General features: G+C 40.1%; 1 protein-coding gene across 6 annotated transcripts; it reads right to left on the minus strand.

Moving 5' to 3' along the window:
• Positions 1–15,135: 15,135 nt before the first annotated feature.
• Positions 15,136–242,141, minus strand: LOC149182170 (uncharacterized). Of its 6 annotated transcripts, none has more exons than XR_016257054.1 (9): positions 242,009–242,141; positions 241,842–241,928; positions 217,394–218,489; positions 217,115–217,202; positions 216,838–216,992; positions 216,486–216,576; positions 179,207–179,254; positions 16,423–16,533; positions 15,136–16,074 (listed from the first exon to the last, which is right to left on the minus strand). XR_016257054.1 is itself a non-coding variant. In XM_089416777.1 (7 exons), exons 2-7 carry the CDS (start codon positions 218,329–218,331, stop codon positions 134,418–134,420), a joined length of 1,329 nt encoding a protein of 442 aa, XP_089272903.1. In that variant the 5' UTR covers positions 218,332–218,489; positions 241,842–242,121; the 3' UTR covers positions 133,855–134,417. The 6 variants fall into 6 exon arrangements, 1 of the variants encoding a protein (XP_089272903.1); XR_016257056.1 differs by having other exon boundaries at positions 15,136–15,455; positions 15,843–16,074; positions 241,842–242,124; XR_016257053.1 differs by having other exon boundaries at positions 241,842–242,124.
• Between the last annotated feature and the right edge of the window lie 46,217 nt (positions 242,142–288,358).

The following is a 288,358-nucleotide window of genomic DNA, read 5'->3' on the forward strand; positions in this document are numbered from 1 at the left end:
TATAGTTATTAAATTGCATAAAAATTAATTTAGGGGTTTTATGTTCCAGAATTAGAGGTTTTGATGACATGGTTACAGGAAGTACCCACATCCTGTAATGGGCTTACCGTTTGACATGTGGCGCAGCAGATGAGCGAGAACGAAAGGCATGGGCGAAAAGCAGAATGTCCAAAAATGGACAAACACCTATCTCCCAGCCAAATCGAGCCTCCTATGCATGCGGTCAACTTCAGTCAAAGCAGGGTACTCTGGCGCATAAAAGCAGCAACAACATCGTTCTATTTTCATTTTGATTTTTGTTCTTTTTGAAACATATGGTATGGAAACATTTTGAAAAGGCTATGTAATAAACGCGGCAACAGAACTATGTACATTCAATGTATCGATGACATGGCTGTGTGTACGCATGTGTAAATACAGTTAGTTCAATGTTTGAAGGTTAATCAATCGTTGAAACATTTTCTCATAACAGAGTTTTAGTTAATACACAGAACCATTTACAGTCACAACGTGTGTATACCCTTTTGCATTGGTTGATTGCTGAACGGTGGTAGTCAGTATACCCTTAGGCGCGGACGGGCCCTGCGTTCTTCGTTTGGTATACTGCTCTTCGTTTTGTTACATTTCAGTTCATATATATTTGCACAGCGTTGTATTAGATTCGATTTATATGTTTGCACAGCGTTGTATTGGATTCGATTTATGTATCACATGGGTTGCATCATAGTTTCGATTTACATAACTGTTGATTTACATAGCATACGGGTTGCAGTCATATAAGCTTTCGATTCCTTTATCCTCTGAATTTCATTACATGTATATGGTGTGCGCATATGAAGGGTTTATGGTTATGTTGAATGGTCAGCACTAGGATCTGGAACGAGAGTCTTGTAAGGGATTCGTTCTCTGTGTGATTTATAGATGCATGCTCATAAACTCTGCTTCATTTCACAGTCTATTTATGTTCTTTTTATATAGTTTAATAGTGTAAATATCTTGCATGCTGTGTGTGTTTACCAAGCAAAGGTTTTCTGAGTGATACCTCTGTAAGGAGGTTAGAATCATTGCCACAGTCATACACAGTACTTAGATTCATAGTTTGCCTTGATAGATGCATCTCATAACCAGCGTTGTAGTCAAATATATCAGTAGGGTAATCTAGGTGTGTGAAGGATAGGCTGCATATAACGGTCTTCCGTAAAGAAGCCTTGCAATCTACCTCATAATCACCTGGGCGGTAATTCTTTATGTCTATATATTTTAGACCACGCCTCTAAGCTTACGCACCTCGATCGATATTAAATATAGAGTCTAGTCTAGTACCCTAGCTGGAACCACTACAAGGACTTTGATCTGCTCTAACTTTTGATTCTGGAGTCCATATGGGGAGTTCTATATACCATTGGAAATTTGCTTCAAAGAACTTTCCAATGGAGAGGGTCTGATTTAGCTTTGAATGTTTTTGTTGCTTGTAAGATGGCTGCACATTTTCCTTCTCTTTTGCACCCTTCTGACAATTGAAAACAAATAATGCAGAGAGTGACAACAGTAGCTCCACTTGGGGAGAGTGCCTTGCTAGCAAGTTGCTGAGAACCTACAGGCTAGCAGCCTTCTATCTATTGGGCATGGAGTCATTTTATTCATGTATAAAAGACAAAAACAGAAATATAAATAACTGAAAGCATTGCTGATATTTTACAATGGCTCGTCGGTATGTACAATGGGTGAGAATTAAACCTCTTAATGCTGGAAATAAAGCTTGAGGAATTGCTAATTTACAGGAAACTCAAGCATTTCACCCTCCAAGTTCTCCAGCATGAAAGTATTGTTTCCTTTAGTCTCAGCAACCCTCAAGGGTCCAAACCATAAGTGATCAAATTTACCATGTTTCCCTTTATCTTCTCTTCTTGTATCCCAACTCAGAACTAGATCCCCTAGTTAGAGAGGTATGTCTTTAGCTTTTTTATCAAACAAGGATTTCATTTTATGGTGGTAGTTGTCTAACCTGTGGCTTACTTGTTCTTTGGAATCCTGGAGCTCCACTAATTGATGTATCCTTCTAGTCAGGGAGTTGAGTTCTTCTTCAACATCCTGTAACATCATAGCAACCGACATAGGAAACTTTATAGGGAAAACAACTGCTTTTCCATAGACTAACTCTAACGGTGATTTACATGTGGATCTTTTTGGAGTGACTCTATTTTCCCATAGTAAAAAATTTAGTTAAGAATCCCAGTTCCTCTGGCTTTCTGCAATTGTCTTCTTCGGGATTCTCACCATCGTTTTGTTGGAAGACTCAGCTAGCGCATTTCCTTTAGGATAGTAGGTGGTGGAATGGCCAACTGTGATGTTAAATTTCTGACAAAAGGTGTTAAACTTTGCGGACTTAAAATCCTAGGCATTATCAGTCACAATCTTCACAGGACAACCAATCTTGGCCAAGATATTCTCCTCCAAAATTTTCATTACCACAGTGTTAGTGGCATTCCTGGCTAGGACTACTTCTACCTACTTAGTGAAATAACCTGTGGCATTGAGGACCCACTTGTGTTGGCCATTGGAAGGAGGATGTATCTCTCTGATGAAGTCTAGTCCCCATTGTCTGAAGGGTTATTCTACACTAACAGGGATCAAGGGGAGTGGAGCCAATTTTTGCTTTTCAGCAAACACTTAACACTACTAACAAGACCTAACATAAGAATGAACATCTTCGAATAGTGTGGGACAATAGAACCTTGCTTTCAATATCTTATGCGCAGTGGTCTTCCAGTTGTAGTGCCCCCCACAAATGCCACAATGGAACTCATCCATCACTCTTTGAGTTTTTGTCTTAACCAAACAAAGCAACAGAATTCCCATCGGGTCCTTCTAGTACAATTGCCCATTAGATATAACAAACTTCTGGGCTTGAGCCCTCAATGCTCTGTACTTGTATTTTTCCATTATTTTTTAGCACCTCAAAAATAGGAGATAGTGGATGACATTCTGATACCAAGCAAAGGTTTCATATTTGATATGAATCCTTTGGACTACAGTCTTTATCATGGGTTGTGCCCCCTCTTCGTCTTCTTCAGTTAAGAGGTTGATCCCCAAGGCCTGGCAGTTAGACTCTGATAAGATCTTAACCAACCCTTGTCCTTTAACAAGTTTGGTGGGATTTACCTCCATGTCATATTCTTGGATTTTTGCAATCCACTTACCCCTTTTACCATCATTGTCTCCTTGCACCAAGATGTCTTTAACAGCTGTTGTTGGGACATAAGCCACAATGTTTGAGTGAAAAACATAAACTTTGAAAGCCTTCAGATCTTTGACTAGAACATATGATTATTTTTCCAGTATATTATACTTAAGTTCAGCATCCCGTAGCACCTGGCTGAAGAAAGCTTTAGGATGCTCATAGCCTTCCTTATTTTTCTGAAGTAACACAACAGCTACAGTATGGGGGGAGGCAAAAGAAAAGATGTAAAATGGCCTTGAATAGTCTGGGTTGACTAACACCGGAACCTCTGCAAAAGCTCTCTCAATTCTAGAGAAGGATTCTCAGGAATATAAGCTCTACTTTACTTCATTCTCCTTCTTCAACATCTCTGTAATGCCCTTCACTATCTCTACATAGTTAGGTACAAATCTTCTCAAGAAATTAATCCTCCCCAAGAAGACTTGGACCTCCTTTTTATTCCTTGGTAGGGAGATGTGACTAATAGCCTCCACCCATTTAGGATCTATATTTACTCCTTCTTATGCTAACGATGTGCCCCAACAACTTGCCTTTGCTCAAAGAGAACTGGGATTTCTTAGGATTTAGGGAGAGCCCATACTTTCTGCATTTCTCAAAGGTGAGCTTCAGATGTTCAATGTGCTCCTCATTTGTTTTGGAGAAAATAGTGATATCATCCAGATAAAACACCACAAATTTGTCTTTCTCTCCCACAAATTCTATATCCATTGCCCTTTGGAAAGTTTCTCCTGTGTTTATTAGGTTGAATGGCATTCTTGCGTACATGAAATTCCCCCAAGGCTTAGTGAATGCAGTTTTATTTTGATCCTCAAGATGCACTACCACTTGGTTATACCTGGAAAAGTCGTCGATCATGGACATCCGAGTAGAGCCAACTACCTTCTGTAAAATGTGATCCATTTTAGGCAATGGGTAGTTGTCCTTCAAAGAAGCTTTGTTCAGGTTCCTGAAATCTACACAGTCTGATTTCTCCATTTTTCTTCCTAACAGGAACCAAATTGGCAACCCACTCTAAGTATCGCGGTGGTACAATGATCTTAGCTTGAAGCAACTTCTTCACTTCCTTCTCAATGGATGGGAGTAGAAGTGGATTTATCTGTCTGAGTTTCTGCTTACAAGGCTTCATATCATTCTTTAAAGGAATTTTATGTTGCATAATATTTACATCAAAAGTTTTCAAATCATCATAAGACCAAGAAAAAACATCTTTATAGGCTTTTAAGAGATTTAAGTACCTTTTTTTGTACCGATGAGGGATCCCTTTTGACAATTTAATCATCTAGGGTTCACCTTCTGAGCCTATGTTACAGTCCTCCACTTGTTCATCGACTTTCGGTTCAGCAGATTTAGAAGCCACATCATTGGTTTTGAATAACCTTTCCAAAGCAATTAGATCCCATGGAATGGCATTTCCCTTCAGTTGTAGAACTCTATATCCTGTGATGTTTTCTTCCCATGTAGTTGGTTGTTCTTTTGACACTTCTTCTTTTTCTTCTTGGTCAATCATGGAGTTGGAGAATTCCCCAATGACTTGCATGAAGCGTTTGATTTGTTCATCATCCTCAAACACTTGTCAATGCTTCACATTGTTAGGCATTGAGGGTTTGTATCTAACCTCAATTTCATAACTGAGCAGAGGATTTTTTGGTGGCTTGAAGTTTATGCCAGCGATAGCCAAAGAATCAGCCATCTGATTTCCTTCTCTAGGAAATAATTGGACATTAAAAGCCAAGGAAAATTTTTCAATCAAGTCCAAAACTTCATTTCTGTAAGCCCTCAACAGGGGGTGCTTGGTTTGGCATTGGTCCTTGATCTGCTTGACTACTAGTTCAAAGTCCCCAAATATAGTAAGGCAATCAATGTTTAGATTATTTGTTGCTTGCAGGCCTAGTAGAAATGCCTCATATCCCGCCACATTATTAGTGGCCTCACTCTAATTTGAAGGAGAGGGGAATTAAGCTACCTTTTGGAGATATAAACAATACCCTTGCCCCATTTCCTTCTTTAGAATTGGCACCATCAAAATACAGCTTCCATACCTTGCTATAATCTTTGAGTTGTCGATCCAATTTGACTGCTGGTTGTACATGTGTTTCTTCTAGAATAAATTCATCTTCTTCCAGCATAACGCAGGAGATGTCCCTTTCTATCCCATACACAGGTGCATTATTTGAACAATTAGCTCTTGTCACCATTTTGACAAATCTGGATTCTTTGTACAGCCTCCTTTCCTCTCCACCAAAGATAGGAATGGTAGCATAAGTTAGATCCAGCTTGATGGACCCTCCAATCTTGGATCCCTAAGACCTGGACAGAAGCATACCAAACCTTGCAGGGATGTCCGCAACTATGATGTCCATCACCACACTTTCGCTGGGATTTGGGCCAAATTCACCACCAGGTCTTTGATCATCCCCAAGCACTTGACCCTCTTAGAGTCAAAAGAAAATAGATTTTTATAAGGTCTGGTTATCTCTAGACCCAGTTATTCCATCACTGATAGTGGCATCAAATTATGAGAAGCTCTTGAATCCAACATGCAATTATGGAGCAGGAGGTCATGTACTACCAAAGTGACATAAAAAGGTGGGGTGGAGGGATCTTGTTCCTCAACATGAGGTCCAAATGCTACCACTGGCCTCTCTTCTTGCAGGTTTACACTGTCAAGTGGTTGCACTGAAGTGGAAGGAAACATAAACTGGCAGACTTGGGCCTTGTAGGTAGGTTGTTTCAAGAGCTCAGACAATGGGACTGGGATCTTGACTTTTTCAAGCTCTTTTTGAAGGCTAAAGATGGTAGGGCCTTTCTTTATAATGTTAATTTCTGCAGGCTCCCTTTCTTTTTCATGAGTGAGTCTAGTAGGGGGGGTGATTTACCTTCTTTGACAACTTCAAGCTTATATTTGTTTGGATCAGAGGACTCTTTCTTTCTTGGAATGATTGGATCTACAGGTCCCTTCCCCTTGTCAGCAAACTTAGGAGGCTCCTGGGACGAAGTACCTTCATTCTAATCTAGTTCTCTTGACCTCTTTCTAGATGATCGCAGATCGTTCTTGTGCAGCTGAGCCTGCATGAAGTCGATGAACCATTTGTAGTAGTCATCGATCTCGTCATCGTCCAGTGTGGCATGAAGCTCCTCCTCTTCATATGTTTTAAGTTCTTGTCCCTCATCAGAGAAAGAGGAATACAAGTTCCCCTGAACATCACCTGTATCTAGTGGTAGCTCCTCTGAATCATTTTCTATATACAATGGAGGATGGATATGGTCGTATTTCTCTCTCCTCTACCTTTGCATTATCTACAAGGGACATCTTCTGTATTGGGGATTAAGACCCTAATTAGCAGCTGGGAAGTTCTGTCTTTGAAGGCTTTTATTCTCCAACTCTATTTTTTCCAGTTTCCTTGATAAGTTCTTTATCAACTTATCCATCTCTTCTATCCTATGTTCTTGAGATTCTCTTCCTTGACCTAAGGAAGATGCCTCCTCTTTCCCCCTTTTCTTATCTCCAAAGTTAGTTCTGCTTCTTGACTTCCCTGTGGAGGTGAAGTTTTCTTCTACTTCAAGGGCATCAATTTGGATCTAGTCCAAGGTGGGAGACTTCCTTTCTCTGAGAGTAAAAATGAATTCTAAACCAAAGGCCCCAACAAAGACTACTCGGGTAGCAGCTTATGGAGAGTTGATTTCAGCATGCAGATTGTTGTACAGTTTATTAAATCTTTTAATAAAATATGAGATATCCTCACCAGATTTCTTCTTGATAGCATTAAACTCAGTGAGAATGTACCCATGGTCTCTCTTCTCACCCCATTTCTGCAAAAAGGAGTTCTCCATTTCTTCCCAAGTGTTAATGGTAGCATTTGGAAATGATTTAAACCATTTCTTGACTTCCCCATCCAAATATTGGATGAAAAGTCTCAACACTACATCCTGGTGTTCAACATTTAGATTCTCTGCAAAGGCACAAAAAATTTCTATATGCCTCTGTGTTGTTACATCAACTTCTTCATTATACCTGGGCAAGAGCTTGAGATAGTCTTGTGGCATAACATTCAAAGGTTGAGGCAAATTTAAGGGGGCATATTTGTTTAACAAGAAGCCTGGGACAACCATTTGGATCAAAGGTGGTGGTGCTTGAATTACTAGAGGAGCCTGAGGTATTATCAATGGTAAGACAGCTGACTGATAGTGGAATGAGAAATTGTTCACATTGTGGGTAGGGTTTCTTTCGAGTTTATCTTTAATCTCCTCAACTTCTTCTTTGACCTTTAGGGACACGATACTAAGTAGATGACCACTTTCTAGAGGATATACCAAGACTCTGGGAGGAAATTCAGAACAATGAATTACGGATTTCTGTGAAATGTATGAGGAGGTTTCAGGAAATGAAGAGTGTCCGGCCGCCAAATTAGCATACATTTTCATTCCATTTTCACCTTTATCCTCATTTTGTCACCTCATTTCATCACATTATCATCATATTTCCATTACCATATGAGTTCATATTTTCATTTTCCAAAGCTATTTATTTTATGTATTAAAATGAATTTATGATTAAAAGTTTGAAAAATAACATGTTTTTGTTTATACCTAAAGGTGGAGTGAGTTTGGTGACTTGGAAGGTTCCAAGACACTCTTATGTGTCCTCCAAGACTCAAATTCGAATTCTCTTGAAGATTTGAAGGAGATTTGGGATAGGGGTCAAGCATATCTCATGGAGAAAAATCATGGATAAAGGAATATGTGTCTCATATTGGTTGTAACCATATAAGGGATTAGTGGATCCCCATTAATTAGTTAGTTGTTAATTTTTGTATAAATAGGAGCACCTTCTCCATTCCAAAAGGAGGACACTTGGAGCATGTATCCAACTTATTATGGAATAGAATAAAGCTTCATTTTTCGTAGATTTTCTTTCTATAGTTTTAGATATAAATTGTGTTAATGTAGTATATGAATTTATGGAATGGCTTGTCACTTTATTCTTAACAGAATTGAGCTCACTCTGAAAAGATCAAAGAAACATTTTATTTCATAATAGATCTTATTTCATTTAATTGCCTAGATGTTTGAGGATTTGTTTGTGATTGATGAATGAGTTTTAAGTTAAAATCGTATCAGCATATGAGGGGACAACCAAGGGTCTAAGTTAGGCTCTCTCTCTATTTTGTTTGCATGATAATTGAAATTCATTCTTTTGCTTTTAAGTTTCAAGTTATTTCATTTCTTATGCTTATAAATGAATCTTAGTTTAGTTTGGATCAGTATATGAGGGGACAATCAAGAGACTAAGTTAGTCTCTCTCTCTCTCTATTTGAATCTGAACAACAATTAAAATTCATTCTCTTGTCTTTATTTCAAGTTTATGGTTTTATGTAATCAATGATTTATTTTCAATCTATAATACTATAGGGAAGGACAACCATGACCTCCTCAATTAAGAGCCTCTTCCCTTGCATATTATATTGAATCAAAAATCATTTAGTTAGACATAGAGTTAGTTGCCTACTCCTGCATATATTTTGTTGGCATCATCATAAGCTTACGAGTATCCTGGTTGATAATTTAATGAAAGCAATTTAAGCAATTGAATTGCCCAACAAAGAGACCATAACATCAATGTTTGGAGTCTTTTCTTTCCAAATCCTTCTGTATATTATTCTTTATGGGTCAAATACAGATGGTGCTTCTCGTTGAGAAGTATAAGAGTAGGTATGGTGTCTATTATAAGCTAGAGTGATCAAATACAGATATAGACAGAGGAGTCGCCAAGATGTTTATGATAAAATTTAGACAGTGGATTCTCCAAGGTGAGAGATCATCAACCCACACTTCCCTTGCTCACCTAACAGAGGGAATGTAAATATTTGTCACACCTAAGGAAAATTATTTCAATTTCGTCCCCAACAACGATGCAAAAAAGATGTTATCACTTTTTCTAGCACCTATAGCACAACTGTTTCAGGAGACATGAAAGATTCCTAGAGACAGCCTCTGGGTTGATTGTAGACTAGTGCCTAGGACATCTTAAAGAGTGCTTGACAGATTTGTAGTTAAAGACTTTTAGCAATCCGGTTTGTCACAGAAACATACATGAATTTGATTCAGAACCATTCATAAAGATACCAAATAGAAAGAAATTTGTACAGAGGAGTACTCAGGAAATAATCTTCAACTTAAGGTGGCCAAATAAGACTCAGAGTTTGCAGCAATTTAGTTGTTGAGACATGTGTAATGGGGGAAGATAGTAGAGGAGGAATCCATCATATAGAGATTAAGACATGGGAATTCTATATATCAAGGCTCAGAGAGAAACGAAAGAGGGAATAATATGAACTGCTAAGATGCATAGAGCGCTTTTTAAAGATTAGATTTCCACCTTGAAACAGGCATTATCCATCAATGTTTTTATTTAAACGAATCTATATCTGAAGGGAAATATAGCTAGTTGCTACTTTGACATGCAATCTGTGAAGAATTATAAACATATATGAAATATAAAGGGAGAAGAACATACTGCAATCCAAATCAGTTGGAATCACCAGAAACTTTGTATTAATCTCTTGAGGAAAACCAACATACAACAAGCTTCAAGTAGGCCTTTAGGAAAACAGGAAAGGTCCTGTAGAAGAGAAGTCTTTCCCAAAATTCTGAACCTTTGTTAAGTGTTTCTTCCTTCCTTTTATAAGGAGAGGGAGAACTTGAAAATCAGTTACAAAAATATCTCCTACCTGAGCATCCAATTGTCTGCTTGACTAGTTGTCTCAGCGTGCAAGCTCTGTCGCCTCAAATTGTTACAACAGAAAGATGTATTTCTTTAAAATAAAACAGAATGACATACTAATAAACAAATTGAATAACAAAACATGAAAATTGAATGATGGTTGTATGACAATATCTCCATGCCACTTCCTCGGATGGCCTCTGGTCTAGCCACGTTTTTGTTGCATCATGCCTCACACACTCCAGGTCGGTTCCCTGTTGCTTTCGGTCTCAAAAAAATCTTTAATCCTTCACTTACAAGAGTCAGGAGCAGTCACTGTGATGCCTTCTGAGTTGCTCATGAATCATAGTTGTTGACTCATACATCCCTTTAGACTCCCTGTATAACACTATTGGAGCCATGAAATGCATAGCTACACTAACATAAACCTATATCGAGGGTTCTCCAGTATTGGCACTTTACACTAAAAATCATTGCAAAACAGGTGAGTTCCAAGATCTGTGGCCCCTTTTGTTTTAGCCCCTCTCTGTAATTCTCTTCATATGACCGGGGATTATGACCGAGCGCTTAGCCCTAAGGCGCTAGAGCCTTTAGACTCCTGACCGAGGGTCTTTTTCCTTTGTTAAGTGTTTCGAGCCTCTTTTAATTTCCTCTAGCAACCACGTGCTTAGCCAAATATCGGAGCTCAGCAATCGAGGACTTTAAACTAAACAAGCTCTATGAAACAACGAACACTGATCTCCAATTGGGCCCACTTCTACCTTAGCCCCCGCGACTTAGGTGGAAATTATATGATAGGAGCCTGGGAAGGGGGGTCGATTCTTTGGGATATTACATTATAAATGGTCATGTTGCCTGAGGCATGGGACCACAATACATACGCACCTGGGCCCATTTGAAATATTGCAACTCGGCGATCGACAGTTTCATGATGTTGTATTTGGTGCATCCTCGCAAAACTTGCAATTGTCGATATGCGATTGCCCCTTGCTTTTTAGCCCCAGCCTTTAGTTCTTTGCGTTGTTTGTGACTGTGGGCCAGTCCCAACATCAAAGCCCCTCAATTGGCATTTTTAAGTGAGAACTGCGTTACAAAGTGTCAATAAGCCTCAACCTCCGATTTGCGATTGTCGATGTGACATCATCCCCTGCCACATGGCGCTTCTTGATTGGTGACACATGTCACCCATATATGCCCCCATAGGCCCCTTCAAAATGTCGAATCTTCATGCCACATGTCCTTTGTACTACCTCGTGTCCTTTATACTACCACATCTTATGACATAAGGCACCACATAGCTTTATCAAGACCAATAGCATTCTATCACATGACTTTATTGGGACCAATAGCATTCCGCCACGTGGCTCTCTAGAGGAGAGAGAAAAAGGCCCATCTGCCCTTGGTTTTTCACTAAAACCTTTTGTAAATCGTTTTCGGCCTTTCTCGGTGATTTACACTATCGGCATATTATTTCCTGCAATTTCTTAAGAGTGGTCAGTTGAATATCACCGATTGTCGGTTTGCGACATGTTTGTGTTGTTGTGATCATCGATATGCCTTATGTTGCGATCGTTGATCTCCGATATCATTGATATGCTCCAATAATGCAATAACCCTTGGGCCTTGGACCTCCGATTGCCAATTGCCAATATCGGTGATCGGAGATTGCTGATTTTGTTAAACCTCCACCGCTGCTGCTTTAAAATATGTTGATGTGCAAGATCCGAGATTTGTACTTAGGCGTTTTCCTTTGTTTTCTGGCTTTGAAAGAAGGACTTTGATCTACTCTAACTTTTAATTCTGGAGTCCATATGGGGAGTTCTATATACTGTTGGAAAGTTGCTTCAGAGCACTTTCCAATGGAGAGGGTTTGATTTAGCTTTGAATGCTTTTGTGGCTTGGAAGATTGCTGCAACTTTTCCTGCTCTTTTGCACCCTTTTGACAGCGGAAAACAAATCACGTAGAGGATGACAACAGTGCCATCTTGTGCAAACAAATTGTAAGAATCTACTCCTATTCTCTAGAAGCAATAGGCTCAAGACTCAAAAGGTCTAGTATTGGATCTCCCCTCCTTTTGTTGGGAGAAGGATGATTTTTTCCCTCCTCTTTTTAGACCTATTGAGGAATTTTACCTAGAAGTATTCATTCCATTGTACTTCAGCTGTGTGTATTCATTCCATTGTACTTCAGCTGCGTGTTCTGGCCGCAGATTTTTGCTCAATACAAAACTCTTATTTTAGTTTTAAAAAAAAAAGAAAAAGAGGAAGAATCAATCCAACAAGTTACTAGGGAAGTAGAGATGGAATTTATGGAACAGGAAAGCAAACCCTCCTCAAAGGAACAAAATGAAGCTCATCATTGAGCATGTATTTGTTTAAATCCATGTTTCATTTATGTTTGCAAAGTAACAGGTTTTTATGTTTCTCCTTTATGAAGGATAGAACAATACTTTCTACAGTTAATTCTCTAGAATTTTGGATATTCTGTGAACAATTGTCTCTGGGCCAGCTCTTCCTCATTGTATTACTATGTTGAAAAACACAGTCGCAACACTTTTTAATACAAAATCCTAGTTGTTTCAGTAAAAAAAACAGTAATGGTTAATGGCTATTTATAACTTTTCCATGGAAAATGATACCATTATGGCAAAGAAGTAATTGCCACTATGATTTACCCAATATAGAGGCAATATCTCAGGACTCTTAAATGTTGGAGTACAAAATCTCACACGAGTACCTAGAAATAGAAGAAGAAAAGCCTACTTATCGTAGGGAAAAAGCTATAAATACAATTGTGGTGGAATAAACTGCAAGAAAGAGTCAAATGTTATTGTCATCAGAGCCAAGAATGGTAATATCCATTTAAGAACTTGCCTGATTATGTCCCCTGAAGAATTACGTGAAACCAGAAAGTTGAAAATACAAGTAAACTAGACATGTCCTTACCAAGAGAGGGCGTTCATGCCTTATTGACACCTTAAATTATCTCCCAAGGAAGGTAATTTCTTTACGTCCTCAGGATTCTATATAGAGGAGCATAATTACAATCTCCTTTGGAAGTGAGAGTTACACATACGATGAGTAAGCCAGAGTTACGTTACTACATGGACACAATGACACAGAACACAATCCGCATCAGATTGGTGTTAGATTTTTCCAGGTGGTAAGTGACATGTACTATAAGCTAAACAAGGTTTCACATACTAGAGTGTGATAAAATAGGTTAGACATATTAGGAGACAATCATCAAAAGACAAGATAAATGACAATGAAATATTAGGGTAGACCCATTATCGTTGCAAAAGAGATAACAAACATCTTTAGATGCATGGTCATTTGCGGATGGAAATGGCTATATATCATGGTATGACCACTTTGAAAACTCTGCCAACAAAATTTTCTTTTAATTTCTCGGTAGCAGTATTATGAAATGACCCACTAACTTTACATCAATCAAGATGGGAGCTACTTTCAGGTATAACAATGATATTTTATTTTCCTACGAGGGTAGAAGTGTGCAAGAAAGTAATTCAAATTTCAGCCATGAAGTTAATCTACAAGTATGCACAGTTGTATATCCAAACATCTGCTTGGGATAATTAAGAAGCTCAAGCTACAAATCATCCAAAAGTGACACCAATGACAGTAAACAACATGGAAACACATAGAACCTGATGACATGTACACCAGTGATGTTATGCTGTGCAAAAAATAAATCATTGTCTCTGTAAGCACTACTGATACATGTGAGAGCATCAGATGGAGCCACTGTAACCAAACTCACTAATATGAGTCATTACGTTTTACAAAAAGAGATACTTTGTTTACTATCGAGTTACGTTTTCTCTTTATAGTCAACACATTAAAGAGATCCTTCGTAAACTCAGAGGCTACTTATGACTTACTAACTCAGAAGCTACTTAAAGACTTACCTGGAAACACAACACCATATTAATTATCTAAGTGGTCTAAAATACTAAGAGGGGCAGACTTTTTTTAGAGAGTGATGTCTTCTTTTTATTATCTCTCTCCACTAGTAAACCTAAAAGAAAAGTATGCATCCATATAAATTACGATAATTAGTAGAGTTTCCTTGCAAGGGAAAGGTATCATGTTTTGAATAATTGTGAGTCCACTTTGCTCTTAGAGCCTGCAAGCTCTTTAAATAATAAAAAGGCAAAAGAGTGCAGACAACACTCATTGTTAGGCCTATTGGTTCAGATTTCAGAAAGAAGAGAATGGAATGGTATTAGGGTAAGAAAGCTTGGATAAAGAAGAGAATAAAACAATATCCTATGATACTTGCTGCAAGAAGCATCTGTTAGTTTAATCGTAGGGGCATTCAACAGATGATCCTCGATTTTGCCTTCAACTCAATAATTAATGAAAATGGAGTTCACCAACATGCTAGTGATTGTGCAATAACATGCATGATCTATCTATTCTGTTAGTGGTTGATGAATTAGATGCCCTGGCCCCTAAGTATGCCAGCAGAACAAATCTTTCTTCACTGCATCTGAAGAGAGCTGAGTATTACAGAATTTTATGCAGAAGTACATACTTCCTTCCATCGACTTATATTATCTGAGCAGCAACAACAATTATGTCCAAAACCATTATTTGTACAGATGCCCATTCAACAACAGATTCTTCACAAACTCATGTTTCCTACATCAGAAGCTGTGCACATTTGTTCTTTCACCTATCTTTCCATCCATGTCTGTATAAGATACTTAATACAGCTTATAAACCATAGTTACCTTTGCAATAAATCTGGTCTGTGTGATGGAGACAAAAGGATGCATAATAAGTGAATGACACAGAAAAACTGAAAAACAAGAAAGCATTGTTCACAAGAACCAACTAGACAAAAGATAAGTCACTAAATAAGTTTATATTTGTCCAGTGCCAAAAATAAAATGTGGAACCAGATTGACAGCAGTTTCAAGACCTTTGCAGTTTGTAATCACAAACTTCTTGTTTCTGGCCTGTTCTTTCACCTATCTTTCCTTCCATGTCTGTATAAGATACTTAATACAGCTTATAAATCATAGTTACCTTTGCAATAAATCTGGTCTGTGTGATGGAAACAAAAGCATGCATAATAAGTGACTGACGCAGAAAAACTGAAAAACAAGAAAGCATTGTTCACAAGAACCAACTAGACAAAAGATAAGTCACTAAATAAGTTTATATTTGTCCAGTGCCAAAAATAAAATGTGGAACCAGATTGACAGCAGTTTCAAGACCTTTGCAGTTTGTAATCACAAACTTCTTGTTTCTGGCCTGTTCTTAATGCATAGATTATGAATATACATGTCCAAAACCACTCTTTGTACAGATGCCCGTTCAATAACAAATTCTTCAGAAACTTCTGGTTCCCTACATCAGATGCTGTACGCATTGTTCTTTCACCTCCATCTCTTTGTATGTCTATATAACAAACCTAATATAGCTTATAAACCATAGTTTCCTTTGCACTAAATGTCTGATCTGTGTGTCGGAGATAAAAGCATGCATGGTAAGTGAATTACATGCAAAAGCCAAAAAACAGGAAAAGCATTATTCACAAGTACCAATTTGACAAGAAACATGTTATTAAAAAAAAATATTTGTCCACTGCCAAAACTAAAATGTGGGACCAGATTGACAGCTGTTTCAAGACCTTTGCAGTTTTTCATCATGAACTCCCTTTTCAACCTGTTCTCAATGCATAAACTATGAATGCATATTTGATGCCTCTCAGTGCAGTCCTATGCACATCCAGTTCTTTCATTCTAATTGATGTGAACTATCAGTTATATGGGCTGTGAACATTTTATCATAGAGAGATGGCCTGAACTATGAAACTGTCCTTTTCTCATCCAAGGTATAGTGTACCTTTGCAGTAGTGCACCTAAGCCTAAGCTTTCTTCTGGCTCCATAAGGTTTCTTCTCATGATCATGCTTTACATGCTGTCACAGCTCCATCACTTGGTGGTACAATCTCTAGTGTGTTCTGCCCATGCAACCATTTTGGAGGTTACCTGTGGCAAACCTCTTTCTCCCCCACGCACCCTTTGGCTTAAATTGCTTGGTTAAGGGAATGATTATCTTGCAGCCTTTTAATCTCCTGCATAGAAAATATGCACATTCACACCTTGCATTGGACTTATACATAAGATCATTCCAGTCAATATTTGCTTATGGGGGTTGCCTGCATTCATTTTCATGTAGCATGCTGTCAAGCTCTTAAGCAATAATTTGTCATTCTATTGCATCGGTGATTAGTTCTATATTGGTGCACTATGCCTGAAGCTGAAAACAAGATATCTGTATGCCTATTGCAAACGACTTGGCAGTCAATAGATATAGAATTGAATATCTCTACTATACAGAGCACATGACATTTGTGCTCAATTTAACCATTGTACAGGCAATAGAGAAATAGAGATATAGACAATCGTGCCACAACATTTACCTTCACTTATTAATACGATGGCTGTACTTGTGGTTGACTTTAATCAGTTTCCACATCTAAATTTTTGCATTATCATCAATAGAGACTTGTGGGTGCATTTTTATCCACAACCTGCAAGTACCAAATATATGTGTTAGTTCTGCAAAGTTGCAAACAAATTAATTGTAGATTACCTTTAAGAAATCTTCCTCTCCAAGCTCCTAATTTGAGACAAACTATCAACTTCTTTTCTTTAAACCACACAAATAAGTGTTGAGATCATAAGGAAATAATAGATACTTCAACAAACCCTAATCCAGTAAAGTAAACCCAGCAGATTTATAACAGTACTCAACGTAGATCACAAGAAAGACATACTCAACTTATTACCACAAATGGAGAATCATTGTGTATTGTGCTTTAGTTGTGCATATATAAAAGATATAATTGTTTTGAATAAACTTAATGTAATTTCCTTTGTTCTTATAAATATCAATATTCATTATTTAAGAGATGCACACACACATACTTTGTATTTACTATGTTTCATTTTAATTAAAATAAACTTGTAATCCTAGAAAATTCACGTTCAACATTTTTGCATCTGTGAGGATTCAGAGTTCTGGTCCCCAACTGCAGAGGACCCAGAAAAGTATTTGAAAATCCTGAAAAAGTGTAGAAACCTGTATTGGGCAAATCGATAGCTCTTGGACCTAAGTTGATTAACAATATGAAGAGATAAGATGTCCAGTTACTTCAACCAAGGCTGTGTACATTTCCTCAAGATAGATCAAAGCAATTTGACACACATGGAGAGCAAAAGAATAATTCAGATATGAGAGACGATGTTTTGGTTGTTTGTTTTGATTTATTAATGTGTTCGTTAATATATGGAGGTCTGAACAAGGTAAGGAACTGAAAAGACCAGGACTATGGCATTCTACAAAGCCTGTAGATTGAAAACTATAGGCCATTCCTGCTTAGGAGGCCATTGTAGAAACAAAAAACTTGTAAGATTGACACCAGACTCATTCTCTAGATTGGACCAAAACCCACACAAGAGAATGACAATGAGGAGATAGATAAGATAAGATAATTTTATTAATGTTCAACAAATGACCATAAAATTAGGTCAACGGGACTGAAAAGTACAACCAATATGAATACAATGCAGGAGTGCCAACACAACTCCTGGAAAATGCCAAGAAGAATAGAAAGAAAGAAACATAGCATTCGCATCATCAGACAATTTTTCAAGTTTCTTGCGGACGGTGACCAATGTTTATTCAACTTGGTCCTTGGCCTTGCTCTTCTTAGTTTCAACCTTAGCTCTAGGAAAATTGAACATTTCAATATGAGCAGCATTTAGATTTTGTTCGATTTCAATGGCCATTTCCTTCGCTTCAGCAAGAGTTTTAGGCTTCTTATCTCTAAGTTGATATGTTAGGTGGCCTTGGACCACTTTGATGAAATTTTCAAGGATTTGGCATTAGTACGCTTGAGGAAATCGGGGATATCCCTAACAATCCTATCAAATAGTTGGATGAAAGTTCTAATATCTTCATCTGATTTCTTTTGTAAATGGTAGAACTTTTCAATGACAAGGTTCAAATCAGCATCCGTGGCCGACCTTTTCTTGATCTTCAAATTCATCAAAGTCACTGATACTAGTTGGAGGAAGGCTAATGTACCAATCCCTAACATCCACTTCGAATGTCAAAGCAAATAACATCATTACTACATCTTCATCTTCGATCATTCGAGGGCCCACTACCCAATAGAAGTTATCTACATGCCTTTCAACATTTTGATCAACACTCCCTCTAAACTTTGGTAGCCATTCATGATACTTCGTAGGTAATGTGTGAGGTGTTGCTTTTGGGTAGCATCAAATGTGCTCTAGCTCCGAGATTTTTTGGATGGGCTAGAACACATGAGATCTCCAAGACCCAGAAATCATTTGGAGAAATTCCACCTGGATTGTGAGTTATTAAAATAATTAATATTTTTAATGGGGTTCCTAAGTCTAAACTTTGGAAAATAAAAATATTAATGGATATTAATAAAAATATGTGTGAGAAGCTTCTAAGAGACGAGGATCAAGTTTGTTTTAATCTTAGCCATCGATTAGGGACTTAATCTCGGTCATTGATTCATCAACAAGAAAAGTATAAGAGGAGGCTTGAGGGTCAGTTGGAGATACACCATATTGATCAGTCAGTTCGATTTTTCTAGGCCGCGGTTTTGCTGAGAAAATCGAACAAGTAATTTGTTGCAACAAAGGAGCAGGGATAGTTGGGGTGGAGGATCTTCTCTAGAACCCCGAATACTCAGCAGAGAAGCAGAGATACACTAGAGGATGCAACGCAAACCAAGGGAGGACTGACGTTGGGCCAGGAGGGCCCGCGCAGTGCTTGACACAGTGCCAATGTAGAGTAATATTTGTCCTCCTGCAGAAATCTGAAACTTGTCGGGGAGCAGTCAGATCAGCCGGAAATGTTGACGTCAGAGCTCCAAGAGGCAGTGAGACCCAGTACAGAGCTGATGCAGAGCCTCAAAGAGCTCCACGCATGCCCACGCAATTATTGCGAAGGGGAAACATGGTTGTAGTTGGGGATAGTCAGTTCAGTTGCCGGATCGAAGGGATTTTGCCGAGTGAAGTGAGATAATCTCACTAAGGTTTCTGCTAGTGCCTTTTTCTTTGTAATTGGATTGCTGAGAGGGCATCCAAAGTTGTATTCAGAATAGAAAACCCTTAGAGCTGTTGCACCGGTTTTCCCACATTATGTTTTTCCAGGGACATGTTGTCCAAAAATAACGGTGTCCCTTGTGTGTTTGTCTCATCTATTGTTTCAGTTTATTATCTGTACATCAGTGTAGTCTGTTGTAGTGTTTTTCATCATTGTTTATAATTAAATAACTTGCTGAATGAAATAACAAGTAGGAGATGATAAACCAGTGACTGTAGTAGGAATCTGTTCGTAAAGATTCAGAAATTTTCACATGGTATCAGAGGATTGAAGATCATAGCATACTAAAGCCATCAACTGGGAGATCCAGCAAAATCTGCTGCAGAGAGGCAGTTGTCCTGAGTGACAGCATTGTTTCAGAGCTAAAGAAGCAACTTAAGGGTTGACGCAGTGCAGGAGGAGTGACGCAGAAGCTCACGCAGTGCCTGCATCAGATTTTTGAGCCATGAGGAGGAAACACAGTAGTTGAGAGGAGTCCATGCAGTGACTGCGTCAGCTCTCTGGGTGAGCGCAGAGCTTGAGGGGCTTAGATCAGTCAGTTGTTGGGGTAGTAGAAGCAGTGCAGATTAGATCTGTGGTGTTGGTGGGACGTTGTTGTTGTTGTTGTTGCAGAACAATGACTGTGGAGACGAAACCGAGGTAGAGGGAGTCACTGCCTTGACAGATTTCTCGCCAAAGAAATCTAGATCCGAGTTGTTGAGCAGTAGCAAAGGAGGATTGGGAAGGGGTGATTCGACATTATTTGTTGGGAGGATTTCCATGAAGAAAATCACGACTCAAAGGGAGTCTAGAAAGAACTTGTTCTTTAGAAGATTTCTAGCGCCAAAGAAATCCAGATCCGAGTCTTGCTGGGGCAGTAGGGAGAGAGTGAGAAGAGAACTTGTTCGATACTCAACTGAGCAGAGATGGCAGTTAATGGACTGAAGGACCAGGACAGATTGGATGGAGCATCCAACTTTGTCATCTAGAAGGCTAGGATCTTGGCAAGTCTTGGATAAGAATCGCATCAAGGATTATGTCTTGAAGACAGTTGTTGTTTTGGTTGATACTGATCCTCTCAAGAAGTATGAGGAGGCTCAGGCAAAAGCGAAGTGCATGATCTTGGATGGGGGTCAAGGATCATCTAGTCCCACATATTGCTGAAAAGGACACAGCAAGGGAAATGTGGGAGGTCTTTCCCACCTTGTATGAGGGAACTGTTGTTCAACGGAAGATGTTGCTTGAGAATCAACTAAGACAATATCAGATGCAGAAGGGAGAAGAAATTGATCCCTTCTTTCGCGGGTTGCAAGGGATTCGAGACCAGTTGACTTTCGTGGGGTCTACACTAGATCCTGAGTTCATGGTCAGGAATGCCCTGAATGCAATCATTGAAGACTGGGAGACCTATGTCCAGAGTATCATGGGCAGGGCTTCTCTCCCCAATTGGGAGGAGATGTAGGCAGCTCTTCGACAGGAAGAGATCAGACGGTTAACCAAGGTGGGAAGTAGTGGCAAAGGAGTCAGAGCCAAGAGGGAGGAGGAGGAGGATGAAAGTCTTGCATCAGCGGGGCAGCAAGGGTAGCAAAAGAGGAAGAAGAAAGACATATCCAAGGTCAGATGCTTCAGATGAGGGGAACTAGGACATTTCGCCACTTAGTGCCCTCGGAGGAAGGGGAAGGAAGAGAAGTCTGACTCGAAGGTTGCTCCAGCGAAAGTTGACGGAGAGGGTGATGATGACGATTGCGCCATGAGTGCTCATGCACCGCTAGAAAAGAGGTGAGGCAACATTGAGTTGTAGTCAGGAGAACTACACGAGGGGCAGGATCCTCAAGGTGCCCAAACTCTTGGATCACAAACGGCTACAAGAGTCCTTAATGACAGTAGCAGAATGACGGGAGTCAGTTGGTACGTGGGATGATGGAGCAACAATCGCAGAGCTAGAGTGCCAAAGTCTGAAGCAACGCAGTGGAGGTTGCAGCAGTCTGGGAGGTACAGAGCAGATTGTAGCAGCGCAGTGGAGGTTGTAGCAGTGCGGGAGGCACAAAGCAAATTATAGCAGCGCAATAGCATCAAAGAGTCAGCGCAGATTAGCAGCAGAGGTAGCTTCAGCATCACGGGTTATCCAAACTGACCAAATGTCAGCTTTTGGGTGACTTTTTCAGTTGCTTACTTCTCAGCAACTGAGTTGCAATGCAGCAGTTAGCAGTGGCAATGCTATAGGCAGCATGATGCAGTACATTGAAAGGGAGTTGTAGTACAGATGTAGCACTGACAGTGGCAGTGTCATGGGTAGTAGTACAAGATGCAACGGTGCAGTGGATGAAGGGCAATAGGCCAAGCATCAGCAGCACAGAGGACCAATGTCATGGATCAGTGTGATGCTTCTATTGGGAAGTATTGCTAGAGCACATGCCTCGCTAAGAGAGAGCATTGATTTTGGGTAGCATCAGATGTGCTCTAGCTCCGAAATTTTGTGGAGGGGCTAGAACCCCTGTTTTAAGAAACGGCCGTTTCGAAACCGAAACGGCCGGCTTGATCCGTTTCGCAAGCTCAGAGAGTGACCCGGCCATGGAAACGGTCTGGTTGGCCGAGTCATGGGTGACTCGGCCAACCCGACCGTTTCCGATATGACTCAGCCGAGTCACAAAGGAACGGCCCAGGCAGCGTAAACAGCAAAAAAATATTATTTTTTAATGGATTTTTTAAATGTTTTTTGTTTGGTTTGGACCCCAAACAGTTATATGAATATGCTAAATGATTTTTGGGGTCCATTTCCCCCTCCCAAACCCTATTTAACACACCCAAGTGCTCTCATTCACTCACAGCAGTCTTATGCATTTGAGTGAGAGTCTTCTTTGAGAGTTAGTGAGCATTTCTTGAGCTTGTTTTGGAGCAGCAGTGAGGAGTCTTGGAGGACCATTGTAGTTGGAGTGAGGAGCTTCTTGGGCAGCCATTTGGAGCAGCATTGAGGAGCTGATTCTTGGAGCAAGCTTGAGGAGGCAGTTTGTGCCTGGAGGTATTTTTTTCCACCTCTATAAATTTGTTTTTGCTTAGTAAATTTTAGGTGCATATCTAGAAAGCTTAGAGAGTGTTTTTTGTCAAATAAATGAACATTGAATCAATGTTTTTTTTTTTTTTGTCATTTTCAGATTGTTTGCTTTCATTTCCTAGTCAAAAAATGGCACCTAGAGGAAGAGATCATGCTTGGGCATATGTTGAAATGGTTGATAGTCAAATGCAATGCAAATTTTGCCATAGGAAAATTAAGGAAGGTCTTGGGTGCATTAATAGGCTGAAACAACACTTGGCAGGGATTAGAGGCCAAATTACCCCATGTACCTCACCAGAAATTGGGGAGATTAGAAAGAATTTGTTGGCCAGCTTTGAGAAATTTAAAGAAGATAAGGCTAGGCAAAAAGACATACAGGCTGAAATTGGGAGGAAGAGGGAGATACAAAAAATGATGGCTACCAACCCCCACTATGATTTTGAGGGTTCTTCCTCTATCCCTCAAACTGAGGCATCCAACCCTTTCCGATATGTTCCTCCCTCTTTTGGTTCTGTTCAAGATAAGGGAAAGGGTAGAATGAATTTGAAAAAGGGTGATGTGACTATCAAAAGTTATTTCACTCCCTCCTCTCCATCAGATGCACATGGTCCTGAAGTTAGTAAAACTCAAATGCAGCCCACTTTAGATGACCATTGGAAGAAAGAATTGAGGGAGACTGCTTGTGATTACATAGCTAGATGGTGGTATGATGTTGATATCCCCTTTAATGCTGCTCGTTCACCATATTATGAGCCTATGTTTGATGCCATACATGCTGCTGGAAAAGGCTTCAAAGGCCCTACTATGCATGAGCTAAGGGGGTTTCGTTTGCAGAAAGAAATTCAATCCATTAATGAGTATTTGCAAGAGTTCAGGGACTCATGGGCAAGAACAGGGTGTACCATCATGTTAGATGGATGGACTGATCAAAGAAACCGTACCATCATAAACTTTCTTGTCTTCTGCCCACAGGGAACCATGTTTTTAAAATCAGTTGATGCATCTAATAAGATAAAAGATGGCCACTTGTTGTTTCAGCTATTGGATCAGGTTGTTGAGGAGGTGGGGGTGGCTAATGTTGTTCAAATCATCACAAATAATGCCTCTAACTATGTTCTTGCTGGTAAACTGTTAAAGGAAAAACACAAGACCATATTTTGGACCCCATGCGCTGCACATTGCATAGACCTCATGCTTGAGGATATTGGAAAATTAGATTGGGTCAAAAACACTATAGATCATGCCAAAAGCATAACAAAATTTATCTACAATCATACATTGGTTTTGAGCCTCATGAGGAAACACACTGGGGGCAAGGATATTATTAGGCCTGCCATCACTAGATTTGCTACACATTTTTTGACATTGCAATCTATGCTTTCCCAACATAGAAACTTGCAAAAGATGTTTTCCAGTGATGAATGGAATCAAAGCAATTGGTCTAACAAACCAGAAGGCAAAGAATTGAAAAGGAAAGTCCATGAAGAAACTTTTTGGAGAAAGGCAGCAGAGATTGTGAAGCTTGCTGAGCCACTAGTTAAGGTGTTGCGGTTGGTGGATGGGGAAAGGTTGGCTATGGGCTTCATTTATGAGGCTATGGATCAAGCAAAGGAGCAAATAAAGACGGTATACAAGGATAGAGTGGCAAAGTATGGGCCCATTTGGGCAATCATTGATGAAAGATGGAACAATCAACTCCATCGCCCTATACATGCAGCTCGGTATTTTTTGAACCCACGGTATCATTATAAAGCTAAGGAGTCAGGAGCTTTGAGGGGGGAGGTCAGAGATGGACTGGTTGATTGCATTGAACGCATGATCCCATTGGAGTCTGATTAGCTAGAGATACACCGACAGGCCAATATCTCCAGCAATGCAGCAGGTACCTTTGGGAAGAACCTAGCAAAGATTGCAAGAGAAGCAGATGAGCCAAGTAAACAAAAATTTCAATTTTCAAATTCTTAATATTTTTACTTTTTTTTTAAGTTTGTTAAATCATTTATAATTTGAAAGTTAGATATAATTTGTAATTTTGTTGAGCTAACTCATTACACTCCTATGTTTTTTGCAGCACAATGGTGGGAGGCCTTTGGTGGCCATTGTCCTGAATTGCAAAGGTTTGCAATTCGTATTTTGAGTCAAACTTGCAGTGCATCTGGGTGTGAGCACAATTGGGTTGTCTTTGAGAGGATTCACGCAAAGAAGAGAAACTGTTTGCATCAAAAACGGTTAAATGATCTAGTTTTTGTCCATTACAACCTTCGGCTCAGACGAAACCATTTGTTGAACAAAAGACCTGATTCAGATCCCATTGTGTTGGAAGACATTGATCCAACATCAGATTGGGTAGTGGAGAGTTGTCCAGCAGAGTTTGATCCTGATGAGGATCTTGATTTAGATTTAGATCTGGAGACATCAGTTGAACTTGAACATGTTGTTCAACTCCAGCCTATTTAGTTGAATGCAGATCCCAATCCACCAGCCTCAGTCTCACAGCCAGCAAGGACTCCAGTTGTAGGTGCTTCCTCTGCTCAGCCACGACAAAAGCGCAGCCGCATATCTACTCTATCTCAGCTTGCATCTGCTGCAGTTGCACAGCCTGCTAGTGGTACCACTTCTACAGTTGCAGTTGGGGATGATGATGATGAGGAGGAGCCATGGGCCCCCTGTCTGACTCTGATGATGATGATCCAGAGATTGATCGACGTGATCTTGGCTCCTCTGACAGTAGCTACTAGCCAGTGGCCCAGTAGTACTATAGTACTACTGTACTAGTACTGGAGTTTGGTCACCGTCACAATTTACTTTTGTTGTAGAGGCCATTTCTAGCCTCCTTGGTTATGTGTTTTTTGTTTTGAGTCTTCGATCACGTATGACAGTTGACTATGTATTGTCATTGGGTACCCTTTTGATATAATGGATTGGTTCATGAGCCTACTTTGATCATATGTTGTCTTCCATCTATATTATAATGCTGTGTGTTTGGAAACATGAATGAAAATCTTTAAAATTATGTTTAAAATCTTTAAAATTATGTTTTTTTATAAAAAAAAAAAAATATTTAATGTATTTTTTACAACGACCGAGTCATTGAAATCGAGCCGGCCGAGTCATTACCGTTTCGGAGTCGGAGTCGGAGTCGATCCTCGGCCGAGTCGGAGTCGGAGTCGGAGTCTTAAAACATTGGCTAGAACACATGAGATCTCCAAGACGCAGAAATCGTTTAGAGAAATTCCACTCGAATTGTGAGTTATTAAAATAATTAATATTTTTAATGGGGTTACCAAGTATAAACTTGGGAAAATAAAAATATTAATGGGTATTAATAAAAATATGCGTGAGAAGCTTCTAAGAGACGAGGATCAAGTCTGTTTTAATCTTAGCATTTGATTAGGGACTTAATCTTGGTCGTTGATTCATCAACAAGAAAAGTATAGGAGGAGGCTTGAGGGTCAGTTGGAGATACACGATATTGATAAGTCAGTTCAATTTTTCTGGGGCGATATTTGCTGAGAAAATTGAACAAGTGATTTGTTGCAGTAGAGAGGCAGGATAGTTGGGGTGGAGGATCTTCTCCAGAGCCCTGAATACTCAGCAGAGAGAGGCAGAGATACACCAGAGGACGCAGTGCAGACCAAGTGAGGACTGACGTTGGGCCAGGAGGGCCCACACAGTTCTTGACGCAGTGCCAGCGCAGAGGAATAGTTGTCCTCCTGCAAAAATCCAAAACTTGTCAGGGAGCAGTCAGATCAGCCGGGAATGTTGACGTCAAAGCTCCAAGAGGCAGTGAGACCCAGTATAGAGCTGATGCAGAGCCTCAAAGAGATCCACACATGCCCACACAATTACTGCGAAGGGGCAACATGGTTGTAGTTGGGGATAGTCAGTTCAGTTGCCGGATCGCAGGGATTTTTCCGGGTGAAGTGAGGTAATCTCACTAAGGTTTCTGCCAGTGTCTTTTTCTCTGTAACTGAAATGTCGAGAGGGCATCCAGAGTTGTATTTAGAACTACTGCTTAATAATAGAAAACCCTCAGAGTTGCTGCACCGGTTTTCCCGCATTAGGTTTTTCCGGGGACGTGTTGTTAAAAAATAACGGTGTCCCTTGTGTTTTTGTCTCATCTATTGTTTCAGTTTATGATCTATATGTTAGTGTAGTCTACAGTAGTGTTTTTCATCATTCTTTATAATTAAATAACTTGTTGAATGAAATAACTAGGAAATGATAAACCAGTGAATGCAGTAGGATTTCTGTTTGTAAAGATTCGGAAATTTTCACATGAGAAACATCAAAAATTCCACTAAAATTTAGAGTTTTGAAAGATGTCACATTCCATTTCTTAAGCCAAGGGGCTTGGGTTTGATTTTGAGTTTGGTTTTGGTTTTGGTTAGTGTTGGTATTCATGGTGTCAGGAAAAAGTTGCCTTGTTAGATAGGTTATAGAAACCTTATCGAGCTTAGCAGTTTTACTAGCAGCAGCTCTAGTTACAGGAGCTATGTTACCTTCATAATCTTCGTAACCAAGAAACTTAGGAGTTGACAAAAGAGTGTTAAAATAAGCAACTACAATCAAATTCCACTTTGACAACCCATTTGATGGAGATGATGATTGCATTGAATTCCTCTTTTCGAGAGGACCAAAATCAACCTAAAGATCACTCAAATCAGATAAGGGAAAGTGTACTTATGAAGGAAAGTCCACATATACACATTTGGACAGGTCAACCCTAACAGAAATTGGTCACCCTTGGAAGCCTATAAATACAAGTTACCTCAAACTCATTTGGACATCACTGAGCATCTTCTTCTTCTCTTCTTCATTGATTTGTTCGCACAGGTCTAAGGCTGGGATGACAAAAGAAGATCACAAAGGTCTGAAATTACAGGGTCTGAGGCTCGCATTTGATTTAGAACTTTTGGGTTGCAGTCGTCGGCATGTCACAAGGCAATTTTGACCATAATCTTTGGCTTGCAGGCTCAAGGGTGCAATTGGAAGCCTTCAGTTGCTCGCACAGCTCCTCTTGCATGCAACCAGGAAGTTTGACTTTATTTGATCGAAGACCAAAGTTAACCGCAGTTGACCGCACACAAGAAAAGTTGTCTCAGATAAATTTTGATACTAGAAACATATTTTTGAATGTTGTTGGGTTGTTTTGCTGGATGACATTATATTGGGCTTATTGTACTCTCTATTGAACATGTTATGACAATCTAATAGAAGAAAAATTTCGAAGGGTTTTCCCCCTAGTGGGGTTTTTCCCTGGTCTTTGATCAAACCTGGTGTCTCTTGTTGATGTGTTGATTGTCTCCCTTGTCACTACATTTATTGTTCTATCTTCAATTACTATTGATGAATGGAAAGACTAATTGTAATTGGAAAGATTGCTAGTTAAAGTATCGAATTGGGCTAAAGTATTTGAAACAGCGTAGAACAATCTGAAAAATTAACATGGTATCAAAGCTAAGCTGAAGGACAAGCCCAAAAGGAGATAAGCATTGAAGGAAACATCTTTGGAAAGTTGAAGGAGTTGATCTAGCCAAGTCAAGATGACTTCCTTCTTCAAGGAAAACAAGAAGTTAGGTGACTCATCTAATTTTACTGCATGGAAAGTTAGATCGGAGATCGTAGCTGATAACAATGATATTTTGGACTACATTCAAGGAAAAGTACCTGAGCCTCCAGAGAATGATTCCACTATTATCAAGAACAAGCACAAGAAAGGTGAGTTAAAAGCAAAGAAAATCATAGTTGATGGTTTACAAGATAATTTACTTGCATATGTTGGAAACTTGAGAAGGTCTAAGGACATCTATGATAAGATAGTTGGCATGTATGAAGTCAACAATTTGAATGAAATCATCTCCTTGAAAGATCAATTCAAAGACACAAAAATGAACAAAGGAGAATTTGGGCAAAACTACATAATGAGGATATCTCATCTTAGAGATCAATTGCAAAGAGAGAAATTTGTGCCTGACAGGGAATTGGTGATTGTGACTCTAAGAGGTCTCCCTCCTATTTGGGAAACCTTTATTACTACTATAAGAAAAAACAATGTCCTCTCGTCATTCGATGAAATCGTTGGAAATCTCAGCCAAGAAGAATCAAGGATGATATCAAGAGGAAGGATTCAAAAGCATGAAGAAGGAGATCCCACTGCATTCATCACTCATGAGAAGAAGAAGAAGAAAGAAAAAGGAGGTCCATCAAATTCAAGAAATCCTCCTCCTTGAAATCCAAATAAAAGGAAGAAATGTTTGCACATCGAATGCTACAATTGTCATAAGAAAGGCCACTATGCTTGAGATTGCCCCGGAAGAACAATGGACCACGCTACAATACTAGGAGCAATAACAACAAGTTCAATGATCGAAAAAGAAGAGATGACCGAAGGAATGATCGCAATGGAAGAGATGAAAGAAGAAGAAGAGATGCTCCAAGTGATCATGAAGAAGATCGTCATCCAGAAAAGAAATCAAAATTCTCCAAGTATGAAAGTAACATTGCGAACCAATCTAAATATATTCTTATTTCCGCCCTTACTAGTTCACCTCCTCCAGATTCGTGCGATAGTTGGTTGGTTGATAGTGGGGCCACTCATCACTTCTATAGTTTTAAGGAAGTTCTCTCTAATTTGTTAGAGAGGGAGTCAAATTTGGAAATCATTCTTGGAGACAACTCCACTCATCCTGTTAAAGGTTTTGGGTCTGTCAAATTTCATTTGCATTTTGGAGAATCTATTTTTCTCCATAATGTGATATATGTGTCGGGGTTGAAAAAGAATTTGGTATCAATATCCGCTTTGAAAGACAAAGGGATGAGGGTTGCCTTCATCAAGGGAAAGGTTCTTACTTGGCCTGTTGGATCACCTATGAGAGATTCATTTAAATTGGGATCAAGATATGAAGGACTCTATAGGGTTACTAGAAGACCTCTTCTAGCATTGGTCCGTGATACTAATCATCTAAGCGAGTTATGGCACCGAAGATTGACGCATCTATATTATGATGCTCTTCCGAAATTGGAGTAATCAGTCTCAGGGATTCCCAAGGTTCAAGCCCATCATGATGGAGTATGTCCAGGTTGCACCAGTGGAAAGAAGACAAAGGAACCATTCCCCTCTAGCGAGAACAAGAAAATTGACATCCTCCATCTTATCCACTCTGACATATGTGGTCTGATGCCCTTGCATTGTATTGGTGGCCATCTCTACTACATCACCTTCATTGATGACTTCTCAAGAAAGTCATGGATTTATTATCTGAAGCACAAGGATGAAGCCTTCGAAATGTTCAATGAGTTCAAAGCTTTGAACAAAAATCAAACAGGTAAGGAAATCAAAATATTTAGGTCTAACAATGGTGGAGAGTACACATGAAAGGAGTTCATTGATTTTTGCAAAAAGGAAGGAATCAAGAAAGAGACAATTGTGCCCTATACTCCCGAACAAAATGGAGTCGCTGAAAGAAAGAACAGGTCCATTATAGAAGCTACCCGTGCCATGCTCAAAAGTTGTTGAAGTACCTTTGGGGAGAAGCAACAAATGTCGTCATATATGTTCAAAACAGGGTACCTCATCAAACATTGAACAACAAGACCCCTAAAGAAGTATTCACAGGTGTCATGCTCGATGCTGGTCATCTCTGTATCTTTGGCTTTCGCATATACTTTCATGTGTCGAAGAACAAAATAAACAAGTTGGAAGACTCAGGAAGAAATGGTATGTTTGTTGGATATTGTGAAAATTTTAAAGTAGTTAGAATATATATTCCTGGTCAAAATAAGGTTGAAATTAGAAGGGATGTTACATTTGATGAAGATGTCGCCCTTGGAAAAGCAAGGGACCTTCCTCCGCCTCCTCCTCGGAAGAATAATGGCATGGATATTTTGGATGGTCCTTCCATGCTCGAATCTGAGACAGATATTGTTGATGATCCCATGGAGCCCATGGATCCCTTAGATCCTCCTCCATGTAATCCTCCCACCAAGAAGAGGCCACTTTGGCTTTGAGACACATTATAGGATGATGAGAGACGAGCTCTCGTTCAAAGATCATTTAGATAAAGGAAGAAGTCATGCAGGTACCAGGGATATGTTGTAGCCATGAGCACTACGATTCAAGACGAACCTCCCACATTCGAAGAAGTCGTAAAAGGACAAGTTTGGAAAGATGCTATGACCGAAGAATATGAATCAATTATGAAGAATGATGTATGGGATGTTGTGACAAGACTGAAAGGGAAATTTGTGGTGACTTCAAAGTAGCTATTCAAGATCAAGCATGATGTTGATTGTAGTATTGAGAAATACAAGGCAAGGTTCATGGCTTGAGGATTCTCCCAGAAAGAGGGAGAAGATTATGATGATATATTTGCACCTGTGGCTCGATATACAACCATTTGTTCGATAGTTTCCCTTGCCTCAAGTCAAGGATGGACACTCATCAAATGGACGTAAAGACTACATTCCTCCATGGCATGTTACAAGAAGAAATGTATGTTGAGCAACCATGGGTATTTTAAGTAGAGGACCAGCTAGCTCATTGTGCCCTTTCTCCGCCATTTGAGCCAGCCATGTGGTCCCTCGCCCATCTGCCATGATCGTATGTTTGAAAGTGGGCCTCCCGAACCTAAAGGTATGCTTTGTCATTCGGTAATTGAGTATTGTAGTTTGCTTATCATGGACACTTCTGGGAATGGATTAATGGGGGGATTAGGCGGAAAGAATTCGTTAGGTTTACGCCCTTGTCCCCTAGACCCCTTTTGGATATTAACCTTGTATTCTAGTCTCGCGGGATCTCTTTTACTGGCCATTTGGCTTTAGGCATGGTATTTCATGGGAAACCCCGATTCTGATTGCATGGTCTTGCTCTCTCATCCGCCTATATTACCCTCTTTCCACTCATTATTACCCCATTCATCATTTCTCCCACTTGGGTCCACATTCCTCCACTGGTTCCACATAGGGTTAGCTCGCCCCTTCCCCTTGCCCATACCTTGGGTTAGGCTTGGGATGATGCCCCAGAAGTTGATGCCACTAAAAAGAAAGATAAAAGCATATTTGGCCACATTCAACAGGAATTGTACCACAAAATGCAAAAGATGGTCGAGTTAAACACATTTAGCACGTGGGCAAAAGCCAATACATGAGTTCTACCCTATCATCATGGCCATCACCCTGGTTCCTACAGGTTCTATGAACCTTCTTCATCATAAAAGAACCCATGATTGTCCCAACCCCTGGTGGGAAATGAACCGCCCTACCTTAAAGGGGGTATTCACTGTTGTATCTTATGAATCATGCTCTTACCCCTTGACCCCCAAGCAATTAATCAAAGAAAAAATCATAAAAAGGCAAAAGGCAAAAAATCAAGATCGGGGCACCTCATGTACCATGATTTCTCCCTCCTACACATTATAAACCCAAGTGTGGACTTCCCTCTTATTAGCTACCTTTGTACCCCAGCATGTGGCCCAAGGTTGTTCCCTCTCATGCCCTATTTCATTCACCAATCTATCACATGCCACCACCTTTTAAAAGATGTACCTTGACTATATTATCCCCTTTAGATGTAGAAACCGCCTAATAAGATTATTGGTTAACCCCATATGGAGTTTAGGAGACATTGGCACACCTGAAGCCCATTATGGAGGCGCAGGCCATTATGAAGTCTACACCTGTGGTCCATGATTAAGTAAGCTCATCTACTCAATTTATCTAATGACTTGTTGTACTGGAAGGTTGGGGGACACATTGGATCTTATGCAGGATTGCAAATGGTTTCCATCTTGGGTTTGGTCTCCCTATACGAGGTCCTAATCCTTCAGAGGGCTACATTGGCACTTGTAGGGTGTGCATTGAGAGCCATGGGCCTCCACAAGCAACAAAAAGCATTGCATGGGTCCCCACAGCCATTCAGAGATTGTTCTGGTTCATTGATTGGACGAGGAAGATGCACCTGATCCATCATGCCCAGCTAGCCCCAGATTTATATCATACACTTGGCAGATGATCCAGGCGTTGCACGATGATGTGGCACCACCTACACCGTCATCCTAGCCCTTGCAGGCGATTTACACGCATCTTCGATTTGTTTGGAGACCCATGAGGACACTTGTGTGCCCCCACATGTCATTTGGGGCACCACGGGTTATTACAAGGGGCCAACCCCTTGTCCACTACTTTTGAGGTCCTATTTTTCATTGTGGCACCCATGGACCTCATTAGGCCTCTTAGAGGGCCCTTCAACATGCATAGATTATTATTTGACCTCTTGAGAGGCTTACTTTTTCATTTATGAGCTAGTTTGGTGGGCTTGTCACCAAAAGTTGAACTATTAGAACATTATTTTATTTTCGGGACTTATGTAGGCCAAGGAGGCTAATTCGAACTTCTAAGTTGTGTATAAATACAAGTAAGATGAGCTCATTTGCTCATCATCACTTCGGTTGGGATCCCTTCTCTCTCTTAAGATTTTCGAACTTTTTTTAGAGGATGAATTGGAGCTTTATGGATGAATTTTGATGTGTGGATACTGGTCTATCTTCTCTTGGAACTTCTCTATTGTCAATTGTGAATGGTTGGATATACTTTGTTACATGTAAGTACATGCTTTTTAATGTTATTCTTGTTTACTTTTGTCATATACGTTGGACTGGGATTTTCGTTGTTCTAGGGCTAATTGTTGCATGCATTTACTGCTTAAAATTGTGGAATTTGTCTCTATTATAGCATCTCTCAATGTATGGGCCATGTAATATGAGTGAAATCTCCTAGGGGTAATTCTATCAAATAATTTGACCTTGATAAGCCATTCCTCTTGCACATCAAAGTATAAAAGTTGCAAGGTTGCTTCTTCTTGACCTAGAAGGCTAGCGAAGTGATCTTGAGGCCTCCTTGACTGGGAACCAAGAAATCCTACTCATATTCATCATAGACTCCATTCTCCCAAAGATTAAGGCACTGATCTACCAAGGGTGGTCACTAAAACTCATATTCTTTCACCTCCTTCTAGGTCTAGCCAAGTTGGGGTACCTAGGGCATCAATTTCCCGACAAGCTAGCCATAAAAAAAAAAATCGATCTCCTAAGGTCTCTTGCGATGGCCTTTCTGCAAGCTCTCCAATTTTGAAGCCATTCCGATGGTGGAGTTGGGAGAAAAAACAAGCCCTAGTTCCGTGATAAAAACTTGTCCTGCCATCCCCAAAGGTTGGTACCTCATAGGCTCAAAACAACATCTTCAAGTGAAAATTATTTCTTTGATCCTTTCCCCACCTTGTTTGAGGAAAAAATATCATTGGTTGCTACACTCTTTCCTCATACCCTAGATTGGGTCCACTTGGCCCCGTGTGGTCCCGCTCCTTTGAAAGATCATTCTTCAAGAACCATCAGGGATACCAACTCTAAAAAGGATTTTAGGAATTGGGGAACTCCTTCACAAGTCTTATACCATAAACCTAACCCTCAAATCCTCTCTTCCTTTCCCTGGAATACATAGTACCTTGCTTATAAAGCAAGCAAGCTCTATCCTTCAAACTCCTCTGGGAAACGGTTTATTTGGGTCACTCATATCCATTGACTTATCCTTCAATGGTGACTAGATACATATCGGGGATCCTTCCATCGGTGAAAGTCCATAAATAGAAGGGAGCCTTAGCTGAGGTGACAGTGGGCTAAGTCTTTGTTTGTTGCCCTTAGCCTAGCATATGCCCTTTCGGGATCCCCCTTACATACCTTACTAGTTTGAGCGGTAACAGGCCCTAAAGCAAATTTGACACCCTTGGAAAGCTATAAATAGAAGTGACCTCAACCTTATTTCGACATCATCATTATGATCATTCTTCTTCTTTCTTTGGTTTGGCTCGCACAGGTTTGAGAAGACTCATGGAAAGTTCACTCACACAGGTCCGAGATTGGACGATCCAAAGCTTGCACGTGTGCTAGGGTTTTGGTTTCCAACCACAGGCATGTAGGCCTATGTGTACAATTGAAGCGTTTCAGTCATGTTATAGCTCAAACTAGCAGGGGACCAAGGAGGGGATCTTATGGAGAAACTACTAGGTCAAGGAGCAACAATGGAGCAATAGCCTACTGTCACCTCAACTAAGGCTCCCTGCTCTTTACGGACTTTCATCGATGGAGCAATAAAGTGAGTCGTTGGGCCTATGAAGTCCAAAGTGTGCCATGATCTGAGAATGGACTCCAAAGTTCAAACATAGTGGACAAGGGGTTGGCCCCTTGTTTTCCAAGCAAGTCCCTGTGGTGCTCCCAAGTGGGTGTGGCAGCACTAGGACATCCTGATGGATCTCCAAGTGGATTGAAAATGCTTGTCAACCATTTGTAAGGGCTAGGATTGATGATATAAGTCTTCCCTTTGTCTCCTACAATGAGACACAGCCTCATCTGGACCTTCGAACATCTTGCAACTATACGATGCAATTGTGGAGTCGACTAGGCAATGGTAAACCAAGTGCATCATCCTCATCCAAAAGATGGAACACAAGAAATCAATGAACAGTGTTGGGGATCCAAGAAGTACTCTCTGCTATGGTGAGGTCCATGGCTCTCAATGCTCACCTCGGCCTTTGTTTTTTTACCCTTATTCATATGCCTTTTGCCTTTGATTGATTTTTCTTCATAACCACTCAGGGGGTTGGGACAACCATGGGTTCCTTGATGATGGAGGGGGCACATCTAGGGCCCATAGGAACCAGAGCAATGGCCATGGATGATGGGTAGAGCTCATGTTTGGCTTTTTCCCACGTGCTAAATTTGTATGTCTCAGCCATCTTTTGCATTTTGTGGTACATTCCCTATTAAGAGTGGCCAAATTATGCTTTTTCTTTTCTTTTTAGTTGCATCAACCGCCAAGCATCGTTCCAAGCCTGCCCCAAGGTGTGGACAAGGGGAGGGGGAAGTTAACCCTATATGGACCTAGTGGACACATGTGGACCCGAATGGAAAAGATGATGAATGGGGTTAAAATGAGCAGAAGGGAGTGATGTATATGATGTCAGGAAGCGGGACCATGAAACCAAAATCAAGATTTCCCAGGTAAGAGTGGCCAAATTATGCTTTTTCTTTTCTTTTTAGCTGCATCAACCTCTGGGCATCGTTCCAGGCCCGACCCAAGGTGTTGATAAGGGGAGGGGGAGGCTAACCCTATGTGGACTCAGTGGACACATGTGGACCTGGATAGGAAAGATGATGAATGGGGTTAAAATGAGCAGAAGGGAGTGATGTATATGATGTCAGGAAGCAGGACCACGCAGCCAAAATCAAGATTTCCCATGTAATACCAACCCTAAAGCTAATGGCCAATAAAAGAGATTCCACGGGATTAGGATACAAGGCTAACCACGAAATCGGGCAATGGAGACAAGAGTACAGACCTAACCCACTTTTTTTGCCGAATCCCCACACCAATCCATGCCCTAAAGTGTCCATGATATGTAAGGAAAATTACTCAACTATACCAACGAAAAGCCATACTGTTATGAATAAAAATATATATAAAATAATACAAATAATGTAAAAACGATAATGATAATAAATAATGATTAATTAGTAATTAGTTAATGAAAAGGTATGTCCCTAAGGACATAACTGTTGGTGAATTGGTACCTGCCCTCACCAACGGTATATAAACATGCTCTCACCCTCATTGTAATCATCTTACATCAACTCTTTTATAATATTCAATATACAATTACTGTCCTACAATGGATGTCTTTGTCTTCGAAGTATTTTGAAGCTTACTTTGATGCGTATATGAACTTTATTCGTTACATTGGTATCAAAGCCACGTTGGCTGATCCTAGCCTTTGGCCATCAACTTCTATCAACTTTGTTGTTGTGTGATCAAACATTTTTCCACATAGTTGGAGTTTCTCCATTTTGTCGGTTTTTGCCATTTTAGGCCTTTTGTCGTAAAAGAAAAAAAAATTATATATATATATATATATATTAAAAAAAAAGAGCATATATATATAGTCAAAAACAATTATAAAAAATTAAAAATGAAAAACAAGACCAGTAAAAAAAAAGATTTAAATTTAAAAAACATATATAGCTAAAAAATAAAAATAAAAAATAGAAAAAAACAAATCATATAAAAGAAATATAAAAATAAAAACAAATTCAAAAAAAACATTAAAATTAAATTTGACCTGCAGTCGTCTCTACTGCTCTCGTTACAGCCAGACAACGGCTCGTTTGCCATAGCCACCACTACATAAATCTACCATCAATTCAGCCGCCATTGTATCACCCAGTGTCGCAATGCACATCCATCACCAACAGTCGCCCACACTCGGTCAACCGCGACCCTGACCAACCGCTTTCTACACCATCATTCACATCCTCACTGCAGTTGCTTACCCCGTTGGTTCACGTCCTCACTATAGCCTCTACCCCTGCTCAATTTGCGACAAGTCGCCCAACAAACTCCCACTATAGCACTCCAGACACCGGCAACGACTAGCGCTGCATCCTTCCATTCTCTGTTTACGCCCTGTCTATCATGTTCACCCTCTAACCATTCTACGTTTCCCATTGATCTTTGTCCGCACCATCACTAGTCGCAATCAAACCACTCTCACCATCGTTGTCGCAAACCTTGCTCCCTATTGTCAATCACCAGTAGCCGCCACAACCAAACATACACACCCTGTTTTATGTTACTTGAAATTTGTTGCCATCAGCGCCATGCAATCTGCTACCACCATCCCATCTTCCCTCTCTCCCTATCTCCCCTGCCTTCCCCGACCATTGTTCGTTCATCCTTCCCACCGTGTCCTTCTACCTCGACATCTCTTGCTCAACCGTCGTCTTGTTTCCCACCAAACGTCGCGTCTAATAGATCATGTATGGTGCATATGTGGGTTGTTAAGTCATAAACCATATAGTGGTTAGATATTATATAAAAATATATATATTATATTATATATTTAAAACTATATAATCGATTTAATTATTAATTATAAAAAATACTATTATTTAATTATAAAAAATAGTAAAAAAAACAACAACAACAATTATACAAATTTAAAAAAGGTGTTACTTTAGAAACCCTAAGTTCATCGCGACAAACACAAAATGGAGCCTAATTTGAAAAAAAGAACGATTTTCTTGTAAGGGTGTTTTAATCATACATCACGAGTTAATTACATTAAGAGGGACCATCCAATAGAAAAAAGTCAATATCGTTATTAGTACAAGCAACAACGAAAATTACATAAATATTAATCTGGCAAATTGACTGTTAATTTCATATGTCAATGTAGGCCAAACAACAGTTTTTTTGGAAAAAAATATGAAATTAATGATTTACAAATAATAGTAGATCATTATGAGTACATATCACAATTTCGTGTCGTAAAAATGTATGACATAGAGGTTGACATAATTCCTGGTCAACCTTGGTTTAGAGAAAAAAAAATTGATGTTTTCTTGTAAAGGAAAGATGACCACATTTCGAGACATGACAATGAAGTCAAAATCAAAATGTCCTTATCATAAGACTTTAAGGATGTTACGAAATTGATACTTCAAATGAATCAAAACTCAATATCGAAAAAACAAAAAGAGCTTGATGAGGTCATATCCAGTGAAAACAAAGAAAATTCTCATTTAACAGATCATATTCAAAAACTACTTGCACAAGTTAAAACAAGAAAAAGGAAGTTTTAATAAGAAATTCAACGAAATTCTATCAGAGAAAGAAGACGAAAATTTATTCTTAAAGGACCTTAACAAAAATTTATTAGAACACATCAAAGATTTAAAGGATGAGAAACTTAAAAATAAGATAGATGAACCAGAAAATCAAGAACTCATACGTCTCAAAAACATAATCAAAGTCTACTCACTCAAATTAAGAAACTTAAGGATGATAAGATATTGTTAAAAAATAAATTAGGACTTCTCGCAAAAGAAGTATCGAAGTCGCCAGATGTAACAGTTCAAGTTGAAAATAAAGGAACAAACACTGATTCAGTGAATATCACAACTCAAGAAGATGAGAAACCAATAGACGTTAAAACATATTCACATGTTGCAGTTCAAACAATGGAAATTCCAAGTGATGATTCAGTAGCCAACTCAACAACAACAATACTTGAAGTAAATCAGCAAATTGCTACACACTTGATACAAGAAAGTCCAACAAAAAGAACTCCTTATCGACATCTGAATCACAAGAGCAGACAACTAAGTCAGTCTACATATTTGAACCATTCAGAACGAAAACAACAGATTTATGTTCCAAAGAATACTGAAGTTTGCATAATCCAATCCTATGATAACAATTCATTACAAAATTCCAGTGATTAGAAGATTCCACAGAAGGTTAATCTAGGATGGTCTGATCCATTCTCAGTCTGACAATTTTGTTTATCACTCAGAGCATCATATCGTCTTGTATCAACGAAGATGAAAGTTCAAAGACGAGAATATATTTGAAATGAAAAAAGAGATCAAGCCTTTCATCAGTAAGCTTTGATGACAAATCTTTTTGAAGAGGAAGGCAATGTTATGAATAAAAATATATATAAAATAATAAAAATAAAGTAAAAAAATAATGATAATAAATAATGATTAAATAGTAATTAGTTAATTGAAAGGTATGTCCATAAGGACATAACCGTTGGTGAAGAGGTACCTACCTAGGGTATATAAACAGACCCTCACCCTCATTGTAATAATATTACATTAATTCTTTTATAATAATCAATATACAATTATTGTCCTACAATGGATGTCTTTGTCTTCTAAGTAAATTAAAGCTTACTCTGTTGCATATACGAAATTTGTTCGTTACACACCTTAGGGGTCGAGAGGCCCACCTTCAAACATACGCTCATAATAGATGGGCAAGGGACCACATGGTTGGTTCAAGTGGCAGAGATAATGGCACATCGAGCTATCTAGTGGTTGCAAGGGGATGTTGGCTGTCAATTGAAGACCATATAGGAGAAAAAATTTCTCATATGCATACTACCGACAGGTAGTGGGTAACAAGCCACACACACGACACTCTTTGTGTGGCTGGCACCTAGGTTTTGGTTTTTTTAATTGACCGAAGTTTTCGTCAGTTGACCACAGTGTTCGGCAGTTGACGGCAGACAGCGAAAGCTGATCACAGGCTTCTGAATTGGGGTTTTGAGTGTTAGCATTACTGGGTTCATCTCATGGATGTTGTTTAGTTGATTTTGTTGGATAGGTTTATGATCAAAGATATGGATCAGTGTACTCTCTTTTGTTGAATAATTCAATGACTATCTAATAAGAAGAAGAATTTGAAAGGGTTTTCCCGATAGTGGGTTTTGACTTGGTCTCCAACCAATCCTGGCGTATCTATGTGTGAATGATTTTCTTCTATTGTTCCAATCTGTTATGCTGCATTGATGATGATATTGTTCTTTCTACATAGTTGCATATGTCACAGAATAATGATGTAAATTTGAAAAATGTTATGATATTATGGGGTGAATTTAATATCGAACTAATGAAATGAAATTATCAAAGCAAAAAACAATATAGCCCTAAGAAAATAACAAATAGCCCACATGTCCCAAGTGTTGATTTCTAGTAGCATCGGATGTGCTCTAAGTCTCAAAATTTGCAAGGAGGCTTAGACAAATGCATTCTCCAATACACAGAAATTGTTTTGGGAAATTCCACTTGGAGACAGTTTTATTGAAATAATTAATTTTTTTATGGGTCCCTAATCTAAACTTAGGAAATTAAAATAATTAATGGGTATTAATCTAAACTGTGGGTGAAACTTCTAGAAGAAGGCGGAGATCAAGTCAATATGATCCTAGCCATTGATTAGAAACTAATATGGGTTGTTGATTGATCAGTGAGAGGATTATAAGAAGAGGTTTGATGGGCACTTGGAGAACACATCGAGTAGAGATCAAAAGATCGAATTTCTTAAGCAGAGCGGCTGCCGGAGAGAATTTTGAAGTGATCTTTTGCAGTGAGGGGCAGAGATAGTATCGAGTGGGGAATTTTCTTGGGTTGGAGCGTACAACGCAGAGAGGGCAGAACGATGTCCAGATAGAAGCTAACGCTGGCCCACGCAGAGCTAACGCAGTGGTAGCGCAGAGCATGAAGGGATATCGAATTCCCACTGAGGAAATCAAGTTTCAGTGAGGGGCAGAGATAGTATCCAGTGGGGAATTTTCTTGGGTTGAAGAGTACAAGGCAGAGAGGGCAGAACGACGTCTAGATAGAGGCTAACGTTGGCCCACGCAGAGCTAACGCAGTGGTAGCATAGAGCATGAAGGGAGATCGAATTCCTACTGAGGCAATCAAGTTTCAGAAGCCGAGAGCTGGGGTGTGAGACCGTAAGACTGAACGTCGAAGTTTCCAGCCAGCAAGGGGTCAGGAGGAGGAGCAACACAGTCCCCAGCAGAGGTGCCGCAGAGACTATATGGGATTGACGTAGTTCTGTGCAGAGGCTGACGCAGAAAGGACGTAGAGGCACATTCCCAGCAAGATCAAAGCTGGATCTTCCAGTGAAAGGGTGAGATCATCAGTTTCTCTCTGAATCGGATAGCCAGTTTGGCATCCAACGAATTGTACTCAGAATTACCACTGCATAATAATAAAACCCTCAATGACTACACCGGTTTTCCCACACTGGGTTTTTTCGAGGACATTTGTCCAAAAATAACTGTGTAGATTTGTTGTATTTCTTTCTTGCTCAGTTTCTTGTTTCCCCATTTTATTTAAATGGTGAAGGTTGCAGTGTATTAGTTTCAGTATTTACTATAGGAAACAATAAATAATTTTGTCCAGGAATTAATAAAAGAAGAAACATAATCAATTGTTGCAGTAGAAATTTGGGCATCAAATTTTCAAATGGTACCAGAGCTACAGGTGAATCAAGAGAGCAGTGCCAGAAGCGCATAGCGCTGAATGAATAAGGGATGTTGAAGTGCTGCATAGGCAGCAAATCGAATCCTCAGAGGGATTGTGCAGTTCAGGCCAAGAGGGAAAGATTTTCGTGGTAAATCTCTCTCTAAGTGAGTCGACAGAGAGGTAGGATTTCTAGATCAAAATTTGTCAATGCCCGAGGTAGTAGCGCAGCAGTAGCTTCAGCGAAGAGGGGTTTCTAGTGGGACACAGTTTTCTGCAAGCAGTCATTGGGCAGAAAGGCGTCAAAAGGAAGAAGAAACACTTGAGAGAATTTCTTCCTCAAAATTCCTAGCTAGGGAATTCGAATTCCCATTTATTGAGAAGTAACGGGAGAGAGGTCATTCAACTTTTTCAATTGGCGGAGATGGCATCCAATGGATTGAGAGATCAGGATCGGTTGGATGGGGAATCCAATTATGTGATTTGGAAGGCAAGGATGTCGTGCCTTCTGGATGAGAATTTTCTCAAGATCTGCGTCGACAGTGTGGTAGCTAAGCCCGCGGATTTAGATCTGCTCAAAAAGTACAAAGGAGAGATGGCGAAAACCAAGAGAATGATCCTCGACGGAGTGAAGGATCATGTAGTCTGTCACGTCGCTAGCAGAGGGACTGCCAAGGAGATGTGGGATGCCTTGTCAACGTTGTATCAGGGATCTTCCGAGCAGCGAAAGATATACTTAGAGCAAAAGACGAGATCCACACAAATGCAAAAGGGGGAATGCATTGATATGTTCCTTGCAAAGCTTCAGGAGACCCGAGATGAGTTAGCAGTTGTGTGCTCAACACTTCAGTCTTCCAAGATCGTAAGACTGGCCCTAAATTTAGTTTCAAAAGAGTGGCAATTTTTTGTCCATAGCTTCCTGGGAAAGGAGAACTTGCCAGACTAGGAAGGAATGTGAGCAGCTCTTAAACAAGAGGAGTTGAGGAGAGACTTAGTCAAGTGTGTTAGTGTCAGTCTTCCCAGCCTTCCTCCAGTGATCAAATATGCTCTTAACAAAGTGGTCTCAGAGTTTCCAAGTCAAATTTTGTCATTTCAAAGAGTTTTCAAGCAAAATTTGGTCACTAGGCATTAGGTCTAGGGTTTGCCTTAACTCCTTCTAAAGTTGTCAAAATGTTGGTCCATGTCACCATTCAGCTGAGTCTATCATCATTCATAGGGTTTTCATTGTCATGTCAGTGTCTAATGAGTCATTTTACATCTTGTTCATGCTTCAGTTGTGCCTTGGCAAGGTCATTTCCCTCTCCTAGGGTTTTGAAAGCCAATTTCTCTTGGACGGTCAAATCATCGGCAAAACTTGTTTCCTGATGTTCATACACCTTCCCCTATCCTTAAAGTACCTTATCAAACACTTCCCAACACTCAGATCCCCCAAAATCCTCATTTTTGCACAAACCCTAGTTTCTAGCTACAACCTGGCAATTTTCTAGGTTGGGCCTGTGTTTTGCCCTTTTGGACCCCTTCCCCTCACTCAATCTCTGAGATTCCACTTTCTCCTACTTCCTAACATCCCTCCCCACTCCCAAAAATTTCCCCAAGAATTTAGAAGCCCCCTATCCCCTTCATTTCACTCCATTTCGACAAAATTCCTTGTTTCACACATCGGGACAAGTCGCACTCAAATGATGTTCCAGAGCAATAAAAGATGAGTTTTGGAAAACTGAGAGAGGTTTTTGTCCACAACATGCCAAAGAAGAAAAACCTCCTTCACTTTTTGCACAGGTGTCATGGTTTTAGAGAAATGTCAAAATTACAATCACCGGATCCAAGGCGGTTGGCCAAGGCACAAAAAAGGAGAAAGAGGCCCGATCCCCTCCTTATCTTGGCTGAGGCCTCACTGAAGGATCAAGGCACTCAATAGCCTAGCCACAGCTCAAATCCCAAAAAGAATTGAGAATTTTGGGTAATTTTGGCATTTTTTGGAAATTTACAGGTTTTGGCTTTGTCATGGCAACTCCTTTTCACAAAAACTCAGCATTTCCTGATTTGTTATGCAAAGTTACATATGCCCATGGATGGACTTGAGTTTTTATGGGGTTTTGGGCCTCCAGAAGGTCAAAATACATGCAAAATTTGACTTTCTGCCACTTTTTTGAACTGCAGAAGCAGTCTTGGGAGAATTGAGTTTTAACTGGGCAAATGAACTCCAAATTCAAAACTTCCAGTTGGGTTGGAAAGTAGACTCAAAGACCTTTCCAACGAGCTACCCTGCACTCAATTCTGACACCGGGAAGTGCCTCAAACAGATCTCCCAATGTGCGCGACCCGTTGAGCAAACTTTGCCAGATTGCATTGTACAGCCCAGAAAACGCAGATTTGACTCAGTTTGACTTTTTGGGGTTGAAGATGATTATCTTTGATGTAATTATTGTAACTCTAAGACACTTTTACTCTTGTTTAACACTTCTAGAAGATTCATTCATGTCAAGGGTAAATATTTAATGAATGGATTGGTTTCCTAGCTTATAGAGGCAAGTTGTTTTGACTGCCTAGATTGTAGTGCTTAGTTTAGAAGTGGTTGAAACAGCTCCTAGAAGGATGAGCTCGACCCCTAGAGGCAAGGGAAGAGGTTGGCTTGCCTATATTATGTATTTTCTTAGTCATTTTCAAGGGTTGGAAGGTTGGACTCTTGAGGGAGAAGCTATCATTGTATATTTTCACTGTATCTCTGCAATTTTTGGCTAAGGAAGACCAGGGTTTTGCAGTCATCTTTGGGATTCTTGTGGACTCATGTGTTGATGGTGTGTTTCTCAATGTTCTTGTAAGCTTTGTTATGTGATTCATTTCCTTTCTTTACTGTTGCACATTAAACAAATGAAGTGTTAAAGTATGAATTCATGCTAGCCATGCTCTGCTTTTAAATTTGTTTAATTTCAATGTTTTCTTCTGTCTAAAGAGAATTCAAAGTGATTGTTTGCTCTCTTTAGCTCCTCATCTTTCATTCCTAACCATTCACTTCAGTTAAAGGCATCAACGCTGTCTCCTACCTCGCCCCAAGGAACCCCCTGCAGAAACTGTGTCAAATCCCCGCACCCAAAATTGCAATTCCTCAAATTGCCACCAAAAACCCAAAAAACCCCAAATCCACCTTTTTTAATCAGTTTACTAGCCTAATATCAGTGTTACCTTGTTGGTCATCTCATCCCATTGAAGATCTGCCGAGATTGACCGGAGAGAGCCTTCTCCTGCCCCGTAGGGCTAGCTACGAGGCTGAATGGTTTGATGTAGCCTTGAGGTTTACCTTTCTCAGCCTGAGGTGAAATTTCAAGCGCTAACAAAGTGTAAATTTGATGGACACAGCAACAGTGGGTCGAAGCCCAAGGAGGAGAAAGAGAATGTAGCCCTCGCATCCAAGGGGTAGCAGGAGCGGTGGAGGCTGAAGAAGGACATCTCGAAGATCAAATGCTTTAGCTGTGGTGAATTTGGTCACTACAATACACAATGTCCTCTCAGAAAGAAGGACAAAGATGAGAAGCATGATCCGAAGGCTGCACCCATGAAGATCGAGGGTGGGTTGATTTAGAGCTATAGTTTCGAAGAACTGCAGATGGGCAGGATCCTTGAGGAGTCCACCTCTCGGATCATTTCCTTGCTACAAGAGCCCAAATAAATAGTAGCAAGATGGACCAGTGTCAGTTGGTGCAAAGGAGTGTCGGAGTGACAGTTGCAGTGGCTAGGAGCGCCAAAGACTGTGCAGCGCAGAGCAGAGTTGGCAACAGTGCAGTGGGCACAGAGCAGAGGTCAGCAGTAGCGCAAAAACTTCAGAGGGTCAACATAGTGACTCGCAGCGGTCAGAACTCCAACAACGAGATGCATCATACTTAACACCAGTTCACTAATTTGGCATTTTTTTTTGTTGCTGATGCAGTAGCAGCAGCAGTTGGAGAAGGTTGCAGTGCAGATGCAGTGTTGGTAGTGGCAGCACCAGCAGCAGCATGGATGCAGAATTTCAGAGGGAGTTGCAGTACGGATGCAGTGTTAACAGTGGCAGGGTTAGCAGCATTATAGATGCAGTATTTGTGTATTAGTTGGTGGACAGGATGTCAGACATCAACAGCGCAGAGGGAGATGTAACAGAATAGGGTAATGCTTCAATAGGTTGCATTGCTAAAGCACATTCCTCACTAAGAGGGAGTGTTCATTTCTGGTAGCATCGGAGGTTCTCTAAGTCTCAAAATTTGCAGGGAGGCTTAGACACATGCATTCTCCAATACCCAGAAATCGTTAATTCCACCCAGAGACAGTTTTATTAAAATAATTAATTATTTTTAATGGGTCCCTAAGTCTAAACTTAGGAAATTAAAATAATTAAGGGTATTAATCTAAACTCTGGGTGAAACCTCTAGAAGAAGGCGAAGATCAAGTCAATATGATCTGAGCCATTGATTAGAATCTAATTTGGGATGTTGATTGATAAACGAGAGGATTATAAGTAGAGGCTTGATGGGCACTTGGAGAGCACATTGAGTAGAGATCAGACGATCGAACCTCTGAAGCAGAGTAGCTACCGGAAAGAATTTCAAAGTGATCTTTCGCAATGAGGGGCAGGGATAGTATCCGGTGGGGAGTTTTCCTGGGCCGGAGAGTACAAGGCAAAGAGGGTAGAACGACGTTTAGAGAGAGGCTAACACTGGCCCACGCAAAGCTAACGTAGTGGCAGCGCAAAGCCTGAAGGGAGATCAAATTCCTATTGAGGAAATTAGGTTTCATGTTAAATTATGGTATGTTCTATGCTTATAACAGTTTACTTCTTTTTCTTATTATATTCCACCGATTAGCAATCACATGTACATAAAGTAAAGTGCAGATAGAACATTAAACGATCGACAGAAAACAAGCCAAGACAAGAGACATAAGATGTGGCGGCTAGCCAGGGACAAACCCCACAATGTGTGGGGAAACCCTTTGATCAAATCTTCTTTTATCTTCAATAATTCAGCAGAGAGAAATAGTACAATAAATTTGATTCATATCAGCAGTAGCAAACCCTAGATCAGTAGCATCAGCATTAGCGGCTTCATTATCAAACTAGGGCAGACCATATCTCACAAACCGACAGTCGGATTGACTTCATTCCACCACCAAAAGTTTCGGCTTCCAGACGAGGTTTATATGAACCTACAGCGCAGTTCAGATGAGGAGATCTTTTAAGCCACGCAAGTCAATCTTTACTTCTACAGTTGCAGCTTCAGTTTCAGCAGTTTCCGGCTTCAAACTAGGGCAGTCGATATCTTGCAAACCGTTCGTCGGATTGACTTCATTCCACCACCAAAAGTTGTGGCTTTCAAAGGAAGTTCAGATGAACCTACAGCGCAGTTCCAAAGAGGAGATCTTCTAGGCCATGCAAGTCAATCTTTACTTCTCCAGTTGCAGCTTCAAATTCAACAGCTTCCGGCTTCACGTGTGAGAGAGAGAGACCCATTTCAGCGCAGTAGAGAAGAGACTCATATCTGCGCAGTAGAGAGAGAGAGATGTGATGAGATGAGTGAGTCCAAATGAGGAAAAGTCCTCTTATATGTATACACAACGTTGGTGGGTGAATAGATGCGACTGTTGGGCTTCTGAGCGTACATGAGTTGTAGGTCGGCTTGATAATAATTCCATAATCAAAATAAATTCATATCTCCATGAATACTTATCGGAATCAGATGATCTTTATATCAATCCTACACCTCTCGACAAGAGGAATCTAATAAAAATATTATTAGCCATGAATAAGATGACCCACATGAAGTTTTGCCCTGGTTACCAATTTTAACACTCCCTCTCAACCATGGAGAACTTCATCTGCAATCTGTCTATCGGTCGTTACTATTCATCCATCAGATGCACTGCCTTGTACAACCTGACCCTTGCCCTGCTCTGCTCTATTTTGCCTATTCTGCTTTGTCTTGTTCTGCCCTGCACTGATCTGTATTGTTTTGTTCTGTTCTGCTCTGCTCTTGCATTGTTCTGTTCTACTCTGCTTTTGTCCGAATTATGAAGAAAAAGAAATGATCGAGGATGTATCATACTGACTCAAAGTCAGTCTCAGAGTATGTACCACTGGTCCCAGACCAGTCTCAACCAACCCAAAGTCAGCGTCATAGTGAGTACAACTCCAATGGTCCCAGACCAATATCATCCTCCACTGACTCAAAGTCAGTCTAAGAGTATGTACCACTGATCCCAGACCAGTCTCAACCGACCCGAAGTCAGCGTCATAGTATGGTACAACTCCTACCACTGGTCCCAGACCAGTATCATTGATCCCAGATCAATGGAGGTCATCCTAGCGTAGGGAGTACGGTAGTTACAACGATGCGTCCATCGGTACTACTATGGTCCCTAACTTCATTTCCCTGCTCATTGATCAGATGAGAGGTACTTCCCATGAGTCACAAACTGCATGGGTAGGATGCCTCGACAGGAGAACTAATCAATCTTATCCTCACAGGAGAACACATCAATCCTGCTACAATTGCCATGGAGAACACATCAATCCAGGCTGCCATGGAGAACACATCAATCCAGGCCTCACAGGAGAACTAATCATCCTGCTACACAGGAGAGCGAATCATCCTGTTCCACAAGAGAGTGAATCATCTTGTCCCACAAGAGAGCGAATCATCTTGTTCCAGTGTGCACCACCAGGGGAGGGTGAGTCACCCTGTGGTCATATGTTGCTCTAGTAGGAACCGCAAGCCCTCAGAGCTCCCAGAGCTCAATGTATGCAACATGCAGGACCCTTGTACAAGGGTTTCTTGCCGACTCCAAGTCGTTTGGGAAAATCACAGATTAGATCTTTCCTCGGGGCTTTGACATGGTGTATCAACCTGTACATCATCTTAATGTGCTGGAGCTTCCTTGCTCATCGACTTACCATATCCCAAATGATGTCTATCTGCTGGAGCAATTGACGAATACGGGATTCCTCAATAATCGAATCCCACCTTTGGTTATTACAGAGAATCACAGTGGTATCCAATGTAAATCCAAACAGCTCACTGAAGAGCTTTCGCAACCAAACTGCGTCACACGAGGTTATGCTAGCAACGATATATCCTGCTTCGGCGGTGCTCAAAGCCACCGACTCCTGCTTCCTGCTCATCCAGGATATCGAAGCAGATCCCAAGGTGAAACAGTACTCGGAAGTGCTCTTACGGTCCACCACACTGCCTGCCCAATCAACATCAGTATATCCAAGTAGTCTCACATCTCTGGCAATGTATCTTAATCCATGAGAGATTTTGTCCTGAAGACATCTCAGAAGATTCCTGGCGTCAATCGAGGCTCAACCAAATATGAGCTCACAATGCTAACTGCAAAACATATGTTCGGACGGAGGTTCACCAAGAACATCAATGCGAATGAGTTTTTGAAACTCATAGGCATTTCCCAAGTTTGGTCCGACATCACTACCATATAACTTCTAAAAGTTAAGATCCTCGAGGTAGTCACAGGCTTGCAGTCCATCATACCGAATCTTTCCAATATATTTACCACATATTTTCCTTGAGATAGGAAAATTTCCCTTGGCTTCTGCCACACTTCAAGTCCTTGGTCCTTCATTTCAAATTCAGAAGCCATCTCCCTCTTACATTTGTGAATGAGAGGGTTTGCACCTGTTAGAAAGAGGTCATCCACATACAACACCAGTATGAGAGGCTTGTCATCTTCAACCTTAAAGTAAAGGTTAGGATTAGCTTCACTCCTAGTGAATCCCAGCTTCATCAAGTAGCTATCGATCCACTCATACCATGCTCGGGGTGCTTGCTTCAGCCCATAGAGAGCCTTCTTCAACCTGCATACATGAGATTTTCAATCATAAATCTCAAATCCTTCAGGTTGCTCCACGTATACCTCTTCTTTGATAGAACCAAGCAAGAATGCGGTCTTAACATCCATCTGATGTAGGTTCCATCCTTGTGAAGCCACAAGGACTATGATCAAGCGGATGGTCGTATATCTGGCAACATGTGCAAATATCATAGTCTATACCTCCCTTCTGGGATAAACCACAAGCAACAAAATGAACCTTATACTTTTCCATACTTCCATTTCCTGCATGCTTTATCTTGTAAAGCCATTTTGAAGTAACAATTGTCTTGTCCAGGGTCTAGGAACTACTTCCCAGACATCATTCTCCATAATAGACTCATATTCTATGGTCATAGCATCCTTCCATAGTTAATGCTTGATGACATCTAAGAATGATGAAGGTTCATTTTGTATGATCGTGCTCATGATGGTCAGGTATCGCTGATACCTATTAAGTTTCTTACTTTGATGGAAGGTTCCTCAGGGTGCAGCATGTCCTTCAGCATCATCAAGTATCCCCCTAAGCCATGAAGGCCTCTTCCTGGAAGAGGAAGGCTCATGTGGATGAGGATCAATCGGATCCATGGGTTCTTCTACATCAGGCATTGATTCATCATCCTTTTCTTTCAGTTCCCTGGTGTCGGCTTCTTGAGAGCTACTCAAAGTCAGCAGATTGTCCACCTTGCTGAGAGCCATATCTTTGTCAAAGGTGACATCATGACTAATCACGACTTCCCTTTGACCGATGGTGAACATTTCTTCAGGAGTTTAGGAACCCAATGCTTGATGAGGGCATCGATTTTGTACATATACGACGGTGATTGTAGTTTCAGCCCATAGAAACTTTGGAAGTCTTTGATCATGTAGCATGGCCCGGACAGCTTCCATCATCGTGTGGTTCTTCCTTCCCACCACACCATTCTGCTCAGGAGTATGTGGTGTAGTAGTCTCCCTCTTAATGCCAACCTCAGGTATGCCTGAGTAAACCAATTGTAAAATATCGGAGGTCTCGCTTTGGCTTGAGGGGAATGGTCCCCTTTTGAGCTTTCCTTTGGCACATCCTAGACATACACCTTCTTTCTCTACTTGGAATTTGGGGATCCCTGTTACCATCTGTCTTACATCAGGTAGAGCTTTGTAAAGAAGGTGGGCAAACCTCCGATGCCAAAGTTCGGACTAAAGAGTTGTGTCACAAGACATGACACCTAGCAGACTTCCATCGACCTGATATAATGAATCAACACTAAACCCAAGAGTAAAGGCATCTTTAACATTATTTTTCCATATACATACCTTGCCATTGCTGAAGGTTACCTTGTAGCCTCTGTCTTCAATTGTCAAGATGGACACTAGGTTCCTTTTGAGGTCAGGTGCATTTAATACATCCTAGAATTTCTAGCCTTCTTGAATGCTTGTCCTCTTCCTTGATTCCCAGCTCTCCTCTTACCTTTGTTGTTGAATTTGTCATTCCTTTGATTGCCATCAGAGGGATTTCGAGTTGCACCACTGCATATTGTACCATGCTTCTCTAATCATGATTATCATGCTGCCCATGTCCACGATTTTATCCATCATAATGCTGCTCAAACTAGTGTGCATCATCATCATGCTATCCTATATGTCCATGATCTCATGTTGCCCTTTATGTCCATGATCTCATTCATCATGATGCTCATGATCTCATACATAGTGACTTGCTTTATCGCAAATGTAACATCGTCATTTTCTTCTAGCCTTAGGTCCAGCCTTTCCTTTTGATTTAGTCCCGGAATTATTTCTTTTCTTTGCATGAGAAGAAAAGGCAGCAGGAGGACCTTTAGGCATGGGCATTTCTTGCACTTCTACCCTTGTTTGTTCTTGAATGCATCTAGCCATTAATTCCTCGAAACTAGGAATTACATTATTGTTCAGAAGAGTAGTCCTGAACACATACCATTCAGATGGTAATCCTCCGAGAGTTGTGAGTGCCATTTCTCTGTCAGTAATGGTTTCCCCAATAGATAGGAGATCGTTCTTGATCTCAGTGATTCTTAAGAAGTATGCTTGCATACTTTCATCTTTACCCTTCTTGATTTCCCTCAACTTATTTCTAAGAAACAAAACTTGATTTGCATCATTAACTTTAAATAAACTCACCAGTCTGTCATAGAATTCCTTGGAGTTGTCTAGATCAGAGATGTAGGCCACCAAGCGCTTGTCGATAGAGTCCCGGATGATCTTCTTTGTTTTGACTTATCCATTTTTCCATTTGTTCCAGGCAGCAGCAGATACATTTGATGAAGGTTCAACAATATTGCCTCTTACATGGTCCAACACCCCTTGATCTTCAAGGGTTAGATCGACAGACATCTTCCATCCGTGATAGTCAGCTTTCTCACGGAGCTTGTCTTCGGCAAGAAAGAGTGTTGAGGACCCCATAGTTCTTTTAGGATAGCCTTTCCAATCTTCTCTTCAATGATTGCTCTTGCTCTTGCTCGGGCTTTGTCTTCACCTCAGCTCTGATACCATGTTAAATTATGGTATGTTCTATGCTTATAACAGTTTACTTCTTTTTCTTAATATATTCCACCGATTAGCAATCACATGTACATTAAGTAAAGTGCAGATAGAAAATTAAACGATCGACAGAAAACAAGCCAAGACAAGAGACATAAGATGTGGCAGCTAGCCAGGGACAAACCCCACAATGTGTGGGGAAACCCTTTGATCAAATCTTCTTTTATCTTCAATAATTCAGCAGAGAGAAATAGTACAACAAATCTGATTCATATCAGTAGTAGCAAACCCTAGATCAGTAGCATCAGCATTAGCGTCTTCATTATCAAACTAGGGCAGACCATATCTCACAAGCCGACAGTCGGATTGACTTCATTCCACCACCAAAAGTTTCGGCTTCCAGAGGAGGTTCAGATGAACCTACAGCGCAGTTCAGATGAGGAGATCTTCTAGGCCACGCAAGTCAATCTTTACTTCTACAGTTGCAGCTTCAGTTTCAGCAGTTTCCGGCTTCAAACTAGGGCAGTCGATATCTTGCAAACCGTTCGTCGGATTGACTTCATTCCACCACCAAAAGTTGCGGCTTTCAAAGGAGGTTCAGATGAACCTACAGCGCAGTTCCAAAGAGGAGATCTTCTAGGCCACGCAAGTCAATCTTTACTTCTGCAGTTGCAGCTTCAAATTCAACAGCTTCCAGCTTCACATGTGTGAGAGAGAGAGACCCATTTCAGCGCGGTAGAGAAGAGACTCATATCTGCGCAGTAGAGAGAGAGAGATGTGATGAGATGAGTGAGTCCAAATGAGGAAAAGTCCTCTTATATTTATACACAACGTTGGTGGGTGAATAGATGCGACTGTTGGGCTTCTGAGCGTACATGAGTTGTAGGTCGGCTTGATAATAATTCCATAATCAAAATAAATTCATATCTCCATGAATACTTATCGGAATCGGATGATCTTTATATCAATCCTACACCTCTCGACGAGAGGAATCTAATAAAAATATTATTAGCCATGAATAAGATGACCCACATGAAGTTTTTCCCTGGTTGCCAATTTTAACATTTCAAAAGCGGGGAGCCAAGGTGTCAGACCGGGACGCTGAAATTCGAAGTCTCCAGCGAGCAGAGGGTTAAGAGGAGCAACACAATCCCCAGCAGAGGTGACACAGAGACTGTGTGGGTTTGACGCAGTTTTGCGCATAGGCTGACGCAAAAGGGACGTAGAGGCTCATTCCCAGTGAGATCAGAGTCAGATCTTCCAATTACAGGGTGAGATCATCTCATTATTCGTTTTGTCCAGTTTCTCTCTATATCGAATAGCTAGTTGGGCATCCAATGAACTGTACTCAGAATTACTACTGCTTAATAATAAAACCCTTAGTTGTTGCACCGGTTTTCCACACTGGGTTTTTCCAAGGACATTTGTCCAAAAATAACTATGTAGATGTGTTCTATTTCTTTATTGCTCAGTTTCAGTGTTTACTATAGGAAACAGTAAATAATTTTGTTCAGAAATTAACAAATAGAAGAAATGTAATCAGTTGTTGCAGTAGATGTTTGGGCATCCAAATTTTCACACCAGGGCCTAGGTGGAATTGGGATATAGGTGGATCTATTGATGGCAGGTTGAGTCAAAGATGGGTTTGGGAGCTAGGTCTTTAAAAATCTATTAAGGTTTGGTTAGCATGGAGGCATGATGAGACCCAGTTGTGCATATGGGATCCTTGTATGAATGCACAGATGCCTCTGCAATGGACATGTTGTCGCTCGAATTCTACACCCAATGCGACAATGCTCCAGCCAGGGGTTGTCAATTTGATCCCTACCCACTCCATTCTAGCTATCTTCTAAATGTAGGCTAAGGAGGCTAGTCCCTAAAAATCGAATGATGAGGAACCTATTGGAAACCAAGAAGTTTAGGAGATACAGCTGAATTTCCTAGCAACTTGAACTTAAATTATGTCACACGTAAGATTCTTAAGCACAATCAAATTAGATTCTTCAAATACAAAAGATAGATTAGTGCCTTAAGATTAATTACTTGCACAACAAAGATCAATATCTCAAGTTACCGGATGAACAGTCATTGCAAGATGCAAAATATATTCTAGATCAAGTGCAAGAACTAATCTAAGGTGAGATGCAAGATCTTGGTTATTTTTAGTTAAATGCCTAATCTATGGTGAATCCTTCCTCTCAATTATTTGAAGTTAATAACAAAGACAAGTTGTAGAGAGAAGTCCACAGGAAGGAGATTAAGGCCTCATTAACGATACCTCCCTTGGAGTTTTAACAACCCAAATGCCTTCGTTCCTACAAGGGATTGCCCAAAAAAAACTACAAGGTCACATGTGTTAACCGTGAATGAGGGTCTAGACTTCTCCAACTGGGTGAAGAATGTTGATTTGTGGTAGCCCCGGATGTGCTCTAGCCTTGAGATTTGGAGGAGAGGCTAAGGCACATGAGATCTCCAAGACCAAGAAATCATTTTGAGAAATTCCATCCCAATGAAGAATTATTAAAATAATTAATATTTTTAATGGGTTCCTAAGTCTAAACTTAGGAAAATAAAAATATTAATGGGTATTAATAAAGATAAGGATGAGAAGTTTCTAAGAGGCGAGGATCAAGTCTATTTTAATCTTAGCCGTTGATTAGGGACTTAATCTTGATCGTCGATTCATCAAGAGGAGATCGATTTCAGAGGGAGTTGCAGGGTGGAGGAAGAGGAGATCGATTTCGGAGGGAGTTGCAGGGTGGAGGAAGAGGAGATCGATTTTAGAGGGAGTTGCAGGGTGGAGGAAGAGGAGATCAATTTCAGAGGGAGTTGCAGGGTGGAGGAAGAGGAGGGCTTCAGCAGCAAGTAGAGAGGAGGAGTAGGTGATGCAAGGGCAATGGACGACAACGCAGAAAGAGAGATGCAGTCTAGGGGAGAGACGCAGGGCCTACACAGGCTGACACAGAGGGACGCAGAGCCACTCAGAGCCACGCTGGGTCAATCAGAGTGACGCAGGGATGACGCAGAAGTGGGAGCAGGGTCTCCAAAGTGTTAGATAGTCTCAGGGAATGTCTCAGGTGTTTTCTTTCGATTTCTCTGTAAAAATCATTCCTGTAAAAGCAATTGCTGATAAATATTAATAAAGCCCTCATCTGTTGCACCGGTTTTCCCGCATTGGGTTTTTTCGGGGACAATTGTCCAAAAGTAACTGTGTCGATGCGATTGATTCTTGTGCATGTATTTTTCTTTGGGTAATTGTGTGATAACTGCAGAAGAATTTATTTTAATATTTGTTGAAGGAATTTTGTAAATAACTTATTGAGAATAATAAGTAGGTGAAATAAATCAGTTGTTGCAGTGATAGAATTTCAGTTTAGAAATTTTCACATAGTATCAGAGTAGACATCCGACAACAAGAAAGGAAAATTGATTATGGGTCAAGAGCATGATGGAGAGGCATCCACTCAAAGGGACTCGCGCAGTCAGAAGGATGCACAAGGGACAAATATTCAATGTTAGCTTCCAAATTGGAAGAAGAAGCCGCTTGCCTTGCAAGCTCTGCCCCCTCGGAGGTTTGGTATATAGACGTTGGAGCTTCCTGGCATATGATAGGAATCCGAGAATGTTTTTCAGATTATCAAGAAGAAAGAATGAATTTTTAGATCACCATGGGGAATAGGCAAGTGTACTCCAGTAGGAAGAGGTACCATAGTTTTTCAAACCGAAGCAGGAGAGCGACTTTGGGCAACCAATGTGTTGCATGTGCGATTAGGGATGAATTTATTTTCCGTATCTCAACTTGAAAACAAGGGCTATGACATTTTCTTCATTAAGGAGAAAGTATATGTCAAACACCCAAGTTGGAAAAAGAAGGCTCAGATTGGAATCAAAAGTAACAGTTTGTACAGGTTACAGCTAGAATCACCAATGGCATTGATAGGCAGTAATGGAGACAAAGACTTGAATGAGGTACGGCACAAGAGGATGGGACACTTACACCATGGGGCTCTGAGAATTCTGAGGAAAACAGTATCAGGAATTCCAGAACTAAGTACTGAAAGGGATGATGCAAGCAAAGAGTGCGCTCTGGGCAAGTACGCCAAAGCTGCATTTTTCAGAAGTAACAATAGGGCGAAGAGTGTGCTATGATTGATACACTCAGAGATCTGTATGCTGATGTCTGCAAAAGCTCTTAGTGGTGCCGAGTACTTCATCACCTTCGTCGATGACCATTCCAAGAAGACTTGGATCTACTTTCTGAAAACCAAGGATGAGGTTTTCGGTCGATTCAAAGAGTTCAAGGCTCTTGTGGAGAATCTGACAGGAAAGAAGATAAAAGTGTTGCGCTCGGACAATGGTGGATAATATGTTGAGAAGGACTTCACCGATTTTTGCGCTAAGGCATCAGAAAAGAGTCGACAGCTCCCTACAATCCAGAGCAGAAAGGAAAAACAGGACTATTGTGGAAGCAGCTAGGGCAATGTTGTATGATCAAGATATGCCTAAATTCCTGTGGGCAGAAGCATGCAGCACGGCAGTTTATGTCCAGAACAGGACTCCTCACAAGGCATTGGGCAAAATCACTGTGGACAAGGTCTTCACTAGGAAGACACCTGAAGTTAGCCATTTAAGGATATATGGGAGTTTAGCATATTGTCGTATACCCGAAGAGAAGAGAAAGAAATTAGATCAAACTACTGAGAAAGGATATCTTGTGGGATATAGCGAGAATGCTAAGGCATATAGAGTCTATCTTCCAAGGAGTAGGAAGGTAGTAGTTCGGCGGGATATAAAGTTCATGGAGGATAGAGCTTTAAGAAAATCCCGAGAAATGCCTTCTGAGGAGCAGTTGAAAGACAAGTCGTTGGTCAGACCACTTCAACCAGCGGAAACCGGTACGAGAAAGCCTTCTGAAGACAAGGCTTCAAAACAGGAGGAATCTCAAGAAGAAGAGGAGTTAATAGATGTACCTACTACCAGTGGAAGAACGAGCCGAGAACTACGACAGATTCTACGGGATGCAGAAGACTTCATTGGTGCACCCAGGAATAGTAAAAGGGAGCGAAGACAGCCAGACAAATACCAAGCCTTAGTAGCTCAGGTTGGGGAGCCTTCTAGTTTTCAGGAGGTCGTTCAGCATCAAGTATGGGTAGATGTTATGGTGGAGGAATATTGCTCTATAATGGTCAATGATGTCTAGGAAGTGGTACCTAGGCCTCAGGACAGATCAGTGGTAGGTTTGAGATGGACCTACAAGGTCAAATATGTTGCAGACAGCAATGTGGAGAAATATAAAGCCAGGTTTGTGGCTAACGGGTATGCTCAAAAGGGAGGGATAGCCTACGAAGAAACCTTCACCCCAGTAGCAAGGTATACTTCTATTAAAACCGTGATATCTCTTGCAATGCAAATGGGGTGGGAAATTCATCAGATGGATCTCAAGACGGCATTGTTGAACAGGGTAATAAAAGAGGAAATATACATCGAACAACCAGATGGTTTTGAGACACATGACAAGAAATCTCATGTATGTAGATTAAATAAAGCCTTGTACAGGCTGAAGCAGGAACCTAGGGGATGGTACGGTCAAATTGATGGCTACTTGCAGAAGATGGGGTTCGTCAAGAGTGACGCAGACCCTAATCTCTACTATCCAGTTGTATAGAATGAGCCTCTAATCCTAGTGTTATATGTGGATGATCTCTTCTTAGTAGGATCATTCAGGCTCATCAAAGACTGCAAGAAGAACCTAGCCACAGAATTCAACATGAAGGATTTGGGACAGATGCATTATTTTCTACGATTGGAAGTTTGGCAGCAGAAGGGTGACATCTTCCTAGGAAAAGGGAGATATGCTACAGAAATCTTGAAGAGATTCAGGATGCAGGATTGTAGACCTATGTCTACTCCAATGATCACCAACTGGAAGAAGATTGATGCATCAGAAGATAAAGATGTTGATCCCACCTTGTATACGCAGCTCATAGGGTCCCTAATGTATCTGGTCAATACCAGGCTAGACATTTGTTGCGCTGTCAACACCCTCAGTCAGTTCATGGTAGAACCTAAGAGGGCGCACTGGGTAGCAGCCAAACATGTTCTTAGGTATATACAAAGAACAGTCAAGCATGGACTATTGTACACTAGAGGCAATGATATTAGGCTAAGTGGGTTCATTGATGCAGATTGCACTGGAAGTTTAGTAGATCGGAAAAGTACAACTGGGTACTGTTTAAACATTGGATCAGGAATGACCTCCTAGTGCAGTAGGAAACAGAAATTTGTGGCTCTGAGCTCAACTGAAGCAGAATATATCGCAGCTAGCATAGCTTCGTGCGAACCCATATAGCTTAGAAAATTACTAGTGAATCTATTCAAGAGAAGGGTGGAAGCAACCAGGATCATGTGTGATAATCAGAGTTGCATCAAGCTCTCTGAGAATCAAGTATTTCATGATCGATCGAAGCACATTGATATCAGGTGTCACTTTGTCAAAGACTGTGTCCAACGAGGGGCAGTACACTTAAGGTACACTCCTACAAGAGAACAGGTGGCAGACATCCTCACTAAGGCTCTAGGAAGAACAAAGTTTGTTCATTTCAGGGAGAAGATGGGGATGGTAAAGAATCCATTTCAATAATGGATAAGTATCAAAAGTTGCAGTGCAGCAGTTAGCAATGGCAGTGCTATGGGCAGCATGATGCAGCAGATTGAGAGGGAGCTGTAGTACAGATGTAGCAGTGGCAGTGGCAGTGTCATGGGCAGCTGTGCAGATAACGTAAGGCAGCAAGCCAAGCATCAACACAGGTACCGGTGTAGAGGATCAGTGTGATGTTTCAATGATAGAGCATTACTAGAGCACATTCCTCGCTAAGAGGGAGTGTTGATTTATGGTAGCATCGGATGTGTTATAGCCTTGAAATTTGGAGGAGAGGCTAAGGGACATGAGATATCCAAGACCCATAAATCGTTCTGATAAATTCCATCCGGATGAGGAGTTATTAAAATAATTAATATTTTTAATGGGTTCCTAAGTCTAAACTTAGGAAAATAAAAATATTAATGGGTATTAATAAAGATAAGAATGAGAAGCTTCTAAGAGATGAGGATCAAGTCTGTTTTAATCTTAGCCGCTGATTAGGGACTTAATCTTGCTCGTTGATTCATCAACAGGAAAAGTATAAGAGAAGACTTGAGGGTCATTTGGAGACACACCAACAGATACTTAGTATCTCAAGGAAATTCGATTCTCAAGGAAGAGGAGATCGATTTCAAAAGGAGTTGCAAGGTGGAGGAAGAGGAGGGCTTCAACAGCAAGCAGAGATCAAGGAGGAGGTGACGCAAGGGCAATGGAAGACAGCACAGAAAGAGATGCAGTCCAAGTGAGAGACGCAGGGCCTACGCAAGTTGAACGCAGAGGGATGCAGAGCCACTCAAAGCCACGCTGGGTTAATCAGAGTGACACAGGTGTGACACAGAAGTGGGAGCAGGGTCTCCAAAGTGTCATATAGTCTTAGAGGGAAAGTCTCAGGGGTTTTCTTTCAGTTTCTCTGTAAAAATCATTCCTTGTGAAAGCAATCACTGTTGAAGATTAATAAAGCCCTCATCTGCTGCACCAACTTTCCCACATTGGGTTTTTCCAAGGACAATTGTCCAAAAATAATTGTGTCGATGTGATTGATTCTTGTGCATGTATTTTTTTTCTCTAGGTAATTGTGTGATAACTGCAGTAGACTTTATTTTAATATTTGTTGAAGGAATTTCATAAATAACTTATTGAGAATAATAAGTAGGTGAAATAAATCAGTTGCTGCAGTAATAGAATTTCAGTTTGGAAATTTTCACAAAGAAGGTTGTCTCATCTCTCTTACAACTAAGCTTATGCTTGAAGGTAAACTTTAAATATGCATTCTACTTAGGATAAGGATAAAAATGATGTTAGATTGCTTCAACGAGATTACAAATATGTGAAATGCTCCAATATGACAATATTAAGCCACTTACAACCAACATATCTCAAATTCTACTTATCAACACAAGATCAAAAGATGCCAATAGCAATAAATGAAGCACTTTAGAAAACACATAGAGGTTATCCCAAAGAAACAAGATTAGCAAATGTTAATTACTCGATGATCCAAGATGCTTATTAGAACTTATTAATGTGCCAATTAGAGTTCTTGTTATAGCTTTCTTATGCTTATGTTAGTTAGCAATTAGAAAGAAGAGCAATCTTAAGCACAATAGCAACAAACACCAATAGAGTAATGAGATTGTTAACAGTGATAAGCAATGCAAGAATGCAAGGATGCAAGAGTTAGCATAAAAAGGACTAGATTTATCCTCAAACTCAAAGAGAGACTATTGCAACCATTTAACCAATGCTTATATCATTCAATAACCATTAAGAAGATGCACCAAACTTCAATGAATACTTAATCCAATCAGATCAACCCACTGCCAATATGAGAACAGTCCCAAAAAATCACTTGTAAGAAAGCTAGATTAAGCCCTTAGTTAATGTCTAACACTCCTTTAGGTTCTTAGGCTTATGTTAATTAGTTTTAAGGCTTCTTTAAGGTGATAATGAGATGATTAAGCCACTGCTATGTTAATCTTCAGATCTGATTATTATGACAGTCAAGAATAAAGGGATGATAGAGAGAGAGCAAACCCTTTAGGCCTTATGTCCTTGCTTCAATCCCAAGTGAGAGAATTTAAGGCACCAAAGAGGAATGATTTGGCAATGTTTAGGCCCTCAAACACCTGCAACCACAAATGATTAGTGTGAAAACAAAGAGCAACCCCTCATACCCTCACAGCTAGGGAAAATGAGGCCTCTTAAGCCTGCGGCTAGGGTTAGGAGGCTGATATGTCAAGTGCAAGCCTTCCGAAATTGAGTTTGAGACCCAAGCAAGTGATGTAACTCTTCCAAAGCTCCTGCAAAGAAAATTTGTTAGCCCTAGAACCAATTTTAAAGATAGATCACGTCTCCAAATGCTTGTTGCTAGGGTTTATAGGTCCTTTAGGAGCTGTGTCTAAGGCTAAAATCCCTTAAAACCCTTGTAGCTAGGGCAAATGAGGCCTCTTAGGCCTGCGGCTAGGCTTAAAGGCTAGTTTGAGCCCACAAAACACCTTCAAAATGAAGAAAGGCCCTGCAAAACTAATAATTAGCCACAACAAAACCAAATTTTCAAGCCCTAATAGATCAGAAAATTATAATTACAATCTAGCACTGAAATAACACTTAAAATCCCTTGCCAAAAATTGATTTAAGGCTTGCAAACAAGGTTTGGTTCAAAACAGATCAGATGCAACAAATAAAAACCACTTCCAACCCTTGCGATTAGGCCTAATAAGGCTACTTAGGGTTGTCGCTACGCCTCAATGGCCTCCAAACCCTTGCGCATACCCTTGATCAGGCGAGTAAGTGAGTTATGAGCCACAAAATTTGATTCTAGCCACAAAAAGAGCACTTGCCAAGCCTTCAAATCAGATATACTAGTGAAAAACCCCTGTTGTTGCAACAAATAAGCACTTTAGGGCTAGCGGATCCCACAAAGAGGTTGGACGTTGCAATTTGGAGATGTGGGTCTTGTAGATCATAGCATCTAAGGCCTAGGTCTACCCCTAGAAGTTGAACGACTTCCTTCCCTTGGTTGGACAACCCTTCCAATGTTGAATATGTGCCCAAACCCTAATCATCTAGGCTAGGTGAGGGCTTAAACCCTCAAGCTTTGAGATTTCCTTATGATCCTAGAGTCTTAGCACCTGCAAGTATATAAATAGAGCCATCCACAAGATCTAGAAGAAATTTGAAAATAAAAACCCCGAATAATTATTTACAAAGTGAAAAATAAAATACAAGGGTTAGTAAATTTATTTACAAATTATTCACAATATCTACAAGGAACTCCAAGTTCTATTTAGCAAATAAATCTTTTATAGCCCAAGTAGAAATTTGAGAATAAATGATAGAAATAGTTTTATTTTAATATATTGGCCAAAATCCCTGCAAAATAAATCGTTAGATCAAGCCAAGAAGCCAAACAAAATGAGGGTCTCCTCAAAGTCTATGTACTTGGGGGTTGGCCAAGGGCTCAATCACCTGAATATCTCCACACACTTTGAAAGATAAATTGTTAGTTACAAAAGGGGTTTAGATACACATTTAAAAACCTTGAAGATCTAGATATACCTGCTAGATCGACTTAGCAGAAAATGTTTCTCTAGAACCCAACACCTAAAGCAAGATACTTGTGCTAATAGATGATTCAACTACTAGCTATTGAAACAACAATATTCAATATTACACAATTAGAGCATTAAGAGCATTCAACACATACCATAAATCATTGAGAAAGAGACACCTTGAATTGAAACCCCTAAGGCTTATTCTTTATTATCAAAAGAAATCCAGCATAGCTTAGCTCAGTACATTATCCATTGTTGTTGAAAGTTGAAGTTACAATGAAGAGCTAGAAAGCTTCCTTATATAGAAAATGAGAGCGATAAACCCCTCCAAGTGGAAAATAACGGCTAGTAGCTCGATCCTCGTCCAAAAATTTTGGACCCTTGATAAGCTGGCACAAATCTCTAAAAGAATTTGATTTTCCTTTTTTATTGGGTTGGAGGGATCAAACCTTGACTTCTGGACCACTGGAGAATCTTCAAAAATAGAATTATCATTACTTGTGCAAAATAATCAACTGCTTGGTCCAAAAAAATTGATTTGCTTGGGAAAGTAGTCTTCCTAGGTCCAACGAATTTTTTGATTGGGCCATCTCGCCTTAGAAATGAGTCTTTTTATATTTGACTTGAATTTTTCTATTTCGAAAATAGCCTCAATCATTTTTATGATAATTTTTCCACTTGTAGAGTGATTACTTTTTCCTCTCATTATATTTGTTGACAATTTCTGGCTAATTTTATTTTTATTTTTGCCAGAAATTTAATTAATAGACTCAAGAGGGGATTACAAATATTTTTCCACCCTCTAAGTGGGTCTAAAAAATATTTTGGTAATGGTGTTCTAATTATGAGGAACCATTCACCAAAAATATTTCTAGACACACTTTTACATCAAGATATTACAATAATCAACCCTTAGAAGGGGAATTTTACATATAAACACAACCTCTTAAGACTCAACCAAATTCTGTGACTCAAGACACATGATCTAGTATGATAAAAATACATCGACTCGATAACACTAGGACTCACCTAAGACCTTATCAATGAGTTCCACCCTAGCTTTGGGGTATATTTGGGAGAAAAACTCTGCCAATTATTCGTGTTTACAAACACAAATAATTTGGGGAGGTTAAAAAACTCCCTAGAGTGAAACCCTTTGACAAGAATCATAGGCTTACCTAGGTGTTGTTACATGGCTTAATAGTCATACTAGAATCATTTTACTATCAAAATAGCAGAATTTGGGATTACACTGACAAACTAGAAGCTTCATTGTGATAATGATTTGAAAAAATTTATCCTTCTGGCAGGTACTTTGCTTCTTGAAACTGTTGACGTGTACATGGTCAACATCTGGCTCTACTTGGGGGCATGTTGCTTCAGTGAAGGAATGTCAGAATCCAGAACCCTGTATCCAAGAAAACAAAGTAACATTAGGTAGATATCCATTCTAATACAAATTAAAATCATCATATATATCATCAACTGCTGGAATACGAATCCTATTAATGAAATCTAAAAACATAAATCATAAATGCTGAAATGGAAACTATCCTAATGGCAGAAATAAAATCCTATTCTAATGACAGAGATGAAACCTAATCTAGGAGAATAGGGTTAGAAACACAATATAAAGGATGCTTGATGGCATCAGATGCATCTTTGAAGTCCAATCCGGAGAAGTTCTCTGCTCAAAAGCGGATCCATCGGTTGCTTTTCTGAAGTACCCTGTTGGATCCTGGTCCTCTTAGGATGACGAAGATTTCCAACATTAGATTGCATAGGCCAATCAAATCTCTTCATTTTCCTTCTTTTGTTCATGAGATGTGACGATGTGGAATCTTGGGCTTGTTCTTCCACAAGCTCAAAAAAGTCAGTCAATATGTCAAGTACATCTATAATAGCAATGTCCATGGTAATTATCATGTATGAAAATGTTGCTAAGCATATTTGCAAGTCTTTGATCACACCATGAACCTCGATCTTCTTTGAATCCATGGAGCATATATTGTGGTAGGGCCTTGATATCCTTAAGTTCAATTGTTCCATGACTTTCTTAGTCATAACATTAGTCGAGACCCCTGAGTCCAACATACAATTATGTAGCAAACAATCGTTAACCGTTAAAGTCAAGAAGGGATGTTGATCCTCATTCATTACAATTTAGGTCTTTTAACTTGATTTCTTCATCTTTATGGTGCGCATCAATCTTATCCTGTTGAGATATGCCTATAGCTTTCAGAAATACTGCTCTTTGAGATGCAATCTTCAAAAACTCATGAACAGGGACAGAAATTTTTGCATTATTTACCCAAGTGACCAAATCAATTTTCAATCCAGAATGATAAGTCTTAGAAGCAATTTGTTCCTTGCTTTGATCTTTATTTTTCTTGCGATAAGTGTATCCCTTACTTTTCTCAATTTCCAAAATTTGTTCTTGAGTCACCTTTTCTCCATATAATTATGTTATTGGGACTTTTTCATCACTGAAATTATCGATGGTAAGGGATGAAGGGATCATTTCCATGTTATGATCTTTATCTTCAACATGCAAGTGGGAATCTTAAGTGACCACATTAATCTGTTCACTTGTTCCTACTTGTCCCTCATCCAAAATTCTTCTTGCAATAGCACAGGCACTCTCTTCATGGAAGCTTTCACAAGGTCTACAATATGGCAAAGGTTGATCGACAACATTTGTAGCTTCATGAGGATTTGGTGGTCTCTGCTCATTTGGAGAAGCCGTCTTGAATGTTTTTCCATGCAATATTACTCTTGTTATTACTATTTCTACGTTGAAAATTTTGAGCTTGTGATCTTTCCATTTGGGTCAACCTAACTTGCATAGCATTTATTTCCCTAGCATGCTCAATCTTCGTATCCTTGATTAACTAAGTCAACTCCTTAACCCTTTTCTACTTCTTTTCCTTTAGGCTCACAAGACTTACTTGGACCTCTATCAAAACCCGAAATCTCGGATTTCCCAGATGCTTACTTGTCCTTCTCTAATTCTTCAGCTAAGGTTTTGCAGTCTTTAGATCAATTGGCTTAGCACATCTCAACTCGTAAGAAGTATCAACACTAAATTCATCTAGATAGTATTCCAATAGAGATTTATCAATGGGTTTATAGTCTCGATGCATGTATTTAACCATACCATTAAATTTCTTATTAAATTCAACCACAGTCTCATTCTATTTTTTCTTTATTTCATTGATGACTCTAAGTAAATATCTTCCCTCTCTCTTATTTTTTGAGCTTGCAGAGAGTCAAAAGAAATATCAGGGTTTTCTAAAAACCAATCTAGTGCATCTTCTTCCAAGGAAATAACAAATAGCTTCATCCAGAAATCTTCATGATTGTAAGCAACTCTGTTAGCATGTTTAACCAAGAAAGTTGTAAAGGCCTTGAGATGAGCTTCAACATTAGTTGCATTTGTTTCCCTAGAAAGACGGTATTTTGTCCGAACCATTCTCTGTAAGATCATGAGGATAACCTTGCATATTACCAAAGTTACAAGGGGCGAACAAGTCCATGATGTCTTGCTCAACAAGGTCGGGGAAAAGAAAATGGATGTCAGGGAGGGCTTCCTGCCAAAGAAAAACAAGATGTTTACTAAAATGGAGTTTGTTTAATCGAGCTCTAAGGGCCTTTTCGAGTCCAGAGCGAGATTAACTGAGCCGGCTAGATTTCATCTAGTAGACGCTCTTGTGAAAGGATGAATAAGTGGAGTCGCCACCCAAACAAAAAACTAACCCAAACACCAAGGTGCTAGAAAATGTTGTGATGGATCAAAGGGAAGATGATGAAAACAAAGTGTCGAAGCATCGAGAACAAGATAAACCTCTTCCCCAACAACAATGCCATAAAATGTTGTTGCCCGAATTGTACACCCAACGTGACAACACTTTGGGCAGGTGTTGTCACTCTGATCCTGCCCACTCCATTCTAGTTATCTCCTAGATGGAATGATGAGGAACCTATTGGAAACCAACAAGTTCAGGAGATACAACTGCATGTCCTAGCAACTTAAACTTAAATTATGTCACAAGTAAGATTATTAAGCACAATCAAATTAGATTCTTGAGATATAAGATAGACCAATATGCCTTGGATTAACTACTTGCACAACAAAGATCAATATGTCAAGTTACCTGATGAACAGTCGCTGCAAGATGTAAAATCTATCATAGATGAAGTGCAAGACCTAATCTAATGTGAGATGCAAGATCTTCGTTATTTTTAGTTAAATGCCTAATCTAGGGTGAATCCTTCCTCTTAATTATTTTGAAGCTAGTCACAAACACAAGTTGTAGAAATAAGTTTGTTGTTTTTCCATGATACTGGTGTCTAGGATAGAATCTTAAATCACTAACACTACCAAACCAAGTATTAAAACATATTACATCGGAACATAAACAACAGTAAATCACATGTGCACAAAATATACACAACATTTTACACAATATGTACAATAACCCAATCTTCGTTATATTAATCCAACATAATAATACAACATTCTAAGGCTCTCGTACCAGGGATAATGGCCCTCCCACATCCTCTAGTTCAAGAATACAACAACTAGAGCTTTGTGTCTGTGTGATGACAACCAATCTACCCTTGTCAAGATACTTTGACCAACTAGTTGTGGCGCACTCCCTTGGCTCCTCTCGATCCCCTAAACACACATGCTCAATCCTTTGGCTCCCAATCTACATCACCTACCTCTATGAATGCTCCAAGTCCATCTGGCCACTGAACCTCGACTATCCAATCTACTCACTAGTTGTGTCTTAGTCCATCAAGGGCACAACACATAGAGACTCTTGTCGAGTTGTTCACAACTCCGTTTGTGAACAACTTTCATCAGCCCACTGTTGATCCTTAGCTACTCAGGGACTTCAACCCCATATACTCTTCCTGCACTACTCCGATGAAGACTAACATAGGACACGAAGGGTTGCCACCTATCACTACAAGATGTCCATCTCCCATAATGAACACGGGCTAGGAGGACCGCCCAGATTCTGTTGTAGATGTCCTTCTCCACACGGCAAGTCTAGGGCTGCACACACTGCTCCTAGCTCATCAGACCCTTGAGCTCAACAGCTACCACTCTAGCAACTAGTTCCCTCCATCAAAGTGCTACACAATGGGCTCCAGCTTGGGCAATATCATGCTGTCCTCCAACAGACCATAAATGCCCAATACATTGTCCACACTTGGTCCACTCTCATGCTGTTGTCCAACAGACCACGAGTATCCAATACTTTTTGTAGCATCTGCACACTGGTTAGCGCATCCAATGGCCTAGGAAACCCTTCCTCTTGGCTGCTAACAGTCTCCCACAAATTGTCGTCTTCTAGGACATCATCCACCTAACATCCAACCATCAACAAGGTGACATCTACAGTTCACTGTTGTTGCCTCCTTGACTTCGATTTTTGTGCATTCTCAAGACTGGTTAGGGCACACAACAGCACTAAAACCAGTGTCCTAAACTTCTCCAATTAGGTTGTTTCCTTTAGCTGTGTATTGCAAGGTATCCAAGTTGTTGTTTTAGGCCTTGGGCACCTCCACAAGGCTCCCTACAACACCCATCTCATACCACAACTAATATGCCTACTCCAACACTGCAAACAAGCCCAATGCAATAGGAGAATACCGATGTTTCCCCTCGCTACCAATAGAGAAGATTGTGGCCTGGTTTAGGAGGGCTTGACCCTCTAAACTTCACCTCCCAACTATTGTTGTAGCAGCCCCTCACTGCGGCCCTGTAAACAAAGATATAAATACCCAAAACATGCACCAAACAATCACTCAGCTCACCTGAAACCTGTAGCCTGGTCTGCAAGCAAATTCTGCTCCAAAACAGTCACAAATCTACCCTCAAGCCTCCTTATTGGTTGCCTCAGAGTTGTGGCTCCTTCTCCTAAGAAACTCGCACTCAAAACAAAGAAAAGATCTTCACAAATTCAACTCTCTGCCTCATACTCCCTTGCCATAGATTCGCACTAATTTCAAAGCTTCTTTTAATGATTAATGCACCTTAGGATATCATCAAATGATTCCATGAGCCCTCTTATTTATACACTTTGTGAGGGTGTCAACAAACAACCCTAAAGGGAACTCCTTCAACTAGGTTGACTTGACATTTAGCCCTCGCAACCACACATTTAACTTCAAAAATTCATATCTAGACTTCCACACATTGGACCTGGATGATTTTCGTTTCGTCCGATTCATCAACATCCTCTATCATCTCCATCGATCACATGTAGAAATCTCCTCATGGATTCACACCCATATGCTCGGATGCAAAGCCCACAGGCTTGGGTTTCACGCCCACAAGCCACACTTGTGTGCCAACTCCACAACCCTCAAGCCCAGGGTTTGGAGTACCTCCCAAGCTACAAATCTCAAGACTCCTTCTTAGCGAGGGAGGTACTTCCAACACTAGGAAGTCTCCATCAATACCACCGATGACACTAGCCCATCTGGCGTCCATCACTACAACATACTTTGTAGAATGAACCCTGCAATCTCGATAGTGCCTCTGCCTCATCACATCTGAACCTGAAGATCCCAAACCTCCATAGGGCTACTCCCTTTGAAGCTAGACTCCCTCTGAGCCTACACGATCTCCACTGGCTCAATCCTGCAAGCACTCATCCTCTTGGATCAAATACCACTCGTCCAAATCCCTCCAATCTCAAATATGCAACATCACGATCCGATGAAGACTATATCCTGCCAATCTGTAGTCTATCACATGAAGTAATCTTGATCATCCTGATCTCATCCATGTCAAAGAAATCCTCGAGTTGTCCCAACGATCCATGGCAAATCAACGGAAGTCCATGATCAACAATCAGCGCTACAAGAAGTTGTTGTTCACCAGGCTCTCCACCAATCCACCAAAACTCCCAGCCAATCTCACTGCCAAGCTAGTCAAGACCACATCTCCATGTCTTCAGTTGAACCCTTTGCTGCATTACTTACACAACCACAACTCCCTCTGAGTTGCTTCCTTGTGCAGACTCTAATTCACTAACCCTTCAAAGTAGCTCAGACGCACTCTGAAACCATGTTGGGCATCAAGGAGTGATCATGATGCCCAACAAACCACGAGTGTCCAATACTCTCTGGAGTCTATAGCATTTGCACACTAGTTAGGGCATCCAATCACAGAGGAAACCCTTCCTCTTGGCTGCTAATAGTCTCCCACAAACTGTCCTCTTCTAGAACACCATCCACCTAGCATCCAACCATCAACAAGCTAACATCTACAGCTCACTATTGCTGCCTCCTTGACCTAGATTTCTATGCATTCTCAAGATTGGTTAGAGCACATGACAACCCTAAACCAGTGCCCTAAACTTCTTCAATCGAGTCGTTTCCTTTAGTTGTTGGTTGCAAGGTATCCAAGTTGTAGGTCTTGGGCACCTCCACAAGGATCCCTACAACACTCAGCTCAAACCACAACAAATATTCCCACTCTAACACTGCAAACAAACCCAATACAATAGGAGAATACCCTTGTTTTCTTCTTTGTAAATAAAGAAGACTGCAACCTGGTTAGGAGGGCCTTTCTAGGCCTCTTCGCCCTCTAAACTTCACCTCCCAACTATTGTTGTAGGAGCCCCTCACAATGGTCATGTAAACAAAGATATACATACCCAAAACATGCACAAAACAATCACTCAGCGCACTTGAAATCTGCGGCCGTGTCTGCAAGGCAAGTCTGTTCCAAAACAATCACAAATCTACCCTCAAGCCTCCTTACTAGTTGTCTCAGAGCTGCGGCTCCTTCTCCTAAGAAACTCGCACTCGAAACAAAGAAAGTATCTTCACAAATTCGACTCCTTGCCTTAGACTCCCTTGCCACAGATTCACACTAATTTCAGAGCTTATTTTGATGATTCATGAACCTTAGAATATCATCAAATGACTCCATGAGCCCTCTTATTTATACACATTATGAGGGTGTCAACGAACATCACTAAAGGGCACTGCTTCAACCAGGCCAACTTGACATTTAGCAACCATACATTTAACTTCAAAAATTCATATCTAGACTTCTATACCTTGGATTTGGATGATTTTTGTTGTGTTTGGTTCATCTTGGCATCCTCTATCATCTCCATCCATCACATGTAGAAATCTCCTCATGGATTCACAACCATATGCTCAGGTGCAAAGCCCATAGGCTTGGGTTTCACACCCACAAGCCACACTTGTGTGCCAACTCCTCCACAACCCTCAAGCCTAGGGTTTGGAGTACCTCCCAAGCTGCAAATCTCAACAAAGTCCACAGGAAGGAGGCTAAGGCCTCATTAACAAGACCTCCCAAGGAGTTATAACTACCCAGAAGCCTATGTTCCTACAAGGGATTCCCTGCAAGAGACTTGCAAGGTCACCTGTGTTAACTGAGAATAAGGGTCTAGACTTCTCAAATTGGATGAAGAAGGTTGTCTTATCTCTCTTACAACCAAGCTTATGCTTGGAGGTAAATTTTAAATATGCAATTCTACCTAGGATGAGGATGCAAATGATGTTAGATTGCTTCAATGAGATTACAAATATGTGAAATGCTCCAATATGACAATATTAAGCCACCTGCAACCAAGATATCTCAAATTTTACTTATCAACACAAGATCACAAGATGTCAATAGCAATCAATGAAGCACTTTAGAAATCATTGAGAGGTTATCCCAATGAAACAAGATTAGCAATGTTAATTAATCAATGATCCAAGATGCTTATTAGAGCTTATTAATGCGCCAATTAGAGTTCTTGTTATAGCTCTCCTATGCTTATGTTACTTAGCAATTAGAAACAAGAGCAATCTTAAGCACAATAGCAACAAACACCAATCGAGTAATGGGATTGTTAATAGTGATACGCAATGCAAGATTAAAGATGCAAGAATGAAAGGATGCAAGGGTTAGCATACAAAGTACTAGCTTTATTCTCAAAATCAAAGAGAGACTATTGCAATCATTTAACCAGTGTTTATATCATTCAATGACAATTAAGAAGATGCACCAAACTTCAACGAATACTTAAGCCAATCAGATCAACCCACTATCAATATGAGAACAGTACCAAAAGTTCACTTGTAAGAAAGCTAGATTATGCCCTTAGTTAACGTTTAATAGTCATTTAGGTTCTTATGTAATATTCCAATTTGAATTTTATAGCTAATAACGAACACACAAACTAGGTTATAGTAAATAAAATCACATAATCACTTGCACCATCAAAAACCGGGCAAATAAGCTGGGCCATTTTCTTAATTTATGAATTGTAAGGAGTACATATAGCAAGAAACAAGTGCACTTGGGCTTGCATAAGCAAGTTGGAGCAGACCTACATGGAAGAGATGACCCCAAAAGCTAGGAAACTTCGTGCCAGTATCCTTCTGCACAGACCCAGAAATTGGCAACTGTCATTTCACTAGAAATGTTGAGAATGACCCTTTGTGGTACCCTGAATCGCCTGAAAATGTAGTTGTAGCTTCTCCCAAAAATACTTAACCAAACCCAGAAAGGAATCTACCTCAAACCAACCACCCAAAAAACCCACAAAATGGTGCCAATCAACAACCAGTGTTTTAAAAACCGTTTTCAAAAACCGGTTACCGGTCAAACCGGTCGGTTAGCAAGCTGGTCGGTCCGAACCGACCAAAAAACCCTGTTCTACATGGCATTTTGCCTTTTTTGGGCCCTAACCGGTGAAAACCAGCCGATTTAGGACGGAACCGGCCGGTTCCGTCCTAAACCAACCGGTTTTTGGCATGCCCACCGAACCATGCAAAAAGGTGGATTTGGTTTGCGGTTTAGGGGTTTTGGGGGGGAGGTAAAGGTGTTTTCCCTCCAAAAACACCCTCTCCAAGCTATAAGAGACCCCTCTCACTCTCATTTGTCTCACACAACTGATTTGGAGTGTTTGTGAGTGTTTGTGAGTTTGTTTGTGAGCTTGGAGAGTGTGGAGTTTTTGTTGAAGTAGTCATCTTGGAGTTGGAGTTGGAGCTATTTTGGAGATAGTGTGTAGCTGTCAGTGGAGTTGCCATCTTCAAGAGGAGGCTAAGGGAGCTAGTTTGCATTTCCAGGTAAGGATTTGCACTTGATAATTCCTCATTTGAGTCTGTTGTCCACGAATTTTTTTTTTTATGTGTTATAAACTTTTCACTTCTATGATCTATCATGTATGCTATAAACTCTCTAGCTCTATGCTATCAAATTTTGTAGCTTGAGCCTTGCATGTGCATTTGTTTTCCTACATTTATCTTTGGTTTTCCATTTTTCTTAGCTGCAATTTTTTTTTAAATGGCAGATTTCTTTGCAAATTGTTATTATTTCAAGCAAACATGGCTCCAAAAGGAAAGGACAGTGCATGGGCTCATTGTGATGTAATTGATGGAAAAATGATATGCAAATTATGCCATAAATCTATTGGAGGTGGGGGTATTCTTAGGTTGAAATAACACTTGGCTGGGATAAGAGGCCAAGTAAAGCCATGTGATGCACCAAATGCACTGTTAGGTCCTATTAGGGCAGAATACATTTCCAAGCTTGAAAAATTTATGAGAATAAGGCTAGGGAGAAGGCCATCCAAGATGACATTGCAAGGAAGAGGGAATTATTAGAAGCCATGAAAGAGAGTGGGTATGATGATTATGAGATTCAAGACTCCACTTCTATCCCTTCCACCAATGACCCCTTTCACTATGTTCATCCTTCTGTTGGCCAACCATCAAAAGGAACAAAGAGAACAAACATCCAAAGTTATTTCTCATCTTCTGCCAACATTGCCTCTTCTAATCCCACTTCCTCCCAGCCAAGTTCTCAACCCACTTTGGATCAACATTGGAAAAGACAATGCAAAGAAACTTCTCACCAATACATTGCTAGATGGTGGTATGATTCAAATATCCCATTTAATGCTGCTCGCTCACCTTATTACCAAGCTATGTGGGACTCTGTTATAGCTGCAAGAAAGGGCTTCAAAGGCCCTAGTATGCATGACTTGAGGGGAGCTCTTTTGCAAAAAGAGATATCTTCCATTGATGAGTATTTGGTTGATTTTAAAGATTCATGGCTCAAAACAGGTTGTTCCATTATATTAGATGGATGGTCCAATCGAAAGAACCGCACTATCATTAATTTCCTTGTTTCTTGCCCTCAAGGAACCATGTTTTTGAAATCAGTTGATGCATCTGATAAGTTAAAGGATGCAATCCTTCTATTTGAGCTTTTGGATAACATTATTCAAGAAGTTGGGGAGCAACATGTTGTGCAGGTCATCACTGATAATGCCTCAAACTATGTTCTTGCTGGAAAGATGGTTGAGGCCAAATATAAGACCATATTTTGGACTCCATGTGCTGCACATTGCATAGACCTCATGCTTGAGGATATAGGCAAAGTGGAGTGGGTAAAAAACATTGTAGAGCATGCCAAGTGCATTACAAAATACAATTACAACCACTCATGGGTCTTGAACCTAATGAGGAAACACACTGGAGGCAAAGAGCTTGTTAGACCTGCAATTACGAGATTTGCAACTCACTTCCTCACGTTGCAATGTCTCAATGGTCAACATAAAAACTTGCAGAAAATGTTTTCCTCTGAAGAATGGTCTGAATCTCGGTGGGCTCGTAGACCAGATGGAAAAGACACCAAAAAGAAAGTGTTAGACACTTATTTTTGGAAAAGGTCTGTAGAGCTTGTGAAAATTACCGAGCCCCTTGTTAAAGTGCTAAGGTTGGTGGATGGGGAAAGATTGGCCATGGGCTATGTTGTCGCGCGGATTGACACGACAACGCTCAGACCGGGGGCTGTCACTCTGATCCCCGATCCCTCCGTTTAAGCCTATCTCCCGCGGCTAAGGGGGGTAGTCCCTGTGAGGTGATGAAACCAACTGTCGACCAGTTGGTTGGGAGACACGAGATACGATAATAAAAGCACTCGATGGATTTGATTAATTGAGCAGACCAGTGCCTTGTGGAGTTAATGTTTAAATGATTACTTTTTAAATGATATAGAAACATGGACCATGAACAGCAATCATCTATCATCAGCTAAAAAACACAATGCTCTTAGAATGACAAAAACGATATCCAGCAGCTAAAGATTTGAAAAGATGAATGCTTTAAATTACCACGAGAATCATAAACCATCAACCAGATATCAATTTCCCATCTCAAACTCGAAAATTTAGCATCTCAGCATAATACACGTAACGCGAAAGCTCATGAGACTTACAAAAATAATTTCCCACAAAAATTTTTATTTTTCAAAATTTTTTAAATCTTTTTCAATTTTTATTTTTCGATGTTATGGAAAATAAAATAAAATAAAAATTTAAAATTCTAAAACCAATCTAATTTTAAAACTAAACTAAACAAAAAATTTAAATTAAAATTTAAAAAAATCTAACAAAAATATTTTTATTTTTTATATTTTTAAAAAATTTAAAATCTAACTAAACTTAAAACTAAGGACTCATATATACACCAAAGCTAAACATTTACCAAACGCTGACATGTACATATACCCCTTTTCCTTTTTATATATTTTTTTTTTGAAAAAATGAAAATCTAAATTTTAAAATAGAACTAAACCAAAAATTAAAAAAGAACCTAAATCGGATTTTAAAAAAAAAAGGAAATCTACGCTAATGGCTAAACCATAGACCTACGCTACCATCCTAAATGAACGCTAACTTAAATCTAAATAAAAGCATAATCATTAAAATCAAAGAAAAAGAAAATCGAAAAACGCTGAAGCTTATGACGTCTCAGCCACGGGAGGAAGAAGCTTAACCCTGGATTACGATACAGCCATGCCTTTGCATATTAAATCGAGAACAGCCATGAAGTCGTGAAACAAATAAAAGGCGGGATATCACCTGTTCTGCGTAAGGGAAAGGCCTGAGGCTCACGCGAATGACAGAGGGTTACCCGACGGCGTTTGCATGGAAAGGGACGCAGAAGAAATTGAGACGCATATACAGGAATATCATTGAAACGATACCAAGACTGAACCCTCAGCAACGACTGATATGCCAACGTGAATGCCAGCGGAAAGGGACGAGAAAACCTGTGCGTAAAACGTGAAAGAGATCACCTGGATGCCGACGTTTTGATACCTTGCGTGCGTTTGGATATCCCGATCCTGAATTTGGAACGCAAAATGAAAGAGTGATAGCACAGTTCGACGGAGGGGAGAGTCGAAATTTAACTGCAATGATGAATGAGATGCGTTTTCCAGTTCCATTCGGTGACAGAATAGCGTGGAGAACCCCTTTCAGCTGATACTCATACGCAAAGAATCCACCATTATTTCAACAGCCCAAAAAATCTGCGTGGGTATGGATTGAGGACCCCGCCTTTATTAAAGTCGAAAATGCTGGGCGAATCACGCTTTGGAAATAACTGATCTTCGAATCGATTGAGGCAGACAGCACGTTAAGATTTGGACGCAGCTACAGGTTGTTATGTTTAGTCCAGCCAATGCACCGCTGCCTGAAACGATTGCCCAGACTTGCGCAGAGATGCTAAATGAATGACCCGTTCATTGGTAGCGCATTTTCTTGCTTATGCGTTTGCAGGTGCTTGGGGCTGAGAAGATTGACGATGGTCTTGCAAAGACAAAACCCTGTATCTGCAAAAGAAAAACAAAACCCTAATGAAGTATGCCAGAAAAGAAACTAAAAATGAAACCAGAAAAAATCGAAACCCTAAGACAGCTAATTAATGTACAAATTTAGCCCCTTAGCAGCCAGATTTAGCAGTAAACACAGAAAATTTTTAAAGATAAGAAATTTCAGATTGTCACTGTGAAAAAGCTTCAGAAATTTTCTCATGCAGATCAGAAAGATAAAACCGAATGATAAACCCAGGATCAAATCCACTGGGCTCAGCAGAAAATGCTTGCGGGAGTTGGCTGGTTCAGCCGAGAACTTCCCCGAACGCCCACAAATTCCTTCAGAAAATGTTATTCTGCACAGCTCAAAACAATCGTCAATAAAGAGGGCAAAATGCTGCTAGATCTCAAACAGTAATGGAGATACCTGCCATTACTCCTGAAACCCTAGCAGCACCCAAACCCTAGCAAGTGAGCAAGATACCTGTACCCACAATACTCTAGAAAAGCTATTATTAACAGCTGAAAATAACATATGCAGAAAATGAAATGATCTCACAGCATTCCAAGAGAGTAACACCAGCAAGATATGGACCCCAAAGTCTTCCTTTATTAACCAGAAACAGATTTACAAGAGAGCTTCTTTAGCCTTAGACTCACAGATCCAATGATTTGAAATGACCCCCTAAGACCCTATATAAAGGAAATGATCCTAACGGCTAGTTCAAGTGATCCATGTAGAAATGATCTCGACCGTTGATGAGGATCAAGACATCTCTTGATCTCATCCGTCGATTTATTAACATTAAAATATTATTATTTTATTAGTTAGGGTTTTTGCTTGATTTTTTAATTTTTTTTATTATTTTTCATTATTTTATTATTTTTATTCATTTTTTAATTTTTTAATTCATTTTAAAATGGATCACTGAACTAAACCTTCGGAAACATCACCTAGGACCTAGGACTTAGGACTCATGAGGGGATTTAAAACATTTCTCGACCCTCAGGACACATTACATCATGACTTTTACAAAATTACATCTTAAGGGACAAACCCATTTAATACAGACCCTCATAAAACACCCAGCTCTGCGACACAACGATAATCTAGCAGATCGACACACTAGGATTCTCCTAAAATTCTAATGACAAAATCAATCCCGGCTTTGGGGTCAGGTTTGAAGGAAAACTCTGCCGATCCGTGGATCGGTGAGACAAAAAACCTTCCGGGACGTAGATTATCATCAGAAAGTTAGGTCCACCTAGGCAAACTACATACATGACTCATGTCTGCTAAGATTATTTACAGTTAATACATGCAGACTGGGTTTACAATCAAAAAGATCAAACTGCTGATGATGGCAAGATGGCACGGACATGCTGATCAGGTGCTGCTTCTTTCTGTCAAGAAAAACGGGGTGCACTGCAGGGGTAGTTGACCAGTAGGGGTCAACAGGCTATATTTATGAAGCTATGGATCAGGCAAAGGAGCAGATACAGGCAGCTTACAAGGATAGGTTAGCTAAATATGGTCGTATATGGGAGATCATTGATAACAGATGGAACAATCAACTCCATCGTCCTATACATGCAACTGGGTATTTTTTGAACCCAAGGTGTCACTATAAAAATCGGCTAGGAGATTAGCATGATGGGGAGGTCAAAGCTGGATTGATTGATTGCTTGGAGCGCATGGTCCCTAGCCATGTAGACCAGTTGGAAATACTTACTATTTTCAATATGGCAAGTGGTACTTTTGGCAAAAACTTGGCAAAGATGGCAAGGGATGTGGACCAACCAGGTAAGCAATTCCAATTTCCATTTTGTTTTTCTTTTCAAGTTAAAATTGTTTACGTTCTTTCCAATTCAAATTATAAACTAAGTTACTAATTAATGTCTTTTTCTTTGCAGCACATTGGTGGGAGTCATTTGGTGGCCAGTGTCCTCAATTGCAAAGGTTTGCAATTAGAGTCCTCAGTCAAACTTGCAGTGCTTCAGGTTGTGAGCGCAATTGGTCTGTTTTTGAGCGCATACACACGAAGAAGAGAAACCGTTTGGAACAAAAACGGTTAAATGATCTTGTTTTTGTGCAATACAACCTTCGACTGAGGAGGAACCAAATGATGAACAAATCACCTGATCTAGATCCCATTGTGTTGGACGATGTTGATCCAACATCAGAATGGGTGGAGGAGACTGAAGATCCTGTGTTTGAGGCTGATTTTCATATCGACATGGCTTTAGCGGGGGATGAGGCAGATTATGTGGCGGCATCCGAACCAGGATCAGTAGGCGCATCAAGGAAAGGCAAGGAACCAATGGAAGGCACTAGTCGTGCAGGTCGACAAACTCGTGCTTCCATTAGGTCCACTTCTATTGTCATTGGTGGCATTGATACTGAGGTTGCAGATCAGGCTGAGGCATCCTCAGACTCTGAACCAGATGATGTCTATGTAGCTCCTGATGATGATCATGTGTCTAGTTGTGGTGATGGACTTGATGATTGATCATGTGTACACTGTAGACTTGTAGTAGGCCAATGGCCTCATAGCTTGCAACATTGTTTTTGGACTTTATAGGCCATTTAGAGCCTCATTTCTTATGTATTTTGCTATTTTGTCGATGATATGTATTGTACTCGGTGCCATTTTGATATATTCACCTTTACATGGTATATAAATGAGCAAACTTTGCATATTTTGTCTCTATTGGCTTGGAATCATGGTTTTACATCTTCAAAATAGTTTTGTTTCATTAAAAATTAATTATTTAATGTATTTTTTTAAAACCGGTTCGTTTAGATCAAACCAGTCCCAGTTAGACCGATTCCGATCGGTAAACCGGTTCATTAGGTGGACCGGTCCGGTCATCGATTCCATTTTTAAAAACATTGTCAACAACAACAGTTGGCTAGAAAGAGACCCCTATTTGAGCCTACAAAAGTGCTCAAAAAATTCTGCCAAATAAATCTTGAATTCTCCACCAAAAACCCAGAAAGTATTTGGGCTAGTGCTGACCCTCCAAAATCAACCCCCAATTACTATGGGCTCCTCCACTGCCTTGAAAATTCTTCCATAGGAAATTAGCCTCTACAACCACTCCAAAATGCTGAGAAATTCCTCTTGACAAACCTTCTTGCACCTCCTAGCAATCCCAACCTAAAATCCCTCACCCAAGTCTACCCCACAATCAACTCCACCAAAACTACGTAGCCTAGAACTCCTCCTACGCAGGCCCCAATGAGAATAATTTGTCCTGAGCAATAGACACACCTTCAGTCCAGAAATCCACTTGAAATCTGCTACAATTTATCCACAGATTGATCCTGCCAAAACCCAAAACTAGCTCCACTGGAATACTTCCCCAAAAGAGTATGTGGTCCCTTTTTCTACGCCCAAAATTGCTCCATAGAGAAGCTCGAACCTCCTGTAATTTGCTCTAGAAAGCCTCCAAGGAATTATCGCAATGCTCCCCTAGGATGCACTCAAGGTCCAGTGGAGGAGGGAGATTTCCCCTTAGAAATTTCTGGTGCTGAACAACACTTTGTGACCCAACTAAACAGCTTGAGCAACAATGGTTAGCAATAGCTGCCCTCAACCCTCTATTTATATTTGTCGCCTTCCCTTTCCTTGTGGGTCCCTCCACCAAATATTTCAACCTCCCTTCCCAAAGTCAATTTTTCCTCCAAGGGGTGCATACTTCTTGAGGGGTGGCTCCCGAATTCCACTAGAACTGTAATTTTATATTTCTTCTATGTCCCATACGCCAAAACTGTCTCCAATGCCCAGATTACAAAATTGTGTTATGCTTAGAAGTTAGCACCACCCCAAGGATCCTACTGGCCTCCTCAAGTGAAAAATCAATATTGGGGACATTACAGTCCTCCCTGCCAAAAATTGCTTGTCCTCAAACAATGTCTGAACAAGTGCGCCCATCATCTGTTGGCTCAAACACTCGCTGCAAACAATACCATGGTCCCAAATGTACCCCTGAGTCATCCCCAACATTTGCATTGTCTTGTCATGAACGAATCCCTCGATGTCAGGATCCCAAGCTAGTCTTAAATGTGTGCCATCATGATGTCATTGCGCCACTCTAACTATGACATACTGCCAATCGTGTGTACGTTGTATCCTCCTCTCCTGAAACTAGATGACAAGATATTGGTGAAAGCAAAGCTCTTCCTGCCCAACATCCCCATGATGTCAATTGTTCATTTTTCATAGGGCGACATTGTTCTTTGCTATGATAATTACATTTCATCATTAATACATTAAGTTCACCTTATATCATCATTACATTTTTCAAATCTATGCCATTATACATCAACATATGCAATTATGTAGAAAGAAACAACATCACCATCACCATCAATGCAGCGGAACATTAAAGGAATAGTAGAAGAAAGTATGCACACATATAGAGACAACAGGATTGGTCCAAGACCAGGGCAAAACCCACTATGGGGAAAAGTTGAAAACCCTTGCAAATCTTCTTTTTCTTAGATCGTCATCAAATGATGCAAAAAAGAGAGTACAATGATCCATAACTTTATCTATGCAGCAAAACAATAATGATATCTATGAAACAGAACTAATCATGTTAGGAATCAGAACCCTCATATTAATGGTTGTAATGTGCTATCACAAACTGATGTCAACTATTGTATATTTTTGTCACTATGTCAAACACTGCTAAGCACTCCTATCATTGTCAATGAGCCCAATACATATGTTTGCAGCGGAAACTAACAAATCAGATCTACAGATTTGTATAACAGTAGAGAGAAACCTAGATCTACCATATCACTGAAGTCAATTGAAGCCAAGATGTCAAACCCTAGATCTGAACTCGGGTCGTTCTCATCAAAACTGTCTATGTGCGACCAAAACTCCCTAATCGCTCTCTCGAATACTGGTTGAGGGTGACTTTGACTGCTTGGTCACTCTCAGGAAGACTCTGTGCGTAAGACCGGGGTGCAACACACCTAAAACCCTTGGTTGCTCCCTTGAAGTTACTGTGCATGCATCCAGAACAGACTAGTTGCTCTCAGGACCACTCTATGCAAGCGACCGGGGACCGATACCTCCAAATGTATCTTTGAAGCCAAGTCGCTCCCATAAGCCTCTATGCCAGTGTCCAAGGGTTTATAGTCACTCTCATAGGTTTATGTGCCAGCGTCTAGGGACCAAAATGCCATGTTTTGTGCCAACGACCAAGATCCAGAAGCCCCTAACTCAGAGTGAACCTTTCATTTGTGATTTCAGACCCTTGCGTGAACTTCTTCTGTCGAACCTGTGCGAACCAAGACAAAAGAGAAGAGAAGATGTATCCAAATGATCTTGAAGTCTCTTCTATTTATAGGCTTTCTTGAAGGTTCACTTGGGGTTAAGACTGACCCAAGCAGTTACTCATGTGATTAGGTTGACCATTCCATAATACATGTATGAATAAAATAATTCATAACTCAACTTCCACTTGACCAAATTGGGTGATATTTAGGTCGATTTTGGTCCTCTTAAAAAGGGAAATCTAGTGCAATCATTATCTCGGTCATTTGAGCTGTCCAAGGTGGAATTTTACCACAGTTGCAAAAATTAACACTCGCTCTCAACTAAGGAGAACTCCACCTGCCAATATTTGTCCATCGAACAATATGCCATTCTAGAATCTTCAAGTGTCATCACATATCATCACGGATCATCTTTGTCATGTAGTCGTTGTGTCATGTCCAACTCAAGTGTCTCATCATCACAAAGCATCATTGTACATCTCGATCTAGCATTTGCTTATTCCTGTTTATCTCTTGATTGTTCCTACTCGTATGTTGAACATTCTTGAATCTAGAAGAAGAAGAATTTGTTACTAGAGGGGAGCTCAAGCTACCACCCTCTATCCATCAGGCTGCTATCTAGAATCTTTGTCGGCAACCTGCTACCTGGAATGTTTTCATTGGAGAGCATATCATTAGGGAGAACATCTCAACCTAGAATCACATAGGGGAGCAATAGCTTCCACCCATACCAAGCAATAGGATAACTCATCACACAAGGGAGTAAATGCTTGACCCTGGATCACACAGGGGAGTAAACGCTCGACCCTAGAATTTCATCGAGGAGCTTTACCCTCAATCCGGAATCATATCGAGTTATCTCAACCCATCCTATTGCCTACTGATCTTCCCATCGATGACCCAGAATAGTCATGTGGTAGAACACCTGCATCATAATCGCCTTGGGTTGTACACCCCCAAGTACACTCAACTCGTTGGCCAGACGAGGAGCGATACTCCCAACAAGCCCAACTTATGGGTATGATGCCAACTAGGGTATACTCTGCAAAGACCAAGATAGGGTGAGCTACTACTCCAACCCTATGGGTAACAGATAGGGGTAACCCTATTGTCCAGAGTTCCCTCAACCCCAGGAGCCCTCCATCTCGATTCCTCACCCTGGGAGCTCAAACAGGGTAGGAAGAGTTGGCTCAATGTCCTCGATCAGCGTTGCCCCTCATCCGGAGGGGATGCTCTCTAAAAACCAAAAACTTTCTCTTTGGTAATGCCTTTGTGAGAATATCTACAATCTGCGTGCCTCAATAGCAGCTTTTTCCTATTCATAGAGAACATCAAATCAAATATCATGTGAGATCATATATAATCATATAAATCACAAAAGGATACCATAATCATCCCCCCTCTCAAGGAGGTGCCAACCACAAGCTTGAGCTTGTTTAGTTGCACTGTCTCAATATGTGAGAGTATCTCGATCCAAACTATATATATATCCATGTCATATCCAGATCATGCTCAAACAGCTTTCTAAGGAGCTTATGTATCCTGCCTCACAACTAACCATGCTAGCAACATCATGATCAACTTCGGTCATGCTGTGGACCTCTCATCCAAGAACACATTTTTCCAATAGCTTTACAATATGGAATTTCTTTCCCAAATTCCAGAACTCAATTCATCATGCTATGATACATCATTTCGGGCTTCATAAGCCATCTCCCTCTGATTTAGATCATAAGAGGCTCATCATTTGTCACATGTAGATCATCAGGATACAAAATCAAAACCATAATCAATATCAAAGCCATATCTTGGAACTCATCATCCTGAATTCATCAGATAATTGTCACATACAGACATATCTGGATTCTAAGCATAATGCCTTGCTAAGCCATCATAATCATCCTTACATAAATCAATTTTGTATCATTATATCAGCAAAATCATCTCATCATATTTTTAGAAGCCAGATTACGACCATAATCAAAGTCATCATTATCATAGTATTAATATTGTCAACCAAGAGACAGGTAGAGATCATATCAAGTCTTAATTCGACTATTATCATATCAATAAGTTGTAATCAACCATGCAATACAAGTCTGAGGCTTCATCAAGTCATTTTCATAATCATAACATAAGTCATTTCTGTCACTAGGTGCAAATGTATACATCAAGGATGAGTCATGCAAGTTCCATTTTCATGTTGAATCACAACTATCAATACCTCAACCATTTTGCTAAGAATAAGGAGGCCAATCTCCACATAGGTCATCATGCCCACATAGTATTGATATAAGGGAAAATCAACAATCGTCAAATCAGATCATCAGGTCAAGTCCAAAATTCGCTATCATAAAGAGATCTATAATCAAAGCATATCTCAGTCACCAATTCAAAGTTATTTTCAAGCATCATGACAAAACATTGTTCATATATATCAGTAAGCCAAATCATGCCAACCTCTTGTAGCACAAACATAGTGACATATCTATATGTATGTCCCGGTCACTTACAAACACAAGTTCAGTATGCATGTTTGTGTTATGGAAAGCATTCAAGCTTTTCCTGCTTGCAGATCCAAATCATGCCAACATCTTGTAGCACAAACATAGTGACATATCTATATGTATGTCCTGGCCACCTACAAACACAAGTTCAGTATGCATGTTTATGTTATGGAAAGAATTCAAGCTTTTCCTGCTTGCAGATCTTGCTATCTACAACACATATATCTTCTAGGTGACAATACTTCATTATGTGATCAGCAATTTAACCCAACAACTTCATAAATTAGTTAACAGTGGCAAAATATGTCAGAGACACTCAGATTCAGAATTCAAACAACTTCAGAATGCTTCAAATGATGGTCAACAACAGTCAAACCTTTGGTCGCTCCCTTAAGGTTATAAGCATGAGAGTGACTTTAGCTGCCTAGATGTTGTCTAAGCCTTAGTGTGCATGCGTCCAAGGACGAAATCTCCTAGATCTGTGACTGCGACTAGAGCAAAAACCCTAATTTATGTACGGGCTTCAGATCTAAGACTACTATAGATCAATACTGTCAGATACACATAAATGATACTTCAGCAGCATAGAATACAAATAGTAATAAGGGTAAGAATCTTGAGAAGAGATTCTCCCTCTAATTAGGGATCTGCATCATTCATCTTCATTCATGTAAGAAACTTGTCTCTACAAGAGTCATGCAATAACAAATCTGTTAGATCATAAACATGTGGCTATCAACATCATGACATCAATCTTTCATCAAAGGTTAGACTCAAAGTAGCAGATAGATGCAACATCATATTTCAAAGATTATGAACACAATAACACTTTCTATCAAGTCACTCCATCAAGTTAGGACATTCATTTTAACCATATGCTGTCAAGACATGACCATAGTTAGTAAGAGATCTACTTATCAATCTTACACTTATGCTTCTCATATCAAGGTTACTAAGCTCCTCAAGACCAATAAGATCAAGTTAGGTCATTCAATAAAGCTTTATCAAAACAGAAAGAGTTTCAATCACTCTTTCCATATGCTTTCATCATGCTTATCACAAGCATTACTAGCAAACTCATGTATAGGAATCATGAACTATCCTTCTATATGAAATCTGTCATGACAAGTATCAAGAGTATCATTTTCTAGAGCAAAGTTGCTAGCCTTCATTATAGGATCAAGATATCCAACAGATAGATCATAGCTGTTAGCCAAACATCAAGTGTACCAATGTATCAAAATTAGATAGCCTCATAGAATTCAAGAAGGTCAGAGATGTTCAACACCAAGTGCATAATTTCATCATAGGAGACATATATCCAAGTCACTTTCATATGCATGTATGAGCCATTAAAGAAAGAGACATTCTCATCATATCTTAGGGTTCACCTAGTCATCTAATGTTCTAGTTGAAACATAACATTGAAGCAATATACCTTTCATACCTTGTGATCAAATAACTGTGTACCTTCTCATAGGCAGCTTGTAGTGCTTGTCACCTTTTCATCAAGTGGCTCTTTACCTCTTTTCAGATCTAGCTTTTCTTTCCTGCATCTCAAATGATCCTCAAGAGGGATCTACTTATCACATCTCATCAAGGAGCTCACATCTCATCAAGGAGGTTAAATACATCCATATACTCAAATATACATGCAGGAAGTGTAAGCAATGATCAAAACATAATGAGATCCATAAGTCTAAACAAGAGTAAAGACACAAAGAAACATCATAAATCAAGGATTACTTATCTTCAACGAGAAGTGATCCTCTCACTCTTGAACCAACCTTCAAGATTCATCACTATCCATAGTCCACATAAAAATGTCGCCTTCAATCAACTTTATCAACAACCAGGCCATCTATGGCTTCATCAAATCTATCCCAAGTGCTTGAGAATCTTCACATAGACCATGTTATAGTTTCATACATCAAATCTCAAGTCTTAGCCATAAACCTGGGTTTTCTCTCCAACCCTAACCTCATATAATCCATCAAATCCTAATCATCAAGATGCTTAGGGTTTTCTTCAACCCCTAGAATTCTTTTTGGTCTCCACCATCTTCTTCTTGCTTCCATCCAAAGTGTCATTATCGGGGTGATCTCCATAACTTTTCTTCAACCCACCTCCGATACCATGTTAATTTTTTATAGGGAGGCATTGTTCTTTGCTATGGTAATTGCATTTCATCATTAATACATTACTTTCACCCCATATCATCATTATATTATTCAGATCTACGCCATTATACATCAACATATGCAATTACATAGAAAGAAACAACATCACCATCATCATCAATGTAGCGAAACATAAAAGGAACGGTAGAAGAAAGTATGCACACATATAGAGACACCAGGAGTGGTCCAAGACTAGGGAAAAACCCACTATGGGGAAAACCCTTGCAAATCTTCTTCTTCTTAGATCGTCATCAAATGATGCAAAAAAGAGAGTACAATGATCCATAACTTTATCTATGCAGCAAAACAATAATGATATCTATGAAACAAATTTAATCATGTTAAGAATCAGAACCCTCATATTGATGGTTGCAATGTGTTGTCACAAACTGATGTCAATTGTTGTATATTGTTGTCACAGTCCCGAACACTACTAAGCACTCCTATCACTGTCAATGAGCCCAATACATATGTTTTCAAAGGAAACTAACAAATTAGATCTACAGATCTATAGATCAATGGCATGCCTGACACTACCGTCAAGAACTCCCCTTGCTAGCAACACTCCTCTGGTCCGATTTGCAACCCCACACACTAGTGCGTATAACCATGTATCCTCATGCCCCCTGGCACACAATTGTGCCCCATTGCACATCTTTGTGCACTGCTGGACCCTGCTACATGTTATCGCATCACCCCAGATCAGTTGGTATCCCTCATGTATCGATGCGTCCGTCACACTATGAGGAAATCCACTACAATGAGTATTGCTCCTCCTACATTGCAACCCTACACGCCACTACACACCATTGTGCACCTCTACATATCGTTGCACACCTCTACATGCCCCTAAACATACCTGGATGCCATCGTCTAAAACTGAGTCAGCAAGTATCAGTCTATATCCAGTCAGTATCACTATATCCCCTCTTTTATCTCATAATCATGGATGAGTGGACCTCCCCTCCTGATCCTCTCTGAGAGATTTGACATGTGAATCTCCCTATGTGCCTATGGGGGTGTCCTTAAGGTCTCCTCGGTGACCCTTGTGTCCCATAGATCCATGGAAAATCCTCCTCTCCACACAAGGAACTATTTGGTGGCCTGTTGATGCCACCTCCTCTGACAACCTACTGCCAAGGTACACTGATCATTCTATGCCCCCACACACAGCCAACATGCCAAGACAACTCATGGAGTCTGCCTGCTCCTATGCCAGCTCAACCTGTCACGGGTGTTGTCCAAAACTCTGGTGGCAATATGAAAATGGGAGTGAGTCCAATCACTAGATCCACCATCTTGCTAATACCATGACTAACCCAACCCATGGAGTGGTGGGGAGTCCCATGTTGAAATTTCTAACTATGACACGTCAGAAATTCCTACTACATTATCTGGTTTATTTCATCTACTTGTTTATTCCCTATCAAGTTATTTATCCATATAAATACTGAAAATAAACACAAATGCAGTCTCAACTCATATACAGATCATCAACTAAAATAATAGACAAACACACAAGGGACACCATTATTTTTGGACAATCGTCCCCGGAAAAACCCAATGCAGGAAAACCAGTGCAACGGTTCTGAGGGTTTTATTATTAAGCAACTTTCTTGAGTACAACTAGGGTGCCAAACTGGCTCACCCAACAAAGATTTCTACACGACAGTAATACCTCTTCTTGGAAGAAGATATTCAGCTTCTCAGCACTAGTCTGCCCCACGAAAATTCTTTCAGCGCTTCTCCAAGGCTCTACGTCAGCCTTGCTAGCCTCTGCGTAGCTCTATAACCCTCTATGTCAACTTTCTGCCTCTCTGCGTCAGCTCTCTGGCCTTCTGCGTCACCCACGCAGGCCCCGCTAGCCTCTGCACAGTCTCTCTGACCCTCTGCGTGGCTCCTATTGGCTCTGCATAGCCTCGCCAATCACTGCGCTGGCCCTCTGGCACTATCTCTGCCTCTCTGCTATGTACTCACTGCCCCTCGATGCAACTCAGATCACTTGTTTGAATTTTCTTAGCAAACCCCGATCCAAAAAATCGAACTGACTGATCAATCTTGGTGTATCTCCAACTAACCCTTAAGCCTCCTCTTATACTTTTCCTATTGAGCCTTCAATAATCGAGATTAAGTCCCTAATCAATGGCTAAGATTAGATTTGACTTGATCCATGTCATTTAGAATCTTCTCACCCAGTTTTATATTAATACCCATTAATATTTTAATTTTCCTAAGTTTAGACTTAGGAACTCCATTAAAAATATTAATTATTTTAATATCTCTCTGACTGGGTGGCATTTTCCCAAACCATTTCTGGGTCTTGGAGATCTCATGTGCTTTAGCCTCTCCACCAATTTTCATGGCTATAGCACATCCAATGCTACCCCAAATTAACATCCCACCTAGGTCGATGATCCAACCCTAGAGCCCCTCTAGCAAACCATAGCCCCTGCTGAACTATGCTCCCAACAATGGATGTATCCAGAAACCTAGTCAGCCCTATCAGGTACCAACTCAATACCTCTTTCCACCCAACTCCATGAGAGGGATCAAATGCAACAATCCCCCAATACGTAGTAAAGTCCATCATGCGAATGTTGTGCCCTAAGCAACTCATGTCGCCTCATCTCACTGGCTCGGTCATGATATACAACTTGTCTAGGTAACCCAGTAAATCTCCCTTCAACGTGCAAAGGTAACCTAATCGTAATGCAGGTCCCATCTTCATAACCCTTAAAAGAGCTACCGACTGGAAGTACTGCAACTATGCTCATTGTCTGCACATCTATCTTCTCCCCGTCAATGGTAGGTCCAATAGATGATTGCCCATCCTCCTCTACCATGGGCACAACAGGAGTCCTGAGTTGTCCCTCCACAAGTAGCTCGTCGAGCATAATATCCTCATCTAGCTCACGCTCCTCAAGGTGATCTCCATATTGTCGTAGGTAGTTGTCGTTTGAGAACTTTGTCATGGTTTTGTATACCTCTATGCCCATCAGCACCTCACTAATGGATATGTCTCCCAACACCTCCCTAATCTATTGTGGGCTGCCACCACCTGAAAATTCGGACACGGTCCTAGACACCTCATCAATGGATACCTCAACAACGGATGGCACCTCATCAACGACAAACACCACATCATCAGATGGCTCTATGGGTGTATGCTCCACTCTCTCCGTCAAGGTGTCAACTGGTGCTATCAAAGAGGTCTCCAACAATGGTGACTCCTGTGCCACACTAGGTATATCGATGTGCCCCTCACCATCCTACATGTCCTCCAGCTCAACCTCCTCCTCGAGCTTCTGACATCTAAAGCCCGATCTCCACCAGCAGAAATGCCTCTAGGTCTCATCCTCTAACTGCCCACCTCTACATGATGATCTGACCCCTGAACTATACTTCTCCTTCTCCTGTTCATCCAAGGAATGAGGCATGGTAGGACGCTCAGAATAGCCATACGTGTGGATGTTGTACTGTTGGAATGTGCATTTATGTGATTAGCTTCGGTGTTGGTTATGTATCATTCGTTCCATCCCCTCTAGAATCTGTTGGTTTTGCCTCACCAATTGTTGGCTCTACCTCATCAAACCTTTCATGATCTTGCTAGCTCCACCCCTCCTCCCTCCCCCAACAACTAGCAAAGATCATGCTCTGATACCATTGTAATATTCCAAATTGAATTTTACTGCTAATAAGAGACACATGAACTAGGCTATAGCAAACAAAATCACAAAATCGCTTGCACTATCAAAACACCATGAAACCGGGAAATAAGTTGAGCCATTTTATTAACTTATGAATTGTAAGAAGTGCATATAGCAAGGAACAAGTGCACTTGGGCGCTGGAGCAAACCTATGTGGAAGAGATGACCCAAGAGCTAGGAAACTTCGGCCCGGTATCCTTCTGCACAAACCTAGAAATTGGCAACTGTTGTTGCACTAGAAATACTGAGAATGACCGTCTGTGGTACCCGAAATCGCCTGAAAATGTAGTTGTAGCTTCTCCCAAAATACTTAACCAAACCCAAAAAGGAATTTGCCCCAAACCAACCACCCGGAAAACCCACAAAATGGTGTCAATAACCAAAAATTGCTTGCTTGAAAGAGACCCTTGTTTGAGCCTCCAAAAGTGCTCAGAAAATTCTGCCAAATTAATCTCGAGTTCTCCACCAAAAACCCAGAAAATCCCAAAAAGGGTTTGGGCTAGTTTTGAACCTCCAAAATCACCCCCAAATTACTATGGGCTCCTCCACTGCCTTGAAAATTCGTCCTACAGGAAATCAGCCTCTACAATCCCTTCAAAATGCTCAAAAATTCCTCCTAACAAACCTTCTTGCACCTCCGAGCAATCCAGCCCCAAAATCCCACAGCAAGTGTACCCCACAATCAACTCCACCAAAACTGCGCAGCCCAGAACTCCTACTACGTAGGCCCAAGAGAGAATAATTTGTCCTGAGCAACAAACACACCTTTAGTCCACAAATCCACTTGAAATCTGCTGCAATTTATCCATGAATTGTTCCTAAAAAACCTAGAACTAGCTCCACCGGAATACTTCCCCACAAGAGTACGTGGTCCCTTTTATTGCGTCCAAAATTGCTCCACAGAGCAGCTCGAACCTCCTGTAATTTGCTCCAAAAAGCCTCCAAGGAATTATGGCAATGCTCCCCTAGGGTGGCACTCAAAGTCCGTCGAAGAAGGAGGGAGATTTCCCCTTAGAAATCTCTGGTGTTGAACAACACTTTGTGACCCAACTAGAGCAACAAAGGTTGTAATTGTCAAATTAGCAAAAGGTAGCAATAGCTACCCTCAACCCTCTATTTATATTTGTTGTCTTCCCTTTATTTGTGGGTCCCTACACCAAATATTTCGACCTCCCTTCCTAAAGTCGATTTTTCCTCCAAGGGGTGCATATTTCTTGAGGGGTGGCCCCCACATTCCACTAGAACTATAATTTTATATTTCTCGTATGCCCCATTTGCCAAAAATGTCTGTAATGCCCAAATTACAAAATTGTACTATGCTTAGCACCACCCCAAGGATCCTACTAACCTCCTCAAGTGAAAAAGCAAAATTGGGCACATTACGTCTTAGGCTTATTGTAGTTAGTTTTAAGGCTTTTTTAAGGTGATAATGAGATGATTATGCCACTACTATGCTAATCTTCAGATCTGATTATATATGACAATCAAGAATAGAGGGATGATAGAGAGAGAGCAAACCCTTTAGGCCTTATGGCCTTGCTTCAATGCCAAGTTAGAGAATTTGAGGCACCAAAGAGGAATGATTTAGCAATGTTTAGGCCCTCAAACCCCTGCAACCACAAATGATTAGTGTGAAAACAAAGTTCAGGGCCTCAAATCCTCACGGCTAGGGCAAATGAGGCCTCGTAGGCCTGCCGCTAGCCTTAGGAGGCTGATATGTCAAATGCAAGCCTTCTAAAATTGGGTTTGAGACAAAAACAAGTGATGCAACTCATCCAAAGGTCCTGTAAACAAAATTTGTTAGCCCTAGAACCAATTTTAATGATAGATCAAGTCCCCAAATGTTGGCAGCTAGGGTTTAGAGGTCCTTTAGGGGTTACGGCTAGGGCTAAAAGCCCTTAAAACCCTTGCGTCTAGGGGAAATAAGGCCTCTTACGCCTGCGGCTACGCCTAAAGGCTAGATTGAGACCACAAAACTCCTTCAAAATGAAGAATGGCCCTGCAAAACCAATATTTAGCCACAACAAAACTAAATTTTAAATCCCTAATAGATCAGAAAATTACAATGACAATCTAGCACTGAAATAAAATTTGAAAACCCTTGCAAAAATTGATTTAAGGCATGTAAACAAGGTTAGATTCAGAATAGATCAGATGCAACAAATAAAACCCACCTCCAACCCTTGCGGTTAGGCCTATTGAGGGTACTTAGGGTTGCCGCTATGCCTCAATTGCCTCCAAATCCTTGCAGTTTCCCTTGATCAAGCAAATAAGTGAGTTATGAGCCACAAAATTTGATTATAGCCACCAAAGATCACTTGCCAAGCCTTGATATCAAAAATATACTTGTGAAAAACTCCAGTTGTTGCAGCAAATAAGCCCTCTAGGCCTAACAGCGCCCACAAGAGGTTGGACGTAATTTGGAGATGTGGGTCCTGTAGGTCAAGGCCTCTAAGGCATATATATGCCCCTAGAAGATGAACAACTTCCTTCCTTTGGTTGGATGACCCTTTCAAAGTTAAAATGTGCCTAAAGCCTAACCGTTTAGGCTAGGAGAGGGCTTAAACCATCAAGCTTTGATATTTCCTTATGATACTTGAGTGTTCACACCTGCAAGTTATAAATAGAGCAATCCACAAAATCTAGAAGAAATTTGAAAATAAGAACCCTAATAATTATTCACAATGTGAAAAATAAAATACAAGGGTTAGTAAATTTATTTACAAGTTATTCACAATATCTACAAGGAACTTCAAGCCCTAATTAGCAAATAAATCTTTTATAGCCCAAGTAGAAATTTGAGAATAACTGATAGAAATAATTTTAATTTAATATTCTGGCCAAACTCCCTGCAAAAATAAATCGTTAGATCAAGCCGAGAAGCCAAAGAAGATGAGGGTCTCCTCAATGTCTATGTACTTGGGGGTTGTCCAGGGGCTCAATCACCTAAAGATCCCCACACACTTTGAAAGATAAATTGTTAGTTTCAAAAGGGGTTTAGATACACATTTAAAACCCTCAAGATCTAGAGATACTTGCTAGATTGAGTGAGCAGAAAATGTTTCTCTAGAACCCAACACCTAAAGCAAGATACATGTGCTAATAGATGATCCAACTACCAGCTACTGAAACAACAATATTGAATATTGCACAATTAGAGCATTAAGAACATTCAGCACATACCATAAATTGTTGAGAGAGAGAGACCATGAATTGAAACCCCAAAGACTTATGCTTTATTATCAAAAGAAATCTAGCAGAGCTTAGCTCAGTACATCATCCATTGTTGTTGAAAGTTGAAGTTACAATGAGGAGCTAGAAAGCTTCCTTATATAGAAAATGAGAGGGATAAACCCCTCCAAGTGGAAAATAACAGCTAGTAGCTCGATCCATGGCTTGATCCTCATCCAAAAATTTTGAACCCTTGATAAGTTGGCACAAATCTCCAAAAGAATTTGATTTTCCTTGTTTATTAGGCTGGAGGGATCAAACTTTGACTTCTGGACCACTGGAGAATCTTCAAAACTAGAATTATCATTACTTGTGCAAAATAATCAATTGCTTGGTCCAAAAAAACTTGATTTGTTGTGAAAACAGTCTTCCTAGGTCCAACAAATTTTTTGACTAAGCCATCCTGCCTTGGAAATAAGGTCTTTTATTTTTGACTTGAATTTTTCCATTTTGAAAATAGCCTCAATAAGCTTTTTGATCATTTTTCACTTGGAGATTCATTAATTTTTCCTCATTATATTTTTTGACAATTTCTGGCTAATTTTATTTTTATTTTTGCCAGAAATTTAATTAATAGACTCGAGGAGATTACAAATATTTTTCCACCCTCTAAGTGGGTTTAAGAAAATATTTTGGTAATGGTGTCTAATTATGAGGAACCATTCACCAAAAATATTTCTAGACACACTTTTACATCAAGATATTACAATAATCAACTCTTAGAAGGGAAATTTCACATATAGACTTAACCAAATTCTGCGACTCAAGACAAACAGTCTAGTATGATAAAAATACATCGAATCAATAACACTAGGACTCATTTAGGACCTTATCAATGAGTTCCACCCTAGCTTTGGGTATACTTGGGAGAAAAACTCTGTCAATTATTCGTGTTTACAAACACAAATAATTTGGGTGGGTATACTTGGGAGAAAAACTCTGTCAATTATTCGTGTTTACAAACACAAATAATTTGGGTATGTTAAAAAACTCCCTAGAGTGAAACCTTCTGACAAGAATCAAAGGCTTACCTAGGTGTTGTTACATGGCCTAATAGTCATACTATAATCATTTTACAATAAAAATAGCAAAATTTGGGATTACAATGAAAAACTAAAAGCTTCATAAGTTCATTGTGATAATGATTTGAAAAAATTTATCCCTTTGACAAGTACTTTGCTTCTTGAAACTGTTGACATAAACATGGTCAACAGGACAAATGAGGATTGAAAGCAGGTAAGCAATCTTGGGGCGGGAGGTTTTGTAATGTCCTCATTTTCAATTTCCCTTATGATGCAGTCAACGTGGACTTCCAGTGTTGGCAGCCAATTTATAGGAGTGAGATTACAACATCAAAGGACCCAAAGGGTTTTGAATGAGTTTTATGGGGTCCAATGGAGTTCACTTACTGTATTTCACCATTGGGAGTTCTGCATATTTCGTTCTTGGCTCCATCATATTCTGATGAATCTCGTAAAATGGAGTTATTTTCGATATATTTTAATCGTATACACTAAAGGTGTTGTTGGGAGCGGATTATTTGGAGAAACAACTTATTGTAATAGTGCGTTGGAACCAGAATTAGGAGATCTACAGGATGGGATGGTGAAAAGTGACCTTCGGTGGTCGGAGAAATCGTGAAGGCAAATTTACCGTTTTCCTAGATTAAAAGTAGCTTTAATTAGTCACTTAATTAAATAAAAAGGGGAAATGCTTAACTGAAGAAAAGGCAAGAAGGGAAAAAGTGACTTAGATAAAATAAAATAAAAGTCACTTAAAATAAAATAAACGGGTGAGGCTTTTAGAGAAGGAATAAAATAATAAAATAAAATGCTTCTAGAAGCCCTGAGAGACTTTCGTCCAATCTTTAAAAGGAGGGAGAGCTAAACATTTGGGACATCTTGAATTTGTGTATTTCTCTTTGGTGAGGTTTGGAGAACCTAGTTCTCAGCTTTAGTAGGTCTCGAACAAAAACCTTTGGGTGATTTGGTGAGAGTGGACGAAAACCCATCTCATCCTTTGGTGAATTCATCCAAAATTCATAAAAGCGCTTATTGTTGATTTGGGGTAGCATCAGATGTGCTCTAGCCACGAAATTTGGTGGAGAGGTTGGGGCACATGAGATCTCCAATACCCAGAAAGGGTTTGGGGAGATATTAAAATAATTAATAATTTTAATGGAGTCCCTAACTCTAAACTTAGGGAAATTAAAATATTAATGTGGATTAATATAAAACTATGTTAGAATGGTCCAAAAGACATGGATCAAACCATATCTAATCTTAGTTGTTGATTAGGGACTTAATCTTAGCGGTTGATATGTCAACGAGAAAAGCATAAGAGGCTTGAAGGTCACTTGAAGAACACACTAGAGTGATCAGTCATTCTATTCTCTAGAGTGAGGTTTGCTAAGAGAGATAGTATCAATGATCGGGAGAGCAGCTGAGGGGCATTGAGTACAGAGGGATAGTGAGGCAGAGATAGTGTCAGGATAGCAGCAGAGCGGCCACAAAGAGAGACGCGGGAGCAGCCAGTGGTCACGCAGGGCCACGCAGAGGCAGCTAAGTGTTGCGCAGAGCACCAGAGGGGCCAGCGTAGCTAACGCAGATGCTCAGAGAGCTGACACAGGGCCTCTTGGGGCTGACGTAGACCAAGACAGGCTAACACAGTGCCAGCACTGGGCTAGGAGAGGCTGACGCAGTCCAGATTGGGCAAGGTTTCTGGGGCAGATTGGTGCTGAGTAGCTGCCGAAAGGATTATCCAGGATTTTAGCCAGTAGATTTATCAAAAACCGAGAGGTATTACTGCTAAGGAGCTCCTTTGTTGGGTAGGCCAGTTTCGGCACCCATATTGTACTTTGATATTGCTTAATAAGAAAACCCTCTGATAGCTGCACCGATTTTCCCGCATTGGGTTTTTCCGGGGACATTAGTCCAAAAATAATGGTGTCATATGGTGTGTTTGTTCTTGTTTATTTTAGTTGTTGATCTGTAATATGTTGAGCATGCACTAGTGTTTATTTTCGGTATTTACATTGTAAATTACTTGTTAAGGAAAAATAACAAGTAGGCAGGAATAAATCAAATAAAGTGCATGGAGGGTTTCTAACTGAGTAAACGTAGAAACTTCAACACTTATTGGTTGTGTTTCCACACGATCTAGCAAGGGTCCTAGGAGGGGGAACGTATGGGACAACTACTAGAACAAATGACAACAATGGGACAGATACCCATTGATACTCAGTTAATGTCCCCTGCTCTTTACAGACTTTCACTGACTGGAGGAGTCTCGATGTGAAAGGGAATCACTTATGATGATAGGGTCAATGTCAAGGTATAAAATGACTCCCAAGGCCCATTCAAGGAAAGAATCAATTAGGGCTCAATGCTTGAATGAACATAAAGGTTCTTCGAGAACACCTAAGATCAAGACTTCAATGATTAGGAGTATACCTAAGGTCAAAACTTCCAAGATGACATAGGAGCTCTCAAGTAGCTTTGTAAGATGGTTAGACACCTTAAATAAGATTTTGCTATACCTGAGAAACCTGGAAAGGGACCACGCAAGACCTAGGTTTTATGAATATCGTGGAAGGAGCTCCTCAAATGTGTTGACTAGGTCAAGGTAGGAGAAGGGAAAAGGTCTTGAATGATTTATTCCACCAAATACCAAGTTCATACAACCCTTAATAAGACCACCTATTCCAAGGAAAAACCAACTAAGCTTCCCTTTCAAAGGCACACCTAAGGCATAAGATTCTGAGAGATAAATCTGAGAATTCCACCAAACCTTGAGATCCTCTAGAGGAGACACCAACATAGTTTTCTATAGAAGTGGATTTGAAAAATCCCTCCTCTAAAGAATTTCGCAGGGTACCCTAGATGGTCGTCTTGGAAAAGGGGGTTGAAAGTTTTGAGGAGAAGGAAAGAAAGGGTAGGAAAGGTTGACCACCAATCTTGCTTGGACCAGTGTCGTGTTCTTAGGTTATGGAGTCTATGATGATTAAATATTTTCCAAACTCGTCTTCAAGGAGGTCAAAGAATGATGCCCTAGCAACCACTCTTCAACAATTACCTACTCAATATCTATGGCTTTTCATGGAAAAAGAACAAAATCCCATCCACTAGGAACATTCATCTATTGTCATTCAATGAGTAACATGTGCAATTTACAACCAAACCATCTTTCACAATGATATTCAATAAATTAGGGCACAAGAGATTTAGCTAGTTGCAATAATTCCACACATTACACATTATTCCAAGAAAAAATTTCAACAAAATAACACTTACAAGATGACAAGAGATATATCCAACCATAGAAGAACAAGTAGCTCCAAGAAAGATTGAAATTTCAGCCTCCAAAGATATTGAAATGCATCAATAGAAGCCTCCAATAACATCCAAGAAAAAGTGTGAAATTCTTATTACAAGAGAAGTCCAAGTGATGATGATGATCTCTCACAAATGAAAGTCATCTTTATTTATATGATCCTCTACTATAATTTGAATTAGCCTAATAGCCCCTACAATTATAAAATAATGTGCAAAATAACAAGTCCTAGGCGACAAGCACACCAAGTAGTTCACAAAGTGATAAAGAAGCCATCTAAAGTGAGCCGAAATGATGAAGTCGTGGTGTGGAAGGGTCTTTGGGGGGCCTCATTGAGTCCTCAAGGTGCCATGATGTAAGGGAGGGCTCCATGAAAGGTGACAAAGGGTTGGCCCCTTAATCTCTGCGTAAATGATCATGTGGTGCTCCAAAGCAGGCTCTGGGGCACAAGTACTGGTCTCATAGGTCTCTTGACCAAAGATAAGCCTATAGACTGCTCCAAATGAGGGAAGAGAATATGGTGCTTGCCCTCCCATGTCTCAAGGATAAGCCTTTGGACCTTAGATCAGCTGTCAAACATGATATATATTGTTAAGCTAATTGGGGCCCAGGAGCACTGTTGGTCCAAGTGCATCATCTCGCATATAATGTGGGGCATGAATAAGCTATTGAAGGTGCTGAGGTTGCCCATAATGCCATGTCACATGATGGAAACTCGTTGCTCTCAACACATCCCCTACAAGTGTCAATATGGCCCTCTGGTGGGCTTGGGCCCCAGTTAAGATTCCCAACCCATGATGAAACCACCTGCCAATTACGCATAAGATCTAATGTGTATCCTCACCATCAGGTACAATAATTCATTAGTGCATATAATTGAACCAAACTTGTTAATCAAGGGCACTTCCAAGCCCGACCCAAACATGTGGACAAGGGGAAGGGGTGTACCAAAGCCTTGTGGACCCAGAGAGTGAAGATGGTGAAATACAACATGCAAAGTACAAAGGGAAGTGAAAAAGGTGAAACGGGAAAATGGGACCGTACCACCAAAATTGGTGTTTCCCAAGTAGTGCCAATCCTGGCACTATAAGCCAATAGGGGAGATCACACAAGACTAGGGTTGAGGATTAACCCCCCATTTAAGGTGAGGGAACAAGACTACAGTCAAAACCCTTCCTCCTTCCAAATCACCCAATAATACATACCTAGGTGTGCTCGAAGAAAAACAAGTGTAAGCACTCGATTGCACAATGAAAGACAACCTTTAAGATTGAATGGCCCACCTTAAAAGATACGCTCTCAACAAATGGGCGAGGAGACATATGACTGGGTCAGGGAACAGAGATCAACTAGCACAACATCGGCTACACTGGTGGTTGTCTAGGGTTGTTGGTTGAAGACAAATATAGGAGAAAAAAAATTCTCTTATGGGTGTTGAAATTTCTAAGTCTAACACGTTAGCAATTTTTCCTGCATTATCTGGTTTATTTCTCCTACTTGTTTATTACTCAACAAGTTATTTAACCATATAGATACTGAAAATAAACACATATGCAATCTCAACCATCTACAGATCAACAACTGAACATAACAGACAAACACACAAGGGACACCTTTATTTTTAGACAATCTTCCTCAAAAAAACCCAACTTGGGAAAATCGGTGCAGCAGTTCTGAGGGTTTTATTATTAAGAAGTTTTCTTGAGTACAACTAGGGTGTCAAACTGGCTCACCCAACAGAGATATCTATCTAGCAATAATACCTTTCTTCGAAAGTAGATATTCAGCAAGTGTGCTCCACGAAAATCTCTCCAATGCTTCTCTGAGGCTCTGCGTCAGCCCTCCTGGCCTCTGCGTCACTCTGAAAACCCCTGCGTCGGCCTTTTGCTGCTCTGCGCTGGCTCTCTGGCCTTCTGCGTCACCCACGTAGGCCCTGCTAGTCTCTACGCAATCACTCTGGCCCTCTGCATGGCTCATGTTGGCTCTTCATAGCCTCCTCAGTCTCTACGTTGGTCCTTCAGCACTATCTCTGCATCTCTTCTATGCACTCACTGCCCCTCACTGCAAGTCTAATCACTTGTTCGAATTTTCTCAACAAACCCCACTCCAGAAAATCAAACTGACTGATCAATCTTGGTGTATCTCCAACTAACCCTCAAGCCTCCTCTTATACTTTTTCTGTTGAGTGTTCAACGGCCGAGATTAAATCTCTAATCAACGACTAAGATTAGATTTGGCTTGATCCATGTCATTTAGAACATTCTCACCCAGTTTTATATTAATACCCATTAATATTTTAATTTTCCTAAGTTTAATCTTAGGAACTAAATTAAAAATATTAATTATTTTAATATCTCTCTAACTGGATCAAATTTCCCCAAAACATTTCTGGGTCTTGGAGATCTCATGCGCTTTAGCCTCTCCACCAATTTTCAGGGCTAGAGCACATTCGATGCTACCCCAAATCAACACTCCCTCTTAGCAAGGAATGTGCTCTAGTAATGATCCACCACTAAACATCACCCTGATCATTTGGCAACAATACCTGTGTTGATACTTGACCTGCTGCCCAACATCCTCTACACTATTGCCTCCTGTACTGCTGCCCTTGACTCTGCCACTGCCACTGCTACATTTGTACTGCAACTCCTTCTGCATCCGTGTTGTTGTTGGTTCTCTCCTTCCAACACTGCATCTGTGTTGTTGTTGGTTCTCTCCTCCCAACACTGCATCTGCACTGCAGCTCTCTCTCAACATGTTGCATCGTGTTCTCCATAGCACTACCACTGCCACTACTGCACTGCGGCTCAGTTACCGAGAAGTAATTGATCTACCCAAGTACTGACATCCTTGTTAGGCTAGAATCCCCCTGATGCTAAAGCTACCTCTGCTGCTAACTTGTGCTCCCTCTGCGCTATTGCAACACCTCTATGCCTCTCGCACCGCTACAACCACCTTTGTGCCTTACTGCACTGCTGCAACCACCTCTGTGCCTCTTGCACTGCTACAACCATCACTACGCTTCCAGAGACCACTGCACTCTAGCACTGCCTTGTCGCTCCATATGCATCTTGCCTCTACCGACATCTGTCATCCTACTACTCTCTCGGGGCTCCCATAGCCGGATATGATCCAAGAGTTTGGGTACCTCAAGGATCCTACCCCTCATCTTCTGTAGTCCTCCTGACTACAACTCGATGTCACCCCACCTCTTCTCTAGAGGTGCATGAGCACTCATGGCACAGTCGTCATCCATCTCGACTTGTTTCTCTGCCTTAGCCAGAGTTGCCTTGGAGTAAGAAGCCTCTCCTTGATTCTTCTTCCTGGGACACTGGGTTGCATAATGACCCAGCTCCCCACAATGGAAGCACTTTACCTTGGAGATGTCCTTCTTCTTCCTCTTCCCCTGTTGTCATGTAGATGCCAGAGCCGCATCCTCCTCCTCCTCTTTCTTGATTTGACATCCTTTGCTACTACTTCCCGCCTTGGTCAACCGTCTGATCTCTTCTTGGCAAAGAGTTGCCCACATCTCTTCCTATCCTAGAAGATCAGCTCTGCCCAAAGTTGTTGAATTTTCTAAGTCTATCCATTAGAAAATTAATCTCTATTATGTTGGTTTATTTCTTCTACTTGTTTAAATTCGAACAAGTTATTTAATAAATTTAAATACTAAAATAAACACAATACAGTCACAACATCTACATATCATCAACTGAAAGAAAACAAGCACACAAGTGACACCGTTATTTTTGGACAAATGTCCCCGGAAAAACCCAATGAGGGAAAATCGATGCAGCTAATCAGAGGGTTATATTATTATGCAGTCTTTCTGAATACACCTGGGTGCCTAACTGGCTCACCCGACAGAGAAAAATACACGGCAGCAATACCTCTATATACAGAAACAAGTATTCAGGAAACTTGTCCCATGAAACCCTCTCCAGCGCAACTGAAGCTTAGCGCTGGCCCTTTTGGCCTCTGCGTCAGCCCTCTAACCCTCTGCGTCAGCCCTCTAAGGCACTGTGCAACCTCTGAAACCCTCTGTGTCACTCCAGCAGCCTCTGCATGGATGACGCAATCACTCTAGCCTCTGCGCTATCTCTATTGGGCACTATGTAGCCTAGACTGGTTGCTGCTCTCGCTCTCTCTGCTTCTGCATTGGTCCCTCAATATTGTCTCTGCATCTCTACCTCGTATTCACTGTGCCTCGCTGCTAATCACTGATTCAACTTTGCTTAGCAACCCCGCTCTAGCAAAATGAATAACTGATCACTCTGGTGTGTTCTCCAACTGACCCTCAAGCCTCCTCTTATACTTTTCTCGTTGGTCCTTCAGCGGTCGAGATTAAATCTCTCATCAATGGCTAATATTAGATTTGGCTTGATCCATGACTTTTGGAACCTTCTAACCCAATTTTATATTAATACCCATTAATATTTTATTTTTCTTAAGTTTAGACTTAGGAACTCCATTAAAAATATTAATTATTTTAATATCTCCCAAACTGGGTACAAGTTGTCCAAACCATTTATGGCTCTTGGAGATCTCATGTGCTTTAGCCTCTCCACCAATTTTCATGGCTAGAACACATCCGATGCTATCACAAAGCAACACTCCCTCTTAGCGAGGATTGTTCTCTAGTAATACTCCTCACTAAGTGTCACTTTGATTATCCGGCACCAGTACTCCCCGCCCAACATACTCTGCACTGCTGCATCCTGTACTACTGCCCAAGGCCCTGCCACTGCCACTATTGCATCCGTACGGCAGCTCCCTCTGCATCCGTACTATTGTTAGTCCATACTCCTAGCACTGCATCTGCACTGCATCCACCTCTCATCATGCTGCATTGTGCTATTGCACTACAACTCAGTTACTGAGAAGTAACTGATCCACCCAACTTCTGACATCCCTGTCAAGCTAGAAACACTCCCGATGTTGAAGCTTCCTCTGTCGCTAACAAGTGCTCCCTCTAATGACCTCTACACTACTGCAACAACTCCCTGCATCTCGCACCGTTGTACACCTCTTTGGGTCATCCTGCACTGTTGCAACACTCTCGTGCTTCTCGCACTGTTGCAGCCTGCTAGCCTAGCGCTGCCCGAGGACTCCTGTATTGTAGCACCCTTTGTCGCTTCATCCGCGTCCGTCTCAACCGACATCCTCCAGTCCTGCTACTCCTCTTCGGGGCTCCCGTAGCAAGGTATAATCCAAGAGGTTGGGTACCTCAAGGATCTTGCCCCTCATCACCTGTAGTCCTCCTGACTACAACTCGATGTCTCCCCACTTCTTCTCAAGTGGCACATGAGCACTCATGGCACAATAGTCATCCTCCTCGACTTCTTTCTCCGCCCTCACTAGCTCTACCTTCGAGTCAGAAGCCTCTCCCTTACTCTTCTTCCTCAGACACTGGCTCACATAGTGACCCAGTTCCCCACAATGGAAGCACTTGACCTTGGACAGGTCCTTCTTCTTCCTCTTTTCCTGCTTTACCGCAGATGCTAGAGCTGCATCCTCTTCCTCTTCCTTCTAGATCCTAACCCCTTTTTCGCTAATCCCCGCCTTGGTCAGTCGTCTAATCTCTTCTTGACGAAGAGCTGCCCACAGTTCTTCCCAATCCGGAAGACTCATCCTGCCCAGTATGCTCTAGACAAATATCTCTCAATCCTCGAAGACTGCATTCAATGTGGTCCTTACCATCAACTCCTGATCTGGCATGACCCCTATGGAAGTTAGCTGATCACGGATCTCCTTTGTTAAAATTGGAAACTAGAGCCAAACTCCATGTGGGTCGTATTATTTATGGCAGCTGATATTTTTATTGGATCTCTCTCATTGAGAGGTGTAGGATTGATCTAAAGATCATCCGATTCCGATAAGTATTTATGAAGATATGAATTTGTTTATGTTATGGACAAATTGTTAAGTCGGCCAGCAAATTATGTAAGCTCAGAAGCCCAACAATCATGTTTATTCAACCTCTACGTTTTTAGTATAAATAGAAGAGGACTTCAAGTCATTTCTACGCACACTTGGATCTCTTCCTTTCTCTACTTGTCTTTGGGTTTTAGTAGGAGGAGAGATTCTAAGGAAACGTCGGAAAAGCCGGAACTGCCAGAAATGCTGGAAAAGTCGCCGGAAAAGTAGGAAAAGTTGGAACTGCTGGAAAAGCCAAAAAAGCCGGAACTGCTAAAAAAGTCGGAACTGTTAGAAACGCCGAAAAGCCGAAAATACAGGAAAGGCCGGAAAAGTCGGAACTGTCAGAAAAGCCGGAACTGCTGGAAAAGCCGAAAAATCCGGAAATACTGGAAAAGCCAGAAAAGCCGAAAAAGCCAGAAAAGAAGGAAATGTCGAAACTACCAGAAAAGCCAGCACTGACAGAAAAGTCGGAACTACCGGGAACTGCCGAAACCGCTGGATCATCTGTCTCCGAAGGAAGGCAGCATGATGTATGAGATCATGGGCAACATAATAAGCAGCGTGATGATATGAGCATGGGCAGCATAATGATGCATGATGATATGAGCATGGGCAACATAATGATGAATGAGATCATGAGCATGGGCAATTTGATGATGAATAAGACCATGGAAGATGCAACATGATGAGCAGCATGAAGATGAGAGCAACTCAGTCATTAAGGTTCAACACGTGACAGTACAGCAAGGTGTCACATGGTAATGTGCAGCAAATAGACGAGATGCAGCACTATGATAGGTGAACAAGTCACCTTAGAGAATCAGTTGAAGCAATATGTCTTCAACTGATCTCATGCCGATATCAAAAGTCAAAGTGATTGACTTCTATTGTAAATGTACTATCTCTCTCACTTTCTCTGTTGAACTTTGAAGAACGTAAAAGAAGAATTGATCAAGGGTTTCCCCACATTGGGGTTTGTCCCTGGCTAGCGCCACATCTTGTGTCCTCTTGTCTTGGCTTGTCTTCTGCGATTTATATTTATGTTCTATCTATAGTTGACTTTATCCTGATGTGATTGCTAATGTGGAAAAGAAATTGAAATAAATTGCTCTAGCATAGAACATACCTAAAATTAACATGGTATCAGAGTTGAGGTGAAGATAATGGCCAAGCAAGAGTGAACGAGAAATCACCAAAGACAATAGGGACAAGACAAAAGGATCAATGGGTTCCACATCCCTCTTCTAAGTTCACAAAGGGTGAAGTCGAAGAAGAACATATTATCATAATGGCGTAGCGGAAGTTTCTGATGGCCCATCTAAAGATCACTTCATTGGGAAGTTCGGATCTAAGGGTGGAAGGAAAGGCGGATGCCTTGGTTGCATTAAGTTCGGCCATTATGCGAAGGAGTGTCCGAAGGTCATGCAAGTCATCAAGGAAATGGTCGACTCTTCAAAGAAAGCAAGAAACCCCGAATCACTTTTATGTACCTGATCGCAAGAAGAACCTGGTGTCCATCTCGGAAATGGAAGTCAAAGGTTTCAGGGTGGCACTCATTGATGGAAAGGTACGTGTTTGGAGATAGAATTTTCAAAGATGTTTTTGAGTTCAAGGTTGTATCAAATTGCAAGAAGTCCACTAGGGACCATGTCCATTGTCACGTAGCACCGAAGGTCTGTGAGTCAGATGGTGACAGGGATCCTTGAATTCAAAAGGAGCATGAAAGTACATGTCTGAGATGCACTGAAGGAAAATCTTACAAGGGGACCATTCCCCTCATGTAGCAAGTCCACAGGTCTGGAACAACCCAAGGGGTCTGAGATTGATAATCAGGAATCTCGTATACGCAGGTGGAAGAAAGCCCTCTATGGCTTGAAGCAAAATACCCCGGGCATAGTATGAGAGGATCGATAGTTGTCTGATAAAGCTAAGATTCACTAGGAGTGAAACAGATCCAAACCATCCGAAGGTTGTGGATGATAGACCTCTCATACCAGCACCTTATGAGGATGACCTACTTCTAACAGGTGCAGACCCTCTCATTTGCAGAAGTAAGAGGGAGTTGGATTCCAGATGTGGAATGGTGAATTGCAAGCCTGTGACTACCTCAAGGATCTTAACTTTCAGAAGTTATATGGTAGTGATGTCGGACCAGATTTGGGAAATGCCTCTGAATCTCATAAACTCCTTCGCGTTGATGTTCTTAGTGAACTTCCGTCCGGACATATGTTTTGCAGTTAGCATGGTGAGCTCATATTTGGTTGAACCTCACTGGATTGGTGCCAAGAATCTTCTGAGATGTCTTCAGGGCACAATCTCTCATGGATTGAGATACACTGCCAGAAATATGAAACTACATGATTATTCGAATGTTGATTGGGCAGGAAGTGTGGAGGATCATTAGAGCACTTCTTAGTGTTGTTTCTCTTTGGATTCTACTTCGATATCATGGATGAGCAGGAAGCGAAAGTCGGTTGTTATAAGCATCGCTAAGACCGGATACATATCTACGAGTATGATCTCGTATGAAGCTACCTAGTTGGGGAAGCTCTTCAAGTGAGCTGTTTGTACCACTGTGATTCTCTGTGACAACCAGAGGTGGGATTCGATTATTGAGGAATCCCATATTCGACGATTGCTCCAACAGATAGACATCAGATACTACCTTATCTGGGATATGGTGAGTCTATGAACAAGGAAGCTCCATCGCTATGAGATGATGTACAAGTCGTTACACTTTGTCTAAGCCCCGGGGAAAGATCAAATCTGTGATTTTCCCGAACGACTTGGAGTCGTCAAGAGACCCCTGTACCAGGGTCTTGCATGTTGTATACATTGAGCTCTGGGGGATTGTGGTTCTTACTGAAGCAACATACAACCACGGGACGACTCACCATCCCCTGGTGGTGCGCACTGGGACAAGATGATTCGCTCTCCTGTGGACAAGATGATTCGCTCTCGTGGGCCAGAATGATTAGCTCTCCTGTGGACAAGATGATTCACTCTCTTGTGAACAAGATGATTCGCTCTCTTGTGGGACAAGATGATTCGCTCTCTTGTGGGACAGGATGATTCGCTCTCCTGTGTAGTAGGATGATTAATTCTCCTGTGAGGTATGGATGATGTGTTCTCCATGACGATTGTGTAGCAAGATGATTAATTCTCCTGTGAAATTTGGATGATGTGTTCTCCATGACGATTGTGTAGCGGGATGATTAGTTCTCCTGTGAGGTCTGGATGATGTGTTCTCCATGATGATTGTGTAGCGGGATGATTAGTTCTCCTGTGAGGCCTGGATGATGTGTTCTCCATGGCGATTATTTAGCAGGATGATTAGTTCTCCTGTGAGGACGGGATTGATTAAGTTCTCCTGTCGAGGCATCCTACCCATGTAGTCTGGGACTCATAGGAAGTACCTCTCATCTGATCAATGAGCAAGGAAATGAGGATAGGGACCATAGTAGTACCGATGGACGCATCACTGTATCTACCGTACTTCCTATGCGAGGATGACCTTCATTGATTTGGGATCAATGATACTGGTCAGGGACTAGTAGTAGGAGTTGTACCCACTATGACGCTGACTTAGGGTCAGTTGAGGAATGGTCTGGGACCAGTGGTAATTCTCTGAGACTGACTTCAAGTCAGTAGAGTACTGGTCTGGGACCAGTGGTAGGAGTTGTAACTACTATGACACTGACTTCGGGTCGGTTGAGGATTGGTCTGGGACCATTGGTACACACTCAGAGACTGACTTCGGGTCAGTGGAGAATGTATGACACATTCTCGATCAATTCTTCTTCTTCATGGTTCAACAGAGCTAAGTTGAGCAGAGCAGAGCCAGTAGAGTTGAGCAGAGCAGAGCAAAGCTGAGCAGAGCAGAGCTGAGCAGAGCCAGCAGAGCTGAGCAGAGCAGAGCAAAGCCATCAGAGCTGAGCAGAGCTAGCAGATCTGAGCAGAGCTGAGAAGAGCAGTGCAGGGCACTGATAGCAGAGATAGTACAGTTGGACATATGGAATTCTCCCTAGTTGAGAGGGAGTGTTAAAATTGGCAACTAGGGCCAAGCTCCATGTGGGTCATATTATTTATGGCAGCTGATATTTTTATTGGATCCCTCTCATTGAGAGGTGTAGAATTGATCTAAAGATCATCCGTTTCCGACAAGTATTTATGAAGTTATGAATTTATTTATGTTATGGACAAATTGTTAAGTCGGCCAGCAACTTTTTTCTTGGCTTTGTTCTTTGATCCTCTTCAGGGTTATTTTATTTATTATAAGATATTTAAATAGGATACTTAGGTTATAAGTACACGACTTTATTAATAAAATTAATTAAATATTATTATGATAACACTATTATATTGTTAATAACAATACAATTAATCCTTTCAAAACTCTAATTAATAATTCTAAATCTTGAAATCAATCTATGATAATATGCTAATTTACCCTTGAATAAACTATTAATTAATTTAAAATATTTAAAATATTCTTTCTAACCCCCTAAAATTTCTCTAATATTTATAAATAACTACTAATTTAAAATGAATTTATTTTATAATTTATTTATTTTAATATATATTTAGAATTATAAGTTTATAAAATAAGTCCCTTTAACTTTTATTTTAATAAGAATATAACTAACAATGTATATTTATATTTTAACAACTCTTATAACTAATGATTAATTACTCTATTATTTATATATTTAATAACTTTTTTAACTAACTATTAATTTAAATTAATTTATTTTATAATTTATTTATTTTAAGATATATTTATAATTATAAGTTTATAAAATAGTCCCTTTAACTTTTATTTTAATAAGTATATAACTAACTATCAATTTAATAATCATTTGAATTAACTTAATTAATAAAATAAAGGTCATGCCCTTAATCCTGTCCAACTAACTGTTTCCCGGTCAAATTTAGCCGTTAGTCAATATAGTCATTGCCTGGTCAAGAAATATAGCCGTTGGATGTTCTGCTCTGACTATTTAATATGCAAAGCTAGATCTGATTCTTCAACTTGTCCTGACGATGAACCACGATGGTTGGTTCGAAACACATCGACAAATGCTCTATCATGTGATTTGCGCCGAAATACTTGTCTCATAATACTTGATATGGATCACAGAAGCCTAAATTCAACAACTTATGTAGGCTCAGAAGCCCAACAGTCATGTCTATTCAACCTCTACGTTTTTAGTATAAATAGAAGAGGACTTCAAGTCATTTCTACACACTTGGATCTCTTCCTCTCTCTACTTGTCTTTGGGTTTTAGTAGGAGGAGAGATCCTAAGGAAAAGCCGGAAAAGCCGAAATAGTCGGAAAAGCCGGAACTGCCAGAAAAGCCAGAAACGCTGGAAAAGCCGGAAATACCGGAAAAGCCAAAACAGCCGGAAAAGCCGGAACTGCCGGAAAAGCCGGAAATACCGGAAAATCCAAAAATCCAGAAAAGCTAGAAAAGCCGGAAATGCCGAAACTATCAAAACTGCCGGAAAAGCCAGCACTACCGAAAAAGCTGAAACTACCGGGAACTGCCAAAACAGCGGGATCATCTGTCTCCAAAGGAACGCAGCATGATGTATGAGATCATGGGCAGTATAATAAGGAGCATGATGATATGAGCATGGGCAGCATAATGACGCATGATGATATGAGCATGGGCAGCATAATGATGAATGAGATCATGAGCATGGGCAGCTTGATGATGAATAAGACCATGGAAGATGCAGCATGATGAGCAGCATGAAGATGAGAGCAGCTCAGTCATCAAGGTTCAACACGTGACAGTACAGCAAGGTGTCATACAGTCATGTGCAGCAAATAGACGAGATGCAGCACTATAATATGTGAACGAGTCACCTTAGAGAATCAGTTGAAGCAATATGTCTTCAACTAATCTCATGCCGATATCAAAAGTCAAAGTGATCGACTTCTATTGTAAATGTACTATCTCTCTCACTTTCTCTGCTGAACTTTGAAGAACATAAAAGAAGAATTGATCAAGGGTTTCCCCACATTGGGGTTTGTCCCTGGCTAGCGCCACATCTTGTGTCCTCTTGTCTTGGCTTGTCTTCTGCGATTTATATTTATGTTCTATCTGCAGTTGACTTTATGGTGATGTGATTGCTAATGTGGAAAAGAAATTGAAATAAATTGCTCTAGCATAGAACATACCTAAAATTAACATCCTTCAACCAACCGTATCTGCTCTCCCTTCTGCATCTGGTATGACCTAGATGATTCTCCAGGAGCATCTTCCTCTGCATGGAAGTATGTTGGGACAATGTCTTCAAAGTGTCCCACATCTCCTTTGTCGTTTCCTTCTCGGCAATATGTGGTACCACATGATCCTTGACCCCATCAAGGATTATGCACTTTGTCTTAACCATTGCCTCCTCGTACCTTTCATTAGCTACGGGTCAACTGGGATAGCCATCACTCTCAAGGCGAAGCCCTTGATACGATGTTTGTCTAGAATGGACAAGATCCTGGCCTTCCAGACCACAAAGTTGGACACTCCATCCAGCCTGTCCTGATCTCTCAGCCCATTCACGACCATCTTGCTACTCTTTGTTGACTCCTCCGAGTCTCTCTACTTCCCGCCTGGAAGTTCTCGGTTCGACTCCTGCTGAGTCTCTCTACTTCTCGTCTGGAAGTTCTCGGTTTGACTCCTCCGAGTCTCTCTACTTCTCGTCTGGAAGTTCTCTTCTGGACTCCCTCTGAGTCCTGATTTCCCTCCTGGAAATCCTTCTGCCAACTGTCAAGTTGCTCCTCTCCGATCGTCTGTGCAACTGCAACACTGATCTGGATTCCTTGGCTAGAAATCCGCCTCAGCAGCAACTCCCACTACCTTGATCTTGCCTTTTAGGTATTGTTCTAACCACAGTACCCCACCAGCTTTGCTCCCGCAAACTTCCCACAGCTTCCTTCACCCCAACAACTTAAGGATTAAGCCTCTTGGCTCTGCGCAATCCCAGCACCGGCCAAAACAACTCCCTCGGCCAACTGCGTCAACCCTCTGCGTGAGCCTCTCTCTACCCTCCTCAGCCTCTGTGCTGGTCTCTCACTGGGCCAGATTGATGACGCGGTCCCTCTGCATCAACCCTTCCTCTGTCGCTTCTGCAAGGATCAGCTATTGTCACTTGTGACAGCTAATTCTACTACAAATGCTCTACTCAACTGATGCCTTCAGTTTTCTTGTGATCTGCAACCACGATCTGATACCATGTTGAATTTTATAAGTCTATCTGTTAGAAAATTAATCTGTATTCTGCTGATTTATTTCTTCTAACTGTTTAAATTCGAACAAGTTATTTAATACATTTAAATACCGAAATAAACACAATACAGTCACAACATCTACAGATCATCAACTAAAAGAAAACAAGCACACAAGTGACACTGTTATTTTTGGACAAATGTCATCGGAAAAACCCAATGTGGGAAAACCAGTGTAGTTATTCAGAGGGTTATATTATTATGCAATCTTTCTGAGTACAACTAGGTGCCTAATCGTCTCACCCGACAGAGAAAAATGCATAGCAGCAATACCTCTATATCCGGAAACAGGTATTCAGAAAACCTGCCCCACGAAACCCTCTCTAGCACAACTGAAGCTCAGCGCTGGTCCTTCTAGCCTCTGCGTCAGCCTCTTGTTGACCTGTGTCAGCCCTCTGACCCTCTGCGTCAACCCTCTAAGGTATTGCGCAGCCTCTGGGACCTCTGCGTCGCTCCAGCAGCCTCTGCATGGATGACGCAGTCAATCTGGCTTCTACACTATCTCTGTTGGGCACTTCGTAGCCTGGACTAGCTGCTGCTCTTGCTCTCTCTACTTCTGTGCTGGTCTCTCAGTCTTGTCTCTGCCTCTCTGCCTCGTACTCACTACCACTCCCTGCTGATCAATGATTCAACTTTGCTTAGCAACCCCGCTCTAACAAAATGAATGACTAATCACTCTGGACTGATCCTCAAGCCTCCTCTTATACTTTTCTCGTTGGTCCTTTCAACGGCCGAGATTAAATCTCTCATCAATGGCTAAGATTAGATTTGGCTTGATCTATGACTTTTGGAACCTTCTGACACAGTTTTATATTAATACCCATTAATATTTTATTTTTCCTAATTTTAGACTTAGGAACTCCATTAAAAATATTAATTATTTTAATATCTCCCAAACCGGGTTCAATCTGTCCAAACCATTTTTGGGTCTTGGATATCTCATGTGCTTTAGCCTCTCCACCGATTTTTATGGCTATAGGCACATCCGATGCTACCCCAAATCAGCGAAAATGCTTTGGACAAATGTCTCCCAGTCCTCGGAGATTGCATTTAGGGTGATCCTCACCATGAACTCCTAATCCAATGTGGCCCCTATGGAAGTAAGTTGGTCCCAAATCTATTGCAATCTGGTGAGGTATAGATCTATCTGCTCCACCTTCTGCATCTGATATGTCCACATCTGATTCTCCAACAACATCTTCCTCTGCACAGAAGTGCCTTGATACAATGTCGTCAAGGTATCCCACATCTCCTTTGCCGTGTTATTCTCAGTAATATGCGGTATCACATGATCTTTGACCCCATCAAGGATTATGCACTTTGCCTTTGCCATTGCATCCTCATACCTTTCATTATCAACTAGGTCGACTGGGATAGCCATGGTTCTCAAGGCGAAGCCCTTGATGCGATGTCTATCTAGAACAGACAAAATCCTTGCCTTCTAGATGACAAAGTTGGACGCTCCGTCCAACCTGTCCTGATCCCTTAGTCCGTTCATTGCCATCTCCACTCTTCTACTGGACTCCCTCTAAGTCTCAACATCCCTCTTGAAAGTTCTCTCCTAGACTCCCTCTAAGTCTCAATTTCCCTCCTGGAAATCCTCCTGCCAACTGTCGAACTGCTCCTCTCTAATCCTCTTTGCAATTGCAAAACTCGGATCTGGATTTCTCGGTTAGAAATCCCTCAAGGCAACAACTCCCTCTACCTTGGTTCTGTCCCGTTATGTACTGTTTTGTTTTGTCAGAACAGCAACCCACCTACTTCACAATCTGCTCACAGCTTCCTAGGCCCCAGCACTTGAAGAAATTGAGCCTCTTAGCTTTGCGCAATCCTGGCAAGGCTGAATCGCTCCTCTGGCCAACTGTGTCAATCCTACATGACTGAGTAGGATGACATGGCTCCTCGTGAGCTTCTTCTATCTTCCTCTGCCTCTGCACTGGCCCTCTCTGGCTCGAAATGATGACGCAGGCCCTCTGCATCACTCCATCTCTACTGCTTTCTACTTAGGAACAGCTTTTGTCTCTCGAGACAGTTGTTTTTGTTGCAAATTCTCTAATTTAGCCGGTGCCTTCAGCTCTCGTGTGATCTGCAACGCTCTGATACCATGTTGAAATTTCTAAGTTTAACACGTTAGAAATTTTTCCTACATTATCTAGTTTATTTCTCATACTTGTTTATTACTCAACAAGTTATTTAACCATATAAATACTGAAAATAAACACAAATGCAATTTCAACCATCTATAGATCAACAACTGAAAATAACAGACAAACACACAAGGGATACCGTTATTTTTGGACAATCGTCCCCGAAAAACCCAACTTGGGAAAATCGGTGCAGCAGTTATGATGGTTTTATTATTAAGTAGCTTTCTTGAATACAACTAGGGTGCCAAACTGGCTCACCCAACAGAGATATCTATCTAGCAGTAATACCTCTCTTCAGAAGCACAAATATTCTGCAAGTGTGCTCCACGAAAATCTCTCCAACACTTCTCTAAGGCTCTACGTCAGCCCTCCTGACCTCTGCGTCACTCTGAAACCCCCTGCATCTTCCTTCTGTTGCTCTGCGCTGGCTCTCTAGCCTTCTGCATCACCCACGCAGGCCTTGCTATAGGCCCTGCTAGCCTCTGCGCAGACACTCTGGCCCTCTGCGTGGCTCCTGTTGGCTCTGCGTAGCCTCCTCAATGTTTGCGCTGGTCCTTCAGGACTATCTCTGCCTCTCTGCTATGCACTCATTACTCCTCGCTACAACTCCAATCACTTGTTTGAATTTTCTCAACCAACCCCACTCCAGAAAATCGAACTAACTAATCAATCTTGTTGTATCTCCAACTGACCCTCCAGCCTCCTCTTATACTTTTTATGTTGAGTCTTCAACAGCTAAGATTAAATCTCTAATCAACGGCTAAGATTAGATTTGGCTTGATCCATGTCATTTAGAACATTCTCACCCATTTTTATATTAATACCCATTAATATTTTAATTTTCCTATGTTTAGACTTAGGAACTCCATTAAAAATATTAATTATTTTAATATCTCTCTAACCGGGTGGAATTTCCCCAAACCATTTCTGGGTCTTGGAGATCTCATGTGCTTTAGTCTCTCCACCAATTTTCAGGGCTAGAGCACATCCGATGCAACCCCAAATCAACAATGGGGTCACCCACTGGTGGTGGGTAACAAGCTGCTATACAGTTTTGGAAGGCAAGATATAGTGTTGTAGCAGATATATTCTGAGGCCAAATTCAGTTTGGAGGATCCCATCTCAACTATCCTCCAATTATTTGTAAAACCACCTTTTATTAATATAACTAAAGATGGTCAAGACCCACTAGCACAACCGGTTGAGGATGGCCTTGTTATCAAGGCAACTTAGAATCAAACCTCACAAGGGGTGGTTGTGCCCTATGCTAGGGGGAGGAGATATGCCAAAAAATCCAATCAGCTTAACGCTGGTGTGGCCCAAGTCGGGTGTGATCCTTGGGTGACTTTGACGAATTAGATGCCCTTGAGTCGTAGCGCCTCAAGCCACAAATCAAGCCTGGAGGATCACAAACAACTTGACAAATAAATAAATATGTATAAATAAATATGAGATTTCCTGCATTTGTTTTTTCTCTACTTTGAGTTGCAGTTTTTTCTAGGTTTATTATGTCGTAAAATTTAATTAATTTTGTGACATAAAATCTGCAAATTGAACGATTTCCAATTGAAGAAATTTACGGCGTAATTTTTGAAGAAATTTTCCCGAAATTCAAGTGAAATTATTTCCGGGATATTAGAGAAGTACATTGATTCTCACAATATGGAAGAATGGATAATATCCAAAATTAAGTCAATGTCTAGAAAATCTATTAGCTGGAGAGTAATAATAGGGTCTTACCCAACTTTAGGACATCATCTTGCATGGATTATTGGCAATGGTGAACAAGTTAATAGGGTCTTACCCAACTTTAGGACATCATCTTGCATGGATTATTGGCAATGGTGAACAAGTCAAGCTGGGCACTGAGACATGAGTAGGTAGTTGGATGTGGTATGAGCTCGATAGAATATTTTCATTCCCAAAATCTCCTTTATTTAGTTGATGCCTATGACAGAAATAACAATGGCTGGTAGTCCTCGGGATGGAAAAATTCAAAGCAGTTGGGTTTGACAAATAATATGATAGCAGAATGGACTTGATGGGCTCCATAACCAGCAGGATTCCTTGCTCTGGGCAGCAAACAAACCAGCAGGCCTTTATAAAGTCAAAGTATCATTCGCAAGTCAAGAGGCACAGACGGAGGCATGGAAGTGTCATCTTATTTGGAAACTTGAGTCCCTGTAAAGAAAAGAATCATATAATGGCTCATCCTATGCTAAAGTTTTCACTTGAGATAACTTACAAAAAGAACTTAGCAAGGCCCAAGTTTCTGCAATTTGTGCAAAAAGCAATATGACAGCATACAACGTTTCTTCTTGACTTGTCATTTTATCAAGAAAGTATCGTCAGTTGTTAGGAAAATCATTGGAGGCGAGGGTAGATGAGGAGGTGCTATACAGGAAGCCCTGCAAAACTGGTTGGAGGATCATGACACTGGAAAACAGCAATATTACCTATTTTTGTTCTCTAGACCATCTGATTGACAAGAAATGCATCACTTTTGCAATATAAGGCTACTACTCCAATCATAACCTTCTAGAAAATTTAGGAAGCCTATAAAAACCATAGAAAAACCTTGACGCTTAAGAAGAACACAGTGGCAGGCATAGAAGATATCGATAAATTTAGGCCCCATGCTTTCTTTGATGGAGCGGGCAATCAAAATAAAGGGGGGAGTGGCACGTGTGGCATTTTATATATCTCTTATGCACAATTGATTTCATTTGAATGTGGGTTGGAAAGAAACACAAACAACCCAGCAAATTTAGGTTGTTTGCATATTAATGTCATTAGCTTGGAGATAGGGATAAATGATCTTAATGTCTACAAGGGCACGAAGCTTAATATATCAATGAACTACGGTCTATGGATAGAGGAACATTGGTCTATTTGGATACCCCCAGCAAACTTCTGATATGATGAAAACATTGTTTTCCACCATGTCTTCAACAAGCACAACCAGATAGTGGATCGGCTCTCCAAGCAAAGACGCAGTAGATTGACACGTTTTATCTTGGTGACTTCATCTGATGATGTGGCCAAGGAAATATTCTGTCAAAAATTGATAGTTGTGTAGTTGATTTCAGGGAAAAATTTAGGGCCTAATATTCGTAGTTGGCTAATTTTCCATACTTCTAAAAAAATATTTGTCAATTTCCATTTTTTCTAAAAATGATTTGCCCAGATTTTATAGAATAAAATTATTTTACTTTAAAAAACACCAAAAATTTATAGAGGCTATAAAATCATTAGAAATCTGAATATTTTTACAAAAATAATTCCAAACATTTTACAGTTTGCATATTAGGGACTAGTAAGATTCACCAAGGTTTCCAAACTTTAATAAATTTCCATCCATAAATTTTCCCTCGTTGCGTCGTGCTCTCTTAGGTCATGTTTTCTTGAACTTCTAGTTGTACTTATGTATCCATCATACCTATATTGCAATGTCAGGCTGCCATGTTGCTCATTGTGTTTTTAGCTCTTATGTTGAGTACATGATGTCATTTTCTTGAATTGCCTACAAAATGTCATTTCTCCATTTCAAGTAATGGAAAGAGTTACAATTTTCTTCCAGGGAAAAATATTATTATTGTAGTTTGTGCTATTTCAGTGCATGAGTGATCTTATCTTATCCTTGAGGATGTACTTGTGAACTGTGTAAGTTATTGCAGAAGTTTGACTTCTTAAAGAGTATGGAGCTTCTAGTTGCTTTTCTGCAACAAAATTCATGCATGTGTTGGGTGCTTTCTTCTATTTTAGGATATTCTCCAAATCAGGCTCAGTCGTATTCTTGAATTTTCTCCAATTTCTGAGTTTCTCTTGACTATAAGAAAGAGTGCAAGAAAGGGAACAATTATCACTTCCGTCATCGTTCCATCTTCTTGTTTCCACTCCTTTCACTTGAGACTTAGATTTTGAGCAATCACTTGTGCTATTGTACTTGCTGTGTTTCCCGTGTTCACTACCATAGTTGAACTTCAAGTGATGTGAAGAGATTATAAGAGTATTGGAGTGATTATTTCTCTCCTAAGAACCTTGAGCATACTAACTTGAAATCCAGGATGCTTGTAAGTAAATAAATTTATTTAGCCCCAAGGGGTTAGCCAATTGGTTGAGTCCCCATCGTTAAAGCACCTCTGCTATTGGGAGGTCACAGGTTCAATTCTCTCAACACTCTTGAGGTGAGGCTCCATGGTTGAGCCGACAGGAAGTAACCCTTTCAGGTAGATCTGCCTAGTACAAATATTTCAATGGATGTAGCAGTCACTGATCTCTTGTTGATTTGGGGTAGCATCGGATGTGCTCTAGCCATGAAAATTGGTGGAGAGGCTAAAGCACATGAGATCTCCAATACCCAGAAATGGTTTCGGCAAAATCTAACCGGTTTGGAAGATATTAAAATAATTAATATTTTTAATGGATTTCCTAGATCTAAAGTTAGGAAAAATAAAATATTAAAGGGTATTAATATAAAACTAGGTTGGAATGTTCCAAAAGTCATGGATCAAGCCAAATCTAACCTTAGCCATTGATTAGAGATTTAATCTCGGTCGTTGATGGACCAATGAGAAAAGTATAAGAGGAGGCTTGAGGGTCAGTTGGAGAAGACACCAGAGTGATCAGTCATTCATTTTGGTAGAGCGGGGTTGCTAAGCAAAGTTGAATCAGTGATCAGCAGCAAGGGGCAATGAATACATAGCAGAGAGGCACAGTTAGTACCAAAGAGATAGCACAGATCCAGGAGAGGTTGACGCAGAGGCAGCCAAGAGCTGTGCAAAGCCAGAAGAGGCCAGTGTGTGAGACGTAGAGGCTCCAGAAGCTGACACAAAGGCTAACAGAGCTAACGCAGGGCCAAGAGGCAACACTGGGAGGATTTTCGTGGGGCAGACTAGGTGCTAGTGAGCAGGGAAGGGTGACGCAGTCCCTATCAGACTAAGTTACCGGAAACTCCTGAAGACTTTTCCGGAAACGCGGATCCCCGTTTCCGATACATAAACGGATACGATTCTTGTCTGAAACGCTGTAAAAACGTTTTTGTGCCGTTTCAAAAAATCGGAAACTTTAGATTTGGAATTGGATACGTTTCCAAGGGATTTAAATTTTTTTGGATCCACGAAAATTGTGATCAGAATCCACCCTTAAAATGTTAAAAAGCTTGAAAATTTGCATAGCCATAAATAAATAATAAAAATGAAGAAATCAGATTTGCAAATAAACTCACTATAAACAGAGTCTCATAAAATCTTTTCTAAATATTTAGAAACAACGACACTCCATATATTTATAAAAAATTCTTACTAAGAAAAAGATAGATGTTCAAAAATGCAAATAAAGGGGTTTGATGAATGTCTTCGTAAAGAGATTTATTTGAGTGATTAATTTTCATTTTGGTTAAGGTTTTGTTAATTGTCATTGATTTTGCTTTTGATTTCATAAATCCCTCCAATATAACAAATCTTCTCTAGCCAATCTTGTGCCTGCATATAGTCACGAGACCAAGCTGACATTGAGAAGATTGAAATGTTCAGATAGGTCTTGATGGAATATCCCAATGATCCCATGGGCCTTTTAATTGTCATGCAAGGAAGATAGATATCATCTGCCATGCATGACACGTTCTTTGAAGGAGTTGGACCCGAAAGCACAAAGGTTGTTGCATTTCTGATTACATTATTAATGATGATGATAATATGTTGAATGTTATAATAATCACTAATGATGATGACAATGTTTATGCTGAATTGATGATGATGATTTGTTTATGTTGAATTCATGACGATGACTATGCATTTTTAGATATAGATTCTAGATTCTAAAAGATGAATGGTAATATGAAATATATATATATATGCATGCCGTTTCCTTGCCGTATCGTATCCTCATATTTTGAAAATTTGTCGTATCTGTTTCAAACCCCGTATCCGTATCCGTTCCCGTATCTGTTTCAGTGCAACTTAGCTATCAGAGTGACGCAGAGCAATGGAAGTTGCAATTGTTGCTATGGGATTGTTCATCTGGTGATTAATCAGCGAGAATATCTTTCTTTGAGGAGAGGTACTATGTAATATTCCTAATTAGCCATGGCTAATTGGAATATTCGATTTTGCTTAATTTTTGCCTTCTATAGTTATTTATGAATAAAAAGGTGAGGGAAAGGGGACATGACTCACTTTTAGAATAAAAGTCACTTCCTAGTAGCACAACGTTGTGACTTAAATGGGAGCCAAGGGGGCCAAAAGGGGGACGCAGAAATGGAGCCCACGCAGACACTTGGAGGGACTGCGTAGTAGGGAAGAAACACGTGGCAAGAGAGGGACTGCGCTAGAGAAGGTGGGCCTTGGGATTGAGAGAGGCAAAGGCTATAAAGGAGAGAGGAGCTTCCTCATTTTGGCATTCGGTTATGTGCATTTGAGCTAGTCACTTCGACTTAGAGCACGCTGGTTGTTTAGTGTCTCCATTTGGATATCTCACCCTTAGCCCCGGGGGACTTCGAGTGCCTACTCGGGCAAGATATTTCCATCAGCATTTTGGCAGTAGTTTCATCAGCATTTCCGGCAGGAGGATTGAGCATCTTGGAGGATTGCGCAGCACTAAGAGGGATGACGCAGTTCTTTCCAGCAGGAGTTCTGGCTTGAGGGTTTGCAGTAGGATTTGTGCTGGGAGATTGAGCAGGGGATCAACCCTTGCATATTGGAGGGTTTTGGCAGAGGTTTCAGGCAGATTTTTGGAGGGTTTCATTCAGTGGCAGCGCAGAGCGTTGAGAGACTGCGCAGAACCCCAAGGGGGTGATTTTTGGGGTTGGCCATTCCAGGAAAGCTTCCTAGGTTTTTTTAGGTTTCTTGAGTAGAGTCCGATTCCAGAGTTTTAGCCTTTTCTGAGGAGGGGAACAGCCCCAAATCCTCATTCGATTTCCAACAGTAGCAGCAGCACCGCAGTTTTCCAGCAGCTGGGAAGCAGATCAGTGTGAGGCCATTCCTTTGCTATTCTGAGTGTATTTCTTCACTTGCCTTGTGCAAGTCGAGGTGCCATCTTTCTGATCACCTCCTGTACTCATTCTATTGCTCATTATAATAAAATGGCTTAACATTTCTTGCTGCATTTCTTGAGTATTTGTTTACGTTTCATATATACATTGTTGTTTGCTACACTATCGTTATTTCATCTCTGTGAGTTTTTCCGACTATTATACCACTTGTACGTTTTTCGGGTTGGGGTTTGCTGGTATTTGAGAAATATTCCTAGAAAGGGATATTACATACTACAGCCAAGGGCATTCTCTGTTGGGTGAGCCATTTCTGGCACCCTAGTTGTATTATGAAAACTACATAATAATAAAACCCTCTGAATCACTGCACCAGTTTTCCCGCATTGGGTTTTTCCGGGGACATTGCTCCAAAAATAACGGTGTCACTTGTGTGCTTGTTTTCTTTCAGTTGATGAGCTGTAGATGTTGATACTGTACTTGTGTTTATTTTCAGTATTTACATGGTAAATAACTTGTTAAGTAATTAAACAAGTACGAATAAATAAACTAGATAGTACAGGAAGAATTTCTAACAGGTAGAACTTAGAAATTCCAACATGGTATCAGAGCGTGGTTGCAGATCACAAGATAATTGAAGGAATCGGCCGATCAGAGCATTTACAGCAGATTCAGTTGTCCCGAGTGACAGAGTTGATCCTTGCAGAAAGCGACAGAAGGAGTGATGCAGAGGGACTGTGTCATCATTTTGGGCTAGAGAAAAGCAGCGCAAAGGTTAAGGGAGGCAGAATTAGGTTCACGTACAGCCATGCAGAGGCCAGGAGGGCTAACGTAGTTGGCTAGAGGAGCTGATTTTCCAGTGTCGGGATTGCGCAGAACCAAGTGGCTCAATCCTTCAGTTGTTGGGGTATAGGAGGTTTTGGGTAATTTGCGGAGCGAAGCTAGTGGGGTACTGTGGTCAGAACAGTACCTAAAAGGGGTCAGGATCAAGGAGCAAGAGGAGGATGCGGCTCTAGCATCTGCATGGAAGCAGGAGAAGAGGAAGAAGAAGGACCTCTCCAAGGTCAAGTGCTTCCATTGTGGGGAACTGGGTCATTTTGCGAACCAGTGTCCTAGGAAGAAGAGTAAGGGAGAGACTTTGGACTCAAAGGCAGCGCCTGCAAAGGCAGAGAAAGAAGTTGAGGCGAAAGACAATTGTGCCATGAGTGCTCATGTGCCACTTGAGAAGAAGGGGGGAGACATCGTGCTGTAGTCAGGCGAACTACAGGCGATGAGGGGCAGAATCCTTGAGGTACCCAAACTCTTGGATTATACCTTGCTACGGGAGCCCCGAAGAGAAGTAGCAGGACTGGCAGATGTCAAAAGGGACAAATGTGGATGAAGCAACAGAGAGTGCTACAGTGCAGGAGTCCTGGGACAACGCAAGGCTAGCAAGTTGCAACAGTGCGAGAGGCACAGAGTGTTGCACCAGTGTAGGATGGCACAGAGAGGTGTGCAATGTTGTGAGATGCAGGGAGTTGTTGCAGAAACGCAAAGGTCAGTAGAAGGAGCACTTGTTAGCGGCAGAGGGAACTTCAGCATCAGGAGTGTTTCTAGCCTGACAGGGATATCAGAGTTGGGTTGATCAGTTACTTACTTCTCAGTAATTGAGTTGCAATGCAGCAATTAGCAGTGGCAGTGCTATAGGCAGCACGATGCAACATGATGAGAGGGGATATAGTGCAGATGCAGTGTTGGGAGGATGGACCAGCAGCAACACGGATGCAGAGGGAGCTTCCGTACAAATGCAACAGTGGCAGTGGCAGGTCCATGGGTAGCAGTACAAGATGCAACAGTGCAGAGGATGTTGGGCGGGGAGGCCTACCATCATCACAGGTACCGATGTCGTATGATCAGAGAAATGTCCAGTGTGGAGTATTACTAGAGCACAGTCTTTGCTAAGAGGAAGTGTTGATTTGGAGTAGCATCGGATGTGCTCTAGCCATGACAATTGGTGGAGAGGCTAAAGCACATCAGATCTCCAAAGACCTAACCGGTTTGGGGAAATGGAGTTCCTAAGTCTAATTTAGGAAAAATAAAATATTAATGGGTATTAATATAAAACTGGGTTAAAATGTTCCAAAAGTCATGGATCAAGCCAAATCTAATTTTAGCTGTTGATTAGAAATTTAATCTCGGTCATTAATGGACCAATGAGAAAAGTATAAGAGGAGGCTTGAGAGTCAGTTGGAGAAGACACCAGAGTGATCAGTCATTCATTTTGCTAGAGCGAGGTTGGTAAGCAAAGTTGAATCAGTGATCAGCAGCAAGGGGCAGTGAATACATAGCAGAAAGGCAGAGTTAGTACCAGAGAGATAGCGCAAAGCCGGGAGAGGTTGACATAGAGGCAACTAGGTGCTACGCAAAGGCAGCAAGGCGCTACACAGAACCAGGAGAGGCTAGCGTGTGAGACGCAGAGGGTCTAGGGGCTGACGCAGAGGCTCCAGAAGCTGACGCAGAGGCTAGCACAGCTGACGCAGGGCCAAGAGGCAACGCTGGGAGGATTTTCGTGGGGTAGACTGGGTGTTGGTGAGCTGAGAAGGTTGATACAGTCCCTATCATAATGACACAGAGCAGTGAAAGCTGCAATTGTTGCTGTGGGATTGTTCATCCGATGATGAATCAGCCAGAATATCTGTCTCTGAGGAGAGGTACTACTGCCCAGGGAATTCTCTATTGGTTGAGCCATTTCTGGCACCCTAGTTATATTATGAAAGTTGCATAATAATAAAACCCCCTGAATAACTAAACCAGTTTTCCCGCATTGGGTTTTCCCAGGGACATTGCTCCAAAAATAACGATGTCACTTGCGTGCTTTTTTTCTTTCAGTTGATGATCTGTAGATGTTGATACTGTACTTGCATTTATTTCAGTATTTACATGGTAAATAACTTGTTAAGTAATTAAACAACTAGGAAGAAATAAACCAGATAGTATAGGAAGAATTTCTAATAGGTAGAACTTAGAAAGTCCAACATCTTCGAGGACCGTGAACCACATAGAAAAGAAGAAGAAAAAGTAAATAAATTTATTAACATCCAACAAATGACCACAAAAGTAGGTCAATGGGACTAAAGAAGAGTACAATCGGAAAGACTAAAATGTGGAAGTGCAAGTGCATCTCCTAGAAAAGTGCTAAAAATAATATATAGAGAATGAATTTGGTGGTAGTGTTGCCATGACATGTATATAAGAGGTGTGGTACAATATAAAATACTCAATAGTTGCAGCATGGTAAAAAATAGTAATCAATGGCCTATCCAAAGAGAATAAGTGAGATGGAAAGATTTGGAAACAGAGCTAAAGATGTCAAGGGCTACTAAGTTTGATGGTCGATGGCGAGCGAGGTGAACCAAGTACAGGTTTGTTGTCAATGTCCCCTAAAACCATCAGTGGATCCGACTATATGATCTTGGGGGATGTATGAACGAGAGATACCCCTAGCATTCAAGCTTGCAAGGAAAAAACTTTGAATAGGTCTCTCACCACTCCTATGGAACTAGGAGGTAGTTGGATGTGTCTGGGGCGCCCTTTTACAGAACTATCTGAAGTTGGTCCCTCTGACACTCTGAGAACCCATGAACTAATGTATGGTTCAATATCGGTGTACTAGCCTCAATCGTTTTGTCGATCTCTTGGAGGGGAAGGTTGAGAAGAGACATGAGATCTCACCCTTCTATTGTCTAGAGAATTCAAAACCTCTGCCAGTTACTTGTGCCACTGGTCTGATGAATCCACATGAATCCATGATGTGATCATCCTAGTCATCTCAGGGCGGGGCATGGTGTGTAGGTATTGATATTTGTGGCTTAAAATCTCCTCGATGAAGAGTGTTAAGCATCACTGGCCTTGGTACCCGAATAAGGTAGATGGAACCTCTTAAATCCTGATATAGACAGTGATAGCGTCCTCTAATCGCATAGTATAGGAGGCACCTAAAAATGAGGTGTGACTTTGTCTCTGGTTCTTGTAGGTGGCACACTTGGCAGATCTTATCCTATCCTGTCATGGTATATGGTGGCCCGTCTCTATCTGAATTCTATGGGAACCAACATGAAATTGTCCCAACAGGATCCTAAGCGCGTGCATCCAATGTTGACATGCGTGAGGGGGGCAGACTATAATGCCATCCTATAGCTCCAAGAAGTGCTCTAGGTAGAAGGACATCTTCAGGTCCAAACTCGTTGAAGGTGAGTTCCAAGTGGCCTAAATGTACAATATGTGGATATCCTCTCTAATGGTTTGGTTCAATGTTGAGTTATCAAGAGTTGGCTTGACACATCGAGGGAGAAGCTAAATGGGAGAATGCGCTTTGGGGAGAAAGTTAGCAACTGGAGAAGTTGAGATGCCTCCAAGAACCAACCTCAAGCATGTCCTGATGAGGGAAGATTTGAGGCAAGAGCCTCTAATGAGCAAAGAACAAGATAGTGAAAACTCTCCCTTCTAGTGTCTAAGTCTCAAAGACCTGAAACTATGAAGGAAAGAAACCAAATGGAAAATGATCTCAAAACAAAATTGGTGGACACCAAACTCTGCCTAAATAATGGGCTATGGAACTGTCGGCTTACAACGAATGATGCATTTAGGAAACAAGGCCTAAACTCTCTCAAGGTTGGCCCAATCTATTTGCAACAAGCTCAAAGCCCAAACTTCAGAGCCATAGAAAATTGTGTGCCTAATAAGTGCCTCCATGAGGTGAAGTTTGGATGAGATATCCTGAAACTGACTCTAAAAACATTGTCTCTCACTGAGGGTTAGGAACCATATCCTTTATTAAGTCGAGCCTAGAGCACTTGTCACATATCAAAACGAGATCCTATGAACTATGTGAAAATTCCTAATCCTCTAGGAACCCCTACTACAGCAAATCTGAATCTACTTCACCTACTTGATTTTTAAATTACATTCATCAAGTTATTCTTATGAATACTGCAGCAAATTACTTTTGTAGCCTACACTAATTAAATATTTGATCTCATGAAATAGAAAACACAGAAAAGAACAAGATACAAAGGACACACTTATTTTTGGACACAATAGTCCCCGGGAAAACCCAATGCGGGAAAACCGGTGCAGCAACTCTAAGGGTTTTTATTATTATTCAAGGGAAATATTTGAATACAAATCTAGGATGCTCTTCTAGCAATCCTTTACAGAGACAAATACTAGCGGAAAATCTAAGTGAGTTTTACCTCACTTCACACGGCAGAATTTCGACTAATTCGGCACAAGACTAACTAAACCCGGCTATTTCTGCATTGGCCCTGCGTAGGCCCTGCATTACCTCTTCTGCCCTCTGCGTCAGTGCTCCCGGCTATTCTGACATTTCCCAGTTGTTCCTAGCAATTCCGGCTTCTGCTTGACAAGCAGCTTTTATGCTTTGCACTGGCCCTTATGGATCTGTGTCAGGGTTGCGTGGGCCCAGACTGGCCCAGCATCAACACTCTCAGCTAATGTGTTGCCTCTCTGCAAGCTCTCTCCGCCTCTCTGCCAGTATTCTCTAGAAAGTCCTTCTCTCGAATTCTTACTACCCCTCTACTGCAAAATGATCACTTAATTCAAAATCCTTAGCAAACCTTACCGTAAGAATCGAATTCTAGATCAATTTGTTCTCTCCATGTGTGTTTGCAAATGAACCCCAAGCCTCCATTTTATACTTTTCCTGTTGAGTCTTCAACGCCCGAGATTAAGTCTCTAATCAATGGCTAAGATTGAAACATGGCTTGATCTGCCTTCTAGATCATTCTCACCCATATTTTGATTAATACCCATTAATATTTTAATTTTCCTAAGTTTAGACTTAGGAACCCCATTAAAAATATTAATTACTTTAATAAAATACAATACGTGTGGAATTTCACCAAACGGTTTATGAGTTCTTTAGAACTCATGTGCCTTAGTCTCTCCACCAATTTTCAAGGCTAGAGCACTTCTGATGCTACCAAGAACTAACACTCCCTCTTAGCGAGGAAAGTGCTCTAGCAACAATGCCCAACTTCATGTTGCTCTGCTTCTGAAGCATCTACCTTTTTGCACTGTTGCTGCCACCAACATTGTGTTGTTGCTGCTACTGTACTGCTACCCATGACACTGCAACTTCCACTGTTGCATTTGTACTACAACTCCCTCTCAAATGATGCATTTGCTATGCTGCTAGCACTGTCATTGCTAACAATGCATCCGTACTGCAACTCAATTGCTGAGAGAAGCAACTGAAAAACATCCAAAATTAGTTGAACTTAACTGTGTTCAACATAATAAAATGAATGTTCGAATCTGACTGTTGTTGATTCCGACCCTCTGAATCTTCTGCGTTGCTACTGACTCCTGCACTGTTGCCAACCTTGCTCTGCGCTGATCAGTCTCTGGTCCCAAGCTACTACATCTGTCCTCCAAACACTCCATTGCATCATTTGACACTAAGTCCATCTCGCTACTGCTAAATCCTGGACTTTCGTAGCAAGGAATTGATCTAAGAGGTGGACTCCTCAAGGATCCTTCCCACATGTAGTCCTCCTGACTACAGCTCAATATCGCGCCATCTCCCTCCTGGAGATGTGTGGGCACTCATGGCATACTCTTCCTCGTCAATCTTTGTTGAAGTAGCCTTAGGGTCATGTTTCTCATCCTTATCCTTTTTCTTACAAGGACATTGGGATGCATAGTGGCCCATCTCGCCACAACTGAAACATTTCACCTTCGAAATGTCCCTCTTTTGCTTCGGCTTTTGTTGTCCCTTTGATTCTACAGTTGTGTTCTCCTCCTCCTCCTTCGTCTTTGTGCCACTCCCACTACTGCCACTGAGGTTGACCTTCACTAGGTCCCTCCTTAACTCCTCCTATTGAAGAGTTGCCCACATCTCCTCCCATGAAGGTAGTTTCTCCCTACCCAATATACTTTGGACGAAAACTTGCCATTCATCCGAGACTCCATTCAGGGCTATCCTCACCATCGCGGTTGGTTGAGGAGTGGACCCCACTGCAACAAGTTGGTCTCTAGTGTCCTGAAGACGTTGAAGATAGAGGTTCACCCCTTCTCCCTTCTGTATCAAAGTCCGATGCAACTCTGCTCCAAATACATCTTCCGTTGTTCGAAAGTGATTTCATACAGAGAAGACAAGGCTTCCCACGTCTCCCGGGTTGTATCCTTGCCCTGCAAGTGTGAGACCACATGATCTTCAACTCCATCAAGAATCAGCCGCTTTGTCTTCCCCTACTTGGCCTTGTACTTCTTTCTTTGATCATTGTCAGCACTTTTGTTGTAGGCCTCGAGACCATATTCCTCCAGAACCGCTAAGATTTTGGTCTTCCATATAACATAGTTGGAGGCTTCGTCCAACCTGTCCTGATCTCTAAGCCCATGTGATGCCATCTCACCCAACTGTCGAACTGACTCCTCTAGTCACTACTTATTACAGCTGCCCAGCAAGTGAGAAATTCGAACTTTCTAGCAGAAAGTTCTCTGAGGAGAAAATTCCCCTTCTACATGTCTTTGTTCTTTCCAGCAGATTTCTGCCCCGGCAGAAACTGCGCCCTTCTAGCACTGCATTGAGGCTCTGCGTCACTCCCTCTGCCTCTTTAAGCTCACGATTCTGAAATCATACCTCTCTGTCAACTCACTCAAAAAGAGATTTCCTCGAATTAGCTTCCCGGCAAGGACTGCGCAATCCCTCCAAGGGGATTCGAACCGCTGCCAAGTGCAGCTTTTAGCTTCACTACTCAGCACTGGATCTGCTCTTTCCTGTTTCAAAATCAATGCTCTGATACCATGTCAAAATTCCTAATCCTCTAAGAACCCCTACTGTAGCAAATTTGAATCTACTTCACCTACTTGATTTTTAAATTACATTCATCAAGTTATTCTTCGGAATACTGAAGCAAATTACCTCTGCAACCTACACTAATTAAATATTTGATCTCATGAAACAGAAAACAGAGCAAAGAACAAGATACATAGGACACTTATTTTTTAACACAACAGTCCCCAGAAAAACCCAATGCGGGAAAACCGGTACAGCAGCTCTGAGGGTTTTTATTATTATGCAGGGGAAATATCTGAATACAAATCTAGGATGTTCATCTAGCAATCCTTTACGGAGACATATACTAGCGGAAAATCTGAATCAGTGTCACCTCACTTCACCCAGGAGACTTTCGACTGATCCAGCACAAGACTGGCTAACCCTAACTATTTCTGCATTGGCCCTGCGTCAGCCTTTCAGGCTCTGCATCAGCCCTGTGTCACCTCTTTTGCCCTCTGCGTCAGCTCTCCTGGCTGTTTCGGCAGTTCCGGTTGTTCCCGACAGTTCTAGCTTCTTCGTGACAGGCAGCTTTTTTGCTCTACACTAGCCCTTCTAGCTCTGCGTCAGGGCTGCGTGAGCCCAGTGTCAACTCTCTTGGCTACTGCATTGCCTCTCTACAAGCTCTCTCTGCCTCTCGGACATTATTCTCCGAAAAGTCCTCCCGGTTTCTCACAACCCCTCTATTATAGAATGATCACTTAATTCGAAATCCTTAGCAAACCCTGCCCAAGGAATCGAATTCTAGATCAATTCGTTATCTCCGTGTGTGTTTCCAAATGATCCCAAGCCTCCATTTTATAGTTTTCTTGTTGAGTCTTCAATGCCCGAGATTAAGTCTCTAATCAACGACTAAGATTAAAACATGACTTGATCTGCCTTTTCTAGATCATTCTCACCCATATTTTGATTAATACCTATTAATATCTTAATTTTCCTAAGTTTAGACTTGGGAACCCCATTAAAAATATTAATTATTTTAATAAAATACAATCCGGGTGAAATTTCACCAAACGGTTTTTGGGTTCTTTAGAACTCATGTACCTTAGCCTCTCCACCAATTTTCAAGGCTATAGCACTTCCTACCAAAAACTAACAAACTATACCACCAAGTAGGTGTAAGTTGTGAGGATCTCAATGTCAACACCTCGATAGTGGAAGTGTAAGTCTGTAAGAGATCTCTTCAATGCATTGAAGATCAGAACCTTTGTTTTACCCAGGTTGACCATCAACTAACAAAGATCACAAAAGTTGGATAATGCATCAATGTCTTCGTAGTCCCTCAAGAAAAGAAGCCAACAAGACCAAGTCATCGACGAAAAGGATCAAAATCAATACATGGTGTAGAAGACAACCATCCCCTTCCTCGATATGCTCATGTAGGAAAGACTCTAGCTCATCAATATAGATCCTGAAGAGGGTTGGCAAGAGGAGGCATCCCTATTTGACTTCAATGGTACTCTGGATGAAATAAGAAGGTTGTTTGCAATCTTGAGCCATCCCAAAAATAACTCAAAATGGCTACCAAAAGGGTCTTGGATATGCCAATATCGCAGAGCCTTTGCAACAAAGCCTCCCTCGAAATTATGTCAAATGCTTTCTGGAAGTCTACAAGGCAACTATAGGCCTTTAAGCAATGATGTGCCTCCTCAATAATGGCTTGGATAGTGAAAATGTGACCAATTGTCTGGTAGTTTGGCCGAAAACCTACTTTTCCTTCCTTGGAGAGTCATTGGTGCAAGACTGCAACATAAAGCTTGGAGAATGTATGACCTACCATGATAGTTCAGTAGTTTTTCGGATCAGAATTATTCATTGATTTGTGGATTGGGTGAATAATGTATCTTGTCCAAGAGGGGGGGAAGCTAAACACACCACATGGTTAAATAAATATGCACTATAGGACTCAAGAGACAAGATGCCATGTTTAAGGAATTCAACTTGAAGCCATTCCTCGTCTATTGTTCTATTAGTACTCATAGCTCTGAGTGCTCTCCTAATGTCCTTCTCAGAGAAAAGGTGGTATAAGGAGGAGGGGAGGTGATGTGGATAATAGGTTATCCAGGAATGTCACAAAGGGAGGTTGTGTGGGGAAATAGGGACTTGAGATCGAGCTCAAGCGGGATGGTATGGCGTTTAGGAAAAATAGTACGCCATAAGGCTTTTGGGGAATGGCAAAGTGCCTCACACAAATCCCTTCTCCTATAGGAGAGAAAGGTTTGCTTTTTACAGCAGAGGAGTTAACGATAAGTTTTGTTGAGACAAGGGAGAGACGAAGTTTGAGGGTCATGTTTGAGGGTCAGACGAAGTTTTTTTTATGAAGGGGTTTACATTCATTGTCAAACCAATGGTTCCTAAGACAAGATCTAGGGGGTTTATGGATGTGTTGACGAGTATAGTGGGAGTAGGAATCCAAGCCTACCTCCACGAGGGCAGTAAGAAGTATCTCATATTTGGTTGTGGTTGTGTTTAATGACTTTAAGTGGGAAATGGAGGGGAGCAATTCCTTGAGGTGGGTGGTATAGGAGTTAGCATAGTCTCTATAAAAAAGGAAGGTAGTACGCACGGTTGGCAAGGTCAACTAGAGGGTTAGGGGCGAGGCAAAGGAGGTAGAGAGGGAGAAGGAGAAGGTGAGGAGGGCATGGTCTACCAAGGGGAGATGGGGGACTAAGAGGTTTTGGATATGTGGGAAGTCTTGGTTGGCTAAAACAGTCAACAACACTGCCCCCCCCCCCCCCAAAAAAAAACTATGGGGTAAGCAAGTAAAGTCACCAGAACTTGAAAAGCAGGGAAGCCCATTAATGATTATAAGACCATGGGATTCATCTAGCTACAAGAAGTGTCTCTCCTACGAACTCCTATGAAGACCCACAAATTCTAGTTCTAACTCCTAGAGGCAAAGTGTGTCCTCCACTTTGTCATGTAGGGCCACCTAAAAGAATGACATCACCAAGAGTGGAGAAGTAATCAACGAAACCAAACCCTTACATGGTCCTTTGCAAGAAATTTTGTTTAGATTCACGGCTAAACTCACAACTCCTTTTAAGACTCTTTGGACTCTAATTTGTTGTAGTCGACAATGTAAACCTGCCCAGCTCTTTCATGGTTGTTTCTGTCCATTCTCATCCATAATGCAAATGCTCATCACATTTTACAAGATATGAAATTCCAGGACTCCACTTACAAATCACACAAAGATCAAATCAGCATCTTTTGGCAATCAATATGAGCATATGCATGTAAGAATAATATCTAGCTTAGCTCTTGCACATTCAAATATTTGTTTCTAAAGTTTATGAACTTGTGAGATTGTAATAGAATCATTCATCTTGCAAGTTTTCTTTCCACATTCACTCCATAATTCTAAAGACAATGCACTGGTCATCTTAACAAAAGTAGTGTTATAGAAGTGTTTTCAAGGTAATATATATTGAATATTATTGTTGGTTTTCAAACTCAGTTACAGATTTGTAAGTTAAACATTGTTTTTCTTGTGTTTTGGGCTATATTAGTTCATTGTTCTACAACTTCTATAGGAGAAACAATGGGATGTTATTGCAAATGTAAAATAAATTAATTAATTAACTAATTAAAATAATAAATTTTAAATCTAACACTTTGATTTGAAAAAGAAGTCCTAGTCCCTGATGGGGGTGGGAAATGGCCAAGAGGAGGTTCGATTTCAAGGAATAGCTGAACAATCTATGTGTCATTAATGAGCAGGAGTTGTGTGAAGAAATCCCAGTGATGCATTGGGCAAGAGAATGTTCTAGAGATTCTCATGTTTATATTGAATGGGGTTGGCTATGCCAAGACATTTGTTTTAGACAGGAGATGGAGTGGGGAGCTTGGAGAGCTGTTGTTACAAAGAAACATGAGGCTATGCAATCAAGCTTCGCCCATTCTCAGGCCGGCAAGTGTGTAAGAGGAACTTTGTCGAGAAAGAAAGGTGGCACTAAGCGAAACCCTAAGACGTTGCAACATGCTACCTGGGATCCTAGCTCTCATGGCTCTTTAGTGAATGAAGCATTCAAAACAAAGGCTGGAGGTAGGGTGGTTGGTATCTTTAGGTCCTCTTCCAGCCAACGTCAAGGGGAAGTAAGCTATACCTTTTCTTTGGCCTTCTTGTGTTGTTCAATTTCTATTGTTTTCCAGCCACATTGGTCTCTGTCTTGTTGGAGGATTAAGGCAAGTTAGGTGGAGGTGGAAGGGGTCCATGTGTATAGTTGGTGGTCATGGTGGCATTTTTCTTGCTATCTCCTTTTCTTCAGGGAGAGTCTTGTGTTGTCCTCAAGTGCTTACTATTTAGTGGGTTTTTGGAGGCTAGAGTCTATATTGTGGTCTTTCGGAAGTTTGTGAGCAGTCATTGGAAATCGGTGGTGGAGGTTGGTGGGTTGGGGGGTTAATTCACATCGATCAAGGCGCTCAGGGTTGGAGTAATCTACCGATGGTATTTGAGGGTGGCAAAGCTCATAGGTAATGAAAGCCCAGTAGTGTTTTTGTAGCCTCGATAGGTGGCATTTGGGTCGTCTAGAAAGGTTGTGGACTTAGCGGTATTATTTGGTGGTGGGAAGTGGGAAGTGAGGTGTTGACTGTAGCCACGTTGGGTGGGTGGACCAAGGAAGCCTGTGGGGTAGGTGTCCAGCACTTGGAGGGGAGGACTTGAAAGTCCCTTGGTGATTCAAATATGTTGCATCAAAGAGGGATGTCCAAAAGGGGGGAGGTCCCTCGAGGTTAGGATATTTCCCACCTAGTTTCTCAAATTGACAAGGAGAAAGGTTTGGTGCAGCCGCATGAGGTATCTCTAGTGTGTGTGGACCTTCCACCACCCTTTGACTCTTTGGAGGCCCAAATTCGAGTAGTGAAAGTGGCAGTGGAACAATTGGCAAGAGACAGACAACGTGACCATAATGAGGTCACAAGTTTTGTGCGCGATATACAGCATAATCAATGGAAACTCTTGGATCAACAAATCTTCCTTCGTGAAGGCCAAAAGCTTCTTCATGAGCAGATGGATGCTTATGGAGGAAGAATGGCTCATATGGAATCACACGAGCTTGAGGCATTTCGACGCCCTGGAGGTGGAGATCCTGATCACCCCGACCCTGGTAACATGGCACGCTAACTATGATTTTGGGACACTTTTTGCGATGAGCACAGTTCTGGTCACTATGGGACATTAACTTCCAGTCTTCTTGTTTTTTCTGGTTATCCTCTATGTTTTTCTGTTTGTACTTGAGGGCCAATAAATCCAGTAGGAGTGGGGCCTCAGTTATTTTGAATTGGTGACATCCACAATGTAATCTTCTTATGAATTAATAGAAAAAGATTGATTCACAAAAAAAAAAGTCCCAGATTTTAAGTAATTAAATGCAGATCAGCTTTTGACATATATTATCATAAATTCAAAGTTAACAACTTTAACACTAGCTGATGTGAAGAAAAGAAGTTGCGCATTATTGAGTAAATTCGCCATCAGTGCATTATAAAGGTTTAATGCTAAAATCAGAGAAGTCAACAACCTTTTTACCAATAACTATTACAAACAATGTAGCCTCCAATTAATACAACCTAGATAACATAGGACTTCAATCCAAATCCCTCTGACAAGAAAAAGTCATATTAATACAAATTATGATCAATAAAAAAGCAGGCCCTAAGCACGTTGCTGCAACTAGAGGAAAAAGGATGAGGGAAGATTTAGTTTTTTGTAAGGATGACTCACAGAAATAGAAGAAATGAAACAGTATGCACGCTCCATTTTTCATATGGCAAGATGACTTAGCAATAGAAAAAACAAAACTTAACAGACACCTTAATCTACAAAAGGGATGCATATGTACCACCACTAGTTCACTCAAATCATCGATAGCGATGTTTTATTTTCCTCCTCTCCATGATATTTCTAGATGCCAACTAATAGATTTATCTTTTCAGCCTCAAATGTTAGCAGAGCTCCTGTAGGTAGCACCCAGGTATCTCCCAGGTTTATTCAACCTGGTCCAGTCAGTACTGTACATTCCCCAAAGGCATCCAAAATCTACATTGTTACCTTCACAGTGATTAATGATGACAAAGGTAGTTCATATTCTACTTCTACTTCTGGTGCAGAGTGGTGGCTCTATTCTTGGATAGTAATGTAAATATTTTTATTCCTTTTTTAGGGTTTACCTTTTCGATTTACCCCTTTGTACCTCTCTATATGTGTGTATTTATTTTTGCATATAGCAGTTGCCTTTTGCACCACTGTTCAGATTTGTTGCACTTTCTAGTCCCATTGCCCTAATTTCATCACATCACGACATTATTTAAAAAAAAAAAACCTTCTTTCTTTCCATGTAAAACCATAATCCTCTCTAGGGAGTAACAAACACAAAAAGGCATTGATTAGAGGGATTGACACAAAGAACTAGAAAAGGCATTGCAATAAAATATAACATAGAATGGCGAAAACAAAATAGTTTTCCATAAAGACACTGTTTTCCTGCTAAAAAACACATGCATGTATGTTTGCATTACTATACACACATACATACACATGTCCCTTAAAATATATCGAGAACAATCAAATATGATATTAAAAATTATGAAGCATCATGCCCCATTTTGACAATGGAGAGATGCTTCTTCAGGCTCTTTTTAGGCACACCAACTCACCTAATGATTACAATTAAAAAGAATAAATTAAAAAATTAGCTTCCAACTAATCCCCCATCCTTACCCCACCAATTGCAACGAAAATTTCTCTAAATACCAATGTTACATTTATGGTGTTGGAAAATATAACACTCAGCAATATAGGGGAAAATATTGGAGAATATTGGCAAATTTTAAAAAATACAAAAATATTCATTTTTTTCAACATCTAAAGCAACAACAACATCAATCAAACACATTGCCATATAAATATGAAAATAAAACTGGCATCTAAGATGTATAAGATTCCATAAATGATACATCACACATTGATACTGAACTCTAATATTTGTGAAGAGTTCTTAGTCCTGAAAGGCTGATCAAAATCACATCAAAAGACTCATAACGTATCTCATGATTTATCATCATGAGCAAAGTTATCAGAACCAGACCTAGTATTGAAACCAGCCTGTGAATTAATTTGTACACTGGTCTACTAAAATATGTAAAGTATGCAAACCATTAAACAACAAATATGCAAAGATTGATGATGTATATAGCCTGGACGATGTAAGTACTAAGGGCCACTTTAGCAAAATGGCACCATGTGTTAATTGTGATACATATCGAAAAAAATACTCATGCATCAATGGCCTAAATGGCTTCTAGAGTCCAAAAAACATCAAGTTACAACAAATAACCACATATCATCAAAAATCATCGCCCATACTGAGATCCTCATCATTAGTAGCACTCTCTTCTCCCTAACATAGCCTTTGCCTCTACCTCAATCCTCCAAGGACATCAAACAACACCCTCCAATTTTGACCAAACTCTGTAATCCAATGCAGGGTATATTTTTGGTATTTAGTATGGTCGTGAGCGTGGAGTTCAACAATCAGTGCCACCAACACCGAGGTACATAGCGGGCTTGGTGCTTTTGATTCAATGCCAATCCCATACCCTTATACATGATAGAATCCAGTGGAAACACCGCAATCTTGCCAACCTTTAAATCTTGGACACTGTTATGTCTTTTGAATTCTGAATGGGATATGACTTTCTCCATACGAAGTCTGATGAGGTCGGAACCACAATTAAACATCCTGAAACAATCAATGATAATGTTAAAAATTTAAGTAAAAGGATAAAAAGAACAAAAATCAAGTTATAAAGCATTATTGGCATCAACGGGGCAATCTTTCCATTAACTTGTGATATATACCCACAATATTGTAATATATTGAAAGTATCATGATATTTTCATTAAAAGAAAATACCATGATATTTTGCATCAATAATATCAGCTTGGGGTGAATCACATAGTATATCGCAATATCGGCAATATATGTTACATTGATAAACACACACAAATAAACCACTTGAATCTTATAAGATCATCTGAAAAGTGATAGCCAAGAGACTAAAAAAAAAGTTTCCTTAAGTTTTGGTACACTAGGTAATTTAGTTTCCTTTCAAATAGGCAAATATGTGATGTTGTGGCCATTGCTCATGAGAGTTTGCACACAATATAGGTCAAAATTTAGGCTGCTATGGTTATCAAGTTAGATCTTTCCAATGCTCTTGATAAGGTTGACCAATTACATTTGAAACTCTTGCTCATCCATACAAGGTTTGCCCCACCTTTGGTTACTTAGATTGCAATTTGCATTTCTTCATTTTCCTTTGTTGTTCTCGTAAATGGCTCTGCATCCCCTTTTTTCAAACCATCAAGAGGCCTGAGATAGATTTGTCCCCTTTCACCTTTACTCTTTCATTTGGTCATTCGAGGACTTAATGGATTGTTGGGAAGATTAAAATCTGCAGGGAAGATAAAGTGACTTCCAATGAATGTTATCAGAACCCCACCAAACTGAACAGAACCAGTCGGTTCAATGGTTTCAGTCAAAAAACGCAGCGAATAGTGGTCATGGGCCAAAAAATGCTAGTTTGGTACTGAACCGACCTTTTTGCATTGATCGGCCAATTCCATATGGTACCATACAACACAACTCGGGACCCAAAATGGTCAAATTAACTAATATAATATCAATAATATTAATAATAACATTTATTATGAGGTGGCCGACCTCGAAAAAAACCCTAAGTCCCCCCTAAATCCTATTTAAAGGGGCACCGCACCCCACTCCCCCATTTCACTCACACTATTCAATTGAGCTTCTTGGAATTCTTGAGCTGAGTTTCCTAAGTGGGTTTGGAGAGATATTTGCAGGGTTGTTTTAAGGAGCTTCTTCGGCAGATTTAGAGAGTTGATTGAAAGGTTGAGTTGGAAAGCTTCTAGGTTGATTTTGTTCGGGAGATTTGAAGTTGCTTCAAGGGTCTTGTCCCCGAAGATCTGCGACTAATTTTTGAGTTGTTTTTGGAGGAGATTGAAGGGATCATTTTCAGATTCTTGAAGGTTGTTAGAGAGTTGTTTTCCTACTATTTGGAGTTGCTCTTTTTGTCAACATTTGGAAGGCCAACTAGAACCTTGCGATAAAGTCTCTGATGACCTAAGAAGCTAGATGTTGGGTCTGATTGAAGTCATCCTAGCAAACATGAGCAAGAACAAGAAAGTTAAAAAAGAAAAGCAAAAGTAAAATAGAACGATAATATTCTCATGGACCCTGAACTTGAAGGGCATATCTCTAGTTCTACAAGTGATCACAGATAATGCCTCTTGTTGACCCTGCCACCTACACCTACCTACAGTTAGTGAAAAAAGCCTTTAACCCCACAAGGTGTGGTTGGTGGCAAGGAACTAAGAGAAGGGGTTTTCACCTATTCCCAACTCTCTCCGTTTAAGTTATCTCCTAGGCTAACTATGGGCGCTGGTCCCTAAAAGAAAATTAAGGATATGAGATTTCTAGGAGAATGTTAAAATGAAGTGGATTACCTTTTAAAGATTACAAGCAAATATGATGTGAGCAATATGAAATGAAATAACCATTAACAATCATCAACACATGAGATAAGCATAAGCATATGAAAGACCAATGCCTTTTAAAGTATTGCTCAAAAAATGAAAGATATTTGCTTAATATAAATGAAATGCTTTCAAATAAAAGCACAAGTAACCCTGAAAGTGAAACAAGAAAATGTTAGCACAACGATACAAGATATAAGGATGCTTTCAAATATATATGATCAATTGTTAAATCAAAGCATACAAGGATATCTTGCAAAAGGAAAACAATTAGTATTCTACTTGCAAAATATAGATGAAATAATGTTTGCCAAAACAAAGTATTCAATTGAACAATGACAAGTAAAACCATGAGATGTCTTAAAATGAAATGCACCTATACTAGATTTGGATGCAATTATCTTGGTTAATTTTTAATCTAAAATGCCTAATCTAAGTGAGAAGTCCTCCTCTTGAGCTCTTACCAAAGGGTAAAAATTGGGGTGACTATAAGAAAGAGGGGCCGAGGGCACACAGGTGTCATTAACGATACCCATCCCCTAAGTCTTATATGCCAGCGTGCGCCTACACCTACCTACAAGGCTTAAAGGCTTTTCTCACTAACTGTAGGTAGTGTAGGTAGTAGGGTGAACACCTCCAACTATCTTGCAATTGGAAGGATGTTAGAGGAAAAACACCCCACCATTTAGTGGACTCCATGTTCAGCCCATAGTTTGGACCTCATGCTTGAGGGTATTGGAAAATTTGAGTGGGTGAAGAAATGTGTGGAAAAAGAAAAATCCATAACTAGTTACATCTACAACCAATCATGGGTTTTGACACTTACAAGGAAACACACTGGGGGTAGAGAATTTGTTCAGTCAACCATCACACTATTTCCAACAACTTTCTTTTGTTGCAATCCCTTGTTCAATTAAACGCCAACTTGCGAAAGATGTTTTCTTATGATGAATGAAATGCATCTCAGTGGAGCAAAAAGACTAAAGGGAAAGAGGTGGATTACAAAGTGTTTGAAAACAATATTAGAGAAGGGTGACAAATGGTGGATGGAGATAAATCCAACATGGGTTTTATTTATGAGGCCATGGATCAAGCCAAAAAGACAATAAAAACAGCAAATGGCGATAAAAGGCAAAAGTATATTCCTCTATGGAGAATCATTGATGAAACATGGAACAAACAACATCTAGACCTTTACATGCATCTAGTTAGTACTTAAAACCAAGGTATTTAATTTCAATTTTCAAGTTTATTAGCTTTGTTATCCATTAGAAAAGTTTTGCCAAACATTCAAGATCAATCGATGAATATTTTGTCTTTTGAACTTTGAACGTACCATTATAATAAAGATTTTGAAGCAAATGTGTAGGTAAAAAAAGGATTGTACAAATTGTTAGTTTTTGATGGATTTGGTAGCAACGAACAAGTGTTATAGTCTCACATGATGTTAAGAGGCTAAGAAACATGAAATCTCGAAAAACCAAAAAACATTTTGTGAGATAAGCTTGGTAAACACCTTAATTAAATTAATTTGCCATAATTAAAATATTAAGTCTAACTTAGGAAAAGTGGTAAATTAAAGTTAATTAATTAAAGTAATTCGATTTTGCTTTAGAGACTTCTATTGATGGAGTCAAAGTGATCTAAGCCATTGATCGGGATTAGATCTTGGTTGTTGGTTGCCCAACAGAAGATTATAAGAGAAAGTCGGTGTGGGGGGGGGGGGGGGGGGTTGGAAAGAGGCATCAGTGGTATTGCGAGCAATTCGACTTACCCAATTTGCAGCATTCAGCAAGGGCACAGTTGAAGCTAGGGAAGAGCATCAAAAAGAGAGAACAACAATGAGAATTTCCGAAGAAATTTGTAGGAAGTTTTCTAGTGGTCCGGGGTCAGTATAGGAGGTTGAATTATCCAGCAAAGTAGATCGTATTCTGCAGTGCAAGTTAGCCAGATTTTTAGTGTGAGTTGCGAAAAGGAGGATCAATTCAGTTGCTGACCTGATCTAGTCCCATGTGGCAGAGCGAATTGTTTCCAAAGGCACAGGGAGGCAGGACGCCTCACCTAGAAGGGTCTCCGAGACAAAACGAATATATTTGAGGCTGCAATGCGCATTTCTGGACAGAGGTGCGAGTGCCGAGAAGGAGCGCAAGTAGCCCAAAGAGGCCAGTTTGAGTTCTTGCAATGAAAAAGAATTTTCCCAATATATTTCTAATTGAGATAAATTATCAAAGCTAAGCTAGAAAGGATGGCAATTGTAAGCTAAGCTAAGCCAGTTGTAAGTTAAGCTGGTTTACCCTTCAAGGTTTTTCCACAGACAATTGTCTAAAAATAACAGTGTCTATTTCATTGTGTGTGCATCTATTTCTCAATCCAGTATTTTGGCTTCCGCAATATTTTTATTTTTGAAGAATTGTGTGTGAATTATTCACTATTTGTCATTAATAATTTAATAGAAGACAAATAAATTATGAATTTCCAGTTGTTGCAGTGAAAGGAATTTTCACATGGTATTACAGCAGAAAAGATTGGATCAAAGGCTCTAGGCGAAAGCAAGTGAAATTGTGCAGTTTAAGAGGGAGATCTGAAGCATAGAATTTCATATCTGCACAGGCCAATCAGGAAGTGTGAGTTGTTGGAGGCAAAAATTTGATTTCCAGATCCAGGACGGAAGAAAATTTGATTTTCCTTAGGAGCAATAGCAGCAGGAAATAGGATTGTCAAAGATGGTTTCCAGTGAGCAGATTAGTGAGTTCACAGAGAAAATCTAGCGCGCAGGGATTTTGCAGTGAGGGTTTTGTAGTTGCATATCAACATAGGGAAGAATTGCGTGTGAATTATTCACCATTTGTCGTTAATAATTTAACAGAAGATAAAGAAACTATGAATTTCCATTTGTTGCAGTTCAAAGAATTTTCACATGGTATTACAGCAAAAAAGATTGGATCAGAGGCTCTAGGCGAAAGCAAGTGCAATTGTGCAGTTTAAGAGGGAGATCTGAAGCATAGAATTTCATATCTGCGCAGGTCAATCAGGAAGTGTGAATTGTTGGAGGAAGAAATTTGATTTCTAGATCCAGGACGAAAGAAAATTTGATTTGCCTTAGTAGCAATAGCAACAGGCAATAGGATTGTCAGAGATGGTTTCCGGTGAGCAGATTAGTGAGTTCACAGAGAAAATCTAGCGCGCAGTGATTTTGCAGCGAGGGTTTTGCAGTTGCAGATCAGCACGGGGAAGGAAGAGAAAAACACACAAAGGGAATTTCCAATATATTTCTCAAGAGCGTTTTCAATTTTCCAATTGTAAGAAAGGAGGTCGTAATTTCCAGCAAAAAAGGTCATAGTAGACTTTCCAGTCCAACCAATGTGAATTTCATGGTTAGCGGTGCGTGTGTCAAAACCGTAGGACATCCGGAGGTAGAGTGAGTTGCCCGAAGGAGGAATCGCAGGCAATGCGAGTTCAAGGAAGGACACCGGAAGGCGAGCGTGAATTATCCAGAGTAGATTTGCGCATTCGAGGAGGAATGTGAATAGCAGGAGGACAAGTTATTTCTCCAATTTTTGAGTTTTCAAAGATGGCCACAACATGTCTCAGAGACCACGACAGATTAGACAGAGCGTCCAACTTTGGCGTCTAGAAGGCTAGGATGCAATCTCTTCTAGACAAGCACGGCTTGAAGGAATTTCTAACAGCAGTGATGATTGAGCCTACAGATCCACAACAATTGGCAACCTTCAAGAAGGAGATGGGCAAAGCCAAGAGGTGGTCCTTAATGGGCTTCAGGATCATATCATCCCGCATGTTGCAAACAAGAATATAGCAGAGGACATGTGAGATTTGTAAATTTGTACGAGGATCCATCTGAGAATTGAAAAATGATTCTCAAGGAGAAGCTAAGGACACCTAAGATGCAAAAGGGTGAGAACGTTACTTTCTATCTCACCAGGATTCAAGTTGTCCGAGATGAACTTGTAGCTAGGAGAGAAACTATCTTATAGTGAGTTGGTGCACACGCCACTCAAGAGTTCTCCAAGGAGTGGCAAACATTGGTCCAAGTGATTTCTGGGAGAGATACACTTCCTAGTTGGGAGTGCCTATGGAGTGATTTCACTCAGGAGTAGTTGAGGTTCAGTCTCATTGATGGTCTTACCAATAACAGCAGCAAGTGCCCGAAGATGAAGGAGGAGAAAACACAGCCCTTGCAGGAAAGGGGAAAGCAAAGAAAGGTCCCAGCTAGGGACAACGCTCGAAAGGAGAGAAGAAGAACGATCTGTAAAAGGTCAAGGGCTTCGGATGTGATGAGTTTGATAACTACGTTACCGTGTCCCAAGATGAAGAAGGACAAACAGGGGAAGCAAACTACAGCATTGGCAGGGATTGATGACTTGTCCGCTAAATTAGAGGATGAGTTTGCTGCGTTTCTAGCATTATCCTCAGATGGAGGAGTATGATACTCTAGTATGCTAGATCGAGCAAGGTTTGTGGCAAGAGCAGTGTGAAAAATGCACGTTTGCAATAATTGGAAACTATTATTCTAACTGATGCAATTTATTTGTCTTCACTTAATTTATTTAACAACAAATAACGAATAGATCACTATTGCAATCTTCACAATAAAATAAATACACTGTGGAAAAATTAAACTAGAACTAAGAAATTCATGCACATAATCAACACAGTTATTTTGGACTGAAGTCCCTGGAAAAACCCCAAAGGGAAAACTGGTCTAGCAAATGAGGGTTTTTATTTTATTATACAACAAATTCAAAATATTACAACTGGGTGCCTAAACTGGCCAACCAATCCTAAGAAAATACTGGCAAAAATCTCCGAAGGAAATTTTCCCTCTCCACGAGTGATTCGGCCTCTTTCTCGCCACTCGAATCAACTCCCTGAAAATCCCTGCTTTGTGCAATGGTTGCATAGCCTCTAACTCGCACTTCCGAAAATTGCTTCAAGTTGCCTTGATCTGGCTCTCTCTATCACTGGAATGGATTCACTTGGCCTCTGGAAAATTTTCTTGGTCACCAGCAACTGAATCGACCCCATGCTCAGCTGAATAAAGCGGCCTCAATGGAGACTCTGCGCAACCCTTGTGTAGCCTCTCCGGGAAATAGATGTTTCCTCCCACATTCTATCTAACCACCTCTAGAAATGTTGGGATTCTCATTGGAGTCTTCCTTCTGAATTATTTGTTGGGATTATCATTCTCCTCCACTGGCTCGAAATCCTTCCCTCACTGAATCACTGTGCACTGGGAAATTCACACTACTTGGATGCTTGTTCCCTCGCTTGCGTCATATCCTCATCCCATTGATCTGCACTTTTAATCTCTCACTAGAGCTTCAATGGCCATGACTAGATCCTCATCAAAAACTAGGATCATCTTGGACTCTATCCATGTGAGTCACTAGAGCATTCTCGATTTTCCTTAATTAAATCCCATTAATTAACCAGTTTTCCTAATTTAGGCTTAGGAAAAATTTAAATGATGGCTAATTAATTTAATTAAGGCATTTCACAAGCTTATCTCGGGAAACCTTTTCTGGATTTTGAAGATCTCATGTTCCTTAGTCTCTTAGACACAAATCTAAACTAGAACACTCGTCCCATGCTACAAAAGCCAACACTTCGTCTTAGCAAAGACGGTGTTCTCTCTCCACATAATACTAATCTCCTGCACCTAGACAGTGTTGCGTTGTTGATGTCTGACTGACTTTCTCCACTTTTCCAAGCTAACCACTCTCCTTGTCACTGGAAATCACTGTGAAGAGAATATTGTCCACCATGCTATTGCGCAAACATTGATCGAGTCAGATTGTTGTTGCTACTATCTCTGCATTGTTGCTGCAACTATTCAATAATGAGTATGATCTTCCCAGATCCTGAAGTGCTAGCTTCCATAGGGTTGCTCCCTCTGAAGCTAGACTCCCTTTGAGTCTCGATCTTCCTATGGGAAACCACTCTACTCCTCCTAGCAATTCGCGTTGTCCTCCTACACTAGAACCTAGACTGCGTAGCTTTGTGTTGGGAATCTTCTGGCTAGAATTGCACCTACATCCTACAACTTCACTATCTGTGTCACTGAAACTAGTTCTGCAACTATCTCTTGATCATCTAACCGCAACTAGCTCTACCACTATCTATCTGACTACTATTTGTTGACATTGTGTCACTCAACTAGCTCTGCAACTGTCTATCGAGCATTTGACTACAAATAGTTTTGCTAACGTTGAATCTTGCTACTGAATATTGTGGGCCCCTGTAGCAAAGGTGATGATCCTTTTGCAACACTTTGGAACTGATCTAACTAATCACCCTATTGCATCGGTGTTGGGCCCTACTCAGCTTGATATGCATAGATATCAAGCTTCTCCTCCACCTAGTGTTAGAGAATCTAGGGCAAAGTAGTGTTGTGATGATTCTCTGAGACTTGATAACAATTTGTGAAGTCTTTTAATTCTTTTAGTTAGATTATACTTATTCTTATTATTATTAGTGCATGTGTGTGTGCTTCATCAAACTGCTACCAAAACAAAATAACAAGAACACAAATTTGGCTCCCTGTCAGGGACAAACCTTCTCCACTCTTGAGAGGAAAACCCTTTGTAGGTTTTCTCTTATTGAAGCTTCTTATTTGAACAACTGCAAAACCCTAGACCCTTGACTAGGATGCCCTCCAAGCATGAGTCAAATCCTTCCTCTTTCTGCACTGTCACTTCCAGCACATCTTCCGGCTCTTCTTCCGACACTTTGTCTTCCAGTACTTTTGTCTTCTAGGTTAGTAAACCCTAGAATATTAGGGCTCCTCTTCTTCGCTATAAGGAGGTCCTTCTTTGCTTATCTTGGAGACCTTGTAGACCTTTCTCTACATCCAAATGATACCCTTCAAAGTGTTGCCATTAAACTACTCTCAATCTGCAACAACTTACCTCTGAAATCCTTGCATGTGTGGAGAGCAAGAACCCTAGAACAGTCCTTCTATTCTCGCTGGCTCTTCCTCCTTTTCTCGCTGATGAGAGAGGCCTTGTAGGCCTAATTTGTACCCGAAAATTGTGAGATATAATGACCTGCACCTTACTGTAGTTGTAGCCGCAGGTAGCCCTTACTTCTTCGCATGTGTGATTGTGTGTATGCCCTAAAGACAGTCTTTTCTTCTTCGTTGTTTCTCCTTCTTTCTTCGCTGCCCTTGTAGCCCTCTTTCTCACCTTCTCTTTTTCTTACTTCGTCCTCCTTGCTTGCGATTTTAGAGATATGATTGTGTCCAAATGAGGAGTGGACAGCTTCTATTTATAGAGGTTTGTCCCTCCTCCTTGAAGCCGACATGACTGTCCCTAAAGCCGACTTGCAGTTGTATTATATTTCAACATTTATTCATCATTTTTGTTGCTTGTTGGTTCTGCAACATTATTCTCTGCATACTCCTTCAGACCATTTCATCTAACAGGAAAGCCATTCTAGCTTTCCATACGCCAAAGTTAGAGGCTCTCTCAAGCCTATCTTGATCCCTGAGTCCTATTGTGGTCATCTCTACAAAACTCGAGTAATCCAGAGGTTAAGCCTGGAAACCTCCTCTTTCCTACTAGTTTCTCTTCTGCTACTCGCACCCACTCTGGAATGCACAAATCTGCTTGCCTCTGGAAATCCTTCTCTGGTAACTCGCACTAGCTAGATTGACAAGCCTTCTACTACCTACTGCAACTAGAAATCTAAGAAAATCTGGAGATCTCCTCTCTTGAGTGTGTTATTCTCTTCCAACCCTACACAGATCCGCAACTGCAACACTTGCTGCAAAACTCTGCACCCAAATCTAATAAATCTGCTCTGCACAAATCATTGATTTGCCCACCGGAACCCTCTTTCCAGTAATTCCACTGTCAGCGGCTATAGATCTAAGGCAATTCACACTTTTCTGCCTTTCTGGATCTGGAAATCGAACTTTGCCTCTCTGTTATATGCACTGTCTGGCTAGAAACTACACAGATCTAAATCCTGTGCTTCAGATCTCCCTCAAAAACTGCACGATCTAACTAACCTTTCGCCTCTGAGGTTCATATATGATCAACTCGCTCTAATACCATGTGAAAATTCCATGATTGCAATAACTGGGAACTATTCTTCTAATTGATGCATTTAATTGTCTTTAGTTAATTTATTTAGATCTGAGGCAATTCGCACTTTTTTGCCTTTCTAGATCTGGAAATTGAACTTTGCCTCTCTGTTATACACATTGTCTAGCTGGAAACTACACAGATCTAAATCACGTGCTTCAGATCTCCCTCAAAAACTGCACAATCTAACTGACCTTTCGCCTCTGAGCTTCAGATCTGATCAACTCGCTCTAATACCATGTGAAAATTCCATGATTGCAATAACTGGAAACTATTCTTCTAATTGATGCATTTAATTGTCTTTAGTTAATTTATTTAGATCTGAGGTAATTCGCACTTTTCTACCTTTTTGGATCTGGAAATCGAACTTTGTCTCTCTGTTATACACAATGTCTAGATGGAAACTACACAGATCTAAATCTTGTGCTTCAGATCTCCCTCAAAAACTGCACGATCTAACTGACCTTTCGCCTCTGAGATTCAAATCTGATCAACTTGCTCTAATACCATGTGAAAATTCCATGATTGCAATAACTGGAAACTATTCTTCTAATTGATGCATTTAATTGTCTTTAGTTAATTTATTTAACAGTGCCCTCTTAGCGAGGAAGGTGTTCTCTCTCCACATCAATACTACTCTCCTACACTTGAATAGTCCTGCACAGTTGATGTCTGATTGACTTTCTCCACTTTTCCAAGCTTACCAATCTCCCTGTCACTGGAAATCACTATGACGAGAATATTGTCCACCATGCTACTGCACAAACTCTGATCTACTCATATTGTTGTTGATGCTATCTATGCCCTGTTGCTGCAACTATTGCAATAAAGAGTCTGATCTTCCTAGATCCTGAAGTACTAGCTTCCATAGGGTTGCTCCCTTTGAAGCTAGACTCCCTCTAAGTCACAATCTCCCTATGGGAATCACTATGCTTCCTCCTGGTAACTCGCACTGTCCTCGTGCACTGGAACCTATACTGTGTAGCTCTGCATTGAGAATCTTCTGGATGGAACTCCAACTGCATCCTGTAACTACATTGTCTTTGTCACTGCAACTAGCTCTGCCACTATCTACTGACACTGTGTTATTGCATCTGGCTTTGTACCTGTCTATCAAGCATCTGACTACAACTAGTTCTGCTAACACTAAATCTTGCTACTGAATATTGTGGGCCCTTGTAGCAAAGGGGATGGTTCTACTGCAACACTCTGGAACTGATCTAACTAATATTCCTGTTGCATCTGTGTTGGACCCTGCCAAGCTTGATATGCATAGATATCAAGCTTCCCAACCACATAGAGGTATTATAGCTATCAACGCAAACTCCTCCATTATGTCAGTTAGTTCAACTATCTCTGTCAAAGTTGTTGCCTACTCCTATTGCGCCTTCTTGTTCTTCTTCCTTTGAGGACATTGGGTGACATAGCGACCATACTCAACACACCCAAAGCAATTAATCTTCGACAAATATTTCTTCTTTCTCTCGCCTCCTCCTCAGCCTTGTCCCTGACTAGCACCTTTCTTCTCCTTTCCCTTACCTACAAGGGTCATGTTTTCCTCATCCTTCTCCTCCTTCAGTCCCTTGTTGTTGCTGCTAGTAGAACCATTCCCAAGGCCGAGTTGCATCTCCTCCCGAGTGAAGTCACTCCACACATGATCCCATCCAAGCATTGTATCTCGCCCAAAAATAACCTAGACATAAGTATGCCACTCCTTAGTGAAATCATTGAGTTGTTCTCACTAGCTTGCTATCTAATGGTTTTTCTCCAGTGGCTGCAAGTTCATCTCTGACATTTTGAATCATGGTGAGGTAGGGTGTAATGCCTTCTCCCTTTTGCATTCTGGTGGTCCTCAACTTCTCTTTAAGAATCATCATCCGATTCTCTGATGGATTCTCATACCACTTGACTACAACGTCCCACATTTCCTTCATTGTTTTTACTGCAGCAAAATGCAAAACGATATGATCGTGAACCCCATCTAGGATCATCCTCTTAGCCTTGGCCCATTCTTTCTTGAATGTTACCTGTAATTGAGGATCTGTAGGTTTGACAACATTGTTCTCTGCATACTCCTTCATACCATGCTCATCTAATAGGAACGCCATTCTAGCCTTCCATACGCAAATGTTAGAGCTTTGTCAACATTGTCTTGATCCTTGAGTCTTGTTGTGGCCATCTCTGTGAAACTCAGTAATCTAGAGCTTAAGCCTGGAAGCCGCCTCCTCTTTCCTGTTGGCTTCTCTTCTGCTACTCGCACCCACTCTAGAATGTGCAGATCTGCTTGCCTCCAAAAATCCTTCTCTGAAAAATCGCACTAGCTAGACTGGCAAGCCTTCTATTGCCTACTGCAACTGAAAATCTAGGAAAATTTGTAGATCTCCACTCTTCAATGTGTTATTCTCTTCCTACCCTGTGCAGATCTACAACTGCAACACTTGTTGTAAATCTCTGCGCCCAGATCTGCTAAATCTACTCTGCAAAAAATCATTGCCACGACACCTTATAGCTAGGATTATGCGAGTGACCTTGTAGCTAGGAATTTAAGATGTATCTGCTTGGGAGACTAGCTCCTTCAATCAATAGGTACGAAATTAGATCTCCCACTCCCAATAGCTATGTTACCTTATAGCTAGGATTAAGAGTGCCCTTATGGCTAGGATTAGGATAGTGATACGAAAATGGTAGTTACCTTAATAATGTGTTTCCCTTCCTGTAGTGTTTCCTTGATAATGTGGTTCTAGTAGTGTGATGAAAACTGACAACTGGGACCTATGACTAGAGTCGAGGGCTTGGTGTAGCGGTATCGAGTGAAGAGCCCACTGGAACCCTATTTCCAGCAATTCCATTGTCAACTACTATATATCTTAGTCAATTCGCACTTTTCCACTGGTCTGGATTCGGAAATCGAACTCTACCTCTCTACTATACACACTATCTAGTTGGACACTACGTAGATCTGAATCATATGCTTCAGATCTCCCTCTGAAACTACACGATCTAACTGATCTTTCACCTCTCAGCATCAAATATGATCAACTCGCTCTAACACCATGTGAAAATTCCACGATTGCAATAACTAGAAACTATTAGTCTAGTTGATGTTGCTTATTTGTCTTTAGTTAATTTATTTAACGGCAAATAACGAGTATCTCACTACTACAATCTTCACAATAAAATAAATGCATTGTAGAAAAATTAAACTAGAACTGAGAAATTCATGCACATAATTAACATAGTTATTTTGGACTAAAGTCCCCGAATAAACCCTGAAGGGAAGACTAGTCCAGCAGATGATTTATATTTTATTATGCAGCAAATTCAAAAGATTACAACTAGGTGCCTAAACTAGCCAACCCCTCTTGAGAAAATACTTCCAAAAATCTCTATGGGAAATTTTCCCTCTCCACAAGCAATTAGGCCTCTTTCTGGCCACTCGAATCAACTCCCTAAAAACCCCTGTGTAGGCTTTGCGCAATGCTAGCGCAGCCTCTAACTCGCACTACGCAGAACTGCTTCAAGTTGCCTCAATATAGCTCTCTCTGTCACTGGAATGGATTCACTTGGCCTTTGGAAAAATTTCCTAGTCTCCAGCAACTTAATCGACCCCTTGTTCAACTAAATCGCACTACCTCAATGGAGGTTTTGCACAACCTTTGTGCAGCCTCTCTAGGAAATAGATGTTCCCTCCCACACTCCAGCTAACTACCTGTGGAAATGTTGGGATTCTCACTGGAGTCTTCCTTCTGAATTATTTGTTGCCCATCAATCATTGATACTCCTCTAGTAGCTCGAATTCCTTCCCTCACTAAATTATTGTGCATTGGGAAATTTGCACTGCTTGGGTGCTTGCTCCCTCACTTGTGTCTTCTCCTCATCCCATTGATCTGCTCTTATAATCTTTCATTGGAGCTTCAACAACGATGATTAGATCCCCATAAATGGCTAAGAACATCTTAGACTCGATCCATATGAGTCTCAAGAGCATTCTCAGTTTTCCTTAATTAATTCTCATTAATTAACCAATTTTCCTAAGTCTATGATGACTAATTAATTTAATTAAGGTATTTTGCAAGCTTATCTCGCGAAACATTTTCTGGATTTTGGAGATCTCGTGTTCCTTAGTCTTTTGGACACAAATCCAGACTAGTACACATATCTGATGCTACAAAAACCAACACTCCCTCTTAGCGAGGAAGGCGTTCTATCTCCACATCAATACTACTCTCCTGCACGTACACAGTCTTGCGTCGCGGATGTCTGATTGACTTTCTCCACTTTTCCAAGCTGACCAATCTCCCTATCACTGGAATTATTGTGAAGAGAATATTGTCCACCATGCCACTGCGCAAACTCTAATCTACTCATACTGTTGCTGCTACAACTATTGCAATAATGTGTTTGATCTTCCCAAATCCTGAAGCGCTAGCTTCCATAGGGTTGCTCCCTGTGAAGCTAGACTCTCTCAAAGTCTCAATCTCCCTATGGGGAATCACCATGCTCCCTCCTAGCAACTCGCACTTTCCTCTTGCAGTGGAACCTAGATTGCACAGCTCTGTGCTGGGAATCTTTTCGCTGGAACTATAGCTGCATCCTGCAACTGCATTGTGTGTCTCACTACAACTAATTCTGCAATTGTCTCTCAATCATCTTACTGCAACTAGCTCTACCATTGTCTATCTTACTATTATTTGTTGACACTGTGTTACTCCAACTGTCTATCGAGCATCTAACTGCAACTAGTTCTGTTAACACTGAATCTTGCTACTGAATACTGTGAGCCCCAGTAGCAATGGTGATGGTCCTGCTGAAACACTCTGAATCTAATCTAACTAATCTCCTTGTTGCATCTACGCTACACCCTGTCCGGCTTCATATGCATAGATATCAATCTTCTCCTCCACCTTGAGGTATTGTTGCTATCAACACAAACTCCTCCAATCTGGCATTTAGTTCATCAATCTCTAATGAAGTTGTTGCCTACTCTTGTTGCACCTTCTTGTCCTTCTTCCTTTGAGGACACTAGGAGACATAGTGGCCATACTCACTATTACTGCTCAAACTAGCACGGGTCCTAGGAGGGGATCCTATAGTGTAACTACTAGGTCAAGTGTCTATAATAGAGTGATAGCCCACTATCACCTCAGCTAAAGCTCCCTGCTCTTTACGAACTTTCACCGATGGGAGGAGTCTCAATATAAGAGGAATCACAAGAATAGATGGATCAATGATAGGATATGGGGTGATTCCTAAAGCCTATTCACAAGAGAGGCTCCGATAATTGGTTTACTTGCTTTGAAAGCAAGGTGATTGGCTCTCTAAGAAGGGTTGGGGGATACCTACACCTAGGTTTAGAGAATATCTCGTAACAAGAGGTATCCTTGACCTAAGAATCCCAAAGGAGAAATGGTTTCTATGTACTCCTTGAGGAATTCGAGTCATAAAGTTGTGGGACCACAAAGAAACCCTAATGGGCCCAAATGAGGTCAAGGTTTTAGAATGAAGCTTCAAACAATGGATCTTGACCAAGTAAGGGAGAAGAAAAGGATCAAAGAGATGGTATTTGACTTTAATGTTTAATGCAATGATCCTTGATGAAGCCACTAACCAAAGGCAAACTAGGGAAATGGTTTTCGAGCTAGGGCTTGGGATATCTCGAGATTCCACCATCGGAATAGCCTCAAATTTGGAGGACCTCTACAAGACTCACTAGCATAGCTCTAGACCAATTTTCATCATTTTTTTATGGCTAGAATAGGATTCGTGTGATTCTCTAGATGGCCTTCTAGATTAGGGCTTAGAAAAGAAGGAAGAAGGTGAAAAAGAATTTTCTTTTTGCAATCACCTTTGGACTAGACTAGTGCCTAGCCAATTGGGAGAATGGAATCAAATGAAATCAATGTTTAGGTAGGCTTAACTCCAACCAAGGAGTTCCCCAACAACTTCATATGACCTAAGCAGCGACTAGGTTACAAAGGGAAATTTATACTTCTTTATATTGTAAACGATGACTTATCAAGGCAATTCTTGAACATTCATGTACCTTTAGGACAATAATTCACCATACTTCAAATGATCATATGAAAAATCCCTCACAAAGACAAGCCCATTAACTTCGCATAAGATAAAGAGCAGCTACACCAACTTCATGAACAAAACTATTCCATAGAAAATTTTATGAGACAAAATTACAAATAATCATGAAAAGGTACTTACAAGTATAACGAAATTATTCCAATCATCAAGATGCAAAGAAATCAAAGCTCCAAAACAAGAAATTAAGCTTTTCAAACATCGAAATGCATTAGATCTCCAATTCATCCATCAAAAAGGCTAAGCCAAAATTCTCAAGAAGAGATAGTCGAATCCAAAAATGTGATAATAGAAATGAATTAGCCTCTCATCAATTTATACAATCCATAAGGGGGTTCGAATAGAATATTAACCAAATAATGCCCCTTAATAATAAAATAATGTGCAAGAATAACAAAAATTGGTGACAAGCCGACCAAGATAGCTCCATAATACAAAAATAAGCCGACCGAGAGGGAAAAATAATAAATACAATGAGTCATTGGGCCATTAAGAATGCCTAATGGAGTCTAAAGTGTGCCAATTTGAGAGAATAGGCTCCAAAGTCCAAACATAGTGGTCAAGGGGGTGGCCCCATCCAAGCAAATCAAATGTGGTGTCCCCAAGTGGGTGTGGAGGCACAATGATATTCTCATGGGTCTCCAAGTGGATCGATAATGCATGTATACCATCTGTAAGAGCTAAAATGATGACATAAGCCCTCCCTATGTCTCCCATGGTGAGACACATCCTCATCTGGGGCCTGGAACATCTACCAAGTGTGTGGTGCATGTTGGCATTATGATACAAATGTTGTCCTTGATGGCAACTCACTCAGAGGTTGATACAGGTAATGGCAACTTAATCAAAGGACAGATCTTAGTACAGCAGGTCAAGAGAGAGATATACGCAGGTTCATTGTGACAAAGCCGCGTATACACGCGGGTTATACGTTTCGAAGACGCGTATGCGTATACACGCACTTTCACGCAAGGAAAAGCGCGTACATATGGGAGAACTTATGTTTTGGTCCATGGTATTTAGTCCTCGGTACTTGAACCTATGGTTGTGGACCATGGTATCTCGTCAGAAGTGTTGATCCCAAGTATTAGGTCCATGGTATTGTTTCTACATGGTTTTGGACCATGGTATTGAGAGAAGCCTAACCTATATAAGGAGAAGATCATTAGGCAAAGGGGATGGAAGGAATGGATATCTGACGAAGTGGGAAGATCTAGTATTGCTGGTTATGGGTTTGTGATGCTTGGCACGGGTTGGATATGACAGCGAAGGTATAAGTAATTATCTTTAGATCTGTATGCGGGTTGTCTCTGGTGAAAGCGCGTATACACACGGTTTTGATATAGTCAAGTAGCGTATGCATTATGAGATTTGGTGTTCAGGTTGTTGTTGATTCTAGTGGTTGTTGCAGAGTTCTGGCTCTAGTTCGCGTTCTGTGTTTTTGATGACAGGGTTTCAGTGATTCAGTATTGGGTGATTTAGAGATTTATGATGCAAGTATAAGTTGATTATTGTATTGCAGCAATGATTGTTTTGTACTTATGGATCCAGTTTGAAAATTTATGAAACGTGGTCCCTGGAAGAAAAGAAGGTTGTAGCCTTCTGTAGGTCAGCACCTACGTACTAGTATCTTGGCTAGTGCAAGAGCTAAGGGGGTTGTAGCTCCCTTCCAGAAGAAGCTGGAAAACGAGAGAGGGTTGTAGCCCTCTGCAGGTTGCAGCCTGCGTACTGGTAAAGGACTACACCAGTACATTGTAAAAGAAGTTTCTTATTAAAGGAAGAAAGAGACAAATTGCAGTAGGTGGTTTTCACCCACATTGGGTTTCCACCTTATATCATGGTGTTCATGTGTTCTTCTTATGTGTGATGATCTGTTCTGTTTTACTACACCTGTTTACTGTTAATATGGTTAATAATGTTCTGATGCAATTACTGAAGATAAGCTAACTAAATCATAAGATGACTGTATGTACGCTAGTTGCATTTAACATAGTCGCGTATATACGCGGATATACTGAAATGAAGCTGCGTATATAAATCTGAGTATGAAAAATGAAAAGTATCTGATTTGATAATATTGATTCACCCCCCCCTCTCAGTATTATTTCCAACAATTGGTATCAGAGCAGGTCCTTTAGAAGAAGCTTGATCGCTTGAAGGAAAGATCCATCAGAATGGCTAATCTAGAAAGAGAGGCACACATTAGGCAACCAATCTTTGACGAGAACAACTTTACCCACTGGAAGATAAGGACCACGGCATATCTACAATCGCTTGGAGCAGAAATTTGGGGAATCGTGGAAGGAGGATACAAATACGCATCAGCAATTCCTATAGATGCAGCAGAGAGAAAGCAATATGAGCTCAATGCCAAAGCTGTTACTGTCTTATTGGGAAGTTTGACACAATCAGAATTTATGAAGGTCATGCATTTCAAATCAGCTAAGGAAATATGGGACAAAATCATTCTATGCTACGAAGGAGATGAACAGGTAAAAAGATCAAAGCTTCAAACTCTCAAAATCCGGTATGAAAATCTTAAGATGCATAGTAATGAAAGCATAGCTAATTACTTCCTGCGTATGGATGAGATTGTAAATTGTATGAGGAATTTGGGTGAAGAATTTAAGGAAGTTGTCTTAGTTGAAAAGGTTTTGAGATCCCTGTTTGCTAAATTTGATTCCAAAGTGTCTGCCATAGAAGAAAAGGAGAATCTGCAGAAAATCACCATGTCACAGCTTCACGGAATCTTAACTGCTTTTGAGATGAGAAAAGAGGGACCATCAGAAGCCGCATTCGAAGCATCAGGATACATGTCAGAAGAAGAAGATGAGGTAAATTTTGTCAAGAATCTTGAACGGGGAACTGGACGATTCGAAGGTAAGCTACCTTTCAAATGCTTTTCATGTGGTAGAGTTGGTCACTACGCTGCTAGATGCCCTCATAACAAAGGAAAGATGTCTGAAGGAGGTAATAGAAGCTATTATACCCATGTTAAAAGTAATGACTCATTCAATGATAGTGAAGACATTAGAAGTCTCATGGCATATGAAAAGAAGGATGCAGAAACTGAAGAAGTTACCAAATTAAACGAACAATTGGAGTCAGTAACCAGGGTAAGGGAGAAATTACAGGATATAGTAAAAGATCAAAGCATAACAATTCAGAAACTCGAATCAAAGATCCTCTCTCTAAAAGAAGATCTTGAAAAATCAAAGAAGCAGAACAGAGAAGCTCTTGAAGAACAAGAACATGAAGTGATCAAATTAAAGCAGCAAGTGGAAGAAGGAAGAAAAGCTGAAGAAGACCTAAGGAAACAGTATCTGGAAAAGGAAGAACAACATCAGGTTGAGGTAAATATCTTAAAAGGTAAATTAGAAGAAAAGGATAAATTGTTGCGATTTCAAGATAGTACTAAGATTTTGGATGACATTCTTGGTAGTCAAAGATCCCCTATTATCAAAACTGGTCTTGGATTTTATGAATATGTTGAAGGTGAATCTAGCTCACAAGGTGAGGCAAGAAACTCTAATGAGAAATCTGAAATGCTCAACAAAAAATAGCCAAGGAAAGAAATTCCTCAAAGAAAATCATTTGCTCCTAACTATGGAAGTGATAGACGATTATTTCCTCCATTGAATAATGTTGAATGTTATGTATGTCATAATCTTGGACATGTTGCAGCCAGATGTAGAAGTAGAATGGTTCAAGACCATCACAAAAGATCATCACATTCCAGGTATTTCAGAGGATATTGTTTTGCCTGCAATGCGTTTGGACACAAAGCAATTGATTGCAATAGAAGGAACATGAAATATGTAAGATGTTATACATGCAACAAACTTGGACATAAAGCAAGGGAATGCAGGAGCAAATTTCAAAATTCAAAACAAGAGGACCATACATCATCACAGTTCCAAGAATTGAAGAAGACAGAATTAGAGACAGAAAGGTGTGACATAACTCAGTTAGCTAACATAACAGACACAGGGGAAACTGAAAGTGAAGAAATTCAGTATTCCATCTTGCATACGCTGATATAATGAAGATAAGTCGCGTATATACGCGAGTTACAGGCTGCATAGTCGCGTATATGGAGATCAGAAGAAAAGGCAGCGGAATAGACTCAGGAAATGGTCCAATCATGATATGTAATGGTTGGCACGGGCTCAGGGGGAGCATATACTTCAAATAATGCATTGTTGGCATTATGGTTAGAAGTTGTTGATGAAGTTTAATGATACATCTTGCTGTTTGATCAAAGGAATGGTATTGCAGGTTTGGATGCTGATGCTTATGGTGCAGATCATATATGATGTATGATAGGTGGCTAATGACTATCATGGTCTTGAATGGATTGCTGGTCTTAGAACTTGCATCTGCTCAGGGGGAGCATGGATGGATTGATACAACTTGGCATATACAAAGGGGAGCCCAATCAGAGATTTCAACAGGTACTCAGGGGAGTATGAACAGCAGAGGGAAAGAACTTCTTGGTCTGCCCTTTGCCCTTGATGTCAAAGGGGGAGAGTGACTTGGTGTGGTGGTTGCCATCAAGTCCAAAGGGGGAGATTGTTGGCATTATGATACAAGTGTTGTCCTTGATGGCAACTCACTCAGAGGTTGATACAGGTAATGGCAACTTAATCAGAGGACAGATCTTAGTACAGCAGGTCAAGAGAGAGATATATGCAGGTTCATTGTGACAAAGCCGCGTATACACGCAGGTTATACGTTCCGAAGATGCGTATGCATATACACGCACTTTCACGCAAGGAAAAGCGCGTACATATGGGAGAACTTATGTTTTGGTCCGTGGTATTTAGTCCTCGGTACTTGAACCTATGGTTGTGGACCATGGTATCTCGTCAGAAGTGTTGATCCCAAGTATTGGGTCCATGGTATTGTTTCTACATGGTTTTGGACCATGGTATTGAGAGAAGCCTAACCTATATAAGGAGAAGATCATTAGGCAAAGGGGATGGAAGGAATGGATATCTAACGAAGTGGGAAGATCTAGTATTGCTGGTTATGGGTTTGTGATACTTGGCATCGGTTGGATATGACAGCGAAGGTATAAGTAATTATCTTTAGATCTGTACGCGGGTTGTCTCTAGTGAAAGCGCGTATACACGCGGTTTTGATATAGTCAAGTAGCATATGCATTATGAGGTTTGGTGTTTCAGGTTGTTGTTGATTCTAGTGGTTGTTGCAGAGTTCTGGGCTCTGGTTCGTGTTATGTGTTTTTGATGACAGGGTTTCAGTGATTCAGTATTGGGTGATTTAGAGATTTATGATGCAAGTATAAGTTGATGATTGTATTGCAGCAGTGATTGTTTTGTACTTATGGATCCAGTTTGAAAATTTATGAAACGTGGTCCCTGGAAGAAAAGAAGGTTGTAGCCTTCTGTAGGTCAGCACCTACGTAATAGTATCTTGGTTAGTGCAAGAGCTAAGGGGGTTGTAGCTCCCTTCCAGAAGAAGCTGGAAAACGAGATAGGGTTGTAGCCCTCTGCAGGTTGCAGCCTGCGTACTGGTAAAGCACTGCACCAGTACATTGTAAAAGAAGTTTCTTATTAAAGGAAGAAAGAGACGAATTGCAGCAGTGGTTTTCACCCACATTGGGTTTCCACCTTATATCATGGTGTTCATGTGTGCTTCTTATGTGTGATGATCTGTTATGTTTTACTACACCTGTTTACTGTTAATATGGTTAATAATGTTCTGATGCAATTATTGAAGATAAGCTAACTGAATCATAAGATTACTGTATGTACGCTAGTTGCATTTAACATAGTCGCGTATATACGCGGATATACTGAATTGAAGCTGCGTAATAAATCTGAGTATGAAAAATGAAAAGTATCTGATTTGATAATACTGATTCACCCCCCCTCTCAGTATTATTTCCAACAGTGCAAGCGTGAAGTTGGTTAGGTATGGAGGTCTAGGTGCATCACCCTAATCCAAAAGGTGGAACACGAGCAATCAATGAATGGCACTGAGGGATCCATGAAGTGGCATTATGCTCTCTGTTATGGTGGAGGCCCATGGCTCTCAACGCTCACATTGCAAGTGTTAATATGACCCTCTAGAGGGCTTGGACCTATTAGTTTTTGGTAGCATCGGATGTGCTCTACCCATGAAAATTAGTGAAGAAGCTAAGGCACAAGAGTTCTAAAGAACCTAGAAACTGTTTCGTGAAATTCCACCTGGATTGTATTTTATTAAAATAATTAATATTTTTAATAGGGTTCCTAACTCTAAACTTAAGAAAATTAAAATATTAATGGGTGTTAATCAAAATATGGGTGACAATGTTTTAGAAAGCGGATCAAGTCAAGTTTTTTATCTTAGTCATTGATTAGAGACTTAATCTCGGTCGTCGAAGTCTCAACGAGAAAAGTACAAGAAGAAGGCTCGGGGTTCATTCAAAAAGACACCGAGAGAACAAATTGATTTAGAGTTCGAAATTTTTGGGGCTAGGAAGCTGAGAAATTCGAACTAAGTGATCATTTTGCAGCAGAGGGGCAGGGATAGTTCGGGAATACTGGGCAAAGAGGCGGAGAGCCGCCACTGGAGGCAGCACAGCACCTAAAGGGATTGATGTTGGGCCAGTTTGGGCCCACGCGGGCTTGACGTAGAGCCAGAAGAGAAGGAGATCGATTTCAGAGGGAGAGTTGTAGGGTGGAGGAAGATGACGGCATCGGCAGCAATCAATGACTGAGGAAGAGGTGACGCAGGGGTATTGAGAGACAGCACATAGAGAGACACAATCCAGGGGAGATGCAGCGCTCACGCAACTGACGTAGAGGGAAGCAAAACCACGTAGAGTGACACAGAGGTGACGCTAAAGTGGGAGAAGGGTCTCCAGGGTGTCAGAAAGTTTCCAGGGGAAAGTCTCAGGTGTTTTCCCTCAGTTTCTTTGTAAAATCATTAAATGTAAAGCAATTTTTGTTGAAGATTCATAAAACCCTCATCTGTTGCACCAGTTTTTCCCACATTGGGTTTTTCTGGGGATAGTTGTCCAAAAACCATTGTGTTGATGTGATTGGTTCTTATGCATGTATTTTTCTCTGTGTAATTATGTGATAATTGTAGTATAATTTATTTTAATGTTTTCTGAAGGGATTTCGTAAATAACTTACTGTGAAGAATAAGTAGGTGAAATAAATCAATTGTTGCAGTAGAATTTTGGGTTAGAAATTTTCACATGGTATCAGAGCAGAGATCTGGCAATAGGAGAGAAGAATCGACTATGGGTCAGTAGCATGATTCAGAGGTATCAACTCAAAGGGACCCATGCAAATTTCTCGAAGAAAGCACAAGGGACATGGATCACGATTATTCTATGTTAGCTTCCAGACTAGAAGAAGAAGTCGCTTGCCTAGCAAGCTCTGCCTCCTCTAAGGTTTGGTATATAAATAGTGGAGCTTCCTGGCATATGACAGGAATTCGAGAATGTTTTTCAAATTATCAAGTAGAAAGAATGAATTTTCAAATCACCATGGGAAATAACTTAATAAGGCAAAGGGTACCCCTGTAGGATGAGGTATTGTAGTCTTTCAAACCAAAGCAAGAGAGCGGCTTCGAGTAACCAATGTGCTGCATGTGCCAGGATTGGGGATGAACTTACTCTCCATGTCTCAACTTCAAAACAAGGGCTATGATGTTTTCTTCATTAAAGAGAGTATAAGTCAAACACCCGAGCTGGAAAAAGAAGGCCCAGATTTGAATTAGAAGTAACAGGTTGTATAGATTACAGCTAGAATCTCCAATGGCACTGATAGGCAGCAATGGAGATAAAGATATGAATGAACTATGGCACAGGAGGATGGGACACTTACACCATGGGGCTTTAAGAATTCTTAGGAAAACAGTGTCAGGAGTTCCACAATTAAGTATCGAACGAGATGATGTATGCAGAGGGCGCGCTCTAGGCACGTATGCCAAAACAACGTTTTCCAGAAGTAACAATAGAGCTTAGAGTGTTCTAGGATTAATACACTTAGACATCTGCGAACCTATGTCCACAAAAGCTCTTAGTGGTGTCGAATACTTCGTCACCTTCATTGATGACCATTCCAGGACGACTTGGATCTACTTTCTGAAAACCAAGGATGAGGTTTTTGGTCAATTCAAAGAGTTCAAGGCTCTAGTAGAGAATCTGACAGGAAAGAAGATACAAGTGTTGCGCTAGGGAAGTCATCAGAAGAGAGTGGATAGCTCCCTACAATCTGAAGCAGAATGGAATAGTAGAAAGGAAAAACAGGGTGGAAGCAGCTAGGGCAATGTTGTATGATCAGGATATGCCCAAATTCCTATGGGCAGAAGAATGCAGCATGGCAATTTATGTCCAGAACAGGACTCCTGATAGCGCATTGGGCAAAATCACTCCGGAAAGGGTCTTCACCGAGAAGACACCTGAAGTCAGTCATTTCAAGATATTGGGAGTTTGGCGTATTGTCGTATACCCGAAGAAAAGAGAAAGAAATTAGATCAAACTGCTGAGAAAGGATATCTTGTAGGATATAGCAAGAATGCTAAGGCATATACAGTCTATCTTCCAAGGAGTAGGGAGGTAGTAGTTCGGCGGGATGTAAAGTTCATGGAGGACAAAGCTTTCAAGAAATCACGAAAAGTGCCTTCTGAGGAGCAGTCAAAAGACGATCCATTGGTCCAACCACTTCGACCAGCAGAAACTAGTACCAGCAATTCTCCTAAAGGCAAAGCTTCAGAACAGGAAGAAACTCGGGAAGAGGAAGAGTTGATTGATCTACCCACTATCAGTGGAAGAACGAGCTGAGAACTCCGACAAATTCTACGGGATGCAGAGGACTTCATTGGTGCACTCAGGAATGATAAAAGGCAGCGAAGACAGCCAAACAAATACCTAGTAGCTCAGGTTGGGAAACCCTCTAGTTTTCAGGAGTCGTTCAGCATCAAGTATGGGTAGATGCTATGATGGAGGAATATAATGATGTCTGGGAAGTGGTAACTAGGCCTCAGGACAGGTCAGTGGTAGGTTCGAGATGGATCTACAAAGTCAAATATGCTGCAGGCGGCAGCGTGGAGAAATACAAAGTCAAGTTTGTGGCTAAGGGGTATGCTCAAAACGAAGGGATAGACTACGAAGAAACCTTCGCCCCAGTAGCCAGGTATACTTCTATTAGAACCGTGATATCCCTTGTACCACATATGGGGTAGGAGATTCACCAGATGGATGTCAAGACGACATTCTTGAACGGGGTGATAGAAAAAGAAGTATACATTGAACAGCCAGAGGGTTTTGAGACACATGAGAAGAAATCTCATGTATGCAGATTAAAGAAAGCCTTGTATGGGCTTAAACAGGCTCCTAGAGCATGGTACGGTCAGATTGATGGCTACTTGCAGACGATGGGATTCGTCAAGTGTGACGCAGATCCTAATCTCTACTATCTTGTCATAGAGAATGAGCCTCTATTCCTGGTGTTATATGTGGATGATCTTTTCCTGATAGGATCATCCAAGCTCATCAAAGACTGCAAGAAGAACCTAGCCACAAAATTTGACATGAAGGATTTGGGACAGATGCATTATTTCCTGGGGTAGGATGTTTGGCAGTATAAGGGTGAGATCTTCCTTGGACAAGGGAGATATGCTACAGAGATCTTGAAGAGATTCAAGATGCAGGATTGTAGACCTATGGCTACTCCAATGATCAGCAACTGGAAGAAGATTGATGCATCAGAAGATAAAGACATTGATCCCACCTTGTACAAGCAACTTATAGGGTCCCTGATGTATCTAGTCAATACCAGGCCAGACATCTGTTACACTGTCAATACCCTCAGTCAGTTCATGGTGGAACCCAAGAGGGCGCATTTGGCAGCAGCGAAACATGTTCTCAGGTATATACAACGAACAGTCGAGCGTGGACTATGTACACCCAAGGCAATGAAATCAGGCTGAGTGGGTTCACTAACGCAGATTGGGCTGGAAGTTCAGTAGATCGAAAAAGTACAACTGGGTATTGTTTCAACATTGGATCAAGAATGACCTCCTGGTGTAGTAGGAAACAAAAATTCATGGCTCTGAGCTCAACTAAAGCAGAATATATGGCAGCTAGCACAGCGTCGTGCGAAGCCATATGGCTTAGGAAATTGCTTGTGAACCTATTCAGGAGAAGGATGGAAGCAACCACAATTTTGTGTGATAATCAAAGTTGCATCAAGCTCTCTGAGAATCCAGTGTTTCATGATCGGTCGAAGCACATTGATATCAGGTGTCACTTTGTCAGAGACTGTGTACAACGAGAGGAAATACAGTTGAGGTACACTCCTACGGGGAGAATAGGTGGCACACATCCTCACCAAGGCTCTAGGAAGAACAAAGTTTGTTTATTTCAGGGAGAAGATGGGGATGGTGAAGAATCCATTTTAGTAGCAGAAATGAATAAGTGTTGGGAGTTGTAACGCAACAGTTAGTAGTTAGCAATGGCAGCGTTATGGGCAGCATGATACAACATGTTGAGAGGGAGCTGCAGTACAAATGTAGCAGTGGCAATGGCAGTGTCATGGGCGGCAATACAAGAAGCAGCAGTGCAGTGGATGTGGGGCAGCAGGCCAAGCATCAGCGTAGAGGACCGATGCGGAGAATCAATATGATGATTCTATGGTGAAGCATTGCTAGAGCACATTCCTCGTTAAGAGGGAGTGTTGATTTTGGCTAGCACCAGATGTGCCCTAGCCTTGAAATTTGGTGGAGAGGCTAAGGCATATGAGATCTCCAAGACCCAGAAATCGTTTAGAGAAATTCCACCCGGATGAGGAGTTATTAAAATAATTAATATTTTTATAGGTTCCTAAGTCTAAACTTAGGAAAATAAAAATATTAATGGATATTAATAAAGAAAAGGGTGAGAAGCTTCTAAGAGACAAGGATCAAGTCTGTTTTAATCTTAGTCGTTGATTAGAGACTTAATCTCAGTGGTTGATTCATCAACTAAAAAAATATAAGAGAAGACTTGAGGATCATTTGGAGACGCACAGGCAGATACTCAGTATCCCAAGGAAAATTGATTCTCAAAGAGAAGGAGATCGAGGAGGGAGAGTTGCAGGGTGGAGGAAGAGGAGGGCATCAGCAGCAGTCAATGATTGAGGAGGAGGTGACACAGGGTATTGAGGGACAGCCCAGAGAGATATTCAGTCCAAGGGAGACATAGCTCTCACGCAAGCTGACACAGAGGGACGCAGAACCACGCAGAGTGACACAGAGGTGACGTTGAATTGGGAGAAGCGTCTCGAGGGTGTCAGAAAGTTTCCAAGGGAAAGTCTTAGTTGTTTTCTCTCAGTTTCTCTGTAAAATCATTCCTTGTAAAGCAATTATTGTTGAAGATTAATAAAACCCTCATCTGTTGCACCGATTTTCCCACATTGGGTTTTTCCAGGGACAATTGTCCAAAAACAATTGCGTTGATGTGATTGGTTCTTGTGCATCTATTTTTCTCTGTGTAATTATTTTATAACTACAATATAATTTATTTTAATGTTTGCTAAAGGGATTTCGTAAATAACTTATTGTGAAGAATAAGTAGGTGAAATAAATCAGTTGCTGCAGTAGAATTTCGGGTTAAAAATTTTCACACCTATGTATCTTGTTCTTTGCTTAGTTTCTTGTTTCATGTAATCAAATTAAATTGTAGGCTGCAGAAGTAATTTACTTCAGTATTTTTCAGAAAATAACTTTATAATGTATATTAAAATCAAGTAGGAGAAGTAAATTCAAATTTGTTATAGTAGGGGTTCCTTGAGTATAGGAATTTTCACATGGTATCAGAGCATTGATTTTGAAACAAGGAGAGTGGATCTAGAACTGAGCAGAGAGGCCAATAGCTGTATTTGGCTGCAGTTCGAATCCCCTTGAAGGGATTGGCAGCCCTTGTCGGGAAAGCAAAGATTCCAAGGAAATATCTGTCTTAGAGAGTCGACAAAGAGGTACAATTTCCAGTTCGTGAGCTTACAGAGGCAGAAGGATTGACGCAAAGCCTCAGCGCAATGCTTAAAAGGCGCAGTTTCTTTCGTGGCTGAAATCCGTCGAAAAAGAGCAAAGACACAGAGAAGGGAATTTTCGCCTCCGAGGAATTTTCTTGCCAAAAGTTCGAATTTTTCACCTGTCAGGCAGCAAACCAGTGTTGTGCAGTGACTAAACGAGTCAATTCGACAATTTGGGTGAGATGGCATCACATGGGCTTAGAGATCAGGACATGTTGGAAGGAGCTTCCAACTATGTCATATGGAAGACCAGAATCTTAGTTGTTCTGGAGGAGTACGATCTCGAAGCTTACGTCAAGAGTGTTGTGGTTGTTCCAACAGACAATGATCAGAAGAAGTACCAGGCCGAGCAGGGAAACGCAAAGAGATTCATACTCAATGGAGTTCGAGATCATGTGGTCTCACACTTACAGGGCAAAGATACTGCCCGAGAAATGTGGGAGGCTTTGTCTTCACTGTATGAAGGTTCTTCCGAACAACAAATATGTACTTAGAACAAAAGTTGCAGCAGACATTGATGCAGAAGGGAGAAGGGGTTAACTCCTATCTTCAACGTCTTCAAGACACCAGAGACCAACTTGCTGCAGTGGGGTCTACTCCTCAGTCTACCGCGATGGTAAGGACGGCCCTAAATGGAGTCTTGGATGAATGGCAAGTCTTCGTCCAAAGTATATTGGGCAAGGAAAGACTACCTTCATGGGACGAGATGTGGGCAGCCCTTCAACAGGAAGAATTAAGGAGGGATCTGGTTAAGGTCAACCTCAATGGCAACAGTCGTAGTGGCACAAAGACCAAGGAGGAGGAGGAGAGCATAGCCCTAGCATCAAAGGGACAGCAAAAGCAGAAGCGGAAGAAGGACATTTCAGATGTGGCGTGATGGGCCACATTGCATCCCAGTGTCCTTTGAAGCAAAAGGATAAAGGATAAGGATGAGAAACATGATCCTAAGGCTACTCCAGCAAAAATTGACAAAGATGAGTTTGCCATGAGTGCCCACACATCTCCAGCAGGGAAATGGGGCAATATAGAACTATAGTCAGGAGGACTACATGTGGGAAAGATCCTTGAGGAACCCACCTCTTGGATCAATTCCTTGCAACGGGAGCCCAAGATTCAGCAGTAGAGAGATAGACTTAGTGTCAGATGATGCAATGGGTTGGTTGGAGAGACAGATGCAGTAGCCTGAGACCAGAGACTAATCAGCGCAAAGTAAGGTTGGCAGCAGTGCAGATGACACAGAGCAAAAGTCAGAAGCAAGCAAAAGATTCAGAGGGTCGAGACTAGTAGCAATCAAATTCCAACATTCACATGGTATTATGTTGAACACAGTTAGTTCAGTAATTTTTGGTGTTTTTCAGTTGCTTCTCTCAGCAACTGAGTTGCAATATGAATGCACTTTTAGCAGTGGCAGTACTAGCAGCATAGCAGATGCAGCATTTGAGAGGGAGCTATAGTACAGATGCAGCAGTGGTAGTGGCAGTGTCATGGGCAGCAGTACAGTAGCAGCAGTAGCACACAGTTGATGGCAGCAACAGTACAGAAAGGAGATGCTTCAGAAACAGAGCAGCATGCAGTTGGACATTGTTGCTAAAGCACATTCCTCGCTAAGAGGGAGTGTTAGTTTTTGGTAGCATCGGATGTGCTCTAGCCATGAAAATTGGTGGAGAGGCTAAGGCACATGAGTTGTAAAGAACCAAGAAACTGTTTGGTGAAATTCCACCAGATTGTATATTATTAAAATAACTAATATTTTTAATGGGGTTCCTAAGTCTAAACTTAGGAAAATTAAAGTATTAATGGGTATTAATCAAAATATGGGTGAGAATATTCTAGAAAGCAGATCAAGTCAAGCTTTTAATCTTAGTTGTTGATTAAAGACTTAATCTCGGCCATCGAAGTCTCAACAAGAAAAGTGTAAGAAGAAGCCTTGGGGTTCATTCAGAAACACACCGAGAGAACAAATTGATCTAGAGTACAAAATTTTTGGGGCTAGGAAGCTGAGAAATTCGAACTAAGTGATCATTCTGCAGCAGAGGGGAAAGGATAGTTCGGGAATACTGGGCAAAGAGGCGAAGAGCCACCAGTGGAGGCAGCGCAGCACTTAGAGGGACTGACGTTGGGTCAGTCTGGGCCCACGCAGAGCCAAAAGGGCCAGCGCAGAAGGGATGTTGCCTTCACATAGAAATCTGGAGCTGTCGAGGAGCTGCCAGAACAGCCGGGAGAGGTTGACGCAGAAGCTCCAAGAGGCAGAAGAGACAGCGCAGCGCTGATGCAGGGCCAACGCAGGGCCAGCCGAGGGTTTTCCAGTTCTGCTACCGGATCAGCCGGAAACTAACAAGGGAAGTGAGGTATCTCACTCAGTTTTCCGCCATTATATTTTTCTCTGTAACTGGATTGTAGAGGAACTGACGTTGGGCCAGTCTAGGCCCACGCAGAGCCAAAAGGGCCAGCGTAGAAGGGATGTTGCCTTCACATAGAAATTTGAAACTGTCGAGGAGCTGCCAGAACAGCCGGGAGAGGTTGATGTAGAAGCTCCAAGAGGCAGAAGAGACAGCGCAGCGCTGACGCAGGGCCTACGCAGGGCCAATGCAGGGCCAGCGGAGGGTTTTCCAGTTCTGCTACCGGATCAGCAGAAACTACCAGGTGAATTGAGGTAATCTCACTCAGTTTTCCGCCATTATATTTGTCTCTATAACTGGATTGTCGAGAGGGTATCCAGCGTTGTATTCAAAATTACTGCTTAATAATATAAAACCCTCAGAGTTGTTGCACCAGTTTCCCCGCATTGGGTTTTTCTGGGGACTATTTTGTCCAAAAATAACGGTGTCCTATGTATCTTGTTCTTTGCTCAAAATCTTGTTTCATGTAATCAAATTAAATTGGTGTAGGCTGCAAAAGTAATTTACTTCAATGTTTTTCAGAAAATAACTTGATAATGTATATTAAAATCAAGTAGGAGAAGAAAATTTAGTTTCGCTGCAGTAGGGATTCCTTGAGTATAGGAATTTTCACAGGACCCTGTATAGGGAGACCAAATACCCACCTACAATCCTGTATAATATCCTATGTGTCCCCTCGCTTTCCAGTACAACAAATCATTAGAGTAATCGAGTAAAAGAGCTTACAAATCATGGAAGCAAGTGGACACTTCATAGTGGCATGCCCTTCCATAGTGGGCTTTAGCATGTACAAGTGTCTCAAAGCTCAATAAGGGGGTTAACCAAGGACCCTATTAAGTGGTTTCTACCTCTAAAGGGGGTGACATGTCCATGGTACATGAATCAAATGGTAGGTGGCATGTGATATGATGATGGAATGGAATGGGACATCAAGGGAGGGCTCCAAGCTACATGCCGCAGTACAAGGGTAGCTATAATGGGGAAGCCCACACTTGGGTATATGGATGGTACATGAGTTATCCCGACCTTTGTTTTTCCACCCTTCTTCATATGCCTTTTGCCTTTGATCAATTTTTCTTCATAACTGCTCGGGGCTCCAGGGGACGAGAGCATGATGTGTAGGATATAGCAACAAATACCGCCTTAAGGTGGGGAAATTCATCACCAACCAAGGGTTGGGACAATCATGGGTTCCTTAATGATGTAAGTGTCGAATATGAGGGGCCCTAGGAACCGGGTGATGGCCATAATTATAGGTGTTGAGCTCATGTTTGGCTTTTTCCCATGTGCTAAATTTGTATGTCCCAACCATATTTTGCCTTTTATGGTACATTTCCTATTGAGAGTTGCTAGGGCATTATTCCAGCCCCGACCCAAAGTGTGGACAAGGAAAGTGGAAAGCTAACTCCTTGTGGACCTAATGGACAAATGTGGACCCAGATGGGAAAAGTGATAAATGGCGTTAAAATGAGCGGAGAGGAGCGATGTATATGGTGTTGGTAAGCAGGACCACACAACCAAAATCGCGATTTCCCATGTAGAACCAGCCCTAAAGCTAGTAGCTAGTAAAGGAGATCACATGGGACTAGGATACATGCCTAACCACCAAATCGGGAAGAGGAGACAAAAGCACAGACCTCGCCCACTCTTTTTTCCAAATCCCCCCACTAATCCATGCCCAAAAGTGTCCATGATAAGTAAACAAAATTACCCAATTACACAATGAAAATCCATCCCCTCGGGGTCGGAAGGTCGACCTTCAAAGATATGATCATAAAAGATTGGCGATGAATCAAAAGCTAGCTCGGGTGGTGGAGATAGTGGCACATCGAACAAAGATCATGTTAATCAAAATTAACATTATGAAATAGAGTCTAAAACAATAGCAGCAAGAGAATTTTTTCATTTTATAACAGTGAAATCTTATAAGTAATCCAAGGAGAAAAGATACCAAACTATCTAAATAAGTTTCAGCGCTCAAGGGCAACTTCTACCACATAAACTAGATTTGAAAATTCACTTTCATAGCAATTACAACAGCAGTAAAACTACAGATATAGCAACAACAAAATAGCCCTTAAATTCTTCCATGATGATGCCAAACACTCAACAAATTGTCTTTTTGGCTTTTGTCAAAGCTGTTGATTTGGGGTAGCATCGTATGTGCTCTAGCCATGAAAATTGGTGGAGAGGCTAAAGCACATGAGATCTCCAAGACCCAAAAATGGTTTGGGGAAATTCTACCCGGTGAAGGAGATATTAAAATAATTAATATTTTTAATGGTTTCCTAAGTATAAACTTCGGAAAATAAAATATTAATGGGTATTAATATAAAACTGGGTGAGAAGGTTCTAAATGACATGGAACAAGGCAAATCTAATCTTAGTCGTTGATTAGAGATGTAATCTCGGCCGTTGAAGACTCAATAGAAAAAGTATAAGAGGAGGCTTGAGGGTCAGTTGGAAAAACACCAGAGTGATTAGTCAGTCCGATTTTCTAGAGCGGGGTTTGCCAAGAGAAATCGAACGAATGATCAGTTGCAGCGAGGGGCAGTGAGTGCATAGCAGAGAGGCAGAGATATTGTCGGAAGACCAGTGCAGAGGCAGAGAGGCAGACACAGAGCCAGAAGAAGCCATGCAGAGGGCAGCAGTGACTGCGCAGAGGGCCAATGGGCCTGCGTGATTGACACAGTGGCTGCAAAAGTGACGCAAAGGGCCAAAGAGGTTGCGCAGAGCCTTAGAGGGCTGACGCAAAGGGTTTCAGGCTGACGTAGAGGCCAGGAGGGTCGACGCAGTGCCTCAAAGAGGTGTTGGAGAGGGTTTCGTGGAGCAGACCTTCAGAATATCTGCTTCAGAAGAGAGGTATTACTGCTAGATTATTTTCTATGTAGGGTGAGCCAATTTGGCACCCAGTTGTACTCATAAAAGTTGCATAATAATAAAACCCTCATAATTGTTGCACTGGTTTTCCCAAGTTGGGTTTTTCTCCTACTTGTTAATTACTTGTTCAGTAATTAACAAGTAGGAGAAATAAACCAGATAGTGTAGAAAAATTTCTAACGGGTTAGACATAGAAATTTCAACAAAAGCATCGACATATATGGTTGTAAATAATAATAATACATGAAGAACATATATGGCTAAAATACACATCTATAAGTTGCACAAGCTTTAGACAACTAACCACTTCATTAAAATATCCAAGATGAAGTTCAAGTACATACCATAGCTCTCTCTTAAGGCCAGTACAAACCCACTAGATCTCCAAAATCCTAACCAGGGAAAGCAATGAAAACCCTAGCTCAACCAAGGAGCTGCAACATGCAAGAATCACACTAACAAATCCTCCAAAGCAAGATGTCCTCTTCCTTTTTTCTTCACAAAATATACCTAAAAGTTTTATCACAAAACCCTAATCTCAAACCTCCAAGTGATAAACCCTACGCCTAAACTTCTAAGATACTACAAGAACACCAAGGAACCCAAGCAACTGCAAGAGAGAAAAAGAGATCAAGTACAAACGAAGACTAGGAGAGAGAGAGAGAGAGAAGACTAGTGCACACTCTTCACTAGGTCACATCTCAACACAAGATGAATGAATGATGTGAGAAGTATTATAGCAAAATCTAGCACCTAGTGTAAAATCGCTAGGTGACCTAGACAATGTGCAACACACCCGATTGTTACCAATGTCGTATCAACAACTGCTCCCCTCTCTTTAGTGAAGGACACAATCCAACACAAGGGAGCTTCCCTGATAACTTAAGCTAAATGCTCCATAAGGATCCTACAACAAAAATCCACTAGATAAGGGTATGACAAACTAGAGTTTGCAGTGGATGAAAGAATAAGTTCAAGGTTTGAATTCAAAAGACCTATGGGTCAATCTAAACGTTGGGGTTAGGCTAAAGAGCCTCAAATAGGTTACATGAACACATCAAATCAAGAAAAATTCAAGGATGCTATACGCTATAGTTTTAGACTAGCGCATTGCAGCAAAACAATAATTTATAACAGCAGCAAATTTAGCCGCTAAAATTGTGTAAAAATGTTATAAGATGATGGCCAAATTTAAGAGTAAACTAAAGACAAATTTTGATGGTTAATAAGGCATACAACAAAACTTAAAGTTTGATGACAGCCCTATAAAATGCATGAAATTTTTTAAATTAGCTTCTCTAATGCACTTTTAAATAGTACCTAACCTAGGGCATACATCAAGTCATTAAATGTTAAAAACACAAGATTTTGCTGCAAATTAACCCTAATTTACCATAAAACAAAAAGAAAAAATGGTTTTAAGGTTTTGAAAGAAAGCCACAAATGAGAGAGACTAGTGCCTTCTCAATCTAGGCAAAATGGAGTCTAGGATACAAATGATTCTAGAGAATGTTTCGGAGTTATACTAAATTCAAACAAAACTAGAACAAATAAACTTACTCTAAGGTTTGTAACTTAGGTTCTCAATTTTCCAGGTGATTAAGGGAAAGAAAGACATAGCTCTATTTCTCAAGCACTTAGAGGAAGGGTTTAGCTTAACAAGGGACAATAAAGCAAATACCAAAAATAAATTAACTTCGCACAAAAACATTAAGCAAATAAACAAACCTACTTCATCGTGCAACATCCAAAATAAAATATATGCATCCATGAAAAGATATCACATCACATCACAAGATACACCCAAGAAAGTCACTCTACTCATCCTCCATTGTGCACTACATATGATGATCACTAATGAAGAGATGTTATGATCTAAGAGGAAATTGGCCCTCCTTATTTATGTGAGGATAATCAAGTCGATTTTCCTCATATTAGACTCAAAAACCCCTAGAAATAATTAAATCCATGATATAAGGTGGATAGGCCATCAAGCCAGCCTCTAAAGATAGCCAAAACAATGAAATAACATGAAACTAAGCCTCAAGTAGCTCACATGTGTGAGTCTCTAAGTTGCACGAAACGGGGAACGGGTACGAGTTTCCGAAACGGGAAGCGATACGAAACGCGACCTCCCAAATTTTGGAAACGGGGAAACGCGAATATATATATATATATAGAAAATATTTAAATATATATATGTGTGTGTGTGTGTGTGTGCAATCATAGAGCATAAATGATACATTATAATTTATTACACTTAAACATTAAGATTTAATTTACATCACATTTACTCATGAATGATCACATAATGAAAATAAAAATATCGGAATATCCAAAAGCAACCTTTATTAGATATCCAAATCTCAAAATCAGCCTTTATTTATATTAATATATGAGGCTGCAAGTACAATAAAGACTATAAGGCTGCAAGAGAGAGATCCAAATCAGGATTTTCTGCATCCACATCCCATTCTTTAGAAGGACCACTGTTGTATTGGGAGTCTCCTCCTACATAGTCGAACGACCTTAGTGCTCTTGATTAAATACACGTTTCATACCCTAGTACCCTACATGATTTTGATTATTGGGAGTTTCCCCTGCATAGAGGGCTTGGTTCTCTTGATTAAATAATATTTCCATACCCTAGTACATAATAAAATCCAATGGAAACATTGCAACCCCCTCAATCCTGAAATCCTGAAAAACAAATAAGTCTGCTGGATTTTGAGTGAGATCTAAAATTCTACTTTCTCCATATGAAATCCAATGAGGGCGAAACCACTCTCAAACATCCTGAGTCATTTCATGGTAATGTTAAAAATTTAAGTAAAGGATGAAAATGAAAAATAAAGGAGAATATCACTTTTACTTTAAGAATTTAACATTACCATGAACTGCATGTCAACACTAGGGCAAAAATTCACTTTTATAACTTTAGACACACATCTAGAAAATTAAAAAACAAATTTGAAAAAAAAAAAAATTAAAAAAAACACAATTCAATTGGGAAACGCGGGTTGTACGGTCTGGAAACGCGTTTCCGGCCGTATGGCCACGTTTCCGTTTCGGGAAACGTGGCCGTACGGCCGGAAACGCGTTTCCAGGCCGTACGGTACGCGGAAACGCGTTTCGTTTCGTTTCCCGGAGGAAACGACCCCTAGGGCCATAAATGGCTCAAGGGGTGTGTCCTATCCCACAAGCCTTGTATCTCAATGACAACAGTGCCTCGTCATCAAAGGAAACCCTCTCAAGCCCAACGCCATCCTCAAGAACACTAACATCATCATTAATTGCATCATATGGTTGACATCATCATGCTAAGGCATGACATTCCCATCGTAGAAGGTGTACATTCCCCTCCAAAGGGGTCCTAAGTCATTATCATTATCAATCCTCATCAGGAGAAGAGCAACATCCATAAAGAAGGTATAATGTCAGCATGAGGGCATCCTATCATCTTGTAGGTACACCTAACCTATAGGCAATGACTAAACCTATATCTTCAATGTTCAAGGCCCTGAGGCTAAGGGTCTCATCAAGGCTAACGTTCCCCAAAAGAGGTCCAACATCCATCATCAAGTGTCCTATGTCAACATTGAATGTGGTTCGACATCCTTTATAAAGTACAGGAGAAATATCATATCATCCCTCAAGGGATCCTAGATGCACCTGTAAGAGTCACCTAACACCTACTCAAGGAATCAAGTGAAATCAACAAAATGGGGACAAGAACTATAGAAGCCTCAAGGTGGACCATATTTAATGTCCAATCCATTAAAGTCTTCACACAAATATCATCTTCAAATGTCCTACTAGCTTATGATGGGGCACAAGTTACCATACTTAAGTATGGGAGGGTTATCACATGACCTTATTAGGCACTTCCAACCCTAAGGGAAGATACAGTTCATACGTTGACCCTTTCAAATGATAGGTACTAGTGCTAGGTGTTATGGTTTGGGGTTTACTTCATGAAATGTGTCAGTCTTATACTAGGTTATGCAAACCATTGTCCATGAGTCCCTGTTATTTGTCTTTTTCTTTCTTGCTTAGATATGGCCTATTTAATAAGATTTATTGATTTATCAAGTAATAACAATGATATGATCCCCCTTTTAATGATGAGCAGTTTATTGTTTCATCTGGATTGAGATGTTTGTTGAGAGTTCCTTTTAGTTTGATAGGCATAATATGCATGGATACTCTTGAGGATAATTGGCAATATAAGAGGAGGCAAAGCCCAAGATATAATTGGCTTTTGATTTCTTTACATCCCTTGCCATTCTTTTGCATTTTGATATTTGGCTTATGTTTTTTTCTCTTACCTTGTGTATTCTCAACCCCTTCTTCTCATAGGACAAGGCTAATAGGAAACTAGTACAAGCAACTAACAACAACCAATCGAAAGATGGGATAATAGATATAAGGGAATGATGACAAGTGTTAATCATGAATAACATGGAGTGCTACATTAATCGGAGCCTCATATTTGTTCCCTTCCTAGGCTATGAAAGAAAGACCCTAAGGAGGGTCACACTAGACTAGGGACACATGAAAACCACCAAGGTGAAGGGAACAAGTAGACAACCAATAGCGGTCTATAATCCAATTTCAACCTATGATCCATACTAAAATCCTTTAGACATAAATGAAAACACTTGAATGCAAAAATGGTTAAAGTACCTCGCAATACATAACCCACTTTCATCATATGAATAGGCTAGATCAATGAGTTAAGTGGCCAAAAATTGGATGAGAGGCATCCAAGGCCGACTATATTGTGGATCATGGTAGGATAGTTGGCTAGCAAGCTACAATGTCGAAGAAAAAAATTCTTCTACAGTTACATGTATATGGGGGGGGTAGCAAGTTCTTCCTCTATATATACAAGAGGTAAGGGAGACCAACAATACAACCCATACTACTTGTATTCCTTAATCCCATTGACCTAATTTTGTGGCGATTCGTCAATAATTAATACAATTATCTTATCTTATCTTACAGTGAACCTAAGGCCTTAAAAGCAACCTACAATGACCACTTGTAGGCTAGCACAACTAAAGCACTCCACTCCAAATTACATGTGTCATGCTCCAAGGTGATGTCATACACAATAAGAGTTCCAAGATGATGTAGCTACACAAGGTATGTCCACATCTTCCCATTACAAGCTTCGACAAACTTCACTAATACTCCTAATTAATGAACACCACTAGGCTAATTGACCCTCACAAGAACACTATCACAACATAGGCATCCCAAAGCCAAATCCAAGCCTCCAAATAAAAATCCACGCTATCACATGTTATCTAGGTCATGATTCCCCACTACAGATGTACAATGTTCCTCCCAAATAGAGCATCCTACAAGCAAGTGAACTCTCCTCATGGCCACAATGAAAACAGTCCACCAAATTATCAAGAGAACTCCAATGCCTAACTGAGGTCAAGCAATCACTAAGCAAGTTGTCTCCATCGTGTAAATCCACCATGGATCATCTCCCATGTGTCAATCCATCTCAAACCATGAAGGTATAAACACTTTCAAAGTAACCTAAAAAGCTAGCACTCCCTCTTTATAATGAAAATGTTTGCATCGACACCTGTCAATTCCTCTTCAACTCAACCAAACATGCTACCTACAATGCTAACACAGCATTCCATGCCAAAGAATATTGACCACCTATGAATATGAAGGAACATAACCCTCAAACAAAAACAACCTTCCAAACTCCAACATCCTCCAAGTCAACACCACAAGACAAAATTAAAGGACATCACATCATGATCCATATAAGACATCCAGCAAATGCAATCGCATCTCTATGCAAGACAAGGACAAGAAGATCACAATTATCAAAGTTACAAATTAGATATCTACACAAGTCAACAACTCAATCTTGGAATACAAGACTCGTGGTATAGGAAACAATCCATGCAAGGCCATCAACAACCTATCAACATGAGAATTCCTTTCATATACCTCAAATCCTCTAGCACCTGAACCACGCTAAACTAGGTCAACTCCCAAAACCTAAGAGAATCTTGAAGCAAAATTCACCTCATGGGCAATTCCCTCCGTCGAAAAGAATCCATCAACCATGTCCCTATACTCTACAATACTCCCATCAACTGCAAGGCTAAAATCAATCTCAGCATCATCCTCTATCATGGCATCACACCTCTTCTTTAAACAAATAGAAGACTCCTGGATGGAATAAAGCAATACAACATGACTAGCATATTCGTAGGAGGTCTACTCGCCCTCACTAAAGATTTGGGTGCTCAAACATACTCATAAGCTTCTTAAAGACTAGAAGGCATCCAATCTCTCACTGGAATGTACACATCACTAGATCAGCAAGTAACATTAGAGGCCATCCTCTCTCGCCCCTCTAACCAATGCAGTATTTTACATCAAAATAACTCCCCATGATACATTTGTCAAGCAAGCCACTAACAAATCATTCTTCTTCAACCCAAGAATAAATAAATCATAATCCACCTCAAGAACATCACATCAAGGCATCTAGATCGAAATGGAGAGAACTCCTCCCCCAAGATAAGCGGCATCATCACCAATCTCACAGTCATGCCTCCCTCTTGCTTTTGAATCTTGTTGAACCATATGTCATATGTCTTGAAGCTCCATTGTCTACAAACCATCCAACACTAACATAGTGTTAGAGGACAAGACACCAAATCCATATCTATCCTAAAAATATATATAATATGAAGAAGATCCTTCACCTATCATAGTTAAAAAAACATTGGCATCTAACAAAAGAAATCAACCATCTATCACACGTCCTAGACATCACAACTGATAAAAATATGTCCATAACAACAATAATGTAGTAGATCCATCATCTCTCATCACAAGAGAAACTCATTAGAACTTCTCACATGTGCAAGTTCTCATCTCAAGCAAACCTAGGGTTTCACACCCAAGTTCCAACAATCCAAAATAAGGTCAATCACCTCTCCCAGGCAACCTTCAATCGAAATACAAGCTCCTTCTTGCTCTAGAATAATCTTGGCCAAAGGAAGCTCTATTACCATGTTGAAATTTTGTCAAATTGATTTTCAGGCAAAACACAAAAATTTTGCCGCTTTGAATGAAGGATTTCTAGATATTAACCCTATGAATTTTCATCCTTGGGGCTATTGTGAAATAGAGTATAAAATAGCAGTAGAAATAGTACAATATTTCACTTTCTAACATCTCAATATTCTAAGCAATCCAAGGAGAAAAGATACCAAACAATCTAGATAAGCCCTCAAGGAAAAAATATCCCACAAACTAGATCAGAAAATTCGCTTTTACAGCAGCTATAACAGCAATAAGGTAGCAGATATAGCAGCAACAAAACAGTCCTTAAATTCTTCAATGATGATGTCAAATCATTCAACAAATTGTTCTTTCACTTACCTAAAATAATCATGACATATATAATTGTAAATAAAAATACATGAAGAACATCTATGGCTAAAAATAAATCCATAAATTGTGCAAGTTTTGGACCACTAAAAACTTCATAAATATGCTCAAGATGAAGTTCAAGTACCCTATAAATTTTCATCCTTGGGGCTATTGTGAAATAGAGTATAAAATAGCAGTAGAAAGAGTACAACATTTCACTTTCTAACATCTCAATATTCTAAGCAATCCAAGGAGAAAAGATACCAAACAATCTAGATAAGCCCTCAAGGAAAAAATATCCCACAAACTAGATCAGAAAATTCACTTTTACAGCAGCTATAACAGCAATAAGGTAGCAGATATAGCAGCAACAAAACAGCCCTTAAATTCTTCAATGATGATGTGAAATCATCCAACAAATTGTTCTTTCACTTACCTCAAATCATCATGACATATATAGTTATAAATAATAATACATGAAGAACATCTATGGCTAAAAATCAAATCCATAAATCGTACAAGTTTTGGACCACTAAAAGCTACATAAATGTGCTCAAGATGAAGTTCAAGTACATCTTGTAGCCCTCTCTCAAGGCTAACACAAACCCACTAGATCTCCAAAACTCTAGCTATGGAAAATAATGAAACCCTAGCTCAATCAAGAAGCTACAACATGGACGAATCCTCCAACAAATCATCCAATATAAGATGTCGTCTTCCTTTTATTCTTCCTGTTCAAATTCAACTATGAAATTCATGAAAACAAACACCTGTTAATTTTCCAGAGTGTTCTATGTTGTTAAATCACTTTAAACAATTCCTTCCAATTTCAATCACCCCGATAACAGATAAGCAATTATAAATAGAACAGTGAACAATAAATGCACAATAGAAGATAGCCAAGCACAATGACACACAAAGATTTGGTCAAAGACCAGGGGAAAACCCCACAAGGGTGAAAACACTTTGATCAATTCTTCTTCTATTAGTCAATCAATGTTCACCAAGAGATACATAGTCCAATTTGTACATCCATCAACTTGTCAAAGTCACACTTTGACTATCCCAAAACAACCAATCCAAAAACCATATAATGATGAGAGAGAAAGTCAAAACTGGTCAAAGATACCAATCTGAAATTTTCGGCCCATGAAAGTACAGACAATTATTGCCAAAAATGTTTGAGAAAATTAGCCATTAAACTTGAGAGTGGGTGTTTGTAGGCAAAAACCCTTCAGAAAAGTCACCATTAAATTTGAGAGTGTGTGTGTGTGCGCATTTACAGAAAGTCACAAAACCCTTTTAGAAAATTCACCATAAAATTTGAGAGAGAGACATTGAGTGTGTGTGTATAACTTAAAATGATATTTCAAAATTATATAATTTCATTAATACAAGCTCTATAAATAATACAAATTATAAATTATAATATATATTATATAAAATTATATATACATGAATTGAATTATATATAAAGCTTAAAACCTAATCATATTATACTAATTTATATTAATTTATACATAAGTTAGGATTCACGATGTGTGTGTGTTATAATGTGGACATGGGCATAAATGGGTGATTCAAGTTAACAAAATGGGTAATTTAAGGAGACAATCTAGTAGTCGCATTCCAATTTCCACTGCAATGGCATTTTGATTTCTCTTGAGGCGAGATCTATGTTGTGAAAATTTTGGCAGCGATTTCATAGAATGTATTTAACTACTGTAGAAAACCATTGAGCCTCCGACCTTCAATAAGATAAACCATATATTTAAACAGAACATTCCTTCAATTTTGAGAATTAAACGAATTTCAACAAATTCCTCTGGAAAGAATGAATTTACAGGCAAATTCATGTGTCATATTAATGGATATGAGATTTACCCATATATAAATGATGAATTTAAATGTATTAGTTCGCAATCTCTTTAAATTCAGCAAATTTTGAACTTCATGGAGGAAATTAGCTAAACATGGTGAGTTAATATAACCCATGCACCAATCCATCATCATCAGTGTGGATTGTGTATGTTGGATTTTAATAATGATGTGCAACCACATGATGGCCTTACTACTCTTGTAGGTAGATGATGTTATAGTTTCTAGAGAGCTCTTTTCAAAGACTAGTAAGGCATTAACTTTTGGGGTTACTCCGAAATTGTTTACCCCATGTTTGAGGGTGCTTCATGTGATGTGGGGTGCATGGTGTGTTGAATGCCTTTGATTGTGTCGTGACAGACATACACATTGAATATAACTTACTCATGCATTGTTATATCTTGACTTGATGCTTATGTGGCACATTTCCTTGGGAGGATGGAGACCTATGTGACTTAGTGACAATTTTGATGAGGCGTGCACATGGAGGGCTTGTTCCATTGGAGGATGACTCATTTAGATGCGGGGTATGGGAAACTAGGAGGAGGGTGTCGAGCCCTAGGTAGCATGGCGACACTTGATTGCTTGCATGGAGGCTTGAGCTTGACTTGAGGATGCTTGGGTTGAGGAGTGTCCATGTAGGTGTGATGGACTCAAAAGCACACATGGAATTGGAGGGAGCATTGAGGAATTAGAGGCCTTTAGAGGATGAATATCGGACACTTCTTCGCAATGCTCACATTGGGACCCTTGCTTGATGGATGTGCATACCCTGGAACTTGATATTTGCCACTTGAGTTAAAAGTTAAAACACTTCACATGATGACCCATCTAGTGATTAGTTAGATTGCTTGTTGTGAATATTATCCACTTTGTTATTAGTTTCCCCTCACCTTTCATATAAATAAAGGGAGGACAGTGCTTTCCCATCATCATGTTGATCAAACACTTCAAGTAGAGATGTGAGAGTTAGAGCAAACTTTTCTCGTTCATTGTAATTTTACTCTTGTCTTGAGCACTATGGTTCTTCAATATTTTCAAGAAGAAGACAGGGTTAGGTTTTCCCTAAAAAGACAAAGGAAGCTTGGGTTTGGGAGAAAACAAAAAGGAGAAAAGGGAACACTTGTTCTTATGGTTCTTGTGAAAGAGAAAGATTACAGTTTTATGGCAGTGGCCCTGGTGCTACTTGGAGTGCTTGAGGTGGAGAATATAGAGGAAGTCTATTTTGTTGTCTCTTGTACATTTGTGTGATGCAAGCGTAGGAGCCAAGGAGGACTTGCTGATGTGTATGCTTGGTCAGTTGAATCTTTGGAGCGACCAGGTTTTGTTGGGAATGATTTCTAGTTAAGAAGAGTTTATGGCTAGGGTTTTGTTATGGTTTCCTTAGTTACAGTTTCGACTCTCGAGAGCATTGGAGAATTTTTAGCTTGTGACAAGCTTCAAGTACATACCTGTAGCAGCTTTGAAAAAACTGTTCTCAGTTTGTATGTGCTTGTAACTTCATCTTATGTGGATAGGAAGAATTCCTTGCCGTCCAAACTTTGTGTACTTGCATGTTTGATTTTCAGCTTATATTTTCATAATGATTGAGTAGTTTCTTGTGTTGGTTGTGCATGCCGACTTAATATAATAGTGAGCAGATTTTGTTAAGGGAATCGAGTCTTGACAGCAATATAGATGCTAAGTGGGCATATTTATGGTTGTTATAAATCTACTATAATAAGTATTTTTCAGATCTGTTTGTGTTGGGAAGTGTTCCCTTAGAGTTGGAAAATATTTCCCTTGAAGTACAATTGCTCGGTGTTTATTTTCTTGGGTTGCCTTTTGTATTCGGTTAGACAGAAGTAAAATAAATATTGATATGATTTAGATTTCAGATTTAATGCTAAAGTTGAAAGACAACAGGACATAGATCAGGGAAACCTCAAGGTTGAGGTGGAATTTTCAAATTTGCATTAAAATCCATTTCCTGGAAATTCCAACATAAGGATCTTATGGCCTTGTCTTTTTGTGCTAACAGTATCTACAAAATATAACCTTTTTCATCTTGATATATAAGTTTTGAATAAATTATTTGACTATGTTCCAAAATGAAAATTTATCCGCATGTAAAATAGTTTGTAGGAGATAAAGCTATGCTACCTGTTTGCATTCTTCCATGCGCCTTTGAATTTCAGCAGATTCTAATTCCTGCTTAAATGGTAAATTTTGGTTAGCGCCTCTCCTCATATGAAATGCTTTGAAACCTATTATAATAGAAATATGAAAGACTAAATAAATCCCAAGTGGCATCCCTTCGTAGCTGAAAAAAATTACAAAGAGTGCTTAAAAAGTTAAACTTGTGCTAAAAGCTGGCATATTCAAAAATAGGGAGTCAGACACAGTTACATACAACTATACACCCAGAAGTAAACTATTTCGATAAGTTCACATGAAATGAAATATTAAAAATGATAAGCTAAGATAATTTCGTTAATGTCCATTATGCAACTCCAAAAAGTGCTCAAGATAGAAAGACATATTCAAGGTCAGGCTCCCTGAAGGTGTGTTCCAAGTCATCTAGATATACAATGATACAATCTTCTAATGGCCCAATTAAGTTCCTGTCTAGTCAACAAGAGACGGCTCAGTGTGTTTAGAGCATAATTGAAGGGGAGAAGGTGATCTATGGAGATGGTAAATAATTGGGAAAGTGAAGAGGACTGTGAAAACCAACCTTGTGCATGACCTGTGTGGAAAACAAGGCAAGGGCCTCTAGGAGCAGAGTGTTGGAAAGGGGTCTCTCTCTCGCCCAAAAGCAAAGCCCCCAAAGATTCAAGCTCCATGTACAAAAGAGACTAGATGAAAGATGACCTCAAGGTGAAAGAGGTGGGCACCAAACTCCACCTAAATAATGGGTTGGGAAACCATACACTTGCACTAAATGATAAAATTGAGAAGCAAGGTTTGGATTCTCTCAATCCTGGCCCAGTTGGTCTCTAACAAACTCAACCCCCAAATCTTTCAACCATAGAGGATTGTAGGTCTGATAATCATCTCCAAGAGGCTACACAAACTGGACCCCCAAATAAGTGTAAGTTGTTATTATCTCAATCTCAACCCCCCAAAAGTAGATACGTAGATCAGACAAAAAAAAAAAAAACATGTTTGTGCATTGAATATCATAACCTTGGTTTTCCAACGTTGACTATGAACTGTTGTAGGTTACAAAACTAGCAAAGACCAACAAGACAAAGTCATAAGCGAAGAGAAGCAAGGAAATCAACACCTCAGGTAGAAGGTTGCCATCTCACCTTGTTGAAATTCTATGACAAGTGTAGTAGAATACAATTTTATGTTGGATAATTACTTCGTAATAATTTTTCACACAATATTTTATGCCACTGCTATCATTGAATAATTACACTCAGAAAATTTCAACAGTAATTGCAGCGGATGTAGAAATTTCTGTTTTCCCACCCCGGTTTTCAGTTTCACCTTATTTCTCCCATATAGTTAAATGCCCATTCCCATATCCATACATTTAACACTGAAAAAATAAATTTTGCTAAAAACACAAATTCTGGAAATTTTACAGAACGCTGGAAAATGCAGAAATAAAATTCAGCAGTTACAAACAGCCATTAAAACACATTTAAACACAGAAATTTTTTGTCAAGGTGACCCTGGAAAAACCCCCTACAACTCTTGGGCAAAACCAGTTCAAGAGCTCTTCTTTATTTCTGAAAATTGCCTTTTTACAGTGAGAAATATTCAGCAAAAAATCAGCAAGCAAATTTACAACTTATCTCTTTTCCCGTGCCTTACAGCAATCTAGAAATTACAACAAACAGGACAGCAATAAATGTTGTACGGCCTCCACGACTTTCGTGCCCACTTTCAGCATTAAATGTTGTTGTACTGCCAGCATTAAATGCGTTGTACGGACTGCAATAACTGCGTTGTACGGACTGCAATAAATGCATTGTACGGCCTGCAATAAATGCGCTGTACAGCCCTCGTTTTGTGTGCAAAAAAACCAGCAAACTGCTCCTCGATTTTTGTGCAAACCACTCCTCGAAAATCGTGCCAAAATCTGCCTTTCACTGTGTGCTGAATCAGTTGTACAAATCTGCTCAACTGCTGCCTTAGAATGTGTGCCAAGCTGTTGTCTCCTTCTCCTCCCTGCTTAGAAATCTCTCTTGCTCTCTTGCTCTCCTTCTCCCAATCTGCTCATGAAAAAATGGATGACCTTTTCCTCCTTTTCCTCATTTAATCTAACCCTAAGTGACTTTTGGGTGATCCCTAAATCCAATGGCTGAAATAGATTGAGATCTATGGCTGAGATTAAATGCTCATTTAAATCTCACTTTATATTTTTTAATTCACCCCACTTTAATAAAGACCCACTTAGTCATTTATTTCCAAAGTCACTTTTCCTTTCTAATTTTTCATTGACTTTATAAAAGTCACTTTAAAATTAGGCCTTAGTAACTTTATCACTTAAAGTCACTTTTAAATTAGATTTAACTTTATAAAAATTATAAAGTCACTTTAGGAGAAAAAATTAAATTCTTTTGGACACTTTTCCCTAGGCCAAAGATCAAAGCCTTGGGGAACCACCTGTCCTCTGGTACCAAATTTCAACACTCCCTCTTACCGAGGAAGGTGTTCCTCACCACACCCATCTTGTTCCTGAAGTACTCATGCTTGTCCCATGGTAAGGCTTTGGTAAGAATATCTGCAACCTGCTCATCAGTGGGAATATACTCAAGCTTCACAGCACCCTTCTGAACACAGTCTCTGATGAAATGATATTTGATCCCGATATGCTTTGACCTGTCATGAAATACTGGATTCTCCATGAGTTTAATGCAACTTTGATTATCACAGTAAATCACCGAAGGTCTCAACGGCTGACCAAATAAGCCAAACAACATCTTGCGAAGCCAGATGGCCTCACAACTAGCTAGACTGGCTGCCATATACTCTGCTTCCGCTGAACTCAATGCTACTGACTGTTGCTTCCGGCTGAACCATGACACTACTGCCGAACCCAACCCAAAACAACACCCTGAAGTGCTCTTCCTATCAGAAGCACAACCTGCCCAATCAAAATCAGTGTAACCTACCAATCTCACTCCATCCCCCTGCCTGTAGTTCAGACCATAATCCATTGTTCCCTGCAAGTACCGCGAAATGTGTTTTGCAGCCACCCAGTGAACCTTCCTAGGCTCACACATAAACTGACTCATCGTGTTGACTGCAAAACAAATATCTAGTCTAGTGTTGACCAAATACATCAAGGAACCAATCAGCTGCCTGTACAATGTGGGATCCACCAACTCAAAATCCGAAGCATGAAGCTTCTTCCAGTTGGTGATCATCGGTGTCGACATGGGTCTACAATCCTCCATATGGAATCTGCCAAGGATGTCCACAATATACTTCCCCTGCCCCACGAAGAAATACCCCTCCTCTTGCCACACCTCCAAACCCAAAAAGTAATGCATCAAGCCGATGTCCTTCATCTCAAACTCCGCCGCAAGATCTCTCTTGCAGTGCTCTATGAGTCTCTCCACACCTGTAATGACCAAGTCATCCACATACAGCACCAGAATGAGAGGCTCCTCACCTATCACAATAAAGTAAAGGTTCGGATCTGCCTCACTCTTTGTGAAACCCAACCCCTGCAAGTATGTATCTATCCTGGAGTACCAAGCTCTGGGAGCTTGCTTCAGGCCATAAAGGGCCTTCTTCAGTCTGCACACATGGGACTCCTTCCCATGCACCTCAAAGCCCTGTGGTTGCTCAATGTACACCTCCTCCTGTATGAAGCCATTGAGAAATGCAGTCTTCACATCCATCTGGTGGATCTTCCAACCCATCTCTGCTTCTATCAATATAATGGAGCGGATCGAAGTATATCGAGCCACGGGAGCAAAGGTCTCCTCATAATCAACTCCCTCTACCTGGGAGAACCCTCTAGCCACAAACCTCGCTTTGAATTTCTCAATGCTGCCATCTGCAGCATGCTTTACCTTGTAAAGCCATCTGGAAGTAACCACGGATTTGCCCTCAGGCCTCGACACCACCTCCCAAACATCATTCTTCACGATAGAAGAATACTCCTCCTGCATGGCCTCTCTCCAGACCTGCTGGCTAGCTGCCTCCTCATAGCTAGAAGGCTCAGAGTCAAGGATGTTGGTAACCATTTCCATATAGCTACAAAACGTCTCAGGTGGTCTACTCTCTCTGACTAGCCTCTTCGGCTCAGCAACAGATGTGGCATCTCTCAAGGTGTCCTGAAGCCACTTGGGCTTCCTCTTCCCTGAGCGCACTTCTCCCACTGGAGAATGAACCTCCTCCTCCTCATAATCATCAGGGGCCTGAACTCCTGACTGTCTGTCTGTTGTCCTCTTGCTTGCACCTGAACCTATAGAAGCTGAGGTACCGTGTGAACTGTCCATCAGTGGACTCCCTAGTGAACTCCTCTGTGAACTGCTCTGCATGCTGCCCGGAGCACCACCCCTCTGGCTCGGTGATCCATTGCTCACTGACGGACCTAACATCCTCATAGATGTACCTCCTGATCCCTGCCCACTGGATCCCTGCGACTGACTCAACTGCTGCTAAGGGTCTGGTTGATCCAGATACTCTAACTCCCGTGATCTCCTAAAGGCCCTGTCCTCCTCGAACTTCACATCCCGCCTAACAACAACTCTCCTCTGTGCAGGAATGTAAATCCGAAAGGCCTTTGAGGTCTCACTGTAGCCCACAAAGTACCCTTCTCTGCGGTGGGCTCTAATTTGGTCCTCTTCTCCTTGGGTATGTAGGAGTATGTAATGCATCCAAAGATACGAAGATGACCAATATCAGGCTTCTTCCCAGAGAAAGCCTCATCCAAAGTCATGTGCCCCAAGACACGATGCGGACTCCTGTTCTGCAAGTAAACAGTTGTGTTGCAGGCCTCTGCCCACAAGAACAATGGCAACCCCTGATCATGTAACATGGCTTTGGCAGCCCCTACGATGGATCTGTTCTTCCTCTCCGCAACCCCGTTCTGCTGGAGGTTGTAAGGAACAGTGAACTCCCTCCTAATGCCTGCCTCCGCACAATAGTCAACAAACTCTCCAAGGGTGTACTCTCCTCCATTGTCCGACCTCAGGGACTTGATCTTCCGACCTGTCTGTGTCTCCACAAGAGCTCTAAACTCCTGAAACCGCTTGAAGACCTCACTCTTGGTCTTCAAGAAATAAATCCAGGTCCTCCTGGAGTGATCATCAATGAATAAAACATAGTACTCATATCTACTCAAGGAAACATGAGACATCCGACCGCTCACATCAGAATGAATCAAATCAAGTATCCTAGTTGCTTTGCTGTCACTGTTGGGAAAAGGGGATTTGGCAAACTTGCCCATCGCACATCCTCTACAAGTATCAAGGTGATCAGTACTGAAATCTGGTACACCTGTAGCGATCTCCCGCAAGGTCCTCAAGGCTCCATGATACATATGTCCCATCCTGCGGTGCCAAATCTCACACAGCTCAGAACTGCTAGCTCTGCTGTCGGTACTACTGCTCAATGCCACAAGGGACTGGAATGCAAACTTGTACACCTTTGCATGGCGTACACCTATCACTCTCGCTGAATCAGCTGAAGTGCCCCTGGGATACATCAACACCTGTCCTCCCCTGAACAGTACCTCATATCCTCTGTCCTCCAAAGCTGAGACGGATATGAGGTTCTTCCTCATCCCTGGCACATAAAGAACATCTGACACCTTCAAGGGAGGTTTGGACTCCCTCTGAAATGTCAAAGTCCCCACACCGACTGCTCTAACAACTCTATCATCACCGAGTACTACCTGTATATCAGTACCACTCTCTGAAAGCTCTGAGAAGTACTCCCGGACTCCTGTCATGTGACGTGAAGCCCCACTGTCCACATACCAGATACCTGAAGATGCTCCGCTAATAGAGGGAAAAGCATGCTCCCTCTGAACCTGTGTGGCAGGTGATCCTGCACTAGAGGACTCATACGCAGTGAACCCAAACTCCCAGTCAAAACAAACTACAAAGTCCGCAACCTCTGCTGAAGCTGCCACGTTTTGGTTCTTCCCCTTCTTCTTCTTCTTCTCCGGACACACAACTGCATAGTGTCCCATCTTTTGACAATTCCAACACTTCACCTTGGAATAGTCCTTCTGTGTGTCACCCTGTTTACCTTTGCCTTTGCCTTTGCCCCCACCATTGCTTGTGGAAGCTTGCTTCTTCCCTTTGCCTTTCTTGCCTCCTCATCCTGCTCAACTGGCTTGGCTACCCCAAGCTGACCTTTCCTGATCTCCGTCTGAATGCAATCATCCCAAAACCTCTCCCATGTGGGAAGGGTCTCACGTGCACAAACCCCATCAGCAAAGTTCATCCATGAATGGGGGAGGCCATTCACTGCAATCTGCACCAACTCAGTGGGTTGAATGGCCTCTCCAATTGTTGCCAACTCATCTCTCACATTAGTAATCTTTGTGAGATATCCAGCTGCACTATCATTGCCCATCTTAATGTTCTTCAGCTTCTCCTTCAGGACCATTTTCCGGTTCTCATTGGTACTCTGGTAGAGATTGGACAATGTTGTCTACATCTCATGGGCATTTCTCTTTCCTCTCACATGAGGAATGCAATGGTCTTTGACTCCGTCTAGAATCAGCCTCTTACCCTTGTTGTTCTTTTTATTATACTCAGCCAACTGAGTAGCATCAGTAGGCACAACAACAGGGTTCTGTGTGGTATGCACCATGATATCCCAGACTTCTGCCTCCTCAAAGATACTCTGCATTCTCTCCTTCCAAACGCTGTAATTTGTATGCCCATCCAACCTATCCTCCACCCTCAATCCCAATGACATCCTGTTGTCCTAAAACTGAAAAAATAGCACTGCTGTAGTAAAGATAAAACTGTTGTTTGTGAAAAATCAGCTTGCTGGAATTTTCTGAGTGAAAAATCAGCAGCTGTAATTTTTCTCCTTGCTATCCCAAACTGCACTTTAGCACTCAAGCTCTGATACCATGTAGAAATTTCTGTTTTCCCACCTCGGTTTTCAGTTTCACCTTATTTCTCCCATATAATTAAATGTCCATTCCCATATCCATACATTTAATACTGAAAAAATAAATTTTGCTAAGAACACAAATTCTGGAAATTTTACAGAATGCTGGAAAATGCAGAAATAAAATTCAGCAGTTACAAACAACCATTAAAACACACTTAAACACAGATATTTTTGGTCAAGGTGACCCTGGAAAAACCCCCTACAACTCTTGGGGAAAACCAGTTCGAGAACTCTTCTTTATTTCTGAAAATTGTCTTTTTACAATGAGAAATATTCAGCAAAAAATCAACAAGAAAATTTACAACTTATCTCTTTCCCTGTGCCTTACAGCAATCTGGAAATTACATCAAACAGGGCAGCAATAAATGTTGTACGGCCTCCTCGACTTTTGTGCCCACTTTCAACATTAAATGTTGTTGTACGGCCATCATTAAATGCATTGTACGGCCAGCATTAAATGCGTTGTACGGACTGCAATAAATGCATTGTACGGACTGCAGTAAATGCATTGTACGGCCCTCGTTTTGCATGCAAAAAAACAGCAAACTGCTCCTCGATTTTTGTGCAAACCACTCCTCGAAAATCGTGCCAAAATCTGTCTTTCACTGTGTGCTGAATCAGTTGTACAAATCTGCTCAACTGCTGCCTTGGAATGTGTGCCAAGTTGTTGTCTCCTTCTCGTCCCTGCTCAGAAATCTCTCTTGCTCTCTTGCTCTCCTCCCAATCTGCTCATGAAAGAATGAATGACTTTTTCCTCATTTTCCTCCTTTAATCTAACCCTAAGTGACTTTTGGGTGATCCCTAAATCCAATGGCTGAAATAGATTGAGATCTATGGCTGAGATTAAGTGCTCATTTAAATCTCATTTTCTATTTTTTAATTCACCCCACTTTAATAAAGACCCACTTAGTCATTTATTTCCAAAGTCACTTTTCCTTTCTAATTTTTCATTGACTTTATAAAAGTCACTTTAAAATTAGACTTTAGTAACTTTATCACTTAAAGTCACTTTTAAATTAGATTTAACTTTATAAAAATTATAAGGTCATTTTAGGAGAAAAATTAAATTCTTTTGGACACTTTTCCCTAGGCCAAAGATCAAATCCTTAGGGAACCACCTGTCCTCTGGTACCAAATTTCAACAGCGGAAACAGCAAAGATCATAGAAAGACAAAAATGCAAAATCAAGGCATTTATTTTACCTTGGGAAACCCAAACTTGGGAGAAAACCCAGCAACTTCTCTTAGGAGAAATTGTTCTTCAACAAGGTTTGCAAATCAGCAATTTGTCTAGAAATATATGCCAATATCCAAGTCAAATACTAGTCAAGCCTGGTCAAAACATTCGCTAGTCAAACTAGACAAAACATCAGAAATTCAACATTGGTCAACTCGGCAACACTCCTGTGGTCAACTACAACTTGATCGATTTTGGTCAACTTAATCCAAAAATTAGCTTGGTCAACTCTAATCAACTTAGTCATATAGAGATCAAACTCGCTGGTCAAAGCTTCTTCACACGCGCAACCAAGAGAGAGAGAGAAATTAGGAGGATGTTATCCAAACCTGATTTCTCCTTCTCTCAGGCTTGCTCTTCATTGGTGATCAAATGAGATGTCACATCATCTATTTATACATGGCAAAGGGGTGTGACAACCCAAGGGACATGTCCCTTCAATGGCTAGCCGACTTGTCTTCTTTTTGGGCCGACTTGTAGACATGCGGGAATACCTCCCAATGCTACAAAAAAAATCAACACTCCCTCTAAGCAAGGGAAGCGTTCTCCTTAGCTGAAAACATATTTCTCCTTAGATGAAATTTATCCTCCACAAGAAAAGTTCATGAGCTTGATATGTTGATGTAATGTCTCCTCACATGCACATCTACAAATATAAATCACTCCATCCCGGAGCAAGCAATGTGAGTATCCTGGGACATTTACCCCTAGCCAAATCATCATGGCTCCATGGGTCAATCTCCCCTGGTCAAATGAGCATGGCTTCTTAGGAGGTCTGCCCTTGGGGCATTCACCCTTGGCCAAATCAGCATGGCTTCTTAGGTGGATGGAGCATTAAAATTCAGAAATAATGTATATATACATATGAGCATGGCTTCTAGGAGAAGTTCTGCCCTTGGGACATTCACCCTTGGCCAAATCAACATGGCTTCTTAGGTGAATGGAGCATTAAAATTCAGAAATAAATGTGTGTGTGTGTATATATATATATATATATATTGATTGAATGATGCTACAAATGTGGGAGGCCCTTGGCTTAAATACAACCTTGGGTGCCTCTTGATGAATGGACATGATCTATTATCATGCCCTTCACTTAATCAGTTAATAATTACAGAAATTAAGATTAATTTACATAACATTGTCTTCCTCTTGAAAAGATGTTTTGTCCTCAAAGCATACGTAACAACGGGTGTTGTTGACGCTTTTGTTTCCCAAGAAGCTTCTTTTTCTGGTAAGTCCTTCCACTTGATCAAGTATTCTTTGATTACTCGTGATCGCAACTTCTTTTCCCTGATGACGATGATACCTTCTGGTTTTAGAATGACCCTTCCTTCATCATCTACGGTAGGAAGTGTTGTTTGTGTCTTCCAATACTGATTCAAAGGTGTATTCTACACATGTTTGTTAAGGATCATACAAGGTGACAGCTCTAAAGAAAAATTTGATACAAGTCTCAACACAGTCTTTTTAAGCCTTAACTTTTGTCTCCTTTCATCAACAACAATTTTCGAGACTCTTCACTAGCTTTTTGCAATACTTCGACTTTATTTCCTAAGCTTTTGAGTCTTCTCGACTCCCTCTATAAGCCTGTGGCCTCTTCCTTATCCCATGGCCTTGGCATAGAATTATTTGCAGCTCCCTTTTTATGCCACGATTGGCCTCTTTAAGGTCATGGTCCCATTGGATTATAAGGTTGTAATTCTCTGATTCTTCTAGCACCTTCCTCTAACTCAAACTTGGCCCTAATCACATTTCATGGCAGCTCGGTTCTAATTCTCTCTTTTGCTGCTAGATCTCAGGTTTATGAGGCTCAGAGTTGACCCTTGATGTGGCCTAGAATAGTGTTAATTTTGAGTTAAAATGTTCTTTGCTTAGGAAAGTTACTTCAATGAACCATATTAGCCCAATTCACAATTTTATTGCAATCAGATAAACAATTATTATGTTGACAGTAACCGAGGAAAGAACATAAACCATAAACGCAGAGGACAAGCCAAGACAAGAGAACAAAAAATTGGCTCAAGCCAGAGAAAAACCCCAAGATGGGGAAACCGTTGATCGAATCTTCTTATTATTAAACTTTGGTAGTGCATTGAGCAGTGAGCACCATGGTGGTCATTTCTTTATCAGAGATTATTTCTCCCAACTCTTACAGTTGGTCTCGAATTTCTGACACCCTCATAAAGTATGAGGCTATTCCTTCTTCCTTTGATATCTTCATCTTGTTGAGCTCTTATCTTAATGATATTACTTCTCCAACAGTACTTACAGGGAAAAATTCTATTAGTTTCTCGTATATTTATTTTGATGTCTCCAACTTTGATACATATGGTATGAGGGGATCTTTGATGGATTCTATAAGGATTCTTTGAGCCCTTACTTCCCCTTTCATGTACTTTGCTAGAGCTTGACCTTCTTCCATTGGAGGTTTGGTGATTGAACCCTTAAAACAATCAACGACTTTGTTTTCTATGAGGATCAAATCTGTCCTCTTCTTCCATGCAAAAAAGTTTGATGACCCAACCAATTCGTTGCTTTCCTTGCAAAATGAAGTCATTTTGTTAGCAGATTCAGTCATAAATACAAGAGTACTTACTCAACAAGTGAAGATGCTTCTTGATGACAATATCTTCAATTTGTTGCCTTCTTGATTTTTGATGATGATGTTGATAATAGAAGATATCTTCTTGATGAAGATGTATTCCTTCAAAAGTGATCCTTTAAGGAGAGGGAGATCATCTTGATTCCTTGATGATGATGACAATGCTTCTTCTTACTTCCCTTGGATGTAGAGACTTCAAGATGCTTCAATTTGCAGTCCTTTCTTTCTTTGAGTAGAGGTAGGGTCTTTGAGGCCTCCTTCTTGAGGTGATGATTGTGCAAGGTTCCCAAGAATGTTTCAAGTGTAGAATTCTTCTTTGAACAAACTAGGGTTTTGGGATCTTCTTTAGTAACTTCCTTCAAGATGATGATGTAATCTTTGTCCTTGTCATGCCTTTGAGATGAGTGATTCTTCTTGATGATTGATGCTCTTGATGATCTTTTAGTGCTTCAACTCTTTAGTGTCTTCTTTAGGTTGCCTTTCCTTATCTTGTCACCTTATCTCTAATACCATGTTGAGAAATCTAGGGGAAGCTAAATAGATAATTTCTCTTCTTTTGATAACTTCTTGTGATGTCCTTTTTGTTAACTTGATTAGATTATTCTTCAACTTGATTATTCTTGTGTTCTCTTCATCAAACAGCGACCAAACCATAAAGAACAAAAAGACAAAGGACACAAAATATAGGCGATCAATCATCAGCCAAAGCCAAAACCTCTCCAACTAAGAGGAAAACCCACAAGAATTATTTTCTTCTTATAGAACTTCAATTGACGAATTCCAGGACCCCTCCAAGACCAAGTCAAAGCTTCTCCTTGATGAACGTTTCTTACTCCAAGCCAATGTTGGTCAAACTTGTTCCACAACTTCATATTTCAGCGCTAGCACAAAATTTCGGCTTGTTGCAGATTTGCAATTCCAGCTTCTTCTGCAGAAACCCTAGGTCACACGTGTGGCTTGAAAATGGACAAATGTACCTCCTTTCTTCTTCGCTTGACTTGACTTCCCTTCCTTGACAAATCAGCTTGCTAGAGAGACCTTTCTTGACCCAGAACTCATCCCTTGATGATGACTGTAATTGTTGCTGCAGAAAGATGCCCTAATCCACTTTGCACATGTGAGAAGAATAGCCCAAAAACAATCCCAGAAACTCGTTTTTCTTCTCTCCTCCTTGTCCTCCTCTTCCTCGCACTTTTCCTCTCCTTTGATCGAACTTGTGTGAGTGATTAGTGTCTCCTTGAATGAGGTTGAGTCCTCATTTATATAGGCTTTTTGTCTTATGTTTGTAGGCCGACTTGTAACTGCCTTTAGGCCGGCTTGTAACTGCGTTTAGGCCGACTTGTTGCTTGTGTAGGCCGACTTGTTCATTGCACGATATCGAGGTCTTGGAGGATCTTTTGACTCACATAATTTTCTTTACAATATGTAACATGCCCAAGAAGGATCTTTCATACATGGCAATGACTCTCTTGACTTGTAGACATAATGACAAGCCCTAAAAGCTCTCAATGGGAGCTTGATCTATCATATAAATTTCCCTTGAGCATGAAAACCATGCCTCAAGAACAACAATAATAAATTTATTTTTCTCTTTTCATTAAATAAAATCATGATTACATATGTCATAATGAAGACCAAACCTAGTTACATATTTCAACAATTTATTTATAGTTAGAAGAAGTAATTCCAGTTGCTGAAATAAGAATTTCAGTGGTGAAATTTTCACATTAATTTCCTATGTAATGTTGTAAATAAGTGGCTCTAGGATATGGTGGTGGCATATGGGTACTCGAAATTCATGCTTACAACTCCAACATTATCCTAAGACCCACTTTGAGGGTCGAAAAATGATTATATCCCCTTGAAAATCAACTTTCTCTAATGTAAGTGGCAAAAACGACAAGAAAAATAAAATAAAATAAAATAAAAATTAAAAATTAATAACTGGGGACATATTTAACGTGTCTCCCCAAGTCAAAATGTCAAAGCAAGTGATATGGCATTCATGTCAAGTTCAAGACTTGAGTTAAAAGGTTGATTAGGCAACCACATAAGCCAAGGTCAAATGGCTCTCTTCCACAGTCAATTAGGAGGGCCAAATCCCACAAAATAAGGATATCAGTTTAGTTTTCTAGGGGGTCGAGTTCAGTCACCAAGGGGCTGCAAGTTGGCAGTTTGAAGGAGTTTAGGTGGCAGTTTACTACAGGTTTGGAGAGGGGTTAACTCCCCCATCCCCTCCACTTCTCACACAGGGTTAACACTTGTTGCACTGCCAGATTGGAGTTCCCACGCAGCCACCTACAGGAAGCAATACACAGGCCAGATTTGATAAATGTTTATCACAAGTTCACACATTCTGGTTAGCTGCTAGTTGAGTGGGATATTGGTCCCACTTATCTTCACTAAGTCTCCACTTGGAACATGAAGAAAACTCACAGGTCTACAAGGAGATATGTGCATCAATCAAGAGAAGAACTCATTGTAACTTCACAGCATGCTACAACAAACCTTTTGCCACTTGGAGATTTGACCTCTCCTTGGGATGATCACCATCTTTGACACTTGTTTGATTGGTTTACATTGGGACTCCCTCCATTTTTTGTATAAATCAAGCTCTTGGGCTCATTGTTTCCCATGGTTGGAAGCTCTATGCTTGGGTGTATTATGCTTGAATTTATGCTATTTATCAATAAGAAGAAAGTCTTTGGAGGTCCTATGTTAGCTTGGTTTTAGTGACTCATCTCCCGGTGTAAGGTATATCCATGCTAATTTGAATCGTTTTATTGCTTTCATTTAGTAGATTAAGGCCCAAATAGGGGCAGTATTGTCTATGGGAGCAATAGACAAGTATCTGTCTATCTCTTAATAGTCTTGCAAATTTCAATAGATAATATTGTGTAATTGTGAATAGCACAAATTGTCTTTTCTATGTGCAATCTATTTTCTTGAGTTTACTAATCATTGGATGCAAGTATCTTGAGTATAGCACAGGTTGCCTTCAAAGATTTGAGGTTGGAGAAATCATTGGTTAGATCAACCAACCTCAAAGAGCCAAGGAAGTCACGATCTCACCATCTTAGGGACTGCCAAAGAGATCCAAAAGAAGAGCATCAAAAGGGCCCAACACCTTTTCTTCCTTCCTTCAAATTTCTAAAAAAAATCCTTTGGTTACCTTATGTACGAATTCGTTGAATATCCAAGTGATTTCAAGACTATTTAGTGGCTGTCCTAACAGCCACAAATCAACCAATAAGAGCTAACTTAACCCAGCTATTATTGGCTGCCTTAGGGTAGAATTTCACCCAATTTTAGTAGACTTTGCTTGCAAAATTGTTTTAATAAAGTTTTTCTACTAATCTTGTGGATGTCCAAGTGAATTTGGCATCTTTCACTTTGCATCTTGCTGATCCATTTTGCTAGTCATTAAAATTGTAGGAGGAATTTGGGGGATCAAGCTAAACGTTTGAAATTCAAGGCACTAAAAAAGGAACTTTGGGACAGCAAACACCAAACTTCATTTTGCTCCTTGAAACCCCCTTCAAGAGGCTTTCCCCACTCAAGATTCTTCAAGAAGAGAATTGCAACATTTGTAGGAGAGTTTGTCTTTTGGATCCGCCCAAAAGACCTTTGTAACTTCATGTAATCACCTCTAATTCCAAATAATATTCTTCTCTTTTCTTCAAAATAGATTCATTGTAATTTTACTCTTTAACTGTTTCAATTCCTCTTCAAGAGGTAATTATTTGTAACATGCATTTTGTAATTCTTGTTTAAAACTCACAAGTACTTGGAGAAGGCATTTTTTGTAAGCCTTCTTCCAACTCACTCCTCATCCCTCATTCTACGAGAGGGACTTGATAAAAATTCACCTTTTATTGGGAGTCAAGGGATTCTTTCCCTAGCTATCCCCCCTTCCCCATTTGGGGAAAGTGTTCATGTGATGCTTGAGTGGTTATTTTGTTTAACTAAGTTAAAGTAGAATAGATCAACAAACTAAGTGCATCTAGTTCCCTTTGTTGATTTTGTGTAGGTCTTCCACTGGTAATTACTTCTAATGATATTCATTTTAATTTCTTCCATATTCTCATTAATCATCAAGAAATTACACAGTAGAATCATGGAGTGACAGCCAAAACAAGAACACAAGCATTTACGCTGGGAAACCCCACATGGGGGAAAAACCCAATAACCTTTCCTTAGAGAAATTCTTCAGTTCAACAAGAGACACACCTAGGTCATCTCGTCAATCACATGGTCAAATTGACTAGCAAAAATACTTGGTCAAACCTGGTCCAACTCCTTCCTAGTCAAGTCAACCATCTGCCCAAGAGACTCGATCCAGTCTACTCAGCTAGGGCTGAATTTTTGCCTTCTTCACCCAAAATCTCGGTCCTACAACTCTATCATACTTCAGCAATTCGGTCCTTCTGTTCCACACGTGCGAGTATAGCAACAGAGAAAATACTATGCATGGGAAGTCAAATGAGAGAGAGAGAGAGAGAGAGATCATCAAGCTTCTTCATCCTTCTAGCCTCCTTCTTCACATGAATGAACAGAGAAATCATCTTAAGTGTGATCTAAATTATGCTTGAGAAGGAGGTTGAATGCCTCATATAAATAGAAGATTAGCTTGTCGAATGGTTGCCTCTTCACTAGAGCCGACTTGACTAGGAGGGGGGCCAACTTGGCTTCTTTGGAGCCAAAAATTTAATTTTCAAAATTTCAATATTTTCTCTTTTAAAAACCAATATGAAGAACATGTCATATATATATTCTCTTTCACAAGATCATGAAGTCCGACCATAGCTACAAAAATTCAGCACTCCCTCATAGTTAGGGAGGAATTCATAATGACTATCGAGATGCTCTCGTGTTGACAAATTTCTCTAAGAAAGGGTTATAAAAAATCCAACTACCATAATCTGGTCAACAATAGTGATACATGGTAAATCAATCAACAAGTTATCATAATTTGGTCAACGATTGTGAGACATTGTAAACCAATAGCATCAACCAATTACCATAATATGGTCAAACAACTTTGATACATGGTAAGTCAATAGCATCAACAAGTTACCATAATTCCGGTCGGTACCTCTGATGTATGGTGTATCCTCACCATAATCTTGGTCGGTATACCTGACACACTGTACATCATTTAAAATCAACTAGTCACCATAGTTTTGGTCTATCTGACACATGGTATACAAACTAGTCTTGGTTCACCATCATTTCAGTCAATATCTTTGACACATGGTGAATCTCCAAAAGCCACACTCTATCTGAGTAATTTGGGCCTGATGCTCTGGGACCATTCTTCCTAATTCGGGTCAATATACTTGACACAAGAAGAATTTCAATCCATGATGAAATCAATACAATGGACTAGTTTTCCCTAATATGGTCATACTTGACACGGGGAAAATGTGTGTCATTGATGTTGCAATTTCATCACTCCAAGCTCGTCCTCAATATATGTGTAGACTTCATCCAGGGACAAAGCCTTTGCCAGCAATCTGCTATATTGTAGAATAATACTGAAGCCACATTGCTTCCTTTTATACCACGTCTCAGTACTGGATCTCTTGTGCTTCATCCTGTCATTATGGTTGCCATTTGCACCTGATCAAGATAGTCCTGCAAGTAGCCTCTGAAACCATACCGCTTCTCAACTTGCCAATCTAGTTGCAATAAACTCAGCCTTTGCAATACCGAGTGTGATAGATGTCTGCTTCCTGCTCATCCAAGAAATCATAACAGAGCCCAAACTAAAGCAATATCCTGATGAACCCCTTCTGCCTTTGCACTCTCTGGCCAATCTGACCCTGCAGTTGTACTTCATTGTCTGAGACATATCTCAAACCATGACTGATTGTGTCATAATTGTATCATGTTGGTACTTCAACACATGTTGAGCCACATGCCTTGGTTTAACCATAAACTAATCGGCTACTTTCTGATTACCCTAATTGGGTGTTGAAACAGCTTCTGCTTTGGCAATCTTGGTTGCTCCCTCTGCCACTATTGCTTTCTAGCATATCATCTATCTAGCTTGGCAATGTTAACAACAATCTATCATTTTGAACTCATAGGTAAACTTCCTCTGAGGCTAAAGCAAGGCTCTTTGACTAATCCCTCTGTTATAGAAGCAATCTTTTATACCACAATTGCTCCCTCTAACACGAGTCCTTCTACTTCTGTCAGAGACAAATAATAATAAGATCAACCAAGACTTAGCGGATATCCATCAATCCAAAAATACCAATCCCAACATGTATGCTTGTGATAGTATAAAGCCTTCTTCAATCATGACACTTCTTCTCATGTAACACTTCCTCTTCACTGAAAAAAACAATCTCTGCATCCACCTAGTGCAATTTCAAAGCAATGATAATAGTTCTAACAGAAGTGTACCTCAAAACTAGAGCAAACAACTTGTCACGATCCTCTCCCTCTCACAGGGAGAACCTTCTATTCTCAACTCTTGCTTTGTACTTGTCTATACTACCAATTGTTGCATGCTAGATCATGTAGATACATTTAGAAGTCGCCATTGACTTCTCTTTGGCACAATTAAAGTATACTTTAATATTGTTGATCTGCTTGCTCCCTCTGAGCTCGAATCTCATCTAGTACAATATCTCTCATAAATCATCGATTCTGGGAGAGTCCTCTTGTCATGAGTTTTGCTTTGTTCTTCCATTATTTCCATTTGTTGCCTCCATTATTTCCATTTGCTACCAAAGCCTTAACAGCCTTCGCTTTGTCCTGCAATCCTCACTAGGAGGCCATGGAAGAACAATTACAACACAACAAAAGAATCAAAGACAAGAGGCTAACTAATTGTAAAACAATAACAATAACCAATGAAGAGGGATACAAGTTACTTATCTTTTGAAGATCGTAGGACATGTCATCTCCCTCTTGATCTTAGCCTTCTTGCATCCATCTTGCAAACTTATCATCAATCTCGTCCTCACCATGATGTCATTACATGAGCTAAGGTTTCTTCTTTTAGCGAAAACAATAATCTAGATCTAGGGTTTTATCTATAAACCCTAGGATTTTACATTCAAGGCTTTTAGTCTTATAGGATAAACCCTAGATTTATTTTGTAATGTGTCAATTTTCTTGGTTACTGCGTCTGCATTACTAGCAATGATACTCTTGCAAATATGTATTCTTAGTTGAACATTTTGACTTTTTCAACCCAAAAGCTTATCCTTCATCATAATAGTAGACATCAAGTTCTGCAAATGACTCATCTTACTTGAGAGGACTCTAGTCTCCAATCTTGAACATTGACTTTGACTTCTTTTCTCAGCATCATCTAATTCTGGAGCAACTTTCTTGATTCTAACAATACTTTTGTTGATGAACACATTACAATATGAATCAAACAATTTCTTTAAGGTCTCTTATAGTTTTACAAAACCCTAAGATTATCAGTTTTTCTTATCACAGTTTCTTCTGACTTATGACAACATTTTCATATCAACATTCAAATGTCTTGACACGATTCTTGATTTTGCATCTAGATGGCTTCTGGATTCAACATAATCCTTGGAGGTTGTCTAAATGAAAGTCCTTGTTTAGGCTTTGATTCGGTCTCATACAGACTCATACTTAGTCTTAAATATTTCCAAGGTAACACATTACTTTCTGCAACCAAAGAAGATATCCCTCTACACAAGATTTCAACACAACATTACCTTGTCTTATCTCGAGAAAAAATTATGTGCTATAGAATCTAGATGATAGCATTGTATGCATTACTCACTAGTCGAGACTCAAATGTGAATGGCCATCCCCTTGGTGAATCTTTAAACTAGCTCTCCCAAGTGATTTCTTTCCCTCACAAAAGTAATAGTTAGGGTTTTGAATGTTAGGGATTCATTATTCCCTTACTCCATACCAAGACTTAGCATATTTTTCACTCGCATTACTCACTAGTCGAGACTCAAATGTGAATGGCCATCCCCTTGGTGAATCTTTAAACTAGCTCTCCCAAGTGATTTCTTTCCCTCACAAAAGTAATAGTTAGGGTTTTGAATGTTAGGGATTCATTATTCCCTTACTCCATACCAAGACTTAGCATATTTTTCACTCCCATGGGCTCCATCATCCCAAGGACTAGGCACTGACCTTGTCACTTTGTTGATCATCCATCAAGTTTACCATAAATCTGACTCTCTCTCTTAATCTGCTTTTTGACCCCTTAAGGACAAGTCACTAACTAGGGCTAGGGCATGAAAATAGCTAGGGTTGGAGTTGTTCGCTAGTGGAAGGACTTAACATTGAGAGGAGTGTTGGTTGCCTCAAAAATCAACCCCTTTTCATGGCTAATTCATCCATCTCAAAGCAAAAATCCTTTTTCCCTAGGTCAATCTTGTCCTAGACAAACCCTAGTTTTGATCTCAGTTTCAACTTGGCTTGTTGAACGCTTCTTGTTCCATTGGTTATTGATATTCATTACTTGGAAGCCTTTTCTTGGCCTATTGACTCTAGGTTAATCCAATTGCCAAGCCCTATGTCATTTGTGCCCTAAACAGCCTTATTAGAGGATGCAAATTGCCCTATCTCACTTGTTGAGACTTGTTCTTAGAAAGAGTTGTCCTCTATAAGCCCTTCTTGTCACCTTGATCCTTGAACTTGATATATCCTTAGGTAACCTATTCAAAGGCAAGCCTCCCTAGAGATGAAAGTCCACAAAAGAGTAGGAGGTAGTGGTTGTGATGACAATGAGCTACACCTCATTGTTCTCCCTTGGTCTAGTTTGCCTTGTAGGTTACCCCCTTACAAGACTTGCTAGAGGCAACAATGATAATTTGTGTAATCTAATAATGGCTCATAACACTCTAAACTTTTGTCTCCTAGTGGGTTCATAATTTTGCAATAGATCCTTTCAAATCACTCATCCATCCTTCAAGTATAGTATGAGATGTGTGCTAAAGTCAACCATAAAGGAAATGGATCTAATTGTTCAATGTCTTTCAATCATACTATTTTTCATTAGGAAATTTTCTAAGTGAGAGTAAGGATTAAAAATATTTGATTCACATGCACATTCATCATATTCTCACTCATGGTTGACTTGTCATATGTCATACAAGGTCCATACCTAATAGTCCCATGTAGGAAAGCCTCATCCATCCTTCAAGTATAGTATGAGATGTGTGCTAAAGTCAACCATAAAGGAGATGGATCTAATTGTTCAATGTCTTTCAATCATACTATTTTTCATTAGGAAATTTTCTAAGTGAGAGTAAGGATTAAAAATAGTTTGATTCACATGCGCATTCATCATATTCTCACTCATGGTTGACTTGTCATATGTCATACAAGGTCCATACCTAATAGTCCGATGTAGGAAAGCCTCATCTTAAGAGCTACAAGATTCAGGTTGATGCAGCCAAAATAAAAATCCAAATCGTAAAGCTTGAGCCATGCCACCTTCAAAAAAATCCGATGTCCGAAGCCCAGTGTCTAACAATGCATATCTAAAAAAGGGACCAATCAAATAAAGAAAAAGGAAGGAAAGGGGTAGCAACAAAAAGAGACTCAAGGAATGGTAATTCAATACTAAGCACTCGCTCTCTTTAAAGACACTCAAGTGCGTGAATATCTTAAAAAGATCTTATGTGGACATAAGCATCCGCCGTCAATTCATAAAATTTCCCTTTCTTCACATCACATCAACTTCATCACCCACACCTAACTTAGTGTTCTAAGAAATGCATCTGTCTGAGGAATTTCACATGTAATAAAGGTTAATGTTGTCCTTACCTTAGTAATTAGTAAGCAGGTATAGATTCAATAAGTCATTGAGCTATTAAAAAGATGACATCTATGATCAATCACCTAATGCCACATATCCAAATGCAATAGACAATAATTTGAGTAAAACATGATCTTGCATTGGGATTCATAACATTCGCTGAGGGCATTGTGATTTGTCTTGGGTGTTGTGACATTGCATCAAACTTGACACTACATCATGAGTCGGATACGACACCTAGAGTTGCATCAGTTGCATCGGGCATTGTGATCCTGCATTAGGCTTTGTATTCTTGCCTCAAGATTTGTGTACCTCCATTGGGACCTATGTACCTGGTACCTAACATTATGTACAAGATGGTTGGAAAACTCGTCTGACAGATTTGAACGTGTTTAATGGATTTTTGTAGCCAAGAGATTTTATATAGGAGTAAGGCTACATGGCTTGAAATTTAGGAAGATAATAGATTCTTTTAGATAAAGAGAATCCAAGATCTGATCAATTGTCATCCACAGAAGCAAGGAAAATTTTGACACCTGTTGAAATGAAATTCTACTTTGGACGGTGCTTACAATATTCATATCAGCAACATGTCCATGAAGACTGTATCCAGGATAAAGGGGTAATGATTAATGTCTTTTAGTAGAGGTAATGAAGTTTGTTGAGATTCGAGAATCAGCTATTACATCAATTAAAGAAGAAGCATTCTAACTCCAGTAAACAGTCAAAAAGGAAGGACTCACACCTGCAGCTAAATACTCAATCACCACATTCGTCACCTAAAACTAAATCTGATTATTGTACCATGAAAATTTGATAATAGGGACCTGAAAAGAATTGGAATAACATGATCTGTTTGCTGTTCATGGTCCAGTATCATAAATCTATCCCAAATGACATTGATGACAATGGGGTTGTTGTGATTGATAAGTCTCACTTGTTTGAAAGACAGTTGGCATTCTCAGCAACCTAGGAATAAAGCAGAATCAGAGCAGAGTAACTGTTGGGCTTTGGATTGAGATCTGGATCCAGGGTTATGCACTAATGAGGATTTGGTGGTCACTGCAAGAAAACGACCCTTATGTAGGGACTTCTCACATCCATGAGATGTCTCTTTTCAACAATACTTCCCATGACAAACACTGCGCACTATGCCACTTATGTATATGATACGGTTGCACCATGTTGACTTTGGGGCATGTTGATTTGAGGTAGCATCGGATGTGCTTTAAGCCTCAAATTTTGCAGGGAGGCTTGGGTACATGCATTCCAAAAAACCCAGAAACCGTTTTGGGAAATTCCAGCCAGAGACGATTATATTAGAATAATTAATATTTTTAATGGAGTTCCTAAGTCTAAACTTAAGAAAATTAAAATATTAATAGGTATTAGTCTAATTGTGGGTGAATCTTCTAGATAAAGACGGAGATCAAGTCAAAATGATCTCAGCTTTTGATTAGGAGTTAATCTAGGCTGTTGGTTGTCCAACAAGAAGATATAAGAAGGGGCTTGAGGGTCATTTGGAAAATACACCGAGAGGTCAAGAGATCGAATTTCTGAAGTGAAAAGATCTCAGGAGGAATCCTAATCGAAGAGATCTTTTGTAGTAGAGGGGCAAGGACAGTGATCCGAAGGAAGATTTCCAAATTCGGAGAGGCTGTAGCAAGAGGCTGAGTTATTCCCAATGCAGGAACACTCGAGTGCAGGAACACGCGAGTGCAGGAATGTACAAGTGCAGAAACGCGCAAGTGCAGGAACGTGAGTGCAAGCAACACGAGTGTCGGTGTTGCTTAGGGAATATCTCTACCAGATGTTCTTGTCGTTTGGATTGCCAGTTGGGCATCCATAGATGTACTCAGATTTCACTGCTGCATAATAAAATAAAACCCTCACTGCTACGTCGGTTTTCCCAAGTTAGGTTTTTACGGGGACATTTGTCCAAACATAACGATGTCCTATGTGTTTGTATTTCCTTGCTCAGTTTCTATGTTTCAGAATCATATTTAGTTTGGTGTAGGCTACTTCAGTAATTTACTTCAATGTTTCAATAAGAAATCTGAAATAAGTTTGTAATGTAATATACAATCTAGGTGAAGTAGATTCAGTTGGTTGCAATAGGATTCCTGAGATTGTTAGATCCAAGAATTTTCACATGGTATCAGAGTTGTTGATGTGAAACAGGAAGAGCAAATCTAGCACTGAAGCAAGGGCCAACTTGCTGTAGCAAGTAGCAGTTTGAATCCACTGAGGGATTGCATAGTTCTAGCCAGGAGGGCTATATTTTTGTGGGTGTTTCTCTATGAGTGAGTTGACAGAGAGGTAAGACTATCGGATCAAGAATTTGCCAAGGCAAAGGGAACCACGCAGAACATCAGCGCAGAGCTAGAGGGACGTAGTTTTCTGCAAGCTAAGTGCTGAGCAGAAACGCTGTCGGAAGAAGGAAGCAGATCGCATAGTGAGGGAATACTTCCTCAGTGATTTCTTGTCAAGGAAATCAGTATTTCTCATTTTTTGAGCAGCAGAGGAGAAGCAGACTTACCAACTCCATCAGGGAGTGTGTAAGCCAGCCTAGAAGCTACGCAGCAAGGAGAAAGAGGGAGTTGTTTAACAGTTTTTGGAGGATATGGCAACCAGTCGCAGCTTGAGGGATCAGGACAGGTTAGACAAAGCTTCCAACTATGTCATCTAGAAGGCTAGAATGTCCTTCCTTCTAGATGAGCATGCCCTCAAGACGTATGTTGATAGTGTGGTAGTTGTCCCTGCGGATGCAGATCTGCTGAAGAAGTACAGAGCTGAAATGGCAAACGCCAAGAGGATGATCCTGGATGGAGTCAAGGATCACGTGGTGTGCCATGATGCTAGCAGAGCAACTGCTAAGTAGATGTGGGATGCTTTGGCCACACTATATCAAGGATCTTCTGAGCAGCAGAAGATGTACTTGGAACAGAAGTTGAGATTTGTGCATATGAAGAAAGGAGAACGTGTGGATCCATTCCTCACGAAGCTGAAGGAGATCCGTGATGAGTTGTCGACTGCGAGGCATACACCTCAAGATTCGAAGTTAGTGAGACTGGCCCTAAATTCTTTCTCGGATGAGTGGCAAGTCTCTAGAGTATCCTGGACAGAGCAGCATTGCGTAATTGGGATGAGATGTGAGCAGCTCTAAAACAAGAAGAGTTGAGGAGAGACCTAGTCAAGGTCAAACTTGACGGAAGCAGCAGCAGTAGTGGGTCGAAGCCCAAAGTAGAGGAGGAGGATAATGCAACCCTTGCATTAAAGGGGTAGTAGGGACAACAGAGACGAAAGAAGGACATCTCCAAGGTGAAGTGTTTCCGATGTGGCGAGATGGGCCACTATGCATCCTAGTGTCCCTTGAAGGAAAAGGACAAGGATGAGAAGCACAATCCTAAGGTTGCAACTACAAAGATCGAATAGTAGGAGGAGTTCGCCATGACAACCAAGATACCTCCAGGAGGGACGTGGGCTGATATAGAATTATAGTTCGATAGAGCTACAGATGGGCAAGATCCTTGAGGAGTCCACCTCTTGGATCATCACCTTGCTACGGGAGCCCATGATCAATAGTAGCGGGATGGAGGAGTTTTTAGTTGGTATCATGGAGTGTTGGATGTTATGAAACCAACTCACAAAAAGATAGAAAAGATAGATCAACGCCTTATAATTCAGCCTTGTAGTTCGATAGAGCTATAGATGGGCAGGATCCTTGAGGAGTCCACCTCTTGGATCATCACCTTGCTACGGGAGCCCATGATCAGTAGTAGCGGGATGGAGGAGTTTTTCAGTTGGTGTCATGGAGTGTTGGATGTTATGAAACCAGCTCACAAAAAGATAGAAAAGATAGATCAACGCCTAAGTCACATGACACAAGGACACGAGACACAGAGGACACGTAAATACGAGTATTCAATACAAAACGCAACGACCTGGAAACAGGACACGAGGGACACGTTTTATATATATTTAATAAAAAAATATAAAAAATATATATATATATATATACATATATACTGAAATATAGTTTTTTATCCATATTAAATTGTAGGTTGCAGTTTATCTAATCAAATTAAAATATAATTACTTCTCAAAGTTCATAGTTCACTTTAAAAAAAATAAATAGAATCAAAATTTACTATTTAGAAATTAGAATGTGATATGCTTGGTCTTGATTCTTGAATATTCAATGTTCATTGTTCATGTACAACTTACAAGCACATAAGAAAATAACTAAAGTCTAATCATATTGATTTCCTCTGCCCCTCTTGCGAGAAAATGCCACAGCTTTCCCTTTCCCTCTAGATGTAGATGCTGATGCTGGAGGAGTTTGCTATGCTCTAGAAGCTGAAGAACTAGAAGTAGGAGCTATAGGAGGTAGACCGCGTCCTCTACTAGTGGTGTCACCTGGAAACATTACAATCTCCCAATCCTGAAATCCTGAAAAACTAATAAGTCTGCTGCATTTTGAATGAAATCTAAAATTCTACTTTCTCCATATGAAATCTAATGAGGTTGGAACCACTCTCAAACATCCTGAGTCATTTCATGGTAATGTTAAAAATTTAAGTAAAAGGATGAAAATGAAGATTAAGGAGAATGTCACTTTTACGTTAAGAATTTAACATTACCATGAATAGCATATCAATACTAGGGCCTAGACTTGATCATTAAGCTGCCCCACTCAAATATTATTTGTTTCTTTCAAAAAAAATTGCAGCTTATGCAGGCAACGTTTTCTATCAACGGAATACGCGTTTTCTAGATGCAGGACACGACGAAAACCGGTGAATACGTTTTACATTTTACAGGACACGATGAAAAACGTTTTCGACACGTTTTAGGGCCGTTTTTGTGTCCGACACGTAAAATACGGGACACGGGACCTTGGAGGACATGTCCTGTGACTTAGATCAACGCCTTATAATTCAACCTCTTCGAGGGGGCAACCTCCTTTACATTACACAAATGAATGATTCTTTGATGATTCAATTGACAAAACCTCCTTTCTATATATAGGAGTCTAAGGAGTCACAATATAACCCAGCCGACCTAACAATAATAATATAAAGGCACAAAAATAACAATAGAGGGATTCTATAGGGCACAATAATAACAATATGGGGACAATAGGGGCACAACAATATTAATAAGGGATACAACTACAAAAGTAATGGGGTAATCACTAGTATTATAGGGACCTAACATGCCCCTCTTCTTCAAAAAAAGTGTTGTCCTCAACGCTTGAGTAGTTCTGGATGCTTCTATATAAAATTCTCATCCTCCCATGTGGAATCTTTAGCGGATAAGTTCTTCCACTTGATGAGATACTCCGAAATTGATCGATTTCGTAGCTGTCGAGTTCTTGTTTCTGTGACTGCTTCCGGTTCCAATATAATTTTTCCTTCCTCGTCAAGTTCTGGCAATATTGTTTGAACTAGGAGCTTGTTGCCTATAACTTTCTTTAAACATGAAACATGGAAAACTGGGTGCACTCGAGAAGCTGCAGGAAGCTCAAATTTGTATGCCATAGTACCAATCTTTTGCAACACCTTGTACGGACCATAATACTTTGGTGATAATTTATTATCCTTCTTAGCTTGCTTGAGGGACATTTGTTTATATGGTTGTAGCCGTAGGAATACCCAATCACCTACACCAAAACTTCTTTCGCTGCGATGTTGATCTGCCTGTTGTTTCATTCTATTCTGCGCCAACATGAGGTTATCCTTTAAGAGTTGGAGGACTTGTTGTTGATGCTCGATGTGATGTTCCATTGCTTGAACCTTAGAATTTTCTCTTAAATATGATGTGATGGATGGTGGCTGATATCCATAAAGTGCCATAAATGGGGTCATTTTTGTTGCTGTATGGAAGGAATTGTTATACCACCATTCAGCCAGAGGCAACCATTTGACCCATTGTGTATGTTTTTCAGATACAAAGCAGCGAAGATATCCTTCCAGACATTTGTTTAATATCTCAGTTTGCCCATCAGATTGAGGATGATAAGATGAGCTATGAGCTAACTGACTACCAAGACAAGAAAATAATTCTGTCCAAAAATTTCCAGTGAAAATGGGATCTCTATCACTTACAATAATCTTTGGGTTTCCATGTAGCTTTTGAATTGTTTCCATAAATGCAATAGAAACTGTATTGGCTTTAAATGGTTGTGATAATGCACAAAAGTGTGCATACTTGGTAAGTCTGTCAACTACCACCATGATGACACTCTTTCCCTCAGACTTGGGTAAACCTGTGATAAAATCCATTGAAACCTCCTCCCAACGTTGGCTTGGAATAGATAAAGGTTGTAATAGGCCCGGGGTCTTAATTGTTTCAATTTTATTTTGTTGGCAAACCAAACATTCCGCCACAAACTTTTGAATATCCACTTTAAGGCCATCCCAAAAAAATTCCTTCTTAACCCTGTGGTAAGTTTTTAAAAATCTTGAGTGCCCTCCTAAAGGAGAAGTGTGCAATTCCATAAGAATCTTTTGTTCGAGTTGGGAATTCTTACAGAGGTATAAGCGATATTTGTACCATAACGAATCATTTTGCCAGCTAAATGTATCAGATGTACTGGAATTTTGTTGTAACTTTCGAATAAGTGCCCACACTTCTTCATCATTCTTCCATTCCTCCCTTGCTTCGTTTATCCAATCTGGTTGGATAATAGAAATGGCGCAGAACAATCCTTCCACATCCTCATCCTTTCTTGAGAGTGCATCTGCCACCACATTTTGCTTCCCTTTTTTGTAGATGATTTTCAAAGTCATAACCCAACATCTTTGTGACCCACTTTTGTTGCTCTCCAGAGGATAATCTTTGTTTTAAAAAGTATTTAAGGCTATCATGATCCGTTTTTACCTTGAAGTGTCTTCCCATTAGGTAGGGTCGCCATTTCTTAAGTGCATGTAGTATTGCCAACATTTCCTTCTCATAAATAGCTTTGTGTAAAAACTTTCCCTTGATTGGACGACTTTCAAAAGCAATGGGTCTTTCATCTTGCATTAAAACAGCACCAATTCCATTCCCTGAAGCATCACATTCCACAATAAAGGTTTTTGTGAAGTCCAGTGTAGCTAAAACCAGTGCTTGGCACATTGCCTCTTTAAGATGTTCAAAGGCCTTTGTTGCTTCTGGAGTCCATGAAAATGCATCTTTCTTCAATAATGTTGTTAGAGGTGCTGCTATTCTCCCATAATTCTTAACAAACTTGCAATAATACCCTGTCAACCCGAGAAATCCTCGCAGATGCTTTATGGATGTGGGGATTTTCCATTCCTTAATGGCTTTACTTTTGCTAGGTTCTACCTTAACTCCTTCATGAGATACAATATGACCCAGATATTCCACCTCTTGTACTCCAAAGAAACATTTGGATCTTTTTGCATATAATTGTTTCTCCTCCAATAGTTGTAGCACCCTATCAACATGTTCAACATGATCCTTTCAAGACTTACTATAGATTAGTATATCATCAAAAAATACTAAGGAAGGGTTTTAAAATGGAATTCATCAAACCTTGAAATGTAGAAGGTGCATTGGTAAGGCCAAAAGGCATGACCAAAAATTCATAATGACCCTCATGAGTTCTAAATGTTGTTTTCAGAATGTCTTCAGTCTTCATTCTGATTTGATGATATCCTGAACGAAGATCCAACTTGGTGAAGTAAATTGATCCATGCAATTCATCAATGACAGGAATGGGAAACTTATCTTTAATAGAGAGCTTGTTGAGCTCCCTATAATCCGGACACATGCGCCATGATCCATCCTTCTTGTGCACCAATACTACTGGAGCAGAGAAAGAACTTTGACTAGGTTGAATTATACCAACCTCTAGCATTTCTGCAACCATGCGTTCAATTTCACTCTTTTGGGCATAGGGATAACTGTACGGCCTGATGTTTGGAGGAACACTTCCTGGAATCAGATGAATAGCATGATCATGATCACAAATAGGTGGGAGACCTTTGGGAGTCTCAAATACCTTGGAATGATTGTCCAAGACTTTTTGGAGATCTAGAGAAATAGATGATTTCGATGTGGAAACATCTAGCGAACATAATTGTGCAATTACACCTCTCTGTTCCTTTTTTAGAAGCTTTTTCATATCGTTAGAGCTGATTATCTTTCCCGGTTTCCCTGCAATACCCCTTAATTCGACTTCCTTTCCTTCCGCAGAAAATTTCATAAAAAGTTCTTGAAAATTAAACGCTATTGCACCCAAGGATTGTAGCCATTGGACTCCTAGTACAACATCAGCACCTCCCATTGGAATGGAAAGCATTGGGCTAGTCAATACATATTCTCCCATGGATAGCTTGATATTATGGCACTTTCCAGAGCAATTTATCGTTCCTCCATTTGCAACCATCACTTGACACTCTGGCACTGGATATAGGAAGCAATTCAATTCTTTTGCTATCTTACAAATTGTGGGTACTTCCTGAATCAATCAACACTATTACCTTCTTCTTGATTTGTCCTTCTATCTTGATGGTTTGAGGAGTGGTAATTCCAGCCAATGCATTACAAGATATGGTCGGATTCATTTCTTCTTTATCTAGGCTTTGTTCCTGGAATATATCCTCCTCTTTTGACCTTTCTTGTTCATTTTCTTCTTCCTTTTCACAATCTATGTAGAATAATTTCTTCTCAACACACTTATGACCTTTAGTGTATTTGTTATCACAACTGTAACAAAGCCCTTTTGCTTTTTTTTCTTCCAATTGTTGTGGTGTCAACCTTATAGGTTGTGGAAGACTAGGGGCAACAACACTTCCATCTTTATAATTGTGAGTGGTATGCTTCCGAGTTGCCATAATTTTGCTTTCCATTTTTCTTGCTAACGTAAATGCCTTCTCTAATGAATCAGGTTCCCAAGAGCGAACATCATGTTGGATATTATCCTTTAAAGTCCCTATGAACACATCAATCCTATGCTCCTCTGAAATATTTTTTTACCCTTATGTTCAATTTTTGGAACTCCTCAATGTGCTCCATTATTGAACCCTTTTGTTTGAGACTTATCAATTGGCTAAAAAAAGTGTTGCTTTTTGTATCCTCATAATGTGTTTTCAATTCTTCCGTAAAAATTGCCCAAGTGATAATTTGTTTACGAGAGAAAAACCATTGATACCATACAAACTGATTTGGTTCCAAATATAAAGTTGCAATACGTACCTTTTGTGTGTTTTGCACATTATTGAGATCGAAAAATTGCTTCATCTGTAATATCCATGATGCGGGATCCTTGCCATCAAACTTTCTCATATCGATTTTTGGAATATGGTGGATCTTCGATCCAACATTAGAGTCTATGAAATCATGATTAACATTTCTTTTGTTCTCATCATGAGTTTCATTTACTACCCATTCACCATTAGTAAGCATTTCTTGTAGAAACTTTGTCAAATTTGTCTTCAAATCTATCTTCAAATCTTCCATGCCTGTCTTCAAATCTGTCTTCAAATAGTCCATCTTAGCTTCCACGTTATTCATCTTAGCTTCTACGCCTTTTTTTAAACAATCCATCTTAGCTTCTACACCTTTATTTAAACCATCCATCTTAGCTTCTACATCTTTCTTTAACCATCCATCTTAGATTCTGTTACTTTTTGTGCAAGTAACACTTCTTGCACTTGGTCTCGTAATTTTGATATATCATGTCGCATTTCTTCCTCTTCTTTATGAGTCATGCTAGAGCTTTCAAGTTGCTTACTAGTGTTTGCATTTTCTTTCCTCGAGGCATCAATTACCGATAATAATGCTTTATTATGCCCTTTGAATACCTTCAAACTAATTTTTCAAACCAAGCTTATGCAAAAATTTAAAAAAAACTACACCTTTTTTCACATTGTAGAAGCTTGATATTGAATCTGATGTATCTCTGTAATTTTGGATCATCCAGTTCTGAAATTGCAACCTGCAGTAGCCCTCTGCGTCCTCTTTCCAATGCCACCAATATGATCCAAATTGGATTCTCCAGGGAAGAGTTATGTCAAATCTCCCACAATGACCTGATTATAGACTAGTTCAGTAGAGCGAACTTGTACGACATGCCACGTATCACTGTTTCGACCTTTGGCTCTAAAAATATATACAAGAAACTACAGTGCATCCTCTTTTTGTACCTTCTTACAAAATTTCAATCTGATGCTCAGAGAGAAAGTTATGACGATTTTCCCCAAGTCACCTGTTTGGAATATAATTCAGGAGTCTACAAAAAGACCAACTTCCTCAAATCATATCTCCGCAAATATAGCGCGAAAAGCTCTGAAATTCGGACTCGAGGTTCAGTGCAATTTAGTCTCAAATGGGTTCTTTTTTTGCTTCTGAAACGTCGCAGAAAAAAGTTATAGCGAAAATGCCACGATGACCTATTTCGAACAGCGAAACCCTAGAATCCAAAGCTCTGATTCCAAATGTTATGAAACCAGCTCACAAAAAGATAGAAAAAATAGATCAACGCCTTAGAATTCAGCCTCTTTGAGGAGGCAACCTCCTTTACATTACACAAATGAATGATTCTTTGATGATTCAATTGACAACCTCCTTTCTATATATAGGAGTCTAAGGAGTAACCTAGCCGACCAAACAATAATAATATAAAGGCACAAAAATAACAATAGAGGGATTCTATGGAGCACAGTAATAACAATATGGAGACAATAGGGGCACAACAATATTAATAAGGGATACAACTACAATAGTAATGGGGTAATCACTAGTATTATAGGGACCTAATATTGGAGCAACAGATGCAGTAGTTAGCAGCGCCAGAACTTGAGCAGCACAGAGAAGAGAGGCAGCAGTGCATGGAGGCACAGTGCAGAGCTTCACAGCGCAATGGCTTCAAAAAACAGCGTGGGCCTAGCGACAGTCAGGCTTTCAGCATCGAGGTGTATCCACGGGATACTTATCCAGTTTTCGGTGTTTTCAGTTGCTTCTCTCAATAACTGAATTGTGTCGATTTGAGGTAGCATCGGATGTGCTCTAGCCACGAAAATTGGTGGAGAGCTAAGGCACATAAGATCTCCAATACCCAAAAAGGGTTTGGGCAGATTCTAAACAATTTGGGAGATATTAAAATAATTTATATTTTTAATGGAGCCCCCAAGTCTAAACTTAGAGAAAATAAAATATTAATGTGAATTAATATAAAACTGTGTTAGAATGGTCCAAAAGTCATGGATCAAACCAGATCTAATCTTAGTTGTTGATTTGTCAACGAGAAAAGTATAAGAGGAGGCTTGAGGGTCACTTGGAAAACACACCAAGAGATCAAGGTTTTGACTTTCTAGGGCTCGGTTTGTTGAGAAATTTGAGAGAATGATCAGAGTTGTAGCTGAGGGGCAATGAATACAGAAGCAGAGAGGCAGAGATAGCACTGGGAGGATCAACGCAGTAGCCGGAGAGAGAGACGCAGAAGCAGCCAAGGGTTCACGCAGAGCCAGCCAAGGCTCACGCAAAGCCAGCCAAGAGTTGTGCAGTGCCTCAGAGGGCCAGCATGGGTGACGCAGAGGGCCAGAGGACTAACGCAGTGCCTCCAGAGGCTGACACAGGCCAAGCCAAAGCGATGTTGGGCTTTCGCTGGGCTAGAGAGAGGCTGACACAGTCCCTAGAGGCTAACGCTTGGGTTTCGTGGGGCAGATTGGAGTTGTGGAGCTTCCAGAGTGTTTATCCGGGTTTCAGCCAGAATATCTGCTTCCAAGTAGAGAGGTACTACTGCTGAGATTTTTCTCTATTGGGTGAACCGAATTTGGCACCTAGAGTGTATTCTGAAACTGCTTAATAAATCAAACCCTTAAATAGCTGCACTGGTTTTCCTGCATTGGGTTTTTCCAAGGACATTAGTCCAAAAACAACGATGTCACTTGTGTGCTTTTTTCTATTTCCTTCAGTTGATGATCTGTAATGTGTTGAGCATGTACTTGTATTTATTTCCAGTATTTACATGGTAAATAACTTGTTAATTAACAGAACAAGTAGGTAGGAATAAATCGGCAAAGTGCATGAAGGGTTTCTAACGTGTCAGACTTAGAAATTCCAACAAATTGCAGTATAGATGCAGAGTTAAAAGTGGCAGTGCTAGCAGCATATCAGTTGCAGCATTTGAGAGGGAGTAGTAGTACAGATGTAGCATTGGCAGTGGCAGTGTCAAAGGCAGCAGTACAATACCAGCAGTAGCGCAGTAGTTGGTGGACATCATGTCAGACATCAGCAGCGTAGAGGACGATGCTTCAGAGTCAGACATCGGAAACACAAAAGACGATGCTTTAGAGTCAGAGCAATATGCAGTGGTAGTATATTGCTAAAGCACATTCGTCGCTAAGAGAGAGTGTTGATTTGGGGTAGCATCGGATGTGCTCTAAGCCTCAATTTTTGCAGGGAGGCTTGGGCACATGCATTCCAAAGAACCCAGAAACTGTTTTGGGAAATTCCACCCAGAGACGATTATATTAAAATAGTTAATATTTTAATGGAGTTCCTAAGTCTAAACTTTGGAAAATTAAAATATTAATGGGTATTAATCTAATTGTGGGTGAATCTTCTACATAAAGACGGAGATCAAGTCAAAATGATCTCAGCCTTTGATTAGGAGTTAATCTAAGTCGTTGGTTGTCCAACAAGAAGATATAAGAAGGGGCTTGAGGGTCATTTGGAAAATACACCGAGAGATCAAGAGATCGAATTTTTGCAGTAGAGAGGCAGGGACAGTGATCCACAGGAAGATTTCCAAATCCGAAGAGGCAGTAGCAAGAGGCTAAGTTATTCCTAGTGAAGGAACTCGCGAGTGCAGGAATGCACGAGTGCAGGAACTCGCGAGTGCAGGAACACTCGAGTGCAGGAACACTCGAGTGCAGGAACTCGCGAGTGCAGGAACTCGCGAGTGCAGGAACGCGCGAATGCAGGAACGCGCGAATGCAGGAACGTGCAAGTGCAGGAACGTGCAATTGTAGGAACGCGCGAGAGTGCAGGCAACGCAAGCATCGGGGTTGATTAGAGAATATCTCTGCCATATTTTCTTGATGTTTGGATTGCCAGCTAGGCATCCATAGATGTACTCAGATTTCACTGCTGCACTGGTTTTCCCAAGTTGAGTTTTTACGGGGACATTTGTCCAAAAATAACGGTGTCCTATGTGTTTGTATTTCCTTGCTTAGTTTCTATGCTTCGAAATCATATTTAATTTGGTGTAGGCTACTTCAGTGATTTACTTCAATGTTTCAAGAAGAAATTTGAAAAAGCTTGTGATGTAATTTACGATCTAGGTGAAGTAGATTCAGTTGGTTGCAGTAGGATTCTAGAGATTGTTAGATCTAGGAATTTTCACAAGGTAGAGAGGAATGCCACTAGTGATCACTGTCAATTTTTTTACTTGTCCACTTGAGTGAATCTAACTGAGGCCGACCTTTGTTCAATCCTAGATTTGAGAATGGTTTGTATAATTGTTGAGCAAAGGGGTTTCTGAAATTGCATTGGTGACCACCTTTTGAAAGGACTATTGGCATATGAATTTGTCACGATTGGAGTGTTCGAAGAAACCCCACAATTATCCATACTTTGGGGGTAAATTTTGAGGTCACATAAGCACCATTGGAGGCAAGACATTACATCTTTGGGCTCTGAGCTCCACCTTGGAAGCCCATGTCCATACATTGAAAAAGCTTGGGGTTTTCTTTCATACAATTTATGGAGGATTTTTCCAGCATTGAAGGGCCCTTAGCGGTTGGATGTTGTGCCATAAGGCCCCCTATAGCCCTCATATGTAGAGATGGGTAATTTTTTACGGCTTGGACCCCATGACTTCTTCTACAAGTGACTTGAAAAGCCCCTGTTTGGTATTCTTGGATTATTTAAATGTTGAAGAGGGCTTTTACCCCCTTAGGAAATAATTATCTTTTCATAAGGGGAATTTGAACCTTTCTCCCGCTAAATAAAGAGGCATTTCCTCTGATTTTTTCATAATTTGATTGGGGAAGAGTCCCTTAGCAAGTCTGAAATTTCTGAAATCTCTTGTTTCAATTTGGGCTATGGAGAAATAAGTAGAGCAACCTTTGTGAAGATTTTTGTTGAGGTGGACGGTCTTCTTTTCATGGATAAATATTGGTAGATGATCTATGTTAGTGTTCCTTCTTCAACTTGTCTATGTTTATGGATGATGGTTATTGCATATTGACCAAAGTGTTGCTGGTATTTTTATCTCGTTGTCCTTCTTGAACAAACCATCCATCAAGCACTTTCAAGATGACCCAACTAGAGCTCACTCCCCTATCCCATGTTGGAAGATTGTAGGACGGCTAGGTCAATCCTCTAAGGCACATGTGTTGGTCTGCCCTAATCTTTGAACTTAAGTCCATTCCATTTCTCCTCAAGTGTGTTGATCCTTGACCCCACATGCCCCCCAAGAAAATATATTGGCAAGCTAAGGCACTAATCTTTTTCTTTTATCATCTTTTTCTTTTATAAATACTTTATTACGTTTTGTTGGGGTTTACTCTCCTAAATCACCTTGTAATTCCTTGATTGTGTTTTTGAGGATCTTCCCTTTGAAGTTTGAACTCAAATCTGGAAATTACCTTGAAAACCCTAGAAATCCTATCTTCCACCTTAAGCCATAATTGTTCATACCTTTGATTGGTCATAATGAAAGTAGAAGCCTTAGGGGGATCTTGACTTGATTTGTTTAGGCCATTAAATCCCTAAGATCTACTAGGGAGAACCCCCCTTTAGTTGGAGGAGAGTCGACCAAAAGTGAGAAAAGGTAGGTGAGGTGACATTGATCCCCTCTTGAATTACACAAGGCTTCACACTTGAGCTTTAGGACTTTATCTCGAGAAGTGTGATATTTTGTTGTAATAGTAGCTACGTTGAGATCTGTCTTCCTTGGGATCCATGAAACTTCCCTTGGTATCGAGATTACATTGGGTGTCGTGAGCCTTGCTTTGGGTATGGAGCTCATTGTACCTTGGAATACAATAGTTGAGCCTTTTCATGGAGTCACCCATTTTAGAGATCTCACACATTCGACACATGTGGCCTATTTCACCATTTTAAGGACAACTTGGTGGTTAAGGTTGTTATTTTAGTTGTTACTCCTTTATGATTTTCTAGGCTACATCTAGGATTAGATTAATTTTCTATTGAGAAGGTTGTTAAATCTGTTTTCTATATAAGAGAAATACTTTGATTGTGAACTTTGCTAGTAGCCTGTGGAGAAAATTCTTTGTTTGCTTTTTGGCTCATGCTATGGATACTTAATTAAAGCATTTTCTTGGAGATCTTGTCTATGTGGATATTTATGCAAATGGGTGGATATCAATGAATAAGCAGCCTTATGCATCGATTTTATAAGTGCGTGCCTTAACTTTAGATCTTGTGGTATTTATTTGGAACTGTGTTAAGTGTGGTAAGACTTCTCAAGTTTGGTTGGACACTCTCTTGTCCTTCTCTTGATAGATCCCCTCTCAAGATTGTTTGAAACTTTCCAATGAGGATTGTCCTTTGACAATCTTGAAATTTGCTTAGGTTACTAAAACGATTTGGTAGGGTTTGAGGTCTTTCAACCCTAACTATCATTTTAGGCTTTCTACAGAAGAGCCTTAGTGACCCCAAACGCCCAATCAATGAACCAGGCACTAGTCTATTCATGTTCTAGCCAAAATTAAAATTAAAATTCTTTTTTTCCTTGAAATTTCAGTAGCTTATACTTAGAACCCTTGAAGTCTTGGTGGATTTTTCACTATTTTCAAGCTGGAAATAATTCTTTTGTTAAATCTATCTTGCTTCCCTATTTCCCTGCAATAAAAAAATAGTGAATCGATTCCTTTCTAGTGGCTGTTCTGTGCAAGTAATTCTCAGATTAGTAAGCTGCTTTAGTTTTCATATTTACTTCTTGTTTTAGACTTAAAAATTACATACTTTCAAAGTTTCACATCTATTTAAGGGCTGAAACTTACTGTTTTAATTTACTTGTTTATGTCTCAATTCAATTCACTTTTAATACAAGTTAAAATTCAGATCTGGAATTTGTGGGAGCTAAATATACATAGAAACCCTTTAATATATTCCCAAACTTTCCTAAACAAACTCTTAACACAAATTTGATGTTTACCTTAACTAATCAACATGATCCTTAAATCTCTCATTTTTCAAAGTTGGCAACCTTAGACTGGGTTTGTCTTGCCTTAGGGAACCTAATTGGCACTATGGAAGACTCCTTTATGTTGGATTTTATCCCAACCTAAAAAGATGAAGTAATTGTCCAGGCAACTCTTCCAAGTTACACACAAGCTTTAGTACCTTGTGAGGGATTTGCAACAGGGGGTGGAAGTTCGTGTGTAACAGGGCCATTGCTTACCAATCACAACAGTTTTAAGTTCTCACAACTGCCCCAAGATTCCAGTGATTGAACAAAAAATGCCTGAAATCTCAGTTTCAAAAGGACTGCATCAAAGCATTTTACAACTGTTTAATATCTGATTTGAATAGCATATGTACATGTCTAAGCTATAAAAACAGAGGTTACATTAAACATTTGATTTATGGAACCAAAATGCTGTACTATACCTAAACTCCAGTTAAACTATATCCAAAGTACATTATGGATCCATGGAATACCAAAAATTTCAATAAGACTCGGTATTGAACAAACTTCATTAGCATGGCATCCATATCAATTTTACCTGTGGTACAAAACAATCTGCATGATGTGGATCCCATACTACTGCACATGAACAGTCCCATTTCTCATTTTGAACTTCCGAGAGAGGGGCCCTGCAGAGCACCAGTAACATAAGCTACAGTATACAATAAAATAACATGCAAGAGACAAAATGCAGCAGCATATATAGAAAAAGCAAGACCGCTTAAAATTTAAATAGCTAATAATAGTGAATTGTTAAAAGCATCAAGTGTATGCATGGTTTTGTCTCCAATTAAGATCATACCAATACAAACACACTAATGGTTCATTTTTACATAATAGATGAAAGCAATCAAACATAATCGAACATAGAAAAAGCAGAAGAGAGATACCGGCGCCATTTTCCACAAATAATGTCTGTTTTTGCTATTTCGCCATCAGAGCAGACATCCCCTTTCTTGTAAATGATGGACATGCATTGAAGCCATATTTCTTTTGAGCCTGGTGGAAGAGCATTTGCAGGTTTCCAGCCTTTCGGCCATCTATTCTGCAATACCCGTGATGATAGTTGATTTTACCAGTAATGCACAAATATGGATGTTAGCATGAACAATTAAGCGACTGCAAGCTATAAAAAACTCACAGCTGTTGTGGAATAAGCTATCTTACATTCTTTAAATTTTCTTCTGCAAGTTCCTTTTCAAGAATTTTCTCCTTTAGTGATACTACAACTCCAAGAAATGGATTTTCTGAAGATCTGAAATCAAAATACAATATTTTTTAGGTAGACATACACTAAAAAATGCCATGAAGCAAATTTTCCAAAATCAAAGAACTAAAGTTTAATTTTCCTTTCTACCTAGCACTGTACAAAAGTCAATCTAGAACCTTATAAATCATGATTAACATAAGGCCAGTAAATGAATAATGTTAAAAGTTCCAACTTACAGTGAGATATTCCCTGTACATTCGGGTATATCTGCCTGGTATTCCTTACCAATTCGAACTTGTGTTGTATAGCTTGCATTCTCATTGCGCATATTTCTAATAAGATAAGAATACCTCGATTCTGTGTTGCAATTAGTAGAGACTTTTATTCTGTTTTTTTTTCTTATAGTTTTGCAAGTTGGACAGAACCAATCTTGGACAGGTTTTGATTTCACTTTAGGTGTGAAACAAGACATGTGGAATGACTCTTCACACATATCACATATCAGAGTCCTTGCATCCTCCGATCTATCACATATTTTACAAGTTCGATGGCAAGTGCTATCACCGACAACTCCTGGATGCTCTGCATATGAAGGTGTTTGAGAAAACTGACCACATACTCCATACTTCTTTAAAATTGTCATGCACCAAGCCTTTTCAGGGTCAATATATTTACCCGTTGTGATATCAAAAGATGCACTTTTACCTGGCTCAAGCATCTTCAACTCTGTCATGGAGGGTGATCCTTCCACGTTATAAACACAATCTTTCTCATTATCTGACTTACTCCTAAAATGCCCTGTGTCAGGGCTGGAAAGAGTCCTTTTATTATTCTTCCTATGATACACTTTTTCAATATTTTCTCTTGGCCTTTTGACAGTCGATGATATTTTTGCCAATTTATAAGGATTGGAGTCCTCGCCAGCTGACCTGTTATTCATATACCCAATCTGAGGGTCAGAAATAGGCTCTCTATCTTTCCTCTTCCGAATAACTTTGGTCTCAGAGAGTTTATCGCTTTTTTTTGAATACCCTGTTTGAGCCATATTTTGGGATAAAATCATCTGATCCTTTTCAGCATCAAGTGTTGTATTGGAAACTTTTTCAGTTTTATCTGGCTCTGCCAAACCATTGGCACTTGAGTAAACAGGGTTATTATGATCTCCATAAGCCATATTAGTTGGATAGGGCTTTTCCTATATCAACAATGATGAAAAATTCTTCGTTAAGTCACCTCTGAAGGGGAAGAACGCAAATCTTGATCACAGGGACATCAGGATCAGATGCATGAAGTTTGAACACATCAAAGGGGTTCTATTGCTTCTCAATGGACCTATCAAACAATGAAAAGAATTAGTATATCAGCATGACGATGCTTGAAAGAAGAATTACAAATTTAAAGAACTATTCATACAAAGAAGAATAATAGAAGTGTTTAAACATCACATCTCACACATACACTTGCCAAGACCAATGTTATCAGAGCCTGACCAGAACCAGCGATACCAGCCAGTCCGACCAATTCTCAGGCGGTACTAGTCCGATTCAAGATACGAAACCAAAAGTGGTAAGTTTTGTACCAAACTGGCCAGTTCCATGCCAGAAACATGTTGATTTGTGAAGCTTGGGAGGTACTCCCACAACCCCTGGGGTACTGGGTTTGTAAGGAGTTGACCCAAAAAAGTGGTTTGTGGGCAATGTACCCAAGCCGCAGGTTTTCTACCCAAAGTTTTGGGCGCAAGACCAAGTGGAGAAATTGATTGTTTATTCATTGAAAGCATGTGGGGTGTCCTTGAAGGGCTAAGGGGCACCTAAGGCTTTGATGATGTGGCAAAAGAACCACAAAAGAATTGTATTTCTTATGACTGGTGGGGTTTGTATGTGTAGTCTCAAGTGGGCTTGGCCTACAAGACTCAACCCTATAGAAACCTATAAGGAGTTAGATGAGTTCGTTAGAGGACATCCAAGCGCATCTCTCTGATCTGAAGCTCTCCTGAAGAAGTGAGAATTAGCCTCAGGAAGCAGCAGTACCTAATGAAGGAAGAGTTTGGAGCAAGTGTGGTTTTCTCTAGTCTGCTTGAAGCCCAAGTTCTGCTCAGGTAAGAGGACAGATTCCTCCTGTGATTTTGTGCCTTGTGTAGGTCTGCTGAACGAGGGTTTTGGAGGATATTTTTATGTGGTTTGTGCCCTAGAAAGTGTGGTTTTCTCTAGTCTGCTTGAAGGCCAAGTTCCATTCAGGTAAGAGGACAGATTCCTCCTGTGATTTTGTGCCTTGTGTAGGTCTGCTGAGCGAGGGTTTTGGAGGATATTTTTCTGTGGTTTGTGCCCTAGTTAGGGCTGGTTCTGTGCATACTCAGCCACGCTAGAAGACTGTTCAGAGCTCTGAAGTATTCGCTGTAGATTTCTGTGCAAAATAAATATGCTGGTTCAGACCTGGGTTAAGAGGCCACAAATCCTCAGCAATTAAGTGCATGGTTCTGTGATTTATATGATCCTTAGAGGGCTGAATGTGCTCAGATTAGTGTACAGAAGTACAAGCTGGAAAACAGTGGTAAGGATGGTGTGAAGAGTTAAGGGCAGTTTCATGGAGAAGAGTGCTGGAAGTGGAGGGCTGCTCCAAACGGTTTGGACATCAGTGTATGTGTGCCCTAGTTACAATGAACCAAGTGTGGATACATTGTTGTGTGAGCTGATTTGGCAAGTCCTAAGTACAGTGATAGAGAGCAGTCTTGTCGTTGTTGTGAGGGCTGGCTGTTTGTGCCCTGGTTCAGAGATTTGATGTGCGGCAAATCAATAATAAGAGGGCTGTGAGTGAAGCCCTAATTTCAGCATTCTGGAGCAGCTAGAAGGTTGATAGAGCGCTGAAGTTGAAGACACTAAGAGCAGTGATATTGGAACAGCCTTGTCATTGCTAGAGTGCAGTTTGTTGGCGTGCCTAAGGTCAGTCTTCTTGGAGGAGCAGGAGTGATTGAGAGAGGCACATTGGTCAGCTGAAGATGCAAGCATTCTACAGGTGTAGAAGTACTTGTGAACAGCAGAAGAGGTGGCAAAGGACCTGCCAGGTGTTCAAGGTATGTGGACTGAAAGGGCTGTGGAAGTGCTACATCAGCAAGCCATATCTTGCTCAAGTGTAGATTGGTGACATATTTTGTTGATTTCAAACCCTAGTTATGCTTGTATCAAAGCTAATTATAAGGGCCATGATCCCTGATACGGGAGCCCTATGTTTGTTGTATTAAAGTTTGTAATATTACAAGTTTTGGGTTGAAAATTTGTCTTGTGTACTAAGTTATTCACTGTTGTATATTTTCTGTTGTGCAAAGTACAGGTTTTTCCAAAATCTCTCTCATGTGAATATGTCCTCAAGAAGTGCAAATTAGCCTCAGGAAGCCACGGTACCTAATGAAGGATGAATTGGAGCAAGTGTGGTTATATCTAGTCTGCTCGAAGGCCAAGTTCTGCTCAGTTAGGAGGACGGATTGCTCCTATGATTTTGTGCCTTGTGTAGGTCTTGGTACCTACCACTTTGTGGGTGATATCACTAAGAAAAAAAATTATCCATGATGGTCCTCAGCCGGCAGCCCCTTGCAGCCACCAACTAGCTCGTTGTGCCATTTCTCCGCCACCTGAGCCAGCCATGTGCTCCCTCACTCATCTATCATAATCGTATGTTTGAAGGTGGGCCTCCCAAGCCTAAAGGTATGCCTTGTCATTTGGTAATTGAGTATTTTAGTTTACTTATCATGAGAACTCTTGGGCATGGAATAATGGGGGGATTCGGCGGAAAGAGTGGATTGAGTTTGTGCTCTTGTCCCCTAGGTCTCTTTTGCGATGTTAACCTTGAACCTTAGTCCCATGGGATCTCTTTTACAGGGCTTTGAGTTTTGGGGATGGTATTACATGGGAAACCCTAATTTTGGATACGTGATCCCACTCCCCAATTTACATATATCACTCCCCTTCTGCTCATTATAACCCTTTCATCACTTCTCCCACCTGGGTGCACATTCCTCTCCTGGGTCCACATAGGATCAGCCACCCCCCAAGTCCAAAGGGCTACATTGGCACATGTAGGGTGAGCCATGGGCCTCCACAGTAGCAGGTACCATTCCATGGATCCCCAGAGTCATTCAAAGATCGCTTATGGTTCACCTATTGGACGAAGAAGATGCACCTGGTTCACCATGCCCAGTCGGCCCCACAGTTACATTATGCACTTGGCAGATGACCCAAGACTTGTATGATGATGTGGCATCATTTATACTATCATTTGAACCCTTACAGATGGTCTACAAGCATCTTCGATTTGTTTGGAGACCCATGAGGACACTTGTGTGCCCCCACACCCACTTGGGAGCAACATAGTTTACTACTTGGAGAACAAGGGGCCACCCCCTTGTCCACTGCTTTTGGGAGTCCTGTTTCACATTATGGCACCTATGGACTTCATTAGGCCTCCTCCAAGGCCCAACGACATGCATTATTGATCATTCGACCTCTTGAGAGGCTTATTCTTTTGATTTTGAGCTAGTTTGGTGGGCTTGTCACCAAAAGTTAGTTATCTTGTACATTATTTTATTTTAGGGGCTCAATTAGGCCTCAGTAGGCAAATTGAATTCATCTGGACATGTATACATACGAGTGGTGTGATTTCATTTTAGCACCATCACTTAGTTTGGACTTGTATCTCTTAAGAGATTTTCACTATCCTTCATGGGGGACAAAATTTTGGAGCATGGAATGAATTTTGATGTTTGGATCATTTCCTCTTGTCTTGGAGCTTCTTGATCTGCAAAATTTTGATGGTTGGATATGTTCTTATACATGTAAGTGCAATTTAATGCTATTATTTCTTTCTATTTTGTCACATACATTATTGTGGGGATTTCGCTATACTAGGGCTAATTTACTACATCCATTTATGCAAAGTTGTTGAAATTTGTTTCTAGATATTGTTGCTCCATGTATGGGCCATGTATAATGAATGAATGTTCCTAGGGATGTTTCATGGTTGAAATTCATCTTGACAAGTCATCTATTTTGGAAAACGAAGTATGAAGTCTTTGAAGTTGCTTTTTTGTTGCCCTAATGCTAAGCGAAGCTATCTTTGAGGCCTCCTTGACCTAGAAAACCAAAATCCATAGTCATAATCCTTCTCGATTCCAATCTCCCCAAAGGATAAGGCATTGGTCTACCATAAGGTGATCACCTTAAAACCTATCTTTCCTCTCACCTTCTTCCCTTTTCTAGGCCTAGTCCCATTAGGTCTCCTAGGGCATCACGTTTCTTGCAAACCACTCACCAAAAAAGTTCGATCTCTTGGCTCCTACTACGTTGGTGTGTCTCCTAGATCTCCTCCAAATTTGAGGGAATTCCGATGGTGGGATTGTGAGATATCCCAAGCCCTAGCCTCGTGATCAAATCTTGCCCTTGGTTTCCTTGGGCTAGTAGCCTCATTGGGATCATCATATTGCCTTTATTAGAAATTCTTTCTTTGATCCCTTTCTCTTCCCCAGTTGGGTCAAGTACATCGTTGGTTGCCAAACCCCATTACCTTGACCTATCCGGGGGTCCACTTGGTCTCGTGTGGTCCCATTTCCTATCAAAATTAATTCTTCAAAAACCACTTGGGAAACCAAGTTCCATAAGGATTTTAGGGATTAGGAAGCTCCTTTGCAAGTCATATTCCTTAAACCTAGCCCTCAAATCCTCATCAACCCCTCCTAGAGAACCCTACACCTTGCTTACAAAGCAAGCAAGCCCTAATTTTGAGTTTCTCCTGGGAAAGGGTTATTGGAATCACTTCCTATCCATTTCATTGATCTACCCTTCATAGGTGATTCCCTATATGTACCGAGTCTCCTCCCATCGGTGAAAGTTCGTAAAGAGTAGGGAGTTTTAGCTGAGGTGACAGTGGGCTATTGCTCTATTGTTTCCCTTGACCTAGCAGTTGCCCCTCTAGGATCCCCTTTTAGGACCCCTGCTAGTTTGAGCGGTAACAGGTCTGTTGAGCAAGGGTTTTGGAGGATATTTTTCAGTGGTTTGTGCCCTGCAGCCCTAGTTACGGTTGGTTCTGCGCATACTCAGCTACGCTAGAAGACTGTTGAGAGGTCTGAAGTATTCGTCGTAGATTTGTGTGCAACATAAGAGAGGGTCGAGACCCTATGAGATGAAATATGTGTTGGTTCAGACCTGAGTTAAGAGGCCACAAATCCTCAACAATTAAGCGCAAGGTTCTATGATTTATATGATCCTTGAGAGGGTCGAATGTGCTTAGATTAGTGTACAGAAGTGCGAGTTGGAAGAACAATGGTAAGGGTTGGTATGGTGTGAAGAGTTAAGGACAGTTTCATGGAGGAGAGTGTTGGAAGTGTAGGGTTGTTCCAAGGGTTTTGGATAGAAGTGTGTGTGCCCTAGTTACAGTGAACCGTGTGTGGATACATTGTTGTGTGGGATGATTTGACAAGTCCTAAGTACAGTGATAAATGGCAGCCTTGTCATTGTTGTGAGGGTTGGTTGTTTGTGCCCTAGTTCAGAGATTTGATGTGTGGAAACTCAATAATAAGAGGGTTGTGAGTGAAGCCCTAAGTTCAGCGTTTTGGGAGCAATTGGAAGTTTGATAGAGGGTTGAAGTTGAAGACCCTAAGAGCAATAGTATTGGAGCAACCTTGTCATTATTAGAGGGCAGTTTGTTCGTGAGCTTAAGATCAATCTTCTTGGAGCAACAAAGGTGATTAATAGTGGCACATTGGTCAGTTGAAGATACAAGCATTATGAAGTTGCAAAAGTACTTGTGAGCAGCAAAAAGAGGTGGTAAAGGACCTGCCAGGTGTTCACGGTACGTGGACTGAAAGGGTTGTGGAAGTGCTACATCAACAAGTAAGTCAAGTGTATCTTGTTCAACGGTAGATTGGTAATCATGCATTGTTGATATCAAACCCTAGTTATTCTTGTATCGAGGATAATTGTAAGGGTCGTGATCCCTGGTATGGGAGCCTTATGTTTGTTGTATTAAAGTTTGTAATATAACAAGTTTTGGGTTGAAAAATTGTCTTGTGTAATACGTCGATTCACTGTTGTATATTTTCTGTTGTGCAACGTGCTTGTGTTGTGGCATTTTAGTGTGTATGTGATCGTGATCTTGCACATAAACTTGATTCTGAAGTGCCAAGGAAAAACCAACAAAATGACCATATACAGCCAAACCAACTAGTTCCATACAACATTGTACAACTGTAGCTAGGGACCACAGCAACTCAATTTAATAAGTTAAAAAAAGTGAATACTCTAAACATAACCCTAGGCCTTTGCTAATGCCATTTAAAGAGATCCACGCCCTACATTTCACTTATACAATTCATTTGAGTTATTTGGAATTTTTGAGTTGAGTTTCTTGGATTGATTTGGAGAAGAGTTGATCGAAGGGTTGTTATTCATTAGACTATAGTTATTAATTAGCACTATGATTATTTTTGGGCTCTAGAGGCCATTTAGAGCTTCTTTGTTGTTGTATTTAGGTTTTAGATATGATTGCAGTCAATGCTATTTTGGTTATATGCAACCTTACTTGCTACATACAAGAGAAACTTTGCATATTTGTGTATAATGGTTTGGATTCACATGGATGCACAATAAATAACTTAATAAATGAATATTTTATCTATTTTTTGGTCGACTAGTTTTGTGGTTTAGTTTTGTTTTGTTTTTTTTGTCTAATTTCAGTTTTTGGGGTCCACTGATCCAGTTCTAATGACAACAGCCAAGACCCTCAAATCAAAAATCAAATAGCAAAACAACACTTTCGGTGATTTCTATAATTGTACACTATGTTGTCATGCACACTGGAATGGCTATCAAAACTCAAATACTTTGCAAGACGTCTCTAATTAATATAAGACAAAAAAATTAATATGGTTCAATCATATATTTTCATTTCTTTTAAGCCCTACGCTCTAAAAGGAGACATACAAATACACATCCAAATAAGGCTACCATATAACACCAAAAAAATTTAGGATAAAAGCTAAATTCACACTAATAGCTTCACTCCAAATGTATGTCTCCAAAGAAATACTCTCAATCTCTAAAGCCACTACTGTAAGTCTGTTGGTGAGGTTGTCATTAATGTCAAAGGAGAGTTGCCATTGATGTCAAGAGTGTGAAGGTGGTCTCAAGTATCTTGCAACTTGGAACAAGGAAGAATCCATTGATGAAAGGTTCGATGAAGATCATCATCAATATCCAACATTGAATGAGGTTTTTGGATGCAATGGATCAATTTATGGTGCATGATGGTATGATGGTTGGATAGCTCTTATCGAACCCTTTCCATCCATATGTGGTACATCAAGTTACTCCTCACGGTTGAGGAGATATGCCCTCTCAAAGTTGAAGCCTCGAAGGCTCGTCATGGTGCCCCAAAATGGACGATGACTTGGTCCAAGTTTTTGGCATCAAAATTTAAGAAAAATATGTTGATCCTTCGATTAATTATGTGGGTCATCCCTCAAAAAGGAAATTTTTTATTTTGAAAAAAGGTGTCAAAAATGGAATTAAGGTTGGCCCATAAAATTTTGAATTTTTCTCTTACAGGTCAAGTCGACTCCATTTTTAAGGAGGTTTTAGGGCAAGTTTGCCCTCTTTTCGGTTCCCTTGAAAGAATATAAATAAGCCCCTCAATTCACCTCCAAAGGCGACATCAAATTACACTCTCATCTTTCATATGAATTTGCTCTGAATTTGTCTAAGGTCGTGGCAGGATTGTCTAAGGGTGTTTGGGCTTCCTTGTTTTATCTTTTGGTATGGTGTTTTTCACTGAACCAAAGCCGAGTTCCTAAGGCCTAATCTGCAGTCTTCCTGAGCCAAAATTTCAGCCCTCCTTAAGCCTGATCAGTGGCAATATTTCCATCCTCCTAAGGCACATTTTCAGCTTGTTTTGAGGCCACTTTTGAGGTTGGGTTTGAGGTAGATCTGAGGTTGGGTTGAGGCATACATTCACCGGAAAGAACAAGTTCTTCAGGCAAATCTAAGGCCTCGTCTATGTCCCATCCTGAGGCAATTTGTTCAGCTTGCTCGAGGAGCTGGTTTGACCTAATCCAAGGTCTATTTTGAGGTAGCTTGAGGCCCGAGTTAGGGTTATTTCATCCGCAAAGTGAGGTTTGTTGAAGCCACAATAGTGAGGGCTATATTAACCACATTATCAAGCTCACATAAGCCCTGATTAGACCAAGAAGAAAGAGCATAACAAGCTGCAGTTGTTGAGCTATGTTTAGCCTGTTTGGGCAGATCAAGGAGATCTAAGGCAGCGTTGAAAGGCAGTTTGGCCATAATCAAAGGGATTGAATAAGGCCTATTTCAAGGCCAATTCAAGCAGCAGAGTTTGAAGACTATCCACACTGAATTTCAAAAATCATTAGGGTTCATGTTGAGGTTGGTCTAGGACGAGTTGTTGGCCTATTTTAAAGTCAGGTGCTAAGCTCGTTTATGTTATGCTATCTACTTGAATGACAGTAGGGTTTGATGAAGCATTTGTGACCAAGGCCGAGTTGTATCTCTTATTGTATAGTTCTATATGAGTTGCCCTAGTTGTGAAGTAATTGTTATGAACAATGCATTGGACAGAGTTGTTATCTTTTTTTAGAAGACCCCATTGATAAAAATTGGGGATACATTAAAAAATCGTGTTTTTGGATACCTTGCTTGAGTATAATGGCTACACAATGTTTTTAAAACCAGAACCGGTGACCGGACCGTCCACCTAATGAACAGGTTTACCGACCGGAACCGGTCTAACCGGGACTGGTTTGGTCTAAACGAACCGGTTTTAAAAAAATACATTAAATGATTAATTTTTAATGAAACAAAACTATTTTTAAGATGTAAAACCATGATTCCAAGCCAATAGAGACAAAATATGCAAAGTTTGCTCATTTATATACCATGTAAAGGTGAATATATCAAAATGGCACCGAGTGCAATACATATCATCAACAAAATAGCAAAATACATAAGAAATGAGGCTCTAAATGGCCTATAAAGTCCAAAAACAATGTTGCAAGCTATGAGGCCATTGGCCTACTACAAGTCTACAGTGTACACATGATCAATCATCAAGTACATCACCACTACTAGACACAAGATCATCATCAGGAGCTACATAAACATCATCTGGTCCAGAGTCTGAGAATGCCTCAGCCTGATCTGCAACCTCAGTATCAATGCCACCAATGACAATAGAAGTGGACCTAATGGAAGCACGAGTTTGTCGACCTGCATGACTAGTGCCTTCCATTGGTTCTTTGCCTTTCCTTGATGCCGCTATTGATCCTGGTTTTGATGCCACCACATAATCTGCTTCATCCCCTGCCAAAGCCATGTCGATATGAAAATCAGCCTCAAACACAGGTTCTTCAGTCTCCTCCACCCATTCTGATGTTGGATCAATATCGTCCAACACAATGGGATCTAGATCATGAGTTTTTCTCATCATTTGGAGCTCTAATTGCATTTATTGTTTACCCCCAAACCATGAAATCCTGAAAACCATTAAGTCTGCTGAATTTTAGTGAAATCTAAAATTCTAGTTTCTCCATATGAAATCCAATGAGGTCGAAACCACTCTCAAACATCCTGAGTCATTTCATGGTAATGTTAAAAATTTAAGTAAAAGGATGAAAATGAAAATTAAAGGAAATGTCACTTTTACCATTAATTGCCAACATTGTTAGGGTTGAAACACCCTTAGTTCCCCCCCAAAACCCCTCAAACACAGTAAAAAATATGCTTTTAACTTTATGGTGGGTGTGCCTAAAACCGGCCGGTTTGTTAAACCGGCCGGTTTTCACCGGTTAGGGCAAAAAAATGGAGAAATCAGCATTTAATCCGGGTTTTTTGGCCGGTTTAGACCGGCGGGCTTGCTAACCGTCCGGTTAGACCGGTAACCGTTTTTAAAACCGATTTTTAAAACACTGTGGCTACATGAGCAAAGTTTGAGGTATGAATTTTTTTTTGGTACCGTTCTACGCAATGCTAGACAAGTTTCAGTACAAGGGTATTTGAAATTAAAGTCAGATCTAGTTAATCAACAATCTTGAAGATCGTGATCTGGGCATATATCAGCAGAGACTTCAGTGAAATATTATGTCATTGTAAGTGGGTCATTATCCCTAGTATGGGAGCCCACAATTTCTTCTTTTATCTTTTACTTTCAGGGTGGCAAGGTGGTGCAAGGAGGAGAATGAAGTCTCCTTTAGGTTGGAAGCTTGAAAACCCTTCAGGGTGGCAGGGTGGTGCTAGCGCAGCAGATTGAGGCTAGCAGAGTGTTGGAGCTAGTAAAACCAAGGTGTTGGAGCATCCTTTCAGGAAGTCGGGGCTTCCTAATAAAACTAAATGTTTTTCTAATTAAGTACTAGGCAGTTGGAGTTTCCCTTCAGTTGGAGCTAATAAATTATTGTACTCATTAAATTGTGTACTATTCATGTGATTTGATGTGATGTGATGTTGTTTATCTCATCTTATTCATTCTAACAATGTTTTTGCATTGGGTTTCCACGTAAAAAAAATTGTGTACTATTCATGTGATGTGATGTGATGTGATGTGATGTTTATCTCATCTTATTCATTCTAACAATATTTAATGCTCTAAAAGTGCAAAATTAATTAAAAATAAGTGAAATATTGATTCACCCCCCTCTCAGTATTTTCAACAATTGGTATCAGAACAAGTTCCTTCACAACAGTCTAACCACTAGAAGGTAGATCATGGATTGTACCAAAAATGGAACTCTATTGTTTGACAAACAAAATTGTGTTTTGGAGTGGAAGGATAAAGGTGTTTGTGCAAGCACATAGATTTGATGTTTGGGGCTCTATAGAAAGTGGATACACAAAACATCTTGCTCCTCCAACAAATGATGTTGTTCAGAAAATTTATGAAAGCAATGCAAAAGGCAAGAATCATATTTTAAGTGACCAAACAAGTTATGCTTATGTTAAAGTAATGCACTGTAAATCTGCAAAATAAGTTTGGGACAAGCTTCAAAGAATATATGAAGGAGATAAAAAAGTCAAAGAGGCCAAGCTTCAAATCTTCAGAGGACAATTTGAGCAACTGAAAATGAAGGAAGACGAGAATATTGCAGCCTACTTTCTCTGTGTTGATGAGATAGTAAACGCCATGGAAGGATTGGGAGAACCAATAGAGAATAAAGTGATTGTTCGAAAGGTACTAAGATCTCTTCTGATGATATTTGATTCTAAAGTCTCAGTTCTAGAAGAAAGATCAGATCTTGCCTCGTTAAACATGGATGAATTACATGGAATACTTACAGCTTACAAGATGAGAACATAACAGGAAAATCCATCTAAAAGAGAAGTAGCTTTCAAGGCATCAAAGAAAACAAGGAAGAACAAGTAGCAACAAAAGTCAAGCTCCAGTTGTAGTTGTAATGATGTTTCAGATGAAGAAATAGCCAAGTTTGTGAGGAAGCTAAAGAAAGGAACTGGCAAGTACAAAGGTAAGCTTCCTTGAAATGTTTTAATTATCGTGAAATTGGTCATTTTGCTTCGAAATGTCCTTATGCAAGATGTTCAGATAATGATGAAAAGAAGAAGCTCCTAAGAAGGAAAAGAAAAATCTAAAAAGAGACAAGAAACAAAGTAAAAGAAAAATCTCCAAGAAAAGTCTCTATTCAAAAGAAGACAGTTCTTCATCTGATGAGGAAAGTGACAACAACAGTGACTCAAAAAGAGTGTTATTCATGGTAGTGGAGAATCAAGAGAAAACCTTTGAAGACAATGAATTCAACGGAGAAATAGATCTAGAAAGACAATTGGTTAGTGCCTTAAATAATCCAAAAGTAGAAAGGAAGAACGACAAGGCATCATCAGTCTGAAGGTCCAATTAGAGGAAGCCAATATTACTGAAGAAACTCTTGAAAACTAGTGGGCAAAAAATGATATAATAAAGTAAAGTTTGGAAGCAAAAATAGTCTCACTAAGAAAGGAAGCACAGAAGAAAAATGTCCAACAAAATTTTGTAAAAAACACGAAAAGTTTGGATGAAATTATCAACAGTCAAAGGCCATGCGATGACAAATCCAAGCTAGGATTCAGGCCAAACTTTGTTAAGAAGAGTTCAAGCTCCATGACAACAGGAGAAGAAGTGGAACAAAAAAGTTATGTAGGTGTCATCAAGGGTCCTATCAAGAAGGAGGAATGCAAGCCCTCAAAAGAGAATGTTCAACCAATAACAGTTCAAGGCCAGTCAATCAAGAGAACGTGAAATCAGTAACCAACAGTGAAGAAAGCTCAAGAAGAAGGCTTCTAGAGAACTGCACCACCTAGAAGATTTCACACATCTAGGTACCCTAGTATATTTCCTAGATATTGCTTTTTATGTACAAATTTTGGGCATAAGGCTAGGGATTGCAAAGCTTGTGACATGGATGAGTATCAAGGACATTATCAAAACCCTAGACGCAAGTTTGCAAGATCACAAGACAGATATACAAATGGCATCATCAGCAAAAAGTATATGCTAGTTGTTTCGTCATTCACGTATCATATAGAATGCTTCAAATGCCATAACTATGGACATATGGCCCGTGATTGATGAAGCATGGTGAAGTCTTCCATAAGGGAAAACACTAATATCAAATACAAGAAGGATTTGAGCAGAAAACAAAAGCAAGAAGAACAAGTGAATGAAGAAACCCCAGAGATCATGCTCACGAGATTTGTAAAGTCACAAAACCATAATGAATCTAAGGACGATGTGAGGGTTGAGAATGATAATCTTGCAACAGAGCAAGTTCATATAGCATTCTAAGCAATCTAGCTTGGAGACTCCTAGTCAGGGTTGTGGAGGAGTCGCTCTCCCCCCTTCGAATTGCTCTCGGAGCATGAGCAAATCGAGAGTGACCTAAGAGCGCGCCCCAGAAATTCTCCCACTCCCGAAATTCACTCCTGTCGCGCTCACGCAAAAAAAAAAAAAATCGGTGCCTAGTTTTTGTCACAAAGATGTTCCAAACGCAATTTTTTTCAAAGAAACAAGATTTTTTTGGAGGGCAACCTAATATTCAAGCTTGTCACCCTAGTATTGATATGCAATTCATGGTAATTTTAAATTCTTAAAGTAAAAGTGGCACTCCTTTATCTTCCATTTTCACCCTTCTACTTAAATTTTTAACATTACCATGAAATGACTCAAGATGTTTGAAAGTGGTTCCAACCTCATTGGATTTCATATGGAGGAAATAGAATTTTAGATCTCACTCAAAATCCAATAGACTTATTAGTTTTTCAGGATTTCAGGATTGGAGGGATTACAATGTTTCCATTAGATTTTGTCATGTACTAGGGTATGGGACTCATATTTAATCAAGAGCACTAAGCCCTCTATGTACCTTCATGTTAGTGACATTGGTTGTCGAACTCCTCTAACATTAACCTAATAAATATGTACCCATCACTCAAACAAAATCCTGACATGACATGCTACATTTTTCCTATCTAATGTTAATTGCTTAGAGGGTGATATTAATGACAAAGATCCCAATATAGGCAATGATTTTGATGATATGTAGCTATTTGTCGTAACAAGATTTTTTTGGATGCTAGAGCCCATCTAGAGCCTATTTGTTGATGTATTTTCAGTTTAGAGATGGATTACACTCTATGCTATTTTGGTTATGTGCACCCTTACATGCTATATAAATGGGAACTTGTAACTTGTGGACGTGGTTGATGAAGATTATAACTTTTAGATGATTGATGTTATATGGTGTAATCCATGTTTTTTATGTTTTTTATATCTAGTTCATCATTTTACATGTTTTTGTTGACATGTATGTCTCAAAATATATAAAAATATATATTATATAAAAATCCACTCCCAAACCAACAGCTTTTGAAAATGTCGCTCCCCGCTCCTGCTCACGATCCGCTCCCAAACCGAGAAATTTTAAAAATGTTGCTCCCCGCTCCCGCTTCCAAGTAACCTTGCTCCTAGTACTATGAGTGTTGAAGAGGGGGAGTCGAAGTACTAGCGATTACAAATTTGAAGATCTATCCTTCAGGCAACGTGATTTGGAATGGCAGACTTATAGTGGTTTAATCAGCATTATGGACAGATTAGTCAGCATTGTGTACAATTGAGTAGTCGACTTGAAAAGACAGTTTTGTGGCACTTCACGATCAAGGACCCGTAAAGCATATTGACAGGTGGTCACAGATTGGCAAGCTATGAGAGGCACAGCAAGACAATGGAAGAGATATTGTCAGGGGGAGAAAGGCAAATTGCAAGAAGACAAAGGAAGATACTTCGTCAAGGGGAGTTACCCTTTGTCATTGATGTCAAAGTGGGAGAGAAATCAAGAGAGAAAGATCAGAAGCATGCAAATAGGGTAAATCAATCTGGAAAACTCAATCATGGAAAAGTCAATCTGGAAGAGAAGAACAGCATATCAGCTAAAGGGACCAACAAGTACAGCAGGCCATAATGTCCATACCAACACAGTAGTCTTTTCTTCATGCACAGGAAATACATCTTAAGATCTAGCCATGCACCTTTGGACCTGGCCATACAATGTACTGTTGGAGTATGCTCCAGTGATTATTAGCAAAAAAGAATGCTTTGTTGTCCAGGAAAGGCAGCAATAAAGCTGACTGTACTGCTGTAGCTGTAGCCTCTTTTCAGAGGTCATAAACTATTGTTTGAGGTGATTTTATTGACAATACAGCTGCTGGTTTAAGCACTGCAGAGGTCACATTGCAAGGAATTAAAAGCTAATTCAAAGGAAAAATCCCTATGTATGTGTTTTATTCTTCGGCTGTTCATTTTTTTGGGTATTGTGTGATTGATGCAATGTTCAGAAAATTAATTTTCTACTATTAAATAAATATATTTCTCTTATTTCATAAGAGAACATTAGAACAGCATTACTTATATTTACTCGTAACTTGTCATTTGGAAACTCATTAAGTCAGCCATCCCAGTTGTAAAGGAATAATTTACTTGGATTCCAAGCAATGGTAAAAAGTTAAAAACAACAATCTCTAGCAGGATAAAGTCACGGGACATCAACCACTAATAGAATTCTGCAATCATTTGCCTCTAAAAGGATGACTAGATAGCAATGAGTAATTAACCCTTTTTGACATTTCTTCTTGTGACAAAACTTCAGGAATGTGGAGTTGGGGCTTCAGGGCTCCACCCACTCAACTGACACATTTGGTGACTCTTTTGGAACAGAATCTACATGGTTGTGCCCCTAGAAAGATTGTGACCTGTGAAAAATCCTTGAAATGCAGCAACTAGAAATATTTTTCTAACTAATAAATTAATTATGCAGTTTATTTTGATTACGGCAAAATAACAAAATATCCACAGTGCAATTTCTTCACCAAATAAAATAAACTCTGCAGAAATAAAAACACTGGAAACGGAGAAATGCTAGCACACACAAACAAAAATTTTGACTTTTAGACAAAAGTCCCCAAAAAACCCAGTGTGGCAAAACCAGTGCAGCAGTGAGGGTTTTTATTATTATGCAACAGCAGAATTTATGAGTACAATAAAATGTCGCCAAACTAACAATTCTATTTGAGAGGAATACTGGCAAAAATATCTGAGGGAATTTACCCTCCTCCTCAAGCAATCCTAGCCCAAACCTCTGAAAAACAAGTCATCCAAACCCTCTGCACAGACCCTCTCACGCTCAGCCTAGAATTGATGCTAATCAAGTCATCCTGCCTATTGATGACTAGGAAAATGTCTCTCCAGCACTCTGGAAATTCCTCTCGGCCTCTGGAAACTGAAATGACCTTCCCTTCAGCCAAATTGAACAGCTTATATTGAGGCTCTACATAGCCTCCTGGAGATAAATTTTGACCTTCTCTTTCTGACTCTCCAGAACTGGAAACTCCTCCAGAATATTGCTATGTTGCCCCTCTACCACCTACTACTCACCCACTAGCTTGACCTCCACAACTAAATCACTCCTGCTACTAGGAATTTGAACTGCCTAGGGCAACTAAGTATCTGCACTGGTGTGTCCTCCATCTACCCAACAACCTCTTCTTACAATCTCCAGTTGGGACTCCAACAGCCAAGATTAAAACTTAATCGATGGTTGATATCATCTCCAAGTTGATTCGTGTGAGTTTCTAGCTAATTCTCACCTTTCCCAATTAATTACTATTAATTAACCATTTTTCCTAAGTTAAACTTGTGAAATTTTTAATTGAGCCATCTCTAGGTGGAATTTCATAAACGATTTATGGGTTTTGGAGAACTCCTGCGTTATAGCCTCTCCATAAAGTTTCGAGACTAGAACACCATCCAATGCTACAAAAACTAACATGGCCTTAGATTGTAGAGGGTGGTGTCCATCTCATTACACAACCAATCAAGGACATACTCAAAAAAAATCTCATTTCTCAATTTGTTAGGTCCCTATACTACTAGTGTAACCCCTTATTGTTATCAGTACAACCCCCTTATTATATTGTTGTGCCCATGTAGTCCTCATATTGTTATTATTGTGCCCCATAGAAGCCCACTATTGTTATTATTGTGCCCTTACATTATTATTGTTATGTCGGCTATGATTATATCATGACCCCTTAGACTCTTATATATAAAAAGGAGGTCTTGTCATTTGTATCATCCAAGAGTTGTTCATTTGTGTAATGTAAAGGAGGTTGCCCCCTTGAAGAGGCTTATTTCTAAGGCGTTGATCTATCTTTTTATCTTTTTGTGCCCTGGTTTCCTAACATTTGGTATCAGAGCTTTGGATTCTACAGTTTCGTTGCTCCAAACAGGTCATCGTGGTATTTTCACTATAACTTTTTTTCTACAACGTTTTCAGACACTAAAAAAAACCCATTTGGGCCGAAATCGTTATGAACACCAGGACCGAATTTCAGAGATTTTCGCGCTCTATTTGCAGAGATATGATCTGAGGAATTTGACATTTTTGCAAACTCCCGAATTACAATCCAAACAAGTGACCTGGGGAAAATCATCATAACTTTCGTTTTGAGCATCAAATTGAAATTTCGTAAGAAGTTACAAAAAGAGGACGAACTGTAGTTTCCTGTGTATATTTTTCAGATCCTAAGGTCAAAACAGTGACACGTGGCACTTCATACAAGTTCGCTCTTCTGAGAAGGTATATAATCAGGTCATCTTGGGAGATTGTGCATAAATATTTCTTGGAGAATCCAATTTTGATCAGACTGGTGGCATTGGAAAGAGGACACAGAGGGCTACTGCGAGTCACAATTTCATAACTGGAAGAGCCGAAATTACAGAGTTATAGTCATTTCAATATCGAGCTCCTAAAATTAAGAAAAGGCAATATGAGGAAGTTTGATGGCAAGGATCCGGTAAATTGGATACTTCAGATGGAGCAATATTTTGATCTACATGGTGTACCACTATTACAAAAGGTATGTATTGCATTTTCATATTTAGAAGCGGATCAATTTTTATGGTATAAAAGACTTTGTTCTCGTAAACAACTTGTTACGTGATCAATTTTCACGAAGGAAATGATAGCACATTATGAGGATACAAAGAGCAAAACCCTCTTTAGAGTAACACCACAACAATTGGAAGAAAAAAGAGAAAAAGGGCTTTATTACAAAGTGGAAAGAAAAATTATGGCAACAAGGAAGTCTACCCCTCACAACTATAAAGATGGAAGTGTTATTTCTCCTAGCCTTCCACAACCTACAAGGTTACACCACAACAATTGGAAGAAAAAAGAGAAAAAGGACTTTGTTACAATTGTGATAACAAATACATTAAAGGTCATAAGTGTGCTGAGAAGAAATTATTTTACATTGATTGTGAATATGAGGAAGAAAATGATCAAGAAACGTCAAAAGAAGAGTATATACACCAGGAAAAACCCCAGAGAAAGAAGAGATGAATCCGACCATGTCTTGTAAAGCATTGAAAAGAATTACCACTCCTAAAACTCTCAAGCTAGAAGGACATATCAAGAAGAAAACAGTTCAAGAAGTGAAAGATCACATCGAGAAAGAAGAAATGAATCTGACCATATCTTGTAATGCATTGGACGGAATTACCACTCCTCAAACTATCAATATAGAAGGACATATCAAGAAGAAAAATGTTCAAGAATTGAAAGATCACATCGAGTCTCAAAAAATCAATCCGACCATATCTTGTAATGCATTGGAAGAAATTACCACTCCTCAAACTATCAAGATAGAAGGACATATCAAAAAGAAAAAGGTAAGAGTGTTGATTGATTCGGGCAGTACCCATAATTTTATTGATTGTAAGATAGCCAAGGAATTGAATTTCTTCCTATATCCAACACCGGAGTGTCATGTGATGGTTGCAAGTGGAGGAACCATAAATTGCTCTGGAAAGTGCCATAATATCAAGCTATCCATGGGAGAATATGTATTGAATAGCCCAATGCTTTCCATTCCAATGGGTGGTACTACAATCTTTGGGTACGATAGCTTTTAATTTTCAAGAACTTTTCTTGAAATTTTTTTAGGAAGGAAAGGACGTTGAATTGAGGGGTATCGAAAGAAAACCTAGAAAGATAATCAACTCTAACAGCATGACAAAGCTTCTAAATAAAGAACAACGGGGTGTAATTGCACAATTATGTTCACTAGAGGATCCCACATCAAAATCATGTATTTCTCCAAATCTCCAAAACATTTTGGACAATCATTCCAAGGTATTTGAGACTCCCAAATGCCTCCCACCTATTCGTGATCATGATCATGCTATTCGGCTCTGATTATATTATGACCCCTTAGACTCCTATATATAGAAAGGAGGTCTTGTCATTTGTATCATCCAAGAATTGTTCATTTGTGTAACGTAAAAGAGGTTGCCCCTCGAAGAGACTTATTTCGAAGGCGCTGATCTATCTTTTTATCTTTTTGTGAGCTGGTTTCCTAACACACTTCCCACTAAATCTGCCATTTGGAACAAAATTTGGCAGTTGGATTGCCTGCCAAAATATATTTTGTTGGACCTTAGCCCACGACAAATCCTAATAGCAGAAAATATGAATAAGTGAGGAATTCAAGGCCCTTCAAGATGTATCCTTTGCTAAAACAGATTGGAAACATCCCATCACTAGACTGTCCTTTCACTTTTGGGGTGTGGTTTGCAGTGGTTAAGGACTAGAGAATATATTTAGGAGGCCAAATTCATTGAAGTAGTTCTTTGAGAAGTGGTGTAGTCATTACCTAAGTTCTTTTCATCAAAAGTCTCTTTTCAAAAGGGTCTCATTTGCATTACTAAAATTTGTCGACTGAAAAGTTTAGCTTGCTAGGAATCATGCCATATTTCAACAACTCTCGTCTACTCCAAAGATGGTGGCAACCAAAGCTAAAGTAACGTTGACTGAACTTTGCAACTCCAAGAGGCTTCAGTCCATCCTCTTCACTCTTCCCTTCCCCTTCCCATTCCCAGAAAAGAACTCTATATCATGCTAGCAACTTCAACTAACCCCTAAGAAATTTTCAACACTGTAGCAAGTACCAAAAGAACTATATTCTCAATTTTGATTGGGCGCGGGGGGGGCTCAAAAGGGAACCCAAGGGTGGCAAGTGCAGGTGGTGTTCTCATTAACTCATGAGAGCAAGTTGCACATAAATATGCTTTGAGCCATGGAATTCTTTCAAATAATTTTGCAAAAGAGAATGGCCTCCTATAGAGTTTGAGTCTTGCTAACTCTTTTCACATTCGAAGACTCCTAGTGATCAAGAATTCAAAGAACATCATTCTTCACTTGATCTCAAGCAATAACCCTATAAATTAATGGCTTGCATCTGTGTTCTCCAGGATTCAACAAGCATTATCTTTTACTCTTCATGCGAGATTCTTCCATTGAAAACCAATTAGCAAACAAATTTCCAAATAAGGCAGTCCTAGGGAAAATTGGAAGCACTGAAATCAATGGCCAGCCGTTCCCATAATGGTAATTGCACCTCTATAGATTATGGGCGTGCATCAATGTTCTCAAGGATTCGACAAGCATTATCTTTTATTCCTGATGCGAGATTCTTCCATGAACAACCAATTAGTGGACAAACTTGCAAATAAGGCAGTCCTAGGGAAAATTGAAAGCACTGAAATCAACGGCTAGGTATATGCTCAGTCGTTCCTATAATGGTAATTTGAACCTCTGTCTCGATGCACCTTCTTCTTGATTTAAATAAGCAAGTGCAGGACACCACCAGTGAAGCAGCAGGTAATGCCAAAATCAACCCCAATCATACATAGTTTTACATGTTTTTCAGAACTCTCCGGTTATTAGGTCTTTGAAGAATCTACACAAACAAATCTTTCTTTATTTTATGTATGTAATGCTATTTGAGCCAGACTCTTGTTGGCTGAAGCTAAGTCTTTCTTGTTACTTCAAAGATCAGCATATAGACATTTTCTAGCATTGCTGTTGTGAGCAGTAGCTGCAGTTTTTTGCTTAATACAAATATCTACCAGTTCTTGTTTAGACAAAAAACATTAGGACAGAAGTCACCTAGGCTTGAAAATTCACAAAAGACACTACTGTGAAACATGTCCACAAGGCAATATTGAAAAACTCAGCACAGCAAATGACTTAGTGACATTGGAGTGTGAGGGTGTGACTCAGATTTGGTAAAAAGCATTTCTTTTGCAGAAAATAACCCAGGAGTTGCTCACAAGAACACGTCTGACCCACAAGTACTTGCAAGACTGACACACTGTTGATGAAGCATAACTTGCTGGCAAAGATTCAAAATGGGGACCAACTTAACTTGGGTCAGAGACAGGACTGAGCAGAGCTCAACTTGGGAGTACTAAAGCAACTCGGAAAAAAAATTCCACAGGATACAGGGGAAATGCCAAGAAATAGTTTTCAGATGCAGGAAATTTTAGAACTAAAATCTTTTCATATCAGGAGTGCTCGGTGCCCTTCATTAAATGTTAGTTCCATACCCTCATAAATTATAGAATCTAGTGGAAACCTTGCAATCCCACCAATCTTGAAATCCTGAAGATTTTTAAGTCTATTGAATTTTGAATGAGATCTAAAATTATACTTTCTCCATAGGAAATCCAATGAGTTTGGGACCACTCTCAAACATCCCGAAACAATTAATAGCATTGTTAAAAATTTAAGTAAAAGGACGAAAATGAAAGACAAAACTTTACTAATTTAACATTACTATCAATTACATAATATATTCTTAGCATTAGTAGGGCCTAGAATTGAATATTAGTCTGCTCCACTCATAAATTATTGTTTTATTTAAATAATTTGTGTTCGGCCCACACATGCCACATAAGCATGTTGTACCACCCCACATGTGCCATACAGAGATTGAAATGTGATGTATGGACGCTGAAACGTGGGCCTGAAACGTGTTTCAAAAAAGTGAAACGTATTTCAGGCATGTTTCAGGGCTTCTGTACCAAAATGCAGTTGGTATGGAGGTGTCCCATGTTTCTTGCAACTTGGTTTCAAATCTATTAATTATTATAACAACCTCAACACATAAAAACACCAAATACATATTCCAATGTGCTAGATCAAGTGGTTGAGTGCTTTGAACATGCAAGAAGACTCAAGGCCCATCGCCAAGTTGGTTGCCTCTGTCACATGCCTCACATGATGTTCATACCGGGTCAAATGTTGTAATCAGCATCAATGGGTTTACACTAGGTACAATCTACAAAAACGGGGAAGTTCCTGAGGGTTTCCCCATAAAATTTCGTTGGTAAAAAAAATAGAACACACACATGACAGCTATGAACAATCTACGATCCAACGTTTGTGTATATCTGGATTCAGATTCACTCAAGATACATTTTCAGTTTGAAAGCACCAAATTATCTACTCAAGATTTGACCAAGGTTGGGAACATCAACCTCAAGGAAATCAGCACCTCAAAATCGATCCTCTTTAGGAACTCAGCCCTAAAGAATTAGACCTGTCTCACCAACAAATCAGCCTCCTTTCTTCTCATCTCATATGACCCATGTGCACTTGAGAAATCGACCTCTTCGGATATTTTGGCCTCCTCTTCAACAACTCAGCCTCCCTCTTTCTTGAACCCAGCCTCCCTGAATTTCTCCCAAAATTCCCTGTTGCATCTTCAACTCTCCCTTAAGCTTTTTTTATAATTTCATTAAGCCAAAACCCCTAACCCTAATCTTCTGAGTGATCAATAACTAGGATTAAATCATAAGCCTCATTCGAGATCAATGGTTGAGATTATATCTAAGTCACTTAAATAATTTTATTATTTATCCTATAAGGCCCCAAAAAAAAAAAAACATTTCACATTTCCTAGGGACACACCCTGCATTACCCCAAAAGGGAGGCAGGGGGAAATGTCACCCACTGAATTTCCTCTCCGAGAAACACAGGAAGCATGGGGATACACCCCCACCCACAGGAATACGTCCCCAAGTAACACACAAATTTTTTATGTCTTGATTCAAGGTTTTTCTTTTTCACTTTTTCTTTTTTCTAAATGATCCTTTTATATATTGTTTTTTGGATCGAAATCTTGACTTTTCAAAAAAATCAACAGATCTGAATCCATATCTGTTTCCATGCAACTTGGATTGGTGCTAAATATTAATCTAACCATATTTGAAAATTGATGCAATGTCAATATGTAGGACGCAAAAGTATTTACCTTAATAAACATTTATTCAAAGAGGTAATATCATAATGTACAATGTATTTTTCAGTGAATGGCCCTTTTGAAATCTGATGTCCTAGCTTTTCACCTAGAATTTTCAACAAAATATGCAATTGTGAAGCTTAAACATTGCGTGGCAAGAAAATCTATTGTATTTTGATAACACATGGCTCCAATGTAACTCCATGTTTATCAGGCACCCACATTTTCATCCTGACTTGAGAGACCTACGCTAGCCACTCACAAATTTTCAACCGCCATTGTTTATCGACTATTTCACATATATTGTATCTGATCAACCGCCATATCCAAAATCACAACATAGATGAAAGGGTAGCCACTAGATCAAAGAGACAAAAAAATTGTTGAAATGAGATGACAAACATCCCCAACCCTGCCTTGAAGTGGCAGTCCAATATAGCAACTTTTAAGTTGATAATTTGTATGAAAATGAAATGACCATGGAGATTTAAGACCACCGCCATCTGTTAATAACTACCACCCAGTTTGCCAGAGTAGTTATATCCAATTCACCCTGGATCTAGTGCAGGACTAAAATAATGTTCCAATGAAAGGGAGAAACAAGCGCCAACTTTTAGCCCTGTTGTGGGAGTCGGGGCTAATTGAAGTAGAAAAGGATCCAATTAGGACAGGTTAAGCAAATCTCAGATCACTTTTTAAGGATCTTGTGCCAGTAAGACTATATTTCAAATTTAGACTACCCATTATTGACCAAATGCAACAGGAAAAGGAGCACACATACATTCTGCATTAGAGGAATTGGTCTAGACATGGTACCTTCAGATATAGAAAACTTCAAATGGGCACCCAACAACTCGTGGGTGCCCTTAAACAGTAATACAAAGAGGTCCTACTGCCCTTCGCAACCCCTTATACAGCCATCAGAGAGTTCTCCATAACGGTCATAATGTTAACCAATGATACACCGGATTACAGGGTACAGATAGAGATGACTATGACTTACCTCAATATCATGTATCTATGGTCCTTTTTTGGAAGGAAGCTGAAGGATGCGAGCCTTGACGTGTTCGTCTTCCTGATGTCTAACGCTCTGCAAAATTTAAAACAAAATACAAAGACTTTGTAGAAACGAATGATTATATACGCCATACTCTGCCATTGTCAAAGTACCTTTGATGGGAGTGACCATGATGACTTGGCCGACTACATAGGATGGGTGGATGTTATGTCATGTGACATACGTTCCGCAAAACAGGAAGAGAAATGCTTGGTCGGGTTCCTTGAACTCACATATGTAATAGCCCTTTCAAGGAAGGAATCATTATTTAAACAATTTCCATTTCATTTGTCGAGGTAACTACCTATATATGGACAAAGAGTTGTTACCACTTTAAGGTTCATGGGTGTTTTTTGGGTTGGTTTAGGTGGAATTGGTAACTAATTCAGATTGGAAGGTTTAAATCTATTTGTTTGTACTGTAAATTTTAGGCTAATATAACAATTAGCAGACCATAAAGAAATTTGGATTTCAATTTAGTGTTGAGATGCTCTAAATACAGGGGAGTTTGGATTTCAATTTAATGTTGAGAGAAATTTGGATTTCAATTTAGTGATGAGATGTTCTAAATATAGGGGAGTTTGGATTTCAATTTTGTGTTGAGATGTTCTAAATACAGGGGAGTTTGGATTTCAATTTAGTGTTGAAATGCTCTAAATACAGGGGAGTTTACTCTGTGAACCCAGACACAACAAACCAATGTCTTATTAGAGTTTGAATTTAAATGGAGAGAGTGTTAAACTTAACTCTCAACCATTCAAGTTATTGCTTTTTGAGTTTTTTTTTGTTTTATTAAGCTTTTATTTTACTTCAGTTTTAAGGCATTAATCAGGGCCTAGGCAATATGTTACAACTCAAAACAAAGTGTAGCCCTTGTTACAGTGTGTTATGGGTTCTTGCAATAATTGGGAAATTTTGAGATCTCATAGCCTTTGTAGTAAAGCCTACATCACAAAACAAGGAAGTAATATTTTTTCCTAAAAGAGATGAGAATTGTTATTGCTCAAAGTGCATACTAGTAATAATGGGGTCATCCAGGCAAAGTAGATCTCAAACTCAAAACCAAGTATCAAAACTACCGGTATTTCAACCTAAAACTTGAAATTGCATACAAAATGCTTAGATTATGGCATTAAGATATAAAATCAAAACTATAATTTGTTAAATATGCAACAAATCAATGATAAAATCATAAATATTACATGAAAGTTGATTTGTACACTATCATGAATGTTCCACTAATAGCCCATCACAACATATTATCCTCCATTTTACAATGTTTACTTATATTATCTTTAATATTATAAGCATAACACTTAAATTATTGAAATAAATTAAGAATATATAAAACAAATGATGTAGGACAACTTAGTCTCTGTCACTCAAGTTAGAAATTATGCTATGGGAAAAACAGCATAAATAATAATAACCTACATTCGTCAATGCTAAATTAATAGTGGTCAATAGGCAAATTGAATCCTATACTTTTGGCGGGAACTAATATTGAGATGCTCGGCTTGTGGTGGGTAGTAACCTGTACAGATTTACAGATTTACAGTTTTACTCCTACATAAGTGAGGAAAACATAAATAATGGTGGGAAGTAACTCATGATAAGTATATTTATTTACATGTTATTCTTATCCATTTTTTATGCAAAGACTTACTTAAATTATGGTGGGAAGTAAATGATGGTAAGTAACTCCTAGTAAGTATATTTATTTTGCATCTTATTCCTATCCATTTTTTATGCAAAGACTTGCTTAAATTATGGTGGGAAGTAATCGATGGTAAGTAGCATTAATAATGGTGGGAAGTAACTCTTGGTAAGTATATTTATTTACATCTTATACCTATACATTTTTTATGCAAAGACTTGTTTAAATTATGGTGGGGTGTAACTAATGGTAAATATGTTATTTACTTCAGTATAAGCTATTTTCAATTATTTTATTTTGGATGGTTTTCGTGCAAAGCTTAAATAAAAAATAAAATTACTACACAAATATATAAAAATCATGCATGCGATGATATCTATATATTATGGCATAAAATATTTGAGGGAGTTATCCACATACCATTATATTGTGTAAAGGCTGCAATAAAACCTTCAAGTTATGATCCAATCAAATGTTTGAAAAATAAATATTTATTTCTCAAAGCTAAACATTATAAGTTGCATGCTAAACTAATAGTGGTCAATAGGAAAATCAATTGCTAAACCAAAAAGTACTGCAGAGCAGTGCCATTAAAGTTAGAAATTATAAAAAATTAATAGCGTACATTGGTCAATGCTAAGTCGATATTGCTAAACCAACAAGTAAGTTAGAAATTGTGGTCTCATAAAAAGTTGCATAAAAAATTAATAACCTACAATGGTCAATGCTAAATCAAATCTAATCCCATAATCTTGCTTTGGCAGAATTAAAAAATTGAGATTTGAAGTGGATAAATTAATTGCTTGCTCAAGCATAAGCACTTACATAAATTTTGGTAGGTATACTCCTACATAAGTGCCCAGGAAAACATAAATAAGGGTGGGAACTAACTCCTATGAAGTATATTTATTTATATCTTATTCGTATTCATGTTTTAGGCAAATAATTGTTTAATTTATGGTGGGAAGTAACTGATGGTAAATATTGTATTTACGTGAGTATGAGATATTTTCAAGGACTTTATTTTTGGATGGTTTTCCTACAAAGCTTAAGAATAGAAAATCACTACACAAATATATAAAAATCACATATGAATATTGCAACCATATCCATAAATCATGGTAGAATATATATGTGAAGCGATTACACACATGACATTATGTTGTGCAAATGTGCAATAAGACCTCCAAGTTATAATGAATGAAAATTAGTTTTTTTTAGAATATATATATATATTTCAAAGTTAAACAATATAAGTTACATTGGTCAATGTTAAATTAATAGTAGTCAACAAGGAAAATCCATTGTTAGAGTCTTGCCTTGGCAAAGACTAGCAAATGTTACACCATCTACATAATCAACACAAGTTGTACCCTAAAAGACTCAAAAGACTGAATATGGGAAAACCTGCCAAAAGTTAAGAACTATGCATATACAGATAAAGTTAAGTTTTTCTGAAATATTAAAAGCAAAATAAAAAGAAAGACAATATCATTATGGGTTACCACAAACATTATAGCCTGAATGACTACCTAAGGTCTTCTACTTCCCTTGATGTACTCAATATCCCATTCCTTTGACCCACTTAAAGATAGAACAACAAATCAATATAGTAGGAACAAAACCCCTTTCTTTCCTAGCAACCTAGTGTTTAACATGTCTCGATAGTCATCTAGGGTTGAGATTAGGGTTATTACATGCCCCAACTCTCTCTTAGGGTTAGGGTTATAAACTCTCAAGAAGATTTTTTTAAGTCCATACATGGCAAGCCTCAAATGTGTTAGTAAGGGGAGTTGATGTGGCATCCACTCAATGTCATGCTCACCAAATGCATAATTCAACTTGAAAGAGGTGTAACTTCCTCGTTTAGATTCCAATTAAGGTGAACTTTGTGCCATTGGAAAGCTCTCAATGAGTAGAGTATCGTTATATTGTTGGATACTTCATTTGCAAAATCTTGACCCAAATATCGTCATTTAATGCTTCAAATATGTTGTAGAAATTTTATAATCATGGATCACCAAAATAAGATGCCCCTAAAATGGAGCCTGTGAGTCCATGGTTCCAATTTTTCCACTCCAAAGTACTAAAACATATAAAAAATAATATAGTGATACATTTGAAATCATACCTTCCCGTTTTGAGAGGCTTTTGGTCCCCAAAATATTTAACTAAAAGATGCTAAGAAGTTTTTTCTCCTCTACCTTCTCACTAGAATACCATTTCATCTTTGCATAGATGTTGTTTTTTTAACCCAACTTGCTAGAGTTATTGTTTCCCTTGTATAGTTGTTCTTGACATGTTTTGCAAAATTGCATCCTCTATTGACTATGTTGGAGATTCTAGTGCTAAAACCTTTGTAATATGTAAGATTTAACTGTCATTTTCCTAATCTAAAATGGAAGATTCACGGAGTTTTAATTCTCCACATTCACTAATGAGTAAATGTGTATATATGAATGTTGACAAATCTAAAGGAACTTTCACCTACCTACTCCAACACTTTGAAAGGACCACACCACCCTTGAACTTCTCACTAAGGGCTTGTATACTTTCTTCATTCAAGTGCAACCAAACTTGATCTCCTACCTTGAATGTCTTTTCAGTTATATGTTAGTCATACAAACCTTTGTACTTTCCTTGTGACTTTTGCAACATCTCTTGTACTTGCAAATCGACTTTCTTAATCTCATCATTAAGTTTCAATGCCTCTCACGTGGTGTCTTCCCTCACTCCTCCATGCTTTCCATATAAAACTTTTAAAGACAAAGGTGGTAAATATCCAAAATGAGTTTCAAAGGGGGACTTACTAATGGAAGTGTGTACTACTTTGTTATAGGAATATTAAATAGAGATCAAATATTTGCCCTAAGTTCTTGGATGCCTATTATTGTAACCCCTCAAAAGTTTAATCAATTTTCTATTCGCCACTTGTTATCTCCCATCTGTTTGTGGATGGAAAGTTATAGATATCGTTAGCTTGGTTTCTATCTTCTTCCAAAGTGTAGCCCAAAAGTGCATTAAGAAAATAAAACCTAAGTAATCCAAAGTACACTTGAACCCTTTAAAAAAAACATGATTATTGCATCTTGTTCCCAAATGGTCTTTTCACAAGGCATTAGAATGCAATCTTACTAAATAGATCCACTACCACAAATAAATACTCTTTTCCTTGCCTAGTACTTGGCAAACCACCCAAAAAATCCATGGAAATGCTCCCCCATGGCTTAGTAGGTGCATTTAAGGGATGATATAAACCTTGCTTCTAGTATGCATAGTTGGATAAACCAAGCCATGGCTTTTTCAGTATGGACATACACATACCTTTGTAAGTTGGCCATTGTTTTCCTAACATTAAAATGACGTATAGCTTTGGAGATGTGGGTGTCTCTAAAAATAAGTTTCAATATTTCTCGTTTAGGAACACAATGTTTATCTAACTTGTAAAGCATCTCATCCCAAATATTGTGATTAACATTTCTATCGTCATATTCGTCACAAAATTAGCCTTACAATAGTTGAAATGCCTCCTTTAAGTCCTTCAATTTTATGCATTCCTCTTTGTATGCATCATTGATGAAAGGCTTTATTGACATAAGACTACCCATAACTACAATCTTGGTTGTGGCTAGCCTTGAAATCATGGTTGCGAACTTATTGGTGATGCCCTTCTTATACTTGATGATAAGATGAAATTATTACAAAAATCACATCCACTTATGGTGTATCGTTTACAAAGCTTACTTTAAATCGACGATATTGTAGCAATTAATGTTAATTTGGCAGCTCAGGGATAAATTCCCTCCTTGGAAAATCTCCCTCATCAAGAAAGACCCCTCCTGGAAGAATTTAATTTGGTTAAGGAAAAACATATTTTTAATATGGAAACCCACATGTGCACAAAATGATAGGTTGATCCAAAAGAGAATTTGGACACCCTTAGAGGCCTATAAATACAAGTCAAGTGAACCTCATTTGGAGATAATTATCAAGCATTCTTCTTTTCTCTTTTATGATTTGGCTAGCACATACCTGAAGTTGGTTTGCGGGAAATTGGTTCGTACAGGTCCGACATTGCAGAGTTTGAGCTCACACATGTAAATTAGGGTTTTTGGTCTGGGGCCGTAGAGTTGTTACTGAGAAATATTGGTTGTAGTCACGCACAAGATAGGGTTCTCCCTGCGCTGGAACACTTCAGTCGCACGCATGAACATTAGCTTCGTGCGACCGAAACTTAGGGTTTTTTCCTGACAGTTGACTGCAAATATTGGCAGTTGATGTTATTGTTCTTTCTACATAATTGCATATGTTGTTAATGAGGTTATGATGTTGTGGGGTGAATATGATATAAATGATGAAATGCAATTATATAAAGCAAAGAAAAATATAGCCCTAAGAAAAATTAACATGATATCAAAGTTGGGCTGAAGAAAAGTCATTGAAGATCACCCATGTGAATACACCATTAATGGAAGCAAGAGAAGATGGAGGAGACCTAAAGGAATGTTAGGGTTTGAAGGAAACCTTAGGCAATTTGGTTATTAGGGTTTGATAGATATCATGAGGTTAGGGTTTTGAAGAAACCCTGTAATATGATAGAGGCTTGAATTATGCAGTCTTGAAACCATAGCATGATCAATGAGAAGTTGTTCTAGCACTTGTGATAGATTCATTGTAACGCTAGATGGGCTAGTCTCAATTAGGCCTCGTTGTTAATGAAGACAGTTGGAAAAATTGAAGGCGACATTGTTATATGGGTAATAGATTGTAATAACTCTTGAAGGTTGGTTCAAAAATAAGTACGTTTTAGACTTATTTCTTCGTGACACTATTCTTATTTAGATTTATTGTTTTGATTATTTCTTATACTTCCTACATGAACATTTGAGTACTTCTAACCTCTATATGAGATGTGATAAGCAGATCCTTCTTGAGGATGATCTAAGGTGTAGGAAAAGAAATCTAGTGGAGGAAGAGAAGAATTGGTGTTGGAATAGGAAGAAGTACCTGATGAGAGTTATTGCAAAGTTGACAAAGTAGAATAAAATCTGGAAATTACAAGTGCTACAGCTGTCAATGACAAATAAGTGCTACAAGTTACAAAGGTTTCTGAATATTACATGGTGTGTATAGTATATTGATGCAATGTTATGATTTAGCTGCAATATTAGATGGCAAGTTAAAGCCCTAAGGTACGACATGAATATCACCTTCATAAATGACTCATACATGCATATGAGAGTAAGTTTGATTTCGGGTACATGTGATATGTTGGTGCACTTGATGTTTGGCAAGTATCTTATATTTTATTAGACATGGTGGATTTCGTGGTTTTATAACACAAACCATAAACATTGATTTTGATATATGGAAACTTGATACTAATGTTAATGCTTGTGATAAGTATGGTAACCCTAATGATAAAAGTGTGATAATAAGATTGATACTTAGGATCTTCTTGTTGATATTGGTTAGGTTTCGATAAGCTTAGTAAATGTAACAAAAATGGATGCCTTGACTTATTGATGTTAAGATTTTAAAGAAAAAAAGTGGTTGAGTAATGTGGTGATGAAGTATGATGACACACTTGTAGCTACCCTAATTATATGACACTAACCTTTGATGAATATTTAATGACATGTTCATATGTGACAATGATACAGTTGATGAATATTTGTTATGACTATGATGCATATATATTTAAGAACCTGATATAGTTTTACCCTTTGATTTGGTAGTTTTGTTGGTGCTTGACATTATTATGATAGACAGGTTGATGTCTTGAATGATGATGATTGAAGAAGCTTCCCATTCAAAGGGAGAAACCCTCCATAAGATCCCAACACCTATTATTATTTGCAGTAAATTAATAGAAGTCTCTTAATTGTTTTTTTTTGTCAAGTAAGAGTGGAACCTTCAATTAACCTAACATAGATTACATATGGCACACATATTTACAAGTGTAAAGCCCAAAAAGACAAACCTGTTGATGATCAACATACAACAGGGTTGACAGAACCCAAAACCTTCCACACATGACATAAAAAGCCCCCTGGGCAATAAACCTAAGTGTTCAGAATGCTAATCTCACTGCAATTCTTCTCATTCAATTCTTGTCGCTCTAACTCCCAAATTCTTATCCCTTCGTCTCCACCATCTATCTAACTTTCAATCGGATGGTTTATAAATTCTTCGATCAGCCGTGATCCATTGTCGCTCTTACCTTTAATCGGATGGTTGAAAATCGCTCTGATCAACTGAGTTGCACAGTGATCTTGCACCGTAGATCAACACCCACTTAATCTGACGGTCCTCAAGTTATTGCTTCGGAAACTTGCGCAGTACTTACCCGCTTTATGGATCCGATATAGATTAAAACCTTGATCTATAAAGAATTCGGGTCTGCTCTTCAACTTAACCTCCGGTCATGTTGGAACCTGATATCCATCTGATGTCGAAGACCTTCAAATCCTATGGCCTGTGGCCCTTCAACTAGCACATTTTTTTATCACCTCCTCAACCGTCGTAGTTGACTATGACGAGAGCATTGACTACAGGATCGACAGTTAGGATTTACTGCGGCACTTTGACCCAGCTGCAGTACTTCCGCTTTGTCCTACTCCCGCTCGTCTACCTCCTGCCCATTATTCATGATCTGAAAGTACTCAATGTCTTTCGCCACTTGTCGATGACAATCTTCCCTCAGTTTACCAGAGGTTATAGACTCTCAGTCGTACCAAATATAGTTTTCCTTGCATATTACGCCTTCATTCGCCAGACGATCAGCTAACATATTGGCCTTTCTTCGTACATGAACAAAACTAACGGTTCTTAGGGTTTGCAAGTGGGAATGAATACGTTGAAAGACCTGTGAGAGCCTCCAGTGTTTCAACACTTTTCCAGGTGTCGTTCCATTACACATTCTCTTGGCCGCATTAATGACCAACTCCGAGTCAGCTTCAGTGATGGCATTGTGTAAATTTAACTCATTCAAGATTTCTAGGCACTGTTCTAAGGCCATGAGCTCCACCATGTTATTAGTGGTTGTCCCTAGATGACTGTGGAAAATATCCTTTATGCTCCCCTACTCATCTCTTATAACTCCTCAAAATCCAGCCATCCCTGGGTTGCTCTTAGAGGCTCCGTCTATATTGATTTTCAAAAAACCATGAGGGGGAGGCTGCCAGATATCTTTACCAGTAGTTGTTTTTCTCACACCCTTAACAACACCTAGGGAAACTAGAGAATGTAGACCCAATTGCCTTAGTATGCGTGCCTCTTGGGCCATAGGGGGGTTCTCAAGAATTTTCCACATTAGGGCTCCTACTGTATCTTTGATCTATTGTGGAATTTTGACAATGATATTCTGGGTCGAGCCTATTTTGTTCCTCAAAATCCTGCCATTGCGTTCTTTCCAAACATCCCAGATAATAAAGCCTGGAACTAGAGTCTAAGCTTTGTTGATGATTTCATTACCTGAGAATTCTTTCCTCCAATTCTTCAGCGTGTTGGTGATGTTGAGTCTGTCCCTGTCAGTTTGCCTGAAGACTGAGGCCGCCCAATCCCACAAAGTAGAGGTGAAGGGGCAGAGGTTTAGTAAATGCTCCATCGTTTCTTCCTGTAAACCACATAGATGACATTTGGATGGGCCAACAAATCCCCTTTTTAGAAGATTCTCCCATGTGATAATTTTCTTTTGGTGAACCAACCACATAAACAACTTGACTTTCATCCATTGCAAGTTCCTCCAAAGGTCATTCCAAACCTGGTCAGGGTTTGGATAATCAAAACCTAGAACCTTGTGTTTGGCTTCTTTGAGGTTAAAGGTGCCTTCAGTGTTTCTACCCCATCTCAGTTGGTCAGACGAGGTAGACAATAAAATATTCCTCTTCTCCAAGTCAAGGGAAAAGGAATCCGCCTAGGCTTTCAAAGGACTCTCTTCATTGTAACCAAGATTCTTCCACATTCTCCATTTACCATTGTCCATTACCTGATCCCAGAAGTCACTTACCATGAGTAAACCTTTGCCGTCAGTGTCATTTTTTAGAGTGATTAGTTATTCTCTAAACAAATTTGGTTCTTGCTGCCAGTTATCCTCCCAAAACTGTGCAAGGTTCCCAGCTCTAATCTCCCTGAAATTATGCTGCTGGACAATGGCTTTATTCTCCCAAGCAAGGTTCCAAATGGGGGAGCCCTTGATGCGCTCTGACATTCTGATATGATCCCTCTCCTGCCAATTATTTGCATATTTCTGCTTCCAAAGCTTGGCCCAAGGGGTTGTCGATTCCTTGAGCCACCTCCACCAAAGTTTGGCTCATGATACTTTGTTGAGGATTTCAGGGTCATGAAGCCCCAAACCACCATGGTCCTTAGGCTTGCAGAGCTTGTCCCAAGCTACCAAAGCCCACTTATTTTTCTCTTCCTCTTTTCCCCAAAGAAAATCTTATTGAATACCCCTGATTTGTTGTATAACTCCTTTGGGAGCAGGAAGAGCTGAAAACATGAAAATGGGTATAGCCTGCAGGACAGCCTTTGTAAGCACAAGACACCCCGCTAAATTCAAAGACCTACAAGTCCATTTCTTGACTTTATCCTGAAGTTTATTAGTTACTAGCTCCCACACTCGCTTACTCAGAGGTTTGTCAGTAAGAGGCATTCCAAGGTACTTGGAAGGTAACTGAGCCCTTTGAAACCCAATAATTCTGGTGAGGTTGCTCTGAATAGCAATGTCAGTATTGAAAAAAAAACTTTGATTTATCAAGGCTTACCTCTGTACCAGCATCCAAAGCAATGTCGTTCAGGATTTGTTTGAAAGGTCTGGCTTCCTTGACTGTAGGAATGCCCTGCAACATTGTATCATCCACAAATTATTGATCAGTAGAGGCAACCCCATCCGCGGTAAGTTCCATACCCTGGATTCTTCCTTCAGCGTTTACCATTTTGATCGTTCTGCCTAGTCCTTCCATCATGAGAACAAAGAGGAAGGGGGAAAGCGGATCCCCTTGTCTGAGGCCCCTATAGGGTATAAAGGTTCTAAAAGGATAGCCATTAAGCAAAATGGCGAAACTAGCCGTGGATACAAGGGCCATAACCCATCTTATCTAGTTGTGGTCGAAGCCATAAGCTCTTAGCACTTCCCTGATATACGCCCAACTTAGCTTATCATAAGCTTTCGCTAGGTTCAGTTGCATGATCATACCGGCTTGCTTATTGCTCTTAAGAGAGTGTACTACCTCGTGAGCTTGTATGATGTTGTTGAGAATCTGTCTTCCTTCCATAAAACCAGTTTTCTCCTCTGAAACGAGAGCATGAAGAAGAGGCTTAAGTTTGTTAGCGATCACTTTGGAAATAATTTTGTACACCACATTACATAAGGCGATGGGTCTGAATCTGTCCGGTGTCATAGTTTTTTCCTCCTTTGGAATGAAAGCTATGAAAGAGGCATTAAGAGCTTTCAAAACAGTTTTGGATCTCCTAGAGTCTTCCACAACCTCAAGGATATCTTGTTTGACTGCTTTCCACCAAGCTTTGAAGAAATCCACATTGAACCCATCAAGGCCAGGGGCTTTCCCATTTTTCAGCTCATTGATAACTTCATTGACCTCCTCTTTAGACAATGGCATGTTAAGATTGTGGTTGTCTTTCCTGGTTACAAGCTTAGGAATGAACTTTGTGAATTTGTTAATGAATCGAGATCTGTCAACGTGAGGCTCCTCGGCTATGCTAAGGAAGTGTTGAACTAGGACATATTCTATATCTTTGTGAGAGACGAGCTCTTTCCCTTAAGAGTCTTTAAGTTTAGAAATTTTGTTGTGAGATCTGTGATCCAAGGTTGATCTATGAAAAAACTTCATGTTTCTTTCTCCTTCTCTAATCCACTGCACCCTCGATTTCTGTCTCTAGAAAATCTCCTCTTGCATGCACCGATCTTCCCATTCGTTCTGAAGACAGTCAGCTTGAATTTTCCGTTCCTCGGTAAAACCCTTTATGATGATGATCTAATTCATCTCCTGGAGTTTCTGCTCAACTTCTTTTTTGGCTTTAAAAATATTTCCAAACTCTTGTTTGTTCCAATCTTTAAGCCTAGATTTGATGTGTTTGAGTCTCTGCTGCAGCATGAACATTTTAGTGCCTTGAACGGGCCTATCTTCCATCCACCATTTATCAATATTGTTTGTGAAATCAGGGTGAGAGAGCCAGATATTTTCAAACCTAAAAGGTCTGTTCCTCGGTGTACCCATAAAAGTGGCTTCCAGCTGGACAGGCCAGTGGTCCAAGCCTCCAAAGGGAAGGATTAAAGCTGACATATCAAGGCCTGTGATAAGGAGGTCCTTTGAGATTATGAATCTGTCTAATTTAAAGGCGACTTGAGAAGCCCCTCCCCTCTTATTATTCGAAGTAAAAATGCCATTTACTATTTCTGTGTCCACTAGCCTCATGTTATTCATGAAGTTCTGGAAAGCAAGGGAGTCCCTGCCTAGTTTTCTAGTCCCGCCTTTTTTCTCTTTAATAGATCTGATCATGTTGAAATCCCTTGCAGAATCCAAGGTATATTAAGATATCTCTCCCTCAGTTCCTCAAGGGACGTGAGAAGCTTTAGTTTGTCTTTTAGTTTTTGAGGACCATAGACGTTAGTGATCATGTAGATCTCCTTATCCCCCAAACATTGAATCACCATCGATAGATAATTCCTAGAAGCTTAAGCATCCAGGATTCCAAGTTTTTGAGGATCCCATAGAGTGAGAATCCCACCCGCCGAGTTATCCACTTTAACCTCTAGATATTCATACTTGATTAACCATTTGCTGTGTATCTCTCTGATCTTTTCCATCGAACTTTTTGTTTCCTGAATAAAAACCATATCTATTTTTTCTTCCTTTATTATACTACTAAGGTTTCTTTGTTTCCTTTTACTTCCTAGACCCCTAATGTTCCAAGTTTAAAGCTTCATTAAGATAGGTTTGTAAAGGAGAAACTGGTAAGATCCCTCATCTTACCTAAGTTAATCATAAGTTTCCCACATTCGGACAACAGGTCATTCTTTTTTTCCCTTCCTCTTTTCTTACCTGGGTTCTTGGAAGAAAGGATCGATGTATCCTCCATCGTTTTCACTCCCCTATTCTCCTGGCTGTCATGGTTTCTTTTGACTCCATAACACTTTGTTTGTACTCTCCTGAGGAAGAGCTGTTGAACCCTGTCAAACTCCTCTTTTGGTAGAGAGTCTACCCCTTTGGTGATTCCCTACTCCAGAAACTTTTCAAGATCTAAATTCTTCCTCTCTAGAATCTCCTGCAGTTCATGGTCTTCATTCCTGCCTCACTTGGGGTTATCTCGTTGTCTCTGCTGAGCTCCACCATGCTCTACAAATCATCCATTTGTTTGTTTTTTTTGGTATATCCTCCATATCAGCGTCCCTTTCCTTCTCGGTGGGAATATTCTCCACTTCCTGGTTCATCTCATTGTTTTCGACTTCTTCTTTTAAGATCTTGAAACTATTGTGGTTCAATTGTCTGTCTTCAGTAATTTTCTTTTGGTACAACTTGCCTCCTTTCCCTTTACCCCCAACCTTAGTAAAACCTTCGGGATCATTGTTTGTAGTGGCTTTTATATTGCTCTTCGTCTTGTTCATTGGGCAGTCCGTGTATAAGTGCCCGTGTTCATGGCAATTACAACACCTAAATGGGACGTGTTCATAGTCCACCGCCTTCACCCATTCCTTGTCATACACTTCTAAAATGATTGCATCTGGAAGTGGCCCCGATAAGTCCATTTCCACACATATCCAGGCGAAGGAAGTGTATTTGCCTCTTAGAGTAGCATCTAAGATCTTTATAAAATGCCCTAGTTTGTTGCCAATGGCTTTTAGAGACTCCGACAACCAATAATCTAAAGGGAGGGAGTAGAGTCTTATCCATACCAGTACCGAGGTGAAAGTCTCTCGTTCTGGGACAAAGTTCATTACCCATGGTCTCATGTAGAGGCCTGCAGAAGCATAAAAAGAGGGTCCTCCCTCGAACACTCTGTCTTTGTCCTCTAAGCTTGTGAACACCACCGTGAAGAATCCCTTGGACCCAAGGTGAGGGTCAATTTTCCCTTTTGGTTTCCAGTGGTTCCTGATCCATGCTTGTAAAGCTTTCTCTGTCGGCCAAATTCCCATAAATTTGCAAATAACAACATATTCCACCATGTGTTCTCTGTGCACTTGCAGCGCTGGGTCACTTAAAACAACTCAAGGAATGGTAATCAACTTAGGTTTACAAGCCCAAAATGTGCCTGGAGGAGAAACTTTCTTAGTGCTACCCTACGTTCTCTTCTCCTTGCTACCTTCCTCATGCTTCTCTTCCTGTCCTTGAGGTCTAATGGTTCCCAATTTCTCTTTATTCTTATCCTCTATTACTATCTCTATTGGTTTCTTGAAGCGATGAGATCCACCTCCCTTTCTTCTGTCCATAACCACTTGACTGTAGGAGGGAGCCGAACTCCCCCCTCCACGCCCTGCCATGGTGACCAGCGACACAACCCTAGAGCAAAACCCTAGTTTAGATTTTCAGTATTTTTGCCTATCTTGGAAAAATTACAAATAATGCTCAAGTGCAAAGTCTCTTAATTGTTGAAGCAAGGTTTCTGGACAAGAATAAATGAACATCTGATGTTGTTATTTTTGGCAAGTTTTGGCATCCAAGCCCTAGCTAATGGGAGAAAGGATTAAGTGTGTGGCTATAGACTTCTCGGTCACACAAAGGAAGGCCTGTGGGAGTGGTTGATCCTGTAGGGTTCAAAAACTAAAAGCTTATGCATGAAATCAAGAGCGCACCAGGAGTATGATAGAACTAAAGGAAGTTAAGAACAATGAGATCTACATAATGTTTGACTTGTTGTAGAGAATGTGAATGTCTTGACTCATCTTGTGTTTGTAGGCATTTTTAGTGTGCATATCAATATGTTATTTGTCTTGATTTGACCATTGGAGCTAGTATGACAGTAAAGGATTGCTCCTTAACATGCAGTGATTTTTATTCTGGATATTGTAGAGATATCATAATGAATGGATGACAGAAACTTATATGACTTGTCCTTGGTGTATGCATTTACATTTAGTGACATAAATGATTGATATTATGATCATGTGGATGGCTTGATGAAGTTTGGCTTGATATTGCTTGGTGAATGATAGATGTTGACATGACAATAGATAAGCCTATAACCTAATACTTGGGTTTGATAGTAATATTAGCAGAAACTTTTATGGCTTTGATATTAGTTTAGTTTGGAATTTAAGGTTTGATAAGCAAACTTGGTTGATTACACAATATTTGTTTGAGGTCGGGTATATTGGTTTGGTCAGTATTATGTTTGCAGAAAGCATTGTATGGTTTGAAGCAAGCTCCTTGAGCCTAGTATGTCCACAGTGACAGTTAACTCGTGAAGCTTGGAAGCAATGTTGATTCAAACCTCTACTTCAAAGTGGTCCAAGGTATGTGTTTGATTTTTGGTTTTATATGTTGACGATCTATTATTGATAGGTAATGAGCCTTCGATGATCAAAGTAAGAGGGAGTTGACCTTTGAGTTTGAGATGAAGGATCTTGGCATGATGCATTACTTTATGGGATTAGAAGTTTGGCAAAGACCGGGAGAAATATTCCTTTCTTAAGGAAAATATGTCATGAAGTTATTGGAGAGATTTGGAAAGATGGAATGCAAATATTTGGACACCCTGATAGAATTGAATTTCAAGAAATTATGCAGAGATGTTGTTGGACCTCTCTTGGTAGACTCATTTGAGTACTAATAGTTGATTGAGGCATTGATGTTCCTTAAGATCACCTGTCTGGATATATGCTTTACAATGAACATCTTCAATACAAATTGGGTTGTCGTTGAGCACGTTTTGAAATAATTTACATGGGACGATCAATCTTACTCTAATATATACTATAGGATAGATGTATGACTACATGGATGCATTGATGCTGACTGTGCTAGATATGTTATTGATAAAAAAAGCACATATGTGTGTTGCTTTGGCTTGGGATCTACCATGATATCTTGGATGAGCAGGAAATAGAAGTTTGTAGCTTTAAGCATGGCCAAGCTTGAATACATTGTTGCTAGCATAGTTATCTGTGAGGAATTTTGGTAAAGGAAGCTCTTTGGAGAGCTATTTGAGCATGTTCTCGATACAACATTGATATATTGTGAAAACAAGAGTGGGATCCGATTGGCATAGAATCGTGTATATAGTTGGGACAAAGATATCTTCATGTATTGAGACAGTACTACTATATGAGACAAGCTTAGGTTTGCGGTTTTTGCCTCTGTGAGAGGGAGAAAGGATGAACATAATATTTGATTTTATGGCCTACATAAACAAGAAAAATAGAGAACTACTACTATTGGTAATGTATGAGGCAGTGTGACAGAACTCTTTAATGAGTTGTTTAAGTCGGTATTAGATACGAGCACATTGATATGCTTCTGATTTACAAAGAGCAGCATGGATTGATGTGGCCCTCCTAAAGGGTATGGGCTTATTGAGGACACTAAGATATGCCCTTCCTCGTGTCTAAGCTCCCAAGGTGTGGAGTTGATTTAGAGAGCTCATGGGTTGAGGGACATCTAGACAATAGGATAGTTGTGATCCTCAATTCACGGTAAGTAATGTCTTGCCTATTGTCTGACAATAGGATAACTAAGATCCTTACCTTATGATAAGTAGCATCCCGCTTATTGTCATCTTTGGGACTTGACAGAGTATACCCAAGTTGGCATCCTACCCACAATCTGGGCATGTTGGGATTGTTCCTCCCCATCTAGCCAATGGGTTGAGAGGTGACTTAGGATAACTGTAATCATTATCATTTATGATAAGTAGTATCTGACCCAAGTGATAGGATGAAAGTGTTTTCCATTTGACTCTTGAGGGTCAATATGGGAAGATCAATGAACAATAAGAGAGTTGTGATCCTCACCTCTCGATGGGTAGTATCCTGCCTATTATTCCAACAATAGGAGGGTTGTGATCCTCACCTTTCAGTGAGTTGTATCCTGCCTATTGTCTATCGATAAAGGGTTAATCTGGGCACTTCGATGTTGTTGAGGGTTTATTTGGGCTCCCCGACTATGATGTGGGTTGATTTGGGACTCCCCAACAATGATGTTTCCCAGGTAGTAGCATTGGATCCCTATTGGCAGTGATTCCGGGTGGTATCAATGGCTCCTCGATGGATTGACGTTGGTAGCATGAGCTCCCTTTAAATTTCAAATTCTTCTTCTTCTAGATTTTAGTGTGTTCATTAGATGAGCAGAGATAACCATAGACAAGTAGAGATAAGCAGAGATCAGCAGAGATGAGCCAAGATGAGCCAAGATGAGTAGCGACAACATTTGGTGATGATGAGATACTTGTGATGGGACATATGTTGTGGTCAACAATTTCTCCCTAGTTGAGAGGGAGTGTTAATTTGGCAACTTAGGATCAAATTCCCTCCTTTGGAAAATCTCCCTCATTAAGAAAGACCCCTCCTAGCCCTTGGAAGAATTTAATTTGGTTAAGGAAAAATATGTTTTTTAATGTGGAAACCCACATCTGCACAAAAGGATAGGTCGCCCCAAAAGAGAATTTGGACACCCTTGGAAGACTATAAATACACGTCAAGTGAACCCCATTTGGAGATCATTATCAAGCATTCTTCTTTTATCTTCTTTGATTTGGCTCACATAGGTATGATGTTGGTTCGTGGGAAATTGGTTCATACAAGTCCAAAATTGCAGGGTCCGAGCTTGCACGTGTGAATTAGGAATTTTTGTCTGGGGCCATAAGATTGCTACTGAAAAGTATTGGTTGTAGCTATACACAAGATAGGGTTCTCCCTGCGGCCGAAACTTAATTTTTTTTCTTCTGATAGTTGACTGCAAATTTTGATAGTTGACCGCAAGCTTCTAAATCATGATTTTGATTAGTATTATTATTGGGTTCACCTCTGGGATATTGTTTGGCTGGTTTAGCTGGATAGACTTGTGGATGAAGAATTAGATCATTGTACTCTCTCTTTGCTAATTTTTTTATGACAATCTAATAAGAATAAGAATTTGAAATGGTTTTCACCCTTGTGGGGTTTTGCCCTGGTCTCCAACTAATCATGGTGTGTCTATGTGTGTGGATGCTTTTCTTCTAATGTTCCTTTTATTAATCAACTGCCTAGTTGATGTTATTGTTCTTTCTACAAAATTGCATATGCTGTTAATGATGTTATGATGTTGTGGGGTGAATATGATATATATGATGAAATGTAATTATCTAAAGCAAAGAACAATATAGCCCGAAGAAAAAATAACAACTAATTGGCGTGGATGATGGTTTCCTTACCTATTAGATATTGTTTCAATTTATTAACAATTTTCATTGAAGCATAGACTTCCTTGTAATATGTGAGGTAGTTTAAGATTAAGTTGTAAAACATTTCAAAATGATAATATACTAGCTTTCATCCCTACATAAATATTGCTCCTAGAGCATTGTTGGAGCTCATAAAAATTTGTTATTTTTTTTAAGTATAGGGTCGCACAACAATGATGAGGAGCACGGGAGGTATGAGTGGAGTGCAACATAGGGTTGGTGCAGGGAACAGAGTGCAACGTAGGAAGAAACTACACATATAGGTAGTAGTGTCACCTAAGGATGGGAGGCACGTATAAGTGAATATTGGTAGTTAGGATTTTGCAGAAGGATGGAGCCAACCAAGGATGTCAGATTAGAGGTTGAAGATATTTTCCAGGAGGAGGGGAGGAGTGGAGCCATTTGGCGGGAAGATATTTCAAAGGGTTAGTAATATGCATGGGCCAACTCAAAGATGGATTAGGAAATATCTTAACAGTTTGTAGGATAGTTGAAGCATTCAAGTAGAGGGTCGAGAAGGTTTGAAGGTTTATAGGCGAGGTTAAATTAGGATGTTGAGGGTAGAATGAGGGTTGGTTGTTAGTCATTGGACGTTGGATGAAGGAGGGAGAAGAATGTTGAAGTTAGTCTTTTGCCATGCAATATCTATGTGTCCAAAGTTATAAGCAGGTTCACTAGAGTTGATAGCTGCGGAGCAGCCATATTATATCATTCTTGCATAGTTGTGCATCTGAAGTTTATAATATGAATCTTGTTTCTGTTTGTGTATGACATGTCTTTGAAAGGATGGTGAGCTTGTTGGTCGATGAAAGTAACTCAGCACATAGCCACTTTTTCCTTGATGTTAATATAAAGTAATGAATGAATGAGTTGCCTCCTATATTCTGCATCGATGTCTAAATGTGTTACTTAAATTATTGGCTTTCTATATGTTAAAATGAGTTTATATTGGTTTTGAACATTCATAATTGTGTTTAATGGTTTGACATTTATAATGTTTACGCCATATGGGACTTATGTATGTCGACTGGTTTTTTATCATTTCGAACACCTATGAATGTGTTTAATGGGCTGAAAGGTTGTAAGGCAATTGGAGTGAATAGGTAATGTTGTCTATCTGTAAGAGGGAATAATCTTGGGTAAGTGTTGGTATAACATCTAATAGCCAAAAGCATAAACCATTGGGACTTCTTGTGTGCTGTCAATCTCGATTTATGCATTGTCTGGTAAGCCGAAAGGCTAAAATCCTTGTGTAGTATGCAATACTAGGGTGATGGTAAAGTGTTTGTCAGTGGGAGTTTAGTGTCATAGGTCACATACAATCCTGTCAGACCGTAGAAACTTGGTTCTGATAGTCCCATTAGCATCTCGGGTGAGACTTCATCCACCCTGTGGGTGTTGTAGAAAGGGTTGATGTTGAGTGAATTTTTGTTGGCCACTATGTAGAAAATCTTGGGTCTTTCGGAAACCTGTGCACTAACAAATGGTTTCATTGTCGATAATAGGATGGATGTGTGACGAGATTGTCTCATAGGAATGTGGATTTCAGGGAACTCAACTAGGGAGGAGATTACATGGTGGTTCAGATGAAAACTATGTGAGTTTGTTGCAAAATAGATAGGAGAAAAGAATTAGAATAAGAGGAAATGACTACAGAAGTACGTGTTCACCGACTTTCATGAAGTTTTCTTTGGGGAGTTCCCTAATATATTAACGGAGTGAATTTAACGATTAAAGGACAATAACTTGACTTATCACCATGATGGGCCGAGGAGGTGGACATCAGAGGAGATACACTGGTTGGAGGTAGTAAGTAATAAAAATTCTCATGTTATTGATTTCTAGTTTGAAAGTGTATTGGAAGGATACATTGTTGAACTTGCAGTGGAGGCAACAATGTCTTACACTATAGTGGAGCAAAATTTATTAAGGAACCGAGAGGTAGATTAATAAGGTCATTACCATTAGTTATCAAGATGTTTTAATATGACAACGAATTTATGCCCCTAGAGTCTGATTGTAACACCCTCCTCCCACATTTACCCAAGATAACCAGTTCACAGGGGTAAACATGTGACAAAGAGTTACTATGATATGATTCAACTCCCCAAGTATAGTTAAGGAAGTAGAATCGACAAGCCAAACCCAAAGTGACCTTCCTCAAGAGCTACAAGACCCCTCAGGGGCTAACCCACCACTCCAGTTGCCCAACCCTTGAGTTAACTTTCTTTTTATTGTCCTAAACCCCGTGTTGCTCCCCATGACAAGCCCTCCATGTAACTGAAATCCTCCAGTTAGTCCCACAACAAGGCCTCCATGCGAATGTAGCCTTTTTCAAGTAGTTTTGTGCTAGCAACCCTAAAATCTAAGCCACTTTTTTAGGGCTAGGACTCAGGCCTCTGCCCATAACTTGATGAAATTCTCATAAGATAAATATCAAGGAAGCAAAGCCTTTAATGCAAACTATAACAAGGAACTAGCCTGACCCATCCTAACCATGACATGAATTTCGTCAAACACGTCATGAACATGTAATGTATAGATCATAAATACACATTTGAACATAGGGGCCTCATACTTATCTGAGATCTGTCAAGAAGGTATGATGCCCTCTCAATAAAGGTGCATTGTCATCTACTAGGTCATTCATTCATTAATATTTCATCTACTAACCAAAGCATGATGAGATCCATAAATCAAGTCTGTCATCAACCATGCTTATAACCATCATATTAACAATGATAGAACATTAACTAATAAAACTCAAGAGGAAATATTCTTATGATTCATATGCAAAAGCCAACCAAGTTAGGGATTGCCACGTGCCACCTGATCATAGATTGGGCTAAACCAAATCTTTCTTTCAGACAATCACCCTCGTGCCATATTCCAAGCATGAATGTGGGTCTCACAACAAAACCAACCATGCTTCTTAGGCTTTACCAAATATCTCGCCAGAATCGATCAAGGATTTTTAGGCTCAAAGCAAGCATCTATACAACCATGATTTGTTGTATATCTCGCCAAGGGATTCCTAGGCCCAAACAAGAAACATACACTACAAGGATTTATCGCGATCCCACCACATACTAGTCCAACGATCACTAGGCCTATACAAGCATGGATGCCTCTGGATCTCTTCACCTAAACCGTGAGGAATTTGTCCGTCTCCACCCTCTAGGATTTACCATATATCCCACCATTTAACGGTCAATGATTCCTATGCCCAATGAGGGTATACACAACCATGCTTTATCACAATCCCACCTTTATCGGTCTAGGGATTCCTAGGCCTTGTGGTTTTTACAGAGACCACCTCACTCAGTTTTGAAACCATACGAAAATCCATCTCAACCAAGTAAGAGAACCCCATCACACCATGGCTATTCAGAAATGGCAAGGCACGATTGAAAACCATTGTCACACCTAGCAAAACCCATGCCAATGACAACAAGAGAACCAAATATACACATGCATGTACCATGCATGCCAAAACTAGCAAGGAAATCATACATGTAACTCGATACCTACAAGTAATCACGAAGTAGTTGCTTGATACTACTCTTCCTTGCTTGATCTTTGCTTCCCTTTTGGTTTCTTTTCCTTCCTTTGGTTTCCTTTCCTCCAATGATAGAGTGTTCCAAGAATGCTCTAAGTGGCAAGAGTATGAGAAAGAGAGAATAGAGAGAGAGCTCCATGCAAAAACTGATGAAAGTTTGTGAACTGATCCTCAAAATCCTTTTTATTAATGAGGCCTCTATTTTCTTCAATTTCAATTATTTTCCCTTCATTTTACTCCTTAAATGCAACCTGTGACCTTTCACCTTCCTTTTCTCCTAATTTCCATTATTTTCATAAATAAAATGTCAATTAATGCCTCTCGCCTTTTCAAAGCATTTGCCAATTTCCCTTAGCCATAATAAACCAAATGGACACCCACTGGGATGTTTTTTGCAACATTCATCTTGGAATACGTGTCCCATGATGTTAGTCTTATTTTGCCTTTATTAACTTTATTACATGAAATTTTAACATGAGGCTGCTACAAATCCCATTGTCCTCGGCATTTAATGACACCTATAAACCTGCAAGAGCGTTGAAAACAAAACATACTACCCATGGAGCTTTATAACACAACTCATTGCAGTATTTACAATTACATTCTGCTGAAAACATGACAAACATACCGTTTACTAAAGCTTTATAACACAACTCATTACGATATTTACAATAACAACCACATATATACTCATACTCATTTGCCTCAACCAACAAATAACTATATTGTTTATGGAGCTTTATAAATCCATCTCGATACAATATTTAAAATAATATACACATATGCACATTTTCTCTAAGCAGCAAATAAAAGGATACAGTGCTTGTATCAGCAACAAGGGAATCTAGAGGCTCACACCTCCATCCTAAAAAGTAGTACAAAGAATCACCTCCTTCCGAGGAAGTCCATAATCAACTCCCAAAGTCAAATCTGCATTCAATGTCCAACGCTACTTGTTCCCTTAGTGAATAGTTACCGACTCATTGTTCCAGGGCACACTCCCAATGTGCATCTGATTCCATCTGTAAATGCTAATGACCAAAATCAATATATCCTCCTACATTCCCTTCTCTACTACATAGTCCCTCTGGAAATCCGGTCACCCCCTTCAATGTAGTCACTCACCTTTCAAGTTCCCGGACATCCCCTTTCCTAGGCTATCCATCCCTTGGCAACGTTTCCTTGCATCGGAAGGTCCAAAAACCAAGCATATCCCTGCCTCAAAACCATCATATCGGTCATATCATGCTCATGGAAATCAACAGACACTATTGGGTACCAGTGTCCCAGAATGGCCTTGCCCCTGAATGCTTTACCAGCATACTGATGCCTATTCCAATTCCCTTTGTTGCTTCTGCAAATGCTTGCAATCATTTCAACCACCCAACCCAGGCATTTTCAATGCTTTCCTGTACCAAGCACATAACTGCCATTAAATTTAAAATAAATTCAAATCATACCTCATTGGTGGCTCACCAATAAGGTACACTTGCAATATTGTTTACTTCTTGTCACAACAAGTCAAACTAGTTGTTTATCAATTCATCGTGTATAAACATATCACATCTGGTTAGCTCAAAATGAAACCATCATAAATCAAAATCACGAATCACATGCAATCATCATAAATCAGAGTCATATATCACATGCATAATTAAAACTGAAATAAAATATTGATACTTATCATTTAACCGGTCCTCGCTTTTGCCTTTGTCCTTTATCCTTTTCATACACAAACCGGATTGGTTGTCAAACCTGACAAACACCCTATGCTTATATTTTTCTTCAATCACATATACATACACAATGTACATCACAACACATACATTCACACACAACGTACAACACTACACCATACATACACCTACACTCGGTATACATCACAACACATACACCTACACCCAATGTACAACACAACACATACACCTACACCCTGCGTGCAACACAATACATATATGTACACAAATTACAACACAATGAATATACATGTCATAATGCACATAACACAACATGTACGACATGTACATAGTACCACCTATACACAACACTACCTACATAATGCATACACAACACCACCTGCACAATGTGTACACAAAACCACATGTACATAACACCACCTACGCAACGTGTACACAACACCACCTGCACAATGTGTACACAACACCATAAGGATATGCACACATCACCACATGTACACAAAACCACATGCACACATCACAACATGTACAATCACGCACACAATGCCACATGTACATAGCACCACATGTACAACATGCACATAACACCGTATGTACATAAAAACACATAAACAACATGTACATGGCACCATATGTAAACAACACAACATATCCAACATGTGCATAACACCATATGTACATAGCACTGCATATCCAACATGTGCACAACACCTTATGTACATAACACTGCATATCCAACATGCACACATCACTATATGTACACAACACTACATGTACACAATACTACATATACAACATTTAGACATCATCATAGATACAATCACTGAATATACAACATGCACAACATATACGCAACAATAGAACTGAACATATAAAAACCACATTGTATCTACCAAGCAACCTTGCTTCGAGTGTCTCTCCACCATCCATGCTTATCCTAACATGTCGTGGATCATGTTGTTTTCATTTCGTTGATGTATCTCTAAGCATTACCTATCGATAACATAAACACATGCATAGTATAAGCAAATAATATCAAATCATATCCACATCATACTGACCTCATAGATCTGTCAGGGCTACTCTTCCCACTTGATTCCTCATAAACCAAGAACCACTTCACATTCACATACATAAGCAATTATTCCTCTACAAGAATGATTCCCGACAACCCTGTCAGATGATGATATACATACATACATATATACATATAAACATCAACATAAAGCAATTATGATCCATGACAATCTTGTCAGACAATGACACACATACATACATATATACATATATAGACATCAACATAATCATGATCACAACACAATTACCAGATATCATAAGCTCAAGGTTAAGAGAATTAACATAGAGAACAACAATTCCCAACATAGCTAAGGCATCTGACGCCAAAAATCCACTTACTTTACCTTTCTTGTTACCTTTCTCATGACTATCATGCCATCATCCATTTACCCCAACGGACCCAACAATTCCATCTGATTATCATACTCTTGCCTTCAACTGCCCTTTACTCATGCACTGAGCTTCATCAAAGTCTTTTATTACTTGTTGGATTTCATTTAGCTTCCTTAAGCTCCATTGACTTCCTCTTTCCCAAACCAATTTCCAAGACCCTCAAAACATAAAAGGCAAGAACCAAAGCAACCAAGAAGAAAAACATGAAAAACCAATAGCAATATGACACCACAAACAAAGTGGCATGGCCATGTACCAAACACAAACAAAATTACAAATCAAGTGCAAACAAATCATAAGGCATCGAAAGCACGAAACTAGAAATAAACACCATGACTCAAACCCCATGGTTCCCAATGCTTCCAAGAGAAAGCTCAACATGAGCCTTCTTCAAGACTTCATGGCAATCACTCTTGCCATGCAACTCCCTGAATCATATTGCCATAAACACACAACTATCAATGCATAAGTAAATATAACAATATACCAGTTATCTTACCTTGTTGTGCCAATATCTTTGCCTTGTAATTGAACACATCCATGCAATCCCTTAAGGGACTCCAATTCCCTTAACGAATCCAATTGTAACTAGAAACTAGCTAATATACCTGTCAAATACATGTTCATGAATATAACACATATCCTCATAATGTGAAACAAAATCAAGGTTAAGAATACTTCCGGTAATCATACAAGGCACTCATTCATTTGCAATTGTAGTTTCCAAACATAGCCAAAGGAATTCTCACCCAATTCCTTTCTTTTATCATTTTCCTTATTGCAATTGAGTCTAATTATGTGATATCACATCACCCAAATGTTAGTTATATAAACAAATTAATTGTTACCTTGTCATGATAATGCCAAGCATGTTGCCCTACAATTGATCACACATGTCAACCACTTATTCCAAGGATCAGGATATTATGTCTATTAATTTGAAATCATTATTTACCAAGACTAAAACCCATGTCATAATCAAAAGTCAACTCATAGCCATTAGACATAATTCTACAGCTATCACCTACTTACACTCAAGTACATATCAATTGTCTCAACACATATATGTTACTACAACCATCTTAAAACAAGATCATTCCTTCAAGCAATCTTATAAACACATACTCATGTCATGCAATTGATCAAACATTCAAACAACAGATAGATGACACAATCAAACACTTAAACACCAAATAGACGACATAATCAAAGTCATACCTCAATGTATTTAAGGGGCGGCTATCACATTTGCACAAGTCAATCCAAATTACTACGAAAAAATATCACAAGTGTAGCGTCTCATACTTAAATATCATAACCATGACCATCTGCATAGGCCAATCTAGATTAGCACGATACATATAACATCAAGATCTTAACTGGAATGACCATAATCATCATGTGTATGACCGCAATGCATATAACAACAAGTTACTATCATTCATGACTATCTAACACATATGCATTTGACCACAATGATTACTAGCATCTATCATGTATGTAACCACAACAACCATATAATAACAAGCATGTACATAACCATAATGCATATAACAACTATTAACTAACATAGATGCATACCCAACATACAAACCTACATGACGATCTAGTCTTACCCTGAGGTCCAATGTTGCAACCTCATTCTAATGATTTGCATCTCCTACTCTATCTCAGAACACATATCAACACCATATCATGACAACAACATCATGATGACCCAACTACAATAATTAGTATCGCAATGCATGCATAACCAACACATAGACGACTAACATGCATGCATAACCAACACATAGATGACTAATGTGCATGCATGACAAACTCATTCCACCCATCAAGTCCAAGTGTTGAACAATGCTTTGATACCACTCTGTGGTATCAGATATCACCTAAAGAGAACAAAACCCAGACATTATCCAGACAAAACAGAACCCTCTCTGATACGACTCTATAACACCCCTCCTCCCACATTTACCCAAGCTAACCGGTCCACCGGGGTAAACATGTGATGAAGAGTTACTATGATATGATTGAACTCCCCAAGTATAATTAAGGAAGTGGAATCGACAAACCAAAACCAAATTGACCTTCCTCAGGTGCTACAGGACCCCTCAGGGGCTAACCCACCACTCCAGTGTAACCACCCTCCTCCCACATCTACCTAAGTAATTGACCAACTAGGGTAAACATGCGACGAGAGGCTATTATGATCAACCTCCTTGATGACCTTAAGGAAATGGAATCGACGAAAAAACATCAACCACACCGGTTACATCAACAACAACACCCCTACGAGACATCCCAACCACTCAGGCATCCTACCCCTGGGTCCAACTGACCTTTTAGACCTCTTGACCTTTGGACACTTTCACAAGCCTGCATGCCTGCATCTAGGGACTTTTCCCAGTATATCTGTGCCAGTGTCCGCAAAATTTAAGGAATTTTTCTAGCCCAGAATTCCGGCCACTGCCCAGAACTTGCTATAACTTCCAGAATCCATCAAAAGTATGATGATAATACTAATATACCAAAAATCAACTTCAGGACTATGCTTGACCATCCCAAACTAGGACTAACATTTTGTCAAACACTTGGCATCAATGCAACCTAGAGGTCTAGGATACAAGACAGAGCACGAATGATTGAAAACTCTTTTGAAACATGACAAGAAGGATCACCACTTTCTCCCTTGAATAACTATGACATCAATTAGGTATTGCTTCCATCATTTTAACCATTACAAGTAAATACATGAAATAACCATGACATGAAACAATCAAATAACCAACATAAACCATGGAATTAACAGAGATATAACAACCATTAAATCCACATATAAACAAGTACAAGAGCAAGAGAACTTAGCTTTCATTAATCATAGGCAAATCCAACCAGGTTCGGTAATTCTATGTACCACCCGATCATAGACATGGCTGAACCAAATCTTTCTTTCAGCCAGTCACCCTCGTGCCCTATTTCAAGCATGAATGTGGGATCTTTTGTATTGGCTACAACCACCCTCTAAAATTTTGGCCTGCACCCAATTTTAGAGCCTCCCTCGAGAGTTTCACTTGATGGCTACACACACTCGGTTTCACTCCGTGAGCTTGTATGAGTCTTCGCACCCACCTCACTTGATCATTTCACCTAATCTTTTGCATGTTGATGTCAATGTCATGCTTGTGACCATGTTTTGGTCATACTCAAGGTCTTCACTTCATGTGTACTTGTTGTGCTCGCTATGTAAACATATGTCGCACTCACACATAGAGTCACATACACTATCGCGCAAGCGTCGTCACGGTCGACCAACGATCAATCACAAGTGTCACGCTTGTCACTTACACCGTCGGCCAGTCATGTTGAGCATGTGTGTCTGGATGGTTTGAGTCGTCTCGTTGTCAAGTCATGTAAGTGTGTGTTTGCAAGATCACGTATGCATATTTTGCTCGTTCATACACTTAGTCACTTTGCTGAATTTCTAACCACTGGATCCCCCTCTGACAGCCAGACCATCACCCTGCCATCGACTCGATCGATTGTCACCCAGAATAGCGCAGAAGCACCAAGCAAGCCATTTCAAGTTGTGTTGTCCGCAAGAAAATCAATCAACCTTCATGCTGGTAACCGAGAGAGTTTGACCTGGTAGCCACCCTAGGACTGATCCCCCTTAAAAATTGTGCAGACAGGCCAGATAGACACCGAGTGCCCGTCCCTGTGTCCCTCTGAAAATTACATAGTTTTTCCAGCCAACCCTCCCGACAGTCGACCGGTTGCTCACCCAAAAAATTGCATAGTTTTCATGACCAAGTCCTCTATTGCCTAGGAGTCTGCTCAACTCAGAAACTACGCGGGGTGACCAACAGGCTAACCTCTCAACATCAGCACAGTTTTTCCTGCTAGTAGCGCTCTCGACAACCGACTAATAGCTCCCCTCAGGAATTGCGCAGTTTTTGCTGCCAAGCTCCCGGCAGCCGACTTCCAATTCCCCTTAGGAATTGTGCAATTTTTGCTGATAGTGACCCAGCAGCTGACTGCCAGTTCCCCTAGGATTGCGCAATTTTTGCTGCCAAGATCCTGCTGCCCACTCATTCTGGAAATTATGCAGATTTTTCCTGCTTAGCGTTTTGACAGATTGGACTGTTCCTCTAAAAAACTACACAGTTTTGTCCTCCAGCTGAGCTAGACCACATGGACAATCACTGTCGATCCGGATTGCCCATCTTCATCACCTAGTGACTCTTACATAGTTTTCATCAACAGTGCCCAGAGCCTCCATCCTGCCTTTCAACATTGTCACCTCTCTCGCTCACCTGCATCCGAAATGATCATGAATCATGGATTTGATGTCATCTCGTCATGAGTGACTGCAGACACAGGTACGCAAACAATATGGTACAACGACGGATGGGATGAACAAAGGGAGCACATGCAGAAGGACAGGTTCACCAACAAATGAACATACGATGCATGCAAAGAAATGTGCTTGCGAATGAATGATCATGCAAAGATGTGTTCGTGGATGGACGAACGAGTAAACATGCAATATGTGTTCAGGAACGGATAGACAGGCAAACATGCACCTTTTGTGAACAGACGAACCTGTCAAGCTTACCAACATACAAGCAAGGAACAATGTGTCAATGTAACATCAAGCGAACCAATGACCATCGAAGACTCCACACACTTTGCCATGCGGGGGTGAAGTTGTGACACACCATGAGGACATCCATCACCCAGCAGCATTGCAGCTCGACATGCACACCAGTAGCAACATGAATGTACCAACATTGTCATGTCGAGTCATGTCGTCTACATCTTTATTGTGGGCCATACTATCAATCAATGTAATGTAACGTGGAAGTCCAAGAGACCCACTTGTTGTATGAAGGGTCATGTAAAGTCTAAAATTCATGGAAGTCAAACAGTCATGGTATTCAAACAACCACAAGGGTCAGTTTCACCCTTGGCTATAAATACCCCCTCATTTGTACATGCAAAAGGAATTTTCACCTTAGCTCCTCCCACATAGCCGTGAGAGTTTGTAATATTTTCTTTGAGGAGTAAGTAGTGGCTCGAACGCCCCGCACGCGGGGTTATTAATGTATGGTGTAACGATGTGTCTTGAAACTTTTGCTTAATTCGGAAGCCTACTAACATGCCAACACATTTTCACACATGTATTGTAATTGTTGCAAGACTAATCTTTAACACTTATGATGCATGTTGCTTTAACCTATGTTTAACACTTGAAGTAATTCACTTGTTGTAATACATATATGCTAATGAAAATGTGTTGTATATGGTGTTAACGTTGTGTCGCCTGTGTAGAATACTCTCCCGAACATCAGACAGACCTTTCACATAAAAATTGCTATAACAACCATTGTAGTCGCACGGACTAATCCGCTGAGTGTTATACGTGGTATCTTCCCTTGTGTGTTGTGACTGCCGCATCTGTGTGGACTGTTCCAACAAAAGTTGTGCACGTCTTGTTGTGTTGCATGTTCCTAGCAGACTTTGGACTTCTCCCAACCAACTTGTGACTCACTCCCACCCTATCCCTCTATGGTAAAAGAACCATTGACACAAGAGACACTTATAATCACTAGGCACACGAACCTCACTTCTCGAAAGACAAAGCAAACCACTCCCCCGTGCTGACAAGAAAGAGTTGAGGAAAATATTTAAGATAATGGCAACCGGGCCATCATACCAGATGAGACTCCCACACCAAACGGTGTGAGGTCTAGTTGGGACTTCATACTGGGGTGATCCCCTGAATGTTGGCAGGTCCAGCACTGTCAACATTTTTGGTGCTAGAAGGAGGGCCGCCAGTTGTATATGGTTGAATGTCCTCTCACGCTCATTCACCAACCATCGGGTCAAGGCAGTAACTCACACTCCCTCTACATACATGCGACTCTGTAGTTGGTTACTCCTCACCTCCCAGGACTAAACACGAGATTCCATACCATCACCTTCGCTCATTTGTCCCACCACCCGTCAGTTCAAGAAAGTAGTCAAATTGATCCAAGGCATACAAAATCTTCCATAGGCACCAAGGAAGCCAAAAGCCACTCCCACAGGGGTTGTTGTATCATCAGTGGAAGAAGAAGTTCTTGCCACACTTGAAGGTCTGACAGAAGCTATTGAAGGCAGAGAGGAACCTCCAGTATTCCAGCAAGGAGAATGAGACACCCTTGTGATCTTGGGATCAGACTCTGGTACAGGAGGTGGATCATAATCGAAATGGACTTCCCGAAATAATTGAGCAATCTCTCATTTGACAAAAATAATTTATTTTCTTCTTTAAGTTCATCTTTACAAGGGGGTAATATGGATATGGATATCGTACGATCTCCTATTAGCACACTAAATCATATCTATGAGATATCCGGTGTGGAGGTGGGTCAACATTTTTATTGGCAAATAGGGGGGTTTCAAGTTCATGGACAGGTACTTATAACTTATTGGGTTGTAATTGCTGTCTTATTAGGTTCAGCTACCATAGCTGTTCGAGATCATTAGATTCTGAAAGAGAGGAGGAGGATGAAGAAGAGGAAGATATGGCTGACCCAAATCTGGAATGGATGACTCAGGGACCATTGGCTCTCTCGGCTGTCTTGCACAAGATGCCAAAGCGAGCAGAGACAATGAACATCAAGTTCAACCTTGACAGAACGGTGAAGGCAGAAGACCATTTAGATGACTTCTATCTGTAGTTGCAGACCCTTGAGGTACGACATGATGACATAGCTTGTAGGTTGTTTCCATGTACCTTGGACAGTCGCACAACTGCATGGTATCACAACCTTCCACCCTGTTAGAGTCGGTCTAGTAGCCCTCCACCAGAGATCAAAACTCTTTGCATTTCATAATTAGGTGTCTCATTAGTGTGATCATGTTGCATCTCGTTAGGCATGCCATAACCCTGGTGGAGAAGCTTATGTCTTTTATTCCCCTCTTGTTTGGCACTGCTGGATCATGTTTTCTTGAGTAAATAAAATCTTCACAAGGTCATTTCCCTGTTTTAAATGTCAAGGTCTTAGGTCTAGGGTTGAGTCAAGCTTTGTCTTGAGATGTCATAAAGGACCAGCAGGCCAGAGGGATGTCCGTCATAAAGCATCATTTTAATAACTCTTATCATTGTACAGCTAATTTTTACCTTGTTTTCAAGAACCCTGTTTTTGAAGACAAAGGTCATTATCTCATTTTTGTAAAAACTTGTAAAGAGTTCAAATTCTCTGAAAGTTGGCATGCAGCCTTGGTCTCCTTTGCCAAGACATCTCAGAAGCTATTCCTGCAAAATTTTTCAAGAGAAATCATCATTTCCACCAATTTAAAAAAAGGAAACCAGAAGTCAGCAGCAATTAATTCAAAAAAGTGTCATTTCAAAAACATTATAAAGTGGGTTTTGGGCAAATTAAATTAAAAAGTGAGCCTATAAAAGCCCCCCCCTCCTCATTGGTAATTCATTTGCCTCTCAACACTTCAAGAGAATACTTGTCAAGTCGATTTCAAAGTTCATTGGGCGAATTGGGAAATTACAGTGGCGCGCTACGCATCAAAGGAGGTGCGCTATGCGTTGGGGGCGCGCTACACATCAGCGCGCATTTTCCAATGCAAATTAACTCAGGCGCTATGCGTTGGAGGCGCGCTACGCATCAGGCTGGGCGCGCTACGCGTAGGGTTTCTTGCTCAGGAAATCGCCAGCAAGCCACCAAAACTACTTCTCTCTCAAAATCTTTTCAGGTAGGCCTCTAATCCATGGTGATTTTGGTTTGGCTAAGATGAATGAGCAATGAACATGCAAAAAATGCCATGCTAATATGGAGTAAAAACCCTACCTTGCTGTGTCAAAATTTAAAAATGTAAATGTGCTAGGGTTTCATTGAAATTTGCTGCCCAAGGTTACCCATTTTCCATTTCTCTTTCCCCATATTTTCATCACCATTTTCCTTGACATTTTTCCATGCAATCATATAATTTCCCTATTAAAAATCATTAAAATCCCTAAACCCTACTAATTCCTAAAACCCTATGTAAATTTCCTAAACCCTACTTCCCATTAAAATCCCACAAATTATGATTGTATATGTTCCATGTTCCTTTCCTAAAATTTCCTTTCACATTTGTTTTCCCTAATCCCCTCAATGTTCCCTTTTCCCTAACATTTCCCATGTGTGTTTGTCCCCTTGGTAACAACATTTAAACAAGTCAAAACAACAGTTCATTGGGTGCACAATCAACATTATTTTTCAGTCACTTGCCTCCAAAACCATGTCAGAAACCGAAACAGATTATGAGCAAAGTGATGACCGTGAATCAACACCAGAGGTAGAGGTGCCAAGGAGGCATCACATGGGTGGTAAAGGTGGTCAGCATGTCAGGGAGGAGCCCACCTCTTTGGCTTATCTACAAGCTTGTCCACTTGCAGTGACATGTTTCTGATACCAATCATGTTATGAATATTGCGAGAGAATCTCCCAAATTCAACACCACAGGGAATTGGTCCGCTTGTTTGTCCTACATTTGCACAATGGGCATGTGAATCTTGCAGTAGTGGACTTCACATTGTCACCCGAGATTGTTGCTCAAGCAACAGGGATACACAATATTGGAGAAGAGTGGAACAAGCGCCAGCAGTTGGGCAGATTTCATTATGAGCCATATATCAAACCTGTATATATGAGGCACCTAACTGTTGTTTTTCCCTTCAGATTCTTAAGAGATGAGTATGCACCTTTGATGAGGATCATCATTCGCTATTTCACTTGCGGGGGTAGATTTTCACGTTTATATTCGTACCATATCCGTTTGTTGATGCATTTCACACGGGTACGAATGATGAACATTCCATTCTTCATGTGCCGAAATATAGAGAGGATGGTGCCCTTGGTGCAAGGAAAGAGCCCAACACAGCAACACAAGAACATCTATCATTATGCACTGATCAAGATTGTGGTCATGCATCAGTTGGCACAACAGGGTATTCCATGGGAGGATTTCATTTCTCGTGACTTGTTCACAGTGCCACAGCCACCTCCTGAGGTTGTCCGTGATGAGGGAGGGCTTTCACATCAGTTTGACATTCCATAGCCCGAGCATGTCAGCTCCCCTCCATTTGTTACATATCAGAGAGGCCACAGGGCCTTATTTGCATCTGCACGACGAGTATTATCTTCACACCAGGTGAAAGGGGTCTCGCCTTCTTCATCAGCACAGCGAGTGTTATCTCCACCTCATGTGGAAGGGGCCTCGCTTTCGACAGCAGCACAGGTACCGGAGAGAGGCAAGCAGCCCATGATTGAGGAGGGACTGTCAGGTGATCCAGACATTGACATTATTGACCTTGACATCAGTTCTCTTAGCTCGGAGCTAAAGGAGATCATTTAGCAACAAAAGGCTGAAAATTGCTTGTTGCAGCAGAAGTTGGAAATGGAAAATTGGACAATCACCTACTTAGAGCAGCGCAACAAGCAACTAGAGGATGAGCACACTCTTGATGAGTTGCAGAGGATCCATGAAGACCGCAACTTGGCTCGCAAGAGACCCGGTGATTTGACACCCATTGAGCGAGAGGCTATGCTCATCCGGGTCAATACTCATTTGGAGAAGTTGCTGGCCAAGGCAAATAGGGAAAAGGACATGCTCCAACACATGAAGAATCACTATTGGGCTCGAATGCATGTGTGTAAAGCAAGAATGAAGGTACTCAAAGGACGGTTGGCCAAGGCACTAAAACGGAGAAAAAGGCGCGATTCCCTTCATATTTTGGCTGAGGCTTCCTTGAAGGAGCATGGCACTAAATGACACACCTTCAGCTCAAATTTCAGAGAATTTGGAGCAATTTTGGTCATTTTTGAATTTTTTGGGTCAAAAAACGGGTTTTTGCCCTCAACGCGTAGCGCGCTGCGCGCTACCCTGAAGATGGGAAATTCCATTTCTCAAAAACTCAGCATTTTTGGATTTTTCATGACAAATTACACTTGATCAGCAATTTCCAAGACATTTCATCAGGTTTTGAGCCCTCAGAAGGTCAAAAAACATGCAAAAAATGACTTTCTGCCACTTTTTGGACACACAGGAAGGAGTCTTGGGAGATTGCAATTTTGGAGGGGAAAATGGACACCAAATTGAGAAATTCCACTTGGGTTGGAAAGTAGACATCCAGACCTTTCCAACAAGCCTACTTTTGCGTCATTTGGATGCCAGGAAGTGCCTCAAAAGTTGGCTCAAAGGCGCGCTATGCGTAGAGAATTGGGGCGCTACGCATCAAGGAAATTTGCCAGATTTTCACCTACAACTCAGCAAAACGCAGATTTGACTAGTTTTGACTTTTTGGAGTGATTTTTCATCCTCCTTGATGCAATTGATGTAATTTTATGTTGGCATGACACTTTTTAACCTATTCTAGAATATTCATTCATAAAATGGCAAAAAATTAATGAATGAATTGGTTTCCTAGCTTATAGAGGCAAGTTGTTTTGATTGCCTAGATTGTAGTGCTCAGTTTAGAATTGGTTGAAACAGCTCCTAGGATGATGAGCTCGACCCCTAGAGGCAAGGAAGTGTGGTAGCTTGCCTATATTATGTACTTTCTTAGTCATTTTCATGGTTGGACTCTTGAGGGATAAGCTTCTATTGTATTACACTTTGTATCTCTGCAATTTTGGTAAAGGAAAGACCAGGGTTTTGCAGCCCTCTTTGGGATTCCTGTGGTTACTTGTGTTGATGGTGTGCTTCTCTTATGTACTTGTAAGTTTTATTATGTGTATCATTTTCTCACTTTTCCTTCTGCAAATTAGGCAAATGAAGTGATAAGGTAGAATTCATGATTGCTATGCTCTGCCTTTAAGTTTGCTTAATATCAATGTTTTCATCTGTTTAAGGAGAACTCATGGTGATTTCTTGCTCTCCTTAGCTCCTCACCAGTCATTCCTATCCACCAAACTCTTTCAAAGGCATCAAGACAGTCTCCTACCTTGCCCCAAAAAGACCTCTGAAAAAGCTGTGTCCCATCCCCACACCCAAAATTGCTTTCCCCCTGTTTTCCACCAAAACCCTAAAAATCTGAAATCAAACCTTCTCTATCAGTTTACTAGCCTAAAATCAGTGTTCTTTATTGGTTATCTCTGCCCTTTGAAGATCTTTGCCGAGATAGACCCGGAGAGAGCCCTCTCCTGTCCTCGTAGGGCTAGCTACGAGGCTAAGTGGTTTGATGTTGCCTTGGATTTTGCCTTCTTCAGCCTGAGGCCAGATTCGAGCGCTAACATATTGGCGACCATACTGGGGAGAACAAACAAATCCTTTGCTGGTTGATGTGTTTACTTCATGAGTCTTAGACGGAGTCTGAAGATATGCCAGGTAGCCTTCGAAACGCTTTTGCTTTGCATAAGCGCAAGTAGATAAACGCTGCTTCAGTCGATCTCCGTGAGCTTGTGAACATAGCACTTCATTGGCAATTTACCCCAGTACATTTGTAAACTCTCAACTGTTGATGATAGGTTGAGAGTTTTCACAGGCTGAATGGTTTTTTGTTCCCTGATATTTTGAGAAAAACAAGCTGGCTTCAGATCCTAGGCCTATATTTAAATCTCATTCATGTCCAGCTGTTATTAAGTATTTTGAAGACATTGATTTTGACGAAAGCTTTGAGTTGTCCCTGTTTAAAACCAAGTCTGAAAGTGCACTTGATTCTCTAGTTCCCGATCCTGATTTCGCAGCTGCCCTTGCAATCGAAAGACACAACAAATTGGTTGAAAATTTCATCCTAAGATCTCTCCAGTCAGATATTCACGCTACTAATCTTGCTGAGTTCGTTGAAACTATATCTGTCCATATTGGATCCACTATCACGGCGCATGAGCAGACCAATCCTCCTTTTATTTCTGTTTCTCCTATAATCACTTATCCTGAATCTACAGTTGGTTCGCCTTCTACATCCCATACCACTTCTCCTCCTCATACTCCTCATACTCCTTCAGCTCCTCAAACCACAGTCCCTCATATTACAGCTCCTCATACTACAGCTACACCTACTCCTCCACCTAAAGCAATGGCTGCCCGGTTTGCCCCTCTTGCTCTTCCTCAAAATCTGCATGATATGCCAGCCGACTATCAGAGTAAAATTCCCATGTTTGATGGCACTCCTCAAAGTGTTTCCGCTCAGCAACATATAGACAAAATGACAACTTTCTTTGATCTATATGAGATAGATGAAGAAGATGTCACTATGCGGTTGTTTGTGCAAACATTCGGAGGAGAAGTAAGAAAATGGTTCAGAGGTTTGACAGCTAGGAGCATACCCACCTTGGAGGAACTTCAGAAGCAGTTTTTAGATCGATGGGAAATCAGAAAGGATCCACTTCAGATCAATGCCGAGTACAACAATCTCAAACGCAATCATGGTGAGTCCGTCCAAGATTATATTATCAGATTTAACACAGTTTATAATGCTATTCCCGATGATTTAAAACCATCTAGAAAATCAGCTCTTCTCAAATTTCCGGATGGCTTTGATCCGGAGATGGCTTATTCATTGCGAGATAGAGATCCGCCTACCTTGGAGGATATGCAGAAAATCGCCGTTAGTGTTGAGGCAAACTTGAATGATAAAAGATCAAGAATGAAGGCTGAAAAGCGAGTGACAATCAAAGAAGAGGCTTCTACATCAGATCAGCTCCTTCGCAAGGTTGAAAAGGTTGAAAGAATGCTTGAAAAAGTCCATCTCGACAAGCCGGAGCCGCAGATTCGCAATCCTAATTTCCGAGGTCAGCAACAGCCACAATATAGAATCAAGCAGCGTGAAACAAGGGCACAAGAGGCAGCAGTTCAGCAGCAAATAAAACCTCCTCTTCAGCAGAATTTTGTTAGCCAAGAATCCGAGGATGAAGGTGATACGGTGGGAGAGGAAAATCACTTCTTCACTCCTGATGATCTGCCTACTTATATTACAGAAGAAGAAGAATTTGTGAGAAACTCAATCATCCCTCAGGATGAGAATTATATCTTATCAAATGATGCAGCACTTGAAGAAGAATCGGAGGAGTACCAAAGAGGATACTTGAATGCTTTATCCGCTCAGCAGAGACAATTAAGAAACCGAGTTGTTCCCATAAATCCCATCCAGAAGAGAACAGATACTTCAGCAAAGAATGGTTCAGCTGCCCCACAGAAAAAAGGGAAAGAGATAATTGATCCTCCAGCAGGTCAATCGACATCAGCAGACAAGATAAATCAGCCACCAAGCACAACGAGAGATAAAGTCGAAAGAAGAGAAGTTCCGGCCAAAGAAGGTGAGAAGGTTTCAGCATTCAGTTTGGAGAATGAAATTTCAAAGCTGAAAGTGTCCATTCCTTTGACGGAAATCATGAAAAATAGCAGTTACCGAGGCCAAATCTCCAAAATGCTGAATTTTGATCCAATGCTTGACACGGTAAATGTAGAAGATGATCAGCCGGAATTAATTTTTGGGCCCGCTTTAAACGGTGAGTCTCCAGAAAGTGATGTTCCTCCTTTCTATATCAGTTTGCGATTGCATGAGTATGTTTTACATAATGCTATGTTTGACTCGGGGGCTTCGCATAATTTGATGCCGAAAGCAATCATGGAAAAGCTGGGACTAGACATCACAAGGAAATATCATGATTTGTATTCATTTGATTCCAGCCGGGTAAAATGTATCGGTTTGATCAAGGACTTGGTGGTAAGCTTAGATCAAATTCCAGCCAAGAATGTCTTGATGGATGTGGTTGTGGCGGATATTCCTCCGCGTTTTGGTATGTTGCTTTCGAGATCTTGGGGAGCTAAGTTAAAAGGTACACTTCAGCTAGATTTTTCTTATGCTACAATTCCGGTCTTCGGTCAAATGAGAAAGTTATATCGGGAGCAAAAGATGAAATACATGATAACTAGTAAAGAAAAGCCAGTAAATCATCCTGTAAATTATGTACATACAGATTTGGAGTCGTTTGTTTTGTTTGCTGATAATTTTAATGAGATAGATAGTCAGTTAGTTCAAGCAGAAGATATACCAGAGATTACTGAAAATTTTCGAGAAGTTTTGCAAAAGGAAAGAGAAGAAAAGCCAGCTGCCATGGAGCAAACAGCTGAAGCTAATGGGCAGCAAGCAGAAAAAGCAGAGGCAACACATTTTCAGCACTTGGAGGACGATGAAGATGGTCTTTGGACCATGGATTTTGACGGCGCTGTGGGCAGCGATGGTGCTGGTATTGGTGTGTGGATTCGAAGTCCCTTTTCTGCCCAAGACAAAGTTCCAAGCAAGGTGAGAGTATGTTCTTATAAACTAGCATTCGATTGTTCAAATAATGAGGCGGAATATGAGGCTCTCATTGCTGGCCTTAAAATTCTTCGAAAGCTGAAAGCAAAGAAGATTGCAGTCTATGGCGACTCCGAGTTGGTAATAAAGCAAGTGAAAGGTGAGTTTCAGGCCAAGCATCCTCGTATGAGAGCATATCGGAATGCTGTCCTAGATATTTTGAAACTGTTTTCTGAACATACTTTGACATGTGTGCCCCGCATACAAAATGGTGTTGCTGATGCATTGGCTAAGGCAGCAAGTAACTTAAAAATTCCCATGAATTCCAGCAACAAATTTGAGATTTATGTGAAGCACCGTCCTACAGTTCCGGACAATCAAAGATGTTGGCAAGTCTTCCAAGATGATGAAGAAATTAAAGATTTTCTGCAAGTTGAAGGTGAGTTTAAAGACATCTCCATAGATACAGAACCTGATGAAGTAAACCAAATGGATGTGTTGCAACTTAAAGATAATTTTATTCCTAAAGGATTAATTCCTTTGGAGGAGCTGTTTGATCAAGATGATGTGGCCCGCAAACCGACATTGAGACCAACGGAAGAAGGTGTTGAAGAAGTGAACATTGGAGCAGCTGAGAATCCAAAGATGGTAAAGCTATCGAAGTCATTGTCGCCAAAGGTAAAGAAAGAATATATCAGATTGTTATCCTCGTTTTCTAATGTTTTTGCATGGGATTATTCAGATCTGAAAACATATGACACTAGTATCATTCAGCATACTATTCCTATAAAACCAAATCAGAAGCCTTTCCGTCAAAAGTTGAGGAGAATTAATCCTAAATTGCTGCCATTGATAGAAAAAGAAGTAAACAGGTTGTACAAGTCTGGAATCATAGTGCCTATCAGATTTTCCGATTGGATATCAAACCTGGTGCCCGTAAGAAAGAAGACCGGTGAGATCCGCTTGTGCATTGACTTCAGAAATTTGAATAAGGTGTCTTTAAAAGACAATTATCCGCTGCCCAAGATGGATCATATATTGCAGCGAGTAGTTGGAGCGTCAAGGATGTCGCTACTTGATGGCTATTCCGGATACAATCAGATTTTGGTGCATGAGGATGATCGTGACAAAACTGCATTCACTACTCCATGGGGGACATTTCATTATGCAAAAATGCCGTTTGGTTTGAAAAATGCAGGTGCCACTTTTCAGCGTGCGATGGACATGGCTTTCGCCAATGAGAAAGATGTCTTTTTGGTTGTTTATCTTGATGATTTGACTGTATTTTCTAAATCTGATGAAGAACATTTGTATCACTTGACAATGGTGTTTCAAAAGTGCAGAAAATATGGTATTTCATTGAATCCAAAGAAGAGCCTTTTCGCCATGAGTGAAGGCAAGCTCTTGGGCCACATTATTTCCAAAGATGGCATCCGTATAGATCCTGCACGTGTGGAAGCTATTCAGCAAATTGAGCAGCCCCGGAATAAAAAAGAAATTCAGTCCTTTAGTGGTAAGTTGAATTTTCTGCGACGGTTCATTCCGAATCTTGCCGAGCACCTTAGAGAAATCACAAACATGCTGAAAAGGGACAGCCAGCTAAAGTGGACCGAAGAGGCGGTAAAATCTTTTAATTTGGTAAAGTTGGTTCTATCTTCAGCCCCAACTCTAATCAGCCCGGATTACACACAAGATTTTATTTTATTTTCATTTGCTTCTGAGCACACATTGGCAGCTGTACTAATGCAAAAAAGAGATGGAGTTGAGAAGCCTATTGCCTTTTTCAGTCGTATTATAAGGGATGGAGCATTGAAGTACAACATCATCGAAAAGCAAGCACTGGCGCTTGTGAAGGCCTTGAAGGATTTCCGTGTGTATATTTTGAATTCCCACATTATAGCATATGTTCCTAACGCAGCAGTAAAGGATGCTTTAGTGCAGGCAGAACCGGAGGGAAGGCGGGGTAAGTGGATTGCTGCATTATTAGAGTATGATGTGGAAATTAAACCCACTAAGCTGATCAAAGGTCAAGGTCTCGCTAAATTGATGGCTGAAACAAATCTCCATGTCCTAGACATCAATTTGATAGCTGCCATGTCTGATGAAGACGAGGAGAATCCAGCACTACAGGTATCCGATATTTTTGTTTCCTCTCCTTGGTATGCTGATATTATATATGTACTTCAAAATTTGTCTTCACCTCCCGGGATGCCTCGAAATAAAAGTAGGACATTGAAATTGAAAGCTGCCAAATTTTGCATCCTCAAATCTGCATTATATTGGAAAGACCCCGGTGGAATATTGTTGAATTGTTTGGTCGAGGAGGAAGCCAAGAGAGTTGTGGAGGATTTTCATAGAGGTGACTGCGGGGGCCATTTGTTTTGGAAAACTACGGCAAACAAGATTCTAAGGGCAGGTTTTTATTGGCCTTCATTGTTTTCAGATGTATATAAAGCAGTCAAAAATTGTCATGAGTGTCAAATTTTTCAAGGGAAGCAGAAATTACAACCATTGCCTCTCAAACCAATTGAGGTCAGCGCACCATTTCAGCAGTGGGGCTTGGATTTTATCGGCGAAATTCATCCGGCATCTTTAGGACAGCATAGATGGATATTGACAGCCACAGATTACTTTACAAAATGGATTGAAGCCATTCCCACCCGGCAGGCCACGGACGCGGTAATTATTTCTTTCCTTGAAAATAACATATTGTCACGTTTTGGCTGTCCAAGTAAGTTAATTACAGATAATGCAGCAGCATTTAAATCAAAGAGGATGGTTGACTTTTGCTACAAATACAATATCAGCTTGGGGCATTCCACCGCCTACCATCCGCAAGGAAATGGGTTGGCTGAATCTTCGAATAAATCTTTGGTAAATATCATTAAAAAATTGCTGGAAATCAATAAGAAGAGCTGGCACAAAAAGTTAGTGAATGCATTATGGGCTGATCGGGTAAGTCAGAAAAAGTCAATTGGTATGTCCCCTTTTGAACTGGTGTACGGGACAGATGCGGTGTTTCCTACTTCACTTGCTATTCCGGTGGTCAAATTGCTTCAAGAAGCTGGTAGCGAGGAGGATCCCATGCAGAGGAGGATTAGTCAAATGATTCATTTACAGCAGACACGGGAGGAGGTTCTTCACAATACTCTCAAGTTGCAAGAGCGCATAAAGAAGATTTATGACAGGAAAGCAAAACCGGATGACTTCCAAATAGATGATGTGGTTTTGAGGTGGGATGCCCGAAATGAAGACAAAGGGAAGCATGGAAAATTTGATAATTTATGGAAAGGTCCCTACAAAATCGCAGCATATCGTGGTCAAAATGCTTTTCTTCTCAAAGAAATGAACGGAGATGATTATCCCGGAGGGTCGGTCAATGGTCGGCTGCTAAAGAGGTACCATATCTGAGCATTTTCTGCTCTTGTCATCATCATTGTACATACCGTTTTACTTCTGTTTTATCGCATGTGTGTACTGATCTTTCATTTTTAGTCTGGGGCCCGTGGTGAAGGCTATAATTCTGAAGATGAAGATTAGTTGGTGTGAGGTTTGTCATGTTGTTTTTATCAGTCCATTTTCTGTCTAAAGTTGAGTTAGTTTGGGTTAAAGTTGTGTCCAATTTGTAGTCAGATGTCCAGTCAATAAAGTTGTCCAAGCTTAGGTCAAATATGTAAATAATGACTCCATTGCCCAATGGTTGGAAAACACTGGTCTGCTCTCCCAGAGGTCTAAGGTTCTTGGCATCTCCAAGGAGCTACCATCCCCATTGGAGCCAATGTTAGAGTCGGTCTAGTAGCCCTCCACCAGAGATCAAAACTCTTTGCATTTCATAATTAGGTGTCTCATCAGTGTGATCATGTTGCATCCCGTTAGGCATGCCATAACCCTGGTGGAGAAGCTTATGTCTTTTATTCCCCTCTTGTTTGGCACTGCTGGATCATGTTTTCTTGAGTAAATAAAATCTTCACAAGGTCATTTCCCTGTTTTAAATGTCAAGGTCTTAGGTCTAGGGTTGAGTCAAGCTTTGTCTTGAGATGTCATAAAGGACCAGCAGGCCAGAGGGATGTCCATCATAAAGCATCATTTTAATAACTCTTATCATTGTACAGCTAATTTTTACCTTGTTTTCAAAAACCCTGTTTTCGAAGACAAAGGTCATTATCTCATTTTTGTAAAAATTTGTAAAAAGTTCAAATTCTCCGAAAGTTGGCATGCAGCCTTGGTCTCCTTTTCCAAGACATCTCAGAAGTTATTCCTGCAAAAATTTTCAAGAGAAATCATCATTTCAACCAATTTATTTTGAAAAAAAGAAACCAGAAGTCAGCAACAATTAATTCAAAAAAGTGTCATTTCAAAAAACATTATAAAGTGGGTTTTGGGCAAATTAAATTAAAAAGTGAGCCTATAAAAGCCCCCCCTCCTCATTGGTAACACATTTGCCTCTCAACACTTCAAGAGAATACTTGTCAAGTCGATTTCAAAGTTCATTGGGCGAATTGGGCAATTAAGCGGCGCGCTACGCATCAGAGGAGGTGCGCTACGCTTTGGGGGCACGCTACGCATCAGCGCGCATTTTCCAGTGCAAATTAACTCAGGCGCTACGCGTTGGAGGCGCGCTATGCATCAGGCTGGGCGCGCTACGCGTAGGGTTTCTTGCTCAGGAAATCGCCAGCAAGCCACCAAAACTACTTCTCTCTCGAAATATTTTCAGGTAGGCCTCTAATCCATGGTGATTTTGGTTTGGCTAAGATGAATGAGCAATGAACATGCAAAAAATGCCATGCTAATATGGAGTAAAAACCCTACCTTGCTGTGTCAAAATTTAAAAATGTAAATGTGCTAGGGTTTCATTGAAATTTGCTGCCCAAGGTTACCCATTTTCCATTCCTCTTTCCCCATATTTTCATCACCATTTTCCTTGACATTTTTCCATGCAATCATATAATTTCCCTATTAAAAATCATTAAAATCCCTAAACCCTACTAATTCCTAAAACCCTATGTAAATTTCCTAAACCCTACTTCCCATTAAAATCCCACAAATTATGATTGTATATGTTCCATGTTCCTTTCCTAAAATTTCCTTTCACATTTGTTTTCCCTAATCCCTTCAATGTTCCCTTTTCCCTAACATTTCCCATGTGTGTTTGTCCCCTTGGTAACAGCATTTAAACAAGTCAAAACAGCAGTTCATTGGGTGCACAGTCAGCATTATTTTTCAGTCACTTGCCTCCAAAACCATGTCAGAAACCGAAACAGATTATGAGCAAAGTGATGACCGTGAATCAACACCAGAGGTAGAGGTGCCAAGGAGGCATCACAGGGGTGGTAAAGGTGGTCAGCATGTCAGGGAGGAGCCCACCTCTTTTGCTTATCTACAAGCTTGTCCACTTGCAGTGACATGTTTCCGATACCAGTCATGTTATGAATATTGCGAGAGAATCTCCCAAATTCAACACCACAGGGAATTGGTCCGCTTGTTTGTCCTACATTTGCACAATGGGCATGTGAATCTTGCAGGAGTGGACTTCACATTGTCACCCGAGATTGTTGCTCAAGCAACAGGGATACACAATATTGGAGAAGAGTGGAACAAGCGCCAGCAGTTGGGCAGATTTCATTATGAGCCATATATCAAACCTGTATATATGAGGCACCTAACTGCTGTTTTTCCCTTCAGATTCTTAAGAGATGAGTATGCACCTTTGATGAGGATCATCATTCGCTATTTCACTTGCGAGGGCAGATTTTCACGTTTATATTCGTACCATATCCGTTTGTTGATGCATTTCACACGGGTACGAATGATGAACATTCCATTCTTCATGTGCCGAAATATAGAGAGGATGGTGCCCTTGGTGCAAAGAAAGAGCCCAGCACAGCAACACAAGAGCATCTATCATTATGCACTGAACAAGATTGTGGTCATGCATCAGTTCGCACAACAGGGTATTCCATGGGAGGATTTCATTTCTCGTGACTTGTTCACAGTGCCACAACCACCTCCTGAGGTTGTCCGTGATGAGGGAGGGCTTTCACATCAGTTTGACATTCCAGAGCCCGAGCATGTTAGCTCCCCTCCATTTGTTACATATCAGAGAGGCCACAGGGCCTTATTTGCATCTGCACGATGAGTATTATCTTCACACCAGGTGAAAGGGGTCTCGCCTTCTTCATCAGCACAGCGAGTGTTATCTCCACCTCATGTGGAAGGGGCCTCGCTTTCGACAGCAGCACAGGTACCGGAGAGAGGCAAGCAGCCCATGATTGAGGAGGGACTGTCAGGTGATCCAGACATTGACATTATTGACCTTGACATCAGTTCTCTTAGCTCGGAGCTAAAGGAGATCATTCAGCAACAAAAGGCTGAAAATCGCTTATTGCAGTAGAAGTTGGAAATGGCAAATTGGACAATCACCTACTTAGAGCAGCGCATAAAGCAACTAGAGGATGAGCACACTCTTTATGAGTTGCGGAGGATCCATGAAGACCGCAACTTGGCTCGCAAGAGACCCGGTGATTTGACACCCATTGAGCGAGAGGCTATGCTCATCCAGGTCAATACTCATTTGGAGAAGTTGCTGGCCAAGGCAAACAGGGAAAAGGACATGCTCCGACACATGAAGAATCACTATTGGGCTCGAATGCATGTGTGTAAAGCAAGAATGAAGGTACTCAAAGGACGGTTGGCCATGGCACTAAAACGGAGAAAAAGGCCCGATTCCCTTCATATTTTGGCTGAGGCTTCCTTGAAGGAGCATGGAACTAAATGACACACCTTCAGCTCAAATTTCAGAGAATTTGGAGTAATTTTGGTCCTTTTTGAATTTTTTTGGTCAAAAAACAGGTTTTTGCCCTCAACGCGTAGCGCGCCGCGCGCTACCCTGAATATGGTCAATTCCATTTCTCAAAAACTCAGCAGTTTTGGATTTTTCATGACAAATTACACTTGATCAGAAATTGCCAAGACATTTCATCAGGTTTTGAGCCCTCAGAAGGTCAAAAAACATGCAAAAAATGACTTTCTGCCACTTTTTGGACACATAGGAAGCAGTCTTGGGAGATTGCAATTTTGGAGGGGCAAATGGACACCAAATTGAGAAATTCCACTTGGGTTGGAAAGTATACATCCAGAACTTTCCAACAAGCCTACTTTTGCCTCATTTGGATGCCGGGAAGTGCCTCAAAAGTTGGCTCAAAGGCGCGCTACGCGTAGAGAATTGGGGCGCTACGCATCAGGGAAATTTGCCAGATTTTCACCTACAACTCAGCAAAACGCAGATTTGACTAGTTATGACTTTTTGGAGTGATTTTTCATCCTCCTTGATGTAATTGATGTAATTTTATGTTGGCATGACACTTTTTAACCTATTCTAGAATATTCATTCATAAAATG

Source organism: Pinus tabuliformis, chromosome 3_2, assembly GCF_031772625.1.
Source record: "Pinus tabuliformis cultivar Carrire ecotype Pingquan chromosome 3_2, CPIR1, whole genome shotgun sequence".
Classification (NCBI taxonomy): Eukaryota; Viridiplantae; Streptophyta; class Pinopsida; order Pinales; family Pinaceae; genus Pinus; species Pinus tabuliformis.

Coding starts and splice junctions, on each gene's coding strand:
- LOC149182170 (XM_089416777.1), bottom strand. CDS start 218,331: ATGGCTTATGGAGATCATAATAACCCTGTTTACTCAAGTGCCAATGGT. Junction 217,203..217,393: donor TGTACAGGGAATATCTCACT/GTAAGTTGGAAC, acceptor TTTTGATTTCAG/ATCTTCAGAAAATCCATTTC. Junction 216,993..217,114: donor CAGAAGAAAATTTAAAGAAT/GTAAGATAGCTT, acceptor CGGGTATTGCAG/AATAGATGGCCGAAAGGCTG.